This window comes from Dasypus novemcinctus, chromosome 13 (genome assembly GCF_030445035.2).
Source record: "Dasypus novemcinctus isolate mDasNov1 chromosome 13, mDasNov1.1.hap2, whole genome shotgun sequence".
In the NCBI taxonomy this organism is placed as follows: Eukaryota; Metazoa; Chordata; class Mammalia; order Cingulata; family Dasypodidae; genus Dasypus; species Dasypus novemcinctus.
Window position 1 is genome coordinate 60208350 of NC_080685.1, and position 252359 is coordinate 60460708.

At 37.1% G+C, this 252359-nt stretch overlaps 1 protein-coding gene across 4 annotated transcripts; it reads left to right on the top strand.

Annotated features, from left to right (window-relative positions):
* The first annotated feature begins 42841 nt into the window (after window positions 1-42841).
* Window positions 42842-231736, top strand: CEP350 (centrosomal protein 350). Of its 4 annotated transcripts, none has more exons than XM_058274814.2 (38): window positions 42842-43671; window positions 72347-72432; window positions 73457-73503; window positions 74858-74972; window positions 75830-75989; window positions 79171-79799; window positions 87256-87369; window positions 89669-89782; window positions 95412-95558; window positions 96983-97644; window positions 98397-98518; window positions 101670-102730; window positions 104266-104416; window positions 105832-106004; window positions 112039-112225; window positions 115868-116076; window positions 116596-116759; window positions 121264-121374; window positions 122624-122764; window positions 124949-125085; window positions 126061-126183; window positions 134895-135070; window positions 142788-142984; window positions 143580-143764; window positions 144228-144315; window positions 156137-156283; window positions 159934-160088; window positions 167759-167958; window positions 193501-193712; window positions 194211-194352; window positions 199545-199705; window positions 202600-202736; window positions 207024-207106; window positions 208499-210513; window positions 211365-211772; window positions 211863-212009; window positions 214580-214702; window positions 227858-231736. In XM_058274814.2, exons 2-38 carry the CDS (start codon window positions 72360-72362, stop codon window positions 228020-228022), a joined length of 9381 nt encoding a protein of 3126 aa, XP_058130797.1. In that variant the 5' UTR covers window positions 42842-43671; window positions 72347-72359; the 3' UTR covers window positions 228023-231736. The 4 variants fall into 4 exon arrangements, with proteins under 4 accessions (XP_058130797.1, XP_058130798.1, XP_058130799.1 ...); XM_058274815.2 differs by having other exon boundaries at window positions 134898-135070; XM_058274816.2 differs by having other exon boundaries at window positions 43275-43671; window positions 87271-87369; window positions 134898-135070.
* The last annotated feature ends 20623 nt before the right edge of the window (window positions 231737-252359 follow it).

Sequence of the window (252359 nt, forward strand, 5' to 3'; positions counted from 1 at the left end):
CTGAATGACAATAGAGGCCCAGGGAAAACCACAATACAGTACTGGTCTTAAAAATTTCTAGAAACTTAATTAGCTTCCCTACTTTTAATGACTTAAAGATATGATTAATAGTTGTTTTTTTTTTAAAGATTTGTTTATTTCTCCCCCCTCTCTCCATTGTCTGCTCTCTCTGTCCATTCACTGTGTGTGTTTTGTGTCTGTTTATATTCTCATTAGGCCCTCAAGGAACCGATCCTGGGACCTTGCAGAGTAGGAGAGAGGCAATCATTGTCTTGCACCACCTTAGCTCCCTGGTCTGCTGCATCTCTTATTGTCTCTCTGTGTCTCTTTTTGTTGTGTCATCTTGCTGCATCAGCTCTCTGTGTGAGCCAGCCCTCCTGCATGGGGGAGCACTCCTTGCACAGGGCAGCACTCCATGTGGGCTAGCTTGCCACACAGACCAGCTTGCCTTCACCAGGAGGCCCTGGGTATGGAACCCTGAACCTCCCATATGGGAGATGGGAGCCCAATTGCTTGAGCCACATCTGCTTCCCTGGTTAATAATATCTTTAAGGAAGTTTTTCAAACTTCTAATTCTCAAAGATTGGAAATGAACTTGATTTCCCTTCCATAAAGAGAACTATAACTTAGAGATGAAAGTATTTATATAGTTCATTGCATTAGTTAATGCCTAAACTAAAGATGTAAGTCCCAATTTTCTTGAGATCTTGGGTCTTCATAAAGTAGGCAATGTTGGCAATGTAATGAAGCAGTTCTCATTGAATGCATGGAGGTAATGGACTAGTTTACCATATTGTCCTCAGGATCATAGAGAAAAGTCTTGTGGTGTGAGGGAGTGGGGTCCTTCCGAAATGAAGAGGCCTTTTTTTGTGTGCCCGCCCCCCAGATGCTTCCCTTGTCTGTTTGCTTGTTGTTTTTGCTCATTGTGCTCATTGTCTGCTCCTTGATTTTTTGCTCATTATCTGCTCATTGTTTTTTCTCTAGGAGGTACTGGGAACCGAACCTAGGACCACCCATGTGGGAGGTGGGAATTGAACCACATCTGCTCCCTGAAGAGGGCTTTATCGGCATTAGCCACCTGGAATGAAGCTATGAGTTCTGAGTCTGGAAAACCAAACTGGGAAGGGTACCATTGAAAGAAGGGGAAACTCCTAGCTCGAGTGCCTATTTCTCTCAGGCCTGGACTCAAAGGCTTTTTTTTTTCTTTATTTTATTTTAAATGTTACATTCAAAAAATATGAGGTCCCCATATTCTCCCCACCCCACCCATACCACCCCTCCCCCATCAACAAACTTTTCCATGATTGTGTCACATCCACTGCACCCGGCGAATACATTCTGGAGCACTTCTGCAGCACATGGACAGTGGTCCACTTTGTAGTCCACACTTTCCCTCAGTGCACCCAGTGGGCCACGACAGGACATACAACGTCCAGCATCCATCCCTGCAGCACCACCTAGGACAACTCCAAATCCTGAAAATGCCCCCACACCGTGTCTCATCTTCCCTCTCCCAAGCATCAGCAGCCACCATGGCAACCCTCTCCACATCACTACAATTTCTTCCCTTATTAATCACAATAGTTCCCCAGCAGAACACCAGTAAGTCCACTCTAATCTATACTCTATTACTCCATCTTGTGGACCTGGGATGGCTGTGTCCAATCCTCCTCTACATCAAGAGGGGATTTAGATTCCACATGGACGATGGATGCAATTCTCCTGCTTGCAGCTGTAGGCACTCTTGGCTCCTTGGTGTGGTGGTTGACCCTCTTCACCTCCCTGTCAGCTGGCCAGGGTAAGTCCAAAGACTCAAAGTCCGAAGATTCAAGGTTTCTTCTGGGTGGTAGGGGAAATACAGCCAGTTATCTGAACATAAACAGGGAGAAATTCCCTACACTACACTACAGATATAATGAACTACTTAAAATTTCCTAAACACATTGTGCTTCTGTCTTTTCCACATTCTTAGATTTCTGGAATAGTTCCCCAGTCTCATGCTCTGCTCAGTCTTATTCTAAAGGCCATGGTTTATTAGGCAGAACTTCATTGAAATATTTAAGCCCCTTGCCACAAATACTGGTTTAGGTTCCTTTTATGCTCTCATTCATCCTATATTACCCCTCACATAGCAGCTAGCACACCTACTACCATACACCTCTTGAGAGCAGAGGAGTGTCATATTGATTTATGCACAGTACTGGCCACATATGGTGTTCAAATATTTGTTGAATAAAAAGAATAAGCCAGGAAGCAGACTTGGCCCAGTGGTTAGATAATAATAAAAAACACAAGCAAACAAGAATATTGTTCACTTCTCAGTATCTCTGTTTCCCCTGCTGTACATAACTGCTATTTCTGGCTATTCTTGCACAATTATTTATTTATTTTGAAGCAGTTTAATTGAGCTATATTCACATACCATGCGATCTATCAAAAGTGTGTACTCGGGAAACGGACTTGGCCCAGTGGTTAGGGCGTCTGTCTACCACATGGGAGGTCCGCGGTTCAAACTCCGGGCCTCCTTGACCCCTTGTGGAGCTGGCCCATGCGCAGTGCTGATGCGCACAAGGAGCGCCATGCCACGCAGGGGTGTCCCCCTCATAGGGGAGCCCCACACGCAAGGAGTGCGCCCCGTAAGGAGAGCCACCCAGCGCGAAAGAAAGTGCAGCCTGCCCAGGAATGGCGCCACACACATGGAGGGCTGACACAAGATGATGCAACAAAAAGAAACACAGATTCCCAGTGCCGGTAACAACAACAGAAGCAGACAAAGAAGACGACGCATCAAATAGACCTACAGAGAACAGACAACTGGGGAAGGGGAAGGGACAGGGGAGATAGATAGATAGATAGATAGATAGATAGATAGATAGATAGATAGATAGATAGATAGATAGATAGAGATAAGTAAATAAATAACAAGCCCTACCTAGTTATCAAATAGACCTACAGAGAACAGACAACTGGGGAAGGGGAAGGGACAGGGGAGATAGATAGATAGATAGATAGATAGATAGATAGATAGATAGATAGATAGATAGATAGATAGAGATAAGTAAATAAATAACAAGCCCTACCTAGTTAAACAGGTGAGTTGCCTCTCTTTTTTTGTTTGCGTTTTTTTTTCTTTCTGTTATTCCTGAGCATTCTCTAAAGCTTTAACTATTTCAGCCTGGATTCAACAGTGCCATGAGTAAAGAAAGAGGAAGGGGACTATGTCTGCCTGTGACTCCACATGATAGAAGTGAAACTGGCCAATGGATCATTGCTAATGGATCAATGATCATGATCATGATGAGAGGGCAAATGCAAGACCATGAGGACTTTCCACTGTGAGATTTGGAATTTGAGTTTTCTTAAAAGCGACACAAGTTTCTTTACACCCTTTTGTTTTGCCTAAGAGGGTAGTATAGTCCAGATAAGAGACGGTTGTGGATGTGGAGGGAAGAGGGATAAAAAAATATTGGGGAAGTGGAATTGACAGGGCTTGATAATTGAATATAATGTTGCAGAAAAAACACCTCATAGAGGACTCTTTAAAGTGCTATGCTACTAAAAATATTCTCTTAGTTCATGTATCTTCTTTCCCCAAATACTAATTACAAAGTGATAAACTAATTCCTTCTCTCTCTATGTCTGTATGTCAACTTTTAGTAGTTTTAAGTAGAGCTAGCCACAAAATTATTCAAGAATAGTTTGATTATAAAGAATAAAAACCCTAACTTACTAACAAAAGAGAAATGGAGGGGTGTGTGGAGACTAAAGAATATACATCTCAAACTCCAAGGACAGGAAAATGTGGCAGGGCCTGGGAAGGCAGGTTCTAGATGGAGAGAGCTCAGCAATCATTTCACCTGCTCCCCTACTTCAGGCTTGCTACCAGTTAGCAACTTCTTTGTGACTTAAACACCAAGAAGGTGAATCTGATGGTTTCAGTACAGTGTATGGATGTTCCCTGAGAAGAATGTATAGTACAAACAAGCTGCCTAGGTCACCTCTTTAACAGAGGGCATGGGTTGTGGATATGAATGAGGCAGTTTCCTAAGGTTAGGCCAAGGAATGGGCACATAAGGTTAAGGGACAAATGAATACAGCTTGAAATATATAAAGATTTTTTTTATATATAATGTGATGATAATAAACTGGTCAACTCATTTCATCTTGTTTGGTTTTTTTTGTTTGTGTTTTTTGTTGTTGTTTTGTTTTTTAATCAATGAAAAGAAATGGTCCTGGAAATTTTAAATTCTGGGTCCTGGTCATGGCTCTGGTTAGATAAATTTGACTTAAGCATATCCTTCACTTTGGACTACAGTTTCTTACTCGTAAAATAATTACTGTAGATAATTTTGATTCAGTACAATTTCCACTAATACTTCTAAGCATTCTGATAACTCTACAAATAAGTGCATTGCAATCTATTGTGTCTTATACAATAATAGGTGATTGATATTTTCAAGACATCCTCATTTAAGAGCACAAGCCAGGGAAATGGATGTGGCTTAAGAAATTGGGCACCCACCTACCACATGGGAGGTCCCAGGTTTGGTTCCCAGTACCTCCTAAAGAAGATGAACAAGACAGCGAGCTGACACAACAAGATGACACAATGAGGAGACACAGCCAGGAGACAAAACAAGAGACACAAGCAGGGAGCAGATGTGGCTCAAGCAACTGGGCCTCCTTCCCATGTGGAGGTCCCAGGTTGAGTTCCTGGTGCCTCTTAAAGAGATGAGCAGACACAGAGAGTACACAACAAAGAGAGAGCAGACAATGAGCACAAACAATGTGGTGGGGAGGAATAAATAAAAATAAATCTTAAAAAAAAGTTGGGGCTAGTCTTAAACTCGGCTCCAAATGTGATTTATTCTCAATGCTACTGTGTTTTCTATGCTGAAAAAAGGGAACCATTATAAATACTTCAAGAAACTCTTGTAATTACGAACTATTACCATTAATTTGTTGTAAATCCCTTAATAGAACACTGAGCTTTGATTTTAGTCTGTTTCTTAGACAAGTGAGGTGGTAGATGCCCAACCATGTACAATTAAAAATTCCAGGAGTCATATTTTGTAACACCAGTGCCAGGAGACTGCCCCTGTAAACTTGATTTTTTAGGCCTTGTTTTCCTACTTTTAGAGAGTACCATTCTTAGCCTAAACTCAATAAGAGAAGCTACTCCACCCTCTACAGTCCTCTATAAAGGACATTCATCCATTCCAGATTTGCTTTTCTTGATGGACAATTCTTTTATCCAATCCAAGCTCTCAGTTTAAATTAATTCCTTCATGTCTACAACAAAGATGGAGACCATCTAGATAAAAGTCTTTATGTATTTGAATATGTAATAAGTTGTCCCTCAATCTTTTCTTTTTATGATTAGCAATTTATTGAGTGTTTCTTAATGCTGCAAACACTGTTCCAAGTGCTGTACTTGGATTAGTTTATTTGATTCTCAATATAACCTTGTAAGCTGGCACTATTATCCCAATTTCAGGAATGTGAGGCACGGAGAGGTAGTAAAGTGACATTCAAGAATACCCAAGTAGGGGGAAGCAGATGTGGCTCAGCTGATAGAGCATCTGTCTACCATATGGAGGGTCCAGGGTTCAAACCCCAGGGCCTCTTGACCCATGTGGTAAGCTGGCCCATGCACAGTGCTGCCACATGCAAGGAGTCCCATGCCACACAGGGCTACCCCCACATAGGGGTGCCCCATGCTCAAGGAGTGCACCCCACAAGGAGAGCCACCCCATGTGAAAAAAGCACAGCCCACCCAGGAGTGGCGCCGCACAATTGGAGAGCTGATGCAGTAAGATGACACAACAAAAAAAGAGACCGTTTCCCAGTTCCGCCAGATAATGCAAGCAGATGCAGAACACACAGCAAATGGACACAGAGCAGACAATGGCAGGGGGAGGGGAGGGAGAAATAAATAAATCTAAAAAATAAAAAAGAATACCTAAGTAGGGAAACGGATGTGGCTCAACCAACTGGGCTCCCATCTACTACATAGGAGGTCCATGGTTCGATGCCCAGGGCCTCCTGGTGAGGGCAAGCTGCCCCTCGCAGTGAGTTGCCCCATGCAGAAATGTGGCCCCACACAGGAGTGCCAGCTGACACAGAGAGCTGGCACAGCAAGATGATGCAACAAGAGACACAGAAGAGAGAAAATAAGTTATAGCAGAACAGGGAGATGAGGTAACACAAGACAGTAATTGCTTCTCTCCTACTCTGGAAGGTCCCAGAATTGGTTCGCAGAGCTGCCTAATGAGAATACAAGCAGACTCTGAAGAACACACAGCGAATGCACACAGAGAGCAGAGAAGGAGGGGAATGAGGGTGGAGAAGAAATAAATAATAAATAAATCTTTTTTTAAAAAAAAGAATACCCAAGTAACAAGTGATGGAGCAGAGATTTGAACCCAGGAAATCTGGCTTTAGAACTTCTATTCCTACCACTGTAATATATAGTCTGTAGAACCCCATCTATGGTAATCTTTCCCCTATCTATTCAGGCTCTACAATCTCCACAGGGAGTATTTTTCCAACTTGTATATTCTTTTTTTTTTGCTCTTTAAACTCTTTGCTTTCTTTCCTTTTGCTCAATATTGTGGAATCCAACATTGCATACACCAAGGGTCTGATTAAGTTTGAGTGGAATGAAGCAATCATTACAGTCTTACCTGTTGGCTCATATTTGCATTCACAGATGTCGTGCTTGCTTTTGTAACTAAAGGCCTATGCTGTTGACTCACTGTTCATCTTTTTGAAGTGCCCACATGTAACCTAGGTATTAGTTGTCCCTGCATACCACACAGCCTCTGCTCTTGCTCTCTCAGCCTTGATGCAAAACTCAACCTCTTTGAATTCCTGAGAATGAACCCATTTGCATCAAAAGCATCAGCAATTTCATAGGAGAGGGAGGATTGCCTATAGCATACATATAACACACTCCACAGGAGCTAAACCTTTCTCATCCCTATTGTAATGAGAGGTGGTATTGAATTGTCTGCCAGGCTCCAAATCCCAGCTCCACATCTTTCTCACAGCAGGACATTGGCAAATTACTTAACTTCTCTATGCCTCAGTTTCCTCAACTCTAAAATGGGGCAAATAGTGTAACTATTATTTTACATTGTTTTTGTGAAGATTAAATTCATTAATATGTGCAAGGACTGAGAAAATGCTGAGCACATCCAAAGGGTACAATAAGCTAGCCATTTTGGTTTACCAGAATTCTCACCATCAATGGTTCTCCTCTCATCTTCTCCTAAGCAATATCACCTGTGGTTGGCTCCTACTTCCACCCTCTTATGTGACTCATCAGGCAGAGTACCTGGACTTTACCCCAGTTTATACCTGCATTACAAAACCCTAGTCATCCTAGTGTCCATCTAACAAAGGGCTTTCCAGTTACCAGAATGTACCCTCTCCAGAAATCAGCGGCATTATAAAGAACAAGAAAGTTTTTCCATATAACATATATAGACTTTTCGCTCATATTTTTATGGTTGATTCTTCCTGTGCAGCTTCACGATCCTACTCTTATCCTTAATGAACCTCACCTTAAAAAAAAATCAATTTTATTGGTATATATAAATAAAGCATACAATTGATCCAAAGTATATAATCAGTGGTATTTGGTATGATCACATAGTTGTGCATTCATCACTTCAATCATTATTAGAGCATTTTCAATATTTCAATGATAATAATAAAAAACACAAGCAAACAAGAATATTGTTCACTTCTCAATATCTCTGTTTCCCCTGCTGTACATAACTGCTATTTCTGGCTATTCTTGCACAATTATTTATTTATTTTGAAGCAGTTTAATTGAGCTATATTCACATACCATACGATCTATCAAAAGTGTGTACTCGGGAAACGGACTTGGCCCAGTGGTTAGGGCATCCGTCTACACATGGGAGGTCCGGGGTTCAAATCCCGGGCCCCCTTGACCCGTGTGGAGCTGGCCCATGCACAGTGCTGATGCACGCAGGGAGTGCCCTGCCACGCAGGGGTGTCCCCCGCGTAGGGGAGCCCCACGCACAAGGAGTGCGCCCCTTAAGGAGAGCCGCCCAGAGCGAAAGAAAGCGCAGCCTGCCCAGGGATGGCGCCGCCTACACTTCCCCTGCCGATGACCACAACAGAAGCAGACAAAGAAACAAGACGCAGCAAATAGACACAGAGAACAGACAACCGGGGGAGAGGAGGGAATTAAAAAAAAAAAAAAAAGTGTGTACTCAGTGGCTTTTAGTATAAATCACCACATTCATCACCACAAAATTTTTAGAACAATTTCATTACTCCAAAAAGAAAAACCCCACACCCCAGTAGTCACCTCTCAATCCCTCTATCCTTCCCCAGCCTTACATAACCACTAATCTAATTTCATATTTATAAGTTGATTTATCCTTACATTTTATATAAATGGAATCATACAATATGTAACACTTTGTGTCTGATTTATTTCACTTACATAATTTTTTCCTGATATTAACATCTTGTAGTATTAACATATATTAATTCAGTTTAAAAGAAAAATTAATATCTGCAATTTTACTCATATTCATATTTCACATACAGTATGACTATGCTATACATTCCCATGTTATATTTTTTAGCTTTCCTTTTAGTAATATGCATGACCTTAGACTTTTCCTTTAAACCACCATCATACCCATATAATAGTACTGCTAGTTACCAACTTATGTTGTGCTTTCACCTTTTCTATTCATTCCTAAAGATTAACACACATTCTTTTAACCAATTCTGCACAAGTTAACCCTCGGCTTTCTATTCTCTACCCTCATTCTATTTTCTGGTGACCCATATCCAAGTTAGTAACTCCATGAGTTTACACAGTAGATTTAGTTCCTAGTAGCACAATCATACAGTGTTTGTCCTTTTGTGTCTGGCTTGCTTCACTCAATATAATGTCCTCCAGGTTCATCCATCTTGTCATATGCTTTCCAACTTCATTTCTTCTTACAGCCACATAATATTCCATCATGTGTATACACCGCAAGTTGTTTATCCATTCATCTGTTGATGGACACCTGGGTTGTTTCCATTTTTGGCAATTGTGAATAATGTCACTGTGAACATGTCACTACTCTCAGTTCTTCTGGGTATATACCCAGTAGTGGTATTGCAGAGTCACATGGCAAATCTATACTCAACTTCCTTAGGAACTACCAAACAGTCCTCCACAGTGGCTCTATCATTCTACATTCACACCAGCAGTGAATAAGTGTTCCAAATGTTCCACATCCTCTCCAACATTTGCAGTTCTCTGTCTTTTTAAAAGTGGTTGTTCTAATAGGTACATAACATGATATTTTATTATAGCTTTGGTTTGCTTTCCTCTAATCACTAGTGCTGTTGAACATTTTTCCATGTGTTTTTTGCCATTTGTATTTCTTCTTTTGACAAATGTCTATTCAAGCCTTTCCCCCTTTTGCGGGGGGTGGGGCATGGTTGTAAAGAGTTTATTAAGAAACAAGAAAACTAGAAAAGTACACAATCTGAGATGAAGATTATGTCTTTTGCCCATTTTTTAAATTGGGTTGTTTTTTTGTTGTTGTTGTTGAGTTGTAGCATCTCTTATATATCTTTGTTATTAAACCTTATCAGATATGTGATTTCCCAATATTTTCTCCCATTGAGTCAGCTGCCTTTTTACACTTTTGACAAAGTCCTTCGAGGCGCAAACATGTTTAATTTTGAGGAGGTCTCATTTATCTATTTTTTTCTTTTGTTGCTCATGTTTTGGGTATAAGATCCAAGAAACCTCCAACTACCAAAATATCTTTAAGATGTTTCCCTACATTTTCTTCTAGTAGTTTTATCCTGGCATTTTTATTTAGGTCTTTGATCCATTTTGAGTTGATTCTTGTATAGGAAGTGAGATAGGGATCCTCTTTCATTCCTCTAGTTATGGATATCCAGTTCCCCCAGCACCATTTCTGAAGAGACTGTTTTGTCTCATTAACATGGCTTTGGTAGGTTTCTCAAAAACTAGTTGGCCGTAGAGCTGAGGGTCTATTTCTAGACCCTCAATTCTATTCCACATAGATTGATGTGTCTGTCTTTATACCACTACCATGCTGTTTTGATCACTGTAGCTTTGCAGTATGTTTCAAGGTCAGATAGTGAAATTCCTCCCACATTGCTCTTTCTCTTTTAGAATGCTTTGGCTATGTGGGACCCCTTTCCCTTCCAAATAAATTTGGTAATTGCCTTTTCTATTTCTGTAAAGTAGGCTGTTGGATTTTGATTGGTATTGCATTGAATCCATGAATCAGTTTGGGTAAGAACTACATCTTCATGATATTTAGTCTTCCAGTTCATGAACATTGAATATCTTTCCATTTGTTTAGGTCTTAATTGATTTATTTTACCATTGCCTTGTAGTTTTCTGCATATAGGTCCTGTACTTCTTTGGTTAAATTGATTCCAAGGTATTTGAGTCTTTTTGTTGATTTTTTTAAAGATGTATTTTATTTATTTCTCTCCTCTCCCTCCCCCCCCCCAATGGTCTGCTCTGTGTCCATTCGCTGTGTGTTCTTCTGTGTCCACCTGCATTACCCAGTAGCACTGGGAAACTGCGTCTCTTTTTTGTTGCATCATCTTGATGCATCAGCTCTCCATATGTGTGTCACCACTCCTGGGCGGGTTGTTTTTTCACGCGGGGTGGCTCTCCTTATGGGGAGCACTCCTTCCACGTGGGGCACCCCTATGCAGGGGCACCCCTGCGTGGCACAGAACTCCTTGCATGTGGCAGCACTGCGTGCAGGCCTGCTTACCACACGGGTCAGGAAACCCTGGGGATCAAACCCTGGACCCTCCATATGGAAGATGGATGCTCTATCAGTTGAGCCACATCCGCTTCCCTTTGTTGATGTTGTAAATGAATTTTCCCCCCTATTTTCTCCTCAGTGTTCAATACTAGTTATAGAAACATTACTGATTTTTGCATGTTGATCCTGTATCCTGCCTCTATACTAAACTCATTTTTTAGCTCAAATAGCTTTGTTGTAGACATTTCAGAATTTTCTAAATATAGATCATGTCATCCAACAATAGTGACAGTTTTATTTCCTCTTTTCCTATTCAGATGCCTTTTATTTATATTTTCTTGTCTGGTTGCTCTAGCTAGAACTTCTAGGCCAATGTTGAATATCAATGGTGACAGTGGTCATCCTTGTTTTGCTCCTGATCTTAGAAGGAAAGTTTTTAACCTCTCCTCATTGAGTATGATGTTGACTATGGGTTTACCATATATGTTCTTTACCATATTGCAGAATTTTCCTTCTCTTCCTATCTATCGAAGTATTTTTATCAAGAAAAGATGCTGACATGATTAATTGCATTTTCATTCTCCATGCAGGTGCTTTTGGATCTTGGAATTCGGTCCTTTAAAAAAATCACTTGACTGTAATGTGAGGGTCTATTTCTGAGTTCTCAGTTTGGTTCCATTGGTCAGTTTGTCTATCTTTATGCCAGTACCATGCTGTTTTTACCACTGAAGCTAAGTAATCTGCTTTAAAATCAGGAAGTGATAGTCCTCCAACTTTGTTTTTCTTTTTTAAGATATTTTTTGGCTATTTGGAGCCCCTTACTCTTCCAAATAAATTTCATAAATGGCTTTTCCATTTCTAAAAAAAAAAAAAGAAATGTTGGACTTTGTTAAATGAGTTTTCTACATTGATCAAGATGGTCACGTGGTTTTTTTCTCCTTTAATTTGTTAATGTGGTGTATTACATTAATTGATTTTCCTATGTTAAACCACCCTTGCATACCAGGAATAAATTCATAATGGATTTCTTGTAGTGTCAGTGTAAGCTGTTTGTGCATTTTTTGGAATTTGTCCATTTCATCTAGGTTGTCTAGTTTGTTGGCATACAGTTTCTCATAATATCCTCTTATGATCTTTTTTATTTCTGTGAGGTCAGTCCTAATTTTCCCCTTTTCATTTCAGATTTTATTTATTTGCATCTTCTCTCTTTTTTCCTTTGTTAGTCTAGCTAAGGATTTGTCAGTTTTATTGATCTTCTAAAAGAACCAGCTTTTGTTTTTGCTGGTTTTGTCTATTTGTGTGTGTGTGTCCTCAATTTCATTTATTCCTGCTCTAATCTTTATTATGTATTTCCTTCTGCTTGCTTAGGGAATAGCTTGCTGTTCTTTTTCTAGTTTCACCAGTTGTTCAGTTAGATCTTTGATTTTTGCTCTTTTTTTTAATTATAGGTATTTAGGGCTATAAATTCCCTCTCAGCACTACCTTCACTGTACGCCATAACTTTTTTTTTTGTCTTTATTTATTTTTTAATGTTACATTAAAAAAATATGAGGTCCCCATATAACCCCCACCCCCTCACCCCACACCTACCCCCATAACAACAACCTCCTCCATCATCATGAGGCATGCATTGCATTTGGTGAATACATCTCTGAGCACCACTGCACCTCATGGTCAATGGTCCACATTGTAGCCCACACTCTCCCACAGTCCACCCAGTGGGCCATGGGAGGACATACAATGTCCGGTAACTGTCCCTGCAGCACCACCCAGGACAACTCCAAGTCCCCAAAACACCCCCACATCACACCTCTTCCTCCCACTCCCTATCCCCAGCAGTCACCATGGCCACTTTCTTCACACCAATGCCGCATTTTCTTCGATTACTAATCACAATCCCATAACTTTTTATAAGCTGTATTCTCATTTTCATTTGTCTCAATATATTTAGTAATTTCACCCACAATTTCATCTTTGACCCACTGATTATTGAGGAGTGTGTTGTTCAGCCTCCACATATTTGTGATTTTTACTTTCCTTTCTATTATTGATTTCCAGTTTCATTCCATTATGATCTGAGAAAGTGCTTTGTATAATCTCAATATTTTTATATTTATTGAGACCTGCCTGGTGACCTAACATGTGGTCTATCCTGGAGAAAGATCCATGAGCACTTGAGAAAAAAATGTATAACCTGCTGAGTTTCAGCACAATTCTGTATATATCCGTTAGGTCTAACTTATTTATTATATTGTTCAAGGTCTCTGTTTCCTTGTTGATCTTCCTAGTTCTTCTATCTAATGATGTGAGTGGTATGTTGAAATCTCAAACTCTTATTGTAGAGATGTCTATTTCTCCCTTCAATTTTGCCGGGATTTGCCTTACATATTTTGGGGCACCCTGGTTATGTGCATAGATATTTATGACTATTTTTTTCCTGGTGGATTCTCCCTTTTATTAATAAATAATGGTCTTCTGTATATCTTATAACTTTTTTTTGCATTTAAAATAGTTTTGTCCTATATTAGTATAGCTATCCCTGCTCTTTTTTGGTTATCTTTTTTGTGGATTGTCCTTTTCCAACCTTTGCCTTTCAGCTGGTTTGTATCCCTGGGTCTAAGGTGAGTCTCTTGTAGGCAGCATATGGTTGGCTCGTTTTTTTATCCATTCTGTCTGCCTACATATTTTGATTGGGGAGTTTAATTCATTCACATTCAATGACATTACTGTAAATGCATTATTCACTTCTACCCTTTTATTCCTTGGTCTTCATATGTCATGTCTTATTTTCATCTGTCTTTTTACTCTTTTGGTTATCTTTTCTGCTCTTCTTGCCTTCTACACCCTCCTCCAAGCCTCTCTCCTGTCTTTTTCTTTTAGGCTATAAGTCTTCCTTTAATATTTCCTGCAAAGGTAGATTCTTTTTGATGAACTTTCTTAGTTTCTTTTCATTTGTGCATATTTCAAACTCACCTTCCTATTTGAAGGACAGTTTTGCTGGATAAAGAATTCTAAGCTGGCAGTTTTTCTCTTTCAGTATCCTAATTATACCAATGTCTTCTCACCTCCAAGGTTTCTAATGAGAAGTCTGCATTAAGTCTTACTGGGCATCCCTTGTATGTAATGGTTAGCTTCTCCCTTGCTGCTCTCAGAATTTTCTCTTTATCTTTGACGGTTGACATCCTAGGTAGTATGTGTCTTGGAGTAGGTCTATTGAAAATTATTCTGCTTGGGGGATGCTGCACTTCTTGGACATGTAAATTCATTTCTTTCATGAGAGTTGAGAAATTTTCATCCATTATTTCCTCATATACTCTTTCTGCCTCTTTCCCCATCTCTTCTCCTTCTGGAAAACCCATAACACGTATGTTGTTGTGTTTCATGTTATGATTCACTTCCCTAAGTCCCTGCTCAATTTTTTCTACTCTTTTCTCTCTGTTCTTTTCTATCCTCAATTTCAGTTGTTCTGTCTTCTGTATCACTTATTTTTTTCTTCTATCATTTCTTTTTTTATATAATAAATATTTCTATTTTTATTGTATGTAAGTTATACCTCGATAAAAATTATTTTACATTTTAAAAGTAAATTTAAATTCTCTGTGGAGGAAAGGAACTTATACAAAGGACTAAACAGTAACACAGATAAATTTCCAAGAAAAAAGAATGTGAACATTCATCTTTTATCATTTTGAGTCTGCTTTTGCAAGCCTCTAATATGTTTTTTTATCTCACCTATTGTGTTCTTCATTTCCAAGAACTCTGTTACCTTTCTGTTCATGTTTTCAAATTCTTTGTGCTTGCTCAGTGTCTTCTTGATGTCTTTTATCTCTTTAGCCATATTGTCTTTCAACTCATTAATTTGATTTTGGAAATTTGTGTGCATCTGAGTTATTAGTTGCCTCAAATCCTGTGTCTCTTCTGGAGCTTTCATATGTTCCTTTTCTTGGGCCATGTCTTCCATTTTCTTAGTATGACTTGTAATTTTTTGCTAATGTCTAGGCATCTGATTGGGATGGTGAGTTTACTCAGATGCTCATTTAATCTTTTTTATAGGAATTTCATGGCAGGCCACTGTGTGTTACTGCTCTTCTTTGCTTCTTGGTTTAACCTGATCTAGGTCTTTAGGATTCTCCCTGTTAGTTGCTCAAATCTAGGCCCTGGACCCATAATGGGTTGCAGACCCACACCCAAGGGCCTTGGGGAGGGAGAATGTAAAGGCTGGAAAAAAGCCTATCTTACTTATTTACTTTTAAAATTTTTTAAAGATTTATTTTATTCATCTGTTTCCCCCTTGTTTGCATTTGCTGGGTCTGTTTGTTATGTGCTGGTCTTCTTTTTTCTAGGAGGCAATAGGAACTGAAACTGGGACCTCCCATGTGGAAGGGATGCACGTAATAACTTGAGCCACCTCTGCTCCCTGCTTGGTTGTGTCTCTCCTTGTGTATTCCTCCGTGTGTCTCTTGTTGCATCATCTCGTTGTGTCAGCTCACCACACTAGCCTGTCACATCAGCTCACTATCTTGTTTGTCTTCTTTAGAAGGCACCAGGAACTGAACCCAGACCTCCCACATGATAGGTGGGAGCTCAATTGCTTGAGCCACATCCATTTCCCATTTCTTATTTACTTTGTTTTATCCTCCCCCCGACCCCATTGCTTTTTGCATGCTGTCTGCTCTCTGTGTCTGTTTGCTGTGCGTTCTTCTGTCTGTATTTATTTTTATTTATTTCCCCTCCCCTCCCCCCCCGTGGCTTGCTTGCTGTCTGCTCTCTGTGTCCGTTCACTGTGTGCTCTTCTGCGTTTTTGCTTGCTTCCCTTTTTTTTGCTGTTGTTGCATCAACTTGCCGAGTTGGCTCTCCGTGGTGCTTGCAGGCTGGGAGGCACTCTGTGGTGCTTGCAGGCTGGGTAGTACTCTGCAGCTTGTGGGTGAGCCTGCCTTCACAAGGAGGCTCCGGGACATGAACCTAGGGCCTCCCATATGGTAGACGGGAGCCCAGTTGATTGAGCCACAGTCTCTTCCCTCTTATTTACTTTTAATTTCCTCATGTGCACTTCCTTGTTACACCAGCACATAGTGCTCTTTGGCAGGCCCCTCAGTTCAAGGCTTGTTTGCAGTGTTTGCTGCAACTCAGACAAGATCAATGTGATAGAGGATCCTGCCTGGAGACTAAGAGCCTAGTTATGCAAACTTTCTGGGAGGCAAGTTCCCAACCTTTGCTGGCACCCAACCTCCCTTTCCCCAGGTGGGGAATAATTCCACTTCCCTCTGCATCTCCAACAACCAGTCCCAATCAGCAGAGAGGGAAATTGAGAGGGTCCAATCTCTTTAATCCCTTGTTGACTCCCAAGTTAAACAATGGCATGGCCCCACTAGGCCTTGAAGGACTGGTGGGACAGAGCAGACCAAAACTGTGGGTCAAAAGCTGAGTCAGCGTAGGATGTGTCCCTCTCTCTCTCCCCTTTCCTGGAAAGGTGATACCTGGGGCCCCCTTTGTCTTTAGCTGCCAGCTCCGAGGCCTGAGAATTCAAGTGTCTATAGGGTGGGGGAGGATGCCAGCCGTTGCAGCTGCTGCATTTAACTCACAGTTTTGCCATCACAATTCTTTTCCTTTACCCTCTCTCTTCTGGATGGTGTCCAGCCTTCCCCTGGTGTCCTAAACCCTAGATGATTTTTTTCCAGGCCGTTTCTGCCTGTCCTCTAGCTATTTTTCTGGGAGAGAAGAGAGTCCCGTGTCTTTCTAGTCTGCCATCTTCCCAGAAGTCAACCTCACTTTCTTTTATTCAAGCAACTGTAATTTGTTGAGATTATTTTTCAAGTGTTGCACAGACCCACCTTGTGATGAACAGAGATGTGCCACCCAGATCCCCTTTCAAAGAAGGATCTGTTGCACCAGCTGCTGGGAATGTGGTCAGTGGACAGCTTTCAGCTGTCCGTCCTTCCTGGCTTGCTTCAACTGTAGAAACCTATCTCGCTCATCATCACGTCCTGAGAGGGAAGCATAGCGCACATCCAAGAACTGAGTCTGGGCGAAAAGAACCTGCCTTATCAGCCCTCAGCAGCACAGCTTAGATGAGCTCCTGCATGGGGCTGGCTAAGGCTGTAGACCCAGTGTTACACCTGGATTTCTCCCTCTCCCCCATCCTGCTCCCTTTTCCTCACTTCCACAAGTGTTCATACCAGGGGCACTACTTAGCAAATATCCTGCCCACTCAGTATCGTCTCAGAGTCCACTTATTGGAGAACCCAACCTGTGTCCCATTCTGAGGTTAGTGTAGTATATAAATGGAATAAATAAGAATAGTTGTTTATTGAGTACTTAACATGCACTAGGTACCATGTTAGGCACTATACATACAGTATCTCATTTAATCATAATAATTTTTTGAAGTAGGTACTATTATTACCTATTATTACAGATACAGAAATGAAGACCCAGAATTATATTGTCAGTTATTGGTAAGAGTTAGAATTTGAACTCAGTTTAACCCAGAACCTTCCTTTTTAACCAACATACTATGTTCTATTCCACGATAATGTCCACTTCTTCGGGAGTGAAAATGATACTGAACCATATCTTATAAATCATAAAACTTGGTATAAGTTGAGGAAGCTATTGTGTGGCCCATAGATCACTTGATTAACTGATGAAATTCATACCTCTCTATAGATATAAAGCCTGGCAGTAATGTTTGAAACTCTATTAGGGAGGATACCTTTCTAAAAAAAAAAAAATGGCCTAGTGTGGTTCTGGTTTCCTAACTTAAAGGTTGGACTATATAATATTGAAAGTTCCCATTAATGCTGACTCTATAAAATTATCAAAGGTTATATTACCTGAAAATATTGTAAAGTCCCAAGTATTTTGCTTGTTGTCTCCTCTGAAAATCTTTATCTTTTATAGTCCATAATCCATCTATAGTTCAATAGATGACTGAAGCTGTGTTTCAGTGATGTAATGCTTGCTGCATGAAATATGACATCATAGTGGGCAGATTCCAGTGAAATCTTTTCCTTTGGAAATAGACTAAAGAATTGAGTTTTCTGATTTTAACTGGCAGGTTCCAAAGACCAATGATTTGCTCCTCTTAAATGCTTCTATCGGCCTTGAGTAAGCAGGCTGGCAGACACCAAGCTGCGTAAGCCCAGTGAGGGAATGAAGTGCATTCACGTTCTGGAAATACTGCCAACTTCACATCTCTGACTTTGCCTCTAAGATTTCATTATTACTGAATCAGCAGTTCTGCTTCATGAAGCATCTACTTATTCCAAAAGTGGCCCTTTGACCTTTGCACTGCACAGTTTTCCTGGGGAGATCAACATGTATTTGTTGGTCGCATTGTAGTATAAGCTCTGGTTTAGTTTTAAGCAACTAATCTTTTGCCATTATATCAGGCTATCTTGTTCTTCTAGAAAAGGGACACAGAATCATCAAAATTTATAGCATTTTCAACACTGCCTTAAATCCTTCACAAAATGGATTGGGAGGACTGTAAACATATTCATGCAAGCTAAAAATGAGCTTTTAAATGAAATTAATAAGATACAAATAATTCAAAGAAGAAGAATGAATGGATAAGGCTAATGTAACTCTCATAGCTGTAGCTCTCTCCCATAATTAGAAAGTTATTTTAATGCTTTTTCATTTGTTTCAAATCTTAAACACAAGCCTGTGATTTTAAGCAAAGAATACAGAGAACCAAAAAACTTAACACACAATTTCATGTTTTCTTCACAGTACCAAATATGCTCAAAACAACACAAACAGTGCAATGAAGTTGAAATACAAAAAGAGTATAAAATAGAAGTGAATAAAGTCAAAGAGCAGGTTGAACAGGAAAAGAAAAGTTTGGAAATAAGATGCTGAATTAATCCAGTACATTTCTCAGACAGTATGAGGTCATACTTCAGATAACAAAATACTTCTAGTGCCTTTCATCTGAGGTTCTCCAAGTGTTTTGCTGACATTATCTAATAGCAAATATTATTATCCCCATTTTATAGGTGGAGAACTAAGATACTAAGAGATCCAATAGCCTGCTTAAGCATGTGAGATGAGTCGATGATGGAACTAGAAATTTATTTCAGGAGTCTAATCTACTTCTGTTTGAATCACTAGGTCAGCTTTCCAGATACCAAAAGACATTTATTGGTGTAAATTTTAACTAAAAGTACTTTTTAAAGTTATAGGATCTTTTATAGACAATTAAATGAAAATAATTTTGTTGTAATTTGTGATTGCTTTTTGTGGGATAAATTTAAGGGTTGATTTAAAAATAAACTCTCCAAGGGTAAAGAAGATATCCCATTAGGTTTAGGTTATTTAGTAAAACCCATTTTAGATATCTAATAGAGAATCACATTGAAATTATGTTAGCATCCAGCATTCTAATGGTTACTGTGCAAGTGTGTTAGGGTATTTTGGGATGGTGGGGAGATGAGCAGGGGAGATCTAAGAATTTCATATTCTAGCTTTGTATCTCCACCCAACTCAGAATTGATACTGCAAATGTTTGAATTCAAAGATTTTCTGTAATTCTTATGGGAACACATTTCTGGGGAGATGGGAGAGAGGGGAAGTTTTGGTTCTTGTCTTTTCAAGAATGCTACCTTCTTTAACTTTGTTTTAATCTCCAAGCTCTTATAAATCTTTTATAGTCTGCTTCATACACAAAAATTAAGTTTCAGTGTGCAGTTGAATTAATACTTCTAACAAAAAAGCACAAATATTGTTTATATTCTACTAATAACAAATACTTGTGTTGAAAGTAAAGTGTAACCACAAGATGAAAATAAAGGTTTATAATATTAACTGTATATAAACTCCATCCACATTTCGAAATGGAGATTAATAAATTTCTCTGTCATTTTTTGCCTGAGCTCAATATTAAGGTTACAGTCAGGAAGACAAATTAATTCAGGACAGAGATATGCATATAAACAACCAAAGAAATCCACATCTTTGTCTTATCACCTCTGTAAGCTGGTGAAGAGGTGGCTGGATAGTTGGGGGAAAATATATCATGAACTCAGCAAACAGTACTATGTTTCACATAATGACTCAAATGTTTTGTAGGCAACCAAAGCATGAAAATACACATCCAAGTCTCTTCTAATGAGCATCTAACTGCTGTGGTCAGCCATGAGATATAGTGGAATAGACACATACTCTAGAGTCAGAAGGTGGAGGTTTAAGTTCTAACTCCCCTATTCTCCACCTTGTGACCATGAGCAAGCCATTTCATCCTTCCAGGCTTCTGTTTCCTCATCTGGGAAAGACTAATGATGATAATACATCACATGTTATGGGAAGAATCAAACAAGACACTGTGTGTGAAAGTACTGAGCAAATGTTTAGAGGTTATACAAGTATTAGTTATATGTGTTATGTAAATATATAGTAGTTTTATAAACATACATATACTATTAGTTATAATACAACCATTTATATATGTAAAATAATTTAGATTAGAAAGTGAATACCTGTTTAATAAATTACTGGCATATGTGTTAGAATAGTAAGTTTGCTTTGCATAAGTTTTTCCATTCATGCTCTGGTTTGGCATAATATATGCCTGTAATCCTTAATATTTCCCAAACCAGCTGCCTCTGCACTTATTTCTCACTCCTATTTCTGCCTATAGGTTTTTCAGCTGTTTTGTCCCCTTATAATATTATGTGGGCCTTCTGTTGATACAGTAGGATTTGTAACCAAATACTCAAATGTTCTCATTACTTGTTCAGCAGGTGGGGAGCATCCAGTCCCAGGATTCCAGGAGTGTTTTTAGTGGCTGATAAGTCTCACTAAAACCTGTGGGTCTTCTTCAAGCTGGGCACACAGCTGCTTTTTCTATTTTTGGAAGGGCTTCAGAAAATCTGTCAACAGTTTACAAGTTTCCACTGCCCATAAATAGGGTGATTTACCCCTTGCAAAATATAACCCAGTTGGGTTACATAAAACCTCGTTCTAACTTACACCCTTCTGTTTTTTTTAATTGCAGCTGTCTTGCTATAAGATATTCCACTGCATATTTCATGTGTATTATTAGTCCATTAATCAGGGTCAAAACAGAGTGGAGCTTCTCTTTAAGAGTATCCTAAGAAAAAGGGGTTGCCTTTGTATGGTTAAGTGGATTAGCTTGTCTGTTAGTTAAGGTATTTAAGAGGAATCCCAATAGAGAAAATACTGAAGAAAAAAAGGCAGTCAACATTAAAAGAAACTAATCTCAAAGGTTCATGAAGATTAAATGTAGGAAAATATAAAAATTTTAAAAAACTTAAAAACATTTCAGACTTACACATTTCAAAGCACCCTACTATTCAACTTAAATTGGGGAAATAATAAATACGGTGTGTAGTTTTAAATATATTGGTTGTCTCATTTGCAAATCTTGAGGAAACCTAAACAAGATGGAAACAAATCATAGCAGTATAATGATCAAAAGTTAGCCTCAAGTTTGTGCTAAGTCCTGGTTTGCTTTTTTTTAGCAAACAAATTTTATTGATACATATTAATAAAGCATAAATCCACCCAAATACAAAGATATTTGGTATAATCACATTTGTGCATTCATCATTTCAATCATTTCAGAGCATTTTCATTATTCTAGTAATAATAATAATAATAAGTGAAAAACAAACAAAATTCAACACTTCTCAAATTCTGTTTCCCTTTCTAATACATATGTATTTATATTTTGTAAAGCAGTCTTATATATGCAATATCACCCATATTCATATTTTACATGAGGTTTCCCTATGCTATACATTTCCATGTTATATTTTTTAGCTTTTCTTCTAGTAATATACATGTCCTTAGACTTTCCCTTTCAACCACTGTCATACCCATGTAATACCTCTAGTCACAAACACCATAAAGTATTCTCACCATTTCCATTCATTTCCAAAGATTTATTTTAAAAATTTAACCAATTCACATATTCACCCTCAGAATTCCATTCTCTACCCTCATTCTATTTTCTGGTGAACTGTATTTTAAATATTTAAATATTCTAAATTTATCTATGCATATATATATATTACTTCCATGAGTTTTCATAATATATTAAATTCATAGGCACACAATCATACAGTATTTGTTCTTTTGTGTCTGACTTGCGTCACTCAACATAATGTCCTCAAGGCTCATCCTGAGGCTGAACCTCAGGTTCACGACTTTATTTCTTCTTACTGCTGCATAATATTCTGTCATGTGTATATGCCACAATTTGTTTATCCACTCTTCAGTTGATAGATACCTCGGTTGTTTACAACTTTTGGCAAACATGAATAATGCTGTTGTGAATATCAGTGTGCAAATGTCTATTTGTGCTACTGCTCTCAATTCCTCTGGGTATATACCTAGCAATGGTATTGCCAGGTCACATGGCAAGTCTATATTCAATTTCCTTAGCAACTGCCAAACAGTCCTCTTCATTGGCTGCACCATTCTACCTTACTACTAATAGTGCATAAGCATTCCTCTCTCTCTCCATCCTCTCCAACATTTAGTTTTCTAACTTTTTAATAGTGGCCAGTATAATAGGTTTGAAATGATATCTCATTGCAGTTTTTTTTTTTAAGATTAAAAAGAAAAATTTATTTCTCCCCACCCCCTCCTTGTTTTGCACTTACTGTGTTTGTTCATTGTATGCTCATCTTCCTTTTTTAAGAAGCACCGGGAACTGAACCCAGGACCTCCCATGTGGGAGGGAGGAACCTAATTGCTTTAGCCACCTTGGCTCCCTGCTTTGTTGGGTCTCTTATTATGTTTCCTCCTTGTGTCTCTTGTTGCATCACCTTGTTGCATCAGCCCACTGTGCCAGCCCATCTCACCAGCCTGTTGCATCAGCCCACAGGCTTGCTTATCTTCTTAAGAAAGCACCAGGTACCAAACGTGGGACCTCCCATATGGCAGGCAGGAGCTCAATCGCTTGAGCCACATCTGCTTCCCTCACTGAAGTTTTCTTTTTTAAGATTTTTATTTTATTTTATTTCTCTCCCCTTCCCCCCTCCCCCACTGTCTGCTCTCCACGTCCACTTGTTGCACGCTCCCCTGTGACCGCCTCCATCCCTACCAGCGGCACCAGGAATCTGCATCTCCCCTTGCTACATTATCTTGCTGTGTCAGCTCTCCGTGCCTGCAGTGCCATTCCTGGGCAGACCGCACCCTCTTCCGAGCTGGGCGGCTCTCCCCACGGGGCGCACTCCCCACATGTGGGGCTCACCTACATGGGGGACACCCCTGCGTGGCACGGCACTCCCTGCGGGACCAGCACTGGCATGGGCCAGCCCCACACGGGTCAAGGAGGCCCGAGGTTTGAACCGCAGACCTCCCATGTGGCAGGCGACCCTCCATCCATTGGGCTAAGTCCGCTTCCCCCTCATTGAAGTTTTTTTTTTTTAAGATTTATTTACTTATTTATTTCTCTCCTCTTCCCCCACCGCCCCCCCACCGCCCCGTCCCGCCCCGTCCAGCCCCGTCCAGCCCCGTCCAGCCCCGTCCAGCCCTGTCCAGCCCAGTTGTCTGTCCTCTGTGTCTATTTGCTGCATCGTCTTCTTTGTCCACTTCCGTTGTTGTCAGCCGCTCGGGAATCTGTGTCTCTTTTTGTTGTGTCATCTTGCTGTGTCAGCTCTCCGTGTGTGCGGCACCATTCCTGGGCAGGCTGCACTTTCTTTCACGCTGGGCGGCTCTCCTTATGGGCACACTCCTTGCGCGTGGGGCTCCCCTACGCGGGGGGACACCCCTGCGTGGCAGGGCACTCCTTGTGCACATCAGCACTGCACATGGGCCAGCTTCACACGGGTCAAGGAGGCCCGGGGTTTGAACTGCAGACCTCCCATGTGGTAGGCAGATGCCCTATCCACTGGGCCAAGTCTGTTTCCCCTCATTGAGGTTTTGATTTGTATGTCCCTAATCGCTAATGACAAACATTTTCTCATGTGTTTTTTTTTGCCATTTTTATTTCTCCTTTGGGCAATTGTTTTTTCAAGTCTTTTGCCCATTTTTTAATTGGGTAGTTTGTCTTTTTATTGTTGAATTGTCGATCTCTTTATATATCATGGATATTAAACTCTTATTGGATATATGATTTCCAAATATTTTCTGTCATTGAATTGACTGCCTTTTCACTCTTGACAAAGTCCTTTGAGGTGTAAAAGTGTTTAATTTTGAGGAGGTATCATTTATCTATTTTTTCTTTTGTTGCTTGTGCTTTGGGTGTAATGTTTAAGAAACTACCACTTACCATAAGATCTTGAAGATGTTTTCCTACATTTCTTTCTAGAAGTTTTATGGTTGTCACTTTTATCTTTAGGTCCTTGATCCATTTTGCATTAATTTTTGTATAAGGTGTGAGATAGGCAACCTGTTTCTTTCTTTTGGATATGGCTATCCAGTTCTCCCAGCACCATTTGTGAATAGACTGTTCTGATCCAGCTGGGAGGGCTTGACTGCCTTGTCAAAAATCACTTGAGGGAAGTTGCCTTGGCCCAGTGGTTAGGGCGTCCGTCTACCACATGGGAGGTCCGCAGTTCAAACCCTGGGCCTCCTTGACCCGTGTGGAGCTGGCCCATGTTCATTGCTGATGAGCAAGGAGTGCCGTGCCACGCAGGGGTGTTCCCCGTGTAGGGGAGCCCCACGCGCAAGGAGTGCGCCCCATAAGGAGAACTGCCCAGAGAGACAGAAAGTGCAGCCTGCCCAGGAATGGTGCCACACATACGGAGAGCTGACACAACAAGATGATGCAACAGAAAGAAACACAGATTCCCAAGCAGCTGACAACAGCAGAAGCAGACAAAAACAAGAACACGCAGACAAAAACAAGAACACGCAGCAAAATAGACATAGAGAACAGACAACTGGGGCGGGAGCAGGGGGAAGGGGAGATAAATAAAATAAATAAATAAATCTTTTAAAAAATCACTTGAGGGGAGCTGAGGGAGCTAATGTGCTCTTGGTGGTTGAGCACCGGTTTCCCACATATGAGGTACTGGGTTCAATCACTGGCTCCAGTACCTCAAAAAACAAAACAAAACACTTGGCTATAGATGTGAGGTTCTATTTCTGAATTCTCAATTCTGTTCCATTGATCAATCTGTCTTTATGCCAGTACCATGCTGTTTTTACCACTGTAACTAAGTAGTATGTTTTAAAGTGAGAGTCCTCAAATTTCCTTCTTTTTTGTTTTTCCTTTTTTTTCATTTACTGAAGGCTAGCACTCATACATAAACATACATAAATAATAAGTGTATAGTAATAGTTGTGAATCTACAAAACAAATATACGTAACATCACACAGGGCTCTCATACGTCACCCAACCATCAATATCTTGCATTGTTGTGAAATATTTTTAACTAATGATTAAAGAGTAACCTTAAAATATTACTATTAACCAAAGTATCTTACAGTCGGTTATGTTTTCTCCCCAATCCACCCTTTTATTATTATTATATCATTTATATATGAACATACATAAACAATAAGTATATAGTAAAAACTGTGAACTTACAAAGCCAACATGCATAACATCATAGACAGGTCCCATTCATCAACCCACCACCACCACCTTGCATTGTTATGAGACATTTGTTACAAATTATGAAAGAATATCATCAAAATCTTACTACTAACTATAGTCCTTATATTACATTTGGTGTATTCTCCCCCAAATCGACCCTATCACAATTTTTTAAATATTTTTTTTATGACAGAAGTTGTAAACTTACAAAACAATCATGCCCATGTGCAGAATTCCCATACAACACACCTCTATCAACACGTCGCACCGTGGTGGTGCATTTATTACAGATTATGAGATAATATCATCATATTCTTACCAGGTCCACAGCGTATATTTGGCACACTTTTTCCATACTCTCCCATTATCAACACAGTATGTCTTTGGCATAGATGCATGAATATTATATTATTACTGTTAGCTACAGTCTATAGGTCATTCCAGTTGTATTTTTTCCGTGCTTCTTCACCCTCTCACCACCCTGCAAGCGTGATATACCTCTGCTCAAGTTCACAAAGGACATTCTTGCATCTATACCATCAATCACAATTATCATCCACCTCTGGATTAACTGCTATTCAGTCCCTAGATTATTCTCCAGCTTTCTGTCAAATGGTATTTACATCCCGAGACTACCCTTTTCAGCCACAATCATATTTATAAATAAGCTATTACTCACTAAATGTGTTACCATCAACTCTATACCTTTCCATACTTTTACAGTAAAATTAATTAAAACTCCATATGTTAAACATCAATAGTCCATCTCAGTCCTCCTCTTATCTCCTTTAAGAATCCATCACCTACCACGAGGTCTTGAGAATCTTTTCATACATTTTCTTCTAGAAGCTTTATGGTTCTTGCTTTTATATTTAGGTTTATGTTCTATTTTGAGTTAATTTTTGTATAAGGTGTGAGATAGGTGACCTCCTTCCTTCTTTTGGCTCTGGATATCCAGTTCTCCCCACACCATTTGTTGAATGGACTGTTTTGCCTGAACTGGGTGAGTATGACAGGCTTGTCAAAAATCTCTTGACTCTAGATGTGAGGGTCTGTTTCTTTACCATCAGTTCAATTCCTTTGGTCTATGAGTCTGTCTTTATACCAGTACCATGGTGGTGGTGGTTTTTTTTTTGTTTTGATTTTTTAATGATTTTTTATTTTATTTTTATTTTTAATTTTTTAAATGATGCTGTTTTTACCACTGTAGCTAGGTAATATGATTTAAAGTCTGGAAGTGAGAGTCCTTTGGCTTTCTGTTGTCATATGGTACTATTCTTCATTCTACCCTTTAATTTAGCCTTCCCAATAATCTTCATTTCTACATTTTTCAGGTCTCTTGTTTTCCTTTCAGGCTTCAGCACTACTACCTTTAATATATCTTGTAATTCTGGCCTTTTGGTAACATATTCTATCAGTTTTTGTTTGTATGTGAAGACTTTGAACTCATCCCCATTTTTAAAGGACAGTTCTGCCACACACAGAATTTTTAGCTGGCAGTTTTTCTCTTCCAGTACCTTAAATACACCATACGACTTTCTTGTCATGTCCAAGGTTTCTGATGAAAGTTCAGCACTTAATCTTATCATATAAGATTTCCTTATATGTGATGCTTTGCTTTTCTCTTGCTGCTTTCTGAATCTTCTATCTCTGATATTTGTTATTCTTGAGGTAGGTCTATTCAGATTTATTCTGTTTGGGGTGTGTTGTCCTTCTTAGATATTGGTATTTATGCCTTTCATAAGGGTTGGACGCTTTTGGCCACTATTTCCTCAAATATTCTTTCTGCCCCTTTTCCATTCTCTTCTAGTTTTGAGATACCGATAATGTGTATGTTTGTGCATTTTGCATTGTCATTCATTTCCCCGAGACTCTGTTCTGTTTTTTCCATTCTCTTCTTTTTCTGTCCTACTGTCTTTTCCAGTTCAGATGCTGTCTTTGAAATCACTAATTCTGTCTTTGAGCAATTCAAATCTGCTCTTATGTGCCTCTAATGTATTTTTAATCTCATTCTTTGCGTTTTTCATTCTCATGAAGTCTGTTACTTTTCTTTGCAGGCTTTCAAATTATTCTTTATTCTCACCCAGTGTCTTCTTAATATTCTTTAGCTCTCTTTTTTTAAAGATTTATTTTTATTTATTTCTCTCCCTACTCCCCCCCTCCTCCCCCGTTGTCTGCTCTCTGTGTCCATTCACTGTGTGTTCTTCCCTGTCCACTTGCATTCTTGTCAGCAGCACCGGGAATCTGTGTTTCCCTTTTGCTGCATGATCTTGCTTCATCAGCTCTCCATGTGTATGGTGCCACTCCTGGGCAAGCTGAACTTCTTTCATGCAGGGCGGCTCTCCTTGAGGGGCATAATCCTTGCATGTGGGGCTCTCCTGCGCTGGGGACACCCCTGCGTGGCACAGCACTCCCTGCATGCATCAGCACTGTGCATGGGCCAGCTCACCACACAGGTCAGGAGGCACTGGGTTTGAACCCTGGACCTCCCATGTGGTAGGTGGATGCTGTATCTGCTTCCCTACCCTTTATCTCTTTAGTCACCTTTTCTTTCAATTATTTGAGTTGATTTAAGAGAATTGTATAATTTTCCTTGGTTAATTTTCTTAAATCCTCTATGTTTTCAGGATATTTGGTTTCTTCCTTTGGCTGGGCCATCTCTTCATGTTTCTTAGTATGGCCTGTAATTTTTGGCTGATGTCTAGGCATCTGAACATGTTGGTGAATTTACTCTGGTGGCCAATTTCTCTATCTTGCCTATTGTTTTTTTGTTTTGTTTTTTTTCCACAGCTCTTCTTTGATATTTGGTTCAATTTGTTCTAAGTTTTTAAAACTGCCCAGCTTAAGTTACCAAAATCAGGCCAGGGACTCGTTATGGGGTACAGATTTTCTTCCATTAGTTAGAGTACAGAGAGACCCCAAAGCAGTTTTTGTCCATGCAATTTCCAGACTGACTGGCAGATGGTGCTCATAGTGCACCTTTCCACACTGGAGTTTCAATCTCTGCTTTCCTCTGTTTTGGTGAGTCAGAGCTGAGATTCAAAGCAGGTTTCCTGGCCTAATTCACTGAAAAGAACCCCCCTGACTCCCTTCCCCTTTCCCTTGTAACAGCTGACAGGGAGGAGGATGTCTGTTTCCCTAGCTGCAGTGAGCCAGAGCTTTTACCCTGACTAAATACCTTGAAGGTGGGGGTGGGGGAGGGAGACTTTCTGGCTGCCATGGGGCTCATGTTTGTTGTTTCAGGTTCTTGCCTTGCTGTCCCTCAACCTCCTGGAAGTTGTTTAGCACTATCCTGGTCTGCTGACCCCAAAGCAGGTCCCTCAGACAGCTTTAGGCTCTTTCACTGTTGTTTTTGTGAGAAAGTAGAGCCCTATCTGCTTATTCCAGTCCCAGGAGGTCTTCCCGGACCTCTCCTGGTTTGTTTTTTTTTACCTTATCTGAAGTCTTACCAGAAACAAGAAGAAAGAAACTCACTAACTCTATTTTCAGGCTTTATTCCAGAAATACTTACATATTCATTTTAAGGGAGGCACTCGCTACCACAGTGAAGTATAGATTTGAAGCAATTTTCCAGATAATTTAATCCCAAAAAAACACTTTGATCTGAACAACCAGACATTTATGAAGTGGATTTTGTTCTGTCTTGGACAGGTAGTTCCTCCAATTTCACTTCACTGATGGAATGAATTAATCCATTCATTCCTTCAATGAGTTTTTATTAACTATCTTCTAAACTCAAAGCACTGCGTTAAACAGATTTATTTTATTTCTGATAGTGAAAATAGCTTAGAACTTTGTGAAGGGAATGCTTATCCTTTTCATGTCAACTTCACACATTATACGATGTACTTCCTAAATCCTAGTTACCCTTCCCTTATTAGCCTCAATGAACCAATAATGTGAAAACAGGGTGAGAGAAAGTATAGGTGCTACCACTAATCCAGCTGTTTTTCCCATAGTTGCAACAAAGCTTCAAGTCCTATCTTGTACATCAAAAAATATACACATACCTTAAAACCAGAATGCCTGCTAATGTTAGATCCAAATGGGTTAAATTCCTTGTTCTATTGTCATAGATGTAGGTTGGATCAACAATGCCCTGCTACTCAAATATGAAAGTTTCAGGCCCTTATAAACCCTGAAGTATTTTATTACAAGAACTGCAATCTCAACAACTGGTTCATGCAAAATCAATATTAATTGTTTATAGATTATTTGGAATGGGGATTTCAAGGTCTCTTTTAAAGTCATAAAATAAATTCCCATACCATCCAAAATAAGTTTGTGCTTATTTGGGCTTGTTTGCTGCTAAATTCATTTGACTTAAACGTAGATTGAAAATCTTTGTCCTCTTTTTAAAAGAGTGCTGTCTCAACAATCACAGACAGTAATAAATCTTTTACCTAACAATAAGTCAAAACCAATCTGTTTTAATATTTACTCAACAGAGATTGTAAGTAAAATTAAGTCAGGGAAAAGGACTATTTTAATTTGACTAGACCTTGCTTATTTAGAATTTCTTCTCTTGCCAAGCTATAAGCTATGGCTTTCCATAATGATTCAATAGCATTTCATGTTTAAAAAGAGTAAAATGTCCCTAGTGAGACACTGATGAGCACAAATGCCAACTTTCTCTTTTTCTCTGGGGTGGAGAAACTCTACTGCCTCTTTTGGTGTATTTTATCTGTGACACTGAATGACTGAATCCTCAAAGAACTTTAAGGTATATTCTACGTAAGTATTTCTGACCAGCAATAGGTTCCATCATGTAACCTCCCACCGACTCTCAAAATCTCAGGCCAATTCCTATGAGCTGAGTAATAGTCTCAGGACTGAGTAGCATCCGTCATGAGGCAAACACAATGTTGCTGTTATACTTTGAGGCTTGTCCAGTGAAACACAGACTCTGAGTGGGTCATCCAGTGCATTCTTACTGCAGATAAACTCTTGCTGTGTTTTTCTTCCAGGGCTGCTAGAATGATTAAGCAAGTGGGCCAAAGCCCACTGCCAATACCACAATGAGGCATCATACCTAATTCTCATCTGACACTCAACTTGTATGCACTGGTTTGGTTGTTAATATATTAAGAGTTCCACCATGGTTGGTAAATAGCTGCTTTCCCTCAACAACCTGATTTGTAAGATCTAACAACTAAGTAGTTTATACTTGTACAACAGGAGGCCTCTTACTTTGCTCTATTCTAAATGGCTTCCAAAACCTCACTGGTTGTTATACATTTTTAATATCACTCCTGCCCATTACACTAGTGAAAATAAAAGTAAATGACCTAACAAGTGTATCTACAAATAAATTAGTTGTGATTTATAAATGTAACTTCCAGTCACTAATGCTGCACAAATTATCCTGAAACTTAGTGACTTATAATAGTAGTATTTATTTTGCTCCCAAGTCTATAGTTTGGGCACAACTCTGTGGCACAGCTTGTCTCTGTGCCATTTGAAGTTAGTGGGGGTGGTTTAAAGGCTGAGAATGGACTCATCTGGAATCATTGTTCACTCATATGTCTGGTGTTTCACTCTGGAAAGATTCAAACAATGGAGAGTGGGAATACCTGGGGCTCCTTGGACTTCTCTATCTCTGTGTGGCCTTTCAGCATGGCAGCTTCAACTGGATTTCTTTCATGTCAGATCATATTCCCAAGGCACATGTCCTGAGACAGAAAGCAGCAAACGGAATCTGTATGGATGCCACCTATGATTTAACCTTTGAAGTCACAGAGCATACTTCTGCTGTACTCTTTTGGTTGAGACAATCACAAAAGTATACCCAAGTCCAAGAGAAGGGGATATAGAGCCCATCTATCAACAGAGGGATGTCAACTTCACGTTGTAAGAAGAACATGTGGAATGAGATATATGGCTACCACCATCACTGGAAAATACCATTTGCCACAATAACTTTTTGTTAAGAGTTTTTTAGAATTAATAACTCTTGCTGTTCTACTTTTAGAATAGATTCATTTACTGACTATTCTTTTTTTCCTTGACTTGAAATAGCTATTTTATTATCAGAGAAATCTAAACATGTAAATCTGATTTCTAGTTTTAAATCCCCCTAAGTTTTAGTACCTTTTTGAAAAGGCACATAAAATAAGTACAAAGTAAAACTAACAATTTTCTGTCTGACCCTTAGACCTAGAAAATCTTTGACAAAAGAATACAAATGAGAATGCAATTAATGGGAATTGCAATGGGAATGCAATTAATAAAATTGCCATAGAAGTCACTTGAATTGCTTGACTTGTGTTCATCTAAATTTGGACAACATTAGCATTATCTTGAGTGTCTTTTTACTTCGAACCAGCCGTACTGTTTTTCCACCAACAATCTTCCTCTTGTAAGAGTTTAGGCAGAGAAGGGGCTGGGTTGAGGCAACATGGTGATCTCTCTTTACCAGTGTGGGACAGCAGCTTAGGGACAGGAGAGGGGCAGAGGTGAGCTGACCCCCATTTCCTAGGCGAGAGTTGCTCCTTATTTGTACTACAGCTAATTTTGCCCAAAGGATGTTGCTGCTAGTTTTTTCTTGGGTATAAAGGTTGGCATAAATTCCGATTTTAAAAAAACCCAAAAAACTAAGGTTTTCTGTCTAGTATTAGAAAGTTGAAGTTTCTTGAGCCTCCAATTGGCAGGATACCATTCTGACTGAAGTAAAATTCATGTGCCGTTTTACTCTCCCATCTTGGTTGTTCCTCCTTCCACCCCACATAGATCTTTAAATTCTTATTGTTTATTTTTCTTTTTTTTAAAAAAGTGTCATTTAGTATTTTGGAAATAAAAATGCTATGAAGAATAGTAATATAAACATCTGTATATTCAACATACAGGTTAGGAAATAAAACTTTACGACGGTTAAAGCTTCCTGTACTTGCTCCCACCCATTACCACACACCCAACTTCCCACCCCCACCCCTTACACTCATTAATAACCTTTCCTTTCCACTCCCTCAGAGACAATACTTTTTCTCTGTTTAGCATTTTTTATGCCTTTGCATTTTTAAATCTGTTACATTTGCTTGTACCCCTAAATTATCTATAGCATTTTGGCCCATGTTTTAAAGTTTTATATCACTGGTATCATACTGTATGTATCCTTCTGAAACTTGCCTTTTAAAAATTATATTTGTGGGAACAGATGTGGCTCAAGCAGCTGAGCGTCCACTTCCCACATGCGCGTTCGGTTCATGGCGCCTCCTGAAAAAACAAAAAACCAACAACAAGCAAAACGAAGTAAAAAAACAACTCAGGGGAAGCAGTGGTTGAGCACTGGCTTCCCACATACAAGATCTCTGGCTCAATCCCCAGCCTTGGCACCTCAAGAAAAAAAAATTTTATGTGTGAAATATATCCTTTCACTCATTTTCACTGCTGCTTAGAATTTCATTGCATGAATATTCCTCAGCTTACTTACTCTTTATCCTACTGGCGGGCATGTTATTTCTTATTTTTGCTATTATAAACAGAGCTTCCATAAAGATTCTTCTTACTTGTTTCTTTGTATACCTAGGTGAGTTTCGTATGGCAGTGAACCATTTAATACATGTCTGCAATGAGAAAAAAGCTTGTGTCAGAATATAAATCAATATGCTATTTCCTTCATCAAAGTCTTATCTGAAAAGATAATCAGCCACCTAAACAGTATGCTTAGTGACAGGAGATTCACATCCTTGCACAAGCTCTTTATCTTATTGTGGTCCAGTAACAAAGAATTTGCAGATGTGCACTACTTTGAGCGAAATTGTTGGGTCACAGGCACAACTTCAGTTTTACTTCATATTCCAAAATCTTCTCCAAAATCATTGTTCCAATTTACGCTGCTATCAGAAGTAAATAAAAATTTCAGTTACTTTACATCTTTGTTAAAATGTGTTGTCATCGGACCTTTTAATTTTTGCCAATCTGTTGGATGTGAAATGATTTCTCATTACAGTTTTATTTTGTCTTTCCCTGATTACTAGTGATGTAGAGCATCTTGTTATATTTCTTTGTTTTTTTTAAAGATTTTTTTTGTCTTTATTTTTTAATGTTACATTAAAAAATATGAGGTCTCCATATACCCCCCAATCCCCTAATTGTTTTTTTTTTTTTAAGTCATGGAACTTTTCTGGATGGTTGCTCCAATTTTCATTTTTTTTTCATTTCTTCCTTTAATTCAATGTTCCAAAAGCAGACCAAAACTGTTTATTGCTTTTTTTTTTTTTAAAGATTTATTTATTTATTTAATTTCCCCCCCTCCCCTGGTTGTCTGTTCTTGGTGTCTATTTGCTGCGTCTTGTTTCTTTGTCCGCTTCTGTTGTCGTCAGCGGCACGGGAAGTGTGGGCGGCGCCATTCCTGGGCAGGCTGCTCTTTCTTTTCACGCTGGGCGGCTCTCCTCACGGGCGCACTCCTTGTCTGTTCTTGGTGTCTATTTGCTGCGTCTTGTTTCTTTGTCCGCTTCTGTTGTCGTCAGTGGCACCGGGAAGTGTGGGCGGCGCCATTCCTGGGCAGGTTGCACTTTTCTTGCGCGCTGGGTGGCTCTCCTTACAGGTGCACTCCTTGCACGTGGGGCTCCCCCACGCGGGGGACACCCTTGCGTGGCACGGCACTCCTTGCGCGCATTAGCACTGCGCATGGCCAGCTCCACACGGGTCAAGGAGGCCCGGGGTTTGAACCGCGGACCTCCCATGTGGTAGACGGACGCCCTAACCACTGGGCCACAGTCCGTTTCCCTGTTTATTGCTTTTTTATCCCTACCTTTTTCTATCTTTTTCCACTTCTATCATTCCAATCTTTGGTAGTGGAATGTTATGATGCTCAGATGACTGGTTTTCTGTTTTTCTTGCTCTACTGCCACTTTGCTGGCTCAAGGTATCTTGGGATTTCTACTTTTGATAAAGCCCTGTAACTATATCTTTTTTTTTCTTTTACATTTTTCAATTTATCATGTAACTATATCTTGCATGGGCAGGACTCCTGGGGTTTACTCATTAAAGCAACTTAATTTTGTTCTCCCACTCTCCTTCTATGTCCTGTACCATGGGGGAAATCTTTATCTTACTCCTAGACAAAACTTAGACTGGTTTCATGACTTTTCTCTTCAATTGTAGTTAATATAAAGTCATATATGATATTAGATTGCAAAGATCGTGTTTGTGCCCAGCCCAATATAAGGATCAGCATTTTGATCTTTATTCATAGGTACAACTTCTTTACCCTCTCCTCTCTGGGGCTTCCTGCAGTTGGGCTGTCTGCTTCCAAGGAGGCCACATGGTCCGTTTCTCTTTTTCTGTCTGGACTATCTTCCTTTTCTGAGGTTTGCTAATTGCAATTTCTCCCACATCTTAGGTGTAAGGTAAGGGTTTGGGAAGGCAAGGAAGAGCTGCAAGGGATAAAGAAATATTTTTACTCTTCTAAGATGGCTTTGTTCTCCTCAGAATTAGGAGACCTTTGAAGTCAATTCTTTCTCTTAAGGGTATTTCCAAGGATTCTTAAAAGATTTCCCTGCCAGACATCTGCAACTGCAATTCTTTGGATGTATGTATTACCTCTCATTCAGCTGACCATTCCCAATCCTCCCTCATCTCTTCTCTTCAAACAAATACCCCACAGCCTCTTTCTCCGCAGTCCACACACCATCTTGGGAAAATGTTATATTAACTTTATATTAACTACAGGCCAGCCATCTTGGGAAAATGGCTTTAATATTAATTTCTTTTGTCTTTCAGACAAATGCCTATTATTTATTTTTATTTAAAAAATTTTATTTTGGGGAGAATATAGGATTTTTCCCTTTTGGAATAATGAAAATGTTCTAAAATGACTGCAGTATTGCAGCACAACTCTGTGATGAAAATGAGAGTCCATGACTATACTTTTTTTTTTAGATTTATCTATTTATTTCCACCCCTTCCCCTCCTCTTGCCCTGCTGTTTGCTGTTTGTGTTGCCTTCTCATTTTCTGTCCTCTAGGATTCACTGGGATTCAAACCTGGAGACCTCTGATGGGGAGAGTTTCCTTGCCAATTGCGCCACCTCAGTTCCTGGTTTCTGCTATGCTTCACCTTGATTCTCCCCTTGTCTCTCTTTTGATGCATCATCATCTTGCTGTGTGACTCACTTGCACGGGACACTGGCTCACCACGTGGGCACTTGCACAGGCATTTGTGCAGGCACTGGTTCACTGCACAGGCCCTCACGTGGGCACTGGTTTGCTGTGTGGGCACTCTTTCTCTTCTTTTTCACCAGGAGGCCCCAGGGATCAAACCCATGTCCTCCCACATGATAGGTGGTAGCTCTATCACTTAAGGCACATCTGCTTCCCTGAGGATACACTTTGAATGGATTGGACAAGGCCTGGGATTGTATAACAGCCAGTCCTGCCATGGATGAATGACTGTGGTTAACAGAACAAATATGAGAACATTCTCTCATGAACTAACAAATATATAGTGTTAATAATTGGGTAGGTTGGAGGCAAAATACACCAATAAGTTAATAATAATATTTTGATGAGACTCTTTCATAATTTGCAACAAATGTTTCACATCAGTGCAAGGTGCTATGGTGGGGTGATGTTGGGAGCCATGTATAATGATACGTATGTTTGTTCCCAACTTTTGCTATATACACTCATTGTTTGTGTATGTTCCTGTGTGATATACTTCAATGAAATTAAATTTTAAAAAAGTTTTTGAACGACTAATATATTCTCACTGTTCGCTCAAAATTCAGAGTACAAAAGGGTGTGAATAAACATTCCTCTTCCTCCCAGTCATCTGGTTTCCTTCTACATAGACAGCCAGGGTTGGTAGTTTCTTGTGTATCCCTGTAGAGATATTTTATACATGTACAAGCAAATATTATATACACCCACTTTTTTTGCATGTGCAACACAAATAGTAGAATACTATTCACATATGATTCTTTTTATGGTGATCTAAAGCCAACATTCCTACATCAGGTCCCTCATCAGATCCCTGGGGTTGGTCAATCTCACCCCCCTTTTGGAATGGGAACAGTTAACTTCTCAGGCACCATCCTCCTCTAACCTGCTGGGAAGGTTGCTCTAGGTTTTTCAGGCCTGAATCCAGCCTTAGGCTACTATGCCTCTCAGATTCTGGCACACACGTCAAGTTCTCCATATTGTCTCCTTGAAGCCACTCATACTAACTTGAGGTAAGGAAGAAGCTACCTCTGCATCCCACTGCCAGTTCTATCCAAAGAAATCCTCCTCTCAAATCCTCTCAACTGACAATCACTCCATATTTTCACATTAATGACCTGGTTGGGGGCCCTGAGTGAGGGGCCCAAGAGCCATGTAACTGGTCTCATATTTTTCCTTTGAGAGTTTGCAACTTGGAGGTCTGTCTCACAACCTGTTCTGGTTGCTTCTATCAGTTTATCTTAGGATCTCACTCAAAAATTCCACTTTGATATCCAGTAACAGTCAAATACGGCTAAACATAGCTTTTGTAGATATTCTTGTTCTCTCTTGATTTAATGTCACAGAGATTTCTCTGACCAATATTTCCTTGGCTTGTGTGCACATAAGCAAATATTTATATATTAGACAGATGGCTCTATCTCTATTTTTGACCAGAGAAAGATCTTACTGATAAGTTTCAGTTTTTCCATAATTCTGCCCAGGACACCAAACCTCATAGAAAAATTGAAGAATAAGCCAAAAGACTGAATCTAGAAAAAGAAACTAACCAGAAATTTCGTATTTACTTAGCTTGTTAAAGTTGAAGGAAGATTTGCAATCTGAATGATTGCATTTATTATTGATAGTAGCTATATTTCAACAGTTGTACATCAGTTGTAGCAAATGTAACAGCCACATGTGAAAAGATCATTGCTGGGCCAGTGGAAAAAGGGGGAGGATGTTGGTGATATGGGAGTCCCCTACATTCTATATGTGACTTTCCTGTGACCTAAAAGTTTTTTGAAGACATTTTTAAAAAAATGACGTAAGACACTGAGGAATAAATGGAAGATTGCCTTGCCACTGTACATATAGGGCAACACTTATTAGAGTGATGAAAGACAAAATGTAAAAAAAATTGTTATGATATTTTTAATTTTTTAATACCCCAATTTATTTTTTACCTTATTTTAATTTTTCTATAATTATTATCCATTTTATTTCTAATCTTTAAACCTATCATTACTATTTCATTTTCCTATTAATTGAATTTGGCAATATATTAGGCTTCATTTTTGAAGAAGTTTTGGATCACAGAGGGGTTCAACTGTGGCAGGGGAGGAGTATTGATGTGGGGTGTTATTGATGGGGGCATGGGTGGGAGGGAGTTCTCCAGGGCATGCATATAGGATAAATAGATAGGTTTGGATGTTTGTTGGGTATTGGCATAGTGGGTAGAGTTTCACACAACAACTGAGGGAGTGCTGAGTTCACATCCTTGGGAGCTCTGTTGCATTCCCTAATGGAACAGCAACAATCCCCCAAATGCAAAAGCAAAGACCAGTGAAGAAGGATGGTCAATGATAGGCCCTTGATACTGATGACTATGCTTATGAGCCTGTGTGCTTGAAATTTCAACTTGGCCTAGAGCTGCAGGGTGCCTAAGAGTAACCTCCTGAGAACCTCCATGTTGCTCAGATGTGGCCACTCTCTAAACCAAACTCAGCATGTAAATACATGGGACATGACTCCTGGGGATGAGCCTCCCGGGTGCTGAGGGATTACTACCAACCACCAGCTGGTGGTGCAACTAGAAAAAGATCTTGAATAAAAGGGGTAAATGTTAAAGACAAATGAGTTTATATGGCTAGAGATTTCAAAATGAGTCAGGAGGTCATCAGAGGGGTCATACTTGCACATGTCTCATCAGAAACTCAGAGACAGCCAAAGTAGATACAACCCCAGGTATTGGTGCTCCTGAGGGTTACAGAGACACCCAGATCCTACAGTCATGGCAGATGGCTCTGAAGTTCAGTGCCTTGCCAGTGGGCCCTACGTAGGAATTTGTGCTCCTCAGTGTGATAGAGTAGGAATCAGATGTGACTTCTCTACACATGCCTCTTCTGTCACTTTTACTGATTGGTGCTGGTGTTGCTTCAGGCTCAGGAGATTTGAATCTCTGGACTGTCCATGTGCCAGCTGGGCCCTGAGCCTCAGCAGTGTTGTAACACCTACTCTCCGGTTTGTTGGACTTATCCAGGTTAGCTAACAAGGAGGTGAAAATGGTCAACCACCACCAAGGAACCGAGAGAGTCTACAGCTACAAGCAGGAGAATCCCATCCATTAGTCATATGGGATCTAAGCTCCCTCTCAATTTAGAGGTGGAGTGGACATTGTCATCCCAGGGTCCTCAGGATGGAGGAATAAAATATGGATTAGAGTGGATTTATTGGTATTCTACTACAGAATTATTGTGACTCTAGCAATGGAAGAAATTATATCATTGATATGGAGACTGTGGCCATGGGAGTTTCAGAAGGCAGGGAGAGGGAAAAAGAGATGTGATATGGGGGCATTTTCAGGACCTGGAATTGTCCTCAATGATATTGAAGGGACAGATGCAGGACATTATATATCCTGCAATGACCCACTGAATGGACTGGGAGAAAGTGTAAACTAGAATCCATGCTGTGTAGCAGTGCTTCAAAATGTATTCATCAAATGCAATGAACATACCACAGTAATGAAAGAAGTTGTTGATGTTGGAGGAGTGGGGGGGTATGGGAAACTTTTATATATATATATAAATATTTATTATTTTTTATTTCTTTCTCTCCCCTTCCCTGCGCCCCCGCCCCTGCCCCCCCAGTTGTCTGCTCTCTGTATGCATTTGCTGTGTGTTCTTCTGTGGCCGCTTGTATTCTTATCAGCAGTACTAGGAATCTGAGTCTCTTTTTGTTGCGTCATCTTGGTGCATCAGCTCTCCGTGTGTGTGTGTGTGTGTGTGTGTGTGTGTGTGTGTGTGTGTGTGTGTGATACCACTCCTGGGCAGGCTGCACTTTCTTTCGTGCTGGGCGGCTCTCCTTACGGGGCACACTCCTTGGGCGTGGGGCTCCCCTATGCGGGGGACACCCCTGCATGGCACGGCACTCCTTGCGCACATCAGCACTGAGAGGGCCAGCACATCACACAGGTCAGGAAGCCCTGGGTTTGAAGCTTGGACCTCCCATGTGGTAGGTGGATGCCCTATCCGTTGGGCCAAATCTGCTTCCCTATATTTTTTAATGCAAAATTTTGTATGATTCATGTATCCTTAAAAAAAAGCTAATAATCTTTTTTTAAAATGATGATGGGCAAGATTACAGATCAGGCTTGGCACGCAGGCTTGACACTTCAATAAGTCCTTTAACTTCCTATTGAAGTGTCTTTAACTAACCCTGACACATAATTTTATCCAATTAACTATGAATAGTGAATGACATCATTAAATGACCATTGCTTTATCTCTACTCAATTTGTTATAGAGATCAATGTCAAATTTTACATTTTCAGGAGAGAAAACATACAGCTATTCACCCAAAATGTAATTAAATTCAACAGACATCATTGCATTCAACAAATACTGATTTAGGGCTTAGTTTGTACAAGGCACTGAATCCATTTATAAAAAAATAGTGAAAATAGCTAACGTTTTTGAGTAGCTACTGTGTGTCAGTTATCATGCTATATCCTTTAATAAATTATTTCTTTTTTTAAAAAAAGATTTATTTATTTATTTAATTCCCCCCCACCCCGGTTGTCTGTTCTCTGTGTCTATTTGCTGCATCTTGTTTCTTTGTCCACTTCTGTTGTCGTCAGTGGCACGGGAAGTGTGGGCGGCGCCATTCCTGAGCAGGTTGCACTTTTCTTGCGCGCTGGGTGGCTCTCCTTACGGGTGCACTCCTTGCACGTGGGGCTCCCCTACGCGGGGGACACCCCTGCGTGGCGTGGCACTCCTTGCACGCATCAGCACTGCACATGGGCCAGCTCCACATGGGTCAAGGAGGCCCGGGGTTTGAACCGCGGACCTCCCATGTGGTAGACGGACGCCCTAACCACTGGGCCAAGTCCGTTTCCCAATAAATTATTTCTTTTACTTTTCACACAGCCCTATGAAGTAGGTATTATCACAATTTTCATTGTACAGATGTGGAAACTGAAGTACAAACAGGTAAAGTACCTTGACCATAGTTATACAGCTAGTAAGTAGTCCAGCCAGGCTTCATACCCAGCCCTGTTTCACTCCATTTTTCAAGCTTTTAATCTACTATGAAGGAGACAAAGGTCCTTACAGTCTATTGATGATGCATGAAAAAAATGTAGGACTGTTGATTGTCGATACTCTCCTAAAGGAAGTACACAGCAACATGGAGTTCAGAGATGGAAGAGTACTTGCAAAGGAAGAGGAATCATGGAAATTTTCCTGTAGGAAGTAGCTTTTGAGCTGGCAGAAATTGTGAGCTGGGGTGGTATGTGCTCCAGGTTAGGAAACAAAGCACTAGAGGTGACAATGAGCAGGTCATGTCTGAGATCCAGTTTGGTTCAAATGTAACACCCAATTAGGGAAGTAATAATAGGCACTATTTATTTCTAGCTTTCTATCTTTTGTGTGTCTGATCCTTAAGACAACCCTATGGGGTAGATATCATTGGTCTCAAATTATATAAAATAAAATGGAGTTTCTGGAGGGGTCATAGGACAAGTAATTGATGGAACCAAGATTTGAATCAGAGTCTTCCTGACACCACAAACCTGATCTTCCTGCTTTATCAGGCTGCCTTTCTTCAGGGAGACTGAAACCTAGGCTTGTGCCATATTGAGAAAGGTCTTTATAGATGAGGGGATAAATTTATACTTACCTTGGCAGGCAGAGGCAGGGCAAGGACAAAATCAAAACTGGGCTCTGCAATCATTTGGGCAGTAGAAACAAGAGCCTGAGTTAGAAGGGCAATGGTGCATCCAGGCAAGCAGGGAGTAGATTCAGGAAACATGCATATGTGGAGGTTAAAGACTTAATAGCTGATTGGGTAGGAGCAAGGCAGAGAGAGGAGTGTATGATATATTTGAATTTTTGAGACTCTCAGTTCTCAGAATGGTGGTACCATTAGGAGAAATATAGAGGGCATAATGAGGAGCTAGCTTCTTGGGTCTGAAAAGACGGTAAAGGATGAACTTAATTTAGGAGTTGGAGGTAATAATGACATTTTGTCTCTATTTGAAAACCGAAAAGAAAAAGTTGGAAATTGAAATCTGAAGTTTGCGTCCAAGATCCAGTTATCCACAGAGAGATGAGAGAATATAAATTGAAAAGAAAAAGTGCAGAAAAAATCCAATCTTGGTGTTTACTTGAGAAATAGAAAGAAAAGGGGGAGCCACATTGAACACCTACTATGTACCTAGCACAATTTTGTTCCAGGGATGAGCAAATAAAACAGGACTTAATATACTCAAGAGCCATTCTGTAGGGTATAAACAGCAAGAGTTATGGATGTCAAGAAAGGAGAGAAGTTGATGTGGTTAGAGGTATTTGGAAGGTGAGGGAGAGGGAGGAGAGAATCACAAACCATAACATGTAGATATTGTGCATAGGGTGATACAAGTGTACCACTGCTCCAGAAACCTTGACAGTAACTTTTGGTGTTTTCTCTGTTGTTTAGGTAGTAGTGTGGGAGTGGGTGGGGTGAGAAAAGCATAAATATGATTTGAAGCAAGGAAGACCCCAAATCTTGTATCTGCCTTTTACTGATGGTAAAATATTGCACAAATTACTTAGCTTTTTGGACTCAATTTCCTCTTAAAAAAAAAAAAAAAGAGTATAATACTTTATAAGGTTGTATGAATTCAGTAAAATAATAGGTGGAAAATCATTTTCACTGCTTTACATAAAAGATTGGGGGAAACCTAAATAACCCTCCTTAGGCTATTTTACTTGCTACCATTTATACCTTTGGGATACCCACATTTCCTCTTCTTTCCTCCGGTACAGCTTCTTGAAGCCAGAGTGCACGTGTTACGTATGTGTAGGATTTCTGTACACCCACTTCACTTTTACTGGGCACAGGCCCTACAAAGAGGGAACAGTCACTGCCTCCTCCTATTACTGATATCATCCCTTCAGTAAACATTTGTTGGTTACCTTCAAGGTCCTTGTTACTATGCTAGGCGCTGTTGGGGTACAGAGAGATGAAACAGAATTTAAAGTTCTCAAGATACTTCAAGAGGAGAAATAATCTGAGTAAATAACTATGGGTGTTCAGAAGGTGAAGAAAAGTGACTAGGGGAGAGCTAGCATATGGTGAGCACCTAGCGGAAGGTGGCATTATTTGCAGAAGAGGTGTCATTTAAGCTAAGTCTCAATAGAATTCGTCATGCGGAGATTGGGGAAAGATGATAAAGATATTAGAAGATACGGTAATTACAGAAAGTCTCTTAAAGAACAGTAATGTTAATGCCTAAATCTAATGGGAGGAAACTCCGTTTTACTTGCTTTGGAGTTTTAAGCTACTAAACAGAGTGCATGCTAAACAGAATTGTAACCCCTGCGAATAAAAGGGTCACAGTGACAGCACTGGGTAACTGCAGCAGCCGCAGAGCTGGAATACTCTGCAACTGACAGGAGTAAAGAAGATATATTTGAACAACAATCGGTGAAACATTGTAAACTCTTCAGAAGCTGCCGTTTCCAGATTTCGAGTTCATCCCCGTGAAAACCCTCAGCCTGTCTTCTCCGCCGGGGGTGAAAAGCGCAGCCACAAGGCCCAATTAGCGACAGAGCCAAGAGGACCGGGGTGTCCACTGCAGATACATTTTGGCTCCTCCCGAGTTCAGCAAGGCACAAGCTTCGCCACACCAAACATGGCGGTCTCAAGGTTCCTCTCCCCGTTTTAGCTCATCCTCACCTTCTGGTCACACTCAACATGGCCCTTACCGAAGGTAGCATTCTTGTTGAACGGTCTCGGGGCGGTTCTCGCGAGGTTTCCCCGGCCTCTGACTGCTCCCGCCCTGCCTCGCGCCGCCGCCGCCGCCACGGTCGCCGGCGCCACTCCTCCTCCGTGTCAGTTGTTGGGCTGTAATGGCGCCTGTGCCGCCGCTGCCGAAGTGACTCCCGGGCGGGGGAGCGGGGCCAGACCTGCGCCTGACGGAACTGCAGAGAGCTGCAGCTCAGGGGGTGGCTTTCTGTGGGGGAGGGGAGGCAGCCTTTTCGCCTCTCCTTCCCTGTTGACCGGCGGATCCCGGGAGCCGGTGCGAGGCGGGCGCCCTGTGCGTTCCCAGAGCGGGGAGGCCAGGCCTGGCAGCCCTGGGGCCGGTCAGGGCGGCGTCACTGTACCCTCCGCCAGGCCCCGCGGGATGCACCGTGGGAGCCGAGGGCGGAGGCGACACACTCAGGTGAGCTGCGGGAAGACTCGGCTGGCACCGCGAAGGCTGAGTCGGCCTCTGCTGCCTCTGTCCGCGGTCCCGGGTCTCTGGCGGAGGCGAGACAGGCGGGGTGGGGCGGGGAGCCTGGTGTCACCTCGGGGAATCTCTCTAGATCCTGAGGTTTTGCGGGGAGGACCATCCTGAGACCGGGTTTTCAGGTCCCAGCGGTGCCTGTCGAAGACGGGATTTCCTTACCTGCCAGTGTACCCTCGTCTTCTCGCCTGCAAAAAGATTTAAGATACCTCTGTCGCCTTGGTCTCCTGAGAAGTGTCCTTTCTTCATTTGGTGATCAGGCTTATTTTGGGAAATTCCGGGGAACTGGAGCTACCAGTTTCTGTTTTTCCATTTGGTGGGGTAACATTCTCAAGTATAGGGAAAAACTTTGATTTTCTGCTATAGTCTAGCTGCTGCTGAATGTAGTCTGCTGGTTTAATCATAGATGACTTAAGAGATTTACAAAGCTTTGCGCTTTGAAAGTTGTCAGTATTTCCCCCCGCCCACTTTTTAAAGGCAGCCCTACGTAATAAATAATAATAGCTAATGCCACAGATATGGGTTGGAGTTTGGAGTTTTAGTTTTCAAATAGAAAGTTGTACATAAGGCATAGATTTTAATGGTTTAGTGTAGTTAACAAATCCTTCATATAAGAAAAAACAGGTTGTGAATAGTGATCAGTTCTCATGTACTCCATCTGATTTTGTTTTGTTTTGTTTTAATGGCGGTTCTTGTTTTGAATTTGAAGAAGCCGTTAATGGTTATGTTGCCATGTTAACGATACCTCCTGCCCTGTATTTTAAAGGTTATAAAGGAAAGACTCTTAGGTAGACCTAGAAACAATTCAAAATGTTTTATAAGAAGCAATAATGAAGTACTGAAAACTGTCCTCCATTTTTAAAATTCCTTAGTTTAAAATATTGTTTTTAAACAAGGCTGCTGTTAATAACATGGGATTGTGACTTGGGTTGTTTGCTAGAAGTTGCTTCAAACTCCTGGACATATAATAATTGGTTTCTGTGTGCTAAATTGACAGACTCCATTCAGCGTAATAAAATAAACTGGCCGTTGAATCGTTATTGCATTAAGTTTAAAACACCTTAATCAGAAAATGAGTATCAGGCTAGAATACATTGTATGTGTGGATAAATACATGTGTATCTTGTCTAGTCATAGTCCCTATGTACTTGTGTTTATAATGATGGTGAGTTATAATATGTAAACAATTTTGTACATATATGAAAAAATTTCTCTGTTTCTATTTGAGATGTGTGTGTAGCATTAGGTAAGAGGGTTAGTTCTTGTACAACCAGCATCTTGGGGGATAATTAAATAATCAATTTATGAGTTAGGAAGTTTTTGAATGTTTTCTTCAGCTTTTGATTGTCCATTTTATAGTATATCTACCACATCATGGACAGAAGAAAGGAGAGGAAAACCCTATATAGTCAATTTTGTTGTTAAATTGTTTTAAGTTTTAGTGAGTGCGAAAAAAGAGAAACCATTGTCTGAAATAACTCAACATCAGTTTTGGTGTGCTTCCATGTACATTATTTTATTTAGTCTTCATAATAGTCTTGTGTAGTAGTGTGGATAGTACCCTTATTTTGCAATTATGGAAATGACAGATAAGGAAATTCACTTATTTATGTGAATTCTGTTCTTATTTTGTAGATAACCTAGAATTAATTTTATTTTAAATTAAATAATAAACTTCTGGCATTTAATATTATTTTACAAAATCGAAAAAATACTCAATTTTTGTTCCTTTTTATGTACCACTTGCTCCTTATGCTGATAATTGTCAATTTTAAAAAAACATTTTCCGAACATTTTCTTGTTAACAAGTCATGAATTATTGTAATGGGTTATTACTTATTACGTGTGCTTTTTGTTTGGACAAGGTTCATAAGAAATTGCAGTTAATTTATTGTCTTTCATTTTGTGTTGTTACTCATAGTTTTTTTGTATTTGGTTCTTCAAATAATTTATACTCTTGGTTATGTAAAACATATTCAAGCCACATGATCAGTGGCATAACTGAAAAGTAATAATATCTTGGTAATTTTATGGTGGAGACAACTGATGATTTACAAAGTTAACTTTCTACAGTTGTGATTGCTATTTTCGCAATATGGGCAAGCTATAAAATTTTCTTTATTAACTTTTTTTCCTATGTTAAGCAATTTTTAGTGTCACAGATATTTCAAAAAAAAAAAAAGAAAAATCAAAAAAGCTCATAGCTTTTTTTCTGCACTTATTTTTCCCCCATTGTTATCACAGTATGATTATACATTTACTTCTGTTTTTGGTTATTGCCTTTCTTGTTTAGTTTGTAAATTCCATGATAACAGAGATACTCTGTTGACTACTATGCCTCCAATGCCTAGCACATAGTAAGGTGGCCAATAAATGTTTGTTGAATAAATTGACTAAAGAATGAACCTAGGATTGTCTTTTTAAAAATGAAACAAAAATTGGCTCACAGTTATGGGCCACACCTCTGCTCTTCTTAGAAATATACTCTAGAGGTATGTTCAAGTTTTTTAAGAAGCAGGGAAATGACAGCCCAGAATTAAAAAGCTGCTGAGAATAAGCCACAGGTGGATCCTGATAACTTTATTGACTATTTTAATGATTTACCTAGTTGCTATGGCAATAGTCATTATAATTTATAGAAACTTTAAGACCCTGACATGTTATAGAAGTATTATAATTATAGACTTGTAATGATGTTAAATCACTTCTTAATAACAGCTTTGGAAATTTTAACTGAAAGACCAGCTAGTCCAATTCCCATGATATATGGATAAAACAGAGGATCATATAGGGGAACTTTCTCATTCATAGCTGGTTTCATAACTGAAAGAAGAATCCACAACATAACTGCTGAATCTACATTTATTTGTTGACTATGTCATATAATAACAAATCAGAGATGACTTAACCTTTGGATAATTGTGATCAACCTCACGGTCTATTTTATTTTATATTGGTTTAATTAAAAACTTAAATGGGACTGATTTAATTAATCAAAAATATTTGTTAATTCATAAATGAACCTTAACCCTCTCCCTTGTTATTGGGACTATAAATTTGTACAAGTAGAACAACCTGAAAGGAAGTTTGGCATCACTGATCACAATTTTTTTTTTTTTTTTTTTGAGGTACCAGGTTTGGGACCTCATATGTGGGAAGCTGCCATTCAACCACTGAGCCACATAGGCTCCCCTGAGTTGGGTTTTTCATTTGTTTGCTTGTTGTTTGGTTTTTATTTTTTTCAGGAGGCACAGGAGACCAAACCCAGGACCTCCAGTGTGGGAAGCCGGTGCTCAACTGCTTGAGCACATCCACACCCACTTATCAAAATTTAAAGTATATATACTGGGGAGCAGATGTAGCTGAAGTGGTTGAGTGCCTGCTTTCCATGTACGAGGTCCTGGGTTCGATCTCTGGTACTTCCTAAAAACAAACAAAAACAAGCAAACAAACAAAAAAACCCAACTCTCACTGGGGAGCAGATGTAGGTCAATGGTTGAATGTCTGCTTCCCATGTACAAGGTCCTAGGTTCAATCCCTAGTACCCCTAAAAAAATAAAAACGCACATATTCTATGATAGAGTAATTTCACTTTTGGGAGTTTATCCTATATAACTTTTAAACCAACAAAAGATTAAATCTATAAGAATGTTCATTGTAGCATTATTTTAAGTAAATACTAATAACCTTTATAAATAACAAAAATGTCCTAAATGTCCATTGGTAGGGGGATAGTTAAAATTATAGTATGTTTATGCAGTGGAATACTGTGCAGTTATGAACAGGTTGAGGGATATCTATATTTACTTTAAGAGAAGCAGCTGAGTGTATCCTTAAACATATGGGCCATGCAATCAGACTTTGAGGGTTAAAATCCTGACTATACCATTTACTAGCTGTGACTATTAGCAAGTTATTTAACCTCATCTATGAAGTGGGTATAGTAATAATTCTTACCTACAGAGCTGTTGTGAGAGTTAAATTAGTACATGTTTAAGTCCTAAGAGTTGAGCTTAGCAAGTAGTAAGCACCACATAGGTGTTGGCTATTATTATGTACTTACACGGAAGAATGCTCATGGTATAATGAATAAAAAAAACAATAAGTTGCAATACATTGTGGAATATTCAATTTTATAAGCAAAACCAAACATAGAAAAGAAGTGTAGTTTGATTTTTAAATTTTGTATGTGCATAGAAAAAGGTCTGCAATGATAGACATTAAGGTGTTAGCAGTGGTTATCCCTGGGTAAGTGGATGACTTTGTTTTTAGCTTATTTTGTTTCACTTTTATGATTTTAAAAATTGTTTTTCCAAAGAAGAAATATGAAGTAGAATTTTTCTTCTATTATACAGTGATATAAATGTATCCTTTTCTTAGAGCATTTGTAGGTTTACAGAAAAATCATGGAGAAAGTATTGAGCTCCCCTCTCACACATAGATTTACCTATTAACATTTTGCATTAGTGTGGCACCTTTGTTACAGTTGACAAAATATTATTATTGTAAATATACTATTAACTGCAGCCCATAGTTTACATAGGGTTCACTTTTTGTGTTATACAGTTTCTATGGGTTCTGTCTTTTCTGGTAATTTATATACAACCTAAAATTTCCTATTTTATCCACTTTCAAATGTTAGTTCAGTCGTATTGATTACATTCACAAAGTTCCTCCATCATCACATCATCCATTGTCAAAACTTTTCCTATCACCCCAAACAGAAACTCTGAACCAATTAAATACTAACTCCCCATTCCCCACCCATACCTCATGCCCTGGAAATCCTTATTTTAGTTTCTGACTATGAATTTGAATATTCAGCTTATTTCCTATAAGTGAGACCATAGAATATTTGTCCCTTTGTGTCTGGCTGATTTCACTCAACATAATATCTTCAAGGTTCAAAACTATGTTGTGTCATGCATCAGAATTTCATTCCTTTTTGCAGCTAAGCAAAATAATATTCCATTATATGTATATACTACATTTTAAAAAATAAACTTTATTTCAACTTCAAAAAGTAAATAACAGACAAAAGGCAACTTAACAAATTATAGAAGCATTACTTTAAAAAATTCTGTCCAGGCTCATTTATCTTATTTAGTCCTAAAAACAAACTCAGTTGTTTTTTCGTTGTTCCAAAAGATGAATAAATAAGCACAGATTGATTATATGACATGACCAAGGTCTCCTTGTTAATGAAGAAAATGAAAAAAACAAAAAAAAAGTTTAATTATATTTGCATTTCATAAAACTAAATATCATATTCTTTTTTGACCCTTACCATTGATATAGTGCCTTTTTTGAATTTGCTACAAAAATATTACGTTTTTTTACCTTAGTTGTATTTTTGAAATTGTCACCATATTCTTAACAATTTGTAATAAACACTCTTGTATTTTTATTATTAACCACAATCTTTATCTACCACCTAAATTACTATTATATAGTCCCTAGATTGCCCTCTAGATGTCTTTTAATTAACTTTAACCTCCTTAGACTATCCCTTTCAGCCATAATCCCATTTATAAATCAGCAATTGTTATACTCATTATAATGTGTTACCATTAACTCTACCCATTTCCTCATATTTGTAATATTAAACATTCCTATTAAAATTCTGCATACATTCAGATTCAGCTCCCCATTCTTAACCCACATTCTGTTGAGTAGGCTACCTTTTCATCTTTTTTTTTTCTTTAATAACTAAAACTGCCCAAGCAGCAAATTTTATTGATATTGCATTACAAATAGTTGAAATAAAAGTCTTTTTACAAAAAGCCAATATCTGAACTATCAACTGTAAAAATGTTTCAAAATACAAAGGAAACTGTCCATAACTCAAAATGTATTTTGTAAGATAAAAGGTTTTAATTTCTAAAATGATGGGAAACGGATTTGACCCAGAGGTTAGGGCGTCCGTCTACCACATGGGAGGTCCGCGGTTCAAACACCGAGCCTCCTGGACCTGTGTGGAGCTGGCCCATGTGCAATGCTGATGCGTGCAAGGAGTGCCCTGCCAAGCAGGGGTGTCCCTGTGTAGGGGAGCCCCACCCACAAGGAATGAGCCCCGTAAGCCCAGCGCGAAAGAAAGTGCAGCCTGCCTAAGAATGGCGCCACCCACACGGAGAGCTGACTTAATAAAAAGAGACACAGATTCCCCTGCCACTAACAACAACAGAAGCGGACAGAGAAACAAGACACACCATATAGACACAGAGAACAGACAACCGGGGTGGGGGGAGGGGAGAGAAATAAATAAAAAAATAAATCTTAAAAAAAAAAATTTCTAAAATGATGTTATTTCCATCAGAAAACTATAGCACAATGACCGTTAAGACAGACTTTATTCATTTTCTCAGCGAAGAGTATAACTGGCACTTCTAGTCTTCTTTGGAAGTACGGTAATCCTGAAAACATTTAAACTCCAATTTGTAAACATGAATCACTAGAAATCCTTTATTTTTGATAGTTACATTGAATATAAATAAGGGAAAATCAGTCCTTATCCTTTAACACTCAGGGAAAGATACAAAGCTTCTGTTCAGCCAAAATGTAATATATCCAGAAACACAATAAATCTACTATAAAGGTGTTAATTCTTATAAAGCAAGGTAAACCCAACTCATTTTTGGAATTCTTTTTTGTTCTTCCTAAATGCTTGATATAAACCAAAAGCAGCACCAAGAACTTCATTACAGAATCACTTAAATGGTTTGTGTATATAGTCTTTCTCCAAGCTTTGAAATGTCCTAGAAGTTATAAAGGTAATAAAACAGCTGTAATTTAGACAAAAATTAAATGTTCAGTTATTTCATATACTTTTTCATCTTCTCAACAGAGTCATTTGAGGTACAGAAGTGTTTAATTTTGAGGAGGTCCCATTTATCTATATTTTTCTTTCATTGCTTGTGCTTAGGATGTAAGATTTAGGAAAGTACTACCTACCACACGATCTTTTTTTTTTTTCTTTCATTTTTAAAATTTTTCCTTGCCCCCATTTGTCTGCTCTCTCTGTCCATTCGCTGTGTATTCTTCTATGTCTGCTTGTATTCTCTTTAGGCAGCTCCAAGAACTGATCGGGGACCTTCTAGAGTGGGAGAGAGGTGATTACTCTCTTGCGCCCTCATCTCCCTGTTCTGCTACGTCTTCTTATTTTCTTTCCTCTGTGTCTCTTGTGTCATCTTGCTGTGCCAGCTCTCCGAGTTGGCTGGCACTTCCGCGTGGGGTGGCTTTCCCATGCAGGACAGCATTCCCATTGTAGGGCGGCATTCCTGTGCAGGGCTGCATTCCTGTGTGGACCGGCACTCCGCATGGGTCAGCTTGCTGTGTGGGCCAGCTTGCCTCACCAGGAGCCCTGGACATCAAACCCTGGACCTCCTATATAATAGATTGGAGCCCAATTGGTTGAGCTACGTTCATTTCCCCCTACCACAAGATCTTGAGGATGTTTTCCTACATTTTCTTCCAGGAGTTTTAGGTTCTACCTCTTATATTTAGGTCCTTGATCCTTTCGAATTAATATTTGTGTAAGGTCTGAGATAGGGGTCCTCTTTTTTTCTTAAAGATATGGGTAATCAGTTTTCCCAGCACCATTTGGTGGGTAGACTGTTCTGACAAAGCTGGGTGGGTTTGATAGCCTTGTCAAAAATCACTTCACCATAGATGTGAGGGTCTATTTCTGAACTCTCAATTTGATTCCATTGGGAAGTGAGAGTCTTCCAACTTCCTTCTTTTTTTTTTTTTTTAAGATTTATTTATTTATTTAATTTCCCACCCCCCCACCCCCCGTTGTCTGTTCTCTGTTCTCTGTGTCTATTTGCTGCATCTTGTTTCTTTGTCCGCTTCTGTTGTTGTCAGTGGCACGGGAAGTGTGGGCGGCGCCATTCCTGGGCAGGCTACACTTTGTTTTGCGCTGGGAGGCTCTCCTTATGGGGCGCACTCCTTGCGCGTGGGGCTCCCCTACGCGGGGGACACCCCTGCGTGGCGCGGCACTCCTTGCGCGCATCAGCACTGCGCATAGGCCAGCTCCACACGGGTCAGGGAGACCCCGGGTTTGAACCGTGGACCTCCCATGTGGTAGACGGACACCCTAACCACTGGGCCAAGTCCGTTTCCCCCAACTTCCTTCTTTTTAAAGGTATTTTGGGTATTCGGAGCTCTTACCCTTCCGGATAAATTTGACAGTTGGCTTTTCCAATTCCGCAAAAGAAGCTTTTGGAATTTTTATTGGAATTGTTTGAATCTGTAAATCAGTTTAGGTAGAATTGATGTCTTAATGATATTTAGTCTTCCAATTCATTTACATAGAATGTCCTTCCATTTATTTAGGTCTAATTTGGTTTCTTTAGTAATTTTTTTAAAAGGCTGTTTTCTTTCTTTTTTTCCTTTCATTTATTTATTTCTCTCCCCTTCTCTGCTTCCCCCCACCCATTGTCTTTGTTCTCTGTGTCCATTTGCCTTGTCTTCTTCTGTGTCCGCTTGTATTCTTGTCAGCGGCACTGGAACTCTGTATCTCTTTTTCTTGCGTCATCTTGCTGTGTCAGCCCTCCGTGTGTGTGGTGTCACTCCTGGGCAGGCTGAGCTTTTTTTGCATGGGGCTCCCTTATGCGGGGGACACCCCTGTGTGGCACAGCACTCCTTGTGCACATCAGCACTGCGCGTGGGCCAGCTCATCACACAGGTCAGGAGACCCCAGGTTTGAACCCTGGACCTCCGATGCGTTAGGCAGACGCTCTATCCATTGAGCCAAAACCACTCCCCTTTAGTAATATTTTGTAGTTTTCTGAATACAGGTCCTTTGTGTCCTTGGTTAAGTTTATTCCTAAATATTTGATTCTTTAGTCACTATTATAAATGGAATTTTTTTTTCTGACTTCCTCCTCAGTTTGCTCAAAAGTAGTGTATAGAAACGCTACTGATTATTGTGTATTACCTGCCACTTTGCTGAAGTTGTCTATTAGTTCTAGTAACTTGATTGTGGATTTTTTGGGATTTTCTAGGTATAGGATCATGTTAACAAATAGCAAACATTATACTTCTTCCTTTCCTATGTGGGTGACTTTTATTTATTTTTCTTGCCTAATTGCTCTAGCTGGAATTTTTAGCACAATATTGGGTAACAGTGGTGGAAACAGTGAGCATCCTTGTCTTATTCCCAATTTCAGTGGGAAGGCTTTCAGTCTTTCACCATTGAATACATGGTTAGCTGTGGGTTTTCATATAAGGACTTAAAAAAAAAAAGATTCATTTATTTATTTATTTATTTCCCCTTCCTTCCCCCTGCCCCAGTTGTCTGTTCTCTGTGTCTATTTGCTGCATCTTCTTCTTTGTCCGCTTCTGTTGTTGTCAGCGGCACGAGAATCTGTTTCTTTTTGTTGCATCATCTTGTTGTGTCAGTTCTCCGTGTGTGCGGCACCATTCTTGGGCAGGCTGCACTTTCTTTCGCGTTGGGCGGCTGTCCTTACGGGGCACACTCCTTGCGCCTGGGGCTTCTCTATGCGGGGGACACCCCTGCGTGGCAGTGCACTCCTTGCGCGCATCAGCACTGCGCATGGGCCAGCTCCACATGGGTCAAGGAGGCCCTGAGTTTGAACCATGGACCTCCCATGTGGTAGACGGACGCCCTAACCACTGGGTCAAGTCCGCTTCCCCATATAAGCACTCTATCCTATTGAGAAAGTTTCTTCTATTCCTGTCTTTCAGAGTGTTTTTTTTTTATCAAGAAAGGATGTTGTATTTTGTCAGATATCTTTTCTGCATCGAGATGATATGTGACTTTTCTTCTTCATTTTATTAACGTGGTGTATTATACCAATTGATTTTCTAGTGTTCAACCATCCTTGCATACCTGGTATAAAACCCACTTAATCGTGTTGTAAAATTCCTTTAATGTGCTTTTGGATTCAGTTAGCAAGTATTTTGTTGAGGATTTTTGCATCTGTATTCATTAGAGAAATTGGTCTGTAGTTTTTTTCCCCCATAATATCTTTATTTGGCACTGGTATTAGGATGATGTTGACTTTATAGAATGAGTTTGGTAGTATTCCTTTATAGAATGAGTTTTTTTGAAGAGTTTGAGCAAGATTGGTATTAGATCTTTAAATGATTGCTCTAATTCACCTGTGAAACCATCTGGTCCTTGGCTTTTCATTTTGGGGAGTTGTTTGATGACTTTCATATTCTTTGCTTGTGATTGGTTTGTTGAAGTCTTCTGTTTCTTCTGGTATCAGTATGCATTGTTCATGTATTTCTAGGAATGTGTGTACATCAAGTATAACCAGTTTTTGGTGTACAGTTTTTCATAATATCCTCTTACGATCTCTTTTATTTCTGTGGGGTTAGTGATAATGTCCCCCTTCTCAGTTCTGATTTTATTTATTTGCATCTTCTCTCTTTTTTTCTTTGTCAATCTAGCTAAGGGTTTGTCAGTTTTGTTGACCTTCTCAAAGAACCAACTTTTGGCCTGTTGAATCTCTTTTTTCATTTGCTTGTTTGTTTGTTTGTTTTTGTTCCTGATTTATTTCTGCTCTAATCTTTGTTATTTCTTTCCTTCTGCTTGCTTTGGGATTAGTTTGCTGTTCTTTTTCTAGTTCATCTAGTTGTTCAGTTAGGTCTTTGATTTTAGCTCTTTCATCTTTTTTAATGTAAACCTCAAGGGCTATAAGTTTCCCCCTCACCACTACCTTTGTTGTAGCTCATAAGTTTTGATACATTGTATTCTCGTTTTCATTTATTTCAAGTTATTTACTGATTTCTCTTGTAATTTCTCCTTTGACCCACTGGTTATTTAACAGTATATTGTTTAATCTCCATATATTTGTGAATTTTTCCTTTTCCTGTCTGTTTTTTATTTCCAGATTCATTCCATTAGGATCAGAGAAAGTGTTTTGTATAATTTCAACCTTTTAAAATTTATTGAGATCTGACTTACTACCCAACATATGGTCACTCCTGGAGAAAGATCAGTAAACACTTCAGAAGAATGTTTATCCTGTTGTTTGGGGTGATATGTTCTACAAATGTCTGTTAGGTCTCGCTTATTTAATATTATTCAAACTCTGTTTCCTTATTTATCCTCTGTCTGGATGTTCTAACTAGTGCCGACAATGGTATAGAGAAGTCTCAAATTATTATTGTGGATATGACTGTTTTTCCCTTCAATTTTGCCGGTGTGTACCTCATGTATTTTGGGGCATCAGGCTTGGTGCATAAATATTTATTGTTATTTCTTCTTGGTGAATTTTCCCTTTTGTTAATATATAAAGACCTTCTTCATCTCTTAAAACACTTTTGCATTTAAAATCTATATTGTCCAACACTAGTATCACTACTCCACTTTGAGCATGTTTGTGTCCTTGCATCTAAGGTGGGTCTCTTGTAGACAGCATCTGGATGGCTCATATATTTTTTATCCATTCTGTTAGCCTTTGTCTTTTTTTTAAAAAGATTTATTTTTTATTTATTTCTCTCCCTTTCCCCCATCCCGCCCCAATTGTCTGTTCTCAGTGTCTATTCGCTGTATGTTCTTCTGTGTCTGCTTTGTATTCTTGTCGGCAGCACCCAGAATCTGTGTCTCTTTTTGTTGTGTCATCTTGCTGTGTCAGCTGTAAAAGCATTACTTACTTTGTCCATTTTAACCCTTTACTTTCTGTTGTCATATCTTACTATTGTCTTTTAACCTTTTTAGTTACCGTACTTATAGTCTTCATTTCTACATGCTTCTCCAAGCCTTTTGCCCTTGTCTTTTCCTTTCAGACTGTAATACACCCTTTAGTATCTTTAGATAACTTGGTGACAAACTCTGTCTCAGTTTGTCTGTAAAGACTTCAAACTCACCCTCATTTTTGATGTAGGGATATACATTTTGGTTATCCATTCATCTGTTGATGGACAGTTGGGTTGCTTTCATGTTTTGGCAATTGTGAATAATGCTGCTATAAACATCAGTGTGCATATATCTGTTCAAGTCCTTGTTTTTATTTTTGGGGGGGTCTTTACCTTGAACTGGGATTTCTGGGTCATATGGTAATTCTATACTTAACTTTCTGAGGAATTGCCAAAATGTCTTCTGCAGTGGTTGCACTACTTTACAGTCCCATCAGCAATTCACAAAGGTTCTTCTTTGTCCAAATACTCTCCAACACTTGTTATTTTCTGTTTTTTAGATAGTAGCCATTCTAGTGGATGTGAGGTGATATCTAATTGTCATTTTGATTTGCATTTCCCTAATAGCTAATGATGTTGAGCATCTTATCATGTATTTATTGGACATTTGTATTATCTTGTTGGGGGAAATGTCTATTCAAACCTTCTGCCAATTTTTTAATTAGGTTGTTTGCCTTTTTGTTGTTGAGTAGTAGGAATTCTTTATATAATATGGATATTAAATCTTACTAGATATATAGTTTCCGAATATTTTCTTCCCAATTTGTAGGTTGTCTTTTTGCTTGATAAAGAGTCCTTTGATGTATTAAAGGTTTTACTTTTGATGATGTTTCTGTTGTTGCTTATGCTTTGGGTGTAAATTCTTAGAAAGCATCGCTTAACACAAGGTCCTGAAGATGCTTCCATATGTTTTCTTCTAGGAAATGTATAGTTTCGGTTCTTATATTTAGGTCTTTGATCCATTTTGAGTTAAGTTTTGCATACGTTTGAGGTAGAAGTCCCCCTTCATTCTTTTGCATATAGCTATCCAGTTCTCCAAGCACCATTTGTTGAAGAGACTGTTCTTTCTCCACTGAGTGGACTTGGCACCCTTGTCAAAAACCAGCTGGTCATAGGTGTGAGAGTTTATTTCTGAACTCTGAATTAAATTCTCTTGGTCTGTATGTCTGTCCTTGTACTGATACCACACTTGATTTCTGTAGCTTTGTAATAAATTTATTTTTGAATATTTTTAATAGATTACCCATTTCATCAACAAAATATCACATGATTAAACCTTTTTTTTTTAGATTTATTTTTTATTTATTTCTCTCCCCTTCCCCACCCCGCCCTCCCCCCTCCCCAACTGTCTGCTCTCTGCGTCCATTCGCTGTGTATTCTTCTGTGTCTGCTTGTATTCTTGTCAGCGGCACCGGGAATCTGGGTCTCTTTTTGTTGTGTCATCTTGCTGCGTCAGCTATCCATGTGTGCAGCACCACTTCTGGGCAGGCTGCACTTTTTTCGTGTGGGGCGACGACTCTCCTTATGGGGTGCACTCCTTGCATGTAGCGCTCTCCTATGCAGGGGACACCCCTGCGTGGCATGGCACTCCTTGTGTATATCAGCTCTGCGTGTGGGCCAGCTCACCACAAGGGTCAGGAGACCTTGGGTTTGAACCCTGGACCTCCCTTGTGGTAGAAGGATGCTCTATCAGTTGAGCCAAATCCACTTCCCTGATTAAATCTTATTTCAAACCTTTTATTAATGGAAAGTCGAAATTAATTTATAAAAACCCTAATATATTAATTTTCCTGTATATAGTCCATCCAAAGTGTACAATCAGTTTCATTTGGTATAATCACATAGTTGTGCATTTATCACTTCAGTCATTTTAGAGCATTTTCATTATTCCAACAATAATTATTATAAACAAAAAACAGACAAGCACAGAAGGCTTTATCCCTTAATAATCACCTCTCAATCTCCCTGTGCTTCCCCTCCTATACTCAGCTCCTATTCTGTTTCTGACTCTCTAATTTATTTGTATTTGTATTTTGCATAGATGGAGTCAAAACAATATATAGCACCTTTTGTCTAGTTTCTTTCACTTAGGAAATTTTCTTTTTATCCTTAATGGAAAATTATTAATATGTTACTATACACTGCTGTCCATATTTGCTTTGGTTGTATTTTTGCCCTACATTAACATCTTGTAACATTAACATACATTTGGTTACTTAAAAGTCTTATATATGCAGTATTGCCCATACTGTGTTTCACATGAGGTTTCACTATGCTATGCAGTTCCATGTTACATTTTTTAGCTTTAATTTATAAAATTAGGACATGGGCTAAATGAGTGTTTCCTTTTTTTTTTTTTTAAGATTTATTTATTCCCCCACCCCCCCCAACCTGGTTGTCTGTTCTCTTGTTTCCATTTGCTATGTGTTTTTCTGTGTCCTCTTGCATTCTCAGTGGCACCGGGAATCTCTCTTTTTGTTGTGTAATCTTGCTGCGTCAGCTGTTGGTGTGTGCGGCGCTGCTCCTGGGCAGGCTGCACTTTTATTGCGCAAGGCAGCTCTCCTTGTGGGGCGCACGCCTTGTGTATGGAGCTCCCCTATGCAGGGGACAGCCCCGCATGGCATGGCACTCCTTGCATGCAGCAGCACTGCCTGTGGGCCAGCTCACCACATGGGTCAGGAGGCCCTGGGTTTGAACCTTGGACCTCCTGTATGGTAGACGGACACTTTCAGTTGAGCCACATTGCTTCCCTAGATGAGTGTTTCTTAAACTCACAGTTCCTAAACTGTGCCCTGAGGCACCTTGAAACACCATAGTGAACTCACAGGGGTACCATAGGCATTTTTTAAATTTTAAGGGAAATTCAGTAATATTTGACATTTGTGGGATATTTGACATCTGTGAGACACTGCTTAAAGTATTAATTTGAAGTAGTGCACATGACATCATGCTACATTCCTTTCAAGGATAGTGAAGATAATGTGTCTTTGAAAACCTAGCTTTTGGTGGGGATGGGGTGGAGGTTGTTGTGATAAAAAGCATTAACTGTGCAAAAGTCAGTGTGAAACAATAAATGAAGTTGGTGGTGTCCAAAATGATTCCAAGATTTGAGAAGCTGTGCAGTGTCTAGTAGATACGTATATTCCATTATTAAGTAATTGTAGTTAAGAATGAAATAAAAACACTTCTTTCAACTTATATGTATTTAATTTTTAAACTGCTATTAAGTTTTTAGGGGAAGTGGATTTGGTCCAATGGATCGGGCGTCTCCCTACCACATGGGAGGTGCAAGATTCAAATCCAGGGCCTCCTGACCCGAATGATGAGCTGGCCCACGTGCAGTGCTGATGTGCGCAAGGAGTGCTGTGCCATGCAGGTGTGTCCTCTGAGTAGGGGAGCCCCACATGCAAGGAGTATGCCCTGTAAGGAGGCCGCCCAGCGTGAAAAAAGTGCAGCCTGCCCAGGATGGCGCCGCACACATGGAGAACTGATGCAGCAAAATGACGCAACAAAAAGAGATCCAGATTCCCTGTGGTGCTGACAAGAATACAAGCTGACACACAAAAACATACAGCGAATGGACACAGAGAGCAGACAACTGGGGGGTTGGGGAAGAGGAGAGAAATAAATAAAATTTAAATCTTTCTAAAAAAAAATTAAAAAGTTTTTAGGGCATAAATACTTAGTAGATTGTATGGACCTAAGTACTTAATAAATGGAACTTTTGGGTATTTTTCTAGGCCTGGGGATGCTATAAAAAAGTTACTGAGGCACTAATGGTGTTGTGAACTAAGAAACTTCGGAGCCTTTCAAAGTTTTTTTAGCTGAAGTCAGAATAAGAGATATGTTTTACTTGGGAACACAATATACGTATATATATATCTATATCTATATATAAAATAAAGCAAAAGTTTCACTTAAAAATAGTTACCTGCTACTACTTTCAGTACCCCCTAATATTTTCCATTCAATTCTATTTGGTTTCATTAAGAAATGCTGGTTCATCTACAATATTTTTGAGTACACATTTGAAAAACATGAGGCTAGATGACCCCCAATTTCCAGCTTTAATATGCTTTATTTCTTTTTCTGATTAATTATAAAATTAAACTATACTCTTATACAATAGGTGTATCTCTGAAAAGTTTGTGTACATTTTGAAATTATTTTAAGTGCTTTAGAGAAATAACAATATAAAGCACATCTTTTCACAAATCAAAATGATATTTTTGCAGACAGAAGAATCTGATTTATCTTTCGTGTGTGTGTGTTATAGGATGTACTGGGGATTTAATCCAGGACCTGGTACAAGTGAAGCAGGTGCTCAACCACTGAGCAACACCTGCTCCCCTGATTTATCTTTGATAAGTTTTGAGATTTGGTGATTTTTATAAAATTAGATTCTTACAATTTTTATTGCTGTAAATGGATTTGACGAAGTTGCTTCTGGAATTGTGGCATCTCTGTCCTTTTAAAGTAGATTTAAAAATCATTCATGAAAAAAAATCATTCATGAGCAATAACACTGGCTACAAGTTAACAGGCTTCATTTCATTCATAATTTTCATGATAAGAAATGTGTATTAATGAATTTCCTTTAGTTTTGGGGTTGTTTTCAAAATACAAAATCTATATATACACATATAATTATCTTATTACTTTATTTTTAACATTACCATATAAAAATTTCTGCCTAGAAATGGTTAATCGCTTTATATTGTATGAAATATCTGGCATAACCGGTGGGTTTTTTTTTGTTGTTGTTGTTGTTTTGGCCTGTTTGCATTGGATTCTGAGGCAATCAGTAGGCCATTTTAACCATTAGGGTTTATTCAGTCATTCTGCAAACCAATCTGGAGCACCTCCGATGTCCTGTGCACTATACTGCAAGGGTCAAACTGGGATCAAATGCTACATAGCTTCTTTTAGATTTCCTGGATTACAGTAGGTTAGCCATGTATTTGTAAAAGTGGTTATTGCAGTTTGTAGGGTATATGTAAAAACATGAGACTAAGCTCATTTGTATTTGTATAGTAAGTACACAGTATTATGGGAGTGTTGATTATTCTGGGAATTTACTTGAGACAGTGTAATAGAATGTTTACCACTTTCCCTGGCCTGATCCCTACTAAATTTACCTTTTGTCCCTTTTATGTTGAAAATAGGCAGTAGGACTATTGCAGGGTTGTCCTTTCTCGACATTTCAGGTAGAGATGATTGTTATGTAGGGTCTGATATGAGAGAACTGAAATGTAACTAAGATATAGAAGATATTTTTTGTGAGAGCTAAAGTGAAATAATTTCTTTCACTTTGTATTCCCAGTGCCTGGCACAGAGTAGGTGTCTAATAAATATTGAACTGAATGAGACTATGGGACCTAATGAGAGCATTGTCAATAAATATGAAAGGGAGTTTTGTTGTTAGAAAATACTTGAGAATTGGCTATTTCAAAATGTTATTCTTATATCTTACTTGTGTATATAATATAGGTATAGATCAATATTTTTCTAGTTTGTTGATGTCAGCACCACTTTATACTCTTAAATATTGAGGACTCAAAAGAGTTTATGTTTATTATGTGGGCTCTATCTTCCGATATTTACCAAATTCAAATTTTTAAACATTAATTTATTTTAAATAATAATAAAACCATTGCATGTTAACATAAATAACATTTTTAATGAAAAATAATTTAATGAGAACAGTGGTATTGTTTTACATTTTTCAAATCTTTTAAATGCCTGGCTTAATGGAAAACATCTGGATTCTCCTGTCTACTTCTGCTTTCAATCTGTTGTAATATCACACGTCTTGTAGCCTTTGAAAAGCTCCACTATACATTCATAAGAGAATGACAGTGAAAAAGACAATGTCTTAATATTATTTTAGAAATAGTTTTGACTTTGAAGAACCCCAGGGTTCCCTAGACTACACTTTAAGTACTGCTGACATAAATCCAGAGTCGAAAAGATCTTTAGAGCTCATACTACAATCACCTCTTCTTATAGATGTTCTGCCTTGTATAACTGGATGAGTTAGGGAATACCTCAAGTTTGATGAGTCTTTGAGATTTCCACCTGGAAATACTGGCTAAGCAGTTGGGTATGCAGGTCAGGAGATCAGAGCTAAGATTTGGAGTGGAGTGGCAATCCTTGGCATTTATATGGTGCTCAAAGCCTTGGGCAAGGGTGAGGTCATCCAGGGAGAGAGTATGGTGTTAGCAAGGAAATGAGCCCACTGTTAAATCCTCCTGAACTAAGATTTAAAAGCAGCACTAGCTAGCAAAGGGACACAGAGAGAAACTAAAGAAGTAGGACAAAAATCAGGAGAATGTAGTATATGGAAGTCAGGGGAAAAGTGTTTCAATAGAATGAGCAAATGTCAAATAGGTTGAAGGCAGAAAATGTGCATTAGATTTAGAGCTGAAATAGTCTTTGTTGATTTTAGGGAGTTCTGTTTTTGTGGAGAAATGGGGGTGACAGCCATACTTGAGTTAGTTGAAGACTGATTAGGGTATATCTCCAAATGGGGACTGAGTGTGTTCAACTCTTTTGAGAATCTTGTGAAGGAAAAAAGAGCAGTAGCTAGAGGAGGGTGTTGAAATTGAAGGAAATATTGTGCTTGTTTGTTTTTAAAGTAAGAAGACTTGTATAGGTATAAAAGATAATGGAAAGAATCCTGGAGAGGGGAAAAACTTGGAGATACCAGTGAGGAAAATATAATTTATGATAGAAGTTTTCTGAGAGAACTTGGAGGGGGGCAGGGAGATCCAGAAATAGGTGAAATATTCTTATGGCTCCTTTTCTATGAAAGTTAGTTGTTTCATTCTTTCCCATTCTATTTATGAACTCTAAGCCTGCATGATAAGACAGTTAAATGGTAAATGTAATTCTTTTGAATTTCTTGACTGCTAACTTTAGTTTTGTGTGAACCTTTGTACTTTTCATATGAGGCGAATATTTGATGATGCTTGAAGTGTGGACTCCTTGTTGGCTTTAGATTGTATTTACTATTAAGTAGTCAAATAGATATTTAAAGATTTGTTCTTGATTTATAGGTGCCTTCTGCTTTTTATTTCTATCATTTTAACTTGACTGTATTTTCAGTAGCTTTAATAAAATTGTGTTTCAGTTTTCTATTGACACAGTAGAGTGATTCTTAGCTACCTTTTTTTTTTTTTTTAAGATTTATTTATTTATTTATTTATTTAATTCCCCTCCCTTCCCCCGATTGTCTGTTTTCTGTGTCTGTTTGCTGCGTCTTGTTTCTTTGTCCGCTTCTGTTGTTGTCAGTGGCACGGGAAGTGTGGGCGGCGCCATTCCTCGGCAGGCTGCTCCCTCCTTCGCGCTGGGCGGCTCTCCTTATGGGTGCACTCCTTGCGCGTGGGGCTCCCCTACGCGGGGGACACCCCTGTGTAGCACGGCACTCCTTGCGCGCATCAGCACTGCGCTTGGGCCAGCTCCACATGGGTCAAGGAGGCCCGGGGTTTGAACCACGGACCTCCCATGTGGTAGACGGACGCCCTAACCACTGGGCCAAAGTCCGTTTCCCTTAGCTACCTTTTGGAAGTTGATTATGATTTTGAGTTTCTATTGATACTCCATATGACACAAATAGAACCATGTTAAATATAGTTTCTAATTTTTCATCATTTTCTAACTTTAATCTGAACAAAGCAGTATTTTTCGCATATGCTCTGACTTTTCCATGAAATAACTCCTTTATCTACAAGATGCAAGTTAATCCCAGTGGTAAATGGGCATTGGAATAAAAGTCTTGCCATTTATATGAGTAATAATGATATTCTTTATTACTCATAAATATTATAAATATATAAATATTAATAATAAAGGTGTTCTTAAGTTTTATAAATTTTAAGAAGCTTACGTTGTAGTAAAGAGACAAAATGCCATGAAGTGATATAGATTCTACATTATTGGTATGTGGAAACCATGCCAAAGGTATAAGAAAGGAGTGGCCAACGCTCAATTTTTAAAAACACAAATGTGATCATGTCTGAGACCCTCCATGATCATGTCCCCTTCTTCTCCATCCTCATCTGGCCATTTTTCTCTTCTCCAGCAACATGGAACTTCTTGATTTCGCAAACTATGTCATGTGCTCTCTTGTCTCAGGGCCTTCCTATATGCTATTCCTACTGCCTGGAAAGCCCTTTTTTGCCTAACCTTACCTAACTCCTTTACCTATCTTATTTAGGTCATTCCTTAAATGACAGTTTCCTCTCTTATTTCCCAGATTAAATCAGTTCCTTCGGTCATGATCCCATAGCAACTTGCATTTTTCCTTAATTATTTTTATATCACTTGAAACACTTGTTGAACATCTACCTTGAGGGCAGGGATCATGTCTGTTCTTTCATTGCTGTATCACTACTGTTTAGTACTATTTATTCCTGCTACATACGTGGCCCTCAAAATTGTGTTAAATAAATGGATGAAATGGATCAGATTAAGGAAAAGGTTTTTTTCATGAGTGTAAAAGAATAACAGTCTGATGCAGTAATGGGGGAATCAAAGAGTTTGCTAAAACAATTTACCTGCCCTGTTTGAGAGAGAGAGGGGAGAATAAAAAGCTCATTTGTAGACATTTGTGAGGAAACTCTGCCCCTTGGGCTGAATTTGATAATAGTTTAGTTAAGGATGCATCCTTTTTTTAAGAATTTTTTAATGAAAATTTATTTTTTATTGTATTTTTTGAAGATACATAGATCACAAAAAATGTTACATTAAAAAATATAAGAGGTTCCCACATACTCCCCCATCCTCCCCCCACTCCTCCCACATCAACAACCTCCTTCATCATTGCGGCGCGTCTTTCGCATTTGGTGAATAAATCTTGGAGCACTTCTGCACCACATGGATTATAGTTCACATTGTAGTTTACACTCTCCCCCAGTACATTCAGTGGGTTGTGGCCCTGCAATATCATTTAGGACAAATCCAAGTCCCGAAAATGCCCCCACATCACATCTCTTCTTCTTTCTCCTTGTCCTCAGCAACTACTGTGGCTACTTTCTCCACATCAATGATACAATTTCTTCCATTACTAGTTACAATAGTTCTATAGTAGAATACCAGTAAGTCTACTCTAATCCATATTTTATTCCTCCATCCTGTGGACCCTGTGATGGTGATGTCCATTTCACCTCTATATTAAGAGGAGACTTAGATCCCACACGGCTGATGGATGTGATTCTCCTGCTTGGAGTTGTAGGCACACTCAGTTCCCTGTTGTGATGGTTGACCATCTTCACCTCCTTGTTAGCTGATCTGAGTAAGTCCAATGAACCAGAGAGTAGGAGTTGCAACTCTGCTGAGGCTCAGGGCCCAGTTGGCACATGGCCAGACCAGAAATTCCAGTCTCCTGAGTATACACCAACCCCAGCACCAATCACAGGTTCAGTAAAAGTGACAGAAGTGCCGTGGGTAGAAAGGTCACATCTGAGTCCAACTTCATCACTCTCAGGAGCACAAATTCCGAAGTGGGGCCCACTGACAAGGCACTGAACTCCAGGGCCAACTTCCATGACTATAGAACCTGTGTGTCTCCTTAGCCTTCAGGAGCACCACTACCTGGGGTTGTATCTACTTTGGCTGTCTCTGGGATCCTGCTGAGGTGTGCATAAATGCAATCCCTCTGATGACCGCCCAACTCCTTTTTGAAGATTCTTAGCTATATAAACTCATTTATTTTTACCATTTCCCCCTTTCATCCAAGGTCTTTTTCTAGTTGCATCCCCAGTTAGTGATTGGTAGTAATCCCTCAGCGCCAGGGAGGCTCATCCCCGGGAGTCATGTCCCACGTTGGGGGGAAGGTAATGCATTTACATGCTGAGTTTGGCTTAGAGAGTGGAAGGGCACAATCTTTAAAGAAGTTAAAGATACAATGAAGTTTATTTAAAATGGAATGGAGATTCAAAAGGGGTAGAATCTTGGAGGGAAAGCACAGTGACTGGTGATAATAAGATTAGAGAGGATAGGAGATATGTTATAGATTGTGGCTGAGTTTGAATATTATGAGAGGCATTATGTGATTGACTGTTTGAGGCTTTCAGAGGTCCGAGGGGAGAGAGATCTGGATTTAATTTCCAGTTCTGTCACTTATGACAATCTAGTTCCATAGTCTGATATTACTTCCACACTGTAAAATGAATATAAGGATACTTGCCTCATGGGTTGTGATGGAGATTGGATGTAATAAATGGAAAACACTTAACACAGTCCTTAACCCACATAGAAGGAATACAGAAAATGGTACCTATAATTATTAATTGTCCTTGGGTTAGAAATCAGTGATTTTGGCTTTTGGTTAAAAGGGATTGTTGCTCTTGAGTGTTCTGGAGCTTTGAAAGAGATATTCTTAGGTGGATGGAGGATAGGATTAGTTCTCTCCATTGATTCTTATCTTCATGGAATCAACAGTCTTTTGGGGCCTTCAGGCTTCAAAGAGTAGAATTGAAGGTAATCTCTAGAGTTGTGGTTATCAAAACTGGCTGTGTGTTTTGGAATCCCTGTAAATCTTCAAAAACACAGGGGATGATTGGATATAGCTCAAGTGGTTAAGCACTTGTCTTCCCATGTACGAGGTCCTAGGTTCAATCCCTGGTAACTCCTTGAAAAAAAAGTTTGGGAAACAGATATGGCTCAAGCAGTTGGGCACCTACCTACCACATGGGAGGTCCTGGGTTCAGTTTCCAGTGCCTCCTAAAGAAGATAGGCAAGACTGCAAACTGATGTGATAGGCTGGCATGGGGAGCTGATGTAACAAGATGGCGCAACGAAGAGACACAATAAGGAAACACAATGAGAGACACAACAAGCAGGGAGTGGAGGTGGCTCAAGCTATTGGGTGCCTCCCTCCCACATAGGAGGTCCTGGGTTTGGTGCCTGGTGTCTCCTAAAAAAAGACGAGCACATTATGCTCAGACACAGAGAGCAGACAGCTAGTGCAAACAACAGGGGAAGGGGAATAAAGAAATTTTTAAAATCTTTTAAAAATATACTGATTTTTGGACCTCTTTTTAGACCTACTGATTCAGAACCTCTTTGGGTTGGTACCCAGGCATCTCTGTTTTTTAATAGGAGATCCAGGTGATCCTTCTACTCCTGCTTGAGAAAACAAGCCTAGGAGACAAGAACTTGGCAGCTTCTTGGAGGAAGGCATTGTGTTCTGCTCTGCAGCTCACTTGCAGTGGTGTAGCAATTTAATATGATTATGAATTCCAAAAATAGATATTGGATTATGTTTGTAATCTGGTCTGTACCTGGGTGTGATTAAGTTATGATTAGGGATTTGATTGGGCCATGTCATTAGGGCGTTGAGTCCCCACTCACAGATAAAAGGTATGGCAAAGGACAGAGTTGGCCCAATGTCATTAGGGCGTTGAGTCCCCACCCCTTACTGGGTGGGGACTCACAGATAAAAGGTATGGCAAAGGACAGAGTTGGCCCAATCAAAGCCCTAATCATAACTTAATCACACCCAGGTACAGACCAGATAACAAACATAATCCACTATCTCTTTTTGGAGTTCATAACTACATCAAACTGCTACATGCAGATATTTATTTATTTGGAAGTACCAGGGGTTGAACCTGGACCTTGTACATAGGAAACAGGCATTCAACTACTAAACTACACCCACTCACCATTTTTTTCTTTTGAGTATTTCTCTGGTCTGTCTGAAACCACCTCTTCTGCATCCGTGATTATGTTCTTTCTTACTGTTTTTTGCCCCACCACCTTTTCCCCCCTTTGTCCTTCCATTGTCAGCCCTACCTTTGGTTTCCCTTTATTCTTTCTGTTTAAACTGAGCTCATAATAGCTTCCAGTACTGCCATTTGTTCATCTATTTATTGAGTGGTCCTATTGATATGAGAATGAATAAGAAGATATAGTCCTCCTTAAGGACCATACAACCTTGTGTGGAGATCAATACATATATGCTATTTGTAACTTTATTATAGTAGTTGTCACATTGTATTGTAACTGTTTAATGTATGTTTCCTCCACAAGATTGTGAGCATTTAAGTATTTAATGAATGTTCGTTGAATGAACAAATTTTTATGTGAGTGTACATGTATATATGTATATATACACACATATAGCATTCCATATTATGTGATGTGTGTATGCATCATACAAAATAGATTTAAATACTCAAATGCATTCATTCTCTTCGGGATAAAGTTGGTTATTGTTTGACAATATGACAGCCATGAAACTTTGTGCATCAAATAATAGTATGAAGATACATAAAGTTTTAGAAATGAAGAAATATGGAAAAGTAGTTGTGATAGAGTTTGTCCACCTCTCTTAATTCTTAACAGATTAAATTGGCAAAAGAGAATACACAAATAATTCCAAAGTTCCTATACTGTTACAGGATAGATATTTTGTTATGATATCTATGATACATTGTACCGGGAAGATAGTTTTGTTATTGTCTGAGAAGTGACCTTAAATAACTTTAATGTATTTGACTTGGTAAACATTTAAAGTGATTGGAAAAAAGGCATTTTACAAATTGAGATTTATACTTTAAAGAGAGCTAAGAGTTTTGACAGATTAGATTCTCTTTTTATGAAGACAATTTTCTCTGCAATAGTTCTCTGTTTTTAAAGAAAATGGTGATATTATATTTATATATATATGTATTCTTACCTAAAGAACATATATGCTTAATATATTCTATTAAAATAGTCACTTATGGGGCATTAGATAACCAGGGATTTTAGAAGATGGAGAGTTGAAAAATGGAGATGCCTCTTGAGAATAGACGTTATAAAACTGAATTTAAGACCATAATTATAAACTTAAACTAGGATATAATTCTTTCATATTATTGGAAAATACTTTCTTACTGAGGAATAATATATATTGAAAAAGCAGAAAAACGTATATAGCTCGATGAATTCTCACAAATTGAACATACCCATGAAACCAGCACCCTTATCAATTAACACTATTACCAGTACCTCAGAAGCCTCCTTTGTTCCAATTTATCACCCCACCACCATTCCAAAGGTAATGTAATCTATCTTGGGCCACCTCAGCTCCCTGGTCTGCTCTATCTCTTATTGTGTCTCCTCTGTGTCTCTTTTTGTTGTGTCATCTTGCTGTGCCAGCTCTCTGTGCAGGCCAGCATTCTGCATGGGCCAGCTCTCCACTTGGGCCAGCTTGCTGCATGGGCCAGCTTGCCTTAACTGGGAGACCCTGGGAATTGAAGCTGGACCTCCTATATGGCAGAGAGGAGCCCAATCGCTTGAGCCGTATCTGCTGTCCTAATTTAGTTTTAAAGCAAAGATTTGTTTTTAGAACATTTTTGAAGTTTCTTCCTAGAAAACTTATAAATTAGGTTATTTACTAATAAATGAAATTAATTCCCCTAAAATTAATTATGCCTTTTAGTTTTATGTATTTGGACTTAGTAGGAGCATTTTCCTTTTCTTAAATTTAAATTGGGGTCTTTAATATTCAGTATACTCTACTGCCTTTATAAACAACTAATGGAAAAATTATTTTATCAAATATGACAAAAGGTTAATATATTTGTAATGTAAAGAATTAGTGAAATTGAGAAGAGAACTTTAAGATCCTGGTAGCTGAGTGGGCTAAGAATAAGAAAAGATAAAAGATAATTCACAAAAAAGATAATTCACAAATAAAGAACTAAATGATAGAATGTTTAATCCTACTAGTAATCTACTAAATTCGAATCAAAGCTATTACATCAGCAAAAGGAATAGATAATGCTTAGTATTAATAAAGGTATAAAGAAACTGATAACCTTTTTTTTTTCAGGGTCTACTCTTTTTTTAATGTAATTTTTAATTTTTTTAAAAAAGATACTTAGATTACATAAATGTTACATAAAAAAATATAGGAGATTCCCATATTTCCCACTCCCAACCCCTCCCACATTTTTTTTCCCACATTGACAACATCCTTCATTAGGGTGGTACATTTGTTACAATTCATGAACACATTTTGGAGCATTGCCACTAAGTGTGGATTATGGTTTACATTGTAGTTTATACTCTCTCCTGCACAATTTTGAGAGTTATGACAAGATATATAATGGCTTGTTATCTGTCATTGTAATGTTATTCAGGACAATTTCCAAGTCCCAAAAATATCCCCATATTATACCTATTTTTCCCTCTTCTTCCCTTCAGAACCTCCAGTGGCTACTGCCTCCACTTCAGTGATAAAAGTTCTTCTATTGCTAGAATCACAATAAGTCTATACTAGAATACCAACCAGTAAGTCTACTCTAGTCCATCATTCATTCCCTAATCCTAAGGATTCTGTGATGGTGATGCCTACTCTACCTCTTAATTGAGAGGGGGCTTAAACCCCATGGGGAAGATGGATGGGACTGAATTGCCTGTAGTTGCAGACTCTCTCTGTTCCTTGGGATGGTCGTTGTTCATATCATCTCCTTGTTTGTTGTCCTGGGTGAGTCCAATGAACTTGAGAGTAGGTGTTGCAACTCTGTTGAGATTCAGGGCCCAGCTGGCACATTGACAGCCCAAAGTTTTAAGTCTGGATGTATATCTATCAACTCTAGCACTAACTATAGGTTCAAGTAGAGAGCAGTAGATCCATGTGTAGGGAAACCACAACTGAGTCCAACTTTGTCACCATGGGGAGCATAAATTCCCAAATAGGGCCCACTGGCAGGGTGTCATACTCTTGAGCTGTCTGCCCTGCCTATAGTATCTGGATGTCTCCCCTGTTTGAGGCAATATTTCCTTTGGCATTCAATGTTATCCTGCTGAGAGGTGTATAAGCGTAACCTCTGGAATGACCTCCTGTCTCACTTTGAAGTCTCTTAGCCATATAAACTCATTTGTCATTACCCTTTCCTCTTTTGGTCGATGTCTTTTTCCAGTTGCATGATATGCTCTTTTTTTTTTCCAAAGATTTATTTATTTATTTATCCCTCGCCCGCCCAGTTGTTTGTGCTCTGTGTCCATTCGCTTTGTGTTCTTCTGTGACTGCTTCTGTCCTTATCAGCGGCACTGGAAATCTGTTTCTTTTTGTTGCGTCATCTTGTTGTGTCAGCACTCTGTGTATGCAGCTCCATTCTTCGGCAGGCTGCACTTTCTTTTGCGCTAGGCGGCTCTCCTTACGGGGCGCACTCCTTGCGCGTTGGGCTTGCTTATGCGTAGGACACCCTTGTGTGGCAGGGCACTCCTTGTGCGCATCAGCACTGCACGTGGGCCAGTTCCACACGGGTCAAGGAGACCCGGGGTTTGAACAGCGAACCTCCCATGTAGTAGGCAGATGCCCTATCCATTGGGCCAAGTCCATTTCCCACATAAGCTCTTATATTATTGTAAATTAAAAAAAATCAATTTGAGGGAAGTGACTTGGCCCAGTGGTTAGGGCGTCCGTCTACCACATGGGAGGTCCGCGGTTCAAACCCCGGGCCTCTCTGACCCGTGTGGAGCTGGCCAACGGGCAGTGCTGATGCGCACAAGGAGTGCCCTGCCACGCAGGGGTGTCCTCCGCATAGGGAATCCCCACGCGCAAGGAGTGCGCCCCGTAAGGAGAGCCGCCCAGCATGAAAGAAAGTGCAGCCTGCCCAGGAATGGCACCGCACACACAGAGAGCTGAAACAACAAGATGACACAACAAGATGGTGCAACAAAAAGAAACACAGATTCCCATGCCGCTGACAACAACAGACGCAGACAAAGAAAAATACGCAGCAAATAGACATAGAGAACAGACAACTGGGGCGGGGCGGCGCGAAAGGGGAAATAAATAAATCTTTTTAAAAACCAATTTGATATTGGGCCTTAAGAGGTTCATATTTTTCACATTCTTTAGTCCAATTTTAATGCACTCTGGAGACCATGTTCTAGATAAAAATCCAAAGGACAAAAACTTGTACACAAAAATGTTTATTTCAGAGTTATTTGTAATAAAGAAAAATGAGACATAATATTGTATTGATTATCTGTTGCTGTATAACATATTACCACAATCTGGCCCCCATCAAATCTAAGCTGCTTAAAACCAAAACATATATTATTTCACACTTTTTGTGAGTCTGAAATTTGGAAGCAGCTTAACTAGGTGGTTCTGGCTCGGAGTCTCTTTAAATTGTAGTCAAGATGTTAGCTACAGCTGTAGTTATCTAAAGGCTTGACTTGGGCTAGAAGATCCACTTCTATTGTAGCTTACTCACATATAGGCAAGAGGCCACAGTTTCTTGCCACATGGATCTTTCCTTATGGTTGCTTGACAGTAGCAGCTGGCTTTGGCTAAAACAAATCCTTGAGAGAGAGAGAGCAATGCCTTTTATGACCTGATCTTAGAAGTCATATATGGTCACTTCTGCCACATTTGATTAGTTAAAATGAGTCACTAAGTCCTGCCTATATTCATGGAGAGAATTAAACTCTACATCTTAAAGGAAGGAGTATCAAAGAATTTGTGGATTTATTTTAGAATTTCCGCAGATGTCCAGCTGTTAAGAAAAGTAAGACACCAAATTGAAGTTACAGTGATTACTGAAAAAAGGAAAGTAACATTTAAAATATTTTAATGGTTTTGTTAGGATTTTGGGAATAGGAATGAGTTTTTCCCTCCTGTATTGCTGTTTCGTGACATCTGTTATGGAATAATTCCTCTATATTCATAGGAAAATATAATACGATTTGTAACATCAAGTTGTTTAGCATAAATAAATCATGATCTGTTTCTTTGAGTAATGATATAATTTAATGGTTTAATTATCTAAGGAAAAATGAAGTTATTGGATTATCAGTAACTGAAGGGTTTAGAGATGCCTTTTAGAGATGACAGTCATTTTTTGATTTTCATCAAGGGCAACATAAATCAGGGCATTTTCTTTACTAATCTTATCATATGGATATTCAGATGACTGCTGATGGTTGATTGTAGGTAAATTGGCAGGATGTGGAGCAGCAAATCAAAAGAGGTGCCTTTATCAAATCCAAGGAGCTCTCAAAGCAAGGATACTGTTCAAGGTATGATCTTTTAAAAACCTGAAATTAATCCTTTGTTTCGGTTGTTTATATTAAATTCTGTGCTAATCGATAAATGAAAATTATACATATGCTGTGATTTATTATAAGTGTATAATTTTAAAACTTCAAATTAAAAAAATATATATACAAGGGCCTCACCTTCAAAAGCATCCTGTGGTAGACCATTTTTTAAGAAGAATCCTTTTTTAATAAGAACCAGTATATATAAAATTAATTTTGTACAGTTTCTTAGAAATTCTGGCTTAATGTAAGAGAATGGTATAATATAGCTTATAATATAGTGATAGATCTGTGGTGCACAGATAACAAAACTAGTATCTCACCGAATTCTTTGTTTAATGAGAATTCATGTGGGATAATTTAGGACATAACTTTTTTTTGAAGGTGTATTGAAAAACTTGGGTACCTCTGAAGGAAGCTTATTGGACTTGTTAGGGATCTGGAAACCAAGTCATATTAGGAATGTTTGGAGAAGATGAAAATATTTATCCTGGAAAAGGAAAAACTCATGGGAAATAGGTGGTCTTACACTATTTGAAGGCTGTTATCTGAAAGACTAAATAGATTTTATCTTTGTTTCTACTGGTAGTTTGAAGTCTGGAGTAGTTTTCCTATCTTTTTCACATCATAATGTGAAATACAATAAAATATAAAATCTTAATATTTGTTCAGCTCATTGGGATACACTGAAGATGCTGCTTATTGTCAGAGATGCCTGAGAGAGAGTAAGTAGGTATCAGTCTAGGCACCCTAAGGACCAAAGGCATAATTGTCTAATGAACTCTAAACCGTATGTTTGGAAGCTAGATTTTATAAGATAACTGTTAAGGAGAAGCAGCATATTTTGGCTCAATGTGCGTAAAGCACGTGCTGAGAAATAGTTCTGCCTAATAAAGTGGTTCTTAAACTTTTGAGTACATTTGAATCACTTGGAGAGCATATTAAATGCAGATGCTGAGGATTACTTCAGAAGTTCTGATTCAGTAAATATCAATTTTCACAGCACATACAGCCACATCGTGGGATGCACTTTCTCAGACCAAGGCTGCTGTAAGTAGTTATATTTCTTGTTTTATTTATGTTTTAAAATTTATTTTCTGTTGTGATTGAATAGATTAAAACTTTGCCCCATAGTTCATTTTTTATAGGAAAACATAGTTAAATGTTTTGGTAAGAAGTTTAGTTTATTACAAAATGAATGTAAATGACAGCTATTAAATAGTAAAGGAATAATGAAGACACTACTTTAGGAATCAGGAGTACTAGCACTGTTTATGAAATAGCAAAATAATTTGTGCTATTTTTTCAACTTTAATAAAATTGTTCATTTTGTATGTTGAAATGGAGATCCAAAATAGACAATAAATTTGCGAAAGTTGGGCTAAGTCTATGTAGAACATTCAGAGTAAGGGAGGTAACAAAAGGAACATCTTGTCTTTGAATGATTTGTGAGTTAGCTACTTTTTTTGTGTGGCAGTAGGAGACCGTTTTCTCTCAGTAATACAGAAGAATGCCTATGGGTGACCTGTTCACGTTTGTGTTCTCCCCAATCTTGTCTTGTCTTTTTCATTTACTCTCTGGGCGAATACCTCTTCTAATATGTGGAATTTTTGGTTTCTTTTGTATCTTTTGGGTGTTTTCTGAAGAATTTTTAAGGATGATAGTGGTTTTTAATATAAGTGGGGGAAAGCCTGATACAGAACTGTTAGTATATAAAGTATTATTCCAATTTTGTGGGTATATTGCACTACAAATATCTAAAAGAAGATTAATAAAAATTTACAGTAGTTATCTCTCTCTGGTGGAGTTTTGATGATTATTTTATTTTGCATAGTTTTTCTGTGTTTTCTAAATTTTCTCAAGTAAGAAGGGAAATGCTTTAAAAATCTTTGAGAATATTGGTGGTTATATATGGAGTATGTATGAAACTGTATTTCTACCTTGTGAATTTGTCCAAATTATGAAAATGATTTTATAGTTGTAAGATTTTAAAAAGTTGTAGCTGTTTAATGTTTTAAACTTTAACTGAATCACTCTTTCCTTATTCTTGCATGTAGAATACATAAGATATATATATAGGTTATACAATATGTAATTTCAGATAATTTACTGCTTTAAAAAACTCAACAATTATTAAGTCAACATGACAAATAGAAACTCATTTTCTTTAGAATCTTTTTTATTTTCTTGTCCAAATTTGGAAGGCATTGTGCCAGCTGTTAAAGCTGAAATAATAAATAATGAATAAGGCTAATATTGCAAGAAAGGCTTCCAGAATTTTTTTCTACTCTGGAGAAAGGTATTGGCATATCTTTAAAACATAAGTTTTAAATAATTATGAAATTGGTGGTTAGATTATTTAATAGAATTAACTTAGAGTATTATGATGGTGTTTAAACTTTAGCTGAGACACATCGAAAACAGATTAGAAGTAGCCCCTACAAGCACAGCTGTGTTTGATCCTGTCATGGATACCAAGAAGACTTCTGCAAATGCAAGCCGAAAAATAAGTAGAAAAGGTATGTATAAAGTTATTGCTTCCAAAGATACAAAAATACTAAAAAAATTTTTTTTGCTGTTTTATTCAGTTTAATTTGTTCTATTTTTAAAAATTTATTCTTGTAGTCAAGTATATTTTCTTGCTTTTTTGTCAGAGACTATATCTTGTCAGTACCTAATTTGTTTTTCCTTTGGTAGTGAATAGTTATGAATTAGCCTTATAGTCAGTGATTGTAAATGGTATTTTCATACTTTTAATCAGGGACTTAAGCACCACTGCATCACCTTTGACAGTGAGTTTTCATTTGCTTTCAGTAATGGAAATTTGATTCTGAGCATTTGGGGTTATGTATGTATGTCTTTTTCTTTTTTAAAAATTTGCAGATATATCACTTTAATTTAGTTGACTTAATATACAAATAAGAGTTGTATTTTTATTGGGATTTAAAATTGTAAATAGAGTATCATTTTGTACATACTATCATAAGTTAATACAGTGCAGATATTTCCTTTGGTTGCCTTTCATGTTTTTTGTTCTGTAGTTTCTTAATTGGTGTGGCCTAAAGCCTGCCTAAATTCTGATTTTTAAACCTGTGTGTCTTTTGGGCTTTATCTGATACTTCTCTCTTAAGTGAGTGAGAACCATTAATAAAAAGGAATTCTGTATGTATAATTTTATTTTGCATTCAGTTTGTTAGGAATATAGTCTTTCTCTATAGATTGAGTTAGTAGTAATTTGACTTTAATGTTTGCCATCTACTTATGTAATATTCAATATGCCAGAAATAAAAGTTTAGTTATTTTCTTAGATACTAGCCAAACCCATAGATAGTTGCATTTTATGTTGTATATTCTCACAGATTACCTTTTCCTTCAGATGGGAGATACCTTGATGATTCTTGGCTTAATGTTTCAACTTCCAAATCTTCTAAGTCACGAAAAGAGAAATCCCGTAGTCCTCTCAGAGCTACCACCCTGGAGAGTAATGTGAAGAAAAATAATCGCGTGGAATTTCGTGAACCCTTGGTTTCTTATAGGTTAGTGTTGAAAATTATTTACAACAAGAATATAATTTTTTTCTGAGTTTTTCATAGCACTTTGGCTGAGTTGTTACCTTTTTCATTCTCTACGAAAGAGAGCAAAAATCTTTCGTATTATGAAATACTGACTTATGCTACTCTTTTACAGATTGAGGTTTTTTTGTTTTGTTTTGTTTTTTAAAGAAATAGTAATATTTGCCCTAGGCTACCTCCATTGCAATAAATACATATCGTAGGACAAATTATTCAGTCTCTGGAAGTGTAGTTTTCTTTTCCCTAATATCTTAGATTGGGTGTTCTGCATAATGAACTTTGTATATTTTGTTTTCTATTTTTAGTTACCTAAGATTTCTTTCTTCTTGTGAGAATATAAGTTGCTTTATTGCTTTGCTTTGTTGCCAACAACTCTTACCAGTAGCTTACTTAGTTGAATGTTTGAGATTGATGTATGATTTTTTTGTTTGATAGCATGGAAAATAAGTGCTTTGCATTTTTAACTGATAGTTTATGATATTCAACTGATAAAAGTATAAAATTTTGTAATTTGTTTGAGGAACAATTTACTAATGATCTAAATGTGTTCATGCTCTGAGTATGGCATTTAGTAATGTGTAGTAATCACTGGACTTTATATATCTTTGTTTCCTTTATAAACATTTTTCATGTTTTAAGTGATCAATAAATTATGATGGCACTTCATAGTACTATGAAAATGTATATTTAAATTTGAGATGAAGAATTTGAGATGTGGAGGTATAGTATGAGTTCAATTTTTTAAATGTTGCATTTGATGCAATTTGAAATATTTAATGAAAATATTTGTAGGCATTTGAAAATTTAGGTAGAAATGTGTATTGAAAGTTTAAGACTAGAGATATACATTTGGAAGTTGTCACCAGTATTGAAGCAATAAAAATGATGAAAAAAATAAGTGTAGATGGCCAGGGACTTAATCTGGATAAAAGTTCATAGTTCAGAAAAAGGAGAAATGAAGAATTTGAAGAATAATCAGAGTTTAGAATCTCTAGCCACTTGCCTGGAAACATAGTCACTACCAGAATTCAAACTGAATTACTTACTCGTTTTGTACATTCTAATGTTCTACCTGCAAAAAATATCACTTGATATTTAAAATTGTATGAATTATATATTTTTTAAGAAAAAAAATATCTATAAGACAGCTGTGAATGAATGGCTTTCTCCACCTGGCATACTCCAGTCATCACTTAAAATGCATCTATTTATCACCTTGTATATAAAATATTGCCAGATCTGTTCCCACCCATACTCTAAAACTGTCACCTAGTTAGTCCTTCTTCTATGCTTCCATAATACCATATGAATTTCTCTATTATAGCATTTTCACATTTCATTTTCATATTTTGATTGCATATCTACCTATTACGCTAGTTTATGTAAGGGCATGAATCTATCTTATTCTCAAAGTACTAGCTTAATATGTTGCATTTACTAAATATTCAATAAATATTTTTTCCCAACATTTTATTATGAACATTTTCAAATCTACAGAAAAATTGAAGGAATTATAAAGCAAACACACTTATATGCATTCAACGAAAGAATGAATGAATGAAAGACTGTGAAGTTACATTTTTTTAAAATCAATTGTCCTTCACTTTTTAAGATTGAGGCATAATATGTAAATGGCATTTTATGCTTTATTTTATTCTCTATGTGTGCTAATTTAAGACCCAAATTATTTTAACTGAATTGTTGTGGTCTGGTCAGTCTAGTTAGTGAAAATGATTCTCATTTATTCTTAATGATTTGGTTCTCAGCACCCACCTTGTTCAATAATCAGCCACTCAGAGCAGGACCCCTAGCCCTTCTTGAGTCATGGATCCCAATGAGAATCAGATCTAAGCTCTAGACTATCTCCTTGGAAAAATAGTAATACATACTCATACACTCACAGTAGACATAGTTACCATGTTATGCTGTAATAAAATCATGGCTTTAAGAATTTTTGTGGCTTTATGCTTTTACTTGATGTGGTCTGGATCATTGCTGTCCAGTAGAAATATAATATAAACAATCAATGTGAGCCACATACATGATTTAAACATTTTTGGTAGTCACATTAAAAGAAGTAGTAGAAAATAGGTGCAATTAATTTTAATTATATATTTTATTTACCTCATTATATCCTAACTATCATTTAAATGTATAAAATTTATTAATAAGGTATTTTACATTTTTTAAAAACCCTAAGTCTTTGAAATTTGATGTATAACTTATATTAGAATACCTTTCAATTTGGACTAGCTGTATTTCAAGTGCTCGACAGCTACGTGTGGTTGGTAGCTACCATTTCAGAAAGTGCAGATCCAGATTGTTGTTATATCCGCTTTTATAATTTTGTTGGTTTTCATTATTTATCTGCTCTCCTTATTGACAAAGCTTATTTGTTTTCATTAATCTCCCTTTTAATAAACTGATTGTTCCTAAAATAAAGCTTATTAGAATTATGTGTAAGATAGGAGGAAAAAAAAGATTCTGAAGGAAGGTTTTTGCTAGTGTTTTTATAGAAAATATGAACTTTTTTTAATAGAGAATAGAAAATATGAACTTTGTAATATGTACTTTGGGTGTGTCCATGCTTCTTTGCTTAATCTTGAGTTTCTGGATATGCTTCATATATTTAAAGCTGCCAAAAAGTGCTCTGTGGTTAAGAGAGGTTTAACTTTACCATCCACATTTATTTGGAGGAATAATTTCTACCCCTAACTTGTTAATTTGGTACATTATTTAGAAGTTACTTGTATGAAACGCCAGTGTTTGAGAACTTTTTTCCTAGTACTTAATATTTCATAGAGAAGTAGAATATACATTTTGGTAATAGGTGTCAACTGAATATCCAAAGTCTTATTTCTAGAATTTTGTGTATTATTTTATAATATGCTGACTATTTAGAGTATTTGCCATCCAACTTGACAGAGCATTGAACATTGATTCTTAGTATTAGTCATGATTATCTTTTTTTTTTTTACCTACTGGAATTTCTAGGTATCTAATATCCATGGGTTTTTATTTTTTTTAATTTTTTTCGGGTTTCTAATATTAGCTTAGAGTTCTCTAGTTTATGTGACTGATTTCAGTTTGACTGGTTTTTGTACTCTCTTTATTCAAAACAAGTTATAATTTTTTTTTAAAATAGGGAAATCCAAGGCACATCTTCTAATTTAAGTCCCAGCCATCTGGAATCAAAGCATATATATTGTATGGATACTAATGGAGTTGAAGAAAAGGCTCAGAGTAGGGAACGAATGATATGCAATCAAGAAGAACGGACTATACGTTGCTGTGATTTTGAGAGCTCCCAATCATCTATCATAAATGATACACTTGTTAGGTTTTTAAATGATAGACCAGCAATTGATGCATTGCAGAATTCTGAATGCTTGATTAAGATGGGCACTCCTATGAGAACTGAAGAAGAAATGCCTAATAGAGCAAAAGGAAATGAGAACAATTTAAAGGCTTTAATGAATAACATGAGCCATGATGTTGATCCAAAAGTGTTACGGCTAGCTGACTCTTCTCCATCCTCTACTAGTACTGCCAATTCCCAAAGATTAGATATTTTAAAGCGGCGTCAACATGATGTCAAACTGGAAAAACTAAAGGAACGAATTAGGAAACAATGGGAACACTCAGAAGAAACAAATGACCGGAGCCAGAATCTGGGTCATATTGACCATCCTGTGATGATTGTCAATGTTGACAGCTCAGTGACAGCAAAAGTCAGAAAAGTGGCAACAGCACCACCTGCTCCAACATATAAAGGTTTGTAATCAATCTTTGTATCTCTCTCTCTCTACTTCCCTCCTTTCTCCCCTGTCTCTCTAGGCTGTATTTGAAATGAGATGTCCATCTTTAGAACAGGGTATGATTTTCAAATCAACTACATAAGAAATTACTTCAGGGATCATGTGAAAAAAATGTAGATTCCTAGATATTCAGCTGGACCTAAATCAGAATTTTGAGGGGTATTTTTATTTTTTTAAGATTTTTTTTTTTTTCAGTTTAGTTTTCCTCACCCCCTTGTTTGCATTTGCTTTGTCTCTTTGTTGTGTGCTGGACTTCTTTTTCTAGAAGGAACCGTGAACTGAACCTGGGACCTCCTGTGTGGGAGGGAGGCACCTAATCACTTGAACCACCTGTACTCCTTGCTTTATTGTCTCTCTCATTATGTTTTCCTCTGTGTGTCTCTTGTTGCGTTGTCTTGTATCAACTCACTGTGCCAGCCTATTGCATCAGCTTGCCATCTTGCTTGTCTTCTCTAGGAGGCACGAGGAACCAAACCTGGACCTCCCATGTGGTAGGCCATATCTGCTTCCCTCTGGGGAGGTTTAGAGATTAGAAATTCCAGAAATGGAATTTTTAATAAGTCCCCCCGGGGATTCTCTTAAATTTTGAGATTCACTATATGAACATTTAGTAAGAGGAACAAAAGAGAAAGTAAGAATTATTACCATTTTCAGAGAAGTTCTTTAAAGAATATTATCCTTCTTCTGACACTATATTTGGATTGTTAATAGGAATTCTTTCAAGAATAATATTTTTTAAATAATTTAATTAATTATATTGAATATTTTGCATACAGAATATTTTGACACTGACATTTTGACCCTCTTTTAACCTTAGAGTTTTGACCGTAAGAATTTTTCCCCCATGAAGATCACACATATTTAAATCATACTTATTATACTAATATTGATAAATTTTTATTGAGAAAATGCTTTTCAGAGTTAAGGTGTGTGTGTGTGTGTGTATGTGTGTGTGTGTGTGTTTTAAGCCAATTCAAGTTTATATATATATGGCGATTTTAAGGATTTTATAGGTTTTCTATTTTCATTTTTATGTTCCTGGAATTATTTCAAAGGATAATTCATGTAAAGTTTTCAGTAAAGAGTAGATTGTCAGTTTTAGTCCATGTTAGACTTTAGTATTAAAATTTCTGCCATTGTAGCTTTTCTTTTGTGGACATTTTCTTCAAGATCAGTTTTTCTATATAAACTTCTGCAGATCAAAATTTTGTTAAGATTTGTTTCTTCTGTCAATTTTAGATCATTGACAAACTAAAGCCAAGTTTTGCTATAGTCACTTTTGTGATTTTGTACCAAATCTAATTTTTCCCTAATTAGTGTTTGTAGGTTTTTTTGTGTATGTGTGCGTGTGTTCTAAGATGTTAGTCATTTTTTTCTCTAGAACAAGTCTTACTATGTACAGTTTTAGCAGTTTTGTTTTGTTTTGCTTATGTCTTGCTAGTGATATGCATTCTTGTTAATCTGTGATAAAATTGTGAATAGTTCCCTTTAGAATATTGACTAATTTCTATTGTCCACGAACAAATTTTTTTCATATCCTTTTTGTCACTAGTGCATTATGTATAATTATCCACACTGTGGACACAGCAAATAAAAAATGTTGGGGCCAAAATGTTCTTGTTGGTTCTGAGATAGTGATTATGCAAAAACCTTTGCTGTACTTTTGCCAGACCCATTAAATACAGATTATATATTTTAGGTTTATTCATTGTACAAACTTCTGAAATACCAAAGCTTATTCCACTTATACAATTTAAGATCATCAAATTTGAATTCATATTTTATTTAATAACTTTTAAAATCCTTAAAATTAAACAAATAACTAACTGAAGAAGCAGAGTGAAAATCTTAAGTATAACTTTTTTGAGTTGGTGACCAGATTTTGCTTGTTCCTTTCACTAATTTTTTAACATGCTGGTTTACTTATTAAAATATTTTATAACTATAACTTGGGGGAGTTAATTTATAAAATATAACATACATTTGAGACTCTATTGCAGAATACATTTTCTGATGTCTTAAGCAATAGATTTTGTTTTAGCAACAGTGAAGAACTATTTTCTCTCAACTTATTAGCAGTGTAAATAAAAGGCATTTTACACTGTATTGTAAAGTAACACTTGTTTTGTTCTGAAATACTTAATAAATTCACTTGGGTCACAATTTATAAGATGAAAAAGGTATACCTGAAAAGTCTTGCATTCTTGTGCCCCAGCCACCTGGTCCCCTTTCTGGAAGTTACATTTGTTAACAATTTCTGTTTCCTTCCAGAGATATTTTTTTGTATACACAATAAAATAAGGGTATGTCCATCTGTGTGTGTACATATAAACAATTCATTTTCTTCATCCTTTTGTACAGTTGTTAGCATATTAAACCCACCACTCTGTACCTTGTTTTTTTAAATTTTGTTTTGTGTGTTGTTTTAAATGATACATAGGATATATTTTTATTATTCTACTTTAAAATTTGAAGTGGTGTACACAAATAGTGTTTATGTGATTCTTAAAGTATTATAGTTAGTTGTTTGCATGTCTTTTTCTTCTTGGTTTCAATGTCCCATGAAGATAAAAAGCCTATCTTGGTCCTGTGACCTTAGTCTTTGTTTTTAATAGGAAATGCCTATACCAAAACCTTCAATTATTAATTAACGTTTCGAAAAGTATTTTGTGTTAGAGCAGAGAACATAGTTTCAAGAAACAACAAAGTATCTTTAGAAAGTTAAGTTGTTGCCCTTTTCATTTGACCTTGCAGCTAAATATTAAATTTGCAAAAATGAAAAAAAAATTAGCCTATCTTGGTCATCCTTATTTTTATCTCACAGCATAGTACAGTGGGTTGGACATAAGTAGGTAGGTGCACAGTAAATTTTTAAAATTCTATTTAATAAATTCAACCAAAAATTTTTTTTAAGTGGAAAAGAAATAGGAAATAAAGGCATGGGGACAGGAAGAGAAACTGATGCAAATATTGAAAACTTCTTAAAGTTTACCTATAAGTAAAGATGCAAGTATAAAATCTACCACAGAGATTAACGTTCCATAAAGAGATGAGAAAAAGCAATTGAATATAGAGATGGAATGCACTGGTAGTGAAGAGAAAAGTTGAGAGACAAAGACATGGAATTTGTGTGGAATTGCCACACTTTCTTATGAAAAATTACATTTGCAATAGACCAAACACTATATAATTTTTTAAAAAAGATTTTATTTCATTTATTCTACCCTCCCCCTTGTTGTTTGCTCTCACTGCCTGCTGTCAGCTCTCCGCTGTGGCATGGGCCATCAGCTCTCTGTGGTGGCACGGGCCAGCTTGCCTTCACCAGGAGGCCCTGGCAATCAAACCCAGGGCCTCCCATGTGGTAGACGGGAGCCCAATCACCTGAGCCATAATCGCCCCCCTATGTATATAATTTTTAACCTTAAATGAATAAAGACAATTATATGCCCATTGTCACAGATGTCAGGTATAATTAGGTTTATGTTATTATTCCTAAGATTTGTTCTTATTAGACATGGTAATGAATTTATCAGTACATTTTACCAAATACCTCTAAAATGCTTTTACCAGTTTTTGACTCCAGCCTATTCTTTCCATTAATTTCATTCTGCAAAAATGTATTTGTTGCCAAGTTTTTGCAGTGAATTCTGGGCAATACAGATACGAATAAGCTAAGATTCCATTCCTGAAGTAACTTTAAAATTGGGTAAGGTGGTGGTGAATAAGTGCTTTGGAAGAGGCAAGTAATAGTGCTATGAGAGGGTAAAGAAGAAAAAACTGAAGATTTTATACTAGTAGTAGAATCAGTATAATATAAAGTCAGAGATTCAGAATTTATTAATTTTTCTTGTCTTGAAATATTTAAAAATTATTTGTGTTACAAAGTAATTTACTATTTTAAACTTAAATGTTGGTCTAGACCCCAGACCCCACTGAGCTCATCTTAAAAAAATATAATTAGGAAGTGGGTGAATCTCATTGGTACCAGGTTCAATCCCCAATACCTCCTGTAATATATATATATATATATATATATATATATATATATATATATATATAATATTGCTCTAAATATCCTCCATATTCATTATTTTACTATTTTGCAAAATAACATTCTAAGTTCAGTGCATTTCTTAGAGTTATGATAAATTTAAAGTAAAGTATCTGAATGGTAATCCCTAGGAAATAGCACATGAGGCAGAATGTTTTAGAGACCTATTTTCTACACTTTGGGCACATTTTATTATGTAGACAGCAGCTTGTCCATTTGTTCAGCCATGGGCAACACCAGATGGATTGGAGCAGTTAATGCCTATCTTCAAAGAAAAGAAGAATGAGGAATGTTGCCTCTTAAAATGTTGAGAAGATAGTTTGTACCTCTGTAATCCATAATTGATTTTTTATATTCTCTAATGATTTAATTATCACTTAATTTCTAGTCTTTTTGAATGAATATATATTGCTTTATTTTGCCGAAGCATACTTTTTCCAAGCAGTATTTATGTTAAACCATTATGTGGTAGCTAGTTATATGTTCCTCTTTTAAAAACTAAGAAAGCTGCTCAATATCATTAGTAATTAGGGAAATGCTCATCAAAACCATGAGAAGACAAACAATAACAGGTGTTGGAGAGGATGTAAAATATACTCATACACTGCTGGTGGAAATGTAAAATAGTACAGCCTCTTTGGAAAATAGTTGGGCAGTTCCAAAGAAAGTTAAACAGAGTTACCATACGACTCAGCAGTTACACTCCTAAGTATATTATACCCAAGTGAATTGAAAACATTCCACTCAAAAACTAGAACACAAATGTCCATTATCCATAATGGCTCCAAGTAGAAACAACGCAAATATCCATCAACTGGTGAATGGATGGGCAAAATGTAGTATATCCATACAATGGAATATTATTTGTTTATAAAAAAATGAAATTTACTGATTTACAACATGGATGAACCTTGAGAACATTATGCAAATAAGAAAATAAAGCCAGACACATAGGCCACGTATTTTATTATTCCTTTTATACAAAATCTTTTTTTTTTACTTTTTTTATTGTATTTTTTTTAGATACATAGATCACAAAATATTTTACATTAAAAAATATAAGAGGTTCCCACATATCCCCACCCCCCACTCCTCCCATGTCAACAACCTCCTTCCATCATTGCAGCACATCCATCGCATTTGGTGAATACATCTGCACCACATGGATTATAGTTCACATTGTAGTTTACACTCTCCCCCAGTACATTCAGTGGGTTATGGCAGGATATATAATGTCCAGCATCTGTCCCTGCAATATCATTTAGGACAACTCCAAGTCCCAAAAATGCCCCCACATCACATCTCTTCTTCCCTCTCCCTGCCCTCAGCAGCAACCATGGCCACTTTCTCCACATCAATGCTACAATTTCTTCCATTACTAGTCATAATAGTTTTATAGTAGAATACCAGTAAGTCCACTCTAATCCTTTTTTTTTTTTTAAGATTTATTTTTTATTTCTCTCCCCTTCCCCCCGCCCCCCAGTTGTCCGCTCTTTGTGTCCACTTGCTGTGTGTTCTTCTGTGACTGCTTCTATCCTTATCAGCAGCACTGGGAATCTGTGTTTTTTGTTGCATCATCTTGTTGTGTCAGCTTTCTGTGTGTGCAGCACCATTCTTGGGCAGACTACACTTTCTTTCGCGCTGAGTGGCTCTCCTTACGGGACGCACTCCTTGTGCGTGGGGCTCTCCTATGCAGGGGACACCCCTGAGTGGCACGGCACTCCTTGTGTGCATCAGCACTGCGCGTGGGCCAGCTCCACATGGGTCAGGGAGGTCTGGGGTTTGAACCACAGACCTCCCATGTGGTAGGCAGATGCCCTATCCATTGGGCCAAGTCCGCTTCCCTCTAATCCGTATTTTATTCCTCCATCCTGTGGACCCTGGGATGGTGATGTCCTCTCCACCTCTGTATCGAGAGGGGGCTTAGATCCCACATGGTTGATGTCTCTTTTTTTTTTAACAATTTATTTAGGCCCCCCCACCCCACCCAGCCACTTGTGCTCACTGTCTGCTCTCTGTGTCCATTTGCTGTGCATTCTTCTGTGTCTGCTTGTCTTCTCTTCTCGTCTTCTCTTTATGAGGCACCGGGAACCAATCTCAGGACCTTCCAATGTGTGAGAGAAGAACTCAGTTGCTTGAGCCACCTTAGCTCCCTAGTTTGTGTGTCTCTCACGGTCTCTCCTTTGTGTCTCTTTTTATTGCATCATCTTGTTGCGCCAGCTGTCTGCACTGCATGGGCCAGCCAGCTCTCTATACTGCGTGAGCCAGCTTGCTTTTCACTAGGAGGCCCTGGGAATCGAACCTGGGACCCTCCATATGGTAGATGGGAGCCCAGTTGCTTGAGCCACATCCACTTCCCTATATGAAATCTTTAAAATACATGAATCCCATAAAGACAGAAAGTAGTGGCTGGTAGTGGGACTGGGGAAAGACTGTTAATGAGTATATGTTTCTTTTTGGGGCAATTAAATGTTCTGGAATTAGATAGTGATGGTTACATGACCTTGTGAATATATTAAAAACCACTTTATTTTTTAAAAATTTTAAAATTTTTACCTTTAAAGATGCTTTAGATAACATAAATGTTACATAAAAAATATAGGGAATTCCCATATGCCTTACTCCCTCTCCCTCCTACACCTTCCCACACCAACAACTCTTTCACTAGTGTGGTACATTTATTACAATTGATGAACACATACTGAAGCATTTCTACCAACTGTGGACCATAATTCATATTACAGTTTATGTCCCTCACAATTTCGTAGGTTATGACAAAATATTCAATGGCCTGTATCATCATTGCAGTGTCATGCAGGACAACTCCACTGTCCCCAAAATGCCCTCATATCATGCCTGTTCTTCCCTTTCCCTCCCCTCAGAACCTCTGGTGGTCACTGCCGTCACATCAGTGATGAAAGTCCTTCCATTGCTAGAGTAATAAGTCTGTAATAGAATAAGAAGAAGTCCACTTTAGTCCATCATTCATTTCCCAATTTTGAAGAATTTGGAGAGTGAATGTGCCTCAAGCAGTTGAGCACCTGCTTCCCACATGAGAGATCCTGGGTTTGGTCCCTGGTGCCTCCTAAAAACAAGAAACCAAACAAGGAAACAAATGGAAAAAACCAACTTGTGAGCCAATGTGGCTCAGTAGTTGAGCGCCAGCTTCCCACATAAGAGGTTCAGAGTTCAATCCTTTGCCTTGGTACCTCAAAGGAGAAAAAAAAAATTAACAACCACTTTAAACAGTGAATTTATAGTGTGTGAATTATATTCCAATTTTAGAAAAAAACTATAACAAGCAAACAAAACTTATAAAGCAACTTTGATAAGAATGTTCTGCATTGTTGGTATATATTAGGCTTCAATCCTTCAGAGACCAAGATTCGAACACCTGATGGGAAAGTTTGGCAGGAGGCTGAATTTCAAAATATGAGTAGAGAACTGTATCGAGACTTAGCACTTCACTTTGCAGGTAAGAAGAGTAGAGTTATTTTTATACTTTGAGTATTTTATCTTGCATACTAATTTATAATGTTCAAACATAAAACTTGTCATCAGACATGGTATACCAGAGTAGGTGGTAGTTTCAGTCATAAAGTTCTCTTAACTACCTCTGGGCTCTGCTCCAGAGTTAAAATTAGCCTAGGTGGTTGGTGCCAGAAACAAGGTTATTTTTAAACTGAGGGAATTTCAGAGTTGGTTCTGCCTGATTTGAAGGAGACAAAGCAGGGTATAGTTAAAGTTCAATTCTAGTAGGCCACTGAGATTTTTGAAGTGGCCAGTAAGTTGACAGGCAGCAGATAAAATATTAATATGAGGACAAATTTCCGGGGCCCAGTGGTACTTGCCTTTGCACTTTGGGATGGAGAGCTGCTGACCCACTCAGGGCTTGAGGTGCCCAAGGACCTCTAGTATGCCAGTAACTGGCATTCCTGATCATGCTCTTGGTCACCTTCCTGCTGAGAATTTCTGAAGCCTTTTTACTTTGCTCCTAGTAATCACTGTTTCCCACAATTATTTTCGGGTCCTCTCTGCAATACCTTAGTCAATTTCTTTTCTACTCTGTGAAAGCAAGGCATATAGGCATACAGCCATACCCTCCCCGACATACTGTCTAGTCTCTAGGCTATACCATGGGTGTACTTTCTTTGACTTGCTTCCTTCAGTCACTCTGCCTCTTTGTGCCCAGGCCTTTCTCATACTATTCAGTTCTGGGGTCCTGTTCTTTCAGCTTTGTTTGAGTTTATTCATCACTGTGATGCCTTGTCTTCCCTTTGTCCACATATAACTTCTGTTTATTTTGGGGGCCCTACTGAGTCTCCAGAGTAAATATTTAGTAGAGGAAGGAGGGAGCCTGAGGTCTTTGACAATCCATTTTTGGTCCTGCTTAGACCCAAACTCTCATCCCCTTTGGCAGCAGAATACCCATTTAACCTAAAGCTGTATTTGGGGTTAAGGAAAACGTGGTGAGGTGAGTATGTATGTATGTGAAATACATATTGTGTGAGCCCTGTCTGACCTCAGGGTTCCATTTTATTCTACCTTCTATGATGGTAATGCAGCTGGATATCCCTAAGGGAAAAACAGAAGGGCTGGGTTTAGCAAAAATAGTGATTTGTATAATTAGAGTTTATTTGAGCACCAAAAAAAAACAAACACGTGTCATCTTTGACCCTGCCCCCTCTATTTTTCTCATACTCTATATCTAGTATTGTCTGAAATATTTTAGAATATGACTGCTTTTGCCACCTCTATCACTACCACCCTCGTCCAAGTCACCATCAGTCTTTTGCCTAGATTATTGCAATAACTTCCTGACTAGTCTCCTTGCTTCTGCCCTTGCTTCTTTGCCATCACTGTTTTCATCACAGCAGATAGATTAGATTTGTTAAAATTTAATTCTGATTGTCATTCCCTTGCACAAAACCTTCTAAAAGCTTCCTGTTTCACTCTTGAGTAAAAGCTGACATTCTTACTGTGACCTATAAAGCCCTACGTGATCTAGCCCATGTGTCTATCTAACCCTAGTTCATATTACTCTTCTCTGTCACTCACACTAGCATCCTTGTTATTTCTTGTATACTAGATGTGCTTCTGCCTCTTTTGCTTGTACTTATTTCCATTTTCCCCCAATGTAGAGCTCTATATGTATTTTAGAGTACATTTATTCAGATCTATAATTGAGGTTAAAATTTTTAGAAATTATAAGTGTAGTCAGTACATTTCCCCAGGTTTGAATTTTTTAAAATTAGCAAATATTTATATATATGTAAAATAGCTTGACATACTTCACTGGCAAAATCATAATGGGGCTTTATTTAGAGATATTGAGGTTTTTATATAATTTTATTGTACAAGTTCATTCACAGCTCAGTTATGTAGGAATTTTTAAGTGAAATAGGAATCTGAGAAAGTGCTCACCTGAGATTCTATAAATTCTCTCATCATGACTTGGAAAGCATTATTGTTGTAACTTCTTCCCATTTATGAAAATGAAGTAAATTTCTCAAGGGTTTTCCTAGAAGTAAAGTAGTGGTAATCTTTAGACCCCTCTGTAGGCACTGGTAGCTTGTAATGAGTCATCTAAATAGCCTCAGTTTAGGTTTCTCTCTCCCTGCTTGAAGTATATACTTTATCCATTCTATCAGTCTGTGTCTTTTGATTGGGGAGTTTGAAGCCTATACTTTATATTGATTTTTCATACTTAGGGGAGAATGGATTGGTGAGTGGGAATCATTGTTGTATATGCTGTAAATGATTCTGCTTTTCAGATGGTAACTCTGTAAAAGAAAAACCTGCTGAAAAAAGTAAGGAGAAGAAGGTGGCCAAGCCAGTACGAAAAGTCCAAAAGGTAACGCAATTTTCAAGTCCGGAATGCAAAACAGGTTAGTTTTTTCTCTATCATGTCCATCCTAAAGTTATATATTATTGAAATGGCATCTACACAGATATAAATTATAAATATATGTTACCAGATATTCTTATTGTTTGGCACAGATAAATTTTCAATACATTTTATATATCATTATTGTGTGTGTGTGTTTGTATGTATGTGTGTTTTATTGAGGTTTAATTTCCTTAGAATAAACTACATATTTAGAGTGTACTCTTTTTTTTTTTTTTAAAGATTTATTTATTTATTTCTCATCCCTTCCCCCCCACCCCAGTTGTCTGTTCTCTGTGTCTATTTGCTCCGTGTTCTTTGTCCGCTTCTGTTGTTGTCAGCGGCATGGGAATCTGTGTTTCTTTTTGTTGCATCATCTTGTTGTGTCAACTCTCCGTGTGTGCAGCGCCATTCCTGGGCAGGCTGAACTTTCTTTCGCGCTGGGTGGCTCTCCTTATGGGGCGCACTCCTTGCGCGTGGGGCTTCCCTGCATGGGACACCCCTGCATGGCACGGCATTCCTTGCGCGCATCAGCGCTGTGCGTGGGCCAGCTCCACATGGGTCAAGGAGGCCCGGGGTTTGAACCGCCGACCTCCCATGTGGTAGACAGAAGCCCTAACCACTGGGCCAAGTCCACTTCCTTAGAGTGTACTCTTGAATACATTTTCATATATGTGTGCATCTGGGAAACTTTAAATGTTTATCATATTTTCATCATGATAATGAATGTATTCATTGTCTGCAAAGTTTTTCTTCTCTCATTATATTATTATTAATAGAATTAACCACATTGAAGGTAATGATTTTTATATAGTAAACTTTTATATGTAAGTGGATTGCTTATGACTGTCATTAAGTCCCTTAACCTATTCTCATATGAGACTCAATATTGCACAACAGAATTAAGTCCAAGTGTGGTGGTCAATTTGGACTGTGGATCAAGACTAGGAAAAAAAGAATTCCCTAGTTCCATAGTAGTTAATGGTACAGGCTGGATCCAGTTTGCCTGGATTTATAACTAGTTCTGTCATGTCCACCTGTGTTCCTTTGGTAAGTTACTTAATGTGCCTCAGTTTCCCCATATATAAAGTGGGAAAAGCAGTAGTACTTTTCCCTCACAGAGTTGTGAGAATGAAAGAGTTAATACCTAAAATCAGTCAGTATAGTGCTCGGTGCATGATTAGCACTCAAATGTTAACTACAATTCCATTAATAGTAATTATTATTTCTGGCTCTATTGAAAATTACTATTTAGTATGTTATGTTTATATTTAGTGAATAATTTGGACTGAGAATAGAGAAAGTTGGAAGCTTGTCATTCTCAGTTTGTAGACATTCTGAATCTATTCATACATTTATTCATTATGTGAATGTTTTTGACCACTTGATATGCGTAAGGCACTATGCTATACTAAGCATAGGTGATACATGGGTAAGCAAGATGGGCAGAATGTCTTTCCTCATGGGAGCTTATAATCTTGTCAGGAAAACAGTTAAATAATTAGTTACAATAAAATATGAGTGTTAGGGTAGGAAATGTACAAGATCTTATGAGAGCACAAAGCAACAATGATTGAGTTTGAAGATTAGAGACAAATTGACTAGGCAATGATTTTTCTGGTTATGGACTAATCAATAGAATGAAAAATAATGTATTTTGTGATGCTCATTGTTAACTTTCGGTATCGTAATAGAGTGAGCCCTCAATGTACATAAATAATTCTATAGGAATATGGATTATCTGAATATGAACTAAACTAATTCTTACATTAAAAAATAAGGCAAAATATTGTTTTCAGTGCTTTATTTTATAATACTGTTGTCAGAGGTAGAGTTTGAAATGAAGTACATGGCCACTATTAACATAGGAACACTGATCTTGTATTTATTCAGTTTTGCAGTAGGTTTAATTCCCATGTATGCACTATGGCAATGACCTAGAGAGTCACTGAATGATACAAACCTGTATTAACAGTTTATAGTGAAAGTCCTCTTTTTCTACAAATGACTGTATGAGACTGTTTCAGAAAGTCAGAATTTAGAAATACCTACCCAGGATATTCAGAAGCCAACATTTATAAATAACTACTCAGTATATTCATGGTTTCTTGCTTGTGATTGAGAAAATTAACCTGAGATTGAAAAGAAGCCTGTTCTCTCATTTTGCTTAAAAGCGTAAAGCTTTTTATAAATAGATTGAGCAATAGACTTAAAACACCTTTAACATTTTAGGGTAGACTGTTTAAGGTTAATAATGTAGAAAAATGCCTCTTTTTACAAGTAAATAGCATACTTTTATAATTAACCTTTCTTTACAGTAGATGTTTTCATTATGGCTTTACTTCTATTTAAACTTTTAAATTAAAGCCTTTTTTAAAGAAACTCCAAAATTTCTTTTAATATAAATACCACTACAGACAGCTTTGAAAAAATAGAAGAAAAGCGATAAAACCATCCTTGACTTAATGTTAGTGTTATATTGTACTGTATCTTACAATAGTTTTAAAATCATAATAGTAATGTGATTGTAATCATTATCTACATAAAATTTTATCTTTTACATTTAGCATCTTTTCACCAAAAAAAATTTGTTATTTCTTTTGGAACTCATTTGAAATGGCCATGTTATACTCCATCTAATAGATATATAGTTTATTCACCATACAATATGTAGGTTGCTTCTAATATTATAAAAAATTATACACTGAACATTTTTCTTTCTTTTGGAGTATTTTAATTGGATACATTTCTGTTAGTTGGATTATTTGATCAGGAGGAATGTACACTTTTGGGTCCTTGACAACAGTATCATGCGGGGTTTTTTTTTTTGTTTTTTAAAGAAACTGTACCCGTTTATACTTCAGCAAGCATTGTATAGAGTGATTTTAATTTCACCAGCAATTGACTAATAATGTAAAATTTTTCCCCAATTTAATTAGATTTCAAGTGCCAGTTCATTATTTTCATTTTCATTTTTTCATATTACTTTACATTTAAACATCTTTTCCATATTTATATTTATTTTTATGGTGTCTATTTTGTAAACAGTCTTTCATGTCATTGTTTTCTAAGTTACCATCTTTTTAAAAAAAATTTTAACGTATTTTTAAAGAAATTTTAGATTTATATTTACAGAAAAATTACACTGAAAGTATATGGAATTCCCATATACTCCCCCCGCACACACACCCGCACACATAGTTACCTCTGTTATTGACATCTTAGATTAGTGTGGTACATTTGTTATGGTTGATGAACCAATATTAAAGCATTACTACTAACCGAAGTTTCTAGTTTACATTATGGGTTGCACTTTGTGCTGTACAGTTCCATAGGCCTTCACAAATGTGTAATGTCATGTGTCGTCATGCAGTATTATACAGAAGAATCTCACCACCCCAAATATGCCCTAGTCCCCCCTTTAATTTTCCCCTCCCTTCTGGACCCCTGGCAACCACTATCTTTATATCAATGTTAAAAGTTCTACTGCCAACACAGGATAACATCCACAGTAACAACTAATCTACTTTGGTCTACGGTCACCCCTTCATCCCCCACGATTGTTCATTCCCTAATCTTGAGGGACCTAGAACAACGTCTGCTCTGATAGTCCCTGGCTGGGGGAGGGGAGCAGATGGAAGGAATTATCCTGTCTGTGGCTGCAAACACTCCCCGTTTTTTGGAATGGGTCCTATTCATCATCATCCGTGTTGTTGGTTGTCCAGAGCAAGCCTGGAAAACTCGGGAGTAGGAGTTTCCTGCTACTCTGCTGGGATTCAGGGCTCAACCGGCATTTGTACAGTCTAAAGATTTGAGTCTCTGTGAAATATACTTAGCAGGTACATTGATAATTGTAGGTTCAAATAAAAGATAGAAGACTCATGATTAGGGGAATTATTAATGAGTATAACTATGTTATATTGGAGAGATAGATTGTCATATATTCCCAGATAGGGCCCTTCGAATGGGTGTTAATTTCATGATGCTTTGTGTCTTGCCTCTGTTGTCCAGATGTTCCAAGAGCCCTTGGGAGCATTCTTGTTTGAGGGTTTGTTTACCGTGGCAGTTAGTGAAATCTGTCTGAGACCTGCATAAGCGTAATCTCGGGAATGACCTCCCAACTAACTTTGAAATCTCTTAGTCACAAAAACTCCCTCCCCACCCTGTTGGGGCAGTTTATTGAGATGGCGTCACAGTACACTAAATTTATAAATTTATATCGCACATTTAAAAAAAAACAAATCAATTTTATTGTTACATATTAATAAAGCATAAATTCATCCAAAGAGTACAATTAGTGGTATTCGCTGTAATCACCTATTTGTACATTTATCACCTCACTCATTCCCAGAACACTTTCATTATTCTAATAATAATAATAATATAAACAAGCAAAACCATCACTTCTCAGTCTCTCTGTACCTCGCCTGCCGTACATAGCTGCTATTCTTTTTCCTTCTCTCTAGTATATTTGTATTTATATTTTGTAAAAAGTCTTATATATGCAATATCCCCTATATTCATGTTTTACACAAGGCATAGAAACTATTTCTTTATTTAATGTTTCCCCCTTTTGGTCAAGATCTTTCTCCAAACTCTCAAATGCATTGCTGATTAATGCTTGATAATAATCCCTTGGTGCCCAGGAAGTTCATCACTGACGGTGGTTTAATTTTTTTTTTTTTAAGGTTTATTTTATTTAATCCCCCCACACACTTTGCCACTTGCTTGCTGTCTGTTCTTTGTGTCCATTCGCTGCACGTTCTTCTGTGTCTGCTTGTCTCCCTTTGTTGCGTTACCATGCTGCGCTACCTCTCCATGGTGCACAGGCCATCAGCTCTCCGCAGGCACGGGCCAGCTTTGCCTTCACAAGGAGGCCCTGGGAAGCAAACCCAGGGCCTCCCGTGCCGTAGACAGGAGCCCAATCAGTTGAGCCACATCCACTTCTCTAATTTTAATTTTCTTACAATCTCAAACTAGTAATCAAAATTTTTCCTTGTGGCAAACAGCCATATTTATTGGAAAATATTTTTCTTTTTATGAACTTTTTAAATGAGAGTCACAGTTCTACTAACATTTAAAATGTTGGTATTTATTTTTTAAATGTCATTGTTGGGCATAAAAATGCAATGCATAATTTTTGGTAATATCTTTAAAACATAATATGAAGTTCCCTATAATACCTTCCCCAAGTAATCACTTGACTGTTCGTTACATGTTTCTTCAAAATTTTTCCTGTGCTTCAAGTAAGTTATTTATTCATTCAACAGATATTGCTTTAGCACTAACTGTGTGCTAGGAACCATGCTAGTATTGGTAAACAAAACACTTAATAATAGTTAAGACATATTTTTGTTCTGTGCCAAAATTGTTAGACTGGGTTTTTGAGGTCTGGGTGTTATTAGTATTTGTTTTAAAGCATTTTATATTTAAGATATGTGGGTAAATCAAGATGTAAACAAACTTTTAATTGGTTTGGGGGACTTAGGGCTAAAATAAAATTATTTCTGATCCTTTTGACCCTGGCAGAAGATAAAGGATGAAACAGATTACAAAAGCCATATTGTTGAGTAGATATACTTGTTAGAGCTAAAACTTAAGTTTTAAATTTGATACAATATATATTTTAGGTAGTAGTCATCTGATAAGTACATCTTCTTGGAGAGATGGACAAAAATTAGTAAAGAAGATTCTGGGACCTGCACCTCGAATGGAGCAAAAAGAACGAAGAACAGTATCAAGTGACAGAAGTGGAAGAGAAAGAATTGCTAAATCTGGTAAAGTGACTATAGTTAAAATTCTTGGAAATACCAGCTAAAATTTTTTAGATTGCTCCTTTAAATGCTTAGAGTTGGTGAAAATACTCTTTTGAGACTGCTTTAGAACTTTGCTTTATACTTGTGAATATAGCTCAAAAAAGTATTTATTGGGCTTGTCTGTGGATAATATCTCATATAGGTGTTTTGGTAATTTTTATTAAGAATTCTGTTTATGTTATATTACTAATATTTAACTGTCATTGTTGTAATATCAAGTGTTAGTTAAAATATATTATTCTTTTAGGACCAACACAACTATGATTTGGTATCTAGAAGGCAGTATATTTATATTTGCTTCTTTTTGTTTTTCTTTAACTTGTAAATAAACTCACGTGCATTCTCAGACTAAAATTAAGCCATATCAACTAATATTTAGATGACAAAATGATTTTTCTTTGTATTTTTTCAGTCATTCATTGGAGAATTGTAGAGACGTTAACTGTTACTCATTTATTCGACAAGTACTTATTGAGTTCCCACTATCTAGCAGTCTCTGCTCTAATCTCTAGGAATTCAGAGTAAACAAAATAAGCCAAAATCCCTGCCTGCATGAACTGTTTTAGTAGAAGGGAACATTATTTACTTCACCTGCCTCTTATTACAGTTACGATATTTAACTTTGTTAATTATCTTTGTTAAAAATGACTCTATTGGAAATAGGATAAAACACTCAGAAAAGCCTTTGAAAATATTTGAATATTGAATATTTGAAGATTTGTTTTCCAGATATTATTAAAATGTGAAGGTAATCCTATAAGAGGCCAGTTTTTATCTTTTCTGTGCCAAAGGAAATGTCAATCAAACTTTAGAAATTCTCTGATAATCTCATCTAAAAATGGTGCCATTTCATTGTAATTGCAAAATGGGTCAGTGTTGTAGAATTTTCAGAAAAATAATGTTAGTGCCTTTCTTATGATTTGGTTATAACTTATGCTGCCTGATCTTTCTTTGCAAAGCTTTTTAAAAGTATTATTTTTTAAAAATCCTTAAGATACTTCCCACATTTCCTTGATTCTAATCAGGATACTTTGTACTAAAGATAGTTGATTTATTACCTGTTTTGGGAGTGGGGAATGAGGAAAGAAATAGTAATATTAAACATGCATACCAACCATAAGATTTGTCCTTATTTCAAAATATTAAAAGATATATATTTTAAAAATCAAGGAAATACATACAGTTTTCTAGAAGGTTGGAATTCTCTTACAGCTAAAGAAAAAGTTTTTCTTTCCTTCTATAATGCTCTTTAGAAGACTGTAATCAGAGGTTATTTGAATTTGAGTTTAAGATAAAGTGAAATTCCCTAATTTTTTCCTTTGTGTAATACATTTTAGGAGTGAGCATAGATTTTAAAAATCTCACTAACAGTTCATACTTTGCAGGGGGACATATTGGAAGAGCAGAATCTGATCCCCGGTTGGATATTTCACATAGACGTCTTCCACTAAGCTCAGAACGTTCAAGAAATAGAACTAGGTCTGAAAATAATATAAAGAAATTAGCTCCATCTCTTCCGGATAATAAACAGGAAGAAGATACTGCCTTAAATAAGGACTTTTTACCTATTGAAATTCGTGGAATTCTCGATGACCTCCAGCTTGATTCTGTAACTCAAACAGCAATGCAAGAAACTGAAGAGCTGCATAATCAGAAAGCATCAGCACCAGTCCAAGCTCCTAGGAGTCATAGCCCAGTAAAAAGAAAACCTGACAAAATAACAACTAATGAAGACCCTCCTGTTATTTCCAAAAAACGCCACTATGACTCAGATGAGGTACGACAGTACATTGTTAGACAGCAGGAGGAAAGAAAGAGGAAGCAAAATGAAGAGAAGAAGGCTCAAAAGGAGGCCACTGAACAGAAGAATAAACGATTACAGGAGCTGTACCGAAAACAGAAGGAAGCCTTTACTAAAGTAAAAAGTGTGCCTACCTCTGAGCCATCAGCAGCTAGGCGACTACAGGAAACTTATTCCAAATTACTATTAGAAAAGACCCTGCTTGAAGAGCCAGCCCATCAACAACATTCTACACAGGAAACACAGGTAATAATTGGAACAGAAATGCAAAGGGAGTAAGTCATGGTTAGGAAAAGCTTGCTATACTATTTAAAAATTATCTATGATTCATAATATTCAGGCATATGCTCAGACAGTATTTGTAATAGTGATGGCCTTCTATGAAATTTACTGTAAATGAAGAGTAATATGGTAAATATAAAGGAAAATAGGTGCTGAATTATAATTACCTAGAGTGATTGTTACTGATATTTGTTTAGCTCATCTTTGCTGAGTTATATCCCAGTCTAGTTTTCATTTTGGTACTGTGCAAATAAAGTTAGATACTAATGAAAAATTTAGCTTTGTGAACTTTGCTGAAATCAGAATATACCCTAGTTCTAAACACTACATGAGTTTTACTAATGTTTTTAAAACTAATGAGAACAACATTGAGTATTTACCATGTACTGTGTTAATGGCTTTATTTACAGACCTAACTAAATCCTCACAACCCTGTGAAGTTTAGGTGCTACTATCATTTCCATTTTTCAGGTGAAGAAACTGAACAGTAACATCCAGTTAATATTAGATGCCTTTGTTGGATTTCAGATGCAATTTCGCTGTTAACTGTAATGGTTGTTTTTAAGACAAGCTAAATTTGAATTTGTTTTTTTGAGGGGGATATTTCTACATTTTATGATCTTCTTAAAACTTGAAGTGACAGTGTTTATTTTCTGTGTTCATTGAATATATCTTTGTGATGGGAGTCAAATAAATTTGATGTCCTTTTCTCCTAGGCTAGACCAGGGTATCAGCCATCTGGAGAATCTGACAAAGAAAACAAAGTGCAGGAACGTCCCCCAAGTGCATCTTCCAGTAGTGACATGTCTCTGTCAGAACCTTCACAGCCTCTTGCAAGGTAAAAAGTGGGGAATGAAAGATGACTAAGTTCTTTGCATGAAATTTATTATGGCAGTCTTAAAATATGCAGTGAATTTTGTTGCCTGACTTGAGTGAGCAAGAGGACAGGAAGAGGTTTACTTGAAAATTGATTAATGTCTTCAGATGGATATTTCAGCATAATGTACAGCTGTACTGACTATCTGCCCTACTTGTTCAAGTTCTATCTGTCCTTCAGCATCCAATGTAATTTCAGTTCTTTCTGGGAATTACTTGCAATTGGAAGCACTCTCATCTTTTCTGAACTATGCACACAATAAAGGTTTGTTGGATGAATGAATCACAGTGGAATTAATATTTAAAGTATTAGTGGTGAATAATTTTCAAAAAGCATTATGTATCCATTACTATTAAAAATTTCCTGTATGACTGACTCATAGCAACTTATCCATCTTATTTCCAAGAGCTGTATTTGGATATGCATGTGAATATGTGAATAAGGACTAAGGAGTGATTTCATTTGATTTTGGATTGGGGATTGTGTGATATTTTACCTTATATTTGCTTAAAAATTTTTTTTTAATTAATATATTGCTTTGAGATGTTTATAGTTTGTACTTATATCAATCATAAATGTTGAGGTATTTATAAATTATACTTTACAACAACCATTTTGAGGAAGAGAAAGATTTTGAAAACTCTTCTTTGAGAATGCACCAGTAGAAACCAAACCTCTTCAATTTGGTCTTCTCATACCTCCCCTCCTGCTCCCCTTAGACAGAATAATAACAGTGATAAACATAGAGCTTGCTAGGTTCCAGGCACTGATTTAAGTGTTTTGCATGTATGATCTAATTGAATCCACATAATTCCTTGAATTAGGCACTTCTGTTATTCTTATTTTTCAGAAGAGATAATTGGGGCTTAGCATTTAAGTAACTTTCTCATAGGTCAAAGTGGTATTGGTGGAGACAGGTTTGAACCTAGGCAATCTGACTCCAGAAGCCTGTGCTTTTAACCCCTGTACACACTGCCTCCCAATAAGGGAAGTGTTTCATATGATTTGTTTAAGTTTGTGCACACATTTCAAACTTTAAGCTTTTTTTTTTTTTTTTTGAGCTTGAATACCTTTGGGTAGGGTGAGTACTCTCCAGTTCCTTTCAGCACCATCACTTTGGTTGTATTCTGCTGGCTTCATGTTTTAAATCTTTACCTTTCTCTGAATTTCTTTCTACCCTAAATAAAGCTGAATGAGCTTTAGCTACCTGGAAAATTTCAGTTTACATATCTGACCTTGAAGACCTTGACGATCAGCTCAAAAGGCACTTTTCTCAGTCAGCAGAGTTAATTGCTCCCTTATCTACACCCTTTACGGAACTTTATGTATCTTTGTTTTAGTACTTATGACATTGTATTTTATTTCCTAGTTTGTCACCTCTGCTAGATCTTGAGATCCTAAAGAGTAAGAATTCTTTTCTTTTTTTAAGATTTATTTTTATTTATTTCTCTCCCCTTCCTCCCCTCTCCCGTTGTCTGCTCTCTGTCCATTCGCTGTGTGTTCTTTGTGTCTGCTTTGCATTCTTGTCAGGCGGCACTGGGAATTTGTCTTTTTGTTGCGTCATCTTGCTGCGTCAGCGCTCCATGTGTGTGGTGCCACTCCTGGGTGGGCTGTGCTTTTTTTGTGTGGGGCGGCTCTCCTTGCGTGTGGGGCACCCACCTATATGGGGGACATCCCTGCGTGGCACAGCACTCCTTGCACGCAGCAGCACTGTGTGTGGGCCAGCTTACCACACAGGCCAGGAGGCCCTGGATACCAAACCCTGGACCTCCTATATGATAGGCAGATGCTCTATCAGTTGAGCCACATCCGCTTCCCAGGATTAAGTCTTAAATGAATTGTCATATCATCTTTGTCTCTCCCTTATCCCTTTACCATCTACATGGTGCCTGTCACAGAAATGGCATTCTAAATACTTGAATTTAAGTTCCTGTATTTGTACTTATCAATATGTTTTATAGTCTTAACTTCCTTTCTAGTTCCATTACTATCAATTTAGTGTAGGCTCTAACTGTACACCTGGCATTTGTAATGGGCCGTATTGTGTGGCATTGAAATTACTGTTTAGTTTTTTTTCTTATTCTATTCTTCTTAGCAGCCCTTCAGTATAAAAGACTGCTACAAACCTTACATGCTATGCTTCCTAACTTCCTTATCACGTGACTACACAGCTCCTTTTTTTAAATTTTTTGGACCTAATTTTAGAACTTGATATTTAGTCACACTAGTATAGTTTAAGGTTATGGCCTATCCAAGTAATTTGGTCATCTATTGGGTTAGTCATGCCTCCCACCTTACTGTCATGTGCGAATTTGATAAGCATTTCTTTATGTCATCATAAAAAAATAATGGACACAACCAAGGATAAAACCTTATGTTCTTCTTGACATCAGCTTTTACTTCTCTGTAATATCCCTAAATATATAGGGTGTCCAGAGTCTTGAAACATAGGAGAATATACATAATGTCATCTGGAACTTTTTTTTGTGTGTTTCTAGACCTTATGGACACCCTATCTTGTACTGTATATTCATAGTTAGTACTCATAATTTAGCATTTAATTGTTTGATGTTCCTTAATTTTTTTAAAAACTAGGTTGCAACAATCTTATTTCTTTAGTACATACAATGTTAAACATAAGTGTTCATTTAGTAAATACTTGTTGATTATAATAACCTGTATTAATATATAACAATCTTAAGTATTTCTCTTTGACAAAACATTATTTTTAAAGAAAAGAATAGAACCAATGTTCAAAGAATTTTGTCTACAGGTTTTTAAAAGTTTTAATGTCCACTCTTTAAAAGAAGTAGTTTACTACACAGTATGTAAGATAGCTTTTTTGTGTGTGTGAAAACAACAAAATACCATATACACACAGGAAAATATTTGGAGGAATATAATTCTAAATGAAATATTAATAGTGACTGATTATTTAATTTTTGAGTGATCTTTATTCTCTTTATCCTCTTCTGGACTCCCATTCCCCCCACCTTCCCCCCCAATAGGTATGCCTTACTCTTATAATGAGGGGAAAAAAACAAAACTTAAAAAGAAAAATACTGGTCATAATTTCTGTGTTAACTTATCTATTGTAACTTCTCATTTACAGAATGGACTTGATGGAACCTACATGGATGCAGCCGGACAGATTGAGCCCACGAGTCCACCATTCTCAGCCACAGCCCCTTGTTGGAACAGCTGGAAATTTACTCTCTCATCTCTTGAGTCTAGAGCATGTAGGAATTTTGCATAAGGATTTTGAATCTATATTACCAACCAGAAAGAATCATAATGTGGCTTCAGGGCCATTGACTTTTACACCTCAACCATATCTGACCTCACCAGCTGCTCATTCAGATGCCTTGTTAAAACCTGGTGCCAGCCAATATAAGAGTAAACTGGATCGTATTGAAGCCTTGAAAGCAACAGCTGCTTCTTTGTCCAGCAGGATTGAAAGTGAAGCCAAGAAATTAGCTGGAGCCAATATTAATTATGGATCAGTATGGAACACTGAGTATAATGTACAGCAAGCAGCCCAAGAAGATGGACCTTGGACTAAGGCTATAAGTCCACCTGTGAAAGAGGATACTGAAGATGTTTTCTCTGCCCGAATTCAAAAGATGCTGGGAACTTGTGTATCTCATGCAACTTTTGATGATGATCTTCCTGGTGTAGGCAACCTTAGTGAATTTAAAAAGCTTCCTGAGATGATCAGACCTCATAGTGCCATAGCAAACTTCAGAATGAGATTGCCAGGTCCCAAACCAGAAGGGCTGCTGGCACAATTGTGTAAGAGGCAGACCGACTCTTCTAGCTCTGATATGCAAGCCAGTTCGCCAGACAAAGCCAAAATGTCTCTTGGTTCTAGCACAGATTCAGTCAGTGAAGGGCCTCTTCTTAGTGAGGGGAGTCTTTCGGAAGAAGAAGGAGGCCAGAATGGGCAGCCCATTTTGAAAGTAGCAGAAATCTTAAAAGAAAAGGAATTTTGTGCTGGAGAAAGAAATACTTCTGAACCCATTAAAGAGTTTCAAAAGGAGGCTGAAAAGTTCTTGCCACTTTATGGGCACATAGGTGGTACACAAAGCAAAGGACCATGGGAAGAATTGGCAAAGGGAAGTTCACATAGTGTCATTAATATTTTTACAAAATCATATCAGTTATATGGCAAAGGTGAGAAAAATAAGTGTTTGGAATATTTATATGTTAAATTTTTTCATAATTTCTGTACAGGATATATATATATAAGTATACATTTTCATTGTTCATTATGATGAAGGAGGATTATTATTGTCTGCATTAGTCATTTTCTAAATTATCTGCAAACTTCAACTAGAGTATTAGTAATTTAATCTTGAAAATATTTTTTAGTTTATTCATCAACGTAATTAGTAGTTGTAGAAGTGTTGATCTAGTTAAGAGAAATTCATAGGTGAGGTTAAGGATTTTATGATGCATACAAGTCTACACTGGGTTTTCTGTGTTCATAGTTAGATATTTCAATAGAAAATGAATATGCTTTTTAGTATAGTGATTTGTGAATTATTGGGAATAAAGCGATTAAGAATTGTGTAGTACAACTGTAGTAAATTTTTAATTTGGAAACAATTCTATTACTATTTATCAAAACTAATTTTAAATGGATGTGTCATGATGATGGGAGAGAGTGTTGCTGTGGGGGGAGTGGGGGGTGGGGGCGGTGGGGTTGAATGGGACCTCATATTTTTTTAATGTAATGTTTAAAAAAAAACCAAAAACTAATTTTAGTAGTAGTCAGACTTTGAACAGTAATATAACTGGATATTTGGGTCCTGAAATAATTACTTCTAAACTTCGCCTTATTCCTGACATCTTGCAGCACAACTGTCCTTTTCTATAATGGACCCAAATCTCCCAAGTCTCTTTCACTGTTATAGACAGATCCAGCCCATCTTGTGCCAACATAATCTTAGAATTTCTGTGTTTGAGGGTATTAAGCTGACCTTAAAGTCAGCTACCGATACTGTGTTTTTCTCCTTCCACTCCACGTAATGAACAAACTATTAGACACACTCATTGATTTCACCTGGACATCTTATGTGCAGCGACGAGGTATCACATTGCATTTTTCTAGAACTCATATTTAGGTACTTCTTTATGATCTTGTGCAGACCTAACTATGCTGTTGCTCAGTTTTGTTTAGGCACTTATTTTTTTATAGGTGGTAATTTTAGAGTAGGTTTTCATTTCTCTTAATGAAAGCAAAGTGCTTAAATTCTCACATTTTTTTTCTTAAGGAAATTGGGTTTGTTCCTAAATACGTCTATTAGGTTTTCGTTAACATTGTATAGTTACATTGCAATATTTAGAGATGAAATGACATTTTTTCTGGACTTTTCTTTAAAATAATCTGTAGTAGGGAGAGGCAGATGGGGCATGGAGTAATTGAAACTAGTTTGGCCATGTATTGATTATTGTTGAAGCTGGATTATGGGTGCATTCATTCACTATGCTTTTCTCTCAACTTTTTGTATATATTTGAAAATTTCCTTAATGAAAAGTTTAAAATGTTTTGTTAAATATAAATGTAAATTAAAGAGATGCACTTATAATAAAAGCAAACAAAAACATCCCAAAATCCATGTTATCAATCTCAGTATCATGGATTACTTTGCTCATAGTTTTTTTATTTTTGTTTTTAACCACATTTCAATTATTACTTTTGACAGGATTTGAAGACAGGTTGGAAAGAGGAACATCAGCATCATGGCCCTTGAATACCATCACAACCCCTCTAAGCAGTGTTTCATATGAAGATGACTTTGTCTCTACTCCAGAGAGTGGGACTTTAACAGAAAAAAAATCAGCTCTTGAACCTAAGTAAGATTACATTGGTTACATGGAATAAAATCTGAAGAGTGAGAAAAATGTACAAATGAGAACTATGGTCAGAACATTAGTTAAGTTTTGCCTGTTTAAAGATGTTTGTGGGGGCTGCATAGTGGTTAGGAGCATGGGCTCTGGAACCAGATTGCCTGGGTTTAAATACTGGTGCTCCTGTTCATTAGTTCCTCATCTTTGGGCATGCTACTGAACCTCTCTGGCTTTAGTTTCCTTCTCTGTAAAATGGGGGAAATAATAGTACATGCCTCAAAAGTTATTGTGAGTATTAAATGAAGTATGAAGTATTTATAACATTGAGGCTGCTGTTAAAATTAATTGAGTCATTCTGTGAATCCCCACTACAGGATGGTATTGGGAAACTAATGCATGGTGTACTAATGTAAGAAGGTTAAGACATAGTTTTCTATGATATCCCTGAGGAAAATTAGATAGATTCTAATGTTCTCAAGTAATTAGTAAAGCTTTGAAAAATAAATAAATAAAATTATAATGATGACAGTGGTTAGTATTTATTGAGCCCTTAATGTGGCACTAAGGGGACTATGGGCTTTTGCATATTAACTCATTCTCATGACAGGCTGATGTGGTATTTTTGTTATATTCCTATCTTAGGAAGGAAACTGAAGCACAGATGTGGTTACTTATACAAAGTCACATAGTAAGTGGATCAGATTTGCAGGAAAGAATTTCCTCCCTAGATTTTGTTACCATATATATAAATCTAATCACTCGAATTCAATATAATTTTTCTCACATCCAGAAATTGTAATCCACATAAAATTATTAGATGATCTTACAAAAATTTAGTTAAATCTAGTTGGTATACTTATATAAAAATAAGTACTATTATTAAAATTACAGTAGGAAAATTGTAGCTTATTTTGAGCTCTAAAGAAAAGAATAAAATTTGAAATAAAAACTTAACGGTTTTTATTGTGGTAACATTTAATATCATTAATCAAAATGATGTGATTAATTTTATTTCTAGATTGAAGTGGAGCATATTAATTATCTCTCTTCATAAGATTTTCAGGGGAAAATAAGTATAATATATTAAATTTTAAGTTTGAATAGAAATCGAGACCATATTTTCTAGTATTCAGCACTATGTTTTTTTCTCTTTTGAATCTGAAATATCAATTTTTGATGGTTTTACCTCAGTAAATAATTCACCTAAGGTTTTTCTCAGTATGAAATTGAGCCATAGGAACAATCTAGGCTCCGCAGTAGTAAGAAAATAAAAAAGAAAACAGGAAGGCATTCTTGATTGTAGTATATTTTCCTAGTGATTAGATTTTTAAATCTAATGATAGTTTTAGTTTTCATAGTTTTAGCTCTGTTCTAAGACTTTTTATTTCTTTCCTTAATCACCATTACTTTTTCTTTGACAGTACTGGTGGTAGCAATCTAGGTATTCAGGAGGAGCATTCTAGCAGAAAGTCTGCTTTTGATTTTCCCTCTGTGGACGTTAGTTCCCAGCATTCATTGGGGACCCAGTCTGCTGCATCTTCTCATTCATCTACTTCTTCTAAAGGAAAGAAAGGAAAAAAGGAAAAGATAGAATGTAAGTGGAATACGACATGGAGACCTTTTCTCTTACCAGTGATTTTTGTTATAGTGATCTAATTTTGTGGTTTGATTCCATAAAAACTTAGGTAAATTTCTTTTTTTTTTTTTTAGGAGGTACTGGCGATTGAGCCCAGGACCTCATACATGGGAAGCGGTTGCTCAACCACTTGAGCTACATCTGCTCCCTGGTAAATTTCTTCATGACAGTCATTTACTTAGCTTTCACGTTTATTTATCATTGTAATATTAACCTTTTGAGATATAAAATTATGTATCTTAATATAAAAGTAGTATATCTGCATTGATAAAAAAGTAAAAATTACAGATAAACATTTTTGAAAAATACAAATAACTCTAGGCTCCTCTGCTTAGAGTTAACCACTACTAACATTTTTGGTGCCTGGTTTTGCAGTATATACTTATACACACACACACATATCTTTATTTAAAAAATAGAAATGCTTTTGCAACTGCTTTCTTTTTTTTAACTTAATAGTGTATCTAGTACTTTTCTGAGTGTCTTTTAATACTCAAATTTCCTTATCTGTAAAATAGAAATAATCATACATGCATCATATGGTACTTTTGAAGTTTAAATGAAATTAATGATGATAAAGTATATTTCCTAGTACTTAGCACATGGGCTGGCCCACTCGCATTCGGTAAGTATTTTTGAGTGAATGCGATACCCTCGGGTCCCTTTTGTTCTACTCCTCATTTGTAGACCTATGGTAAGAATATAACAGTTATCAGGCAAAGAACTCCCAAATTCACAGTATGGTCTCTAGCTAGAGATTAATTTTGTTTCCAAAGTTGTTTTTTCTAATTAAAAAAATGTAAAAAATTATATTTAAAATTTTAAAAAATTATTTGTAATCCTTCCACCTAAGGATAACCAATACTAATATTTTTGGTAAGACTATTTTTAGACTTTCTGTAGGAGTTTTTATATGAATGGGATCACATTTCATATACTGTTTTGTTCTGACAATAGGTCATCTTTCTATATCAGTAAATATGAATCTACATTATCTTTTTAAATGACTACCTAGTGTTCAAATGTTTGGATATACTTATTTAGGCTGTTCCCTGTTGTCCTTTTTTTTAACAAATCAATTTTATTTTATTTCCTAATCCCCCTCTACTCCACTGAGATGGCTCCCTCATATGTCTGCTTGTTTTCTGCTCACTCGCCTTCTTTAGGAGGCACAGGGAACTGAACTTGGGACCTCTCATGTGGGAGGTGGGTGCCCAACTGCTTGAACCACATCTGTTCCCTACTCATTGTGTCAGCTTGTTGCCTCAGCTTGTTGTGTCTGCTCAGCTTCTTTAGGAAGCACTAGGAACAGAACCTAGGACCTCCCATGTTGGAGGTGGGCACCTAACTGCTTGAACCACATCCGCTACCCAAGGCTCTTTTTTTTTACCATTATAAAACTGATACATTGAATATTCTTTAAAAATATTTCTTCATGCATTAGTCTGGTTCTTTCATTTGGAGGAAAAATCCTCTTCCAAAGCATAAGACTCTTCCATGTTTAAAATTTCGATGCTGTATTAGTCAGCCAAAGGGATGTTGATGCAAAATACCAGAAATCTGTTGGCTTTTATGAAAGGGTATTTATTTGGGATAGAAGCTTACAGGTACCAGGCCATAAACTGTAAGTGTAAGTTACTTCCCTCACCAAAGTCTGTTGCCATGTGTTGGAGCAAGATGGCGGGTGATACCTACAAGGGCCTAGCCTTCCTCTTCCTTAAGGCTCCATGGTCCCAGCTTCTTCTTACATCAGCTATAGGCTGGGATAAGTCTCATATCTCTCCCAGGGCTTATTTTTCTCTGGCTTGACTGCTCAGTTCTCTCCACAAGGTCAGCTGTAGACTTTCAGGTTCTCTCTCTTTCTGGGGACTCTGCTGTGTCTATGGAGCTGTCTTCACTCCTTTGTGTTCTTCTCCTGTGTCTTTACTTCCTGGGGCTCCAGCTTAAAATTCCAGCATCAAAATTCCACTATCTCTGCCATGTTGTGTTCTCTGTAAGTCCCCATCTATCAAGGTGGCAGGGATTCATTGTCCTACTGACGTGGCCCAATTAAAGCCCTAACCATAATTTAGTCAAGTAAAAGTGAAACCTCTGAAGTTAATACTAAAATACACCCAGAAGAACAGACTAGTTTACAAACATTATCCGTTATCTTTTTGGAATTCATAAATAATACCAAACTGCTAGAGAAACATTTTGCCAAATAGCCCTTTAGAAAGCAGGTGGCAGTTTATGCTTCCAATATAACAGTGCTGGAAGAAATTATTTCTTAAACATTAATCTGGTATAACTGTCTTGCAGTTTGGAAGTGTTCTTAGTCTTCGATAGAAATTTTAGAGATCATTTTACCAACACTTCCCAAAGCCTGTCTTCTCTGGTTGTCATTTGGATAGGTTGTTTCATAGGAGTTCTGAGGAAAAAAGTGCTCCATGGTGGAAAAAATATTGAAGTTAAACATTCTTTCCTATAAGGATTCATCAATACTTTTATTAAGTGCTTTAGTTTGCTAAGCTTACAAGCTAGCTTTGAGACTAAGAAGAATGTCTAAATCAAACTTTCATCAAGGTGATACTTTCTTCCTGAAGGCTGGCTGCTAATAATCCTGGGCTCCTGTCACATGGCAAGGCACATGGTGGTATCTGCTGGTTTCTCCCTTTTCGTCTAGGTTTTGTTCCTTTCTCTCTGTCTGAATTTCATTTTCTTGTAAAGAATCTAGTAAGAGAATTAAGACCCACCCTGGGCCATGCGTTAAATGTAGTATTCTAATAAAAAGGTCCTACTTAAAATAGGTTGACACCCATGGGAATAGATTAGCTTTTAGAACATAATTTTCAGGGGTACATACAGTTCCAAACCACTACAATATGCTTATATGTATTATTTATTTGAGGATGTGGAAGAGGCTATAGTGTAAAGAATTTCCTAAATTTAATTTGACCACAAAATCCTTTCTTTAATCAGCATCTTATGTAATTTAGAATTCAGCTTAGCACAGTTTGAGGAGTGCTGATCTTGCTCAACTCTTATTTCATAAATATTATGTTTTCTTACATTAGTATCTTACCTAAAGTCACCAACCTAGTTAACGGCAAAGCTGGGATTCTGACTTCTGACACTCAAATCAGTCTACCTTCTTACTTTTCTTTTTTTCATTGTTTTATTTTCAAACCCTTGTGTCAAGGGCTAACTTTCAATAGACGACAGCAAGGGAGCTGCTCTGCTACATATGAAATCCCCACCCAGAAGCAGGTTGTCTTTGAGAGGTTTAGCACCAGGTTTACCAAGAATGTGTGGGTATATGATGGGCAAGGGGATGGCCCCCTTTCTGGCCGCACCCCATTTCCCGGGACAAGGGGCTCTCTGCACCAGACTCTGGTCCTGACATGTGGCAGGGGTCACTGCATGCATGGGCATGCATGGTGGCCCGCTGGTGGGGATGGCGGGGGACCAACTATCCAAGGCCAACCAAAGCACTGCGGCGCTGCCGTATTGGTCTGTCTGGGCAGGATTCTGACTTAGAGGCATTCAGTCATAACCAGTCTACCTTCTGCTACAATTTTAAAATAATTATGATATTTTGAATATATGAATATAAGCAATATGATTCAATGTAGATTTTTAAAAATTCTAATCTGAAATGTGTTAAAATGAAATATAGATAGTATTTTGTGGCTTTCAGTTTCCCGAATCTGTTCTCATAATGCCTACAAAATCCCCATATATTTCACTTTTCACAGCATCTTCTTTAACTTCTATATTTCCAAGTTCTAAAATCAATATAATTTTTATTATCATACTCCATCTGGTGGTGGAAAATAGTACCTGCATGCTCTGTACAAAATTACTGCAAAGCCTCCTTACTCAATGAGGTTTGAGAGTAGCTGGTAGATTAAAGTGAGAATTGTGAGAAAAAATATTTTCTCTTAATTTAAACTTTAAAACATATAAACATACTTTCATCTGGTAATCTTTTAATGTAGGGCCAAAATATTTTCTTTGTGTTTGGATCCTCCTGATCGGTCTTTCTGACATAGATATTGCATTGTTTACAATTTCCAGATGTTTAAAATTGTGTATTTATTTTCAAAGAAAGATATTAAATGAATAAAGTGTTCTCATTATAAAAGCAATGCACCTTTATTATAGAAAAATAAGAAATAACCAGTATTAACAGTTTGCTCTTCTAGCATAGGGGTCATAAATATGGAGTCCTTTTTCTGATTAATTGATAGTTCCTTACATTATTTCTGTAGGTCCCCCTCCATTATGATAATGTGATCAACATCTTATATCTAATTTGTGCTGTACATCTTTAAGTATCTTCCTAGGATGAATTACTATAAGTGAGATAGTATTTCTGGGTCAAGGGGGATACAAAATTATTTTTATACCTAATTCAGGTTGTCCTCCAGAAAGAATGCTAGAGTTTGCAGTCCCATAAAAGTGTAGGAATATCCTTTTCTCTGTGTTATTGACACTAGATGTTATTACTTTAAGAATATTTGCTAATCTAGTTATGTATGATAGGGGAAGAATAGAGGGAGTAAGAGGTGACTATTAAAGGATAGGGGCTTTTTCTTTTTGGAATATTGAAAATGCTCTAATATTGATTGCAATAATGAATACACAACTCTGTGATTATACCAGAAATCATTGATTGTATACTTTAGGTGGATTATGTGGTTTATGAATATACTTCTATAAAATTGATAAAAATATTTGCTAATCTAATAGTGGAAAATGGTATCTTATTGATGTGATTTGCATTTTTCGATTACTACTTAGGTTTAATATTTTTTCATTTGCTTATTCTGTTTTCTTTTTTAAAGAAAATTTTAAATGAAAAATTGTTCACCTTACTGCTCTCACTACAGCACAATATAGAATAGTTGTTTTTTCACATTTTCATCATTTTCATGTTCTTTTGTCTTTGACTCATATATCTACATTTATATTAAAAATTTACCTGTCATTGTAATACACTTGCAATTCTATATTCTGCTTCTTCTTTTTTTTTTTTTTTTTTTTTAACATAATAACATTTCCTTTGCTGCTATTTAAACATGCCATCAAGGTAAATGGTACACTTGGGTTTATGTCCTATTCTTCTATTAACTGTTCCTTTGGCAAGTTTTTAGCCTCATGGATCCCTAGTTACCTTATCGTTAAGTTGGGGATATGGTACCCACTTCATGAGAATTTTAATAGCAACAGGCTAAAATACATGGAGTGCATTTTACACTACAAAGTGCTATTTAAATGTTCAAGTTACTGTTACATATGTAATTTAGACATATGGAAATGTAGGTTGAATTTTTTTTATGTAAAGATTATGCATTGAACAACGTGCATAATTTTTATTTCTTTTAATAATCTCAAGATATACTCCTAGAAATATGATCATAATATGTCAGAGAATATAAACGTTTTAATGAAACTGGCTAGAGTTCCAGTCAGTTTTTCAAAAGGATTATGTGATCCTCTTGGCAGCTAATGAATATACCATTTTTCTCTCGGCGCTGGATTTTAGCCTTAAAAAACTTCTTTTTGGTTGTTTTTTCATGGAGACAGAATAGTAAGTACTTCATTCATGTTTTTGTTGTTGTTTGTTGGTTTGTTTAGGAGTTATCGGGGATTGAACCTGGGACCTCATACATGCTAAACACATGCTCAACCACTGAGCTACACACCCACTCCTTTGTTTGTTTAATTTATTTGTTTTTTGTTTATTTTTGTTTTTTTACCAATTGAATTAAGAACAATTTATTTTTTAGTAGTAAATGTCATTTATTAATCAAAGATACTTCACTTTCCTTAAATGGAAGTAGAAGGGTGAGCTATTTTATATTAGATATGAAAAACAAATTTTAAATATAAGGCAGTTTAAAAATATTCTAATCTATACTTTTATTTTAGCAAAATGTAGTTATCAGTTTGTTTCTCAATTGTTCCTGATACTGGAAATTGGCTTTATAAGAAATTTATTTTACAGGGCTGGATCCACTAAAAAGAAGTGTTCCAAACTCTCTTCTTGATGAGGATAAAGCACAATCTGCCTCAGAACATAGCTCCCATCAAGCAAAGAAATCTGGGACTAGTAATAAACTTTCTCTTAAAGATTATGAGCAGACTCTTGATACTGATAGCACTTTGGAGGATCTTTCTGGTCATTCTGTGAGGTAAAGTAATACACATTTCATATTGTAATTCATGTTCTGAGAATCTACTTAGTAAATTTCAACTCGGCATTCTCCTTAACTTTCTATGTCCAAGCTACCACAAAAATTTGTAATTTCTGAATAGGTTTTATATTTTTGTTCATAATTCTAGACTTTATATTTTTTAAATTGTCATCTTTCACTTAAACTGTTATAAGCTCTCCCTCAAAATTCTCTGCCTCTATCACAACCCATGTTTCTATCCTGAAAACCATTGACACAGTTGTTTTCTTGGCTCTATCCTTTGTCCAAGCTTCTCTCTTAGGGTACTTTGGGAATTCACAGTTACCCCATAGATCAGCTCTTAAGAACCTATTTTATTTATTATCACTAGACTACCACAAACTGTCTCGTTTTCTTTGTTTACTTTTTCTTCTCTACTTTGTGCTTCTATTCTTTTAATGTAATTACTTTGCATGCTTTTGATTTCTTTATTTCTTCCTTTGAATTGTTCTCTTCTGCTTAACTTAATAGACCATTCACAGCAGATTTTGAAATCTCATGGATTGCTACAGTTTTTCCAAACAGATTAGAAGCAGAGCCTTAACTTTTGTACTGATTATGGAGCTTGAATACTCTGGATTTTTTTTTCCCTCTCCTTTTTATATATTATGTTATCTACTTACCCTGTTGCTTATTAATTACCTTGAATTGTCACTTCATATACAGTTCTACTTAGTTGTCCATGTCTTTTCATCTGCTGCCTAGGTTTTGTCTTTCTGGAAATTTAAGTTCTGAGAGACAAGGATTTATTTATTTTATTTTTAAACTAACTTTGTGCTTTTTCTAGTACATTGTCACATGCAGATAAGCATCTTTAGTGCTTTTATGTGGTAAAAATGTTACATTATGAATACCATAAATGTTTCATTTAAAATTGCATTTTTATTGCTTTGTCAGTGATATTATAATTCAGAAAATTTTGCCTTTCCTTAAGAGATATTCTGGTAATTTAATTGGCAAAGTCTGGAAAGTTAAACATTTCTACAAAGAATACTTAGCCAAATAAGTTTATAAATGCCTTATACTATATTTTGGGATCTCCCTCACTCCCTTATGTACTAATATATTTACAGTGCTTAAACATTCCAAGGCTTTGGTAAGGCCTCCTCTAGTTTTGTTTTATTTTATTTTTTTATAGCAGTTGTAGGTTAACAGAAATATCATACATAAAATTCATTTGCCAAATACCATACTATTAATACTTTGCATTAGTGTGCTACATGTGTTATAATTCATGAAAGAACATTTTTATAATTGTACTATAAATTATAGTCCATCTTTCTAATAGGCTTCATTGTATTGTACAGTTGTACAGCTCTCTGCATGGGCCAACTTGTCTTCACCAGGAGGCCCTGGGAATTGAACCCTGGACCTCCCATGTAATAGACAGGAGCCCAGTCACTTGAGCCACATCTACTTCCCATGGGTGCTCTTTTGAGTGACTAAATGCAGGTAGTCCTTTGCCCCAAGATGCTTCAGCTCAGTTGTTTCTCATTTTGTCCCAGCTGTGGGCAAGACCCTTTTCTGCCTTTAGGACAAAGTCTGGGAGGGTGAGCCCGAGACCAGTGTCCCAGCTAAGTCTCTCTGACTTCCACCCGATAGATTGGTACTGGCATACATGCACCCCTCTATGTACCCAAGGGCCAATCTGCTTCCTCTGGAACAGGGCCAGGGACCCACAGTGGGAATTCAAGCTGGCTCCACCCTGTGTTGTGGAGGTGGGAGAGGGGTCAGCAAGGACACCAGTTAAAGGCCACTTGCCCAATTAATGCAGCCCTTTAACTGATTTCCATAGTTTTGAGGAAGGTTATTGTCCTTATGATTCCTCTGCTACCTTTGCCATGATGGGTAGAAACAATGGCTGTCCTCAGAGCTGTTCCCCTATGATCTGAAGTAGTCTATAAAAAGTAGAAATCTGCTGTCAAACACCCCTGGAATTTGGAGGGCGAGGTCTATGCTGGCACCAGGAAAATGGGCCAGGAGTCCTAGCTCTAGTCCCCACTGCTGCCTGCCAAGAGGCTAGGGGAAAGAGGAGGGTAGCCACTGCAGGGAGGGTGAAACTTTACCTGTATTTATTACAAATTACTGGCTTCTTTCTCCCACTCCTCCCTAGATGCTATGCAGTATTCCTCTAAACTCCAGAGTTTCAAGATAGTTGATTGAGACAGTTCCTGCCAGTTCAATAGTTGTTTTGGTGAAGGGACTGATTCTTGGAACTTTCTTCTCCACCCTTTTCCCATAGTCCTTCTTCTCCAGTTTTTAAAAAAATTGTATAACCCATTTTGTCTTATTTAACTGTAGATACTCTGTCTTTGAGCTCTTTCCATTTCTTTCTTTCTTTTTTATTTTTTGGAAAACATTAACAACCTTAGAAACACTTTTGGAAATGCTATTCCAGATAAATCTTTGCAAAGCAATTATAAATTCATTTTGTAAAACCATAAGGTTTTTATTTTGTTTGATTTTGTTTGATACTATGCTGTAATTCTTTGGAATTATATTAGGAGACAGAAACAATAATCTTTTTTGTTTCATTCTTTTTTATTTTTCATAAATGAAATTACCAGAACTATTTAAGTAGTATTTCTTTAGACCACAAATATAAAACTAAGGTCACTAAAAATTAAAGTGAGTGCCTCTCAAGACATTATTTTTATTCCACTGTTTTCAGTCTGGGTATAAGAGAAATTTTTACTTTTGAAAATGTTCTCATAATTTTATTGAAAGCTAAAAACAAACTTTTTTTTGTATGTTGGGAAGAGATTAACTGTATTAGTATGATTTATAGAGTGTCTTTGAGTACTTTATATAAGAAATAAATATTCATTGCAAGGTAACATGCTTAGCAATAGTAGAAATATAAAAATGAATAAGATATATGGCCCCTGTTTTAAAGAGCTTATTTTCTCAACTATCAGCTAGACATATTCCTTATGTTCAATTAAATGTTTAAAATTGTTAGACTCAAACTGCAATGAGAGCGATTACTACATATTAGAAAGTACAGGAAAAACTAGTATTATGTGGTAGATAGAAACAAAGGAGCATAAATTAAGTATTTAGAGATGGTTAGGATGAAAATAATTTTTTTGCTGTGAACACTTTGGGTTAAAAGGAATAACAAAAGAATAGTGTTTGTCATTTCTAAATATTTAATAGGTCTTGATGTTTTATTTCCCTTTCATAGCCATATTTTAAAATGTGTTCATAAGATAGGCTAGATTTTTCCTTGTATATGTGACTGTAATTGTGATACTATGAAACATCTTAACTATTTTACAAGACTTTTGTTTCATACTACAGTGCATGATTCATGATATATATACATTGTAAAGGAAATAGTAAGTGTCAATGTAATTAAGGGACTCCCTTTCCATTTAGTTAAGGCAGGGTTTGTGTGTGATTTGTTCCTCCCTGAAATTCTAGCAACTGGAGGAGTATCTAGTCATTCAATAGCTTGTTAAATGGATAAATGCCTGTAGTACAGCTTTTTTAAAGCTAATATTGATAAAGAAAATAATGCATGTTGTTATGAACTCTTTTGCTGTTTCTTGAGGTAGTTTTCCTTCTTCTAATGTCTTTATGAACCAAAACTTTTAGTGTCTCTTCAGACAAGGGAAGACCTCAGAAAACTCCAACTTCTCCCCTGTCTCCAAGTTCCCAGACATTGTTGCAGTTTGACCTTCCAGGACCTTCCCTGGAAAGGACTAGATCCTTTCCAGCTACAGCAGGATATAAACCTAGTGCAGCTTTCACTGATACCAACCTAGCTTCCAGCCGAACAGCTAAAGAGATGGCTTCTACACCAGGCAAGTAGATCTATGCCTTTGTAGATTTTTTTTTTTGAAAAAGGTATTTAATTTTTTGCCAGAAAATTCCTTTTCTTTCCAAAAAGGAACAGCTTCTTTATGGTGAAGATAGTGGTTTCAATTGAGTCATAGGGAAATGTTATTTCAAGTGAAAATGATTACTTTTTGAAGTATTAAACAAAAACTGTACAGAAAATTAAGTATTGAAGAAAGCATGAAAGATTCAAGTGTTGCCTTTTCTCATCTTCCCAGCATTAAATAGTAATTGAAACTCACCTGAAATTATATCCCATATATATGTACTCCTAAGTGTCTGTGGGTAGGTACAAGTATATATTCATATAGATATATAAATACTATAGAAAAAACTAATAAAATACATTATACTAATAAGTAGCTTACTTTCCTTGCAGAGGAATACAGGATTATTTTTTGGCTTTTGAAATGAAAATAAATTTTAGAAATAAGAGATATTATTTCCTGTGAACTTTTCCATTTGACAATTATTATACCTTTTAGGTTCTAAGCGCTTTTCTCCTGCTGGCCTCCAGCATCGTATGGCAGCAGAACTCAGTTATTTGAACGCCATTGAGGAGTCGGTGCGCCAACTGTCAGATGTAGAAAGAGTTCGAGGCATTTCACTTGCTCAGCAAGAGAGTGTGTCTCTGGCTCAGATCATAACGGTATTTGTGGCTTTTTCTTTGTTTTAAGCTTCTGGGGTTTTTCTTTTTTATGTTATTTAAAATATCCTTAACAATGAATTTTAAAAAATAGACTTTAGCTTGCCAATTAGAAGGAAATAAATGGTCCTTACTTTTGTCTACCATATAACACCTATCAATAATCCTGGGAAAATCCATCATATAGGGTATTAGAAAATTGAAGATACAGTGTTTGACAATAGACCAATACCACAGTCATTCTCTTTGTTTCTTATTTATTTATTTCTCTCCCCTTCCCACCCCAGTTGTCTGCTCTCTGTGTCTATTCACTGTGTGTTCTTCTGTGATGGCTTCTATCCTTATCAGCGGCACCGGGAATCTATGTTTTTTTGTTGTATCATCTTGTTGTGTCAGCTCTCCGTCTGTGCGGCACCATTCTTGGGCAGGCTGCACTTTCTTTCACGCTGGGCGGCTCTCCTTATGGGGCACACTCCTTGTGCGTGGGGCTCTCCTACGCGGGAGACACCCCTGCATGGCAGGGCACTCCTTTCACGCATCAGGACTGTGCATAGGTCAGCTCCACACGGGTCAAGGAGGTTTGAACCGCGTACCTCCCATGTGGTAGGCGGACGCCCTATCTATTGGGCCAAGTCCGCTTCCCTCATTCTCTCTTAAATACTTTGTTTTCCATGGTTTTTCCTTTTAATGATAGTGTGAAAATCTGCTAGTGAAACCTTCTTAGTGTTTTCTTTTTTCATTAATGATGTCAGAGATAATTGAGATTTTCTTATGCTTTATTTGTACCAATTTTAAAAAAGTTTCTGAGATCAGATGTTTGATGAATGCAGGATAATGTGAACTTCTCCTTAGCAAGTAAAGTCCAACAATCTAAAGCAGTGTTCCTCAGTGGGGGTGCTATTGATTTTTCTTTTAGCTGAGGTTTAATTACATACAGTAAAATGCACAGGTTTTAAGTATATGGTTCGATGAGTTTTGACAAATGTGTATAGCAATATAATAACCACTCTAATCAAGATAGAAAACACATCCATCACCCCATAAATTTCACTCAGGCTCTTTTCCAGTCAATGCCCCTTCACAGAGGCAATTGCTATTCTGATTTCTGTCTATTTAGTTTACTTTTTAAATTTTTTTTTAATTACAGAAGTTGTGAGGTTACAAAACAACTATGCCTAATGTGCAGGATTTCCATACATCTCTTCTCCATCAACACCATATATTGTTGTGGAACATTTGTTACAGATTATGAAAGAACATCATCAGTCTATTACCACTAACTATGGTCCAGAGCATACGTTTGGTACATTTTTTCCATACACTATGTATTATTATTGATAATAGTATTGTACATTTATTGTAGAGAATACTCTCATATTTGTACTGTTATACACAGTCTATCTTCTGCCACATGATTCACTGTGTTATACAGTCTCATGCCTTCTACATTCTATCCAAAGTGTACGCTTAGTGTCTCTCACTTTCATCACTAAGTTGTGCAGTCATTGCCCCAGTAAACCTTTAAATGTTTTTGTTTTTCTTGAGTAAATAAGCTACAAGTACAATTTCTTATAGGTCAAGTGTAAGTTTAACTTTATGAGAAAGTGCCAAAGTTTTCCTGTGCTTGTAACATTTACACTTGTACCGGCAGTATATATGTTATAGTTGCTCCATGTCTTGCTATCATTTGGTATTGTCAGAATTTTTTGTTCTCATCATTGCAGTGAATATGAAGTAGTACCTTATGGTAGTTTTAATTTCCATTTGTATTATCAGTGATGATGTTGATCATCTTTTCAGGTATTTATTGATCAATCTTAAATCTTTTGTAAGTGTTCATATTTTTTGCCTATGTCTTAATTTTTAAATTGGGTTATTTGTCTCTTTATTATTGAATTGTAGGAAATTTTTTATCTATCTATCTATCTTTTTTTTTTTTAAAGATTCATTTATTTATTTAATTCCCCCCCTCCCCCGGGTGTCTGTTCTCTGTGTCTGTTTGCTGCGTCTTGTTTCTTTGTCTGCTTCTGCTGTCGTCAGCGGCACGGGAAGTGTGGGCAGCGCCATTCCTGGGCAGGCTGCACTTTCTTTCGCACTGGGCGGCTCTCCTTACGGACGCACTCCTTGCGCGTGGGGCTCCCCTACGCGGGGTATACCCCTGCGTGACATGGCACTTCTTGCGCGCATCAGCACTGCGCATGGGCCAGCTCCACACGGGTCAAGGAGGCCCTGGGTTTGAACCGCTGACCTCCCATGTGGTAGACGGACGCCCTAACCACTGGGCCAAGTCCGTTTCCTCTATCTATCTATCTATCTATGTCTATGCCTGCATGCATCCATCCATCCATCCGTCCATCCTGGGTACAAGTCCTTGAGGAGATCTATGTATTTCATATGTTTTCCCCTAATCCTTGGCTTGCCTTTTCATTTTTTAAACTGTATCCTTTGGAGAGCAGACGTTTTTGATTTTGATAAAGTCTGATTTATAATTTTTTTTTTTTTATGGTAGTGCCTTTTGCTTTCTAAGCAATCTTTGCCTACCCTGAGATATTAAGATACAAATATATCTCTTTTTTTTCCTTCCAGAAGCTTTATAGTCATAGATTTTACACTTAAGTGTGGATCCATCTCAAGATAAATTTGGAGTTTAATGTGAAGAAAGGGTCAAGTTTTTTTCTCTCCCATATGGATATCCAGTTATTCCAGTGCCAATTTCTTAAAAAAACTAAAATTACATTAGCATATAAAAAATAACCATTTATCTGTAAATCTGTTTCTAAACTCTGTTCTTTTCCATTTATCTATTTTTTCTATCCTTATGCCAGTACAATATTGTCATTATTATGGCTTTATAATAATAAGCGTATAAGTCTTCTAACTTTGTTCTTCTTTTTTCAAGACTTTTTTCTTTACTGTTCTGGGTTTTTCCATGTCCATATAAATTTTACTATTGCCAATTTCTACAAAAAAAAAAATCCTGGTGTGATTTCGATTAGAACGTCATTGAATCTGTAGTTGAGTTTGGGGAGAGTAAGTTGGTATCTTAACAATATTGCATCTTCTAGTTCATTAATAAGGTATCTTCTTTTTACTTAGGTCTTTAAAAAAATTTTTCTCTCAGCAGTGTTTAATCATTTTCAATGTGGGTGTCTTATGTATTTTTAAATTAAACTTATTTCTGAAATGTTTCATGTTTTTTTTATCCTATGCTAACTGGTACTGTTTTTTAAATTTAATTTTCCAGTTGTTCCTCCCAGTTTACCTATAGACAGTTCTTTGTGTGGGACTTTCCCATGTTTTTCAGGGAGTTTTAGCATTCCTGCCCACCACAATAGCATAATTGTAGTGCAGTCCAGTCATTGTGACAATAAAAACTCCCCCAAACATTTCTAAATGCTCCTTGGTGGAGGTTGGTGAGAGACTGATACCAACTTGGTTGAGAACCACTGGATTGAAAAAAATGGCTCCCTGGCAATAGAGGGCCATGCTGACCTTGAAATTCCAAATTAGAACTGAGATTTAATGTCATTTTAAGGATGTAATTCTGGGTTTCCAGATTTGGACAGGGCATTATATAACTTTATATATAGCCTAACACCTTTAGAGAACCTACATTTTTTAGCATTATTCCAGAAGAAATGAAAATATTGTGTGGGCTAATGGAAGGAAAAGTGTTCTGGTGAAAGACCTCTTTTTGAACAACATTTATATGAAACCACCTCTTCAGACTCAAAGGAATCATAAAATTACAAAGTATTAGGAGTATCTTTGTTTTTACATGTAAGATATATTTTAATCTCTTCCAAAGACTTGGGTGCTGTAACTTTTGCTTTCTTTTTTTTTTTAAAAGGATTTGTTTTATATCTGCTTCGCCCCCCACCATTGTTTTAGCTCTCTGTCTACTCATTGTATTCTCTCTTGTGTCTGCTTGCCTTCTTTTTAGGAGATACTGGGAACCAAACTTGGTACCTCCCATGTGGGAGGGAGGCATCCAATTCTCTTGAGCCACTACCACTCCCTGCATGTTGTGTCTCTCATTGTGTTTCCTCATTGTGTCTTCTCATTGCATCATATTGTTATGTCATCATGTTGCTTCAGGTTGCCATGTTGCCTCTTTATGTCAGCTTGTTGTCTTACTCGTCTTCTTTAGGAGGCACCGGGAACCAAATCCAGGACCTCCCATGTGGTAGGCGGGTGGCCAGCTGCTTGAGCCACATCTGCTTCCCTGTAGCTTTTGCTTTTTAACCAAAAATTTTGGTATCAGTTCTTAGTATTGTTTGCTTTTGAAATTTTTTGTTACTGCATTGACATATTGTAGATGTTCATTAAATACTTTGATGTATGATAAGTGGCTATTGAATATCCAATTGAGCTGTCTTTCCTTTTAAAGTTTTAATTGGTTGCTTCAAATGATTTGTTTTAAGAAAACAGCATTGTTTTTATCTTCACTGTGTTAAAATAGTTTAGTGTCTTAGAATTAATATTTGAGCATTTCTTTATTTTGAAGGCACAGCAACAACGCCATGAAAGAGACTTGGCCCTTTTGAAACTGAAGGCTGAACAAGAGACTTTAGAGAACAAGAGACAGTTAGAAGAAACACGAAACAAAGCAGCTCAGGTAATGTATTTGTCAACAGATACTGATCCTTTTTGTGTGTTTTTTTTAAAGATTTATTTATTTATTTCTCTCCCCACCCTCTTTGGTGTTGTTTGCACTGCTGTCTGCTCTCTGTGTCTGTTCATTGTGTGCTCTTTTTAGGAGGCACCAGGTACCAAACTGGGACCTCCCATATGGGAGGGAGGTGCCCAATCAATTGCTTGACCCACCTCTGCTCCCTGCTTGTTGTGTCTGTCATTGTGTTTTTCCTTTGGCTCTTTGTTGCATCACCTTGCTGAGTCATCTTGTTGTGTCACCTTGCCATGTCATCCCATCACACCAGCACACTGTCTTGCTCGTCTTCTTTCTGAGGCACGGGGAACCGAATCTGGGACCTCCCATGTTGTAGGTGGGCGCCCAACTGCTTGAGCTACATCCACTTCCCCAGATACTGATTGCTTAAATCTAAAATTTGAATCTTTGAAATCATTTTAGTAATCTTTTAATTATATATGAGTTAAAAAGAGATTAAATAATGTTTTGTGCTTTATACTGTATGGGAAAATTTCATGTCATTTGATTCTTATAGCAACCCCATTAAAAAGTAAAAAAGAGTTATTATCCCCAATTTAAAGAAGTGGGAACTAAAGTTCTTAGTAATTTGTCCTCATTAGCTAGTGAGCAGTGAAGTTAAGACTCAAATCAAGAAATCCTGGGGCAGCGCACTTGGCCCAGTGGTTAGGGCGTTCGCCTACCATATGGGAGGTCCACGGTTCAAACCCCGGGCCTCCTCAACCCATGTGGAGCTGGCCCACACGCAGTGCTGATGTGCACAAGGAGTGCTGTGCCACGCAGGGGTGTCCCCCGCGTAGGGGAGCCCCACGCGCAAGGAGTGTGCCCCGCAAGGAGAGCCGCCCAGTGCGAAAGGAAGTGCAGCCTGCCCAAGAATGGCGCCGTGCACACGGAGAGCTGACACAAGATGACGCAACAAAAAGAAACACAGATTCCTGTGCCGCTGACAACAACAGAAGCGGACAAAGAAGAAGACTCAGCAAATAGACACAGAGAACAGATAACCGGGATGGGGGGGGGAAGGGGAGAGAGAAAAATAAATAAATAAATAAATATTTAAAAAAAAAAAAGAAATCCAGATAGTATTCAAGTGCTTTTTTCACGTGGCATATGATCCATGAGACAGAATTAAAATAAATTTGGGAAGGAGTACTAAAATATTACATAAATTTATCTTTTCACCCCCTTTTGTCTATAGGTCCATGCAGAATCCTTACAGCAGGTTGTTAAATCACAACGGGAAGTAACTGAAGTCCTGCAGGCAGCAACATGTAAAATAGCCGCTCAGCAAACAGACACAGCTCGCCTCACCACAGATGCAGCACGTCAAATCTGTGAGGTAAAAGCCATTGAGAACTTTTTTCTTTTTAGTTCTTTTCAGTCCACTGAATAAATTTGATCTTAGTATAATGAGTTTCTAGTGTCTAGTACATGTATACTTTTAATTAGAAACTCTCAGTAGAGAGTCATATCTATTAAAATAAGAGCACCATTGATGGAAGTGTGTTGAATGTACACCATTCGGTGTAAAGACAGAAAGAAATATGGAAAAGTGTATTAGTCAGTCAAAGGGGTACTGATGCAAAATACCAGAAATTGGTTGGTTTTTATAAAGGGTATTTATTTGGGGTAGGAGCTTACAGGTACCAGGGCATAAAGCATAAGTTATTTGCCTCATCAAAGTCTTTTCACGTGTTGGAGCAAGATGACTGCCGAAAGCTGTGAGGGTCCCAGCTTTCTGGTTCTTGCTTCTCTCTGGGTTCAGTGTTCTTCTCTTCCTGGGGCTTGCTTCTATTTCCTTTGTGAATTTACTTCCTAGAGCTCCAGCTTAAGGCTTCAACATCAAATTCCAACATCAGAACTCCAACATTAAAAACCCTCAACTCTGTCTTTTGCTATGCCTTTTACTAGGGCCCAATCAAAGCTCTAATCATAATTTAATCATGCCCAGGTACAGATCAAATTGCAAACATAATCCAGTATCTATTTTTGGAATTCATAACCATATCAAACTGCTATAAGAAATTTCTCAATTTCTGCTGTCTGGAAAGCTTTTTAAAATAGCAACTTTATTGATGTATAATTCACAAACAATAAAATGCATCCATTTTTAGTACAGTGTGATGAGTTTGACATATACGTCCCTGTAAACACTACCACAATTAAGAAATAGAACATTTCCAGCACCCCAAAAAGTTTCCTTATGCTCCTTTGCAGTCAATTACCAACCCTGTCCTCGGGTAGACATTGATCTGCCTTGTATGAAGATGTTTTATTTTTATCCAGAATAATATTAGTGTCTTTTTTTTTTCTATACCAAAGATAAAACCAGAAAGAGTTTTACTGCTGTCTCCATATAGGATGGAGATATATATGATCCTCTATATAAGATCATAATCTGTAGATAGTTTCAGTTTATTTTAGCAGTCACTTATTTGATTTTTTAAACAAAATTTAATCTGTTTATGAAATGATTCCATTATTTAAAACCTGTGAACCTACTATATGCTCTATACGATAAGGTTGTGTAAATAAGTATAGAATATTTTCTCAAGAAAATTGTAATCAATTTAGTAGACAACATTGACAATTACTTCAAAATCATTTTAAGTCATCAGTGAAAGTAATACTTGAAGGCAGTGATTGAATATATATCAAATGAATGATACTGGCAGCAATTGCAATAGTGGATTAAAAGTAGGAAAATGTATTTCATTTTCCTATTCACGTATAGTTGGTCAGAAAAGACAGAGGAAGTAGCCATTGAATTGATTCTTTTTTTTTTTAAGATTATTTTTTATTTGTTTCTCTCCTTTCTCCCCTCCCCCCGTTGTGCTGCTCTCTGTGTCCATTTGCTGTGTGTGTTCTTCTGCGTCCGCTTACATTCTTGTCAGCGGCACCACGAATCTGTCTCTTTTTATTGTGTCATCTTGTTGCGTCAGAGCTCTCTGTGTGTGCGGCAGAACTACTGGGCAGGCTGTGCTTCTTTCGCGCCGGTAGGCCCTCCTTGTAGGGCATACTCCTTGCACGTGGGGCTCCCCTACACGGGGTACTCCCCTGAATGGCATGGCACTCCTTGCATGCATCAGCACTGCATGTGGGCCAGCTCACCACACGGGTCAGGAGGCCCTGGGTTTGAACCCTAGACCTCTGGTAGGCGGATGCTCTATCAGTTGAGCCAAATCTGCTTCCCTGGTTGATTCTTAAAGAAAGAATTTGGTTTAAATTTGCCTTGTTATGGCTTACTCTATATGACTTGAAGGTTTTCTGCGTAATCTAAGTCATAAATTGTCATAGCTGGGTGAAACCTTAGAAACCATGTATTCCCACTCATCATTTTATAGATGAAGTTGTTGAGACTTAGAGACTGAATAAATGACTTGCCCAGGTCTTTTACCTGATAGTGGCAGAATTTGTTGGCTCTCAATCCAGAGATCTTTCCAAGATACTGCACACCCTTTCAGTTCTGTGAAGTTATCTTTCTACATTTACTTTTGCCTTTGGTGTGTGTGTTTATATTTAGATGGCAGAGTTGACTCGAACCCACATCTCAGATGCCATCACTGCCTCAGGATCCCCCTTAGCAGCACTGTATGACCACCAGCGAAAACATCCCCCAGATTTCTTGAAACAACTGAGGACCAGAGATGAAACAGATAGGTCAATATTCATTCATTCATCAATTATGTAATGAGTATCTGCTCTGTCCTAGTTACTATTCTGGGTATTGGGAATACAGTTATGAGCTAACAGCCTAGTGGGAAGATAGACATGAAATAATTATTCATGAAGTGAATTGAATACACTCATCAACAGAATGCATAGCTATGAGGTATATAACACAGGAATTCAACTAGCCTCAGGGTGGAGGGATGTCAAAGAAGGCTTTCCTGAGGAAGTAAAGTTTATGAGTTCTAATGGATTAGAAGAAATCAGTGATGTAAAGAAGGCAAGGGACAGGCAGATCAATACATGCAAAGGCCCTAAAGTAAGGAGCAGGGCATATTTAAGGAAATTAACACCAGTGAGCTAGAGGTAGAGCAGGAAGGGAAGAATGGTATTTGAGATGATGGCAGAGATCAGACCATGTTAGGGCCTTGCAGCCCTTAAGGATTTTGGAGTAAGTAGGTAAATTGCATTTCAAAATATAAACTCTAAACAAATAAAAGGAATTAGAGGTACTTTTCATGATTAATTCAAGCTGTTGCATTTATAGTACACAGTAATTCTTGTTCAGTTGTTTGTTTAGTTGGCATTTATTAATGAGAAATGCCATGCTCTTTGGGCTATTATAAGGTTTTGTCCCTCCATTTCTACTTGTAAGAAATGTAGTATTAAGTTTTGAAGTAAAATAGTTATATATAATCCTTCTGCCTAAATCCAACAATTTTAATTTTTAGATGTCCACATTCATTGATACTTGTGGTGATTCTGTGTTTATTTCCCTTAGAAAAGCAGATATTCTTTAATGTGTTATACATCTTTTCTATGATTGAATGATTTTCACAAATAATTTGTACCCATTACTTCATAACTACTATTCACTCTAGATTTTATCTGATATTACTGCTAAGCATTATTTAAAAAAGCTTTCTCTTGACTTTGAAGTTCTATTCAGCTTTTATTTTCTTATAGGAAAAGTGAATCTGTTTTACTCTCTCAGAGTAAAGAAGAAACCCTTGATTCAAGGCATCAGAAGTATTCCCTTTCATACGATAGTTATTCTGAATCTTCAAGATACAAGAATCATGATCGAAGGTGAAGAGAGTGGTTTGATTTCTTTATCGCTATACTTCATTAAAGTTTGATAAATGGCTTGACATTGTTTTTCTTTGATTTCTTAATCTTTTTTTTAAATTTTAACTAAATGCAGCAGTATATGTCCTTCAAAGTGCTAGCTTCCCCTATTGTACTAGCTGATTTACAAAACAGTTCATCTATGTAATATAGCTACTGTTTCTTGAGAGCCTACTTTGTACGAGCACTGTATAAGTTGCATTTTCATACATTTAATATTAATAGCAGCCTTCCAAGGTAGGATAGTATTCTCTTCCTTTCATGGGTGAGGGAACTGAGACTCACAAAAATGTTAAGAAATTCATGCAAGGTCACACATGCCATAACTTTTATGGTTGAGCTTTTTGTCTATCTCCAGACCTGTATCTTGGTATTTCCCTTTCCTATCTTATTCCACTTATTCTAACTACAGTTCTCTAAAAGGACCACACAGCTTTTATTTTCTGTGCCATTACATACACACCAAGGAATTGAACCTTTTTTTCTGGCTATGAAGCCCATGTTTATTGCTTGTTTCCTTGCTACCATACATATTTGTTGACATTACTTCATGTACTAATTTTTATCATTAATAAAGAAGATTATTTTGTCAAATATGCACAAACTCCCCATTACTCCTGCCCCCCACCCCTGATAACCTGTACCAGCCTACCAGATTTAGTGTACTTTGCTTTACTGCACTTTGGTGATATTGCGTTTTTTATAAATTGAAGGGTTGTGGCAACCCTGTGCCGAGCAAGTCTGTCAGTGCCATTTTGCCAATAGTATGTGCTCACTTTGTGTCTGTGCCACAGTTTGGTAATTCTCACAGTAATTCAGACTTTTTCATAATTAATATATCTGTTATGGTGATCTGTGGTCTTTAATGTTACTATTGTAATTGTTTTGGGTCATCACAAACCACGCTTACGTAATTGATAAATGTTGTGTATATTCTGACTGCTCCACTGACAGGCTATTCCTCTTCTCTTACCCCCTCTTCATGTCTCCCTTTTCCCTAAGACACAACAGTATTGAATTTAGGCCAGTTAGTGACCTTACAGTGGCCTCTAAGTGTTCAAATGAGAGGAAGAGTCACATGTCTTTCACTTTAAATGGAAAGCTATACATGATTAAGCTTAATGAGTTAGGAATGTTGAAAGCGAGATAGGTCAAAAGCTAGGCCTCTTGCACCAAACATTTAGCTAAATTGTGAATGCAAAGAAAAAGTTCTTGAAGGAAATTAAAAGTGCTACTCTAGTGGACATATGACTGATAAGAAAGCAAAACAGCCTTATTGCTGATGTGGAGAAAGTTTTAGTCATCTGGATAGAAGATCAAACCAACCATAGCATACCCATAAGCCAAACCCTAATCCAGAGCAAAGGTCCTAATTTTCTTCAATTCTTTGAAGGCTGAGAGAGGTGAGGAAGCTGCAGGAGAAAAGTTTGAAGTTAGCAGAGGTTGATTGATGAATTTTAAGAAAAGAAGTAGTCTCCGTAACAAAAAAAGTACAAGGTGAAGCTTCAAGTTATCCAGAAGAGCTAGCTAAGATAATTGAAGGAGGTGACTACACTAAGTAAAAGATTTTCAATGTAGGCAAAACTGCCTTCTACTGGAAAAAGATTCCATCTAAGATTTTCATAGCTAGAAGTCATTGCCTGGCTTCAAAGCTTCAAAGGACAGGTTGACTCTCTTGTTAGGAGCTAATGCAGTTGGTGACTTTAAGTTAAAGCCAATGCTCATTTACTGTTTCAAAAATCCTAGGACTCTTAGGAATTATGCTAAATCTATTCTGCCTGCCTTCTATAAACGGAACAGCAAAGACTGGATGACTGCACATCTGTTTGTAACATGATTTACTGAATAAACCCCCTGTTGAGACCTACTGTTCAGAAGGAAAGATTCTTTTTGAAATATTACTGCTCATTGACAATGCACCAGCTCACCTAAGAGCTCTTATGGAGGTGTATAATGAGATTAAAGCTGTTTTCATGCTGTCTGACATAATATCCATTCTGCAACCCATAGATCAAGGAATCATTCAACCCAAGTCCTGTTATTTAAGAAATGTATTTCATAAGTTATAGGTGCCGTAGATAGTGATTCCTCAGATGGTCTGCACAAAATCAATTGATAACCTTCTGGAAAGAATAAACCATTCTAGATGCCATTAAACACATTCATGACTCATGGGGGAAAGTCAAAATATCAACATTAACGTGAGTTTGGAAAAGTTGATTCCAACCCTCATGGATTACTTTGAAGGTTCAAGACTTCAGTGGAAGAAGTAACTGCAGATGTTTCAGAAATAACAAGAGAACCAGAATTAGAAGGGGAGCCTGAAGATGTGACTACATTGCTGCAATCTCATGAAAAAACTTTAACAGATGAGGAGTTGCTTCTTATGAATGAGCATAGAAAGTGTTTTTTTGAGAAGGAATCTGCTCCTGGTAAAGATGCTGTGAATATTGTTGAAGTGACAGCAAAGGACTTAGAATATTATATCCACTTAGTTGATAAAGCAATGACAGGGTTTGAGAGGACTGACTCCAGTTTTGAAGGAAGTTCTATGTGGGTAAGTTATCAAACCGCATCGCATGCTACAGAGAAATATTTTGTGAAAGGAAGAGTCAATCGATTAGGCACATTTTATTCTTGTCTTATTTTAAGAATTTGCCACAGCTACATAAACCTTCAGCAGTCCCCACCCTGCCATCAACATAGAGGCAAGACCTTCCACCAGCAAATGATTATGACTTGCTGAAGGCTCAGATGATGGTTAGCATTTTTTGGCAATAAAGTATTTTTTAATTAAGGTATGTACATTGTTTTTTTTAGGCATAGGGCCATTGCACAGTTACTATAGTATAGTGTAAATACAACTTTTATATGCACTGGGAAGCCAAAAAATTTGTGTGACTAGCTTTATTGCAGTACTTGCTTTATTGAGGTAGTCTTGAACTAAAGCCACAATATCTCCAAGGTATACCTGTACTCCCCTCCCCTAACTTTTATGTAGTTCTTGTCACAAATAGCATGTTTGTACACTATGAGCCCAAAATCTTTGATTTATCATTGATTTTATGCATTTGCCTTTTAACTTCTGTAGGAAGTAAAAAAGTGAAGTTACAAACCAAAACTGCACTAGTACTAGTATTTATATTTACCCATGTTGTTACCCTCATTGAGATCTTTATTTATTCATTTGACGTTGATCTGTTGTCTATTGCCCTTTTACTTGCATCCTGTAGAACTCTCTGTAACGTCTCTTGTAGAGCCAGACTAGTGGTGATAAACTTTTGTTTATCTAAAAATGTCTTAATCTTCCCACATTTTTTAAAGACAGTTTTGCCAGCTATAGAATTCTTGATTGGCAGTTTTTTGCTTTCAGCATTTTAAATACGTCATCCCATTGCCTTCTTGCCTCCATGGTCTCTAATGGGAAATTGGCATTTAATCTTATTGAAGCTCCCTTTTATGTGATACATTACTTCTCTCTTGCAACTTTCAGAGTGTTCTTTCTTTATTTCTAGCATTTCAGTTTTATTATAATATGCCATCGTGTGGATCTATTTGGATTCATCCTTTTAGGAGTTCGTCAAGCATCTTGGATATGTATATTGATGTCTTTTGTTATTTTGGGAAGCTTTCAGCTATTATTTCTTCGAATATTCTCTCATCCCCTTTCTTTCTTCCCTTTCTAGGGTTTGCCTAATGTGTATATTGATATGCTTAATGGTGTCCCCCAGGATCCTCAGACTGTTTACTTTCTTTTCATTCTTCTCTTTGCTCCTCATAGTGAATGACTTTGTCTTCTCTTCAGGTTTACTGCCAGCACCAATCTGCTGTTTAACTCCTCTAGAGGATTTTTCAATTTCTCTTACTGTGGTCTTTAACTCTATTAGGTGCCTTTCCATAATTTACTTTTTTATATGGATATAGATTTTATTAACTATATATTTTTTCTCCCCATCGCCCCACCCTACTGTTTTTACTGTCTGTTTCCATTTGTTGTGTGATCTTCTGTGCCTGTTTTCTCTTTTTGTATTCTCTTCTCGTTTTCTCCTCTAGGATTCACTAGGATTCCATCCTGGGGACCTCCACTGTGGAGAGAGGTTCTCTGTCACTTGTGCCACCTTAGTTCTTGGTTTCTGTCGCATCTCACCCTGACTTTCCCCTTTATCTCTCCTTTTGTTGTGTCTTCATTGTGCTGCATGGCTCACCATGCAGGCACGTCTTTACCAGGAGGCCCCAGGGATCGAACCTGGTTCCTCCCATATGGTAGGTGGAAGCCTAGTTACTTGAGCCACATCTGCTTCCCCATAATTTACATTTCTATTGACATTTTCTGTGTGTTCTTTTGTTATTTTCCTGATTTTATTTAGCTTTTTGTCCATGTTTTTCTTTAGCTCCTTGAGCCTATTTAGGATGACTTTTTAAAAAGACTTTGGTATATCCCAGGTTTGGTCTTCCTCATTGATGGTTTCTAATGCTTTAATCTTCTTTCGTGCCTGGGCCGTGGCTTCCTGTTTTTTTTGTACATTTTTTAACCTTTTGATGAAACCTGGGAATTTTGATATTTTTATGTGTTATTGCTGGAATTTAGACTCTGGGACATCTATACCTTAAGCTAGTATCCAGTTATTGCTCTGAGAGAGCTTTCCTTGTTTACCAGGAGCTGACAACAACAATAAAAAAAGCAGAAGGATAAAAAGGAAATATTTTTCCCATTGTTTGCAGATTGACTCGTTGGAGTACTTTCCTTCAGGCCTTATCCTTTGCAGTGAGTTTAGACAATAGTTCTAGGTCAACATGTAGGGGCTGCTATGATCCTTTCTGCACACGGGTCTTGTCTTGGGCATGGGTGTGTGACCCTAGAAATTTCCATCATCCCCTCTTCACTGGGAAACAGTTTCCTCACCTTCCTGGGCACTGCATTCTATGTCCTACAAATGACCAATCTCTTGCCCCAAGCAGCATAACTTGACTGCTCTTCCACAGCATTTTGTAGGAGAGCTCTTTGAATGACCTCTACATGCAGGACAAATTCTGGGATGGAGAGACCTTCAGTCTACCACCAAGACAGACATGTTCCCAGTTTGAGCAGGAGTGTTATACTACACTGCTCCCTCCAGAACTATGACCAAGGATTCCCAGAGAGATGCACTGGCTGGCTCCATGCAAAATCCATGAGGGATGCGGGAGGGACCAGCAAGGGAATCATGAGATCCTACTGCTTTTAAATGGCCTTTTTCTTGATTCAGCACTTGACCTGTTACTATAGTTCTTTGTTTTCTGGAGCTTTTAGGAAGATGTTTCTGTCAGTTCTTTGCTGGTTGTTCAGAGCTTCTCTGGGGAGGCAGGTGGGAGATGGAACTCCAAGGTTTCTCATTCCACCATCTTGATTGCTTCTGCTAGATTTTTTTTTCTAAGATTTATTTATTTATCTATTTCTCCCCACCCCTTCATTGTTTGCACTTGCTCTGTCTGTTCGTCTTCCTTGTTTCTTTAGGAAGCACCAGGAACCAAACCTGGGACCTCTAATATGGGAGGGAGGTGTCTAATTGCTTGAGCCACCTCCATTCCCTGCTTTGTTGTGTCTCTCATGTTTTTCTTCTTGTGTCTCTTGTTGCATCAGCTTGCTGTGCCTGCCCATTGCACCAGCTCATCGCGTCAGCTCACTGTCTTGCTCGTCCTCTTTAGGAGGCACTGGGACCCTCTGCTTCCTGCTTTGTGTCTCTCATTGTGTTTTTCTTCTTGTGTCTCTTGTTGTATCAGCTTGCTGTACCTGCCCATCGCACCAGCTTGCTGTCTTCTTTAGGAGATACCAGGAACTGAACCAGGGAACTTCCGTGTGGTAGGCGGGAGCTCAATCACTTGAGCCACGTTTGCTTCCCCTCTGCTAGATTTTTGACAGATGTTATTTCATTTACTCCTCTTAAGAATACTATGATGATAGGTGTTGGAAACCCTGTTTTGCGGATAAGAAAACTGAAACTCAGAAAGGTTAAATAAGTTGCCTTCATTAACATTTACTTTTTTTAAGCCAGTATCTGGACTATTGCAGGGTACTCCCAATATGTCTCCTTGTGCTCTAATCTTTCTCTGTCTATTCTTCAGCCACATGATAATCAGAGTGATTATTCTAAAATTTGCAGCCAGTTAGGTTATTTCTCTGTTTAAAAATCTTCACTAATCTCTCAGAGCATTCAAGATAAAGTCCCTCTATAAATGAGCCTTTGCTACATTTCCAGTCCTGTCTCTTGTCATTCCCTTCTTTTATCAATATTCCACTAATTCTGACTACTTAGAGTTCTCTAAGAGAAGCACATACTCTCTGTCTTCTGTGCTATTACATATGCTGTTCCTTCTTTCTAGTCACACACACCCTAATTTCATTTAATTCACTTTTACTTGACTTTTAAGAATCAGATCCTACCCCTAGCCTGATTTAGAGATTACTGCTATGTTCTCCACAGCACCCTGTATATAACTACCAGCCTCTATAATCCTTTTCCTTTTATAGGGCAGACTGTTTTATGTCTATGTTTAATTTTTTAATAAAATATTTTTTACCATAAAGTTCATCCTTTTAAAGTATACAGTTCTTTGTTTTTTAGTATGTTCACAAAGATGTTCCTTGATTACTGCTGTCTAACTGCCTAACCCCGAAAAGAAACCCTATGCCTATTAGCAGTCATTTCTCATTCCTTCTATCCCACCCTGCTATAGCCCATCCCCGGAAACTACTAATGTACTTTCTGTCTCTGAATTTGCCTCTTCTAAACATTTCCTATCAGTGGAATCGTACAGTATGTGACTTTTTTGTGTTTGGCTTCTTTTGCTTAGCATATTTTCAAGGTTCATCCATGTTGTAGTATGTATCAGAATTTCATTCTTTTTAAAGCTGAATTATTTCCATTGTATACTACATTTTATATGTTAAGGGACATTTGGGTTCTTTCTTCTTTTTGGCTACTAAAAATAATGCTGCTGTGAACATGGCATATATATGTTTTTGTGTGGACATGTTTTCATTTCTCTGGGGTACATACCCAAGAGTGGAATTTCTGGGTCATATGGTAATTCTACATTTAACTTTTAGCTTTATGAGGATTTGCCAACAGTTTTCCAAAGCAGCTGCACCAAGGGCTCCAATTTCTCCACATCCTCACCAATACTTGTTTTTATATATTTTTTAATTTATTTTTAAAAGGTACTTATATTACATAAAGAATACTTGTTATTATTTTTTAAAAGTAGCTTCCCTAGTAGGAACCATCTTACTTGCATCACAGTATTTAACAATCATGCCTAGCACACAATAGGTAGTCTACTGCATTTTTATTGAATGAATGATTTGCACATAACTAATAAGTGTTTGATAGGGACTCAAACCCATGTCCTACTGGCTCCAATACCTTTGTTATTTGTTGCATCATATCTTATATTTCATAGCTTTCTTATAAGATTTATCCTTTCTAAAACATTTATTAAACCAAACATTTGCATTCTCTTTTGATAGTACTATCATAGAAATATGCACAAGAAAAACAATGTGAAAAAAGAGACAGAAGTAACTTAACACTTGTTTGTTGTGGGAGAGGTCCAATAGGATATCACAAAAATAACACTTGAAGTGAATCTTGGAACTATTCATTAGGGAGACAGGGAAAGAAGGGCATTTCAGAAGTGAAAATACCATACAAAGAGGATCCCAAAATTTGGTTTATAATAGACTTCTAATAAACTTTTTTTATTCATTTAGTTAAAATGTATGTTTAATTTGAGCTGCCTGAACGATAGCCAAAAAAATAAGTTAACTAGACATTTGGATACATGAGCTTTAAAGTCAGGGAAAGGGGCAGAACTAGAGATATAGATTTGATGCTTGGTCTAAATGATGGCTGTTGAAGTTAAGGGGTTGCCTAAGATTACCCTGGGAGAGTATGTGGCATAAAAAGAGACCAAAAAGAAAACCCTAGAGAACACCATTTTAAGGAAAGACAGAAAAATTTAAAGTAAAAGAAACATAGTAAAACTTGTTAGGGAGATGGGAAAAGAAGCAGTAGAGAGTAGATTCATAAAATAGAAGGATATATTTTCTTTAATATTTAATGTTGGCATAATTTAAGGCTTACAGAAAAGTTACGAAAGTAGTACAAAATTCCTGAGTATCTTTCATCCAGATCCCCCTAATGTTAGTATTTTACTACCTTTGCTTTAGCAAGTAGGACTTTTAAAGGAGATAAAAGTCAAAACTGTCTACCATTGCAGAGAAATAAACTAGCCATTGGGTATGGCAATTATATGTTTAGATAGTTTAGCAAGACTAGTCCCAGTGAAGCAGTAGGATGAATGCACACTGTGATAAATTGTGACATTAATGAAAAACAAGATAATGGAAACTGAATAAAAATCCTTTCTACCAGAAGCATGATTTTTAAATGATAGCTTGAGAACTGTGGTTGCTCATCATGACTGTTTATTTCAAATTGAAACCTTCCTCTTTCCTACTCATCTTTTTCAAAATAGTTACTACTACTTAAATATTTAGCTCTATATGTTTTATATCTTTCTTCATTCATATCTTGATTATAAAATATAATCCCTTGGTCAAATAAATTTACTTTGAAGTTCAGATCCTTATCTTATTGTTATTTATTTATTTATTTCATTATATCCATGAGCAGGGGTAGTAGTGGTAGCAGTCGTCAAGAAAGCCCTTCAGTTCTATCTTCTAAGGAAAATGAGAAGAAACTTGTTCATGGTGAAAAGATGGAAAGTTCTATCGATGAACAGGTTCAGACTGCTGCAGATGATTCTCTACGAAGTGATAGCATAGCATCTCTTCCTGATGAGAAAGGTAACTTTCCTTTTCATATTTATGTATAATCATTTGTTTGGGGGGTATTCCAAAATCCTTTGGGTATACCAAAGGACTATCTGTGACTGAGATAGTTAATACAATTTATTAGATCACGGTGATAATATGACAGTAACTAAGCTAGTTAATCTAGGTAAAACATAATAATGAGGATAAGGTTATATGTCTGATGTACAGAGACAAATGAATCCTATCCAGGTGAAACTATTTCAAGGCCATCTACTATGCCAATAGTCCTTGCTGATACTGTACATGATTGTATCCTCATTCCAAGGCAAAACTAAATCTAGGAGATCATGTAAGTGGGTGGAGAATACATGTTCAACAATGAAAATAAAATTAGGTCTATCCCATTTATAGTGTGTATAACATATTCACAAAAAGGAGAATATATTATTAGAACTTCATTTTAAATTTGTCTGTGAAGACTTTAAACTTACCCTCATTTTTGAAGGACTGTTTTGCTAGATACAAAGTTCTTGGCTGGCAGTTTTTCTCTTTTGGTACCTTAAATACATCATGCCACTTTTTTCTTGCCTCCATGGTTTCTGATAAGAGGTTGACACATAATCTTATTGAGGTTCCCTTGCATGTAATGCTTTGCTTTTCTCTTGCTGCTTTTAGAATCCTCTCTTTACCTCTGATACCTGTCATTCTGAATAGTGGCTATCTTGGGGTAGGTCTATTTGGATTTTTTCTGTTTGGGGTGCTCTGTCCTTCTAGGATATCGATATTTATGTCTTTCATAAGGGTTGGGAAGTTTTCAGTCATTATTTCCTCAAATATTCTTTCTGTCCCTTTTCCATTCTCCTCCTGGAACACCAATAACACATATACTTGTGTGTTTTGCTTATCATTAAATTCCCTGAAATGCTTTCATTTTTTCCATTCTTTTTCTTTTTTCCTGTTTTTTCCAGTTCAGATGTTCTATTCTCAAAATCACTACTTCTGTCTTTAAGCAATTCAGATCCGCTGTTATGTGTCTCTAATGTATTTTTAATCTCATCCAGCATGTCTTTCATTCCCATAAGCTCTATTATTTATTATTTTATTATTTTTCTTTGTAGGCTTTCAACTTTTTTTTTTTTTTTTTTTTAGGAGGTACCAGGACTGAACCCAGGTCTTTGTACATGTGAAGCAGGCACTCAGCCTTTGAGCTACACCCACACCTCTCAAATTTTTCTTTATGCTCACACTTCTTAATATCCTTTATCTCTTTAGTCATATTTTCCTTCAATTCTTTGAATCGATTTAGAAGATTTATGTGATTGATTAATTGTCTTAAATCCTGCATTTTGTCAGGATATTTGATTTGTTCCTTTGGCTGGGCCATCTTTCCTCTTTCCTAGAATGGCTTGTAATTTTTTGTTGATGTCTGAGCATCTGCATATGTTGGTGAATTTACTGTGTTGGCCAGTTTCTCTCTCTTGTGTAATGTGTGTATGTTTGTGTGTGTGTGTGTATTTCCACAGCTCTTCTTTGATTTTTGGTTCAGCTTATTCTGAGTCTTTAAAATTGCCCAGCTTAAGTTATCAAAATCAGGCCAGGGACTCACTAATGGAACGCAGATTTTCTCCCAGGGGTGGGATAAAGAGAGACCTAAAAGCAGTTTTTCCTCCTTGCAGTTTCCTGGATGGCCAGCAGATGGTGCTCACTGGTGCACTTTTCCACAGAAATGTTTCTTTCAACCTCCACTTTCCAGTGTTTCTAGTCTGGCTAGAGCTGAGATTCTGGCTAAAGCTGAGATTCAGAGCAGGCTCTCCTGGCCAAATTCACTGAAGAAAAGTCCTTCAGCTCATCCTCTCTCTTCCCTTGTAACAGCTGACAAGGAGAAAGATGTCTCTTCCCCTCTCAGTTAGTTGTAGTGAGCCAGGGGTTTTATCCAGACTTAATGTCTTAAGGGTGGAGGGTAAGATCCTTCCTGGCCACCATGTGGGTTTAGTAACTCAAGTTTGTTGTTTTGGGTTCTTTGTCTCTCTGTCCCTTACCATTCTGGAAATTGTGCATCACTGTCCTAGTCTTCTGTCCCCCAGAGAAGATCCCTTGGACAGCTTTTGACCCTTTTTGTATTGCTTTTGTGAGAGTTGAGCCCTGCCTGCCTACTCTAATGCCATCTTCCCGGAACTCAATATTTAAATTTAAATAATGTAATAAGGACATGATTTCTTACAAATGATGATATGGTCAGATAAAGTAACTAGATTAACATTTAAACGTTAACTCTTCCTGGATCATAAACTAAAGTTGGAATCATAGTAAATCATGGGTAGTAAAAAACAGTACTGAGAGAACAGAACCTGGGGGAAAAAATGGTACCTGTTAGAAATTAAGCCAGAATATTAACAGCATCAATTCTATAACTTATTTTTAAGTAACTGACTCTTAGCAGTGTTTTGGTTGATAGCCTAGGACAGAAGTCTTCAAAATGGGATGGGCAAGAGAATCCTTGGAGTGCAAGAAGGAAAATTATTTGAATTTTTTTCTCATTCTTTTAAGAGTGTCTTTTTAAGTAAGTTTTATAATGAATATAATATATGAGTATAACTGTACATGTATGTAGTTTATAAATGTTGGGCATACTCAGATTTTATATTCATAGGCACAATCAAAATCTTTCGTGGACTAATAGATTAAAGACAAATGAAACTCATTTTAAGATCAGATCTTGTAGTGACAACTTCTGCATTGTGGAAGAAATAAAAACCTTAGAAAAATAATAGAGTAATTAGCTGTTATCTTTTTCCTATAGGACAAATTCAGTCTCTACTAAATTTTACCTTATTAATTAATAATATTACTTATAATTGAAATGCTGATGACAGATTTATTTATTGATAATGCCTGTGAGTTTCAGAAGGATAGGCACTAACCATATGAGTCTTGTTTAATGCTGTATCTCAAACATTGTCCATAGTGCCTAGCCTCCAATTACAGTAAGTAAATATTTGTCAAGTAGTTAATTTGAAATATCATGAACATGACTTTTTTATGTAATTAGCTTCTTTAAACAATATAAAATTAAATTACTCAGACTTCTACTTCTGGCCATGATGGAGGAACAGGGATCAGATTTACCCTCCCACTTAACATAACTTAAAAAAAGCAAAATATATGAAACATAAAATATATGAAAGAACTGTTTTCTAGATAGTGGACATCAGGCATTGTGCTGAGTGATTTATGAACAATGAGAAACAAATGAGATGAGCCCTGTGAGTGACCCAGCTTCTGCCAAAGATGATTGAGGGGACGGGATACCTAGATAGAGACCAGTTGTCTTTCTGAATTGAGGAGATGGTGTTAGGAGTCTGGAGAGTCCAAAGAGGATCAAGTTTGCAGAATACCAAAAACAAGGGACTTGAATAGAGAAAGAATTCTTAAGATCTGCAGTGTCCCCCTGAGACCTTCAGCTAATTACTAATCAGTATACTATTGTATATGATGCAAAAAACTACCTGAACCAGGGAAGAATCACCCCCCAAAAATTAGAAGGAGTATCCTCAGAGTTCACACATGGACAAGAATAGTTCCCATTCCCAGCTACCAGAATAGAAAATTGTGTAATTCATGAGGTAATATGGATTGAGTACTTAGAAGGGTTTTGTCTCATTTGTGGGGCAAAAACTGGCCCTAGACTAAATGTCCTCATATCCTGTTTTACAAAACTTAAAAAACAAGACCCAAGAGGATCAATCTATTTTCAAGTAGCTGTACCATCTACCAGAACAAACCTTAAGAATATTTATCAGAATACAAAAATCACCCAACCAAATGAAATTCACAATGTCTGTCATATAATTAAAAATCACCAGGCATTCAAAGAAGCAGGATAAGATGACCCATATTGAGAAGAAAATTTTGTAAATTGAAATTGGCTTAGAAATGAAATAGATTGGTAGACAGGACATTAAACAGTTACTACAACTATTTGCCATATATTCTGTAAGCTAGTGAAAAGATTGAACATGTAAGGTAGAGACATGGAAAATTTTAAAAAGACCCAAAGTAAACTTCTAGAGATGAACACTACAATGTCTTAAGAATTAAAACAAAAAAACCCACTATGCTGGATGAGATTAATGACAGATTAGATGTTGCCAAAGGAAATATTAGTCAACTTGGAGATACGGCAATAGAAACTATCCATAATGAAGCATACAGAAAAAAACAAGGTTTTATAAAAAAGGAAGAAACCATCAATGAGCCATGGGACAACAAATGTCCAAACATACATGCAGTCAAAGGAGGGAAGAGGAGAAGGGATAGAAAAAATATTTGAAGAAATAATGGTCAGTTTTTTCCCCCAAATTTTATGACAATTATAAAACAAAAGATCCAAGAAACTCATTAAACCCTAAACTCAAAAATCATGCTTGTGTGGGCGGCGGACTTGGCCCAGTGGATAGGGCATCCGTCTACCACATGGGAGGTCCGCGGTTCAAACCCCTTGACCTGTGTGGAGCTGGCCCATGCACAGTGCTGATGAGCGCAAGGAGTGCCGTGCCACACAGGGATGTCCCCGAATACGGGAGCCCCACTCGCAAGGAGTGCGCCCTGTAAGGAGAGCCGCCCAGCGCGAAGGAAAGTGCAGCCTGCCCAGGAATGGTTCCGCACACATGGAGAGCTGACACAACAAGATGACGCAACAAAAAGAAACACAGATTCCTGTGCCGCTGACAACAACAGAAGCGGACAAAGGAGATGCAGCAAAATAGACACAGAGAATAGACAACCAGGGTGGGCAGGGGGAGGGGAGAGAAATAAATAAATAATATTTTTTTTAAAAAATCATGCTTGTGTACATGATAATCAAATCACTTAAAACCAGTGTTCAAGAGAAAATCTTAGAAGTAGCCAAAGGGAAAAAATATAGTATACAAAGGAACAGAAATAAGGATGATAGCTATTTTCTCATCTGAAACAATGCAAGGCAGAAGAATACAGTAGAATTAATCTTTTAAGTATTGAAAGAAATTACTGTCGAAGTCTAAACCTAATTAAAATATCTTCCAAAAATGACAGTGAAAAAAAAAATGGTGAAATAAAAGCTTGTCATACATATAAAAGCTTAAAAAATTCACCACCAGCAAATCTGCATTATATTAAACGGTAAAGGAGTCTTTCAGGCAGAAGGAAAAAGATAACAGATGGAAATCTAGATTACATAAATGAAAGGAGCACTGGAGATGGCGTAAATATAAAATACTTTTTTCTTATTATATAAATGTCTTTAAAAGATAGCAAGAAAAACCGAACAAACCTGGAGCACTCATTTACCCATTAAAGCTACATTAATTTTTATGTACCATAAAGCTACAGTATTCAAAACAATGTGGTGCTTGTAAAGGATAGTCGTATAGATCAGTGGAAGAAAATAACCTAAAAATAGACCCCCACAAATACTGTCAATGATATTTTTTAAGAAAGGCACCAAGTTAATGGAGAAAAGGTAGTCTTTTCAACATTCTGGAATGATTGGAAGTCTATATGCAAATAATAATAAACTTAGATGCATACCTCACACCTTATACAAAATTAACTCAAAAAGTATCATTGATCTTAATGTAGAACATACTAAAACTATACAATTTACAAATTAAAATATAGGAGAAAATCTGTGGGACCTTGGGATTAGTGATGAGATTTTGGATATAACACCAAGAGCACAATCCACAAAAGAAAAAATTGATAAATTGCATTTAATAAAAATTTAGAAACTTCTGCTTTGTGAAATACACTGTTAAGAGAATGAAAAGATAAGCCATGGTCTGGGAGAAAGTATTTCCAAATCACATATTTGATTCAGGATTTATATCCAGACTGTATAAAAAACAAAGCAAAACAAAAACAACCTCTTAAATCTCAGCAATAAGAAAGCCAACAACCTAATTTAAAAATGGGCAAAAGATCTGTGCAGATACTTCACCAAACAAAATATACAGAGGCAAATAAGTACAGGAAAAAGTGTTCAACATCAGATGTTATTAGGGAAATACAAGGTAAAATCAGTGAAATAGATACCACAACATAACATGTCTGTTATAATAGAATGGCTAAAATCCAAAAATTTAACAGTAACAAATGATGGAGAGGATGCAGAGCAACAGGAACTCATATTCATTGCTGGTAAGAAGGCACCATGGTACAGCCTCTTTGGAAGACAGTTTTGTATAACATAAATTTAAAATATGACATAGCAATCACTTGCCTAGGTATTTACTCAAGTCGTTTGAAAATTTATGTCCAAACAAAAACTTCTATGCATGTGTTTAGCGGCATTAATTATGATCACTAAAAACTGGAGACAACTATGAAGTCCTTCACCGGAAATGGATAAGCAAATCACATGGTACAGCCATACAATGGAATACTATTCAGCAATGAAAGGTAACAAACTCGATTCACACAGCAACATGAATGAACCAAAAAGGCTGTGTATTGTAAGATTCCATTCGTATGGCATCCTGGAAAAGGCAAACTTTTAGAGATGGAAAAGAGATTACTGCTTGCCAGGGGTTAGGGAAGAGGAAGTGGTTGACAACAAAGTGGATGCACAGAGGAAATTTTAGGGCAAAGCAAGTGTTCTTTCTGTGTGGTATTTGGGATATATGACACTGCATTTGTCAAAGCCATAGAACTGTACATCGCACAGAGTGAACTTTAATGTATATAAACTGAACACACACACCCCAAACAGTTTGCCGGGGATCCCAGGATGGAATACAGTATGTGGATAATGAATGACTCAAATGTATTACAAATATACAGCACTGAAAGGATCGTGTGGTGAGGGCTGAGCAGACCTAAATAACTTTGGAAAATTATGTTTTAACTGAAATTATAAGCCTAAAGACTGTGCTCTAGTTCGTAAATTTGTTTCTCATGGGAGCAGAGGATATGAGTTCTTTTACGTATATCCTGGGTAAATGGATTTTGGATGGCAGGAGCATAGGAATTACAGATAAACTGGAAATAAAAATGAGAGTGAATGCTCTGGTATTATTATAGATTAGAGTCAGAGATATCAGTAGGAACTTATGTTTAGTTTAATATGTATGTACAGGCAAATAAATACAGAAACAATTATACATCTATATGTATACCCTGGAGAGTGTGTATATACTCAAAGAAATGGCTGATTCTAGGGCCAGGACAGAGGAATACAAGATGAGCCTGAACATCTTGTAGTACTATAAAATAAGGAAGTGTTGAATAAGCAAAAGATGGTAACCTGTCAAAGGTACAGAGGAGGCAGCCTGTAAGAACTTCTGTTTCAGTTAAGTACGGAATTAATGAGTTAAAAAAAAGTGATTTTAATTTACATCTCCTTTTTTTTTTTTTACTTTATATTGGCCATTTGATTTCATTTGTGAGGTATCTGATTATGACCATTTCTCATTTTTCTATACGAATATTACTGGTTTTCTAATTGATTTGTAAGAGCTCTTTATATGTGAAGTATGTAAATCCTTTACCAATATCCTGTGCTAGTATTTTGAGATATTTTTAGGGCTTTTTTCCTGGTTTGTTTGTAATATGAGTGAATTTTGTTTTTTATTCCATGCCTATTAATTGTTTGTGATCATTTTTATGAATTTATGTTGTATTGTCCTATAAAGGGCAACAAGGGCTAGTAATTGAAGACCTATTGAGAGCTGTCATAATGACAAAATCTATATTCACTACATTTTTGTAGATTCGACTTCTATCGCGACAGAATATTCCCTAAAATTTGATGAATCCATGACAGAAGATGAAATAGAAGAAAAATCATTTAGATCTTTACTACCTTCAGAGAGTCATCGCAGATTTAACATGGAAAAGAAAAGAGACCATCATGATGATTCGGATGAAGAAGCTTCCCCAGAAAAGACCACACTATCATCTGTCAAGGTGTGATTTAATTTTACCTGTGGAGGTATTTCATAAATGGTTGTGGTTGTGTTCTCGCAAAGATATGAGGATACATTTCATTTGTCAGGTACTTGAATGATTTTCCTAAAATATCAGGGTTTTTTTTTGTTATATCTTTGCTATATAATCTGGCTTCCCTTTCTATATAAAAACAAAATCCAGACGTATTCCTTGGAATGATATAAGGCCTTTGAGGATCTGGCCTATATTAGTTCTATAGATTTTTCACTTGTTTCACTCTTATAACACTTTATTCCATTTTTCAATTTACATTTGTATCCTTTTTCTTACTAAATGCAAGCCTTTTGGATAACAAGAACAAATTCATACCCAGTTTTGTATTCTTGGGAAAGTACCTAGTGTAAAATAATTGTTCATTAAAAATTTATTGGTTGGATAAATTAGCAGATTGAGTGTTACTCCCTCTCATGTGCTCTCTTTTGAAGACTGTTCTCTTACTTGGTTGGCAGACAGCCTTGTTAAACACTTTATTTTTATAAATGCATACCTTTAATAAAGTTAAGTTCTAAAATATTTACAAGGTGATAAACTTGAAATAAACTCTCTACTTTAGGAACTGAGCATGCCATTCTCAGGAGGACAAGATAGCTTCTCTAAATTTACTATGGAGATGGTACGACAGTATATGAAAGAAGAGGAAATGCGGGCAGCTCACCAATCTTCACTTCTGCGTCTCCGTGAAAAGGCCTTGAAGGAGAAAACTAAGGCTGAATTAGCCTGGCTAGAGCATCAAAAAAAGTAAGAATTTTCAAAGAATGTATTTTTTATTGTTCAATTTCTCTTTCCATGAAAAGGTAATACTTTGCTCTTTCAGATGTTTTTATTTCCTCAAGTACTTTAATCTTACCACCTCAGTTTCTCAAACTATAAAGATGGCAGTCCTCTTGAGTCATGTTGCTTTCAGGACCTCTTACTCATGTAAAATTTTGTTTGCATTTCTTTTTCATCACTTGACTAACTCTTATGTTCATTTCATACTTAATTCCTTTATTATGTTGTAAATCTCTCAAATTCCTTTATCTTTAAAGAATACAGCCTGGGGTTTGTGTATATTATGTAATGGGATATGAATTGCTGCCCAAAGCAACTGTTCTCCACATTTAAAAATGTTAAATTGTCTTGCAGACTTTTTAGTAGTCAGGAAGAAGTAACAATAGAAATTTAACCCAATCTCTGTCTCAATGGAAAATATTATTTGCAGACATCTACGAGACAAAGGAGAAGATGACAAAATGCCCCCACTGCGGAAGAAACAGCGTGGTTTGCTTTTAAGGTTGCAGCAAGAAAAGGTATGTGAGGAGAAAAGCCCTTTTAAGGCAAGTTAGATTGTGTAATATATTATTTTGCTTAATCTCTTTTTCCTATTAATTGCCTTATAGTTAGTTATTACCATATCATATTTAGTTGTTTTTGCATATATTACTGTAATTACTGGGGTTGCCTAATAATCTAGCATATTTTTCCTAAATTATGATTGTGTGTCATTGCTAACTTAATAGAATACAAAGTTAAACCTCTGTCTCCATGTAGTACCTTCTAAAATATTTCATTTGAAATGCAAACTTTAAAAAATTAAAGTTAAAAAATTTTTTTTATCAAGTTAACCTTAAGTTAGTTAACTTCTCTCTGCCTCAATATTCTCATCTGTAAAGTGAGGATAATAATAACGTACTTTGTAGTATTCTTGAGAAAAATATAAATGAGATAGTAAATGTATAAACTTAGAGTAGACCATGACACATGGTAAGTGCTCAGTAAATATTTATTATTTGAATTACAGTTTGCCACTTACAGCTGTGTAACCATGGCCGAGTAAAACTTGGTCAGTTAACTCTCTGAGACTTAATTTCCTCACCTGTAGGAGTGGGATTATACTTCACATGGTGGTTATAGGATTAAGTGAGATAATATTTATAAAATCTTCTCCCTTGCTGACATGACATTGAAAAAATTCTTAGCTTAATTTTGTGAAAACTAAATTACACCTTTTAAATCCAAAAAACTGATTTAAAATAACTTAAAATTTATTACCTAAATTAAGTAAATAACTTTTTACCGTGTTATAGTATCTATAAAATAGAAAGCTGACATGATATATAAAACTCTCTACATGAATTATTTTGAATAAGGAAATAAATATTTTTTAAATTTAACCATAGGAATATTAGAGGAAAAAAGAGTAAAACATTGGTCAAAATTACAAGAGAGAGAGATTGGCCTTCTAATGTAGGATAGATCACAGAAATCACAACAGAAAACAATTTATATCCCCTTGCAATTAGAGAAACCCTCAAGCCTAAAAATAACATCCTATAGGATATAAGTCACAGTAACAGGTTGCCCTCATATATAATGCTTGACCTAAAAAATTTTAAGTACATAGTTTTATTTAAAATCAATATGGAAATCTCTAGGCTCCAGAAAAAAGGAAGGTCTCCACAGACACCTGCAGGTTAACTGAAGCCATCCACAGGAACCATATACAAACTCTAAGTGGTGGGATTTCTACTCTTGGCCATCATTTTGGATCTCTACATGAAGCTGGGAACATGCAACATGTCTTTGATTTGATGAGGATTGAGTGCCAGTTTTTCACCAGAAACCATGGAGGCACGAAGATCATGGTATGAAATACTTAGAGTGATGAAAGGAAACAATTATCAAGTAAGAATTTTATATCTGGCAAGACTGTCTTTCAGAAATAAGGGAGAGATTAAAAGTGTCCCAAATAAAGGAAAGAGGAGGGAATTTGTCTCCGCTAGACTAGCCTTATAAGCAATGCTAAAGGAAGTTCTTCAGACTGAATGAAAAAGACACTAGGCATTAGATCAAAGCAGCATAAAGAAATCAAGACTTCCACTAGACTTAGTTATATGAGTAAATAAATGCCAGTACTCTTGTATTATTTTGTAATTCCACTTATTTGCTACATATAGGTGCTAAATACAAATGCATTAAAAGGTATGTTAAATTATGGTTTTGGGCATACAGGGTACAAAGATATAAATTGTAGCCAGTATAGAAGAACAGATGAGGGGGGATAGAGGAGTATTGAAACAGTGTATTTGTATGTGATTGAATATGATATCATGACACATCAAATATGATTACTATAGATGTAGGATGTTAAATTATAACCCCATGGTAACTACAAAGAAAATACATGAAAAATAAATTCAGGAAGAAATGAGTAGGATCTCAAAATTGTAAATGCAAAAGGCCAAATAAATAAGGAAGTAGGCATTGACAGAAGATTTGGGGGTACAAAAGGTATAAGACTTAGAAACCCAAAATAGCAAAATGGCAAAAGAAAGTCCTACATTATCAGTAGTGACTTTAAATGTAAATGAATTAAATTCCCCAGCCAAAAGTTAGAGATTGGCAGAATGGATTAAAAAAGGCCTGACTCATTTATTTGCTGTTTACAAGAGACTCAACTTAAATTCAAAGACATAAGTAGGTTGAAAGTGAAAGGATGAAAAATATATACCATGCAAGTAGTAACCAAAAGAGAGCTAGAGTAGTTATACTAATATCAGATAAAATAGACTTCAAGTAAAAAACTGTTACTAAGGATAAAGAGTTACTATATATTGATAAAGGGGTCAGTTCAACAAAGAACAAATAAATATGTATGCACCTAATAGTATCTAAACATATGTGAAGCAAATACTGACTGATTTGAAAGGAGAAATAGTTTTATATTAATAGTAGGAGATTTCAGTATACCACTTTCAATAATGGACATACCATCTAGACAGAAGACCAGTAAGAAATACAAGACTTGAATGATCCTCTGAACCAGCCAGACTTAACAGACATGCATAGAACATTTCACCCAACAGCAGCACAATACACATTCTTCTCTAATATACATAGATCATTATTCAGGGTAGACCACATCCTAGGTTACAAAACAAGACTCAATAAATTAAAAATAATGAAACCATAAAATGTATCTTCTCTAACCACAATTGAATGAAGCTAGAAATCAATAATTTCCACAAGTATATAGAAATTAAACAATGTACTCTTCAGTAACTTACGGTTCAAAGTAGAAATTACAAGGGAAATTAGGAAATATTTTGAGGTGAATGAAAATGAAAACACAACACACCAAAATTTATGGGATGCAGCAGAGGTGGTGCTGAGAGGGAAATTTGTGGCTATAATTACTGACATTTTAAAGGAAGAAATATCTCAGAGACCTGACTCAAAATTAAAGGATTAGGAAAAGACAAACTAAACCGAAAGCTAGCAATAGGAATGAGTATTAGAGCAAAGTAAATGAGATAGAGAATTAAAAAAAGCAATAGGGAGACAACAAAACCATAATTTTTGTTCTTCGAAAAGATCTATAGAGTCGACAAAACTTTAGCTAGACTGACAAAGAATCATAGGACATAAATAAAGTCAGAAATGAAACCAACCCCACAGAAATAAAAGGGACTTTAAGAGGATACTATGAATAACTGTATACCAACAAACTGGGTAGCCTAGGTGAAGTGGGCAAATTACTAGCAACACAAAAATTATGTACACTGACTCAAGAAGAAATAGGAGATCTCAACAAAACAATAACTGGTAAAGAGATTAAATCAGTAATCAAAAACCTCCCAACAAATAAAAGCCCAGGACCAGAGAGGATGGCTTCACAGGGGAATTCTACACAACATTTCAAGAAGAATTAATTCTAGTCCTGCTCAAAGTCTTTTAAAAAATTAAAGAGGAGGAACACTACCTAACTTATTCTATGAGGCCAACATCGCCTTCATACCAAGCCAGATAATAACACAAGAAAATGATGGCTAATACCCATTTTTAATATAGATGCAGAAATTTTAAGCAAAATACTAGCAAACCAAACGCAACAGCACGTCACAGGAGTTATACATCATAATCAAGTGGGATGCATCCCAGGTATGAACCAGGGTGGTTCAACATAAGAAAATCAACTAGTGTTATTCACTAAATAACAGAACCGCATGATCACCTCAATTGATGCAGAAAAAGGCATCTGAAAAAATCCAGCACCCCTTCTTGTTAAAAACACTGAAAAAAACAGTAATAAAAGAAAATTTCCTAAACATGATTAACGTTTATATGAAAAACCCACAGCTAACATCATACTTAATGGTGAAAGACTGACAGCTTTCTTTTTAAGATCAGGAACAAGACAAGGATGCCCACTGTCACCACTGTTACTTGAACAAGACAAAGATGCCCACTGTCACCACTGTTATTCAATATTGTACTGGAAATTCTTGCCAGAGCAATTAGGCATGAGAAAGAAAGAAGACATCCAAATTGGAGATGAAGAAGTAAACCTTTCCCCATTTGCAGATGATATTCTATATATCCTAAAATCCTGAAAAACCCACAGCAAAGCTCCTAGAGCTAAAAAATGAATACAGTAATGTGGCAGGCTACAAGATCAACACCCAAAAATCAGAAGTGTTTCTATATACTAGTAATGAACAATCTGAAGAAGAAATCAAGAAAAAAATTCTGCTTATAATAGCAACTAAGAGAATAAATTATCCAGGGGAAAAAATCTAACCAAGGATGTAAAAGATGCATACACAGGTAACTAAGACATTGCTTCACCAAATCAAAGAAGACCTAAATAAATGGAAAGTCATTCTGTGTTCATAGATTGGAAGAATAAATATTGTGTAAGATATCATTTCTACCCAGAGCCATTTACAAATTCAATGCAATCCCAATAAAATTTCAACAACCTTCTTTGCAGAAATGAAAAGCCAACCATCAAATTTATATTGAAGGGTAAGGGGCTTCAAATAGTCAAAGCCATCTTTAAAAAGAAAAATGATGTTGGAGGACTCACACTCCTCACTCTTGAAACTTATTACAAAGCCATTGTGATTAAAACAGCATAGTACTGACATATAAACAGACATACAGACCAATGGAATCGAATTGAGAGTTCAGAAATCGACTTCAGTGTATGGCTAACTGATTTTTAACAGGGGTACCAAGTCCACTCAATGATGATAGAAAAATCTCTTCAGAAAATGGTACCATAAAAATTGGATGTCCATGTGCAAAAGAATGAAAGTGGACCCCTTCCTTACACCATATACAAAAATCAACTTAAAATGGATCAAAGACTTAAATAGAAGAACCAGACTATAAAATTCCTGGAAGAAAGCATAGAGAAGCATCTTCAGTTCCCTGTGTTTGGCAATGGTTTCTTAGACTTTATACCCAAAGCACAAGCAACAAATGAAAAAATAGATAAAACTTCATTAAAAGTAAGACTTTTTGGACAACAAAGGACTTATTATGAAATTTTTAAAGACTGTATTCTATGAAAAAAAAATATTTGGAAACCCCAAGTTTTAATGTCCTGCATTGCTCAAGCAAATGTCATATAATGGTTCAGCTTAAACAATGGGAATTTATTTGCTTACACTTTTTAGGTTAAGAGAAAGGCCAAACAAGGTATCATCAAGGTGATGCTTTCTCCCCAAAGACTCTTGTGTTCTGGGGTTGACTGCCAGTGATCCTTGGTCCTTAGCTTGGCACATGACAAGGCACATGGTGATGACTCCTGATCTCTACCTTCTTTTCCAAATTCTGTTGATGTTCGGCTTCTATGGCTTTCTCTCTGTGTGTCTGAATTTCATTCTGCTTATAAAAAACTCCAACAATAGTATTGAGACCCGTCCTGGGCCACACCTTAACTGAAGTAACCTCATCAAAAGATACTACTTCAAATGAGTTCACACCTACATGAATGGAATAAATTTAATAGCATGTTTTTCTGGGGTGCATTTGGCTCCAAACCACTATACTACATATCCAGTAATTGTTTAATATCTGGAATATGAGAAGATAACCTACAACTCAACAGTGACAGGAAACTAATATGGGACTTAGGTTATTGGTTTTCAGTCTTTCTTCTTTGTTAATATTATAAGCATTTAAAGGTATAAACTAACTAGAGCATCATTTAACTTCTAGCTTTATTTCATTACAAATTTATTTCATTCAGGAATATATATTCTGAATAATTTTAATTCTTTGAAAATTTTTGAGCATTTCTTTAATGACTACAATTGAACATATGTTAGACCTTTTGACTATTTCACATATCTCTCCTCTACTATGTTTTGTTTTGTTTTTGAGGTACCAGGGTCTGGGGATTGAACCCAGGACCTCATATATAGGAAGCCGGAACTCAACCACTGAGCCACAGCAGCTCCTGTGAATTGGTTTCCTCGCCTGTTTTACTTGTTTGTTTTTGTTTTTTTAGGAGGCACTGGGAACCGAACCTGGGACCTCCCATGTGGGAAGCAGGCGTTCAACTGCTTGAGCCATATCCGCTTCCAGACCCTCTCTGTTTTGTTTTTATTTCATTCCTTTTTTCCTTTAACATTGTGTTTCAATGTGGAAATTTTTTTAAACAAATCAATTTTATTAATACATGTTAATAAAGCATACATTTCATCCAAAGTGTATAATCTGGAAATTTTTATTTTGACTTATCTTTGAATTCATTAGTTGTGTCTTTTGCTCTGTCCAATGAATTGTTAAACCCATTCAAAGAGTTCTTAGTTTGGTATTTGTTTTCAGTTCTAAAATACCCATTTTATTCCTTTTTAAAATATATTTTAGTTCTGTTGAAATTCTCTACCTTTTCATTTATTTTTTCTGCCTTTTCCTCTTTTTAAAAAAGTAATATGGAATAATCCTTAGAATATGTATTTATATATATTTTAAAGATTTATTTATTTATTTCTCCCACCCCCACCCCCCATCCGTCATTGTTTTGTGCTCGCTGTCTGCTTTCTCTGTCAATTTGCTGTGTGTTCTTCTGTGTTTGCTTGTCTTCTCTTTAGGCAGCACTAGGAACCGATCCTGGGACCTTCCAGAATGAGAGAGGTGCTCAATCTTTTGCACCACCTCAGCTCCTTGGTCTGCTGCATCTCTTATCATCTCTTCTCTGTGTCTCTTTTTGTTGTATCATCTTGCTGTGTCAGCTATCTGCATGGGCCAGCACTCTGTGTGGGCCAGCACGCCTCATGGGCCAGCTTGCCTTCAGGAGACTCCAGGAATCAAACCCTGGACCTCCTATATGGTAGACAGGAGCCCAATTGCTTTAGCCATATCTGCTTCCCCTCCTCTATTTTTTTAGTGAATTAATCATAGTCATTTTAACTTTCTTGTGTTTGAGTGACTAATTTTTCTTATGTTTATAATATTTCAGATTTTTTTTTTTTTTTAAGGAAAATGTGGAAAAATACTCTCTGACCTAACAAGCTACCCTTGGAAAGTTACCCTATAGAAATAAGAAGCACAAGAATGTGAAGATATATGTGTTAAGATATTTATTACACTTGTATCAGTTCGGATGTTTTTAGCTGTTGGTGAGATGGCTGTGTGTCTTTGCACAAATATGTCCAAAACAGAGAACATATTTTCCTATAGTTTTTACTTTAGAGGAGTAAATCTTTTTTTTTCTTTTCTTTTGAATGCTGTAGAAAAAAATCTTTACTGTATCCTTGGCCTGAGTTGGTTAATGTTATACTTTAATTGGTTCAGAAACTTGGGCCTAAGCCCATGGTTATTATCGGAGTGTTCTCTGTAGAACCCTGGGGGTTCCTGAGATCCTTTCAAGGATTGGGGAAGTCAAAGCTATTTTCATAATCATATACTGGGACATGAATTTGCCCTTTTCACCATGTTGACATTTGCACTAAGTGATGCAAAAACAATGGGTAAAACAGCTGGTCCCTTAGTACAAATCAGGGTATTGTCACTAAACTGTACTGATAGTCATTGTATTCTTCACTGCTGCACAATGCAATTAAAAAACAAAAGCCATTGTTTCACTTGAGTGCCTTGATTAAGCACTAAGATTATTAATTTGAGTTCATGTTTTTTCATATTCTGAGTGACAGAAATGGGAAGTCCAAAATAAAGTACTTTAGTAGCATACTAGAGTACAATGATTGACTGAAAGGAAAACATTTGTGTAATTGTTTGAATTGCAAGTAGAACTGGCCATTTTTTTTGTGGAATACCATTTTTACTTGAAAGATTGATTTACATACAAACTTATGCTTATTCAGATTTGGGTACTTGACATATATGAAAGATGTACAAAGTGTGCCTGTCACTTCACAGAAAACAACTGACAGTATTTGTTGTCAATAATAATAAATGTCAGGAGAAGCAGAGGCGGACAAGATGGCGATGGTGGCTGCACAGGGCGGGAGAAGTGGTGGTGGTGGAGGCCTTGGTGGGACTCGTGATGGCCCCAGCAGCGGGACAGGCAGTAGCTGCAGTGGCTTGTTGGATAAGTGGAAGATTGATGATAAGCCTGTAAAAATTGACAAGTGGGATGGATCAGCCATGAAAAATTCTTTGGATAATTCTGCCAAAAATGTTCTTCTGGAAAAGTACAAGTATGTGGAGAATTTTGGTCTAATTGATCATTGCCTCATCATTTGTACAACCTCCTGTTTTGTTTTGTTTTGGTGTGTGTGCCAAGGTGGCTTTGATTTGAGATTATAAGCACCCCTTTCCAGCACCCAAGCCTGTTTTGTCTTTGTGTGTCATATCCTATTTTGTGATTATGATAGAGATCATGACCATTTATACTCATATAAGGAAAAAAGCATCTTTCTCATGGCCCTTAGGAAAAAACCTACAGGGATGGATCCTGAAGATATTTGGCAACTGTCCCCCAGTCTCAAAAAGGCCAATGACAAATATACTTTGAAACTGGCCTTTATCAGTAGAAGAACAAAGCAGCAGCGGGAGCTGAATTCACTAAGTCTGTTGCTAAGTTCTTTGACAACAGTGGAACACTGATTATAGATGAATATGAGCCTGAAATATCTAGGCTCCATGACAATCAATTCTAAAAGCAGCCATCTTTCTGCTGGATCTTGCTGAATTTTGGGATAGGGGTGAAAACAAGTAGAGCACTTAAAAATGGGTGAAGTAAATTAAGAATTGTTTAAAATGTCTGTTTTGTCCTGTAATTTTAGTCTCTTCTGGAAAAATAGGCTTTTCTAGCACAAATATGAGAAGTTGTAGTTCTTATGCCTAGCTGTAGCTTCCTTGATCTGATGATTGCATTGTTTTGATTTGCTTTTTGGAAAATAATTTTTGCTAAAAGCCATATAGACTTCTTCCTTCATTGTAGCAATACTTTATATAATATAGCTTTGTACCATGCAGCATTTAAAGACTCAATTTTTAAAATTATTCAGCCTATTGCTGGTGTTATTGTGTTAATTACTGTTTCAACAGCTATTCTCTTAGGAATTCAGGATATGAATTTCTTGTGTATGACAGGTTTCCTTCACACACCATTTTTGTAGGTGTGTATGTATTTGACTTGGGAGACTTAAAAGAACACAGTATTTAAATTTGTTTAAAACAGACCTTCTGCCTATTACATTTTATTCTCTTGACCAATTAAGAAGCCAGGGGCATTTTTAGTTTTTATTATTTATATTTCCAAATAGTATGTATCTGTTTCTTTGTGCCCTTTGTTAACTATCATTGTTTCCTTTTTTTCTTTTTTGTTCTTATTTTAACTGTCATTTTCTAAAAACGTTTTCAATAAAAAGAAGAGGTAAAAAAAAAAGTCAAATGAGCTTGACAATTACCCAATACTAAAGAATTTTATTTTTGAAATCAGTGGTGATATTAATGAATACAAATTTTTGGTATTGCATAGTGAAATGTGTCAACATTTGGAAGGTCTGTATAACTTGGTGAATCAATATTTTCCAAGTAATGAATGCATGATGTTACAAAATTAAGCATAGGTAAAGAAAACAAAATGCAAGAAAATTAAATGAATTTTAATAGAACACAGAAAATTCATTGATGAGTCTACATTGTAAATAACCTTTAAGAAACTACCACCTCTCAAGTTTTGACATAGTTTCACAAAAGAATATTCACAATTATCTAAAAAGATTCTTTTCTTTGCCATAGAACTACATGCCAGCTTGAGGCCAAATTTTTTTTCATACTATTCAACCAAAAGAACATAACCTGATTAAATGCAAAGGCAAATGTGAAAATCTGGCTCTCTTTTATTGTCAGATAGTAAAGAAATTTTCAAAAAAGAGCGCCACTCTTCTCACTAAATTTGTTTTGTTTCGGAAAACTTAAAAATGCATGTAATGCCCTTTTATATTCATGAGAGAATGCGAAGGGAAAATAATGTCTTAGTATTATTATTAAAATAGTTAGACCCTGAGGGTCCTCTGAAAGTGTCCTGAGGACCTCCAGAAGTCTATAGACCACACTTCAAGAACTGCTGCTCCAGAGGAACTCATTCATGCACCCAAGGAGACAAGGATAAGGCTGTTCATTGTTACATTTTTTGTAATAGTGAGAAATTGACAACCTTAAACCTCATTTGCAGGGAGAATGGATAAATGAAATGTGTATTCCTCTAATGTAATTTTATGCAGGGTTAGAGGGAATCAATTAGTTTTATGTAAATCAACATGGAGAGATTTCAAAAGCAATATTGAGTGAATAAAGCAAGATTCAAAATATGTACCTATGATAAATTTATACTAATTTTTAAAACATAAAAGCCAAACTATTTTATGTTGTTGGTTTTTTAAAAACAGATGATTACAAATATTTGTAGAATAATTAGAAAAGAATATGCTGGAAAGCTATGTACCGAAGTTGATAGTGGTTGCCTCTGAGAATTTGGACCAGAGGAGTGAAGACTTTAGTTTTATCTCTAATGTTTGATGTCTTTAAGAAATTAAAGGTACCAAAAAACAGAGTATCTACAACCGCAAGCAAGATACTTCCATCCATCTTCCCCATGGGATCTAAGCCCTCTCTCAGCTGGAAGCAGAGTGGGCACCACCTTTCCAAAATCCACAAAATTGAGGAACAAACAAACTTAAGGGGGGAATGCAATTATGGACTAAAGTAGACTTAGTATTCTAGTAATGGAAAAACTTGTAACATTGATAGAAAGATGGTGGTCACCAGAGTTTCTGAGGGGAGAGAGAGGAAAGAAGCAGTATAATGTGGGATATTTTGAGGACATTGGAATTGTTCTGCATGATATTGCAATGACCATTATACATTTTATCAAAACCTATGAAATTGTGTGGTGCAAAGTGTAAACCATAATGTACACTATAGAAAGTATGTGTGTGTGGGGGGGAATATATGGGAATCCCCTATATTTTCAATGTTAACATTTATATAATTTAAAGCTCCTTTTAAAAAAAAATTAAAGTTTAGGAGAAAATACGTTAGCAGTTTTTAATTTGGGGTTTTATAAATGTAGATTTATATATTATGTACTTTTCTGCATTTTTAGATAGTTTCAAAAAATCTCTAACATGATTAAAATTAGCAATAAATTATTATTATCTTTATTGTGTTTATTTCCTTGACAAGAAAATAGATTAAAATAAATTTATGAAGAAAGGACAATATTAACAGTTCAGTGAATCATCTTTTGTCCACTTAATTAACAACAGAAAACATGAGAATATCTCTATATGGAGAGAGTTTGGTGCAGTGTAGTCTTAAATGTTTCTGGTGGTATTATAAATGGGGGCAATATTTTTAAATGTTTTAAGGGCCATAAAATGATTCATGTTCTTTAATTTATTTATCCTACTTTTTGAGATATCTCCTAAAGAACCAGTCCACAATATGAAATAATCATAGGCATTAAAACATTATTTGTGATGGTGCAAATTATAAGAGCCTTTGAGTATAGCAGTAGAATAATGGTTACATAAATTAATTTACTTCATATGCAGCCATTAGGCAAATAAGTGTAAAGATTGTGGAAAAATGTTAAATGTATGTAAAGTTTAAAAAGGGATATGAAATTACCTGTTGTAATTATAATTATGTAAATTAAAGGATCATTTTAAATTATTTTAAAGTAATAGAGTTACGTATGACCCTTTTTTATTCTCCTTCACTACTTTGAATTATTCAAAGTTATTTTATCTTTAAGTAATATCAATATTTTTAACCTATTTGATGATTGGATTTTCTTTTTAAAATATTACTTTGGATTTATTTCCTCAAAATCTCAATCCCTTTCCTAACTCTAAACCTTAGGCAGAAATTAAACGTCTACAAGAAGCCAATAAGGCAGCTCGGAAGGAGAGACAACTGATTCTTAAACAACAGGAGGAGATAGAGAGGATCCGACAAACCACCATAAAACTTCAGGAGAAGTTGAAGTCTGCAGGAGAGAATAAATTGGTAAATTACGTGGATGTATTATTAGTTTGTTTTCTACATCATGCTGCTTGCTAATACCTAATCCACTCTCATGTTCTAATATGAGGTATATGTTCTTTCTAGCATTATGATAAAATAACGAACAGGATAAAGTTCTTTGTATGTACTTTATGTATAGTGAGAGTTTTGACCTTTTATTCTCCAAGGAATGTTTGAGTTTTCAAAGGGACAGGTGGTTCCGATATTAAAGCTTTTCCCGTTTATAAATTTATAGACAAAATTGGCACATAGAGCCTTGATCTTGTTTTTCAATCCAACTATATTCCTCAGAATTAGTGGGAGACACTTTTTGCTCTTTTTTATGATACTTACTTTAGCTATGCAACTTTAATATAATACAAGATTCAAAGGAGATAATTCAGACAAAACAAAATTTGGACTTACTCCACTGTAAAATGTCTGTATAGAGTTGAAAAACTCAGACTGTATGGATTAAATACATCCCAAATAGTCTCTGCTTTAATTTTTTAAATACTTCTTAAATTTTTGAAACAATCTCAAACTTACATAAAAAGTTCAAACACAATACAAAGAACTTTGTTTTCCTAAGTCATTGGAGAGTAAATCATCAACTTGATGCCCCATTCATTACCTCCCACTTCCAAGTATACTTACTTTAGTATGTATTACCTACAACAAGAGCATTTATTTTACATAAACTAGATACAACAACCATTGTCAGAAAATTAACATTGTTACATTACTACCATTCATTCCTCACACCCTATTCAATTTCTCCAATTGTTATAATAGTATTCTTTATAGTGGGAGATGAGTTCAGAATCCCATGTTACATTTAGTTTTCATCTCTTTAGTCCCCTTCAACTGAAAAGTTCCTCAGTCTTTCCTTGACTCCCATTACCTTAACCTGCTAGTTCTTTTGTGGGATGTTTTCAACTTGGGTTTAAACGTCTGATGTTTCCTCATGAGTAGATTCAGGTTGTTCCTTTTTAGCACAACAGAAGTAATGGCTGTGTTCTAATTGCATTTGATGGGTGGCATCTGATTTTTATTTATCCCATTGATGATAATCATTTTGGTCACTTGAGTAAGGTGTTATCTGCCAAAGTTCACTGAAAAGTTACTCTTTTCTTTTGGTAATTATTAAGTACTTTACATGATGGTATTTTGAGACTATGTAAATGTCCTCTTCCTTGTTAAAGTTAAGTTTATTATTTTATTTATATTAATATAGGCTCATGAATTCTGTTTTACTTGGAGCTACAATTTGTTACTATCACTATTTGTTTTGATGATTGTTCCAATTTGGGTCAGTAGGAGCCCCTTCAAGGAAATTTGATGTGTTCCATCAGTCTTAGAGCACTTCCATGCTTTCTAGAATAAGATGTTTTAGGATCATCTTGTACTTTTCATACTCCAGTCTTGGAATTAGCCATTTCTCCAAGGAATCTTGATTTGTTTTAGTGAGGGAAGTTATTTAGAAACTAAGATCTGAAAAAAAAAAAAGAAACTAAGATCTGGTGCTAAGCATGCTTATTGCTATCAGATGTTGCTGCTCCTGAGCAACATATCTAGGTAATGTATGTGTATATGTGTGTGCATGTGCATGTGCGTATGTGTAAATATACATACATTATATATAGGTGTTTATTTCTGGCTATATTTATATACATAAAACCATGTGTTCATACTGATACCTCCAATTCTGGTCCCAACACCACAGAATTGATTCTAGTTATCTCTTTTGGGACTCCCTTTTCTGACAGATACCTGGCTGACATTTTCCTTAATACAGTTAATGATTTGATCAATCCCCCTGTGTAACCAGTCTCCATAACCATTGCCAACCCTTTCCCCAAGCTTATGCCTTCCTCACCTTGCACCAAGCCATCTTCAGTGTAGATTCCCTCCTTAACCTGTTTGGGATTCAAAAAGAACTTCAAATTGTCACACTCCCTAAATCAAGCTACACATCACACCTAACCCCTTTTCCATACTCTCCTTACTATCTTTGGACGCTGACATTCCAGGCCAGGAAGTCATTTGTTGGCATGCCATCCTGATTCTGTTTGACTCCTCCCCATACTGAGCCTCCCCCACAGAGGCACCCTGCTTGACCCCACATGGGATCTGACTCCTCACACAGGTGTGTCCTCTTATGTTAGTTGCTCTCTTCATCCCACTTAGTCTCTTGACAACTCACTCTAGACTCCCTTGTCTCCCTCCATTACCTACAGGGACCTTGTTCTGCCATATCTAATGACTTAAGGACTGAAGTGTTCAGAAAGGGGAAAGAAAAGGAGAAGGGCTGTGCTTTAATTTTGCTATCCACAAAAAGGAATTCTGGTGGGAGCAGATATGGCTCAAACAGTTGGGCACCCGCCTCCCATGTGGAAGGTCCCAGGTTCAATTCCCAGTGCCTCCTTAAGAAGACAAGCAGATGCCAAGACCAGTAGACACCACAACTGCTGCAGTCAGCTGACGACACAACCAGCAGGGAGTGGATATGGCTCAAGTGGTTGGGCTCTCACCTCCTACATGGGAGGTCTCGGCTTTGGTTCCCTGTGTCTCCTAAAGAAGATAAACAAGACAGCAAGCTGATGTATCTAAATGTCCTCTCTAGTTTAAAAATAGCATATTGATTAAACTAATAGTTCTTAAGATTTTTTCATTATGAAGTTTTCGATTTGTGAAAATATTGCTTTCTATAAGGAATAAAGAAAAAAAATCCATCCCCAATGTGATCGAAATAAATTTTATGTGTTCTCTTCTCCTTTGTGTCTATAATATATATTTCATATAGTTTTAGTGTCTGTAATTTTGTATTCTATTTGATTCAACTTTAAAAAACTGGAGAGGACATTTAGATCCTAGATTACTAGTAAAAGAATAAATTATCTGTATTTCCTTTTTTTTTTTTTAAAGCAATATGCATTTTTTTCTTCCCCTCCCCGTTCCCTTCCCCCCTGCCCTGCTGTATTTGCTGTCTGTGTCCATTTGCTCTGTGATCTTCTGTATCTATTTCTCTTTTTGTCTTCTTTTCTCATTTTTCTCTTCTAGGATTCATCAGGATTCGATCCTAGGGACCTCTGATGTGGAGAGAGGTTCCCTGTTACCTGTGCCACCTCAGTTCCTGGTTTCTGCTGTGCTTCATCTTGACTCTCCCCTTCATCTCTCTTTTGTTGCATCATCATCTTGCTGCATGACTCATTTGCATGGGCACTGGCTCACCATGTGGGCATTCACGGGCACTCAGCTTGCCACACAGGCACCTGCGTGGGCACTTGGCTCACCATGCAGGCACTCATGAGGGCACTTGGCTCACTGCGCAGGCACTGGCTCGCCTGCAGTTATGCTTTCTCTTCTTCTTTTTCACCAGGAGCCCCCAGGGATTAAACCTGGGTGCTCCCATATGGTAGGCAGAAGCCCTATCACTTGAGCCACATCTGCTTTCCTATCTATATTTCTTACATGTGTTTTGTTTCAGTTTTGCACTTTGTGATATATTTTTTTGCCCTGTAGTTAATATTTTAATTTTAACTATTATTATAAACATTTTGAGGATCAGCTTAATTTTGAATGATAGTGTTGATCACTTCAAGACTTTTAATCCAATAAAATTGCAACATTTGGCCCTTTTTTATTTGCAGGACTCTAATGATGATGATACAAAGCAGAATAAGGCAGTGAGTCCTGGTCCAGCTGACTTGGAGACTCGCAGTCCTTCTCCCATTTCAGTCTCCAGCAGTGAAACTAGTAGCATTATGCAGAAACTCAAGAAAATGAGAAGCCGCATGGATGAAAAGTAATTCATTTTTATAAATATCTTCTATTTAGTTGCATTGAAAATAGTAGCAGCAAATAATTTTTTAACGTGTTTCATTAGATTAGACTGATATTGGCATTAATTTCTTGTGGATTCAGCAGTGTTTGAGCAGAATTATTGAATCAACCTAGAAGTCAATTAACTGTAGCTCTTATTTATAAAGAATTCTTCAAATTTTAGTACACACTTACCAAAAAAAATTGTATTTTGCAAATGTACCCATGACAATGTTTTCTACTTTCCTTTATTAAGAGTAATAATTGTGAAAGTTACACTTTCTCTGAAATAACGAGAACTGTGTACTGACTTTGAGGCAAGTAATGTCATATTCTGAGATATCATTCTATAGCTCTCTGGCTTATTCAAATGGAAGGATGGAATTTTAACCTTATGAGTAGGTATGAATTGCTCATTTAAAACCAGAAAGACTGAAATTCTCCTGGGATTGAGTGATTTGGCAGTGTTTCAGTTTATTTTTAAATCTATTTTACTGCCATTCTTCTAAAACATTTCTATGTACTATTTTTTAAGGCTCTTTTAAAGAAAACTACTCCTACTGAGATGTAATTCCATTATACATCAGCTTTAACAATATAAAATAACATTTATGTGAGAGTTTACTCTTGAGTATACATTTAATTAAATACAATTATAAATTAACTGCTTGTGGACACTGTCATTAACTCTGTAACCTCTATTTCCATTAAATTTGAAACCCATTAAATATGGAAAAGAGTCCCATTTACAGAATTTTGTTGACTACCATTTTATTTTTAAGCTGGCAATTTGAAATATAGATTGGATTTGGCATTGACTACACTTCACCAAATTTAATTCTCTATATTAATGTGACACCAACCTATGACTTAGTTTCTGAATGGTCAGGCAGTTGTCAGTCAATCCTTATAGCGTATGAGTGCATCATTAAACATTGTAATTTCATTGCTTGAAAGCTGTTTTATAATGTAAAACTACCTCACTTGATTATGAAATCAAATTTTTAAAAATCAATATAAAATTCTCAAATAAAAATATAAGTGTGCTAAACCTAATAATTCTATGTAAATATTCCATGATATCTATAGGATAGACTAAGGCTTCTTCAAGTAGGAATTTATTGAAGTTCAGGGTAAAGATGCTTTCTTCTTTTCCTGATAAAATTTTTCCAATAGCTAGCATAGACATGCTGTTATTGCAACTTTGAATTCAAAATTAGAATGTTCTTTTATAATTTTCATCACCGATTTGACATTTATATCTGCCTCCAAATGTCTGAGTGGTAAATATTGGGTAATTTCTTCATTGACCCTTTTATTTCAGTCAGATCTTCATTGCCAAGCTCTATGAATAATATTTTAATTTAACTATATCTGTTTCTCCTAGTCTATTTGTGGGATCATTCCGTTTCTGTGGTGCTTATTTCACCTTTAAAAATCCTAATATATTCAAGATTGGATTTACTGACTTTATTCCAAGTTTTGTTAATTATTTTCACAGTATATAAATAATTGAACTCTTAGATTTTTTGTATTATTGCTCCATTGTCCATTGTCAACTTCTACAGTAAACCTTTGAGAAGTTTGTCAGAGAGAATAGGCCTTGAAGCATTCAATGATTTCTTCATTTGTTGTTTGAAGTAATGCAATAGTGCTTGTGGTAAGGATGTGGGGTGGGCCATAGTTGCAAAGAAACGAAGTTTATTTTAATGTTTGGATGATGGTATGAAATTTAAAGATGAACTAGAGTATTTTCCAAAATTTACAATGCTTTAAACAGGAAGTGTTGTTAGTGTAACTTTTTTTTTTTTTTTACCTCTGCAATAAAGTAATATGAAAACTAATCTTTAAATACTGTTTATGTCTCCAGAGCTTTAGAATTAGAATTCATTGAATGGCGTTGGAGTATCAGCTCAATAAACAAAGATTGGATTACTTTCATAGTCATTTGCTACAATAAAAAACAACAAAATCATTTGTACCTCTGCTGTTTTGTGACCAGGCATTACTTAATTCCATAGCTTCCAAGGAAGTCCTATTTTATTGATATAAAATTCCTGTGAAATAGTAGTCACCCTTCTGAACTAACTTGTTGGGGGAATTCTTCATTGCTTATTGTTAACCATCTCAAATCTGGTTTTAGGACAAATAACCTTCCTGAAGTAATCAAACCATTCTTAGCTACAATGAAAGATTTCCTTCTTTAATGTTTCACAGAGATAACAATGCCTTTGTTAAAAATTGTATTTCTAATTTATGGCTGTTTTTTTTAAGCCTCTTTTTTAATTTGGTATTTTAGAAACAGTTTCCATTTCACAGTATGGTGAAAAGCAAAAAACATTTAAAGTGTGAAATTGTTAAAAAGGAAAAGATGGTTGCAAAATACATGCATTAGTTCTAAGCCATAAACTGAGTAGCCTTCACTCTTTTTGGTATGATTGGTAAATGAAATTTGAGTTTTGTTCATTACTATGAGGGGTGCTATTTACAGTGTAAATAGGTTGTTATAATTGTGAAACATATTCATGAAAAATATACCAAACAATCCACCCTTCCTATTATTTTGCCAATTACATTTCAAGGAAATTCTTTACCTGGAAACTGAAACATTGAGGGAATGGTATTCTCTTCATTGTTCACTGTTGCATTACTCAAAATAGGAGACAGTGCATTTTTTCTTTCATTATTAAATAGGAGCTTATTTTCTTCTGTTATTAATTATACATTTATTTCCTCAGGAATTATTTATTGAGAATTGTGTATATTTGCTAGGTTGTGAGGAATCCAAATATGAATGAAACATAAACCCTGGCCTCAAAGACTTTTTAGTCTATGTGGAAAAAGGAACAAATCGCAGACAGGTTCCTTTAAAGATGAATATATAGATCAATTGCAAAGGAATTTGAGAATAGAAAGAGAAATTTTTACTGACAGGTATATCAAGGGAATTTTCATAGATGAGTGTTCAGATTCAAATACAATGTTTTAGTTAATTACTTTTTAGCATAAGAAGAAGCAAAAGAAGGTGTATGGTTATTTTTTTTGATTGGTTGTGGCAGAACAAGGTATTATGGGAAAATGAAGCCTACAGTCACAAAACATTTTAAAAATTTCTTTTTCACTTTTCAGTTTGCTTAGAAACTTTAAAAAGCAAAGTCAACATATTTGGTTTTAAATTATCAAAAATCAAACAGAAATATTTTATGATATAGTTCTGTCTGAAAATATTTTATGTGTGGTCTGATCAATACTGAATTTTTTACCATTGTGCTGTCAAGTTTAAAAGATTAAGGATTTACAAGGAAGCCTTTTAATATCTATTAAAGAAGGTACCTTACTTGGAATTATTTTAAATAATTTATTAAATATCATTTCCTTAAATTAGAAATATAATTTTCTTAGAGTATGTACTAGAATAAGTGTAGTAGTTGGATAAATCTTGATAACCTGATACTGTGTTTTAATTTTCTGTACTTGCTAGTTCAGAAATAACTTCTACTTTATTAATTTGTTTATTTAAGGATATGAAAATTATTAGTTTTAAATAATAGAAAGGATTTCACTGTAGGGAAAAGAAACTAAACCACTTTTTCCTAAGTCAGTACTATCCATTTCCTCCTATTTCCTATTTGAATATAATTAAAGATACCTACAGACTTGAAAGATTTAATCCATTTTAAAAATTAAAGCATTATGCTCTATTTTTACTTATACCTATCTAAAATTAAAGAATAATAGATCTAGAAAGATTTCTAAAATGACTTCATGTATTACATTTTTGTTTGTTTTAATATATCTTTCAGAACCAAAGGATTTTAGAGCTGGAAATTTCATTTTAAACTTAAATTTTAATATTGTTCTTTCATATTATAGTATGGTTCTTATAATCTGTCAAAACACAATCCACAATTATATTGGCCCAGTGGAAAAAATAGGTTCGATTTATGTCTAATAATCTAGCAGTGGGTTGAGGTATAAAAAAACTTGAGGTGAGAGGTACTTGAATAAAGAAAGAATTATGAAATGCAAAAACTGGAATGGCTCTTAAAGAAGTCATCTATTATGGTCCCTTTCTTTGACATGGAAGAATTGAGACCCACGGAGATTAGGTAATTTGCTTAAGATTCACACACACAGCAGAATGACAGAACTAGAACTAGAGCCCTGTTCTCTGGACTTCAGCTCCAATGTTCTTACCATCGTAGTACATCAGCAGTTAAGCCAGAGACTGGATTATAGATCTTTTGCAGTGGGTAGATTCTTGTTTCTTGAGTCTTGTTCTCTGGCTAGCATTAAAGATGAAAATAGATGGCTGGTTACTGGAATTTGAGCAGCTGCACAGTATAAGTTCAGAGTATAAAAATGTGACTTTAAAAGTTAGTCACTCTATTCATTAATTCCTTAAGATTAAACATTATAGGAATATAATGATTTCTGTACTACATTAGATCTGTTATATATTTAATCTTAGTCCAGAGTTCTGTTACCTACCATCAGAGGCTTTGTCATCAAACATAAAAGGTGGCTCTATCTCATTTTCTATTAGTAGCTATTTATGTCTCCATCATTCGAAAATGTTTTGTAGTTATAGAATGGAAAATAAGGAAGTATTCTTGTAACATCTTAGGATAGTTAACTCTAGTGTGAAATACTTTTTCTTGACTTTATTTTGTTTAATTTTAAAGGTACCTTTTAGTTTTATATTTTATTGATATTTATGTTAAATATTTCTGTTAAAATATTATTGAGCATTTGTTTCTGGGAATTTTTATATTAAAAGAAACATGTTTCTGGAAATTTTTATTTTATTTTCATTAAATAAAAGGAACATGTTTCTTTAAGGTTAAATTAAAATTTTTCTTGTACTATTTTTCAAACTACCTTATTTTTCATTTTTTTATTAGCCATTTCTTTTGTTCCTAATTTTTAAACCAGAACTTCTGAAGCTCCTTAATCTTTATAAATGAAAAATAAATTATTGGCACTTGCTGTAATAGAGAAAATTATTTTTTTCCATATAAGTCTGGACAAAAAATTAAAATTTAATCTTTTTAAAGTTTATTTCGCATGTTCCAATGTTTTTTTACTTTTCGTACTAGGTCATGCATGCATTTAGCAGTTATACACTTAAGAGGGTGGGTGATATTTGAATGTTGTAAATAGATTTTTGAATCTTTTACCAAGTACATTTGTTTTTGTTTAATATTTTGATAATAGGCATCAATGGGTTTATCATACATTCATAAAGAATGGCAAGGAAGAGTGCAGTGTCTTAATGAAATTTGGCAAAAATATCTTTCCTTGAACTTTAGTGCAGAAAGTCAAGGCAATCCAGATATGAGTGTGTATAGGTGAAGGAGAGGTAAAGTATTAAGTTATATGTGGGAAACAGACATTGAAATATTATGTCATTTGAAGATATATGTGTAGGCAACCTTGTGCATACTTTAAAAATCCAAATGAGTGGCTGGATTTATACCTACATTTTCTTACCTCTGTGACATACTGATATTATTCCTTGCCCTTCCAAGGCAATAAATGTTGCCTTGATCTACAGTTATTGTTGTGTGCATGTGAACAGGAGCATGCTCTGTCAAAGAGAATTAACCTTTCCAAACAATTACTAAACTTAATTAACCTTTTACATATATATAATGACCTATGTACTATTTTAAATTTTAAAAAGAGAGAAATTGTTTTTCCTGCTTTGGTAGTTTTAACATATGGAATTTTCTTAATTTTGACCTTACGCTTGAGCAGTCCACTGCATGATTTTTTTCACTGACTGTATTTATTGGGACTAGCTCGTTTTATACTTAAGTTTATGTTTCAATATTTTATCAAATGGATATTGTATTTCAATATTATTATTTAAGTGGGCCTTTGTTAAATATAAATCAAGACATTTCTGGTAGGTCCTGTTAGTAAATTTTATATTGTAAAAGGGAACAAGATATTTTTACCACAGATTGCTTTTCTAAATTATTTTATTATTTCCAAGCTAGATTGTGATGGTAAATAAGTAAGACAAATGTAGTGCTTTTTTATTTCAGTCATAAAATAGATGATGTGGTACAAATATACTAGTCACTCAGGATTACGTATTTATGTAGAGTGTCATACTGCTGTACTCCTTGTTAAAGCTTATGGGAAAAATTATTTAGCCCCACTCTGTATTTCTCATGACTTTACCTTACCTGAAAATATAGATGATGGTCAAGCAACATCTGAGAAGGAAGACATATGTTTATTCAGAAATCATTGCTATTATCTATAAATGTACGTGTTTTATATATCCCGTAGAGTTAAAACATTTGCTTTAACAGAGGAGCTTATAATGTTATTCAGGGAGCATTTTAAAAGTTCTTCACTCAGATCTTATGCTTTCCCTTTCTCATTCTTTCTGCCTCTTGATCTCTTGGTTTTAAAATCTTCCTCCTTATTTTGTAGACACTGCTCTCCTGTTCACTACTTCTTCTCTGTCTTTACGTCTCACCACTGGGCCTCTCTCAGTGTCTGTTTTCCCAACCTTCATCCCAAATTCCAGCTGTATATCTACAACCAGTTGGTCAGGTAACTGCACCTTTTTCAGTGCACTCTTTGATAGAGCATGCTCTCTTCTTTTTGTTTTCCTTTTTTTTTTTTTTTTTTTTTAATTTGGCTTAGCAGCCTTGAGGCTTCTTGTCAAATGTCCTGTAGATTTCACACCTTTGTTTCCACATTAATGTGACATGACTGTTCAAGAAGTGGATTGACAGTTCTTGTACTTTTTATTAAGTGTTTGTTGGATATGTGAGTGTACTTTTGTTGATTAGTTACCACTAGAGATCTAAACCCAGGGATATGAGCAGCTCGCCTTTTATTTAGCAATGGCATTTGCATTTGAGAATTGGACAATAGCTTTTTAACTACTCAAATAACTTCCTAAATCAATAACTTCTCATAACTCTTTGGAGCTAAGACATGATGAGCCATTTAAGTTCATAGATAGGATTAAATTGAGAAATTTTAGCTACTTTTTTTCTCAAGTAAATATTAATAAATAGATATGTTTGCCTGCAGAAAGCATCTGAATGTGATGCTCAAGGTTCTTCCCAAGAAAAAAAAATAGGTGATCACCTGACATTGCATCTCAGGTAACAGAAACCAAACTCAATAGACCTGAAACAAAACCAGTCAAAAAGGGACATGAACATGTTTTTGTTGTTATTGTTGTTTGCTTGCTTGTTTTGGGAGGTTTGGTGTTTGTTTTTGTTGCTGTTTTTGGTGTTTTTGGTTTGGGTTTGTTTTCTGGTCAGAGCCTTCAGATTAAATTCCTTTTATCTTCTGTTACAAAAAAAGATAATATATGAAAGGTAAATAATTATTAGCTTCATCAATCATGGCTATCCAAATATTCCAGAGATTTCTTTTTCTGACTTTACCATTATTTTTCCTTTGTTAATCTTAAGACCATTATAAGTAAAAAGCAGATTCTCTCATTTTCTGAATATTATCTCATCAAAGTTTCTATTATCTCAAACTTTTTTCAGAGAATAGTGTGAACATTCTATTTTACATAGCTATTGATAAGGTATAGTTAGTGATAGAGCACTCAAAGTGATTTCTGCTTACAGGTTTGTTCTCTCACTATTTTTCATGGTGTGGCCATAGGTTTCTGACAAAGCGAGAGCAAAAACTAATGCAACGGCGACAACATGCGGAAGAACTACTAGAGTGGAAGCGACGTTTAGATGCAGAGGAAGCAGAGATTTGTCAAATGGAAAAACAAGCTTTGGCTGCCTGGGACAAAGATTTAATAAAATCTAAAGCCTCTAAGAAAGAACTGGAGGTCCAAAGAACAGAACAAAAAGGTAATAAATACTACCTCTGTTCAAGCCAACCATAATTGAAGGATTGATTTCATTTTTAAAATGTAAATAGCTTAGGATGAAAAAGCAATACAACTACAAATGCTGCAGAAATTAGAGATATAGTAAATGTTGTGAGCAACTTTATTCCAATATGCTTGAAAACTTAGAAATGGATAATTCCTACAAAAATAAAACTTAACAAAGCTTAATAATAAATAGAGAGCCTTTTTTAAGATTTATTTTTAATTTATTTCTCCCCACCCTGTGTTCTCCCTTTTCCCCCCATTGTCTGCTGTCTGTGTCCATTCGCTGTTATGTTCTTTTGTGTCTGCTAGTATTCTCATTCAGTAGCTACAGGAACCGATCCTGGGACCTCCTGGAGTGGAGAGGCGATTACTCTCTTGCGCCACCTCAGCTCCCCTGCTGTGCTATGTCTTTTTATTTTCTCTCCTCTGTGTCTCTTGTTGCGTCATCTTGCTGCACCAGCGTTCCACGTTGGCTGGCACTCCTGCACGGGGCGGGTTTTCCCACGTAAGGCGGCTTTCTCAAACAGGATGGCTCTCCTGGTCAGGGCCGCATTTCCCCATGGACCTATACTCATCTTATGAAGCTAGTGTTTACCATTGATACTAAATCCGGAAAAGGACAGTACCGAAAGGAAAAGGCCTAAATATAATATTAGCACAAGTCCATTAACATATAAAAACTTAATTCTTCATGACCAAATAGGATTTAGCATACATTAGAAAATTGATAATGTGATGAGTTACCTTAAGCAAGTTAAAGGAGAAAAATTACATGATCAACTTAGTGCATTCAGAAAAGGCATTTAATAAAATTTTTTAAAAATTTGTGATAAAACAAACCCCAGAACAAAGTAGGAATAGAAGGGAACTTTTTTTTTTTACCCAATAAAGGGTATTAACAGAAATTAGAAACCAAACCTACAGTGTTGATCATACTTAATGATAAACCATAGAAAGTTCTTTTACCTTTGAATTTGGTAATAAGACAGGGATGCCCATTATCACCTCTTCTAATCAAAATTGTATGGAGATCATAGTTTAGTAAGACTAGAAAAAGAAAAGTTTTAAGGAGTAGAAGGAAGGCGCAAGCATCATTTATACATAAGGCTGTGCGCATAGAAAATCCGCAAGAATTTATGTGCCAGTTATTAGAATTAATAAGCTAGCTTAACAAGGTTGCTACATATAATTCCATAAACAAAATCAACTGATGAGCAAAAAGTGGTTAGAAAATTCTAATTTTTTAAAAAAGATACCATTTATAATAAAAATAAGAAATATGAAATATCTTGTAATAAATTTAACAAAAGAAGTATGGAAGGAAGCGGACTTGGCCCAATGAATAGGGTGTCCCCCTACCACATGGGAAGTCTGCGATTCAAACCCCGGGCCTCCTTGACCCGTGTGGAGCTGGCCCAAGTGCAGCGCTGATGCGCACAAGGAGTGCCGTGCCACACAGGGGTGTCCCCTGTGTAGGGGAGCCCCGTGCACAAGGAGTGCGCCCCATAAGGAGAGCTGCCCAGCACAAAAGAAAGTGCAGCCTGCCCAAGAATGGCGCTGCACACACACACAGCTGACATAGCAAGATGACGCAACCAAAAGAAACACAGATTCCCGGTGCTGCTGCTAAGGATAGAAGCGGTCACAGAAGAACACACAGCGAATGGACATAGAGAACAGACAACTGGGGGTGGGAGGGGAGAGAAATAAATAAAAAATAAATCTTTAAAAAAAAAAATGCAGCCTGCCCAAGAATGGCACCGCCCACATGGAGAGCTGGCACAACAAGATGACGCAACCAAAAGAAACGTAGATTCTTGGTGCAGCTGATAAGGATAGAAGTGGTCACAGAAAACACACAGCGAATGGGCACAGAGAGCAGGCAACTGGGGGGTGGGGGAGGAGGGGAGAAAATTAAAAAAAAAAAAAAGTATGGAGACATTAAAGAAGACCAAATAGATTCTGTGTCATAATGATGTTAATCTTGAACTGATCAGTAGATTCAAAACAATTTAAATCAGAAGCTGAGCAAGATTTCTTTGTAGGGATTGACAAGCTGATTTTAAAAATGTATATGAAAGAGCAAAGAATAAAAATAGCAAATGCATTCTGAAACTTAACCATAAAATGTAGGAACTTACTTTATAAGATATCAAGATTTCTAAAGTTGTATTATGTGTGATATTTCTAAGATAAAATGACACTAATATCATATACAGTTTTGATCTATCTACATTTTTCTATTCCACACTGCTCTGTTGATCTGTTACGGTCTGTATCAGTGTTATAATATTAAACTACATTTTATAAATTATATTCCATAGCTGTGTAACCTTGAACATGTTATTTGAAATTTCTGGGACTCAGTTTCTTTAGCTGTAAAGTTATTCTCTTATTCTCCCTTCATTCCTGATGCTATTTGTATTTTAAACATTTTTTTCTTCAAAGTTGCTTATCTGTATTATTTCTTTTTCTTTGAAGCCATGATTCTAATACTATTCTTTCTTTTATTCATTTCTGCATTTATTTTGTGATTTCCTTCATTATCATTTTGGGGGGGGTCTCAACTTTTTTTTTTTAAATTTTATCATTTATTTTCTCTCCCCATCCCTCCCACCCCAGTTGTCTGTTCTCTGTGTCTATTTGCTGCGTCGTCTTTGTCCGCTTCTGTTGTTGTCAGCGGCACGGGAATCTGTTTCTTTTTGCTGCGTCATCTTGTTGTGTCATTTCTCCGTGTGGGCAGTGCCATTCTTAGGCAGGCTGCACTTTCTGTGGCGCTGGGTGGCTCTCCTTATGGGGTGCACTCCTTGCACGTGGGGCTTCCCTACACGGGGGACACCCCTGCGTGGCACAGCACACCTTGCGCGCATCAGCACTTCGCATGGGCCAGCTCCACATGGGTCAAGGAGGCCTGAGGTTTGAACTGCAGACCTCCCATGTGGTAGACGGACACCCTAACCACTGGGCCAAGTCTGCCACCTGATCTCAACTCTTTTTCCCCTTATTTCTTGAATTGAAAACTTAGCTCCCTGATTGAGGAATCATTGCTTTAGAACACTGTATTCCATAAATTCTAAGATACATATTTTTTAAGTTTGTATCTCTGAAATTTGGGATTGGTCTTGCTAGTACTGTGGGCTTGGCAGCAGATGGAAAGTTGTTGTCATAATCTTGGCCATATGAGTATTAAAGCATACAGAATGGGTATCAGTGGCTTGGAAGAAAATTCCAGAGGCAATAGAGGAGTACTCTTTTAAGAAATGTTAGGGAGGCAGACTTGGCCCAGTGGTTAGGGCGTCCGTCTACCACATGGGAGGTCCGCGGTTCAAACCCCAGGCCTCCTTGACTTCGTGTGGAGCTGGCCCACGCGCAATGCTGATGCGTGCAAGGAGTGCCCTGCCATGCAGGGGTGTCCCCGTGCAAGGGAGCCCCATGCGCAAGGAGTGCATCCTGTAAGGAGAGCCACCCAGCGCGAAAGAAAATGCAGCCTGCCCATGAGTGGCATCGCACACACAGAGAGCTGACACAGCAAGATGGCACAACAAAAGGAAACAAAAATTCCTGTGCCGTTGACAACAGAAGCGGACGAAGAAGACGCAGCAAATAAACACAGAGAACAAACAACCAGGGTGAGGGGGATGGGGAGAGAAATAAATAAAAATAAATAAATCTTTAAAAAAAAAAAAGGAAAATGGTTTTAAAAAAAAAAAGAAATGTTATATCACCCGTGTTCTTGTTCAACTAAGGTCAATATTATATGGAAAATGTGTACATTAATTATTGACTTGTAAAGTGACTCAGCAGTCAGCAGGCTTTTGAATGTGAATAAGGTTTAAGAATGTCTTAACCCATTTATTTCACTTTTATTTTCCTTCTTTATGCACATGAGTGTATATTGTTAAAATTTAAATCTAAGTAAATCTAAAAAAGAGTGCTTCAGTATATAAAATAAAAGTTCTAAATGATTAAAAAAACCCAAAACTGTGTGCCTAGAGGTAGACAAAAGAGCCAGTGGAACAGGTCACCCAGGAAAAGACCCATGCATATGTGATAGAAGTAACGGCAGACCAGAGGCACTCTCCAGTGTGTGTTTCTGAGAGGAAAAATTGAATTTGGATTCATAAATGGTGACAATAATAAGTTTCATTCATTTATAGCATGTAAATCATGGCTATAAAACTTTTAGAAGACAATAAAAGAGAATATCTTTATGTCATCAAAGGAGGAGATTTCTTTAAAAACTTATAAAGAAGAACCATAAAGAAAAAGACTGATGAACTTTGACTTCAATGAATTAGAAATTTCTGTTCATTAAAACACCATAGAGTGAAACAGCAGAGGACAAAGTAAAGTAAGATATTTGCAACACATATGACTGACAAAAGAATAGTATCAAGGATATATAAGCAGCAGTCATTATTTCAACCCTCCCTGGATGGGCAAAGGCAGTGGAGATTTAAAGACGTGGCACTTCCTCAGGGCAGTCAAGGGGACCATTACCTGAGGGTCTGTATTTGCTGAGCAGGCCAAGAAAGCTCAGCTTTGGGGAGCCACTGAAGAAGCTTTTGGCGTCCTTTTTGATCCCCTCTCCAGGATACTTTGGAGCCAATCCATGCTCCCTTTGTGGGTCCCTGGACCTGTTTTGTCTGAGAAAGACTGATTTGGGAAAATCCTGTCTGGGTTGACCTTCCTTCCAGAATTTGCCCTAACAGCAAAAGAAATTGGAGACAATGAAAGGAGTGTAAAACTATAGAGGTAGACCATCTAGGATAAAGGCCTGTGGGCTTCAAATGCCTGGGAGGGAGATCTGTCTCCTGGGTAACAGAGGGGAAAACCAAATTCCTGTGAATGGGAACTCCAAAACCACAAACAGGCAAAAGCCCAGGACAGTACAGAGACCCAGAAAGACAGAAAATCCTGCACAGTGTATTCACCTCAGGCAGACCTTCCTGATAGGAAGGTTGAATGCAGCTCAAGAAAATCTCTTATCACCAGCTGGTTACAAAACCAAGAAACAGACCTCTCATAGAATAAATCTCAGAGTAAGCTATTTAAAATATTAAATTCTAAAGTGTAAATTAAGAGAATACAAGACAAAAAAACAAAACAGGAGATAGTGGCACATCCAAAGGAAAAGGATAAAAATACAGAAAACACCAATATTTAGGCATACGAAACAATATTTAGACATACAAAACAAAGCCTCTAAAAGAAATGATCTTAAAAATGCTCAAGGAGGTCACAGAAAGTACAGAGAAAGAACTAAAGGATATCAGGAAAAAATAAATGAGAATGGGAAATGGCTGTGACTCAATCGATTGGGCTCCTGTCTACCATATGGGAGGCCCTGGGTTTGCATCCCAGAGCCTCTTTGTGAAGGCAAACTGGCCCGTGCCTGTGGAGAGTTGATGGCCCATGCCCATGGAGAGCTGGTGCAGCAATATGACCCAACAAAGGGAGACAAGCAGACACAGAAGAATGTGCAGCGAATAGACACAGAGCAGATAGCAAGCAAGCTGCAAGGGGTGGGGAATAAAACATTTTCAAAATAAAATAAATGAGAATATGAAAGTCTTAAGTAGAACCAAGCAGAACAACTGGAGTTGAAGACCATAATAACTGAAATAAAAATTGCCCAGGAGGGTTTCAAGAGCAGATTGGAACTGGCAGAAGAAAGAATTAGTGAACTTGAAGACAGAACACTTGAAATGAGCCAGACTGAGGGCCAGAAAGAAAAAAGAAATATTAAAAGCAAAAATAGCCCAAGACAGCAAGATACACCATCAAGTGCACCAATATATGCTTACCAAAATATGTGAATATGCACATCCAAGAAGCTTGGAGAGCACCAAACCAGATAAATATAGAGAAAAATACACTCTATCATATACTGATCACACGATCACATGCCAAGAACAAGGAAATAATTCTGAAAGCTACCAGAGGAAAAGCAACTTGTTACATCTACGGGAGGCCCAATTCGATTGAGTGCCAATTTCTCATCTTTCCCTGGAGGCAAGAAGGCAATGGGTTGACTTCCGCTAAGATAGTGGATTAGAAAGACACAGGATTCTCTCCTCTCCCAGAAAACTAGCTAGAGGACAGGCAGAAGTGGCCTGGAAAAAAGTATTCTAGGGTTTAGGACACCAGAGGAAGGCTGGACACCTTCTAGAAGAGTTAGGAGCCATGGGAAAAGAATCTCAATAGAAAGACTGTGAGTAGAAACTGCAACTGCAGCCACACCTACAAACAGACAGTTTTGAATTCTGTGGCCTCGGGCCAGTGGCTACAAGCAAAGGGAGACTCAGGGATCCATCTCTCCAGGAAAGAGGATAGAGAGGGATGTAGCCTAAGGCTGGTTCTGCTTTTGGCCCCAAAAATTGGTCTGCTTTGTCCCAGGAGTACCTCCAGGCTGGGTGGGGCAGTGCCATTACTTGCCCTGGAAGCAGGCATGGTTTAAAGAGGTCCAACATTCTCAGTCTCCCTCCCTACTGACCAGGACTGGTTGTTGAGAACCCGGGGAGAGTGGAATTATTTCCTACCTGGGAAAAGAGAGGGAGCTGCCAGAAAGTTTGGAGAATAGCCTCTGAAAAACTTAGAATTCTGTGGCTTTTAGCCTCCAGGGAGGATCCTTTGTCACACTGATCCAGTCCCTGTTGCAGGGAACACATTCTGACCAGGCTTTGAATGGGGAAGCCTGCCAAAGAGCAACATCTGCTGGCTGACCAAGGAAGTACAAATGAAGAAATTTAAAGTAAGTAAGGGAAGTGGGCTTGGCTCAACGGATAGAGCATCCGCCTACCACATGGGTGGTCTGCGGTTCAAACCCAGGACCTCCTTGACCTGTGTGGAGCTGGCCCACGCGCAGTGCTGATGCGCGCAAGGAGCGCCTTGCCACGTGGAGAGCCCCATGCGCAAGGAGTGCACCCCGTAAGGAGAGCCAGCCAGCGCAAAAGAAAGTCCAGCCTGCCCAGGAGTGGCGCTGCACACACAGAGAGCTGATTCAGCAAGATGATGCAACAACAAGAACAAAAAGAGACAGATTCCTGGGCCTCTCACAAGAGTAGAAGTGGACACAGAAGAACACACAGAGAATGGACACAGAGAGCAGACAACTGGGGGACGGGGGGGAAGGGGAGAGAAATAAATTTTTAAAATCTTTAAAAATAAATAAAGTGAATAAGAGGGACTTTTTACAGCCTTTATATCCTCTCTCCCCAAGGACCTTGGAATTGGGTATACACCCACTACTGGGTCCAAGACCTGGATTTGAGCAACTAACAGGGACATTCCTAAAGGCCTAGAAAGGTTAAACCAAGAACCAAAGAACAACTGTAACACAGTCTCCAACACTATATCCCTACAAAAGAGAGACAGTCAGCATTAGAGTAAACTGACCATCATAATCAGATACCTAGACATCAGCAAAAAATTACACACCAACTAAGAAAATGGACGAAATGGCCCAAGCAAAGGAATATATCAAAGCCCTAGATGAGACACAGGATTTGAGACAATCAATGAGATTAAAACAAATTTCTAAAATAAACAGATTGAAAGACAATATGGCTAAAGAGATAAAGAACTTAAAGAAGACACTGAGCAAGCACAAGGAAGAATTTGAAAACCTGAATAGAAAAAGAACAGAGCTCATGGGAATGAAAGACATAATAGGTGAGAGCAAAAACGTATTAGAGGCAGACAGCAGCAGACTCTAAATGATAGAAAAAAGAATAAGTGATACAAAAGACAGAATAGCTAAAATTGGGAGAAAAAAACAGAGAAAAGAATGGAAAAAATTGAGCAGCAGCTCAGGAAATTGAATGATAACACAAAGCACATCAACATGTGTGTCATGGGAATTCCAGAAGAAGAGAAAGGAAAAGAGTCAGAAAAAGTATTAAAGACATAATGGCTGAAAATTTCCCAACTCTCATGAAAGAAATGAATTTACATATCCAAGAAGTACAGTATACCCCAGTAAGAATGAATCTGAATAAAGGAGTATGTGTCTTGGAATGTCAAACATCAAAAGTAAGGAGAAAATCCTAAGAGCAGCAAAGCAGAAGCAACCTTCACATACCAGGGAAACCCAGTAAGACTTAGTGTGAATTTCTCATTAGAAACTATGGAGTGAAGAAGACAGTCATAGGATATAATTAGGATACTTGAAGAGGAAAAATTGCCAGCTGAGAATTCTTTATCCAGCAAAATTGTCCTTCAGATATGAAAGTGAGTTAAAAATATTTATAAATAAACAGAAACCAAGAGTTCGTAAAAAAAAAATCTGCCTTTGCAGGAAATGTTAAAGGAAGCCTTATAGACCAAAAGAAAAAAAACAGGCAAGACAGGCTGAGAGGAGAGCACAGAAGGCAAGAAAAGCAGAAAGGATAACCAAAAGTAAAAGGACAGATGAAAATATGATATGAAAACCAAAGAATAAAATGGTAGAAGTAAAAATGCATTTGCAGTAATTATCATTGAATGTGAATGGATTAAACTCCCCCATCAAAAGATAAAAGCTGACAGAATGGATTTAAAAAACATGAGCCATCCATATGCTGCCTACAAGAGACTTACTTTAGACCCAGGATACAAACCAGCAGAAAGTGGTCTGTGCAAACAATAACCAAAAAAGAGCAGGAGTAGCTATACTAATACTAGGTGAAACAGACTTTAAATGCAAAAAAAAAAAAAAAAAGTTAAAAGAAATACAGAAGTCCATTACATATTAGTTAAAGGAATAATCCACCAGGAATAAATAACAGTCATAAATGTCTTCCTAACCAGGATTCCCCAAAATACATGATGCAAACTCTGGCAAAACTGAAAGGGGAAATAGATGTCTCTACAATAATTGTTGGATACTTCAATACACCACTCCAGCATTGGATAGAATATCTGGAGGATCAATGAAGAAACAGCTTAAATATTATAATAAATGAACCAAACCTAACAGACATATACAGAACATTGCACCCCCAAACAGCAAGATAACCATATTTTTCAAGTGCTCATGGATCTTTCTCTAGGATAGACCATATGTTGGGTCACAAAGCAGATCTCAGTAAATTCAACAAAATCAAAATTATATAAAACACTTTTTCTGATCATAATGCAATAAAGTTGGAAATCAACAAGAGACATAAAAAGGGAAAATTCACAAGTATATAGAGATTAAATAACAAACTCTTAAATAATCAAGTCAAAGAAATTTCGAGAGAAATCAACAAACATCTCAAGGTGAATGATAATAAGAACACAACATATCAGAACCTCTGGGATGCAGCAAAGGCAGTGCTGAGAGGGAAATTTATAGCTTTCAATGCTTATAATAAAAAAAGAGGAAAGTGCTAAAATCAGTAACCTAACTGCACAGCTGGAGGAACTAGGAAAGAATAACAAACTAATTCCAAAGCAGGTAGAAGGAATGAAATTTTAAAAATCAGAGCAGAAATAAATGAAATTGAGAACAACAGAACAACAACAAAAGAACAATAGAATTAACAAAACCAAAAGTTGGTCCTTCGTGAAGATGAACAAAATCAACAAACCTTTACCTAGACTGACAAAAAAGAAGATGCAAATAAATGAAAAAAAGATGAAAACAGGGGCATTGTTACCCCACAGACATAAAAGAGCTCATAAGAAGATACTATGAACAATTGTATGCCAAAACACTAGACAATGTAGATGAAATGGAAAAATTCCTAGGAATGTATGAACAGCCTACACTGACCCTAGAAGAAATAAAAGACCTTAATAAACCAATCACAAGTAAAGAGATTGAAACAGTCATCAAACAGCTCCCCAAAATGAAAAGCCCAGGACCAGATGGTTTCACAGGTGAGTGCCACCAAGCATTCAAAAAAGATTTAATACCAATCTTACTTAAGCTCTTCCAAAAAATTGAAAAAGAGAGAAGACTACCAAACTCATTCTGTGAAGCCAGTATCACCCTAATACCAAAGCCAGATAAAGATGGAACAAAAAAAGAAAACTGCAGACCCATTTCCCTAATGAATATGGAAGCAAAAATCCTCAATAAAATACTTGCTAACTGAATCCAACAATACATTAAAAGAATTATTCATCATGATCAAGTGTGTTTTATACCAGGCATGCAAGAGTGGTTCAACACAAGAAGTTCAATCAGTGAAATACACCACATTAATAAATCAAAGAAGAAAAATCACATGATCCTATCGATTAACATAGAAAAGGAATTTGACAAAATGCCGCAGCCATTCTTGATAAAAATACTACAAAAGATAGGAATTGAAAGAAACTTTCTCAACATGATAAAAGCCATGTGTGAAAAACCCACAGCTCACATTGTATTCAGTGGTGAAAGACTAAAATCTTTCTATTGAGATCAGGAACGAGACAAGGATGCCCACTGTCATCACTGTTGTTCAATATAGTGCTAGAGCTGAGGTTCTTAACAAAGGGTCTGTAAGGTTGTATTTAAATTTTAAAAACAAACAATATTCTTGTGGGGACATGTTGATGCAGATGTGATATATTTATTAAATAATACACAGTTTAGTATGGACTTAGTAAGAAGTCTTTGGTTTTCATCTGACTGGCAAAAGAGTCCATGGAACAAAAAAGGTTAAAACCCCTGTGCTAGAGGCTCTAGCGAGGGCATTTAGGGAAGAAAAAGAACGAAAAGGCATCCAAATCAGAAAGGAAGAATTAAAACTTTTGCTATTCACAGATGATATGATCTTATACTGAAAGTCCAGAAAAATCTACAAAAAAGCTGCCAGAACTAATAAACAATTTCAGTAGAATGTCAGGATACAAGATCAATAAACAAAAATCAGTGATGTTTCTGTACACTAGTAATGCACAATCTGAGAAGTGAGGGAAAAAATTCCTTTTATAATGTGACTAAAATAATCAAATGTCTAGAAATAAGCTTAACCAAGGATGTAAAGCATTTGTATTCCAAAAACTTAGAATGCATTGTTAAAAGAAATTTTAAAAGACCTAAATAATTGGAAGAACATTCCATGCTCATGGACTGGAAAACTGAATATCATTAAGATATCAGTTCTACCCAAATAGAAATACAGATTCAATGCTATCCCAATAAAAATTCCACCAGCATTTTTTAAAGAAATGAAAAACACAATTACCAAATTTATTTGGAAGGGTAAGGGGTCCCGAATAGCCAGAAACATCCTTAAAAGGAAAAGTGAAGTTGGAGGACTTTCACTTCCAGACTTTAAGTCATATTACCTAGCTATACTTGTAGAAACAGCTTGGTACTGGCATAATGATAGGCATATAGACCAATGGAACCGAATTGATGGTTCAGAAACAGACCCTCACTCACATCTATGGTCAAGTGATTTTTTACCCCAGCTTGGGCAGAACAGTCCATTCAACAGATGGTGCTGGGAGAACTAGATAGCTATAACCAAAAGAAATAAAGAGGACTCCTATCTCACACCTTATACAAAAATTAACTCAAAATGAATCAAAGACCTAAATGTAAAAGCAAGAACCATAAAGTTCCTAGAAGAAAAAGTAAGAAAACATCTTCAAGACCTAGTTGTCGGTGATGGAATCTTAAACCTTACACAGAAAGCATGAGCTACAAAAGAAAACACGGAAGAAAAAAAGAAAATAAAAAATGGGTAACTACTCAAACTTAAACACTTTTGTGATTCAAAGGACTTCATCAAGAGGGTGAAAAGGCAGCCCACTCAAATGGGAAAAATTATTTGGAAACCATATATCCAGTAAGGGTTTGGTTTCCGTTCTGTATAAAGAGATCCTACAGGGAAGCATATTTGGCTCAACTGATAGAGCATCCGCCTACCATGTGGGAGGCCCAGGGCCTCCCAACCCATGTGGTGAGCTGGCCCATGCGCAGTGCTGATGCGCACAAGGAGTGCCATGCCACGTAGGGGTGTCCCCATGTAGGGGAGCCCCATGTGCAAGGAGTGTGCCCCTGCAAGGAAAGCTGCCCCCCCCCCCCTTGAAAAAAGCTCAGCCTGCCCAGGAATGGCACCGCACACACGGAGAGCTGATGCAGCAAGATGACGCAACAAAAAGAGACACAGATTCCTAGTGCTGCTGACAAGAATGCAAGCAGACACAGAAGAACACACAGTGATTGGACACAGAGAGCAGATAATGGGGTGAGGGAGGGTAAGGGGAGAGAAATAAATAAATAATAAATATTTTTTTAAAAACATCATACAACTCAACAAGAGAGCAAGCAATCCAATTAAAAATGGGCAAATGATTAAAAAGAATTCTAAAGGGAGAAATACACGTCTCTACAATAATAGTAGGAGGCTTTAACACACCACTCACATCATTAGATAGAGCAACTGTCTAATGAAGATCACCAAGGAAACAGAGAACTTGAATATTATGATAAACAAGCTAAACCTAAGAGACTTATACAGAAAGTTGCATTCAAATCAGGCAGATTATACATCCTCTCAAGTGCTCATGGATCTTTTTCCGGGATAGACCACATGTTAGGTCACAAGGTAGGTGTCAATAAATATAAAAAGATTGAAATTATACAAAATATCTTCTTAGATCATAATGGACTAAAACTGCAAATAAATAATAAATGAGAAAGGGGGAAATTTGGAAATGTGTGGCAACTAAATAACACACTCCTAAACAATCAGTGGGTCAAAGAAGGAATTTCAAGACAAATTAATCTAGTGAGACAAATGAAAACAAGAGCACAACTTAGCAGACTTAAGGGGTACAGCATAGGCAGTGCTGACAGGGAAATTTAGAGCTCTGAAGTCCTGTATTAAAAGGGAACAGAGCTAAAATCACAGATCTAACTGAACAATTGGAGAAACTAGAAGAACAGCTAGCCATTCTCAAAACAAGCAGAAGGAAAGAAATAATAAAGATTAGAGCAGAAATAAATAAAATTGAGAAAAAAATAAAGTCAAGAAAACCAAAAACAACCTACATTGACTCTACAAGAAATACAAGAACTGAACAAGCTAATCACATTTAAAGAGATTGAATCAGTCTTCAAAAATCTCCCAACAAAGAAAAGTCCAGGACCAGATGACTTTACAGGTGAATTCTGTCAAACATTAGAGAACAATTAACACCATCCTGTTTAAACTCTTCCAAAAAATTGAAGAGGAGGGAAAATTCCCCAACATATTTTATGACACCAACATCACCCTAATGCCAAGGCCAAATAAAGGTGCTAAAAGAAAAGAAAATTACAAACCAGTCTCTCTAATGAATGAAGATGCAAAAATTCTCAACAGAATACTTGCAAATAGAATCCAACAACGTATCAAAGGAATTATAAACCATGACCAAGTGGGCTTTTTCCCTGGTATGCAGGGTAGTTCAACATAAGAAAATCAGTTAATATAGTATACCACATCAACAAATTGAAAGGAAAAGAAAAACCATATCATCATCCTGATCAATGCAGAAAAGGCATTTGACAAAATCCAACATCCTTTCTTGACAAAAACTCTTTGAAAGATAGAAATAGACAGAAAATTCCACATGTATGAAAACCACACAGGCACCATTGTACTCAGTGCAGAAGGATTGAAAACTTTCCCTCTAAGATCAGACACAAGACCAGGATGCCCACTGTCACCACTGTTATTCAACATTGTGCTAGAAGTTCTAGCTAGAGCAATTAGACAAGAAGAAAAAAATAGCCATCCAAACAGGAAGAGGAAATAAAACTCTCAGCTATACAAGATCCTATATTTAGAAAATTCTGAAATGTCTATGACAAAGCTACTTGAGTTAATAAATAAGGTCAGCAAAGTGTCAGGATACAAGACCAATACACAAAAATCAGTAATATTTTTGTACACTAGTATTAAACAGTCTGTAACAAAAAGACTCAAATACCTAGGAATCAATTTAACCAAAGAAGTACAGAGCCTATATGCAGAAAATTACAAAACAGTGCTAAAAGAAAGAAGTCCAAAACAAATGGGAAGACATTCTGAGTTGATGGATTAGAAAACTAAATATAGTGAAGATGTCACTCCTACCCAAACTGATTTATAGATTCAGTGCAATACCAATCAAAATCCCAACAGCCTACTTTATGGAAATAGAAAAGTCAATTACCAAAAATTTTTGAAAGAGAAAGAAGTCCCATATAGCCAAAATCATTCTAAAAAGGAAGAACAATACGGGAGGACTTTCACTGCCTGACCTTGAAACATACTATAAAGGTACAGTGATTTAAACAGCATGTTATTGGCATAAAGGTAGACATATTGATCAGTGAAATAGAATTGAGAATCCAGAAATAAACCCTTACCTTTATGGCCAACTGGTGTTTGACTAACTTAACAAATCCATGTTAATGGGACAAAACAGTCCCTTCAAAAATGTTGCTAGCAGAACTGGATATCCACAACCAAAAGAATAAAAGAGGTTCCCTATCTTACTGGCTATACAGGAATCAGCTCAACATGGATCAAAAACCTAACTATAAAAGCCAAGAACATAAAACTACTAGAAGAGAACATCGGGAAACATCTTAAAGACTTTGTGGTAGTTGGTGGTTTCTTACACCCAAAGCATGACCAACTATAGAAAAAATAGATACATGGGACCTCCTCAGGATTAAACACTTTTGCACCTCAAAGGAATTTGTCAAAGGGTGATAAGGCAGCCAACTGAATGGAAGAAAATATTTGGAAATCACATCCAATAAGGATTTTATATCCCTATAAAGAAATGCTACAACTCAACAATAAAAAGAAAAATGGCCTGATTAAAAAATGGGCAAATGACTTAAATAGACATTTGTCCAAAGAAGAAACACAAATGGCAAAAAAAAAAACACGAAAAAATGTTCAACATTGTTATCAATTAGAGAAATGCAAATCAAAGCTAAAATGAGATATCATTTCACACCTATTAGAATGGCCACTTTTAAAAAGAGAACTATAGGTGTTGGAGAGGATGTAGAGAGATTGAAATACTTATTCACTGTAGGATGGTACAGCCACTGTGGAGGACTGTTAGGCAGTTCTTAAGAAGTTGAATATACAGGAAGCAGATGTGGCTTAAGCAGTCAGGCACCCACCTACGATATGGAAGGTCTTGGGTTTGGTTCCCAGTGCCTCAAGATGAACAAGACAGCAAACTGACACAAAAGGCTGGTGCAGCAAGGTGATGCAACGAGGAGACACAACGAGGAAACACAATGAGAGACACAAGTAGGGAGCAGACTTAGCTCAAGCACCTACCTCCCACATAGGAGGTCCTAGGTCCTGAGTATGGTTCCTGGTGCCTCCTAAAAAGAAGACAAGCAGGCACAGAGAGCACACAATAGGCACAAAGAGCAGACAGTGAGTGCAAACAACAGGGAGGGGAGGGGAGAAATAATTAAATAAAAATTATTTTATTAAATTAAATTTTTTTTTAAAGTTGCATGTAGGGAGGTGGACTTGGCCCAATGGATAGGGCATCTGCCTACCACATGGGAGGTCCGCGGTTCAAACCCCGGGTCTCCTTGACCCGTGTGGAACTGGCCCATGCGCAGTGCTGATGCATGCAAGGAGGGCCATGCCACGTGGGGGGGGTTGCCCGCATAGGGGAGCCCCATGCTCAAGGAGTGTGCCCCGTAAGGAGAACTGCCCAGTGCGAAAGAAAGTGCAGCCTGCCCAAGTATGGCACTGCACACACGGAAAGCTGAAACAACAACAACAAAATGATGCAACAAAAAGAAACACAGATTCCCAGTGCTGCTGATAAGGATAGAAGCATTCACAGACGTACACACAGCAAATGGACACAGAAAGCAAGACAACTGGGGGGGGGGGGAGAAATAAAAATAAAAAATCAATCTTAAAAAAATAAAAATAAAATAAAAATTTGCATATAGATTTGTCATGTGACCCGGCCATACCACTACTGGGTATATATATTCAGAGGAACTGAAAGCAGTGACACTAATAGGTATCTGCTCACTGCTGTTCATAGCAATGTAATTCATGATTGCCAAAAGATGGAAGTAACCCAGGTGTCCGTCAACTGATGAATGATAAACCAACTGTGGTGTATACTCACAATGGAATATCATACAGCTGTAAGAAGAAATAAAGTCATAAAGCGTATCACAACATGGATGAACCTGGAGGACATTATGTTGAGTGAAGCAAGCCAGGCACAAAAGGACAAATACTGTATGATTGTGCTACTGTGAAATAAATCTATTGTATAATCTCATGAAGTTACTAACTTGAATATGGGTCACCAGAAAACAGAGTGAGGTAAGAGAATGGAAAGCTGAAGATTAATTTGTGCAGAATTGGTAAAAAGGATGTATGTTAATCATTGGAAATGAATAGAAAAGGTGAAAGCACAACATAATGTTTGTAACTAGCAGTACTATTATATGGGTATGAGAGTGGTTTAAAGGTAAAGTTCAAGCTCATGTATATTACTAAAAGGAAAGCTAAAAATGTAAATGGGAATGTATAGCATAGTAATATTACAGGTTAAATATGAATATGGGTAAAATTGCATATATAAGACCATTTTTCTTTGAAACTGAACTAATAAATTATTATAGGATGTTAACATCAGACAAAAAATGTTATGCTAAGTGAAAGAAACCATACACAAAGTACACTATATATTGTATGATTCCATTTATATAATTTGTAAACATAAATCAATTTATAATGATGAAATTAGAGGTTATATAAGACTGGGGAAGGATGGAGGGGTTGAGTGGTGACTGGTTAGGAGTGTGGGGTTTTTCTTTTTGAAGTAGTAAAATTGTTCTAAAATTTTTGTGGTGATGAATGTACAATACTGTGATTATACTAAAAGCCATTGATTGTACACTTTTGAGAGAGTATATGGTTTGTGTATATATCTCAATTTAGAAAACCTTAAAAAAAAAAGAAGGCAATTGAAATACTTAAAAGTGCTCCAAGAAAGAAACTGCCAGCCAATAATTTTATATCTGTGTGACTCTTTCAAAATGAGGAAGAGATTAAGACATTCTCAGATAAAGAGCTGAGGAAATTCATCACCACTAGACTTAACCTACAAGCAATGCTAAAGAGAATTCTTCAGACTGAAAGGAAAGGACATTAGACAGTGGTTCAAATCAGCATGAAGAAATAAAGACCTGGGAAGCAGACGTGGCTCAAGTGATAAGGCTTCCGCCTACCATTTGGGAGGACCCGGGTTTGATCCCTGGGGCCTCCTGGTGAAAAAGAAGAGAAAGTGTGCCCTGCACAGCAAGCAAGTGCCCATGTGGTATGCCAGTGCCTACATGGTGAGCTGAGTGCCTGCATGACGAGAGTGCCTGTGCAGTGAGCCAGTGCCTGCACAAGTGAGTCACACAGCAAGATGATGATGCAACAAAAGAGATGAAGGGGAGAGTCAAGGTGAAGTGCAGCAGAAACCAGGAACTGAGGTGGCACATCTGACAGGAAACCTCTTTCCACATCAGAGGTCCCCAGGATTGAATCCTAGTGGAGAAAAAAATGAGGAGAAAAGACCAAAAACAGAAATAGATACAGAAGATCACAGAGCGAATGGATACAGACAGCAAAAACAGCAGGGCAGTGGAAGGGGAAGAGGGGGAATAAATAAATAAATCTTTTTAAAAATTTGTTTGAAAAAGAAATAAAGACCTGTGGTAAAGGTAACCATTTGGGTAATTATCAATGCCAGTATCGTTTTATTGTATTGTTTGTTATGTAGTTCTACTTCCTCCTTCCTACAGTTGCTAAAAGGATGCCGCTGACAAAATACAAGCAGACACAGAACACACAGTGAATGGACACAGAGAGCAGACAATTGAGTGGGCGGGTAAGGGGAGAGAAAAAAAATATTTTTTAAAAAAAGCTGACAAAGATTTTTTTTTTTTTAAAGAGCATGGTACTGGCATAAGGGCAGACATACAGACCAGTGTAATAAAATTGAGAGTTTAGAAATAACCCTCATTTATTGCCAACTGATTTTTGACAAGGTGGCAAAGATCATTCAACTGGAAAAGAAGAGTCTCTTCAACAAATGTTCCTGGGAAACTGGATCTCCATTTGAAAGGGGAAAAAAAGGAACTAGAGGCTAACATAGTAGCTAACAAATTATTAAACTTTCGTCTCAAATAAGACAGCAAAAAGCTCTGGATTGTATTACCTATGCCTAATAAAATAGGCCAATAAGCCAAACACTAGATCTTAAGACTTGCAGTTACAAACCTTATTCCTGTAATAATGAAATTAAGCCTAAGTTTAGTTAATGCCTAAGAGTTGCCTCCTGAAAACCCCCTTGTTAGTCAAATGTGGCTTCCTTTGTAAGCCAAACTCTGCAAAAAGATTCACTACCCTCCCCCTGATGTGGGGCATCCCTCCCAGGGATGAGCCTCCCTGGCATCATCGGATTATTATTATTATCATGCATGAATTATCAATGCATTTGGAGAAAGACCTTGACCAAAGGGGGTAATATTAATATTAAGAGATTTCAGAGTGATTTGTGAGGTCTTTCCAGAGCTTACCCTTATGCAGATCTCAGCCATACTTCACAAACTGCCACAGTAGACAAAGACTCAAACAAAAGTACTCCCAAGAGCCCTGGGGATGTCTGGACACCATATACAAGCCACACAGCCTAATTAAATCAACACCCCTTCATTGGGCCCTCTCTGGGAATATATGTAAATCTGTTTTCCCAATATAATATAGTTATACTCATTTATAGATTCCCTAGTCATAATTTTCTACTCCTTTTACCTTCACCTATAGTTTTCAATTTACTTGTTAAGTGTATTTCTTCAAGACGTGTAAGTCTCCAGATTGTTCATATGCTGGTTGAGCCCTGAAGCCCAGCAAATATGTGGTCAGTTCCTCTCTCCAGTTCTTCAAGCCTGCCCTGGACAACTAACAAAACAATGAGGATGGACCAATTCCACCCCAAAAACGTGGAGTTTCTTCATCTGCCAGCAAAACAATTCCATTCCTCTGCCCCATAATATCTACATCCCTTCTTAGCCTGACATAGTCAGTGCAGACCTCATCCCAAACCCCTCAAGAATGAGGAATGATCAAAAATGGGGAGGGAAAGAAGGGAGTGTAACCACTACCAAAGCAGATTTATTGTTATTTTATTGTAACTATTATTTTGTGTTTATTGAGTAATTTATAGCATCGATATAATTTTTTTAAAAGAAAGAGGAATGCTCTCTCACACCATATACAAAAAACAATGCAAAATGGATCAAAGACCTTAATATGAGAACTAGAAATGTCAAACACCTAAAAGAAAACATAGGGAAGCATCTTTAGGACCTTGTGTTATGCAACAGTTTTTTAGACTTTACACCCAAAGTATAAGAAACAAAAGAAAAAATAGGTAAGTGTGACCTCATCAAAATGAAAAAAATTTGTTCCACAAAGGACTTTGTCACTAAAGTAAAACAACCACCTACACAGGATAAAGTATTTGTAAACCACCTATTAAAGGATTAATATCCAGAATTTGTAAAGAAGTCCTTCAAGTTAACAACAAAAGACAAGCAACCTAATTTAAAAATAGGCAAAAGCCTTGAACAGACATCTCTCCAAAGAAGATAAACAAATGGCCAGAAAACATATAATATCATTAGCCATAAGGGTAATTCAAATCAGAACTATGTAAGATACCGTTTCACACCCATTAGAATGGCTGATATTTAAAAAACAAAAACGAAAGTGGAAAATAACAAGTGTTGTAGAGGATGTGGAGAAATAGGAGCACTCATTGCAGGTGGCGATGTAAAAAGGTGAAATTGCTGTGGAAGGTAGTTTGCGGGTTCCTCAGAAAGCTAAGTATAGAACTACCATATGACCCACCAGTTCCACTGCTAGGTGTATACCCAAAAGAATTGAAAACAGTGACTTGAACAGATATTTGCATACTGGTGTTCATAGCTGCCTTATTCATAGTTCCCGAAAGATGGAAGCAACTGAGGCATCCATCAACTGATGAATGGGATAAATAAAATATGGTATATACTTACAATGGAATATTTTCAGCCGTGAAAAGGAATGACGTCCTGTATCATGTTGAGTGAAATAAGCCAGATACAAAAGGGAAAGATTGTATGATCTCACTGATTTGAAACAATTAGAATAAGCAGACTCATAGTGTCAGAATCTAGAATAAAGTTTACCAAAGTATAGGGGTGGAGCTAGGGAATGGGAAGTTAAGGCTTAAAATGTATAGAATTCCTATTTAGAATGATGAAAATGTTTAAGTAGTGGATGGTGGTGATAGTGGTACAACATTGTGAACACAATTAACTGCACTGAAATGTATATCTGAATATGATTAAAAGGAGAATGTTAAATTGTATGTATGGAGATGAAATAAAAAATTTTGTTTAACCTGTAGAAGTATACTACACAAACAGTGAACCCTAAGTCATACCATGGACTGTAGTTAATAGACAGTTATAAAAATGTGCTACCATCAGTTAAAACAAATGTTTTACACACATGCAAGTTTGTGATGGTGGCGTGGTGTGTAAGAATCCTGTATTTTGTACATGATTTTTTGTATACCTACCACTTCTCTAATACAGGAAAAAAATTAAATAAATCAACCACAGAAAAGTAGGCAAAAAAACAGACACTTCACAAATGAAGAGCTCCAAATGGTCAGTAAGCATATGAAAAGATGTTTAACTTCATTAGTAGTCAGGGCAGTGTAAATTAAAATCAGAATGAGATATCATTACAAGTCACCACGGATTAATTCAGTAATTCAGCAATTCCATTCCCAGCAGTGGTTCTCAAAGTATGGTCCATGAAACCCCTCAGGGTGGAGGGGTCTCTGAGACCTTTTCAGGGGACTAGGAAGTCAAAATTACTTTTATAATAATACTAACATGTTCTTTTCCTTCTTTGCTGTGTTGCTATTTCACTGATGTTGCAAATCCAGTGGTAGGTAAAACTGCAGTGCTTTATATTTAGCATGAATTGAAGCAGTGACACCAAATTATACTAGTAGTTATTGTATTCTTCTCTACCATGCACTCAAAATCAAAAGGGACTTTTTAAAAAAGTCATTTTCCCTTAAGAATATCCTTAATGGAACATTAAAAAATATTAATTTTAATTAATCTTGGCTGTAAGTACGTAGTCTCTATATTATTATGTCATAACATAGGAAATATGCATACAGCACTTGCATATAGTGAAGGTTGATGGTTGCCTTGAAGAAAAGCACTTACATAATTACTTGAGCCATATTTTTCATGGAGCTATCATTTTTATTTAAATGACTGGCAAACTATGATTATTCAGAGTTGTATATTTGCAACAGAGATCAAAAATGAAGTGACCCTGACTCTTCAGGGAGAACAACTGATAATATTTATTGCCAGTGATAAAATTCAAGCTTTCAAGTGAAAATTAAGATTTTTGGAAGTGACAATTTTCACTCAAAAATTAAGATTTCCCCTGTCATGAGCTTAACATCTCAGTACTTAAAAGGCCTTCCTCATGTGATTGGTGATATTACTGAATGTGATCTTTTCATATTGTGTGATGAAACGTGTCATCATTTGGAAGATTTGTATAACTCACTGGACCAATATTTTCCAAATAACCATTGCTTGATGTTGTAAAATCATGCATGGGTAAAAGATATCTTACACAGATTGCTCATCTCCAAAATGAAGTCTTCTGTAGGGACATCATATTGGAGAAGCCTAGGTCAGATCCCTCAGTCTTAGCAATTTTCCAATTTCTGGCTTGGGTGGCAAGGAACTCTTGAGGTAGGAGATTGACCAAACAGAAAGGAGAGTAAGGTTCAAAATGTGTTCTCACTCTAAGAAACATGACAGATATCCATTACAAGCAAGAATTTGAGTCCCATGTCTTTCTTCATAGAGCATTATAAGGTATTGTTCAGAAAAGAAGGACTCTCGGACATTTTTCCAAAGCAATTTTTTAATGGTCTACACATAAAATAACTTCTGCTTTCTCCCACCAAAACAAGAGAAAAGTACTTTTGTTTCCAGATTTGAAATGTAAAATGTAGCCATAATGACTCTTACACCTCTTTCTTAGTAGATATTATTAGATTAGAGACTCAAGAAATAATTCAATATTTACCATGCACCAGTTGTTGGGCAACAGTATAAAATAGGTTTACAGTAGTAAACAAGACAACCACACATTGGAAAGTCTGCTTTCAGTTTCGAGGAGTATGTTATTTGTATAAATGCTACAACTACTCCAGTTCAGATGCCCAAAATGTCAAAATCTATTTGGATTTTGTTAAGTTTACTTTTCCACCTATTAATTTGTTAAGAGTCTGTTAGCAATATCCAGTAGAACTTTCTGTATATTTGCTATCCAATGTGGTAACCACTAGCCACATGTGACTCTTCAGCACTTAAAATCTGGCTAGTACAACTGAGGAACTGAATTTTCAATTTAATTGTAATTAATATTTAATGAGCCAAATATGGCTAATGGCTCCCCTATTAAATGGTGCACATAGATTACACATTTTGCTAAGTTTTGATTTTTTTTCCCATTTCATTGTGTCTCATTATATAGGGTATATTTAAACAAACAAACAAAATCCTTAAGATTGGCCAGTAGTAGTCTTGTAAATGTTTCCAAATGTTGCCAGACTCTTGTTGCAACCTTAAGTATAAAGATAGAGAAATTGACACATAACTCTGTCTTCAAAATAATATAATTATTAAAAATGTGCTATCATTACTTTTAACAAATGTCCCACACCATTTTAAGTTGTTAATAATAGGGATATAATAATCCTGTATTTTATGCATGATTGTTCTGTAAATCCACAACTTCTCTAATAAAGGGAAATCAAAAAAGGCAGGGAGTATAGGAAAAGATCTAGAATGAAACACACACCAAACGAATTGATTACTGGTTTACCGGTGATGTATGGAAATGGTGCAGGTGGCAGTAGTTGATGATGAGTATGTGCAGTAGTCACTTGACATCTTTCTGTACTACTTGAATATTATTTTTACTACATTTTTATACTATTTATCATCAAAAAGGGGAAAACACAAAAAACAAAAGTTTAAAAGAGCTGTGTAGTGGCAAAACGTGAATAATTATTTTAAAGTATATAAAGCAGGATCCCATTTCAGTTTTAAAAGATATATATATACTCATATACCATCATTTAACATACATATATACTTTTTGTAAGAATGCATGGAATAATGTCTGGTTAAAAAGTAAGATACCAACTATTAAGGTTGGTATGCACACACACACCTCAGTTTGCTCACTTTCAAAATAAAGTTTTCCACAGAGACATCAGATTGGAGAATTGGTGGTTTTCTCTTGGGAGATAGGAGTACAAGTTGCTTTCATTTCCTTCTTTATACTAGAATTTTTTAAATGGATACGTGTTACCATTATCAAACAAAAATAAAATATCAACATTATGGGATATAAAGCTGAAATGTAGAGGTTTCTATTCCCTGCTATCTAAAAATTAAATTATTTTCTAAACCATTTTCAATTTTATCCACTTTGTCTTAGAGTAGATGAGTATCCTTGAGAATTTTTAGAGTTTATTCATTCAACCATTCTGATTATGATACACATACACATATAAAGTATACCTTTTAAACTTTTTAAATGAAATGCTTTGTGTCATATAATCCTTATTTTACCAAAGTAAAACATTCCTTGAGGCACATATATTCCCTCTGTTGAATAAACTTACTTTATAGATTTCAGGTGTAGGAGGATATTCATCTATGGACCTTAAAAATCTCAAGTGATATATTCAGAATTGAGTATATCAAATGTTAGCAGTACTTAGCCAGTGTGATATTGTAACCTGGTCCTTTTGGGGCATTATACATGTAGAAACAAAGAAGGAAAGGAACAAAGTAATGCACGTTCTTAAGAATATGCAAGTATGGGAAGCGGACTTGGCCCAGTAGTTAGGGCATCCATCTACCACATGGGAGGTCCGCAGTTCAAACCCCGGGCCTCCTTAACCCGTGTGCAGCTGGCCCACATGCAGTGCTGATGCGCATGGAGTGCCGTACCACGCAGGGGCGACCCCACGCAGGGGAGCCCCACATGCAAGGAGTGCGCCCTGTAAGGAGAGCCACCCAGCGCGAAAGAAAGTTCAGGCTGCCCAGGAATGGCACCTCACGCACAGAGAGCTGACACAACAAGATGATGCAACAAAGAGAAACACAGATTCCCGTGCTGCTGACAACAATAAAAGTGGACAAAGAACACACAGCAAATAGACACAGAGAACAGACAACTTGGGTGGGGGGAAGGGGAGAGAAATAAATAAATCTTTTTTTTAAAAAAAGAATATGTAAGTATAGTGTCAAAATTTCTGCCTAGTGTCAAATATATTTTTGTGGCAAAAGTACAGACCACAATACACAAGAAATTCTGAAGGCAAGACAGTGCCAAAATTCCGAAACTACTAAATAAAATTCATAGTTTATCTCCATTTAGCTATCAGCCAGCTTCACTTAAAACATAATTTACCCCTTTAGATTTTTTTCCCCAATGAAACAAATCTATTATTCCTCAGTGGATGGGGAAAATATTTGTGTTATAATAGTTCATTTTATATGCTACTTTTTGGAACATATCTGTTCTATAAACTGAATATAATATCTATAAATTATAAAAAGTAGCACAATAAAAATGAACTGAAATTTCTCCTTCATCTCTAATCACAAATCAGAATTTTCATTTTACCCATTTATTATGAAATATGTCATTCATGTGAAAGAGTATATAAAACATAGATGTAAGTTTAAATAAAATAATCACCAAGGTGCCTACCACTCTACTTATGAATATTACTTATGTCTTTGAAGCCCTTGAGTATACCTTCCCTTATGTTTGCCCCAGGGATAACTGCTGTACTATATTTCTGTATTACCTTGTAGTTTTACTGTATCTGTATATGAATCCATAATATATTATTTAGTTTTGCATATATTATGGAATTATACTGTGTATAACTTGCTTTATGTGACTTGCTTTTTTCTACTTGGTAATTTGATGCATGTAGGTCTAGCATTTTTTTATATAGCATTCTATTGTGTAAATATTCTACAGTTTATCCATTTTACTGTTAATATACATTTGGATCTCTTCCTTTTTTTACTATTATAATCCTGCTCATGACAATTGTGTACATATGTATCCTGCTTCGTATTATGCAAGATTTTTCTAGAACCTCGGAATGGAATTGCTAGGTCACAGAATATCTGTATTTTTTCTAAGTAATGACAAATTTTTCCAAAGTGGTTGGACCACTTTCCAACTTAAAAATATATGCATTGTAATTTCTCTGTATCCTCATGAACACTTAGATTGTCAGTCATTATCATTACTGATTTTATTTTATATGTATCTTCTCCCAGTAAGTGGCATGATAAAGAAATTATAGCTGAATCTTTCCATTGACTAAGATTGTATATTTTTTTCTTGTTTTTACCTTTTTCCTTTCTTGAATTTACCCATTCTAGAAATAGCTAGTGAAGAAGAATCTCCACTGCCTTCCTATTCCCACCTAAACAGTGAAAGCTCTATTCCAGAAGAATTGGGCAGCCCTGCTATAGAATATGTGCCAACTGAGTCTACAGTTCAGGAGCATCCAGGGAGTCCAGATCACAGTATACTTACTGAAGAAATGTTTTTTTCACAGGAACTGGAATCCTCTACCTCTCCTAGTAAACATGTAAGCTAATGTATGTTTATATATTAATACTTCTTCAGAAATAACTTGTTTTAAAGGTGTATTAGTAACAGTTGTATTGTTGCTATTAATGACAGCAGTGATCATCATACCCATACTTCTAACATAAAGGAAATAACATTTGAATAAAAAAAAAGTTTCTCACTGGCTCCTAAGGATTTGTAAACATAAGTCCTGTAGCTTAAGTAGTAGTTATGAAAGTATATACTATTAAGCTTATCAATATTGAGGGGAATGGAGCTTTCCGAAGTCTTTAGTAAAAATAATTTGAAGGAACAACATAATTACTTTTTGAGATCTGTGTTTTGTCACTTAACAAAAACACTGAGTCCTTAAGTCATACCAGTGTGACCTTATTATAACTATAATTCACAGTCAGAATAAAAGTAATGGTTTTATCTCTTTAAAGAAATGGTTATTGGTTCAAAATTTTACAACTGTATCACAAACTACTTCCCATTTGGTTTTCTGTTTGAATAGTCACCTCCCAAAAGCTGCACATCTGTGTCAAAACAGGAGTCTGGCAAAGGAAGTCATAGGACAGGAGGACAATGTCTACCTATCAAGTCCCATCAACACTGTTATAGTTGGTCAGATGAGTCATTATCTATGACACAGTCAGGTAAGACTAATAATGAGTTTGTTTTCTTTGTACTGTATTTTAATTCCTCTTCAAAAGCTTTTGTCTAATGGAAGAAATTGTATCATTGGTGTGGAGACAGTGGCCATGGTAGTTGCTGAGGGCAGGGAAAGGAAAGAAGAGATGTTATGTGGGGGCATTTTCGAGACTTGGAATTGTCCTAAATTATATTGCAGGGACAGATGCTGAACATTATATATATAACCCACTGAATAGACTGGGAGAAAGTGTAAACTACAATGTAAACAATAATCCATGTGGTACAGCAGTGCTCCAAATGTATTCACCAAATGCAATGAATGTGCCACAATGACGAAAGAGGTTGTTGATGTGGACGGAGTAGGGGGTTGGGGAGTGGGATATATGGGAAACTCTTATATTTTTTAATGTAACATTTTTTGTGATCTATATATCTTTTTTTTAAAAAGACAATTTAAAAAAATAAAAATGTTTAAAAAAAGCTTTTGTCTAGGAGAGCAGATGTGGCTTAGTGATGGGGTACCTGGTTCCCATGTATAAGGTCCTGGGTTCAATCTCCGGTACCTCCTAAAAAAAAATTTTTTTTTTTGTCCAGCCACCTGCTAGTACACTGTTATCCTTCATTGCACTTGTGAAGACATTTTTCTTGCCAAAATTTAATCTGATAATTCTTTTCATTTCATTGACAGATTCCTAATTTCACAAAACCTGATAAACTATTATATTCTTGTGTGTTAATGGACTTTATTCATCATACATTTGTTGAACCTTTTCTACATGTCATGCACTATAGACAGAATGTTATACTTTGATATCAGTGAAAAATTAAGTGTTTCATCTGATTATTATCCTTTTTTTTCACATAATCTAAGTACTAAGTTTTGCTTTTAAAATTACTCATATATTTAGCAAGCATTTGTTGTTCATTCACTGTATGCTGGGAAGGTATTATGAGAAACTACCTCTAATCTTAAGGAGCTTATGGTCTAAGGAAGATAGATAAGAAAACCAGCAATATGAGAAATGCTGTGATAAAGATCTGTGTATGTATTAGTTCTCTTAGAGAAAGGCCCCCATCTGAGCCTGACCACAAAGGGAATAGGCTGTCCGAGTCACATGAGGCCTTCAAGCAGGAACTTTTTGGATTAGTGAGAGGTAAACTAAGCAAAGAATATGGGGGAAGGGGATTTCTTGGTAGAGAATAGATAAGAGTACTGGAGTCATTAGAAAACATGACAGATTAATGAAATTGCAAATGGTTCAGTGAGGTGCAGAATGCTACGGGAACAGGGGATAGAAGAGTTTGCAATTGTGTTTACCAAAGTAAGTTCCATAAAACACCAGTCAGAGGTGGTATTGATAACTGTTTTATGGTGAGAAGTGGTTCCTTGGTCAAATAAAAGTGATAAGTGCTAAATTAAGTAAGCTTCTTTGAGATTTTTCATAATTTTTAATAGGCATATTACATTGTGAAACTCAAAAAAGTGTTAGTACACAGAAGCCTGTTTTGGAGACTTTTTTTGTAAGGTATCCCATGGAATTGGTGTCCTCCTCAGACTCTCATCTTTTCTTGCCACCCCTGTCCTCCCACCACCCCTGCATCCAATTAGCAAAAATCTTGTTAGTTTTATATTTTAGTCTATTCCTAAGCTTACTACCTTAATTCAGGGCATCACAAGGAATCCATGTCCTCCTTTACCCCGCCAACCTTTTTTTCCCCTTGCATTGCCAACTCCCATCTCTAGTATGCTATAAATACTGCCAATTTTGTATCTTAAATATCTCAGATATTTCCATTCGAAATTCTACTACTTAATTCAGAACACCATCATTCTCTTGACTGGGTCTTAACAGCCACCTACCCATTGATCTTCCTGCCTCCAGTCTTTTTTCTTTTTTCCTTTTCTACACTGTATTCAGAGTTCCAAAACATACCTCTGATCGTATAAACACACTGTTTATAATCCTTCATTGACTTCCAGTTGCCTTCAGGATGAAGTCTAAACTTCTTAGCACAGCGTATAAGGCTTTAAGATTTCAGACCGATTGTTCACATAACCTCATCTATTAATCCTTCACCCTCTTCTCATTCTGTGCTCCAGCCATGCTGAATTACTTGTGATTTTTGCAAATGTATCATATTCCCTCTTACCTCTGGACTTTTGTTCATGCTGTTTCACTTTGTTATGAATGCTCTTCTCTCTGCCTTTCACTGCATTAATTCCTGTTCTTTTTTTAGTTTAAACTTAACTTTTTCTTTTCTAGCCTTCTCCAAAACTCAGGCCTGGGTTAGGCATATATGTTCCCATAGCACTCTGTGCTTCTGTTTGTCTCCCCCATGGGTTCTTATTGTAGGTATGTTACTTACTGGTGACTTTCTTCAAGTTTCATTCCCATGTTAGATTTTTTCATTTGTAGTCATGGAATAATGTCTTAACCATCTTGTATAAGTGTAATAATGTCCATGAAATATTATTTTATTGTAAAACTTATTCTAATAATATTAAATAGTTTTAGAAAAATAGTCCTGAGATTTCTAAACTGTAGATGCAGTCTACCTAATCATGATGATATCATTATATATAAAGAGTATTTGTGGAAGTGGCATTTTAATGTAGTAGAGTTATATAATATCTCAAGTGATGAGAAGTTTATTACCAATCAACATGTGTCAAATAATCAGAAACCTAATTTTTTACATCAGGTTATTCTGTCTTGACATGCTTCAACAAACTGAACTGTCATACTACCTTTCCTTTACCCACCAAAAAAAAAAAAAAAAACCTATAGGAAAAACTTCCATAAAGATAATATATTCATTTAGAGAGTTACTTGAGTTAAAAAAAAAAAAAAAAAGCAACAATATCTAGAGATTCTCTTAGAATGTTATTAATGATAAATTCTATGCAGTAATACTAGATTTTGGCAGGTACATAATATACCCTCATCCCCATTCATTTTTATAAGTTTTATTTAGTCTCTGATTACCTTCTTTTGTCCACCTTTGGTTTCTTTAGTACTTAAAAATATTAAAAAGAAAAAAAAAAGTCAGGGGAGCCAGTGTAGCTCAGTGTTTGAGTGCCTGTTCCCATGTTCGAGGTCTCAGGTTCAATCCCTGGTGCCTCCTTAAAATTAATATATATGTAAAAATTTCCCAAGGACTTTCCATTAGAAAACTCCAAGTTTCTTATCAATTGATATTAAATCTTTACAACCATAGATGATGATGATGATGATTCTTTACCTTACAAAATCACTGCTGATATATACCATTTTAAAAATATATTCATTAAAAAATAATCCGTGGGAGTCTAGTGGTCTCTAATTAAATTTTATCAGAGTAACCTCTCAAGTTGAAAGCACATAAAGCTTATCAGGCTAAAGAATACAGAGTTGTGGAACATGCAGAGGTATGGCTTTATACTTCATTTTAGAGAGATTATAATTTTTAATTGAGACTGAAATCCTCCCAATCATTGTATTAATGTTAGAATTATTATCAATTCAATTAATATACAGTCTGCTACTAAGGATTTAGAAATGTTTAATCTTAAAACCAATTGATGCTTTTCTTCAGAAATTAAAAGAAAGCATGAGAGAGATACACATTTGTGCTCTTCCCTCACCACCACCTTTTTAATTAAGTAAACCAAATTAATACATTTTCTAAAATATAGCTACATAAAATGTTTTGTGTGAGTTTTATTACCAGCATTTATTGAGCTTCTACAGTTTTCTGAGCACTATGCTTCATGGTATATGTACCTTATTTTATTTAATCTTCACACCAGTTCTAGAAATTGGTCAAGATCAAGTAGGTAAGTAGTTGATCCAGAATTGAAAAATGGCCTTTATTATTACTTCATTTTATAAGAGTGTTGATCAGTAAATCATGAGCTTTGCCCATGACAGATGCTGAACATGATTCCCCTACTGGTGTAAGGTGAATATAACTTTCCTAGTATACCTTAAGTTAAAGACATAGAAACAGGAATTCAGATTTCATTATTTCTTATCCAGATATTTGGATCACACTACCCACCCACCCACCCCAAAAAAATACTATAAAACCATTTGTTTACATTTAAACAAATTCCATAACTAGTTCTTATGTAATTTAATCTGAAGTTACCTGTTTAAAAATATGGTTATTTATGATGTAATGTTATAGTGCACATGAGTTTTCCGTACATATGTATGGTGATTATATGTTTCATTCAACAGTAATGTGTGGAAAAGACACCATTGTGTGATTCTGGGAGGAAGTGTGAAGAACAGTCATATCATACTGTATAATTTCCACATGAAGTAAAATAAGTAGTCTTACTTTGTTTCATAGCAAGCATAGGACACTTATAATGAAATGTCTTTTTCATGATTTTGCCATGATCAGACTTATACTCCATGTGTGTGCATGTGTTGGGGAAAAAAATAAAATTTAATTAGACTTCATTTCAGTTATTTTAAGAGCTTTCAAAGAAAGATTACAGAATTGTATTTTTTTAATACTCTTTCTTCTTTTATATGATAGTAAGACATCACCTGATGAGTCGCAACAGTTTAAAATGGCAAAAATCCAGTTTAGTTTAATATGGACTTAAAAATGTAACTAAGAGGAGCAGATGTAGCTCAAGCAGTTGAGCACCTACACTCATGTACAAGGTCCTGGGTTCAATCCCCAGACCTCATGAAAACCAAAAACAACAAACGAGGAAACCAACTCTGGGGAGCCGATGTAGCTCAGTGCTCAACAGCGCTGGCTTCCTACATATGAGGTCCCAGGTTCAATCCCCAGCCCTGGTACTGAAAAAAGAAAAAAAGTAAGGAGAAAAAGGGTTAAACATGACTCTTATTACTGGAAAATAATTTCTTGTAGAATATCCAAATTTTGCTAACCTAAAAGTTTTTCCGCTTCTGGGTACTTTGGTAAATAGGGTACCCTGAAATGTATTTAAAGTTTCAGATAGTACAATTAGAAAATGAAAGTAAATTGGAGAAACCAAGAAAAAAAATTAAAGAATTTAGAGGTAAGAGGGATGCATATAACTAACAAATATTCAGAAGCTCAAATTCTATCATTTTAAATATTAGATTGATTTTATATAAATGAATTATTACATTACAGCTTTTCAGTAGTAATTAAATTAACCTTATTCTTAAATTAAAGTTAAATAAAAGAATTTCATCTCTTTCAGAAACTACATCTGACCAGAGTGACATTGAAGGTAGGATCAGAGCTCTGAAAGATGAACTGCGGAAAAGAAAATCAGTTGTGGACCAGTTGAAGAAGGAACAGAAAAAAAGGCAAAAGGAAAGACTGAAAGCCCAAGAAGCCAGTCTGATCAAACAGCTAGAGGTTAGACACAGAAAGAAGTTTTAATACCAAAGCTTATATATATATGAAGCCAAAAATGTTTTAATGTTGTGAATAAAGTAATGGAATAGGATTTTTCAGTATGAATTAGTTTGGTACCACATTTTTACCCTACCTCCAAATTTAAAAATTCTGAGGCTATCTAAATAAACTCTTGCTTAAAACATTAAACATTAAATGTTAAATCAAATTATTAAATATTAAGAAATTATCAAATTCAATATTAAAGTATTATAGTAAGTTTTTTTTTAACAAGAAAGATTAGGCCTATGGAAAAAGGATCAGTATCCATGCCCTCTTTTTTTTTCCCCTGTCTGGTTGCATCATCCTCTCTTTGGTGCATCACTTCACCACTTTGAGGCCCACAGGTCTGGGATGCCTCTTTTCTTTTTTACCAGGAGGTCCCAGGCCCTCCGTATGGTAAATGGGAGCTCAACTGCTTGAGCCACAGCTGCTTCCCTTCACTCGCTCTTAAGCAGAGAACCATAAGATAAATAATTCTAGCTGTTACAATTGTTACTGCTTTTTTTTTTAAGCAGAATATTGTTTCATACCATAAAACTTATTAGTAGAACTCTTACCTCTCTACTTGAATGGCTCCTAAATAACTTTGGACTTGACATTTTTCCCAAACTCCAAAAGCCTTCTCCAGTTTTTTCCCCATGCTGGGTCTCCAGTTTTGATACTGTCCTCATTCTCTTTTCTCCCATCCATTCAGTCTCCAGATCCTATTGATCCTTCTTTTATAAAGCTTCTTACTTGTCCTTCCCCATTCCTACTGCCTTCAAGCTAGTTGAGACCCTTACAACATTTTGCCTCTCTGTCTGCATGGCCCTTTAGATGTCCCTGCCTTTGGCTGCTTCACTGTTACAAACATTCTGCTAGCCTAGTATTCCTAAAACACCATATCAGTTATAGAATTGTTCTGAGTCTATTGCTCATTGCAAGAATCCCTCTTCTGGCATCACTAGAGAGGATCATTCAACTTCTACCTAAACATTTCCAGTAATGAGAAATTTCAGTTTTTCAGGCAGTAGTTTCACTCTAGATGCTCTAGGTGTTAAATAGTCCTTTGTTATGTTTAGCCAAAATTTCTTTTTAATTCCCACCCATTGGTCCCCCTTGCATAACACCAAACAAATCTGTTCCTCCTATATTTATTAATTTTATCATCAAATATTCAAGTGCCTGTTTATGTACCAGGAACTCCTCATTTAATCCTCACAGCAACGAGATGTAGGTATTATTATCCCTGTTTTTCAGTTGAAGGAAACTGAGTTTCATTAAGATTAATGATTTACCCAGGAACACACAGCTCATATGTGATAAACCCAGGATTTTAATCTAGCTCTAATTACAAATTCTGTGCCTTTACCATTATGCTACACTAATTTCCACACAGAAGATAGGCCTAACAGATCTGGCAACACAGACATTCATAGAGGTACACAATGCAGAGATGGAAACAGGGATTATAATTTGCACAAATGTTTACAAATAGAAAAAGTGATTAAGATAAAATGGCTATATTGGGGAGTTCATGTTGGAAAGTAATAAGGATATAGTTTAAAAATAAAGATCATATTAAGGACCTTAGGAATCAGACTAATGAGTTTGGACTTCATCCTACATTCATAGGGCAATAATCTTCAACCTGGCTACACATAAAAATTAACTGGAGAGCTTTTTGAAAAATACAGATATCTGGGGTCACTCTGAGAGATTATATTTAATTTATCTATGGTGGGGCCCAGGATTTAAAAGCACTGCTTGTTAGGCAGTTAGGAGCCATTGACAAAGCTTCTCAGTGAAGCAGTATTGGGGATGAAATACTAAATTGAATAGCATTGTTCAAAAAGTTCATTAATGGCTATGTCAATTGGAAAGGAGGTCTCTAGAGGAGTGACACAAGGATTTATCTCATTCAACCTTTTATTAAATGATTTAAAGACAAAGGAATGTTCCATATTTGTTTTAAAATTATTGCATGCAATAGGGAAATTTGTAATATGTAATAGCAATTCATATTTTAAAATGTCCTAGATTTTATTTGATCACAAGTGAAATAAATGGACTGCACTTACATGAATACAACTTTCAGATTGAGAAGTTATAGTCCCTATATATTCCTAGCTAGTCTTACTAAATATCTGTAGTGTATATTTTTAATACCAGGAGTTACTTTATCAAAGGACTGAGAATCCAGATGAAGATAATATGGATGGTGAGGAGTCTGGAAACAACCTCAAATAGTGAAAGTTATGAAAGTCAAGGTGTTCAGGCAAGAAAACTAAGGAGAGACTTAATAGATAGAGGCCTTCCCTTAGATTTCATATAAATATAATTAAATTAGAGAAGCCTTGTTCACAGAATGGGTAATAACTGGGAAACTTTTTTCTTTTTAAATTCTGAACTGTCATTCTCCAACCACATCTTTCCTTCTCTTTAGAATTTATGTCCTAAGTACATTCTTCTTAGAAGCTTACTGCCATTGAAATCCAGATCAAACAGCTAAACTTCTTGAAAGTACCATGAAAGCATTAGGACACCCATCAGAAAAGAATTACAGAATCATTTAAAGTATTTTTTTTAATGTGGCAGGGTATAAATTATTGCTCCATAAGTATTAAACTACTGTATATTAAAACTTTATCATTTTTTAATTGATACTGATGATTACAATTATACATCTGGTTTATACATAGACTATAAGTAACAGGTTATAGAGCTCTGGGGAATGAGACTAGGGGGCAGGGAGTGGGATTTTTATATCATCTTACTGTTTGAATATTTTATTATAAAATATACTATTTTGTAAACTAAAAAGTTTTTTTAAAAATTCTGCATAGTGACTGCTGTAATTTTTCTAAACTTAGTCATATGATGAATTCATTAAGAAAACTGAAGCCGAGCTTAGCCGAGATTTGGAAACATCACCAACAGCCAAGCCTCAGATTAAAACGCTCTCCTCAGCTTCTGAAAAACCCAAGATCAAGTCCTTACCAATACACAGGTAGAGATTTTTCATAAATAATCTATATTCTGCCTTGTTTGAAAAAAGAATGGCAAATGATTTTTAGTGGAGGTTATCTTTTCAGTAACTGTCTTAGTTTGCCAAAGGATGCCAATGCAAAATACCAGAAATGGGTTGACTTTTATAATAGGAAATTTATTAGGGGTAAAAGATTCAGTTCCAAGTCTCTGAAAACGTCCAAATTAAAGCACCGTCAGAGAGGAGCAGATGTGGCTTAAGCAATTGAGCACCTTCTTCCCACATGGAAGGTCCTGGGTTTTGTTTCCGGTGCCTCCTAAAAAAAAAAAAAAGTGAACAAACCAAAGAGCCAACTCAGGGGAGCCGATGTGGCTCAGTAGTTGAGCACCAGTTTCCCACTTACAAGGTCCCTTCAAATGCCTAGCACCTCAAAAAATTTTAAAAAGCACCATCAGAGGTGCTTTCTCTCCAAAGTTGGCTCCTGGTGATCCTACTGTGTGACAAGGCAATATAGCAGCCTATCTCTGCTGAGGTCCTGCCTTCCCCCTCAGAGCTCACTATCTTTAGGAGCTCAGCTGTGGGCTATCAGGCATATGGTTTGTCTCTTTCCAGACCTCCTCTCTCAGCCTGAGACGTTCCACTTTCTCCCTGAGTCCACCTGTGGGTGATCAAGCATATGGTTCATCTCTTAAGCCTCAAATTGCTCTGTGGGCCCAGCCTCTTGGGGCTTCATGCTCAGCTTCGGCTGCTAGCAATCTTTGAGTCCTCCCTCACACATTGCCAGGTCAAAATGGCAGAGCTCCCTTTTCTATGTGTCTCTTCTCTGTCTTCATTTATATAAGACTCTAGTGAGAGGGCAGAGACCCAACCTGAGTCACACCCTACTGATTTAGTCCAATCAAAAGCAATCTAATCAAGTGATCCAATCAAGGTCCCTTAATGGAACCTAATGAAATCAAAGGATCTCACACCCACAGGAATGGATTAGTTAAAAAAGTCTTTTTTTTTTTTGGATTCACCAAATTCAAATTCACAGATACTGAAACTATAGAAGTAAAAATATTGATTATATCATTAATTTCACTAAACTGAATGTGTTGTGCATGATATAATCACAAAACAGATATATAATAAGTTTCAATTTTTAAAATAGACTTTGAATCCTGAAATCTGGTGTGGTACAGCAAATATAGTACTCTTCTGCATTACTACATCGTAGCATTATAAGTAGTCATAAACCTTTTGAAAAGCGATTTGGCAATGTTTCAAAAGTTAAAAAAGTCATCTGTAAAATGCAATTCAGTAATCCCACTTCTGGAAATAAAATTTGAGAAAATATGGGAGAAAAATCGATTTGCATAAATATGTTTATCATAGTGTCCTATATAAATAGTAAAACATTAGAAGTGATCTTAAGTCCAAAAATGGGAAATAGCTCAGTAAATTATTATTCTTTTCAGGTAATAGAATATTATGTGGCCAGTAAAAGTAAATATAGAAGAAACTGAATAATCACATTAGAATAAAATATATGTGTTACATAAAAAAAGGTTATAACATTCAAGCTAAATTTTAAATAAGGCATAGGGATTAGGAGGTCATTGGGAATGAGAAATAGGGGAACATTTCAGAGAAAAGGGCGTGTGTGAATGCCCAAAAGCAAAAATGAACTTGATATAACATAGAAGCTGAACATAATAAAATATTGCTGGAGTTAGAAGATACTGGAAAGATAAATTGAAGCCAAATAGTAAAAATCTGTATTCATTCCATTCTTAGTAGTTTGTATTTTACCCTTGAAGGATTTTTTGCTTTTAATGTTTTAATATTTTGGGATGTTTTTGTTACAATTATAGGACTTGCCACAATTAACTTAGCATTACCTGAGTTGGAATTCTGGTTCCAGGACCAACTAGCTGTATAGAACTCTGGGCAGTTAATTAGCCTCTCTGTGCTTTAGGTTTTTTTAATAGTGATTTATATCCCTATACAACAGGGAAAGTAATAATAATGCCTGACTAATATAGTTGTTATGAGGATTAAAAGGCTAAATATTTATGAAACACTTAAAATAGGGCCTAACACAGTAAGCACTGTGTATTAGCTGCTTTATTACTACTATTATTATTGTTATTATAATATCTGGAGAAGCAGTAAGGATAAAAAGGCTAAAATATTTCCTGCCCAACTATACCAAAATAGCAGATGTCAACTATTAGATATATGTCCTTCCCAGATTTTTATGCTTAGATTTTGTTTGTATTTTTCTTACTTAAACATTTTCCCATATATTACGATCTTTAAATTTTATTTTAATTTCTACATAATATAGTTTTCCTAAATAAGGTACTGAAGGATTTTAACCAAAAAGCAACTTGATCAGATTTGTGTTTAGAGAGATCTTTCTGCCCAAAATATGCTTAGAAGCAGGAAGAACAGTAGCCTAAGTCAAACCTCAAGTAAGATTAAAAATAGAAAATTGGGGAAACGGACTTTGGCCCAGTGGTTAGGGCGTCCGTCTACCACATGGGAGGTCCGCGGTTCAAACCCCGGGCCTCCTTGACCCGTGTGGAGCTGGCCCATGCGCAGTGCTGATGCGCGCAAGGAGTGCCCTGCCACACAAGGGTGTCCCCCGCGTAGGGGAGTCCCACGCACAAGGAGTGCACCCGTAAGGGGAGCCGCCCAGCATGAAGGAAGGAGCAGCCTGCCCAGGAATGGCGCCGCCCACACTTCCCGTGCTGCTGACGACAACAGAAGCGGACAAAGAAACAAGACGCAGCAAAAAGACATAGAAAACAGACAACCGGGGGAGGGGAGGGGAATTAAATAAATAAAAAATCTTTAAAAAAAAAATAGAAAATTGGAGATTGATTTTAGAAATATTCAGGAAGTAGGCTTGCCAGTTAAAGTGCTAGATGAGGGGGGCAGAGGAAATCTAGGATGACTTTATAGATTTTTCTGTTTTAGATAGTTGGTTGAGTTAAATTTCCACTAACATAAATGGTGGTTTTTGAGGGAACCTTATGATTTTGGTTTTTTAAATGCTAATTTAGTTGCCTATTGCTCATGTAAGTGAATGATATAGGAAAGATGTCAAGGTTGGAAATGTAGCATCAGCAAATAGACGGTGGTTAAAGCCAGAAATAGAGCAACATCACCAGGGAAAATAGGCATTCAGAGAGAATAAAAAGAAGCCAAAGGGAAGCGGGTTTGGCCCAACGGATAGGGCGTCTGCCTACCACAGGGGAGGGGCAAGGTTCAAACCCAGGACCTCCTGACCCGTGTGATGAGCTGGCCCACGCTGCAGTGCTGATATGCACAAGGAGTGCCATGCCACACAGGGGTGTCCCCTGCGTAGGGAAGCCCCACGTGCAAGGAGTGCACCCCGTAAGGAGAGCCGCCCAGCACGAAGAAAGTGCTGCTTGCCCAGGAATGGCGCTGCACACACAGAGAGCTGACTCAGCAAGATGACGCAACAAAATGAGGTACAGATTCCAGGTGCCACTGACAAGAATCCAAGCAGACACAGAAGAACACACAGCAAATGGACACAGAGAGCAGACAATTGGGGGGAGGGGGTGGGGAAGGGGAAAGAAATAAATTTTAAAAAAATAAAGAAGCCAAATACTAATTATAATGAAATAGTAGCAATTAAGTGGTTAATTATTTTAAAAAGTAGAAGTAGAAACCAAATATTATGGCTTAGCAAATGAAGAAGAGGCAAAGAAATGAAAATAGTGAATATAACTCTTCCTGTTAACTATAAAAGATGAGAGGATAATAGCATAGGGTGGAGGAATGAAGAATTAAAGGAAAAACACTTCTTGAGACTTGAGGCATACTTAAAAATTGAGGGGGAAAAGTCAGATTGAAGGACTAGAGATTGTAGGAAAGAGAATGGATAATTGACTAGTACTGTTTATGAAGCTGTGGAAAGGTATGGGATCCAGGACAGAAAGAGATTTGAATAATTGGCTTTGAACAAGTAAGAGACATGTCTTTTCCTTCCTGCAGACATAAGGAAAGGCAGTTGGGCCAGTTGTGACTGGAGATAAATTTGTTAGGTAGAAAGGTTGAAGGTAAGAGTTCATGCCTGATTGCCTCTGTTCTACTCAGTAAAAGAGTTACGGTCATCATCTATTGAGAGTAACGAGAACCAGAAATAGGCTTGATGAAAGTGGTAAAGGTTAGACTACCTCCTGTGGAGAAGAAGAAGCAAGTAGTTGGCTAAGGACAATTGTATTTTGTTACCAATTACTATAGTATGAGGACTACATTTATTACTTTTCATAAATTTTTCTACTTCAGATCTGAAACGGCAAAGAATTGGAAATCACTAACAGAGTCAGAACGTCCCAGAGGATCCCTGGAGTCTATTGCTGAGCATGTTGGTATGTAGCTAGAAAAAATATTTAAGCTGTATTTACCTGTCTAAGAATTTGTGTAAAAGACCTATAAAATTCTGCATCTACATCTTTTTTATGAAAAATTGAATTTCTTTAACATAATAGATTATTAAGCATTTTAAGTAACTTTTATATTTTAAAGTGCTATATTGGTTGTACATAAAGATATGTGAATCAGTCTTTTTTTTATGTACTTTTTTTTTTTAGATTTTTTTTCTCTCCCCTTTCCCCCCACCCCCTGTTGTCTGCTCTCTGTGTCCATTCGCTGTGTGTGTTCTTCTGTGTCCAGTTGGATTCTTGTCAGCTTCACCAGGATTCTTCGTCTCTTTTGGTTGTGTCATCTTGCTGCATCAGCTTCCATGTGTGTGGCGCCACTCCTGGGCAAGCTGTGCTTTTATCACTCTGGGCGGCTCTCCTTGAGGGGCACACTCCTTGCGTGTGGGGCTTCCCTATGCGGGAGCACCCCTGCGTGGCACGGCACTCCTTGTGCGCATCAGCACTGCACATGGGTCAGCTCACCACACGGGTCATGAGGCCCTGGGTTTGAATCCTGGACCTCCCATGTGGTAGGCAGACACTCTCAGTTGAGCCAAATCCGCTTCCCTGTGAATCAGTCTTTATTGTCCCAATTTTTATGAATAAAACCTGAGGCATGAAGACAGTCTAAAATGGCTAAATGTACCATCAGCATTCTCTAAATTCCACCTATGTTATTTCTCAGGTTAAACTATCTACATTTTCTGAATTTAAAATGTAATCCAATGAGGGAATAAACAAAACAAAACTGGGACATGAGAAGGCCTGCCTAATAACAATAACAAAATAGAGATTTGAATTCATAACTTTTAATTCTTGGTTTATTACTCACCAAATCATATTTATTTTCTCCTTAATTTCCAAAGTTGGCTAAAGTGCTATATTTTTAGAAATAGTTGCTCTTTGTTTGTTTATTTATATTATGCTTACTTAAAGTCCCCAGGAAAATTTATTGTTTTGGACTATTATGTAGAAGTATTTTCTCCCTCCCTCATTGTTTTACTATTTAAAAAATTAATGTAATATTCATCATACCATTCTGTTTTTACATAGTTTGAGAATAACAGCAAAGCAACATCTCCGTAAACTTAGATCTATTTTCTTCACTTTATGGGTTGATATAAAAGAAATTACTCCCAACTTTAAATTTTTCAGCGTCGTCATAAATGTTTATTTTTGGTATAGTGTATTCTCTCTAAAGAAACACTTGCCTTATATCATAACCAAAACAGTCATATTTATTGACCAGAATTTTTCTTCCCTAGGATTTTTTATTTAAACTTGTGTTACAGAAATTGAAAGATTGTGATCAAATAATTTTTATGTTTTTTTTTCTTTAAGATGCCGTATTGTCAGGTTCTGAGAGATCTGTATCAGAAAGGTCTCTTTCTGCATATGCAAAGAGAGTGATTGAATTGGACAGTCGAGCAGAAGAGCATTTTCAAACCATATCTCCAACTCTCAGATCCTCAAGGAAAACCAGGGCAGAATCTGGAGATTCTCTAGAAAATGTACCTTCATTACCTCTTCTCAAAGAATTGAATGTCCTTAATAGAATTCTTGATGTGTCAGAAGCCAAAGTTAAAGAAGAATCTAGTCAAAAATCAGAAATACAGGAAGAGGTAAAATATGGAAAATTGGAGGAGGGTGAGATTGAAGATGCCTATCCTCTACAATCTGGGAAATCTGATGTCTTACTGAAGCTAGACCTGGAACAGGGGGATTCATCTGAAATTCTTTCAAAGAAAGATCTTCTTTTGGATTCTGTAAATGTTCAGAAAGATTTAGTTAAATTAACCATTGAAAATCTTCATAAAAATGAGGAAATACTGAAAGAGAGACAGTCAGATCAAGATATGGTTCATAGTCCGAAATTCCAGTCAGAAAACGACATTTGTGAACAAAAGAACACAAAGGAAAGGGATTCATCTTTGTCAGAACATCTTTCCGTTCCTAAAGAGTTACCATACTCTGAAGATTTTGAAGTGTCTTCTTTCAAGAAAGAAATTGCAATTGAATTGTACAAAGATGATTTTGAGGTATCCTCTTTGTTGTCTCTCAGGAAAGACTCTCAGTCTTACAGAGATAAGTCACAGCCAACAAAGAGTTCTAGAGGTAGAGCTACTAGCTTTGGTAGTGATGATGAAATTAGTGAATGTTTAAGTGAGCCAAGCCTTTCCATTCACAGCAGTGTCCACTCTGAAAGGCTGTTAGAACTCAAGTCCCCTACCGAGCTTATGAAAAATAAGGAGCGCAGTGACGTAGAGCATGAAGAGGGAGTTACTGAATCACCTTCCTTGATTTCAGTTTCTATTACAGATGAGTTACTTGATTTCCACATTGGTGATAGGGTGTTAATTGGCAATGTTCAGCCAGGAACTCTTAGATTCAAAGGTGTAACTAGTTTTGCAAAAGGATTTTGGGCTGGAGTGGAGTTGGATAAACCTGAAGGAAATAACAATGGAACATATGATGACATTGTATATTTTGTATGCAAAGAGAAGCATGGTATTTTTGCTCCTCCTCAAAAAATATCTCACATTCCAGAGAACTTTGAAGACTATACAGACATAAATGAAGATGAAAACTCTTACTCAGATGAACAGTATGGTCAATATTATAATCAAGAACAAAAAGATGCAGATGGTACGAAGTCTGATAGAGAAAAAGATGCAATTGAATGTTTTTATGAAAAATCTCTATCTGGTGTGCACAATAGAAAAACCTCAGTGGACAGAAACCTTAAAGAAGAAACAGAAAATATACAAGACAGTTCTGGAGCACTTGAAGCCTGCATTCACCAGCGCTCTTCAGTGGATTCGCTGATTTCTTCTTCGAAGGAAAACAAAGATCTTGTTTCTGGTGCCATAGAAAAGGTTTCCATTGCTGTGGAAGATGATACTTTAGATAATACCTTTTCTGAAGAGTTGAAAAATCAGCAAGTTACTGAAAAGGAAGAGAACCTATATTCAGAAGTTTCAGAAAAGCTTTCTACCCCACTTCTTGACCTTTTAACAAAAGAAAAGAACCAATTAGAAGCCCAGCTGAGGTTACCACTATGTAAGGAAAAAAAGTCAAAGCACCAACTGGAAAGAGTCAGCTTACTGACAGATAGTTTACTAAAAGTCTTTGTGAAGGATACAGTCAATCAACTGCAACAGATCAAAAAAGCTAGGAATGAGAAAATCCAGCTTAGCAATCAAGAACTTCTTGATGATAACCAAAAGAAAGTACCATCCCAAGGCCTATCCCAAAATCTTGAGGAGCAGTCACTAGCTGGTCCAAGTTGCTTCGTAAGGTCTGAATTAGAAGATGAAAAAGAAGAGATTTCCTCTCCAGATATGTGCCCCAGATCTGTAAGTAATATTTCATCTCAGAAAAAAAGTGTTGATTTACCTTACCTGTATAGTGCAGTTTAAACTGTGGCTCCTAATAGTTTTTTCTTGATGTATATTAGATAAAGATCATTGTACTAGTTTTTAAAAGCCATGTATTTTTCTGTGTGAAGTATAATTGTCCTCTGTTATGTCATGAGTAGTCACTATAAGGTTGTCACAAACACTAGGAGGTTTATGGGAACTAAAACGTCAATTTAAACTTCTGATTTGACAATTCCTGTATACTCTCAAGAGTATGTACAAATTTATTCCATGGAGTTTTACCAATGGTTCTCAGTTCAGTTCTTCAAACCCATTTTTACCAATGAAATTATTTCTACTCAGTTATCATTGCCCTGCAGAGATTATCAGTTGTGATGCTGATTTTGGTAAAACTGAATATATCCACTATGACATACTCAGACCATCAGCTTGTTTAGGCTGCCCATGGACAAGTGAGCAAAAGTAATGATTTTGAGTAACTTGAGCCAGAAAATCACCATAATCACCAAAGGTGAGAAATTCCACATCCCGTTTCCATACCAGAGAGAAAGATAGTCCTTCAGAAACAAAATAATGATGATACAAAAAGAAAATGAAAGCATTAATCAATAAACATTTTATAAAAAGTCAATTATAAAACTTAAGCAGAGTAGCAAACAGGATAGTTTTTCCTTAAATTTCTCATTAGTAGCCACCAAACTGTTTTGCTTTTCTTATTTGGACAGAAATATTAAATATATAAATACATTTACTTTGTCTTAAAAAAAAAAACTTAAGTGATCTGAAGTCACTAAATAGTATTCTGTTTGAATGTTGCACTTCTGTAGGAGAGTCCAGTGTTTGGTGCCAGTGGGCAGGAAGAGCTCGCTAAGAGACTTGCAGAACTTGAGATCAGCCGGGAGTTCCTGAGCGTGTTAGGAGATGATCAAGACTGGTTTGAAGAAGACTTTGGCTTGAGCTCCTCTCACAAGGTCCAAAAAAATAAGGCAGAAGAGACAATTGTACCTCTAATGGCAGAATCTAAAAAAGCTCCCCAAAAGCCATGTGAGACATTATTCTCAGTCCCACACACTGCAGAGGAAGTAGAAATTCTTGTACATGATGCAGCAGAAGAACTTTGGAAATGGAAAGAATTAGGTCATGAGCTTCATAGCATCAGTATTCCTACAAAACTGCTTGACTGTGTCAGTAAGGGTCAAGATATAGAAAGCACTAGTAAAAAAGTTTACAAACAGGTATGTAACATGGAAGGATAATTCTAATTCTTACTCCATTGTCTAAAATTTGGATTCTTAGCCATTTTATTTCTTTTTTTCTCTATCAAGGCGGTTTTTGATTTAACAAAAGAAATTTTTGAGGAAATATTTGCTGAGGATCCCAACTTGAATCAGCCTGTCTGGATGAAGCCATGTAGAATCAGCTCTAGTTATTTCCGGCGAGTTAAAAATCCAAATGACCTTGATGAAATCAAGGTAAACCGCAAACTATAGAGTATCTCCTTTTTTGACTTGCTATTTATTTACACAGATCTATAAATGCCCTAGAAGCAGGTATTCTGTATTATTAATCACCTTTTGTATCCTTATGGCCTAACACATAGTGGGTATTTAACAAATATTTGTTGATTCATTGAATTCATAAGCAGGAGAGGGGTGGGGTTGAGAGGGAACCCTAAATCCTCGGGTTTTTGCAAAATAAAAGAAGATTTTTATATATACACACAAAATTTATATTTATTATGTAATATTTTTATAATTAAATAATATATTAATATTTAAGAATAAATTATTGCAACTCAAAGCTGTTTTAGGTAAGTTTTTGGTAATTTAAAGATAACATAATGTTCTAGACGTGCACATGAAAACATAGTCTTTCAGTATGCCAGCCCTGGGCACCTAGATGTTAATCACTTTTCATCCCCGATTTTGGAGATTTCAAATTGGTAATGTGGTTTTGAAATATGTAAGATAGTAATATGATAGATAAAAAAATATTTGTTTTGTTATTTAAGAAATTCTTGAAAATATTAGGTGGCAGAAGCTACAAACCAACTTTGAAGTCAAATTGGTGAAAATATATTCACTGCCTATTCACATCTTTCCTTAATTTAGTAAAGGTAGTATTTCCAGAGCCTGCCTCTCAAACTGTGTATATATGAATCATCTGGTAATTTTGTTAAAATGCAGATTCTTATTCAGTAGGTCTGAAGTGGGACCTGAAATTCTCTATTTCTAAAAAGTTCCCAAGGAATTGTGTTTCCCAAACTTATTTGATCATAAAATGCTTTAAAAAAAAAAAAAAACATACTGCACTAACAGAACACCAACAGATATTTATGAAATGTAATGTATAGTTAAATCACATTGGCAAACTATGACCTATGGGCCAAATTCAGCCCACCACCTGTTTTTATAAATAAAATTTTATTGAACCACCTCCTCTCCTCCTTGCTTACATATTGCCTGTGGCTGCCTTCCTGCTATAACAGCAAAGTTGACTGGTTGCCACAGAGACCATATGGCCCACAAAGCCTGAAATGTTTACTTTCCAGTCCTTTACAGAAATGTTTGCTCACTCCTGGCTTAGATTACAGTAAATAACAACAACGAAAAAGTTTTCACAGATGAATTTGATTTGTTGTCTTTTTTTAAAAAAACCCTCTTTAATGATTTTCAACTTTGAGGAATCATCTCATCATTATTACTGTTATTATCAGTACCACTTGAGGAGTTTTATCCAAACACACTGGTGTACTCTAGTCCTTCTAGACCTCTGCAGTAGATAAACTCTTTGTTTATTTGTCAGTTTTTTGTTTATTATTATTTTTTAATTTTATTTTTTAATTATCTTTTTTTTAAAGTTAATAGATCACAAAAATCATAAGAGGTTCCCATATACCCCACTCCCCACCCCCTCACCCCCATCAATTTTTTTATTGTATTTTTCTTAAGATACATAGATCACAAAAAATGTTACATCCAAAAAATATAAGAGGTTCACATATACCCCCTACACCCCCTCAGCCCACTCATCCCACATCAACAGTCTCTTTCATCATTATGGCACATTCATTGCATTTGGTGAATTATATTTTGGAGCACTCCTGCACCACATGGATAATAGTTTACATTGTAGTTTACACTCTCCCCCAGTCCATTCAGTGGGTTATGGCAGGATGTATAATGTCCAGCATCTGTTCCTGCAGTATCATTTAGGACAACTCCAAGTCCCAAAAATGCCCCCACATCACTTCAACACATGGGAGCGTACACACACACACTGGTACATGTAGGGGAAGGCTGTGATGAAGTGTGGGAGCATGTTAAATATCTTCTCAGGTGATTCTGATTCATAAATGTGTCCCTTTCCCCATTAAGAACGTTGTTTTTAACAAAACAACAATAAAAAATAGAACAAATTATTAATGTCAAAGAATAAAGTTAAAACAATACCGTCATCAAAATGCATACATTAATACAACACAATAAATGGTGCCCACTAATTTTAATATTGAAAAGTTTTTTAACGGTAATAGTTCAAATACTATTGGCAGTAAAATTATGGTTCTCATACTGAAATGTTGATTAATTTTTTTTTAATTTAACATATTTCAGGTCTTGGTGCTTCACAGTAAACTATCCTAGTCAAAGCCTTATACATTTCTCACATGGCAGTGCCACCAAAAATTATTTTGAGATTTATTAGATTGAGATTTTTTGTTTGTTTGTTTCTTTAATAGTTTTGCCAGCTTGAAGTTAGCTAACAAATATGGGCAAAGGGAATGCTAAAGTGGTTTTTCTTTGTAGATTCATCAGTGGGTTTTATTTTTGTATATTTTGTAAATACAAATTTTTAAAGTGAATAAAGACTGAGGATTTGGAATGTTCTTCTCTTCCAAATTGCTAAGTGGAATAGCAAGTGGAAGAAATTTGTATCATATTTTGTTATAAATGTGGTATTCTTACTATAAATCTGTTCACCTCATTGTGAACACTTACACCCTAGAAACTGTGTGTTTCATTCAATCCTTTTATTTTCACAGAAGTTCATAGCAACTGAAGTACTCAAATTGTTCAGTCTTAAAAAGGAGCCAAACCACAAAACAGATTGGCAGAAAATGATGAAATTTGGAAGAAAGAAAAGAGATCGAGTGGATCATATCCTGGTCAGTGTATACAACTGAGCTATTTTTATTTTGACCATGCCTTCTAAATAATTCAAAATATAGTTAGATTCTGAAAGGAAAAGAAATATAAGTGATCTTAAGTCTACAAGATTAAAGTCTTAAACCTTCATTTACTGTATTTCTACCCCTCTGTTTTGGAAATTCCTTTCTTTTATACTTGGTAGATGAATATTTAACTTAGTCAGAAGTATTTTGTGAGTGTAGAGAACTTGGGAAATGAAAACTTGAACAGAAGCAAAGTTTACGGACTGAACTGAAAAGAGATCAGTGGATTATAACTTGGGCTCTGGAGCCAAACTACCTAGGCTTAAATCTCTGTTCTAACACTTAGTGTATAGTCTTGGGCAAGTGATCAAACCTGTTTGTGCCTCATTTCCCAATTTACAAAAGGAAGATGATTATAATAGTACATACCCATACCCAATAGGACTATTAAAAGAATTAAATAAATATTTATATATATGTATAAAGCACTTAGAACAGTTCCCTGCACAAATAAGAACTCAGTAAATATTAACTATTATCATCTCATCATTATTACCATTATTATTACCCAGAATTTTAGCTGGATAATAATTTGTTTCTGCAATATATTTTTCTCACATCAGAAATACTAATTATATTAAAATATATATATATTTTTTTAATTATCTTTCTTCCCTAAGGGAATATTAAGTAGTAACAAACCTTAACAAAACCTAGAGAGACTCAGCTATTACTTGATTCAGGTTTGACCCCCCAGGTTTTTATGCTGGACTTTCTAACTTACCTATATTGATATTCGTATAATGAAAAAAAGTTTAATGCTTAAATATATCTTTCCCCATGTATGTATCTCTCTTTTGCTTTGTTTACACAATAACCATAATAGATAACATTTGTCTAGTGTCTCACAGTTTATCATTCTTCCTCATGCCATATCTCATTTGATCCTCATAGTAATTGAGGTAGAAAGGACTGGTGTTATTCTGTTTCTCCAATGAAGAAATTTAGCTTCAAAAGTATTAGTGACTTAAATAGGAAATAAGAGCCAAGATTTTTTTTTTACATATTAATAAAGCAAATAATTCATCCAAAGTATACAACAGTGGTATTTGGTATAATCACATAGTTGTATATTCATCACGACAATCATTATTAGAACATTTTCATTATTTCAATAATAATAAACAAAAACAAACAAGAAAATTCTTTACCTCTCAATCACTCTTTGCTTCCCCTGCAAGAGCCAAGATTTTAACCATCTAATTCTTCATAAATATTTACCTCTGAAGAAGATAAAGTTGTTCTCATATTTCTGTAGTGTTTTATTAATTTCCAAGATTTTACTTCTTCTACTTCTTAGGAATTAAGAAAAAAGCATCTCAAGAGAGATTCAGGGCTCTCTCTGCCTAGAAGGGCCTGCACCAAAATTTGGTATTTCCATCTTTCTCTCCCATTTCTCAGCAAACTCTGTTTTCCCCCAATATCCCAAATAAATTCTGTTTACTGGCCTAACTTAAAAAAAAAAAAAGGCTCAGGGAAGCAGATATGGTTCAAGTGGTTTAGCCCCTGCTTCCCACATGGGAGGTCTCAGGTTCAATCCCTGGTGCCTCCTAAAAGCAAACAAAAACAGAACAGATGTAACTCAGTAGCTGAGGGTCTGCTTCCCATATGTGAGGTCCTGGGTTCAATCCTCAGTAACTCCTAAAAAAAAAAAAAAAAAAAAAAACGCAAACAAATGAAAAAACCAATTCAGGGGCACTGATGTGGCTCAGTGGTTGAGCACCAACTTCTCATGTAAGAGGTCCCGGGTTCAATTCCAGGTCCCGTTACCTCAAAAAAAGAGAAAGAGGGAAGCAGATGTGGCTCAAGTGATAGAGCTTCCGCCTACCATATGGGAGGACCTGGGTTCAATCCCTGGGGCCTCCTGGTGAAAAAGAAGAAGAGAAAGCATGCCTGGGCAGCAAGTCAGTGCCCACACAAGTGCCAGCATGGTAAGCCAGTGAGCTAAAGTTCCCATGCAGTGAGCCAGGGGCCACACGAGTGCCTGCACAGTGAGCCTGTGCCTGTGGAAATGAGTCATGCAACAAGATAATGACGCAACAAAAGAGAGACAAGAGGAGAGTCAAGGTGAAGTGCAGCAGAAGCCAGGAATTGAGGTGGTGCAATGGACAGGGAGCCTCTCTCCACATCAGGAGTCTCCACAATAGAATCCTAGTGAATCCTAGAGGAGAGAAAATGAGAAGACAACACAGACAGCAAAAACAGCAGGACAGGAGGAGGGGAAGGGGGGGAAAATAAATAAATAAATCTTTTTTGAAAAAGAGATTCATCTACTATCAGTTGAATTGATCATATCTCCTATAAATCATCTCTGCACACTTTGAGTCAAGAATTGTGCTGATTAAGGACTGATGTCGGAATGGTAGGCAAAACAGACACGGACCCTACCCTTCATTAATTTACAATTTGCTGGCAGAGATTAACTATTAATCTATAGTTTACACAGGTGTTTACTTAAAAATTAAATAGCAAAAGTAGAAGAATAGGGAACTGTTGTAAAAGCACAAACCAGGAGAAACTGATATAATGAGGATGCTCAGAGCAGGCTTCCCTGAAGAGGTGACATTTGAGCTGAAATCATAAAGGTAAATAAGCATTAACTGAACTGTATGGTAAAAAAAAAAACAATTTGGGGAAAGCAAACCACTTGTGCAAATACCCTGAAATGGAAAAAGGAATATGATTTGTGCTGAAATGTCGTAATAGTTGGAGAGTGAAGGAATAGTATAGGGGAAACGGACTTTGGCCCAGTGGTTAGGGCGTCCGTCTACCATATGGGAGGGCCGCGGTTCAAACCCCGGGCCTCCTTGACCCGTGTGGAGCTGGCCATGCGCAGTGCTGATGCGCGCAAGGAGTGCCGTGCCACGCAAGGGTGTCCCCCGCGTGGGGGAGCCCCACGCGCAAGGAGTGCGCCCGTGAGGAGAGCCGCCCAGCGTGAAAAGAAAGTGCAGCCTGCCCAGGAAAGGTGCCGCCCACACTTCCCGTGCCGCTGACGACAACAGAAGCGGACAAAGAAACAAGACGCAGCGAATAGACACCAAGAACAGACAACCAGGGGAGGGGGGGAAATTAAATAAATAAATAAATCTTTAAAAAAAAAAAAAAAAGATACACCGCTATCATATGCACAAGAAAAAAAAAAAAAAGGAATAGTATAGATAAAGTCTATCTCTTGCAGCACTTTATAATCTGTCTTAAGGATTTTCGATTTTATGTTAAAGGCAAAGAGCTTAAGAGAAATTACAATATCAAATTTCCAGTTTTAAATCACTGGAGGAATGCTTCAAAAGAACCAAAAGTGGAGGAAAAAAGACCAACTAAAAGGGTATTATAGGTGAAAGATGTTAGCTTAGGTGTATTAAAGCAAAATTTCTTCCATAAATTTATCTTGAGCACTTGTCAGAGAAAATGAAAGAACTAGCATAGGCAGTAGACCTATGAACTGTGAACTCCCAGTTCATAATGACATGGAGAGCAAAGATTTAATACATACGGCTTCCAGCTTGTACACAGCTTTCTCTTCACATGGTTATAAAATCTTCCTAATAGTGATAAGGTTAAATATATTATAAGGGGAGTACAGCAATTTGGCGCCATCTTCAGATCTGAACTATTAATCACAAATAGCAAGTAATATATCTAAGAAGCAAACAATAAGCAAAAAGACCTGCGACTCTTAATTAAATGTACCAAACAACAAGGTATTGTCCCCTGACAGTGGAAGCATCCAGCAATGACAAGGTCTATTAAGCAGAGACATCTCTTCAGCAGTTAACAGAAAATTCTCAAACATACAAACACACAAAATGTTTCTTTTGCAAGTATATGATGATTATAGATTGGGTGAAGGTGATGTCTGTGTATAAGAATTGAAGAGATTCAGGAACTGGGAAACAAAATATAAATTATGCAACTATCCCCTTTTCTGATCATAAAATAATTTTGTACTTTCTACCGAGAGCCCTGGACTTGTGTAACTTTTTGCATTCGTTCACTTTCTTAATGTTTAATGAAATGATACTCTTAGTCCCTGAACTAATTATTAATAAGAAACGCTTAGTAAACCAGGCTCTTCTCCTCTTATTGGAGTTAGGCAACCCAGCATTTGGAGATTTTAATGGTTTTGCAGGGATTTAAAACAAGTATTTTTTATTTTTATTTATTTATTTATTTAGATTTATTTTTTTATTTATTTCTCTCCCCTTCCCCTCCCCACCCCAGCTGTCTGTTCTCTGTGTCCATTTGCTGCGTATTCTTCTTTTGTCCGCTTCTGTTGTTGTCAGTGGCATGGGAATCTTGTGTCTCTTTTTTTTGTTGCATCATCTTGCTGCGTCAGCTCTCCGTGTGTGCAGCACCATTCCTGGGCAGGCTGAACCTTCTTTCGCGCTGGGCAGCTCTCCTTAACGGGCGCACTCCTTGTGAATGGGGCTCCCTTACGTGGGGACCCCCCTGTGTGGCATGGCACTCCTTGTGCACATCAGCACTGCTCATGGGCCTGCTCCACATGGGTTAAGGAGACCCGGGGTTTGAACTGCGGACCTCCCATGTGGTAGACGGATGCCCTATCCACTAGGTCAAGTCTGCTTCCCAAACAAGTATTTTTTTAATAAAAAAAAGCAAATGTTTTTCCTTTAGTACAAAAGAAAATGTCTCAAAAATAGGAATTACGAAGAGGTTTTAAATAAATTTTATAAAATAGTCATGCTCATTTTAGAAAGTTTAGAAAATACTGATTAATAAAAAGAAAATAATAATAAAGTTCACTACTAGGTAACTTCTACTATTTTGACATAGAGATCTTTTGTCTTTGTACAGAGAATTTTTTTAACTAATTAGGATCATCAGAGTTCTGTAATCTCATTCTTTTCACTTAATGTGGACATTTTTTTCCATGTCCCTAGATGTTCCTTTTTTTTATATTATTTTTAATGACTTTAATCTATTTTATTTTTGTGGAAGTATAGTATTCTATTGATTGGATATTTAACCGGTCAATAATTTTTTTGCTTTTTAAACAACACTATTGTAATAAATAGCTTATGGTATATCTTTGCACATAGTTCTGGTAATTTCCTTAGGATAAATTCCTAGAAATAGAATTGTTGTTTAAAAGTGTATGCAAGGAAGCAGACTTGGCCCAATGGATAGGGTGTCCGTCTACCACATAGGAAGTCTGCGGTTCAAACCCTGGGCCTCCTCGACCCGTGTGGAGCTGGCCCATGCACAGTGCTGATGCACGCAAGGAGTGCCATGCCACGCAGGGGTATCCCCCGTGTAGGGGAGCCCCACGTGCAAGGAGAGCGCCCCGTAAGGAGAGTCACCCAGCACGAAAGAAAGTGCAGCCTGCCCAAAAATGGCTCCGCACACACGGAGAGCTGACACAGCAAGATGACGCAACAAAAAGAAACACAGATTCCCATGCCGCTGACAACAACAGAAACGGACAAAGAAGAACACGCAGCAAATGGACACAGAGAACAGACAACTGGTGGGGGACGGGGGAAGGGGAGAGAAATAAATAAAAATAAATCTTTTAAAAAAAAGTGTATGTAGAATGTTAAGACTTTATACATGTTGCCAAATTTTCTTGAAAAATGTTGTACTAAATTGCATGTACTCACCAGCTCTGTGTAAGACTGATTCTTCTTACCTTTGCCAAAACCAGCTATTATGAATTATTGTTATGAGTTTTGCCTAATAGGCAAAAGATGAGAGTTCATTTTACTCTATATAATTTTATTATTGAGGCTAAATTTTTGTTGACTATTTTTCTGAATCTTTTTACATGTTTAATTATGAAATATTTCAAAAGTACAGCAAAAATTAGAAAATAAGACAAAGACCAATGTTTCTCCACACCCTTCCATTCTATTCTGAGTTGAGTTTCCCATCTTTTGTATTTCTTTTGTATTTCTTTTGTATTTTGTATTCTTTTTGTATTTTGCATACTTTTGTATTTCATTAATTTTGGGTGTGCAGTTAAACTCTCAGTCTTTCTCTGAAAATGTTTTTATTTCCCTTCACACTCTTAAATGATAGTTTAGCTGATTATAGAATTATAGATTTATAGTTCTTTTACTTCAGCTATTCAAAGATATTATTTCACTGTGATCTGTCCTCTATTATTGTTCTTGAGAAATGTCATTGCAATTGTTTGTGGGCAATCGCTCTTGTCTTTATCATTGCTATTTAAGGTTTTTGTTTTGGTGTTCTCCAATTTCTCTGGATGTGTCTAGCTGTGGATTTATTTTTATTTATCCTACTTTAGATTCGTTGTGCTTATTGACTCTAGATTCATATCTTTACAGAATTTTGAAAATTTCTCAGCTATTGTCTTTTAAAATATTGCCAATTCCAGATTCTTTCAGTTTCCTATGGCACTCTTGCAGACATATCTTTGACCTTATTCTGTCTTTCATGGCTCTTTACTCCTCACCTAAGCAGTTGTAGCACTTTCCACTATTTTAAATTCCTATTTGTTTTTGTTACTTAGGATTTTCTCTCCTTACTCAGGATTTTATTATGTATTACAAAAATATTTTGTAATATTTTATTTAGTATATCTATTTATTTATATAAGAAGTTTTTTTGCATTATCTTACTGTATTATCTTACAATGTATTACTTACATTTTGCTGGAACTGAATCTTGCCAGCTAATTTCCTCATACAGTTATTTGGGTTGTTTTTTGGTTTTGCTTTTTTCTTTTTTTCTTTTTTTCTTTTTTTTTTTAATGTACTCCAAAACTTTTTCAAAATTTATTTTTAAATATTTGGTTATCATAATTTAAAAGATCAAGAGATGACAGTGGTTAATATTTTGGTCAGACAAAATGAAGCCATCTTTTCATATAAAATTGATGATTTTTATTGTTTTCCTAGAGTTTTGACTCTTGGTAATTTTTCTTAAGATCTCTAATTTCAAAGGGTCCTGAAACTTCTTAAGCCTCATTTAATATTTTTGAGTATACTAAACCCCAAAGTGTTCTCATGGCTGTTCACTAAAATTTGAAAGTATGGCGTAGCAGTTAACATCAAGCCCTCTGAAATCAGACTGCTGTAAGATTCTGATCTTGTTTCTTCCACTTATTCACAATGTGACTTTGGATAAGTTATCTTACCTCTCTTTGTCTCAGGTCCTCCATCTGTAAAATGGCAACCTCATAGAGTTGTTGTGATGATTAAATGAGATAAAATATGTAAAAGTGGCATATAGGAGCTCTCAAAAATATTAGATATTTATCATTTTCATTCATTTACAATGGTTTTCTTACATGATCCTTATCCTCCCTCCTGCAAATAGCCAGAATCCAAATTATGTAGATGAGAACTAGGCCAACAATTTGATTTGGTGCTAGAGTATATAACTATGAAGATTTTTGCTATTTAAGGTGTAATAGTAAGAATTCTAATTTTCTATTAAAAACATACATGCATTATAAGATGGGAAGAAATTTGGAAAACAGTTGAGAAATAGTTGTATGGTTGTTGTGGGATTACAGTTAAATATTTTGTCTCGGTTTCTTTGAATGATCTTACTATAGTGTTTTGGTAATCCACGTTTATTCCTTGTATTTCCATTATAAACACAGTATGTTCATTATAGAAACTTTGAAGTTGCAGAAATGTAAAAGAGAAACTCACCCATATTTTCACCATCCAAAGACTGTGGTTAGCATCTTGATATATTTTCTTCATCTTGTTTCTGTGCACGGGTTTTTGTTTTGTTAATATGGTTGTGGTCGTTCTATATATCTGTAATAGTGTCAACAATAAAAATTAAGTTAAAAGCAAAAAAAAAAAAAAAAATACATGCACTTAAAGCTGTTTCATTCCTAGCATTTTTCTTCCCTACCTCATTCCTTCACCATCTTTTTTTGTGCATTGCCTCACTGTGCAGGGGCTAGCCTCCTCTCCGTGCTGCACAGGGGCCTTGCACCTCTCCATGCAGGTCTGGGACACCTTTTTTTCTTTTTTTTACCAGGAGTTCCTGGGGATCTAACCTGGGTCCTGCTTGAACCACAGCTGCTTCCCTATACATAGCATTTTTAATCGGCCACCAATGTCTGATATAGCATCCTTAAGGACAGAAGCACTTTGGCTAAGAACAGGCAGACTGTCATCTCTACCTCAAGGTCCTAATGCTACCAGTAGATTTAATTCCCAGAATGTTGTGACTCCTACTTTCTAAATGATATCATACTGTCAGCCATATTGTCAAGCTTTTCAATGCAATTTTCTAACCAATTTCAATCTTTCTTTCATCACCCTGGATTGTGGTGTTAACACAATTAAGACATGTGAAAAGAGGACTCTGAGATATGCATAAATGACCTGCTACATAACAATGGGGAACAAATAGAGAATACTGGTAATTTTTTCCCTGATTAAATGTTATTGAAAAGAATCTACTTAGTTCCAAGGAGCCCCAGGGGCCAATTCAAATTGATTCCAGACAATCAATAATTATTTCATATACACTTATGTGCCAGGCAATCCTAGGCACTGAGAATACATTAGTTAACAAAAGAGACAAAACTCAAGAAATTTTCATTCTAGTAGGGTAAGATAGATGAACAAAAAAAAAAAATAAGTTGAATATATATAGAGAAAAAAAGAATATTGGGGAAGGAAGGATTGCAATTTTAGGTAGGGTAGCTGGGGAAAGTCTGACTTAGATGATGACATTTGGGAGAACAGTCCAAGCATAAGTTACAGGGGGACCTTGCATGTTGGAGGAACTTTCATTGTGTTTAGAACAGAGCGAGGGTTAGGAGAGAGTAGTAGGAGATGACATCCCAGAAGTAATAGGAGGGCCAGATGAAGAGTTCATTTTGGACATGTTAAATTTGAGATGTTTAATAGACATCCAAATAGAGAAATAGAGTCTAGAGTTCAGGCAAGAGGCATAGACCAGAGATATGAATTTGGGAGTGGTCTGCATATAGATGGTATTCAAAGCTGTGAGACCAAGAAGAGAATGTAGACAAATAAAGAGGAGGCCCGAGGACAGATTCCTGGGATATTCCAATGTCTACAGAGTTAGAATGGTGAGGAGAAACCAACAAAGGAGACTGAGAAGGAGCAGCCAGTGAAATAGAGGAAAGCCAAGAGAGTGGCATACTGGAAGCCAGGTGAAAATTCTTCAAGAAGGGAGTAGGCATCAATTCAAATGCTAATGGATCAAGTAAGATTTGAATTGAGAATTTACCTTTGAAATTAGCAATGTGGAGGTGGCTATTGATCTTTATTCGATATTAATTCAAGCAGCATTGGTGATAGGGATTGGATGTGTGTCTAATTGGAGTGGTTCCAAAAAAAAATGAGAGACAAATTAGGGAAAGCAAAATGAACACTTTTAAGGAGTTTTGTGGTAAAGAGAAAAATGAAGGGGTTAGTGGTGACAAGAGAGGTTCTTTAGCTCTTTGTATGTGGTATGGAAAGGTTCGGTAGGGAATATTTGATGATACAGGAAGAGAGACTGCTGGAGCAATATCCCTGAGTAGAGGGGATGGAATTCATACATGGTGGGAGTGGAGGGGTGTCAGCCTCAAACTTAATATTAATTGCTCTTTTTAAGCACTCATTACATGTTTTTTTTTTTAAGATGGCCTTTTCTCTCCTTTTTTAAACTATTTTTTTATGTATTTCTCTCCCCTTTCCCCCTTTCCCCCTTCTCCACCCCCCCCCCCAATTGTCTGTTCTCTGTGTACATTTGCTGTGCGTTCTTCTGTGACCGCTTCTATCCTTAACAGCGGCACCGGGAATATGTGTTTCTTTTTGTTGCATCATCTTGCTGTGTCAGCTCTCTGTGTGTGCGGCGCCATTTTTGGGTAGGCTGCACTTTCTTTCGCACTGGGCGGCTCTCCTTACGGGGCGCACTCCTTGCGCGTGGGGCTCCCCTACACGGGACACACCCCTGCGTGGCAGGGCACTCCTTGCACGCATCAGCACCGCGCATGGGCCAGCTCCACACAGGTCAAGGTCCGGGGTTTGAACCGTGGACCTCCCATGTGGTAGGCAGACGCCCTATCTGTTGGACCAAGTCTGCTTCCCTCATTACATGTTAAACTATGCTATTAAACATTTTGTAATTTCAGATTAAGAATAATTTATAATTTAACTATTGCTGCTTGGACTGAGAAGATCCCTAATCAGTCTTAGCTACACTAGGCATTATTAGAAGTGAGTGAAATACAGGGATATGTTTTAAACATAAAGGCCTTTTGTTAGCCAGAAAAGAATCTCTTTCACTGACCCTTTACCACTTCACAAACAGTGGCCTCTATTAATTTACATCTCAGATTAACTAAGAATGTTAGCCAATTTTAGCAATGCATTCTCAAAGAATGTATAATGTGGAATAAGTAACAAGTAATTAGAACATTCGCATATCCTCTATGTACAGTAGCCTTGAAAATCTCCCTGCTGTAGGCAAAACTGCACTTAAAATGGCAAACCCTGTAGTGAAATCATCCAGCTAATAATTGAATCTCCTTTACAACCTATGATCTAATATGCCCACTTGCTCCTGATTTTCTCCTTACTGCTAAGTTCTTACTCATATTGTATCTGAATTCATTAATTTTCACGTAATTACAATTTGCTTCTACAGCTTTGGGGCTTTATATAAGAATTTTAATTCTGACTCTACCCTTTTGAAGCAGCTATCATGTTCTACCTGAGTCTTATTCTCCTGAATGCCAGTATTCTTTCCTGTTGTCTAACATTGTTTCGAGTCCCTTCAGCATCATCAATTTTAGTTGTATCAATGTCCCTTTATAAATAGTCTTTAGAATTGACCATATATTTCATCTGTTGTTTAGTACAGTATCCCTTGTTCCAGATACTATGATTAATGCAATTTATGATCACACTGTGTTTTTTTGTTTGCTTTAGTGGTATCATACTCATAGGACTTACAAGAGCTTGGGAAAACCTCAAGACAAAACCCCAACCTGTACTCTTGTATATATATATTTTTTTGACCCAAGTACAGAACCTTATTTTATTCCTTCTTCTTACTAAATTTGGCCCATGGTTCCAGGTTACCAACACATTTTTGGATTCGCTTTTCTAACATAGTCGTTATATTTGCCAGCTTCATGGCGTCTCTGTAAAATTGATAAGCCAGCCTTCATCTAGGTCGTTGCTAACAATAATAAACTGGATGGTACCAAAAACAATCACTAAATATATTCATATACAAAGATTTGTTTGGCACATTCTATTTGCATTGTCCCAGTCATTGGGGAATTCTAAATAGAAAGAAACAGTCCTTTAGGAACTCACAGGCTAATGGAAGAAGAGATAAACAGAATACAATTCATTGTGGTCATAGCTGTCCTGGAATATGAATAAGATAGAATGATAACAGAGAGGAAAAAGCTCTTTAGTTCTCCAAGCAGAAACTTGTTTTCAGGTTTAGAGTCATTCTTTAATCAAACAATTGTCAATCTACTTAATTGACCTGTCTCTTTTTTCCCATCTTACTCAGAAGGATGTGGTATAAGACCCTAACATATGCTTGCTGTAATCCGACACATTCTATTTACCACATTTCTCTATTCTACCAGCTTCATATACTGTCAAAAAAAGAAAATGAAGTTAGTGTTTTTTAAATTTTATTTAATTAATTTATTTGTACAACTTACATCATTCCAACATTCATCTATCTGTGAATAAAATCAGGAACAAGAATATGTATAATAGAATAGAATAAACTCTGAAGACCAGAAGAGAAAAATAGAGACAGATTTACAGGCTATGAGATCCTGCAGTTGCTATAGTTGAAAGTCCAAGTTGGACTTTCAGCATTCTGACGGCCAAGGCAAAAAGGGAATCATGTCAGATCTCACTAAATGAGATGGAAATAGTTCTTGTTGTTAAGAAGGAGCAACGTTTTCTCAGCATAGACTGCATTGAGGGTACACTGGGCCATATAATGGATAATGTTCTGAACAAATTTTAATGTGACTGTTATTAAGACAGTGTTTCCCAACTTTTGTTATTGGGAAATTACTCAAATAACATTTAATATCAAAGGCTGAAAGAATCTATCTATAAAAGGAAACTTGTGCAACTTTGTTTGAACAATTCAACATACTTATTGGGAGTGGGCACTTCTTTGTGACTAGCACGCCTATTAACTTTCCCAGAATATGGTTATCCTTCAACACCGGTTTGCAAGTAGGCTTTTTTCTTATAGCATCCTTAAGTAAGAAGGGAATATCAATCCTTGGTAGGTTAATAAGGGTTTCTCATACACCCACTCAAAAGGATTCTGTGGCTGGAGGGTGTCACTTGGTCTAATGGACTAATGTACATTGTGAATTTCCTAGAGAGAGTTTTCTAAAACTTATTGAACTATAGAATCCTTTTTGTTGGCACACTTGTTCCATGGAACATAAATTAGGGAACAGAGGTATGAATGTTCAACTTGCCCCTTGATCAGACCTCTCCAAAGAGAAAGAATGTGGCACTGCCTCATCATATATTTGTCAACCCCAGCCTAGAGTATATATTGGGCAATGCTATTCTTCCTCTCTGACTCTCCCAAACCTCAGGATGATGTGATCTCCTCCTTCAAGATTCTTCCCGTTTCCTTATAACGGCAGATAAGACTATATATTCCCCTCTTTACTTCCTCTGTCTTTTTCAAAATGAAACTGTAGTCAGGAGCTTGTTGTTACAGGCTTTTTTTTTTGCCAAGTTAGACTTCTAGGTAGAACCCTCATCACCGCAATAAGCTTTTTCTGAATTTGCGACTAGGTTTAATTCCTATATACATTCCCATATATTGATGTAGGCAACATATTTCTAATCCCTAATATCTGTAGAATACTGTATTACTATCAAATGGAAATGTAGCTTTGAGGCCATTTTTCTTTTATTCGGCAATTGTTTTTTCAAATTTTCTGCAATTTTAAAAGGAGTATTGATATCGTTGTATAAATTACCTTTTGTTCTTCTAGCTTATTTCCTCAGGCTGTATTCCTGTGGATAGGGACTACAAAGTCAGTGAATGTAATTGATTTCCAAGCTTTTGTGTATCAGTGATTTTGTAACCTTTTTCTCTTCTAAATTCTAGGTACAGGAACTCCATGAGGAAGAGGCACAGTGGGTGAACTATGATGAGGATGAGTTGTGTGTGAAGATGCAGCTGGCTGATGGGATTTTTGAGACCTTGATCAGAGATACTATTGATGTTCTGAATCAGATCAGTGAAAAACAGGGGAGAATGCTACTTGTGTGACACCTTGCAAATAAATCGAACACTGAGTGCTAATATGAGTCCTGGGCCTTTCTGCCTCCTGATATATACCCCATCTCCAGCATAGCAAGAGTGCTTCTGGACCTTGTACCTGTTCATAAAGACTGCTGGTTTGGAGTTCATGGGACAATCTGGTATATCTGGTATTACAGCCTTTGCCTTTAGAGACTGCCTACTGGATTAATTGATTATTTTTGGTTTTACTCCTGATGTTGACACATAGTATAAATGCTAGGTCTCAGACGAGGGCTGAAAACACCAGACTTACCTCTTAGCTTAGACTAGGGTATCACTTCCTCAAGTCTGAAGTCAGGCAAGAGAAGTTATATAGATATATGCATCATATCATTTTTGAAATTTATTGTTGGCCTATACAATGAAAATCAAAAGTGGACCTTATAGTCTCTAAACAGTATTAAGCTCTTAACCACTTCTAAATAGGCAAGTTTAATAATGTGTGCCTATTTCACCTTCTGGAGTTCATTTCTTTTTGAAGACCATTTTCTTCCATTATTGCAGTTTAGCAGCACCAAGTGAACTGTGAAGTTAACAGGAGTAAATGGTAGCCTTGCAATCTGAGCACCATTTAAAGAATGTCAAACCTTTGCATTACTTTCAGTTTTCTGTATATGGGCATAAAAAACAAAGAAATGCTCCCACTGAAGACTGGGCTCAAAGGATAGATGCAGGGCTGGTTCTTCCATCCCTTGTTTTACCCCTGCACTTTTCTTATTCATTCTGAACCTCTACCAGCTGCTCCCAGAATCACAGATACTCAGGACCATCTCAGGCATCCAGGCATGGCAAAAGTGGAAATAATTCATTTTGGCCTTCAATCCTTCAACTCCCATCTCTACCCAAGAAATCAGAGACACTGTTACTTGAATGATGTAGGAAATGAGTGTGTGCACCAAAGACATAAAGATACTGTCTATTGTTTGTGTGCTTGTTTTGCGCTTATGGACCATTTTTTAATTTATTTTAAGGTAAATTATTAAGTTGAAAATGTGTGTCCCTATTCAGAAGTAAAAGATTCTTCTTGTAATAGTAAAGTTCTGTCTTGAAGTTTCAATGGTTCATGCTTTTTGCACAGGAAATCTATGAACAAACTCATACACATATTGAAGAAGTTAGTTTAATTCAGTGAAAAGAAGATGAGCTTTTCCAAGATCACCTGCAGTAGCAGGAATAGAATAAAATGATTTAAAGACACTGTAAAATCTAATTCTGCCTCTCTTGCAGCATTGCTTTTCACAACTATTACCTTACTCTGAAAAAAATTATATAGACTCCAGCTGCTACATTAAAGTGTATGGAATGCTCTCTGGGACCTCAGTACCTTGCCTTCTTGACTGGTTTCTCTCAATCAGTGCTATCCCTCTTCAAGTAATCTAGAAGAATGTGGATTATCTTAGGCGTGAATGCAAATGCCTTAATATTGAAGGTCCTGCTTAGAAGCATGATATAAGACATCCACTGGATTCATATTTGCAAATATCCTGGAATGTTATAGCTTCAGAATATGTTTTTAAAAACCCCAAAGATGGCATAATCTTTAAGTGTGCATGTTCATTCATTTCTGCATCTTTCCTCCAAACTTGCCTTTTCATCTCAAAATTTTCACTATGCACACTTCCACTTCTCTTTGGTTTCATCTTGTCATTATGAGAAACGTAGTGAAATAATCATTGGAATATTTGCATTTTGCACAATGACTGGTGTGATAGCTCTTGACAAATAAGAAAAGCACTGAAATGTTGTGACTGGGTCTGGGGAAATGCTCAGATTGATATATTACCAGCATTTCTTCTGGGCTTTTGGTGTTGAGCTGTAGTCCTGTAGCCATAATAAGCAAATTGACTAAAAGAAGCAAGGGTTTCTTGGGGTTATTAACCAGTAGTGTGGAAATATTATTTTCATGTGGCCGAGGAAAAACAAAGGCTTTTCTTTCAAAAGGTTTGTGTTTTTTGGAAGACAAAACATCTTGTCTACATCCATTGGCTGTATGTTGGATCACATTGTCCTTATGATACTGAAACTTTACAGCTGCTGTAAATTTTTTATAAACTAATAAGAAAATATTATAATAGGAATATAGGTGGTTTTTCTACATCCTCATTATTTGAGCTTAAAATCAATTTTTATTAGAAAGTTATCTTTATTCTTCATTACATTACAATTCCAGAAAAGGAAAAAAATTAGTAATATAAGTCCATGGAATCAGTGATCTGGACTTAGAGTCCCCTAATAAGAATTGCTGCCAAGAATGTGGCAGTAAATGTCCTAACATTCCCCTACTGCCTTTATTATCTTAGGAATCTTGGGTTCCAGATGATAAGCAGGAACAGATCGGTCTTACTCCTTCCTAGAAATGGTTATCCATAGTTTGGTAGCAAACATACTCACACAAGAATGTGTAATTAGCAAATTCATTATTTTAACTGTTTATATATATATAATTGAAAATGAGTTTAATTTTAGAATTAGGGATGATAATTGTGGATACCCAGCCACTCGTTCAATATTGGGATCTTTTTAATCAAGGTCTGCCTCTTAACCAAGAATCTAAATATACCCTCTTTCTAATTGTGTTCCTTCTCCCCACCCCACTCCTGTCCTCTTTCACTCTTCATAATTCCTCTAAGAAAAAGATCTTTACATCAGTAGTAATATCTTTTAGAATAGCACCATCAGAATTTAGTAGTAAACCAACAATAGGCTTCAGATTTATTTCTGAGTCCAAAATAATTTGTGCTATCCAGGGTACTTAACTCTGGGTTAAATAAGTACAGGGTATAGATTCCCTTTTCAGGTCTAAACAGGAATTTTTACTCTAGGGAAAAGTGGGGAGAGCTCAAAAGTAGTTCATAAGGAAGGTAATTTGTTTTTCTTTTACCTAAGCTCCTTCTGTGACTACAGGTCTTTGAGAAATTATCTTTCAAAAGAGATTTCATTGCTCATAAGAGTGTTGTGGCCTATTGATAAAAACAATTTTGTTCACTTTCTTGTCTTGAAAAAAAAGTGGCCTTAGCTTTTTGCAATACTTGAATAAAGTGTGTACTCGCAAAAGAATTTCTGTAGCACAGCATTAGAGACTCATAACTTTTCTGCAAGTTCAAACTTAACATCTTCCTTTTACTACCTTAAGAATACTAGTGAATAAAATATTAATATTCTAAAAGCAAATGGTAGAAACTACAATGATGTTTAACACAAATTGTAGGAACTTACATGTTTACAAATCATCTTAAACTGGTTGTGCAGCAATTCAATAAAATACCTTTGTATTATAAAAATGTGAAGAAAAAATGTAAACTGAACTGATGTAAAGGAGGTATTGTTTTAATTAACCTATGTTTAATAGCTTTTCCTTCTGGACTTTGCAAAGCCTTCTTGGTAAACACATTGCAAAGCATTCTCTGGGAGGCTCAGCCTCCTTGTGTGTACTGTATTGTGCAGACATGAAAAAATAAACCCGTTTACTGTGTATGTGTAAATAGCCTGGTCATCAGGCCTTTTTCAGCCAATAGTCACATCCAGTGCAACTTTGCGCAGAAGACTTAGGGTGTGGTTTGTAAGTATAAACTGTAAAATAACTGGGATGAATTCCCATGTATACCCATGTAAATATCTTTGTTAACTGAAATGTACTTTAAGAAAAGATAAAATCTGTAAATAAACTGATTTATAAATTAATTTCCTGTAAGTTCATTTTTTCTCCTATAAAGCCAAGTTTAGAAAACTATTCCCTTATTACTGATTGCTTATTTGTACATAGGACACTTGTGCTTGGGCAATAAAATAAGGTGAGCTCTGTGTAAGAGCTATTTATTCTGCACATAAGTCCAATGAGCCTAGGTTTTGACAGGCTCCTCATTCATTCGATAATTGGTGAGCACCACCTTCATGTGCTGAGCAATGTGATAAGTGCTGAGGAGAGTAAAGAAGACAAAGTCCCTGACTTTATGGAGCATAAAGACAAATGAAAGCGTCAATAGGAAATTTGAAAAACAATTCGCGACAATTGGAGTGTTGCCAAGGAAGCATACACAGAGCTAACTCAACGCTCTAGCTATTGATCACCCTTGCAAAATGTACAGAAAAGTCACACATGCAATTAAGTGGGCCACAAAGAAGGACAGCCATCTAATGATGAAGTGTGGAGACTACCATTTCTAGAAATTATGGGCTTGGAGAAGAATGGAACTGGAGGTTTAAAAGGAATTCCAGGAAACGGACTTGGCCCAGTGGTTAGGGCGTCCATCTACCACATGGGAAGTCCACGGTTCAAACCCCGGGCCTCCTTGACCCGTGTGGAGCTGGCCCATGCGCAGTGCTGATGAGCGCAAGGAGTGCCCTGCCACGCAGGGGTGTCCCCCGTGTAGGGGAGCCCCACGCGCAAGGAGTGCACCCCTTAAGGAGAGCCGCCCAGTGCGAAAAGAAAGAGCAGCCTGCCCAGGAATGGCACCGCCCACACTTCCAGTGCCGCTGAGGACAGCAGAAGCAGACAAAGAAACAAGACGCAGCAAATAGACACAGAGAACAGACAACCGGGGGAGGGCGGGCAATTAAATAAATAAATAAATCTTTGAAGAAAAAAAAAAAGGGAATTCCAAGGAAAGAAATGTATGCTGCTCTGGATAATGATTCATCTCTGGTTCAACAGGTTGGAAAAAATAACCTCCGTCATCTCACCTGAATTCCTCTAGTAGGCTCCAGTCAGCTATCCCTGTTATACCTTTAACCCCTTATACAACCAAGAGCATTAAATTCTCAGAAAAAGACTGACCTCAAATTGCAGCAGATTCTACAAAATTCCTAGACTAATGGGACAGATATTTGAGTGGTTCCAGAGGGAGCAGAGTAACCCTCATGCACATACTGGAGCATATATTCTGGCTCAATCTGTCCGGTGGTGATCTAAGGGACTCACTGTCCCAGAATTTGCCCTGCTGTTAGAAAGTGCCTCACTGCGCCCTCCTACAGAATGGTGTGTGAAAGCAGTCAATTCATGCTGCCTGGAGCAAGGAATTGCTGAATGTAATACATAGAGTGCAGTGCCCAGGACTATGAGGAAACTGTTTCCTAGGAAAGAAGGGGGCATTTATATCTGAGTAAATAGGGGAATTTTTTAAGCCACATTCACATGTCCAAGACAAGAGGCATGAACAGAAAGGGTCAGGGAGGCCCCTAGGCTTTTGGCCTAGAGCTGTTCTCCAAACTCATTGTATGGATGAACTCTGAAGGAAAGCATTCCCACAGGTCAAAGACTGAAGACTAAGGAAAGTGTTTTCCTTTTTCCTTTTTTTTTTTTTTTTATTAGCTTCTGGCATTCAAGGAAAACTGTGATAATACTAACTACATCATACAAGTTTAAGGAATAGATGCTTCAAATTCTCAATTCCAGTGATAACACACTAAAACATTAAAATGCCCAGATTTCAACAAAACATACAAAGAAACAACTGGAGAAGATTAAAGCATTAGAAACCATCAACGAGGAGGACCAGACCTAAGCCATACCAGAAAAAGACTTTTAAAAATTGGTCATAAATAGGCTTAAAGAGCTAGGGGAAAACGAGAACAAAGAACTAAAGGAGATCAGGGAAATGACAGATGAATATGAAGAGACTATCAATAGAGAGGGGGAAATTATGAAAAAGAACCACACAGAGCTGTTACTGTTACCAAAGTAACAAATTATTATAAACTCCTTAGAGGGGCTCAACAGCAGATTGGAGCTGGCAGAAGAAGGAATCTGTAAACATGAAGATAAGACCATTGAAATCATCCAATTTGAGGAGCAGAAAGAAGAAAGAAGAAAAGTAAACAGAGCCTGAAGAACTTATGGAACACAATCAAGTGTACCAATATATGCATTACATACAGGAGTCCCAGAAGGAGAAGAAAAAGAGAAAGGGGCAGAGAGAATATTCAAAGAAATAATGACTGAAAACTTCCCAAATTTATCAAAAGACATGAATATACACTTCCAAGATGCTCAGTAAACTCTAAACCAGATAAACCCAAATAGATTCACACCATGTCATGTTAATCAAACTGTCAAATGCCAAAGATAGAGAATTCTGAAAGCCACAAAAGAGAAGCAAAATATCACAAGGGAACCTCAACAAGTTTAAGTTCATATTTCTCATTGGAAACCATGGAGGCAAAAAGGGAGTGGGATGACATATTTAAAGTGCTGGAAGCAAAAATTGCTAACCAAGAATTCTGTATCTGGCAAAACTTTCTTTCAAAAATGAGAGAGGGGGCACAGCTGTGGCTCAATCAGATGAGCTCCCATCTACTATATGGGAGTCACTCGGTTCACATCCTGGGGCCTCCTTATGAGGGCAGGCTCGCCTGCATGCCACGGGGCTCCACCCAGTCCACAGACGCTGCAGAGAGCTGACTCAGCAAAGGTGACACAACAAAAGAAGGGAGACGAGCAAGAACACAGAAGAGGCCACAGCAAATGGACACAGAGAGCAGACAGCAAGTGAGTTGCAAAGAGGGAGGAGAAAATAAATAAAATACACAGAAAATAAAAGACACAGAAGAACATACAGTGGAATGGACACAGAGAGCAGACAGCATACAAAAAGTTTCAAGGGGGGCATTAAAAAAAATGAGGGAAGAAGTAAGACATCCCCAGACAAAGCTGAGAGACTTCATCACCAATAGACTGGCCCCACAAGAAATGCTAAAGGGAGTTCTGCAGGTGGAAAGGAAAGGACACTAGACAGTTAACTGAAGCTACATGAAGAAATAAAGATCTCAGGTAAAGATAATGACAAGGGTAAATACAAATGCCAGTACTATTGTATTTTCTATTTCTAACACCAGTTTTGCTTCCTATAGGATCTAAAAGGCAAATGCATAAAATGTAATGATAAATCAATGGCTTTGGGCCCATAAGGTATAAAGATGTAATTGGTGACAAGAATTACATAAATGGTTGGAAGACAGAATGGTATAGGAACATAGTTGAAGCAACATAGTATGCTGTTGAAGTTGGTAAATCGGTATTAAAGCAAACAAGATTGTTACAGAGTTAAGATAAATTTAAGTCCCATGGTAAACACAAAGAAAACAGAATTTGCATACTCAAAGAGACAAAGTACAGTACAGATTATGAGAGGTAGGGGGCAAGGACAAAATAAGTGCAGGGTTTCTATTTGGGTGAAGGGAAAGTTCTAGTAATGGATGGTGGTGAGAGTACTACAACACTGTGAATGCAATTAATCCCACTGAATGGTGGGCTTGGGAGGGGTTAGGATAGAAATATTTATGTTGTATATATGTTTACACAATTGAAAAAGAGAAACTAAAGAGACAGTGATACTTAAAAGCAGTACTTGATGTATGAGATCTGAGAATGGAGAAGGAAAGGCTTAAGACATTATTGGGACATAAAAAATATTGGAATACAGAATGTGAGTTTTATATCAATGTTAAATTTCTTGAACTGGATGACTGCACTTAAGGTGGTTCCATAAGTGGGTATCCTTGTACATGGAATGTACATGGAAGTATGTGTTCAAGGAGTATGATGTGTGCAACCTGCTCTCAAATGTTCAGACAATAGGTGATAGAGAAGTAAAGAGAGAGAGAGAGAGAGAGAAGGAAGGAAGGAAGGGGGGAGGGAGGGGGGAGGGAGGAATGGTAAAGGAGTTAAGTGTTAAAATTGGTCAATCTGGTTATCTGGGGGGTGGGAGTATATTGGAGTTCTCTGTAGGGGGTTTGTATTATTTTTTTCAACCTCCCTATAAGTTTGAAACTATTGCAGAATAAAAAGCTTTTTTTAAAAAAAATATGTAATAAACATTTAAACACCACTCTCTCTCTCTATATATATATATATATGAAAATAGAAGGTGGAGGGAGGGATAGTAATTGGCATAGCAGAGCCAAGAACAGTGAGGCCTAAGAACCCACAGAGGTGAATACTGAGGAGAAACAATCCAATGCTAGAAAATCCCAAGAAAACTAAAAACTTGGAGGCACTGACTAACACAAAAGGAGGCATGAAGCATAGGACTGAAAATGAGGAAATTAACTGCAAGTGTCAAAGGAATAATTAGATCCCTAGTAAACCACCCCCATCCAGTAGAGCCAGGTCACTGCCTATTCCCTCTCCCATTCTCTCAAGATACAGTTTTTTTTCTCTGAACTTGAGGACCTCAGGCACAGCAAAGCATGACTGTGAGGCAACAGTCTGAAAATAAGATATAAGTCTGTATAATGAATTGAGGGGTCCACTCACACTTATCTACAGCCTCTTTCCCCAGGAAGAAGACTGGAAAACCTTCTGGAAGAACTGAATGGTCTCAGAGGAAAGACCTGTAGCTACTGACATTTGGAGATTCCTCAAACAAAAAGTTGGCTGATTCCCTTCCAGTAAAGTTTACCACTCAGAAACCCTACCCATGCACACTGGTACTCATGCAGTCTTTAGTACATCACCTGTATGTGAACAAGTAGCCAACCATCTCCAAACATTTGAAGAAAGCCAACAATATGAAATAGACCAAATCCTAAAAGAAAGGAATTCTGGTGGGTGTGGATGTGGCCCAAGCAACTGGGTGCCCATCTCCCACATGGGAGGTCCTGGGTTTAGTTCCTGGTGCCTCCTAAAGAGATGAGCAGACACAATGAGCAAAGACAACAATCAGACAGACGAGGGATCCACCTCACAGCAGGGGTGGGTGGTGGATAAAGGAATTCTGGTAAAATAACAATGTATGGCACAGAGAAAATGTTGCAAAAAATAAAATCTGTAACTAAAATCCTCAGCTAGTGGAAAGAAAATTGCATTCATGAAATAAGAACAGGATGTCCTAAAAGATGAATGAGAGCACAAAATAAAGCTCCTGAAAATTAGCACTATGATAGTTGTAATTTAAAATTCAACAGGTACTTGGGAGATAAAGTTGAGGAAATCTAGAAAATAAAACAATAAGAGATTTTAAGAAAATTTGATAGAGAAAAGTAAAATTAGAGAACCAGTTTAGGATCTCCAACATCCAGTTAGGTGGATATGTGCCAAATAAGAATAGAGAGGGGGCGGCAGACTTGGCCCAGTGGTTAGGGCGTCCGTCTACCACATGGGAGGTCTGCGGTTCAAACCCCGGCCTCCTTGACCCGTGTGGAGCTGGCCCGCAACGCAGTGTTGATGCGCGCAAGGAGTGCCCTGCCACACAAGGGTGTCCCCCGCGTGGGGGAGCCCCACGCGCAAGGAGTGCGCCCTGTAAGGAGAGCCGCCCAGCATGAAAGAAAGTGCAGCCTGCCCATGAATGGCGCCACACACAGGGAGAGCTGACACAACAAGATGATGCAACAAAAAGAAACACAGTTTCTCGTGCCGCTGACGACAACCGAAGTGGACAAAGAAGACACAGCAAATAGACACAGAGGGGGTGGGGGAGGAAGGGGAGATAAATAAATAAATAAATCTTTTAAAAAAAAAAAAGAATGGAGAAAATAGGAAATTATATTAGAAAAATTTTCAGCTCTTCTGTCTTTCTATTTGAACCCGTAATTAGTACTAGAATTTGGTAGGTGTGTGTCCAAGAGACTATGTCTATGTGCCAGCTGGGCCCTGGATCTCAACGGAGTTGCAGCACCTACTCTCCAGTTCACTGGACTCACCCAGGACAACTAACAAGGAGGTGATGACTACCATACCAAAGAACAGAGAGTGTCAAGAACTGCAAACAAGAAAGTTTCATCCATCACCCCTATGGGAACACAGCCCCTTCTCAATTAGAGGTGGAGTTGGACATCACCACTGCAGAATCCTTATGATTTATTTAGAAATGAAATATGGACTAAAGTAGACTTAATGATATTCAACTATAGACTTATTGTGATTCTAGCAATGGAAGAAATTATTGATGTGGAAACAGTGGCCACTAGAGGTTCTGAGGGCAGGGAGAGGGAAAAATAGGTGTAATACAGGGGTATGTTGGGGACTTGGGAATTGTCCTGAATGACATTGTAATGACAGATGCAGGCCATTATATATATTGCCATAGAATGGGGCGGGAGAGAGTGCTACTATGTGAACTATGTAAACTTTAATCCATGCTTAGTGGCAATAGTCCAAAATGTGTTCATCAATAGCAATGAATGTACCTCACTAATGAAGGATGTTGTTAATGTGAGAAAATGTGGGAAGTGTGGGGAGCAGGGCAAATGGAAATCCCTATATTTTTTATGTAATATTTGTATAATCTAAGTGTGTTTAAAAATAAAAAATAGAAAAAAAAACTAATCAAGATAGTGATTTCACAGTTCACTAAGTGAGGTCCGTGTGTTAACAATAATTGTAAGTCAATATAAGAACACAGCACTCAATAAAGCATGTATTCTACTAAAAAAAATTTTTTTCAGAACTTAAATATGTAAGTTTCCAGTTGGAAGGGGTCTAATGAGTGCTCAGCACAATAGATGAAAATAAATCCACACTAAGGTATGTCATTGTAAAATGTCAGAAACTCACAGGTAAGGAACTAATTCTAAAACTTTTTGAAGAGAAAAAGAAGATATTGCAGATATAGGAACAGGATTAAATGTCATCCCTTTCCTGAATAGCAACATTGGAGGCTGAAATATGACAAACAATGTTTTTGAAATTTGAAAGAAAATTATTTTCATCCAAAATAACCTACACAGGCCAAACCATGAATCAAGTGTGAAAGTAGAATGTGGATATTTTCAGAAATGCCAAGTCCTTATTTTCTAAGCATCCTTTATTAGAGGGCATAAACCATGAAAAATTAAGACTTGAGATCCAGGAATAAGGAATCCCAACCAGGAAAAATGTAAAGGAAATTCCCGGGATGACTTTGAAGAGATTTCCCAGGATGACAGCTGTCTTGAGGGCCTCATTCTTTATCCAGAAGATCTTCCTTTTTTCTTTTTTATAAATGTACACTTAGTATTCCCTGAACACCATCCCAGAAAGACAGTCCTTGCCCTCATGACTTATGATCAGGGTGTGGAGACAAAACACACACATATTAATAAGTAAAGGACACCATTAGGAAATACCCATCCAGGGCTTGGTTCTTTCATTCATTCACTCACTCCACAAATATGTACAGAGTGTCTACTGTTTGCTGGCACTGCTCTACACACTGTGAATCCCAGCAGAACACAAGGAAGTGTTTGACATTCATCCTTGACACCTCCCTCTCTCTACCCTACTGCATTCAATTCATCATTAAACTCTCAGTTCTAGCTCTGGTGTATTTCTTGAATTTGTCTTCTTCTCTCCATCTCCACTTTCTTTATTCTGGTCCATCATCTCTGAACTCCTGTTGTAGCCTACCAATTGGCTCTCTCCAGTCCTGTCCTTTGCATTTAAGTTAAAGGTGTATTTTAAAAATACAAATATGATCATGTCATTCTTCTACTGTAGAGTAATTAATTTAATTACATCCAAATACCTAAAGTGTCCACAAGGGGCATCTCCCTTGAGTCTCACTAGTTGGCCTTGTCTCTTCGCCAAACAAGCCCAAGTTCTGTGCCACCTCAGAGCCTTCACTGGTACCATTCCCTCCTCTTCTAACTCCACGCCTGGCTCACTCCTAGTTAACATTTAGACCTCAGGGTGAACACCCCTTTCTCAGAGAGGCCTTCTCTGACTTCACAACTAGCTCTCCTTCTTATGCTCTTTCTTAGTATTTTGTTTTCTTCATATCACTTACTATATAAATGATCAAATAATATGTGTGACAATTTATAGTCTCCCCAAAAGACTATACATTCCACGAAGGTACAGATTGTGTCTGATTTGCTTTCTCTTGTGTCTCTAATGCTTAGCCCAGTTATTAACACTGGGAAGGGGGCCAATAGATAGTTGTTTAATTCAATAATTAATTCTAGCCTTGAGCTGGTAAGACGAAATAACAAAGCAGCTGTTTTTCTTTTTGATTAGTAGACTTCATTTTTTAAAACAATTCCAGGTTTACAGAAAATTGAGTAGACAGTACAGAGAGTTCCCCTTGCTCCCTTGTACACAGTGTCCCCTATTTTTAACATCTTGCTTTAATGTGGTGCATTTGTTACATTTTATGACCAAATATTGATAGATTCTTATTAACTAAAGTGTATAACTTATATTAGGGTTCACTCTATTGCTTTGTATATTTCAATGGATTTTGACAGATGCATAATGTCATGTATCATTCAGTATCATTATATTACAATATCATACAGAACAATTTCACTAAGCAGCTGTGTGGTTTGGTGATTTTGTTGTTGTTGTTGTTTTTAGGCACTGGGGCCTGGGGATTGAACCCAGGACCTTGTATGTGGCAAGCCAGTGCTCAACCACTGAGCCCCACTGGCTCCCCTGAGTTGGTTTTTCTATTTGTTTCGCTTGTTTTGTTTTAAGGAGGCACAAGGAACGGAACCTGGGACCTCCCATGTGGGAAGCAGGCACTCAGTCATTTGAGCCACATCTGCTCCCCTAAGCAGCTGTTTTTGAAATAGCCCTAAAAAAATGGCAGTGACAAAGGCGGCTATATCAAAGAGTGCTTTCTTCTGGGACTTTCCTAGGCTCCATGTTCTTTAGAATTTTCTTTATGATACTTAAGGGAAAGTTCCAAATTTTATAAGAAAATTGAAGATAATATGGAAAACAGTTTAAACTGGGGAAGTGTGGGATAGACTGAGACGAATGAAACAGGTTCAGGAAGAATGTTTCAGACACCTGAGTTCATTTAAGGCAAGAAGAAACTCACCTAAGAGATGAAATATGTCCCTTTAGAATTTAGTGAGGAAGGTTTTAATTTTTCCCTCCTGAAGAACTGATACGCTTCCTTTTACAAGGAAATGAGACCTGACTTTGACAAGCCCCTACTTAAAAACTTTAAATACGTCCTCTTTGTACAGAATGAAATCAAACCCCCCAGCACAGCCTGCAAGGCCACCACAGCCTGGGCTGTGTCCTCATCACACACATCAGGCCAGCACCAGGGTCGCCTGGGGAGTTTATTGAAAATGGAAACGTGAGAGCCGCACAGGGAGTTATTACTGAACAGGTACAGAGTTTCTGTTTGGGGTCAGGAAATAGTCTTGATAATGGATGCTGTTGATCGTAGCACATCATGAACGTAATTAACTTTAAAATGGGAAATGAAATTCTGTGTTATATTTATGTAACCACAATTTCAAAACTCTCTTTTGAAAATCTAAATATAGTGGCACCATTTCCCCCAAACCTCTCGCTTGGTCCCCTTGGGATTAAACAGTGTTACTGAGTGTTTTCCCTTGTGAGTCACTGCTCTAAATGTTTTTCATGAATGAGTTCTCTTAAACCACAAAACTACGGTATGAAACAGGTACTATTAGTAGACTCATTTAATAGGTGAGATGATTGAGGCTTGGGGAGGGTAATTAACTAGCACAATGTCACTTAGCTTATAAGGGGTAGAGCTGGGATTTAAAACCAAATGATCAGATCAAGAGCTGTATACTGCATGTCTCCACAAGCACTCATTAGAGTTTGTATCCTGAATTTGGGTGCTTTATCTTGAAATCAGGCTCCTGAGGTCCAAATTCCAGATGTCTGAGCAGAGAAGAAAGAAAATGTGGGGGTCTGCTCCCAGCATTTTGACCAGGCCGTTTAGAGAGCTGCTGGGCCAGATTAGGACGGCAGAGATTCCATTCCTTTACGTCCCTAAATTGTTAGCCTCAGACCCCACATCTGCCCACACAGGGCAAAATAAGAATGTCAGCCTCAACACCCCGTACTTCTCAAATCCTTGGAGTTCTCTTCCTCAGCCCCACCCTTCTCGTTGGAGAAGGTTTCATAACGAGCTGAAAGGCAGCCTTCCATTTCTCAAGAAAAGCATAAACTCTTGCCAAATGATGGCCTATATTTAGCCATTAAAAAAAGAACCTAACTTAGAAGGAGTTGCATGTCCATTGAATTTGTGTGTGTATGAACATGTGGTAAAATAATTTATTAGCAAAGGGGAGGGTGGCTGACTGGCACGGGTCAGAGCGGAAGAATTTTAAAAGGAAGTAGGTAATTCTGAGGGTAAAGAGGCTTAGTCTCTAATGAGCCAGGGCTGCGCTTACTCGCAAAGACCCGCAGGAATCCCCCCTGAGCACTTCCGGGAAACCTGCTACCTCATCCCTTCCAGCTCAGGTGTGCCCAGGACCCAGGATTCACCATTTGAGATCCCTGTTACTCTTAATTTCGGCACCCGTTCCTGCCAGTGCTGTCCTTTGGTGTCTGCCTTGGGCTGCCTAGAGAGACAGCTGAACCCCAGGACATTATTCCTGAACTTTGGAACAAGTGGTGGCGAATGAGATGATGAAAATAAACATCTATCAAGTGGGTAGACCTTCCCACTTACTCCTTGAAGGCAGAACATAAAACAGGCTTAAAATTTTGCCTGAAGTCACACAGCAAATAAGTGGTAGAGCTATGGAGATCACTGGTGGCCAGTATCACGACACCAGCCAGAGCAGGTCTCCCTGCAGCCTCTGCCTTACAGAGGCACCGATGAGAGAGCCTCCCAGTGTTTATTGGATACAGTGGAAAGAGCCAATATTTGAGCTCCCAGGGGAGGAGCAATCAGAGGACAGGACTGGACAGCCACGGAGCAGAGCCTCCCCTGGGCCTCGGGGAAGGTGTGAGACTCACATCGCAAAGGCTTTCCCGTCACAGAATGGGCAGTAAGTCCTGAGCCAGCTGCGTGGGTCCACATCCTAGCTCTGTCACTCAGACCCACCCCAACATTTGTGGGCCACAAGGTAGGAGGACAAATGGAGGCCACACAACCATACGTGCAAATATATTTAAGAGCTATAAAGCAAGACAACAAACTGTTAAGTGAAATATATTCTCTCTTCCTCCCTTGACAGATAAACCTTCCTGATGACCTGGGAGGCTGGGTTTGAATTTAGAATTCTTGAACTCCATAGAATTCTGTGTGAGATAAGGAGGGATGGGGAGAACTGACCCCTAGCCCACTGCCTGCCCCTTCTCTTCCCACACCTGCTCTGTCGCACCTCGTGGGGCCTTGCCCACACTTGTTTGGACACTCTAGCCTGCATATTAAAGCTATGCCCATGCCTTTTGCAAACAGCTGCCCCTTGTCCACCACATGGGTACCCCCAGCTGGTGTTGTCCACCCTCAGGAAGATGGGCCCAGGGAAGAGGCCATACAGGCCCTGGAAGCAGACTCGTGGCCACTTGGGTTGGAAATTCCACGGTCCCGAGGACCCCAGTGTGGTCTAGAAGAGGGGTGTGAACTCTCCCCTTGGACCCGTGGATGATTTGTCCTGGTGGGAGTGACACAGCCAGCAAAGGGCCAGAGCATGGAACCCAGGGCAATGGCTGTCCGGTCTGTGTTTAAGAAGGTTATTGCCAAGACTTCCTTATTGTGAGACATTAAGCATGTCAATTAATCTCTCTGTTCCTCATTTTCCTCATCTGTAAAATGGGGATCATTACAGTAGGCACAACTAAGGAATAATGAGTGAGCTTACTCAGTATGGGTAAAGTAAGTGTTAAACAAGAGCTACCAATTAAGTGTAATTATTATTTGGGCTTAGTCAGGCGTCTCCAAAGTTGTTAGCAGATTGAGGGCTGCAGAAACCTCATTTCTTGACTGGCAATGAGGCAAGAGCTATTCCTGGAGACCTGGAGAATTTCACAGACCAGGAACTCTGCCAGCCTCATCTGTCCCCAGGCCAGGGCTTGTCAAAGGAAGAAAACTGTGGAAAGGAGGGAAAGGGGAAGAGAGACAGAGGGATTGGAATAAAGGGAGGGGCTGGGCATTTGCACCTAGTTTATTCAAAAGTACTCATGGTGTGCCCCTTTTTCAGTCCCCAGGTGACAGGAGTCAGAAAGACAGACAAGGTGCCTGCCTTCATTCATCTCGCTTCTAGAGGGGGTAAGGGGAAGACAAGTAACAAGGAAGCAAAGAAATAACATGATCATTAGAGATAAGGAGAGGGAAGGAAATCAAAGGGTGAAATGAGAGAGTGTGCAGGCAGGGGAAGTGCATGGGAGCGGCAGGTGTTCTCGATAGATGGTCATAGAGGGTCTCTCTGAAGAACCGACATCTAAACTGAAACCCGAATGCTGAGGAGGAACTGGCCAGGTAAAGCATCCGGGAAAGGGCACTCCAAGAAAAGAAGCAGGATAGTTCCAAGGCCCTGAGGTGGCGGTATGCTTGATACATGTGAGAAACAAAGAGAACTATGTGGCAAGGGGAAGAGTGCAAGGAGACCCAAATCAGAAAGGCAGACAGGAACCAGATCATGCTCTTCTCAAAATCTAGTGCAACTACATATCGTCTGCAGACCCAGTTAAAGTGCAGATTCTCATTCAGTGAAGGTGTGAGGAGGGTCCTGAGGGTCTATGTTTCTAACGAGCTCCAGGTTAGGCTGTGGTCTGTGGACCACGCTTTGAGTAGCAAGTAGAAAACAGATTCTTTTGTAACTATCGTGAAGAGACTTTGGGCGATTTCAGCAGGGTCAAGACTTGATCTGGTTATACTTTTTAAGCTTTCTCTGGTTGTAGAGGGAAAGTGTGAAGGTTGGAGACCATCTGGAAGGCAGATGTAGTTGTCCAAATGAAAGGTGCTGGTGGTAAAGGTGGAGAGAGTTGAGTGGGCAGCAAGTCACTGCAACTGGCTGATTGGATGGAGTGGGTGGGGCAAAACCCAGAAATCCAGCAGGACTCCTAGGTTTGGGGCCTGAGTAATGAGCTGGTCTGACACATTTACTGAATGGGCTAAGGCAGGGGGAGACAGAGGGTTTGTAAATTAAACCCAGAGTTTTGTGTTGGACATGTTACCTTTGAGGGCCAGTTATATATTCAAGCGGAAATGTTGACTCAGATATATGAATCTTTTTTTTTACCTTTTAAAAAATATTTATTAAATATTGTTGTCTGCACTCACTGTCTCCTCTCTGTGTCCATTCACTGTGTGTTCTTTCCTGTGTTTGCCTGTTCTTGTCTTTCTCTTTAGGAGGGATCTTCCAGTGTGGGAGAGAGGCACTCAGTTGCTTGAGCCACCTCAGCTGCCTGGTCTGCTGAATCTCTCACTGTCTCTCCTCTGCATCTCCCTTTTTTTGTGCCAGCTCTCTGTGGAGCAGGCTGCCAGCTTGCCACGGGCCAGCTTGCCTTCACCAGGAGGCCCAGGGAATCGAACCCAGGGTCTCCCATATGGTAGACGGGAGCCCAATTGCTTGAGCCACAGCTGCTTCACTTTTTTTTAGCTTTTTAATTTTTAAATTCTTTCACACTTCCGAAGAGTTACAAAAATAATACGAATCCCATACAGAGAACTCCAACATACCCTATCCCCTTGGATATCCAGATCCACCAATTTTAACATTTTGCCACCTTTGCCATATCATTGCCTACCTATCCATCCATCCATTTTTTGAATACTTGAGTGTAGTTTGTATGCATCATGCTCCTTGAACTCTTAATAATGCTATGTATATTTCCTAATAACAGGACATTTACTTATGTAACTGCCTTAAGTGCAGACATCAAGTTAAAGAAATCTAACATTGCTATAACGTTTACAGTCTATATTCCATTTTTCCATATGTCCCAAAATGTCCCTTTGAGCCTTTCTCCTCCCTTGCTAGATCACTTATTGCATTTAATTGTCATTGTCTCTTTAGTTGCTTTTTTTTTTTATTGTGGGACCATATATACAACATAAACTCTTCCCATCTCAGCCACTCCCAAGCATACCATTCAAGGGGAATCATCACATTCACAATATTGCAGTAACCTCACCATCTTCCATAACTTCAAAACTTTCCCTTCACCCCAAACAGAAACCCTACACCCATCATACTTTAACTCCCTATTGCTCCTACCTCCTACCCTGGTAACCTGTACTACAATTTCCATCTCTATGAACTTACATATTCTCCAATAATTTGTCATAAGCATGGGAGTTAAATTTATCATCCTAAATCTTTAACCGTCTTGTTTGATAACAGTTTAACTTCAATAGTATATACAAACTATGTTCCTATATCCCCCATCCCCCATCTTTATGTAATTCTTGACACAAATTATATATTATAAGACCAAAACCATTGAAGCATTTGCCTTTTAGATCTGAAAATACAATAGTACTGACATTTATTTTTACCCATGTCATTACCCTCATCAGAAATCTTTAATTCTTTATGCAGTTTCAATTTATTGTCTATTGTCCTTTCCTTTCAACTTTTAGAACTCTCTTCAGCATCTCTTGTAGGGCTAGTCTGGTGGTGACAAACTCCCTTAGTTTTTGTATGTCTGGGAATGTCTTCATTTCTCCCTTATTTTTTAAAAATTAATTTATTGAAATAGATAACCCACACAGAAACATACATAAACAATAAGTGTATAGTAATAGTTGTGAACTTACAAAACAAACATATATAACATCATACAGGACTTTTATAACTCACCCTACCACCAACACCATAATGATTAAAGAGCATTGTCAAAATATTACTACTAACAAAAGTATTTTCCCCCAACCCTCCCTATTATTATTATCTTTATATCATTTATATATAAACATACATAAACAATTAAATGTATAGTAAAAGTTGTGAATTCACAAAGCATACATGCATAACATCATACAGGGGTCCCATACATCAGCCCTCCATCAGCACCTTGCATTATCGTGAGATGTTTGTTACAAATTATGAGAAAATATTGTCAAAATCTTACTACTAATTATAGCCCTTATCTTACATTTGGTGTGTTTTCCCCAACCCACCCTTTTATTATTTTTTAAATACATATTTTTTATGGCAGAAGTTGCAAACTTATAAAACAATCATGCACATGTGCAGAATTCCCAAACAACACCCCTCTATCAACACACCACACTGTGGTGGAACATTTGCTACAGATAAGATAATATCATCTGATTGTTACCATGTCCATAGTATACATTTGGTTCACATTTTCCATACTGCCCCGTTATGAACACAGTACATCTTTGGCATAGATGCAAGAATACTATTTTATTACTGCTAAACAAGTCCATAGGTCATTCCAGTTTATTTTTCCCATGCATTCCCAAAACCCTGCAGTAGTGATATACATTTGCTCTAGCTCATAAAGGACACTCTTGCATCTGCACCATCAACCACAATTCTCATCCACCTCTTTATTTACTGTGCTATTCAGTTCCTAGATTATTCTCTAGCATTCTGTCAATTGGCATCTACATACCTAGACTACCATTTTCAGCCACATCCCCATTTATAAACTAGTTGTTACTCATTATTTGTTACCATCCATTCTATACATTCCCACGTTTTTACACTAAAGCTAATTAAAACTTCTATATACATTAAACATCATTAGTCCATCTCAGTTCTTCTCTTACCTTCATTAATAATCTACTACCTACCACCAGGTCTTGAAGATATTTTCCTACAATTTCTTCTAGAAGTTTTATGATCCTTGCTTTTATTTTTAGTTTTTTGCTCCATTTTGAGTTAATTTTTGGATAAGGTGTGAGATAGAAGTCCTCTTTCCTTCTTTTGGCTGTGGATATCCAGTTCTTTTGGCATCATTTTGCTGAATAGACTGTTTGGCTCGAGCTGTGTGGGTTTGACAGGTTAGTCAAAAATCACTTGACCATACATGTAAGGGTCTGTTTCTGAGCCATCAATTTGGTACCACTGGTCTACGTGTCTGTCTTTATGCCAGTACCATGCTGTTTTTACTACTATAGCTTGGTAGTATGATGTAAAGTCCAGAGATGAGGTTTCGCTTTTCCTTTTATTATGTTTCTGGCTATTCAGGACCCCTTACCCTTCCAAATAAATTTGATGGTCGTGTTTTCAATTTTTTAAAAATGCTTTTGTGATTTTTATCAGGATTGCATTGAATCTGTATATCAATCTGAGTAGAATTGACATCTTAATGATGTTTAGTCTTCCAATACATGAGCATGGAATGTTCTTTCAGTTATTTAGGCCTTTTTTAAAAATTTATTTTAACACTAGGCTGCAGTTTTCTGAATATGAGAGCTTTACATCATTGGTTAAGTTTATTCCTTTTTAAATTTTATCTGTCATATTTTGTTTTCACCACTCTTTTGACACGTTTAATTACTTTTATCAATCTAATCTTGATTTCTGGACTCTCTTCCAGGCCTCTTTCTCCTGTCTTTTCTTTTCAGGCTCTAGCACACTCTTTGGTATTTCCAGAAAATCTGGTCTCTTGCTAGAAATTCTCTCAGTTTCTGTTTATATGTAAATATTCTAATATTGCCCTCATTTCTGAAAGACATTCTTGCTTGATATAAGATTCTTGCCTGGAAGTTTTCTCCTGTAGTATCTTAACTATTATCAGACCACTGTCTTCTTGCCTCCATGATTTCTGGTGAGAAATCAGCACTTAATCTTATTGGGTATCCCTTATATGTTATACATTGCTTTTCTCTTGCTGTTCTCAGAATTCTCTCTTTGTCTTTGGCATTTGACATTCTGATGAGTATATGTTCTGGAGTTGGTCTATTCAGATTTTTTCAGATGGGAGTACATTGTGCTTCTTGGACAGGGATATTTATGTTCTTCAGTAGGGTTGGGAAATTTTCTACCATTATTTCTTTAAATATTCCTTCTGCCCCTTTTCCCTTCTCTTCTCTTTCTGGGACATCCGTGACACATACATTTGCATGCCTTTTGCTGTTGTTTAGTTCCCTGAGAACTTGTTCAATTTTTTCCATTCTTTTCTTCATCTGTTCTTTTGTATGTTCACTTTCAGAGGCCAGTTCTTCAAGCTCACCAATCCTTTCTTCTGCCTCCTCAAGTCTGCTATTATAAGATTGCAATGTTTTTTAAATTTCATTTATTGCACCTTTCATTCCCATAAGATCTGCTATTTTTCTATGCATGCTTTTAAATTCTTCTTTGTGTTCAACCAGTGTCTTCTTAATATCCTTGATCTCTTTAGCCATCTCATTGAATTTATTAAGGAAATTTGTTTGAACATCTATGATTAGTTGTTTCAACTCCTTTATGTCATCTGGAGGCTTATCTTGTTTCTTTAACTGGGCCATAGCTTCCTGTTTCTTGATGTGGATTGTAATTTTTGGCTGGTGTCTTGGCATCTGGTTTACTAGAGTATTTATTCTGGGTGCAGTTTTTCTCTTTAATTTAGGGCTTCCTGCCCTTTCTCCCTTGCTGGTTGTGCAGTGAGAGCCAAGGATGTAACTGGTGCTATAAACTGTGGAGGTTTAAGCTGCCCTCATTGCTTCAGGGACTGATGAAGCTTCTCCCAACTTTCTCCTTTTCCAGAGATAGGGACAGAGTCACAGTTGTGTGGAATAATCCAAGTCATGCAGGCCTAGACTGTGGTTGCCCAGAGAGACTGATGAAACTTCACTCCCCTTTCTCCCCTGCCTGGAGTGGTGATAGAGCTGCAGGTGTGGGCAGTGCAGGGGTGGGCAGTGCAGGTCCAAGATGACTGCAGTTACCCAGGTAAAGTTTAGGTTATTCAGTCTGTGGCAGCCAGAGGTACCCAACGTTACCTGGATAGACTGGTGCTAAGATAACCAACCTCCTCCCTCTCAAAGGTGGGGCTGAAGCTTAGGCTAGGGCTGCAGGCTGATCTGGGTGAAAGAAACCAGTTTGTATCATCACTGTGATAGCTGGTCAGCCAGATTTCCCCTCAGGCTGGGGGTGGAGTCAAAATGGTGGCCACTGGCCTCTTTCCCTTCCCTCTTGGACAGATTCACACCCCAGGGTTATTCCTTAGCCAAACAAGTCTATAAATCAGTTGCTGAAATTGGCAACCAACCATCTCCTCCTCCTCTGTTTTTGGGAAATGGAGCTTCCAATTCCAATCACAAAACAGCTCCTGGGGCAGCTCGTACCACCGGCCTCTGTGGCTTGGTCAGCAATTTCCCAGAGAGGCTGGTGCAGGTCCTTGTAGCTTCCTACCTGTTGGAGGTGGCACTGGGGCTTAGGCTAGACCTGCAATCTGACCTGGATGGAAAGAAGCCAGTCTCCACCAACACTGTGATTCTCAGTCCACCCCACTTCCTCTGGTGCCAGGCATGGAGTTAAGATGGTGGCTCCCAGCCTCTTTCTACTTGGACAGGCTCAAACTTCAGCTGTTCTCAAAATTATACTTTAGCCTGCTGAATTTACTCATCAGTAGCTGAAGATGGTGCCCAACCATCTCTTCTTCCCCCGTTTTTGGGAAATGGAGTTTCCAATTCCAATCTCAAAACAGCTCCCAAGGCGGCTTGTCCCTCCAATGGAGGATGGGCACCGGCCTCCGTAGCGTGGAGTGTTCTACTTACAAGTCTTCTCTGCAGATGGGCAGTCTCCTCCTTCCACTTCTTCTGGCCTCCTAAAGCCCACAGACAGGTGCTTTAGCTAACTCAGATAGCTCTGGGTGTTTACTAACTGCCCTGTAGCAGGAGCTGACTCTAGGAGTACCTTACTCCACTGCCATCTTGCTGGTTTCTTCTCCCTCAGTTTTGAAAGAAAGTTTTGCCAGATATAGAATTCTTGGTTGGCAATTTTTTCCTTTCAGCACTTTATATATGTCATCCCACTGCCTTCTTTTTTTTTTTCAAGATTTATTTCTTTTTCTATCCTCCCCCCCCCCCCCCCGCCCCCAGGTTGTCTGCTCTCTGTGTGCATTCATTTTGTGTGTTCTTCTGTGTCCCCTTGTATTCTTGTTAGTGGCACTGGGAATCTGTGACTTTTTATTGTCAGCTCTACATGTGTGTGGCGCCATTCCTAGGCTGGTTGCATTTTTTCATGCAGGGCAGTTCTCTTACTAGGCACACTCCTTGTATGTGGGGCTACCCTATGTGTGGGACACCCTGCATGGCAGGGCACTCCTTGCGTGTATCAGCACTGAGCTTATCCTAGACTATCTAGGAGACCCCAACATAATCACCTGAATCTTTAAAAGTGAAAGAGAAAGGCAAACGAGGAGGTCAGATACATATGATGATGGAAGAAGCAGCAGCAGAGACATGAGGGGTGAGAAGGACTCGACACACCATTGCCAGCTTTGAAGATGGAGAAAGGAACCATAAGCCAATAAATGTGGGCACATGACTACAAATGAACACGAACATGAATACTAATGGTTTGTACTGAAAGTCAAGAGAAGAAATTGTTTCAAGAAGGAGGGTGACATAGGCCATGTCATGGGTTAAGGAATAAAAGGCAAGGTGAGGAAGTGGAAGCTGTGACTACAGACAACTCTGTTTTCAAGTTTTGTTGAGAAGGAAGGAAGGACATTGGGTAGTATCTAGAGAAGGGTGTGAATTCATCCAAGAGTTGTTTGCTGATGTTAGTGGGAGACAGAAAGCATGTTTGTTAGGGGAAGGAATTGATCTAGTAGAGACGAAAGGATAGATGTTGCCAGAGAGAGGGGGTGGAGCCCAGAGCACAAGTGGAGGGGCTGGCACACATGGCGGAGGGAACTGGAAGAAAAACAAAGATGAGTATAGGTGGAAGAGGGTTTGTAGCTCAATGGTGGGAGGTTGAGGAGCTCCCATCTGGTGGCTTCTATTTTGTCATCAGAATGACAGAAGTGAGAGCTCAGCTGAGGGAGAAGAGTGAGAAAAGCATGTTGGAAGTCTGAGGAAAGAGAAAAGGGTATACAATGGTTTTCTAAGAGCATGGGAAGTAACCAGATCATAGAAACAGAGCAGCACTGTTCAGGAAAGAAGTGGTCTTTATTATCGCTTTACTCCCCTGGCACTGGAGCTGTGAGTGACCTTATGGAGCCAGGCTGGACTCTGGAGTTGGTACTAGACGCGTAACCTGGAGCAACCTTCTTAGCCTGCCTGAGCCTGTTTCTTCAGCTTGATTTTAGAAATAATGCTTGCCCTGCCTACTTCCCATCCCACATGCAAAACTGCTTCAAGGACAATCAAGCACTGTCTGTGTGTCATGATTTCCTATGGCAGGGGTCCATCTTGTAATACCTGGCCGAGGAGGGTGGAGATCTTCAGAAGGGTGGAGACGGGCGTAGGAGAGCGTGTCTGTCTAGCTAGCAGCCTTGGCCTCTGCATTCTGAAATCATGCCCTTCCAAAGCATGAGCAAGAGCTACTGCCTCCAACCAGGTCCAAGATGCTTGAGAAACTCACAGCTTGAGTTTGATCTCCTGGCACTTGAGGCAAAGATGATAAAAATCTCTACTGGGTCTTGTGCTCCATGGGGAGCTCCCCTCAGCCAGGATGTCTGCAGCTGTCACCCGGCTAGATGAAGAAAGGAGAAATAGGGAAGTGGATTTGGTTCAACTGATAGAGTGTCTGCCTACCACATGGG

What these genes read in the sequence shown, in the direction of transcription:
- CEP350 (XM_058274814.2), top strand. Translation starts at nt 72,360, where the DNA reads ATGTGGAGCAGCAAATCAAAAGAGGTGCCTTTATCAAATCCAAGGAGC. An exon ending in GAACCCTTGGTTTCTTATAG is followed by an intron (nt 75,990 to 79,170) that starts GTTAGTGTTGAA and finishes TTTTTAAAATAG; the next exon opens with GGAAATCCAAGGCACATCTT. An exon ending in CTTAGCACTTCACTTTGCAG is followed by an intron (nt 87,370 to 89,668) that starts GTAAGAAGAGTA and finishes TCTGCTTTTCAG; the next exon opens with ATGGTAACTCTGTAAAAGAA.